The sequence below is a fragment of the Solea senegalensis genome, linkage group LG8 (genome assembly GCF_019176455.1).
Source record: "Solea senegalensis isolate Sse05_10M linkage group LG8, IFAPA_SoseM_1, whole genome shotgun sequence".
In the NCBI taxonomy this organism is placed as follows: Eukaryota; Metazoa; Chordata; class Actinopteri; order Pleuronectiformes; family Soleidae; genus Solea; species Solea senegalensis.
In genome coordinates this window covers 15,707,225-15,972,787 of record NC_058028.1, presented here as the reverse complement: position 1 = coordinate 15,972,787, position 265,563 = coordinate 15,707,225, and the positions used below count along the sequence as shown (strand labels likewise).

Genomic DNA, 265,563 nt, shown 5'->3' with positions numbered 1-265,563 from the left:
GCCAAAGTGAAAGGCAGTACCCCGAGGACAGAAAGAGACACACAAATGTGTATCAGTCACCAGATAGCATCTTACGGCTTGATGCCCAATCCCCCGGCCATTGAAGTGCAGTATTAATAGGCTTGCCAACTCCTTGGAATGGTGTGAGTGTGCATAACTGCAAATGTTCTGCGTGGAGGGAGTGGGTTTGAGGGTCTTTGGCTTTACTTCCATGAATTAAGTATTTTAAAGCTGTTGTGTATGTGAATGCAGGTGTGGGACTAAAGGAGATGGAAACCATGTGTAGGAGGGAGTGAGTGAGTGAGTGAGTCGGGGTTCTGCAGGTGATCTGTGCCCTCTGGGACAACAGGATCACATAACGCTGCTGTAGAATGCTGTACACATGCACACACACACACACACACTTGGTTAAACTCCATCACTGTCTCACCTCTATTATCTTGTATCTGACTCCACCTCTTGCCTCTCTCACTCCCTTTTAAACAGTAATTCATAAACAATTCTTTGGTGTGTAAATGTGTTGTGTTGCTCCCTGCACTAATGTGACCAGTAGCTTTAGAATGATTTTTCTGACAATGTCTTACTCATGATCACAAACTCAAACTCTACGTGTTCAGTTAGGGCTGCACAATATGGAAAATGCATTGCAGCGCAAGTGTCATTCCAACCGGTGAGGTCACATGACTCACTTCTGCAACTGCACTTCTGTCGCTTCCATGATTAAACTGTTATACTGCTGTAAATAGTAAATTGTAAATTGCCTTATACATTAGTGCCGATGCTATGTGTTGTCTTAAATGTAAAACATCATGTGTGTGCATCCCCTTAACTTCAAACCTGCCTTTGGAACATTCCTTTAACCTTCCTTTTTAAACACTGATTTCCAGCTCAGTTTTTTTTATTATTATTATTTTGCATTTATCTGTCTGCTCAGCAGAGAAGTGTTCTCTGTTTGCTGTTTAAATAGCAATGCACCAGTCACAGGCACACCTGGCTTTTAAAGGGAATGAAAAAACAAAACTCTTGATTGGTTTAACTGATGTTAAAACACACCTATGAATACTTGCTTGTGCCACACACTTTAAACCATGTTTGTGTTGTTTTGTTTTGGTGTGTTCAGCTCTCTTTAATACTGTAAGTGATCGCATTACTACATACTTTCTTATACAATTATCTGATTTGTGCTTTGTTTTGTGTGTGTAATGTGTATCTGTATTGTTAAATGTGGTTAATGAGGTTGTCCAACTGCACTGGATTGAGAGTTTAATCTCAGTGTAACCTTGTAGTAAATTAAAGGTTAACTAAATAAAAGCAACATAGGGTAAAATAGGAATGAAGGCAATTCTCAACAGTAAAAGTTAATGTTGTTTACAAGCTATTTACATAAGTGTTCACTTAGTGAAGCTGACAAGCTACATTATTTATTTTCAGCCCCTTCTTTGGAATGGACACAGTGAATGTGGATTATGGCTTTCAGCTTTTCAAACTAAAAACATAACCACATCCCAAACATTTGCATTTACTTTTACTGAAACTGAAAAATGTACACAGTTTTTTTTTTTTTTTGCAAGGAGACATTACACAACAGGGTCCATGTTAATTTGAAGTTAATTAAATACTTTTTTATTGCATTATCGTCACCATCGTCAATCACCGTCACTGAGAAAAAACAAGCAAAATCTTTTTATGTCTGGCTCCCCCATAGTCCCTCCCCCCTCTGTCCCACACCACATACAGTAGTTCGAGTGGTTCAACAAATGAACTGAATAACTGGATCATTTGAGGTACTTATTTATTGCCCGGTTGCTTGTGGTTGTGCGGCACTTAACTCTCCATAAAAGAATATTTTTAAATACTATCAGATGTAGACTCTTACGGAACATCTTGATTTTTTTACATACTTTACCACAGACTTGTGGGAAAAAAGAATGGTTTCCCTGCATGGATAATATCTTCAGTACTGTCAGCAAAATAAAACGGCCATCATTGGCAGGATACGAGCGTGCATCGTGAACTGTCCCATCTATTCATCACTTTATAATTCGATTAGCCACTTCTTCTTTTTTGCGTGATGACTTCAATTCAAGGCTGCTCTGTCTGTTGCCTGTTGGGTGACAGGCAACAGACTGCTGATAGATGGTTGCTCTCTGTCGCTGTAAATTGGCCTCTTGTTGGAGAGTTAACCCCTGTAACCCTGCTCATATGTAACAGCAGAGTCCCTTCTCACAGCCTTGGGCAGCTGATGAGCTTTTCCCACAAATCTGATGAGCAGGTGGTAGCGATCCAGTTGGGATGTGGACGGGTGTGATTTTTGCCTCCAGAAACTGTCCCCACGGCTGCACTATATGTCTGCGTGGGTGAGAATTTGGCTTGCCAAAGAAAAATAGTTAAATCCCATCCATTGAACATCTGCACCACCAGCTGAAGGCAGTTTCCTGTGATTATAGATGAGAAGCCATTTCAGTACAGAGTTCAACTAAGTAGGATGGGCAATCTAATTAGGTAGCGGTTTCTTTGCGCTGTGGCTTTGTTCTCTTATTGTCATTATTCACACTTAATCCGAAGGGAAATCTATAATTTGATGTAAAGTTTGTATAAAGTAGTGTGCAGACTTTCAACACGGAGCATTGGGAGTTCTTCTCCTCCTCCTGACCTTCCCAAGACACAGCTGTTTCTCTTCTCCTCTGACTGGTGACTGGGACGAGTTTTATTAATGTGCTGTAACTAAGTAACCACATAATATGGATATCTGTAGCCCTGCTCACGGACTGATTTATCCCCATGCTTGAGGGTGGGTGTGCATGCATGCATCCACTAGTATTTAACATGAATACATGCCTTTTGTGCGCTACTTCAACACAGATTTGTTGCCACAGTGAATTATTCAATGGTGGTGGAGCCAAAAAATGTCAGGGATTAGTAGAATACCAACATACCTGCATTAGGGGTGGGAACTGCAGGGTAAGCCATGATACATTACATTAAACATGGAATTTGATAACAATAATAATCACTATACAGTGGTTCGGCAATAACTGATGTATTGTGAGACAGCCATATAATAATATACTGTGATATCTGTCCAACTGACGTATAAAAGTTGCCCTTAAAGGTACTACCCGGACGTATTTTTGTATCAGTGTCGCTTTAAAATAAGAATAATTTGGTTATCGTAGCCTTTTATGTACTTAAAACAAGGGCTTAGCGTTATGGAGGCCACCATCCTGCATGTTTGTATAGCAGCTAAAATGGACACACGTGTTGAAGTGGGATTGACATTCTCTCTGGTATGCAAAGGCTACTGTAGTTCCCTGAGGTTTGCTGCAATCTGTATTCTCACCATTAGAGGTCACTACTTCTTACATACTGTACCTTAAAAAGGTAAAGTCCTGCCTCAATGAGACATGAAAATAGTGACACCAAGTCAAATTGCACAAGAAATCTGTAACAACTACCAAATTGATAAAATGAAAATATGGATATTATCAAATGTTCAGTGTGTGAATATTTCACTCCATCCCTAACCTGCCTACATCTGTTCAGCAGCTAAATTGATTGATTAACCCAAATTATTGAAACCTTTTTGTAGCCGAGATGTAAATGTGGATTTGATCTATGCCAATGTAATTGTTTTCATAGTATGGGCTTTTGTTTGGCAACTCTGAGGGGCCTTCATAGTTTCCATATTTTACTAAGTGCAAAGCCAAGATACTGGACTGTTTAATGAAAGTGTATAAAACGTAATCTTAGCATTGCATATCATGACAGACGACCTCTAAGAACCACTTCTGAAGGACTGTATGTGTGAATGTGATTCATGCGTGGATGTGACAGCACCAACCTGACACCATCAAATGAGAATGTAGAGCTCGACAGTGTTTGCATTCATGTAAACACATTGTGTTGACAAGGAAATGATCATGATTTTAATTCTCAGATGTTTTCCAGAAGGTGAGGAGAAATATATGGTGTGTGCGTGTGCGTTTTCTGACAATGAAGTGGAAATGTCCTGTCAACTGCTGTGTTGAAAAGGTGAAGGGCCGACATTCAACATGCAGCTGCGCATAGTGTGAGAGACAATGATTTAGTGTATGCAGAGAAGGGAGTTGGGTGCTCGTGTTTTTCCAACACAGTGAGAAATATGTGGAGAGGAAAGAGGGAGCAACTACTACTACAGAGATATATAGAGCTGGGAAGAGAGTGGGACTGTAGACGCACAGGCAGACAAAAGGAAAGCAAATTTAAGATTCATCAGTTCATCTTGATGTGATCTGAAAAGAGTAAAAAGGCGAAAAAAAGAGATCATTGTTTTCCCAGTTGAGCTTGTATAGTGCACTGCTTTCTATTGAAAACACGCCGTCATCCATTTCTCCTCCAGTTTGTTATTCATAGACCCCTGGGCTGACTTCCTTGGCACCTGTCTCTTCCCCGTCTTGTTGCTCCACTCCCTGAAATAGAACTTATGTCTCCAGAGGAAGAGTAAACACTGGCCCTGCTGTGGGAATACACGCACACACGCGCAGTCGCGCACACACACACACACAGACATTTATTGCTGGAGTACTATACCCACAGTTTAATTTTGACAACACAGTGGGCAGATCTGTGGCCTGTCTTTAGCTAATGTTTTATCAAGCTTGTGGTTAATACTCAGATCTAATGTGCATTTAATAAGAAAACGCAAGTGATTAACGTTAGCTTCTTGATAAGATTAGCTGATTAAGTCAACTCAAAGCAAGCTGTGCCTTTGGTGAAAAAACTCTTTTCTCCTTACCCTTTCAACAGCACTGAGAAGAGTTCTCTGGACTCTTCCCTGGAGAAGAGTTCTTTCCCTGATTCATAATTAAATGAATGTAATAATGCAATATACTGTATAGGGGCAGCATAGGAGTACGGTGGTTAATCTTGGTTCAAATCCTGGTTCAAACTGGGTTTTTGGTTTTCTCCAGGAACTTTGTGTTTCCATTGTGAAGCATGAGTGTTCGTCTCTGTTGGTCCTGTGATAGACAGACAGACTTGTTCAGGCTACAACCTGCATCATTTCAGAACCATCAGACACAACTCATCCATCCAGTCCAGTTGCACACATCTAACTACTGAACAAAATCTAATATGTGTTTGTTTGTTTGCATTGGTCGGCTCAGGTGTTCTCCTGTCGTGCTTGCACCTCAAGTATCTCTTAGTTTATGCAATGTTCTTTGCAATTTAAGTTTAAATGTTACTGTGATTTATTGTTTTGTTCTTGGTGGTTGTTCTTCTTAAAACTCACCTGACTCTGATGCTGATGACATTTCCATTTCATTTGATTTATTCTTCTGTACAGCACTTTGGTCCACTGTGGTTGTTTTAAAGTGCTTTACAAATAAAGTTGGATCGGATTGAATTGGTTAAGACACAAGGAAGTGCAATGGTGAAGTTTTTTTTGTGGTCACCAACATATGGTGTGGTGCAAGCCTCATCTGCCCCATAAATCAACCTTTTTCAACAGTCAAGGATGGATCTGACATGATTCCCGACCTCCTGACAGACAGTCTAGCATGTTTGATTTTTGGTCTGCTGTCAATAATAAGATAAGACATACTTTATTAATCCCTGTAGGGAAATTCAGTCATCCAGCAGCTCACCAAATAGACAAGACAGTAGATAACACACGTGTATAAAGTCCAGATTATGTCCATAATACTAAAGCACTAATGGGTGATTTTATTATTTGTATTTAACCTTTAGTTAACCAGATAAATTCCCATTGAGATCAAGAGTTCTTTTACAAGGGCGACCTGACCAACCTGAGGTCAGCAACACACATTATATTAAGTACAAAAAGACATAATAGAAGGTAAAAGGGGAATTAAAAAAACATTTTTGTTCAAAAAAATTGCTCGAGGGCACAGTTTACAAACATTTCAAGGAATTTCACAGGAATTGTAATGTATTCACTATGTTATCACTTCCTTAAAGTGTTTAAACAGAGACACAATTTGCTCTTCTTCAGAGCAAAGACAAATTATCTATAATATAGTGATTTTGCCTGAAGTAACAGTTTTATTACATGATGTAATTAATGCCCAAGATTAATTGTGAAAAAGAAATCTATGAAAGTAAGTTTGCAAAAGTCATGAACTAAGTTATTGTTTAGGAAAATGAAAGTGCAGAATCCTAAATCCAGCAGCATCGGCTTCTGATTGCTTCTGGTAACTGGACTGGCAGAATACACAGTGTCATAAGACTCCATCACTGACAACACTCAGAGTATACTGTACTGTATGTGTGCAAGACAGGATTATTGTTGAGCTGAAACATAAAACCACAAGAGAGAGCAGTCCAAATATTTAAAGTGGGATTTAAAATCAAGTTTTCCATCAGGGCGATTGTTGATGTTCACAAGATAACCTTTGTGCACGTCTCATTCCCTCGACGTGCCTGTCAGTGTGTGTAGTACTGTTATAGTGTGACTGTTCTAATGGAGTGAACACGGGGCCTAGGGAGTGGGTGTTTGTCCTGAAGTCCACAAAAGTAATCAAACCAAACACGTCCCCTCCCTCAGTTTGCTGCTCTTGTATACACAAACACATTTCATTCAAGAGTCAGATTCCTGTTTTCTTGCCGCTCATTCAGAGTCTGGACAAGAATAGCTTCAAAACAAATACACACACACACTCACACAGGTTTGCACAGTTTTTCTTCCTAGGACACTGCATTGACTCTGATTTATTTGGATAGCTCAAAAAAAACCCAAAAAACTCTTCTAAATTCTTCACCTTAACCATAATGCCTAACCATAACCTTAACCTTACCACAATTCAAATCTTACCCTAAAGGTTCTGCCTCATTAGGACCAGGTTTGTGTTTCCATGAAGACTACCGGTCCTGACAAGATCTGTGTTTATGCCAGAAAAAGTCCCCAAAGTTCTTGAGCGTTATAAAAGAATACACGCTACACTTTGTCCGTGCCATGTAAATATTCCTTCAGCGTTGGGTGCATCTCTTGTTTTTGGTTGGTCTGCATTTGTGTACAGTATAAGCCAACGTGGGTGTTTAGTTTTGATACCTGATGTGGGTTTACATTCACACGTCATCCAGCATATGGCGTGCGGGTGCGTGAGAGTGTGCTGGGAAAATGCTTAATACAAATGGCTCATTAATGTTTGTTGCAGCAGTGGGTGCCCATCATAGCATTCTCACCATACCAAGTCCTTGCAGCCCAATTGTGGTTGACTTGTGTGTGTGTGTTTTAAGTGTCCATGTGTACCGTCTTTGTCTCTTCACTTCTGGCTTTACCACAGACAGTGGCTGACAGACATAATTTACATGAACACTGAATCATTCCACACACACACACACACACACACACACAGAGGCATGTTAGCGCACGCACACACACAGGCTGGAAGACAAATGGACGTTGCTGACACAGAGACAGAGATGTGGACAAGCTGCGTTTCCGTTTGAATGCTCGGCCAAACCACAAGCCACAATTACACTTGTCGCTGTCTGTTTGACTGCAGCAGAGATAGTGCTGTGCAGTCACTGCGGTGTCTGCTGCAGGATGAACATCACAGTCACGACAAGAATGACAGAGGGAATGTAGACAGGGTTTGAAAAATACTGTAATGTTAACAATGGAGAAAGAAGACAAGAAAAGTTAGGGGTTTGTTTTCAAACTTGTGCTTAAACCTCTGGTGTTTTACGTCATTGTCTGCTTCACGTGCTAATCTTTCCAGATTCATTGTTTTTATTCCATCTCTTATTTGATAGAGACATTTACAGATCAGAAGTAACTTTGGTGGAAAATAAAATCCGCATTCCATCATTTCCCCTTCTCCTTTTTCGACATAGCTGTTCATAACACAGTGAGGAGGCTCTGAGGAATGTGTTACACGGCATTTTTCACAGACATAGTTTATTGAGCTCTTGACTCCAAACCGCGTTTCCTGCAATTCACTGAACACATCTTAACTCTTTACATGAACACAATGCAGGTGCAAAACCAAGAGTTGGATGCGGGGTCTCACAAAATGCACAAGACTTGCATCTCTACTGGAATGAAGGGACCCGTGTGAGCAAAAGGGCCCAAGGATTCACGCTGGATTTATAAGACCTACTACTGCATCATATAAAAATCACATGACCTCTTTGTCATCACAAAAGATCATATGACGTCATCAGTCACATGCCGTGTTTTGAAAGATGTGTCTGTGAAATTAAGTGAAGTAAATCACTCCAAAACCTTAACATCTTAATACTTTTTAAGTCATTCAACATTTTAGGATGGAAAATGGTGAAATGTGTTAAAAGAAAAAACACAAAATCTCAGTAATCTCAGTCTCAGTAAAGAATGACTGTTTTGCCTCCCCTTTTCGTCTCTCTTTTTTTTCCCCTTTCATTCTACTTTTCTCAGGGTGCGGGACCTCTGACCCTGGTGAGGTCACTCGTGACAAGTCATATTCTTGTTTTCCTGGCTGCCGTCAACAGCCCCGTGGATTTATGTTTCCACATCCCTCCCTCTGCTTCCAAGGGGAAAATGAAAACAGAGTTTCAAGTATATGCATTGCAGGATGTAAAGTCGAGGATGATTGTGTGTGTGTGTGTGTGTGTGTGTGTGTGTGTGCTGTATGTGCAGTGATCCAGAGGGATTTTCAGCCACAGATGTAAAAGTCATTTGTGTGCTGTTTCTCTTCTTACAAGTTATTGCCTCTTTATTTAGTTTCCCTCCTTCCATTCTTGTCTGCTCCTCATTCCTCTTCTGACAAATTTTCCACCCATTTTACTCTTCTTTTGTTTCACTTCCGCTCGTCTGTTTGTTTTACACTTTTCATCTCTCAGGTTTTGCGTATGTATCTGTTCTTTCTCAACACAGGACCAATGCTCTTTCTTGCTTTCATTATATTTCCATCACCCTCCTTGTGGTCCATTTTCTCCCTCAATCTTTGTTTTTTCTCTTTCTTCTTTGCTCCACACACTCTCTCCAAGGTCTAGTATAAGTGTACGTACCTGGCAGAGTGTTTTATTATGCTGTCAGGGGGTTGGGGAAGACTAATTTCACCCATAAAAGCAGCTCGGAACAAGAAAAAAGGAGCGGCAAATGGGAATTGGGGGCCGATTTATTGGAATAGTTTAGCTTTTTTTTTTTAAACTGTGAAGAGCTATTATTTTCCCTCTCCTATTTCTCTTCTCTTTCCATCCTGGCAGTAGAGTGTTGTTTTGGCTTTGACAGTTGTGTAAGTGAACACACTCACACTATTGCACATGCACAGGAACTCTGACACATGCTCATGCATTAATACTGTACAACTAGGGTGAGTGAACACATACAAGAGGATGTAGAGACCAACATATTAGCACGCACACACACACACCTTACATGGTGGTTGTGGGTTGTTGTGTGTGTTTGTTTTACTGAGTGCTACCACTATCATGGACCGCAGTGTATTTATCTTGACTGCAGCCATTTTGTCTAACTACAACTTGGCCAGCAGCTTGTGAGTCTCATGTCAGCACCAAGAGCTGTGTGTGTGTGTGCGTGTGTGTGTGTGTGCGTGTGTGTGTGCATGCTAAAAGTATGTGTGTGCTTCAATGGCCTGGTTCCCATAACGTAACCCAGACATAGGCTAAGTTTCTAGAGGAAATCCACACCCAAAGAACAAGTGGATTAAATGGACCAAAGTATTGTTACTTGTACAAATGTATCTGATACGACACGTCGTGATTTATATCGTGTATTGTTTTTGGTCTATGAATCAAGTCTGCTCCTGCTACCTGACAACCATTAGTGTGTGTTTTTTCCCTGCTACATACCAAGCTCCGGTCTATTATGACAGCATTTACAATTTCTTGTTGGTTTAGGTCATTTAAGCTTCTTATAGTTAAAAGTAACAATGAAGAATGAATGTTTCGTACCTTTCTATGCAGGATGTTGGTACTGAGTGTAAGTTTTAAGGTTCATTTAAGAACTGAGGACTCTACCACAATAGAAAATGAGCATCTCTACAATAATTTCGACACAAATTGAGTTCAACAAATGTAAAATAGTAAAAAAAATCTCTTACAAATCCCTGTTTTCTGGATTTGGGACAGGTTATTCAAGGTTAGGGAAATGTAGTTTTGAATATTGTCATTATTATCAATATATTAATAACCATTTGGGAAAGATCAGGGCTTAAATAAACTGGTGTTGACTCTCAGCTCCTCATTTTCTTTGGGAGGTGGTTTCCTAAGGCTTGGCAGGACATTGGGTATAGTTTTTTCTGTTGTTCATGGATGAGTTGTGTTTTTCCACCGGGATGATACATGCTGTGGAGGCATGTAAATCATTCAGTGACAGTAAAAGAAAGGGATTACTCTGTAGCTAACATGGAGACCTCTTTTTTGAATCATCACGCCAAAGGGTCTGGTTCACATCAAACGGAAATCTTTGTGATGCCTCAGGCAACAAACATTTTAAAGTTTTTAAAGAGGTAAACGTTTAAAATGAACTCTACAACACTGTTACATTTGCTGTTTTATAGTCTAAGGCATCGGTATAATGCAAGGTGGTACAATGCGTTTGAACATACCAGTTGGATCAGGATTGAAAACACCATCCAAACAGTCATTTACAATACTGTGTAAAGGTGTTTCTATTTACATGAAGGCCTGTCTTGAAGAAACGCGTCTTTGTACCAACTAGAATTGGTAACCATAAAAATCCACAATGAAGCAATTAGTGTGGAAGAGAAAAATCCATAGATGCCAGTAGTGCATTTTTAGCTCCCTCTCCACTCAGATGTACAACCACCCATGTGGAAATGTCGTTTTTTTTACTATACCAAAGTGTGCATGTATGTACAAGTGTGTGTTTGGATGGGTGGAGTGTGGTTTCAAATAAATGAATTCTTTGTTTTTAGGCTTATAAACAAGGACCTGCACTTAATTTTGTCCTTGTCGATCAGTTAAGAGCTACAGGCCCTTACAGAGGGCTACATAATGTTGACGGTTATGGGAACGTTCTCACAGCTTTGGCTGATGTTAGTGTGCAAATAGATGATTGTGCTTGAATAACAATAAATACTTATTCTATTCTATAATACACGTGTGCGTATGGAGGCACATTTCTAATAGAGTGGTTAGCTATGTTTTCATTTGAGAGTGGCAGCTCCACATAACTCTTCAGTTTCGTTCAAGCTCACGTGGAACTCGACCTGTGGAACATCCAGAGAGTTCTTTCAGTGCAGCTGAAAGTACGGCTAGTGCTGTAGGGTTTTTTATTTTTGCTTTAGTTGGTAGATCTTATCTGTGTTTCATCGTCTATGCTTTTTAAAAAAAAACAAACAAAAAAAATGTTCATGACAGAATTTAGGAGCACTGTTTCTGCTTATGGAAAAACTCTCAAACTCGCAGCCCGCAGGCCACATGCACTCACCCCCCCACCCCTCGATTTTGTGCAGCTCACCACTTCATATCAAGCTATATACCGACCTCCTCCACCTTGTATATACTGCATAAGTGGTACGGTATCGTTCCATTCCATATCATTACAAACACTTTTCCTTTGAAATTCTGTGTAATATCATGTATACAATATTATGATAGAATATCACGATATGAATTTTAGCTCATATCGCTCCCCCCCTATACTGCACAGTTGCAGTTTTTCTCTTTTAGTTTGAGACCCCTGCAGTAAAGCCTGTTAACACGATTTCTGAAATCACATAGTAAATCTTTGAAATATTGAAAACAAAGCTTTGTTGTATCCCACGGCAAATGACTTTGAAGGCCGGGAGGGCTAATCCTACAGCCATATGTGTGTATGTGCGTGTGTGTTTGGGGGTTAGGGTGTAAGAGGATATCGTTTGGTTTCAGGAAATGCCACTATAGGATCCTGATGTTGCTGTAGGGTTTACACACACACACACACTCATAACTCACATTCATTTCCTGATGACTTACTGTAACCTTGACCCGACCGTATGCTTGACTAATCCTAACCCTAACTTTAACACATGCCTTCAACATAAAATGTGCGGGGACCACTTTCTTGTCCTCACGTGGAAGACTGGTCATGACTGTGTAGATGAGATTTTAGCCTTTGCAACAGGAGACCACACTGGGAAAAGGTTTGACAGTCCACAGTTTTATGGTCACCAATTGGCTCAACTTCTTTTTCCTTATGCCACTCATACTGTACATGGCAATAGGAGTGTGTGTGTGTGTGTGTGCGCATGTTCACCTATGAGGTCATTAGGAGCAATTAGTTGTGCCATTGCAAGGCTGGTTAGGGGCCTGCTGATGGATTGGAAACTTCTTACCTTACATTCCTCCTCTCCTCTCCTCTCTGCAACAATCCTTGGCTGTATTTCCAGAGAAACTTTGTGTGAGTGCATTTTGTGAGTTTTCGAATGGCCGTTAGTGTGAGCTTTTGTGTGTCTGTAAGTGGATTTGATTTCAGAGGTATGTCTTAGGCCCATTTGAATCATTAAGTGTGATTAGTGGAGAGGGAAGGAGGCCCCACTACCTCCCCTTTACCCACAGAGAGAACATGCTCTGTACCAACTGTGCCAAGGACAAAAAAATTGGAAACTCACTTTCTCACGTTGTTGTTCTTTTTTTTGGTCTCTGGCTGGTTATTCTTTGCTAAGTTTATATTCACTGTGGAAAGTGTGAAATAGTTCCAAGTAGTGACTTTACAATTAAGGCTAGATAAAGGCTGCTAGGCAAGGCTAGAAAGGCTATCAAGGCTAATCCATGGGCTTTTTTACATAAAGCATAAAGCAGAGACAAATAAATATGTCCAGTAAAACTTGCTGTATTGCATAATCAACTTATGTAGGGGACAATAACACAGAGCGAGGCAGGGCAATTGAAAGTTAGGTTCCTGGCAGTGTTGCAAATCTGAATTTCCATTATCCGTCTATATTAAAGCTTTTTCAAAATAATTGAAGGCCATTTAAATAAACAGAAACACATTAATTTGAACAGCCTAAACATAGTCTTATGATGATGATAATAATAATAATAATAATAATAATAATAATAATAAAAACATTAACCACTTAATGCCTAACCCAACCACAATTCAAATCTTAGCCCTAAACTTAGATTCTGCCTCATTAGGACCAGGACAAACACCTTTTTAGGTGTTTTTTTGTGATGTGATACATTGATGAACATCATATTACAGTTTCTAAAAATCTAAAGGTCTGGAGTTTAAAATCTTTTAAACTGCTAATGGTGACCATGTTGAGTGGTAATATAAGTGTAATATAAGCAGAACGAAGTTGTTTTATTGTTAAATATTTAAAAACATGAATAAGAATTGTGCAGGAGAAGGAGCTACCCTTGATTTCTCAGAGGTCTCCTAATTTCCCTCCACAGTCATGACATTTTAGCCCCTTTTCCACTTGTCAAAAAACCCACTAACACCCACTAAAGCCTGCACTGTTCAAAAAAAAAAAAAACGAAAACACTAACACCTGCTAACATCTGGCATGTGCCTGCAGTGGTAATGGATACAATTGCCATTCCCCCCTGGGTCAAATGACTCTGCAATAGACAGGTTTTTATCGACTCTGGATCTGATCAGCAACGATGGAAACAGGACCCCTGGATGAAGACGATGTTAAATTTTCTTCCTCATTTGGCGGCCTCGATGTTGACTCTGCACAATTTCCAGCATGATGTTATGATGTGCACCGTTCAAGCAGTGATCCGAACTTGTTGAGTTCAAAGGAGTGAAGTAAATTGAAGTGTAACTATTGAAATATTGCCATTGGTCTCCATGGCACTATTTCCTGTTGTATGTTGCTTTTTGATGTGTTGCTTTATGGCACTATGGTGATGTCAAACTTGACTCACCGTGGGAATGAAACCCCACCTCTCTACTGGCAATGGAAAAGGAATTAGTCACTTTTTAGCAGATTAACCACAGTTTCAAAAACTTCAAACTACGTACTCATTTTTGTAAAAAGGAGATATTTGTCCACCACTTTTTATATATCCAGCCACCATGAATGGATTAATTGTTTTTTTAACAGTGTACTGGTAAAGGTGCGTGTGTTTTCTGACGTTCCCTCTCAGTCTCACCTCAGTGTGCTGCCATAAATCTACAGGCTGGGAAGATGTCCAGTTGGCTGTCCAGTCTTCTCTGAAGGGAAAGGCTTGTTTGTTTCACAATGACCCTCTGAGACTTTCTCCAGCATCTCTCTGTCACTCACCCAGACCTGAGTGCTGATAAAGTCGCTCTGATAAATTCACTTTCTTTCAACATTAAACACAGGTAAAAATCCATCACCTCACAGTGCCAGCTCACTGCCAGACGCATAATTACATCCCATGGTGGAAACGATGAGACTGAACAGAGGATTATCATGACTGCCATTCTTACCACCACCCCACCATCCATATCCATTTGTATATCCATAGTGTCACGTCCATGTGGATTTCTTTTTCTCACATTGTGAGCCACATGATGATTTGCAGGGCCTCTCAAACCCTGCAGGTCTTTGGCATTGTTCCTCTGTCCTCCAATCTCTCGTTTTTCTTCACTCTCATTTATTCAAGACTCTGTAATTCCCTCGTCTCTGTTTCTCTCATAGATTCCAGGTTGTTGTAATTCTTGTTTTATATCTGTTGTCACAGTTCTCTATTTTCTATTTGCCTCAATGCAGTTAAAAAGATGAAGTTCTTTCTTTCTTTCTTTCTTTCTTTCTTTCTTTCTTTCTTTCTTTGGCTGCATCTTACATCCCTACACTATATTCTGCTTTGTATACATCTTTGGATGGCTATGTAATTCTTTAACAACTGCAACTAATAAATATTTTCACAATCAAATAATCTGCTGATTATTTTCTCAATGAACTGATAAGTTGTTTGGTCCAGAAAATGTTGGAGAAATGTTGATTGGTGTTTCTCCCAAACCTCAAAATGATGATCTCAAAAGTCTTGTTTTGTCCACAACTCAAAATTATTCAGTTCTCGTGATTTCTTCACATTCAAGAGGCTGAGAAATCTGAGACCTTTGTCTGATTTTTTTGTAGTCGATTAACAATCTATTAGTCGTTGCTGGTACGAGCTGCAAATAACTTGCTCCTCATGGAATGAAGAAAGTTGTGTGAATCTCAACCCATTGCCTTTAGGATATATTTTTTGATAAGATTTACCTAGAGAGACCTTTCTAGGTAAATATTACCTTATGTTCCTCTGTTACATAAGAAGAGGTTGTAAAGTAAAGGAAGTTGTAACCTATCATGCACAACTTGCTTTTATCTGTCCTCTTCCTCTTTTTCTTCCCCACGTTTTTCACTTTACATTGTTTCCCTGCCTCAGATTTGTTTTAGGTAAAATTCAGTGCTTCTCAGCTCTTATCCCACACACCACACACCACAAGTTATGGTTGTTTTCAGATGTTATCAGCGTGAACGTAAGGCTTGTGTGTTTCTGTAGAAAGCTGAACGAATGTGTGTAATGTATGTTTTCTTGCTGTGTGTGTGTGTGTTTATGTGTCAGCAGCCACAGAATTGTGTGGCCAAATTAGACTGTGGTGTGTCTGGGTTTCAGCTTTGTTAAAGAGTTGAAAGATGTGTGTGGAATGGTGTGTGTGTGTGTGTGTGTGTGTGCGCACTCATGTGTGTATATTTGTGTGTGGGTGCCCTAGCTTTCTCATTTAACCTGATCCTAAGCTTGTGCAAAGCAGTGAATGCTGAAACATCAGGCAAGCTATGAGGTCATATTGTGCTTTGGGCCAAATTCTCCTATCAGTTACTCACACTCACACACACACACACACATTGTATTTTTATACCAAATTTTTCTAACAATTATTATTTTTTAATTGGAAAGCTCTAAGTCTAGAATAATTTCTGCTACATAAATAATGAAAAAAATTGAAAAGTAGTGAGTCCATCACACACACATACATATGTTGATGCTCTTGCAGCTTTGTAAACACGTGCGGCGTTTATTAAGGGAAGTGATTTTTTTTTGTCAACAAGAGCAACTTTGTTTGTTCATCATAAAAAAACAAACAAAGAGGAAAGGGGAGGAGAGAGAGGGAAGGGTAAGTGGAAAAAGCGGAGAGTTTTATTGTATATTAACAAGGCCCAAACAGCATTTTGCAGTTTACAGCTCTGTAATGAAGGAGCTACGCTGCTGCTCCTGCTGTTTGTGTGCACATGAGAGAAGGAGTAAAGAGAAATAAAGCTGTGGTCGCAGCTCTAAATGAAGCATGGGCTCAGGCTTAAGAGTTGCGTGTGTGTCTGTGTTTGTGTGTGTGAGCCTGTGTTCCAGTAGTATGTCATGGCTGCTTCATCTGGTCTTCATTTGGCTACAAATGTTTGGCTGCTTCTGTATCTCCCCGCATGTGTGTGTGTGTGTGTGTGTGTGTGTGTGTGTGCGTGCGTGCACGCGTCTGAGGGTGTGTGTTGAAGAGAAATAAAGTGAGAACAGTGGGCAATTGTTATTCACGAGTCAACACTGTGTTCTGATAGGTCGGAGAACACACATGTGAAAATCTGTGAGACTGAGGAGCATATCCTGCTGCTGATTAACCATCTCATCTGTTTTAATCATATACACTTGCTCGGGACACTGGTGGTGTTTATGGATTTTGAACAGTTGGTGTTTTAGCATGCCACATGGATGAATGGATGTATTTGCACATGGACCCTTAGAACGCAGAGCATTTAGGCTCTTTTTTCCCCATTATGTGCAAATGTACATACATGGAAAATACTTTACATTTCAAAGTTCGCTTGGCTCGTTTTGAATGAACAAAAATAGAAGAAAACGTTCTATTTTGTGACTTCAGTACAATTAACCCAAAATAAAAATATGTGATATAAAAGGAATCATCATTTTGACACGTAAGAAGATGAAAAAAATGCATTTTGTAAAGCCTGAAAACTCAACCTCCCCCACACACACACACAGGATGTCCATATAAGAGTTGTAATTCCCACTGCAATTTACCACCTGTGGCACAGATCCGTGCCACGTGAGTACTAAGGGTTAAAGCTGAAGTGTCTAGGACTAGTTGTGATGAAGTCACTGACTTGAGGTTTCAAGTGAAATTGTCATAAAGCTTGGTACAAACATTAATATTCCCTCAGGGTGAGCAGCGATAACTTTGATGATCCCCTAAACTTCAGGTCAAATTGTTAATGTATTCAATACAAAGATTTATGACTTAATAATGACGCCCCTGTCAGCCTCGGCTCTCCTTTAAGTTTTGCATTCATACGCCACCTTTACCCTAAAGTGAAAAGGTGATCATGTTAAACATTGTACCTGCCAAACACCTGCAGCATGTGAGCGCTCTGATGTTAGCGCTTTGCTCAAAGCACTGTGCCTTTGAATTGCTTGATTGCTCAGTGAGTAACCGATGATAAACCGATTAAGTAGCCTGGCACAAATATCTGCGCAAGGTGATATTTAGCAGCCGTGGTCACGTTCACCAACTCACTGTCAGTTGGTAATGATTTGCAAGTTTGCCAAGGAAAAAAAAAAAAAAGAAGGCAGCACAGCTGGTAAATATTTAGCTCCACATTAGCTGTAACAGGTTGCCTGACTCTGTTGCATTGGCAGAGTAAAGCATCTGCACGTATGTGTGTGTGTGTGTCTGTAGTTCACTTTCCTACACACATCAGAAGAGCACAGGACTGATTCTCAAGGTCTGCAGTAATTTAGGGTCAGAGTTTGGGCCCCTCATCAATCAGCAGGTCATTAGAGCACTTTAATGACCTCCTCCCCCTGTCCCCTACATATTCTTCTTTCTCTTACCTCCATCCCCCATCATCTCCCTATCCCCTCACTGCATGCTATACTCTGACCCCTCTATTCTTCCACCCTTCCCCCCCAAAGTATTCCATCCCATTAAAGTTAGTTTCATATCTTCAATTCAGGAGTTTACCCACATAAGAACACTATTATCCTCCCCCCCACATCAACTGGCCGGGGGTGTAGCATTTGTACTATTTCACATGAGCCTAGATTTGATTCTCTGCACACTGTCAAAAAATAAATGAACTTTATTTACTTCTGTTCCCCTTTGTCTTTTCTTTCCTTCTCACTTCTCCTTTTATGTGTCCTTCCCTCATTTCCCTCTCATCCCCATTCTATCGTTCATCCTTGACAATGAATGATCATCAGCCGAGCAAATCCATCTGTTATCTGTGCGTCAGACTGAGGGCTCTTTATCATTTGTCAGAAGACATTTCATACCTGTTGATCTCCAGATTTACAACTTTTTTTCCACATATGTGCAGCACTTTTTAATTAAAAAATGTTTTTGTGGTGCAGGTAGTTGGAATTTGTAAATGATTGTCACTTTATTATGTACAAATTCATTTGGCACATGCAGGATCTATAGGTACGTATCTCCAGAATAACTTCATTTCTTGCTTTTGCCCTGCTTTCCAACTCAGATATCCTTACTGCTTTAGAGTTTTTATTCTGTCGGCATGTATTCTGGTGATCATATTGGAGGATTGTGCGTCTCTCGAATGACATCCCTTGCCAATGTTCAGTGCCAGTGCAGGAAGTAGTGAGCTCTTTATGTAGTTAGGGCAGCACATACGGAGGTCAGGGTGGTGAATGGACACTCAGCGCCACTAACTTTCATGAGTGAGAGTGGGAGACCACAATCTTAACCTAACATATCCAAGTGTTTTAGTCGCCTAACCCTAACCATATTTATCCATAGTTTATTTTCCATGACCACAATTTCCCCTGTATTTAACTATTCGGCAGTTACAGTGTGCAGGCACTATATTATGGGAGGACATAGTAAATTTTAAGAAGGGCTCTTTTGTCCTCATCTGGGCTTTAGAGGCAGAATTTCTTTTTATTTTACCCCAGGCTCTACCAGTCAAATGCTTTAAGTTATGTTTACTTAAGGTAGATTTAGTGCCAAGACAAATACCAGTCTGGTAATTGCAGTTCAGGGCCCATAACAGGCTTCAACAAACCGCAGCAGTTTGGGACTGTACTTGTTCCAGCCTCTGGATTATATGTTGATGTTTTCTACTTGTGTACTTGTGTCTCAAAATTGTGTCTAACAATTATAAAGATCAAGTGCAATTAATAAAGGCGGAAATACCAGTAAGCTGTAAGTGTCCAAATGTGTGCTGAATAAGGAGGGTTTGTATTCCCCCCACCACCACCACCAAAACTACACAGCATGTGGAAGTAATATCAGCCCAAATGTGTTCCTCATTAAAGCAGCAGCAGCAGCAGCATGTATGAACATGGTCAGGATACACAGACAAATTAGCCCATTTCCCTCAAAACACACACGCACACACACACACACACACACGTGTACTGCAGAAAAGGCAAATAATGTATAAATAATCACAGTTTTTGCTCTTTCCTTTAACCAGATTGATAATGTACATTGTACGTTACATCGTCCTCCATGGTGTCATGGAGAACCAGGCACTGAGGACTCGGTGTAAGAAAGATAAGGAGAATCACACTGTTCCATTTCCCTGTGTGCGCATGAATGTGTGGGTCGTGTGTCTGTGTGTAAGTGCATTTCAGCGGAAGGGCTCGGCTTCCTGTGTCCTGACTGCACAAAGTCTCAGGAAAACCCCCTCTAGTCTCATTCTCATTAACTGTTGTCACAGCTTTCCATCATAAACCTGTTAATAAACATCACATGATTTGCAGGCAGAAAGTAGGGTGTGTTTGGGTTTGAATTAAATGTCTCGTGTGCAGAATGCTGCTATTTCATTTATAAGAATGTGTGTTTGAAATGTGCCAACACAAATGTACCTGCATTTGTTTGTGAATACCTGTGACCGAAACTGTGACAAATGTAAATTACATTACAGGAGAATTAAATTACAGGAGAAGTTGCACATCAAGTTATCACGGTAATTTCACTCGCGCTGTTTCAGGAAGCCAGCAAATCAGAGTCTTAGTCACCAGAGAGGAAAAACACCTGTACATAGGTTTTTGGACATTGACTCATACATATTTGACTTGAAAACAAATGTAATTTTAAATTTGTTTTATACTGTTCAAATTTCAAATTGAACATGCAGAAGCTGGTGTTTGTGTACAACCACAGTGTTTTTAAAAAAAAAACAAAAAAAAAAACTTTTGTTTCTTTCTTCATTTTAAATTGTTAATACACTATTTTAACATATTGAAAGTTATTCTGGAAAAATTGGTGAAACCACTTAGTTTCAGGACATTTTCTGGCCCCTTGACGGTTAAAATAAGCAGCAACAAAAAAAAGTCCAGACGGACATTTTGAGGCTTAGGTGTTAAAGGGTTAAGAAAAAGAAGGATGAAATTACCAAAGATGGAGAGAAAATCTGTGCAAATCTATGTAATGTCGCCAAAAGGGACCCATGACATTTGTGTGTGTGTGTATGTCCAGATTGGTATGTGAAGGAACAAGAGAAAGAAAGAGAGGTAGAGAGAGAGAGAGATGACAGCATCAGGATTTATACATTTTATTACATGTTTATAAAGGCTGGAATCTGAGTAACACTTGTTAAACACTGATGGTATGGTTACAGTTTATGGGTTGTGCATAAAATGGAACTATCTTGGCAGACTTGTTAAGGCGGTTGTGCACATACCATATATGAGCTTTCATACCATTCAAACTGGCACCAGCTCTCACACACACACACACACTTTCTGACTCAGTGTTGGTCCAGTCACGTCCACCGGTTCTGGCCTGTGCTCTACGTGAGGGATGTTTGCTTGGACAGTTTGTGAATAATGGTGATAGATGTAAGTTCAGAAGGACTGTGAGAATGTGTGCGTCTGGCAGGGTGTTTTTGTAAGTCCATTTGTGGTCAGGGTGAGACGTAATCTTGGCCAGAGCTGCTGAAACAGAAACAGAAAAGATAAATGTCCATTTAACGGCTTATGTTCCAATGTTTTGAAGAGAAAAGCAGGGGAAACTGTGAAAATGAAGTTTAATTGTATATAGGGTAGAGTATGAACTCTTTTTTTTTGTATGCCAACTGTGTGCTGACTTATGTTTATGTTCAAATAGCACTGCATGGAAGTGAGGTAAACTGTCAGCTGTCATGTACAGAGGAGACTGTAATGGCAGCTTTGTTCATGTTGTCTCTCCTGGAAGATGTACACATGAAATATTTGTATCAAGAATAGTAAGTTCAAATCAGACTCAAACTTTCCTTTTCTATTACATGTGAAGATACTGAAACACAGAGATGAAAACAAAACATCTAATCAATCACAGAGAAATCAGGAAAAGATCAGGAAAACAGCAACAACTGTGATTAAAGTGATATTCCATGAATACATGAAAGTAAAAAGTGCTGGCTAGAATATCATTGTTGTTGTTTAATGAAGCTTAACGCGAACAGGTTGAACCTGCTACAGACAGACCTACACTCTAAGAACATGATTCAGAAACACACAGACTGCTGTATGGACATAACACACAACCATAGTAATAATAATAATAGTATTACTAATATTACATTCACTGGTATCAGAACCATATTTTGTCACATCTAAGAAGTTGTCCTGCTTGTGCTTGAGACAATGAGTTGTTTAATGTGTGCTGTTAACTTTAAGTAAAACAGAAAACAACAAACATTTCAGCATAAATATGTGGGAAGTTGCCGTTCTATGTCTCGTGTTTGGTCTCTTCCATCAAAGTTGCACAGGGATAATGTGTTGGAGTGGTGGCATGCAAACAATCCTTGTTTTGCTAAGCATATGTCTTAACTAACAATAATAATAATAAAAAAATCAAGTTAATAATCAAGCTCATTATTTGCAATGTTTGAGAGTGAGTGGAAAAGCATAATGTGAACACTGATCCAGAGTAGTTTGAACCGTGTTGTAACAATGGGCTGTGCCTCGCAGGGGTTGCGGAAGTGGTATTGGGTGAAGAGCACTATATCACTCCTGAGAGCGCGCTGTCACATGTGGACAAAACTACACACACACTTGTACACACACATGCACACACAGTTGGTAGGTGGTTAGTGGTGAGAGCAGAGGAAGGGCTGGGGTCTACAGCTACGGTCTGCCTGGTTTCCTACTCTTAATCACATTTAGGGGGAAAAAACCATATCCTCTTTGCTTCCTCTTTATCACAATCTACCTCTCTGTATCTATTGCGTTCTTTGTGTGTGTTTGTGCATGTGTTTGTGAACTAGGTTGTGAGGACCGATTTTGATTTAACCCTATCCGTAGCAGGTATTTTGAACTATGAGGAGATTTTCAGCAGGTCATCACCAATTTAAATGGCTTTTTGAGGGTCGGGCTTTAGGTTAGGCATTTAGTTTTGAGGATTAAGGTTGGGGTAAAGGGCTAGGGAATGCATTTTGTCACCACTAAGACTGCTTCACAAGAATGGATGTGTGTGTGTGACATACGGACAGTATATCCATGATAAACTTACACCTTCTGGTCGTAGATAAAACGGTAAACTAATAGCAGTCATACCCCTTACCCTGCTTACTCCTATAGCCTGTATAGAGGGAGGAGGGGGTCAGGTTTTTGGGTGTATGTGTGCATGTGGACAGAAACCAACAGCTGATATGAGTTATATTGTCTCTGTTGAAGAGGAAAGACAAGTTCACAGGCAGCGCAAGTGGATGAAATGGACTGATAGCAATATACGACAGCTCAATAAATGTGACTAAGTACACAACAAGGGAGAAGGGCTGACAGTTTTTATAGCTACGTCCCTGGCTAAGTGAGTTAATGATCAAACAGATGCCGGAGCTACGTCTAACTCGCTCTCAGTGTCCCTCTCTGTCTAATTAGACAGGGGCACTCAGCCTAGACTAACGCTGCCTTTGTCTGTCCCCTTTTGTCTCCCCGTCTTCTTTTTATGAGTTTGTTAGCTGCTTAATTAGTGGCTAAAGAGAGAGAGCGAGAGTTTGATGGAGGGAGGACAAGGAAGAGAGAGTGTTTAAAGAGAGAGAGTCACATTAGCCTAACAGACCAGAGCCATTAAACATATCGCAGCTACTCCCACCCCCCATTTGTGACCATCCTCCTGTCTCATGTTCTTCCTGTCTGTGTCTGTGACATTGACCATAATGCAGGGAACTAGGATATTTGAACGTTCAGTTTAAGTAAACAAATAGATGCAACAGGACAGTGATTAGATTTCTGCTAAAAATCCTTTTCTTTGCTTAAAGTAAATGATTTACTGCGGTAAATATTGTGCCAGCCCTTTTTCATTTCATAATATGCATAATTTGCACAGCACACCATACTCCTTTCTCTCTTCACGTTATTTCATTCATTAGATTCTAATCTCAGTGGGATTGCCTAGTAAAATAAAAGTAAGATAAATTAAATGGATACCAACGGCCTGCACTCATTCATATAACTATATACAGTATACACTATTTCCTGTATGCATAACTTATTCATAGCTCATTAATTATGCTTAAACCTTTAAAAAACTAAAGAGTATTTGTTTAATTTGTCCTGGTGGACAGGACAGACCCACCAGGTGAGCACGTTCATTTCTTCTGTGTCTGCTCCATTTTTGCCACCAATTAGCCATTTCATGATTTCACGAGTGCCATAGCATGTGGGTGAACCAGAGGGTGAAATGTGGGAAAGGTTTATAGAGGTGGAATTGCGACGACCTGTGTGTGAGAACTCTAGCTTTAGTTGCTGTTTTTTATATTGCAAACCAGATCAGTATACACAGCTGGGACTCTTGGCATGTCAGTCGTCGTCAGTTTGATAAAGGCCAGGCAATAAGGCACACATGATCTAAGCTGAAGAACATTACTCTCGCATAGATAGCTGCACGATTGTAACAAAATGAACTGGCATCACTCAGCTTCCTCTTGTAAAGTTGTTCCCATTAAAAGCACAGCCGTGTGTCAGGTGGCTGCAGGTGGGTGCCTATTATTTGCTTGATTTACTTCATGAGCCTGACAAAGAATATCATCTGGAGGTCTGTGGTCAGAGTTTAAGAAGCCAGACGACAAGTCAATGGATAAAAGTGATTTAAGAGTAAATTATTTTGGGGGAACGTACGTATGATCCCATGATCCAGTCTGCTTCATTCATTCGTGCTCCATCCTTCATCTTACCATCTCTTTCTCCCTCTACTTTTCCGCTCTGCAGGACACCAATTGACCAGACCACCTGTTGCTGTTGGCGACGGGGGCCTGACAGGAGAATGTGATTGGACGGCTAGGTCGTTAACCTCCACATACAGAAAGAGGTGAACCCCGGCAGGAGGGGGTGATGAGGACACACATCGTCATAATGAACACACACACACACAAATATATGCACCCTCACCCTCACTGATATCCACCAATACCCACATAAACCACACCCCACGCACACACAGACAAACACACACATTACAACACATTCTCCTCTTTTCTTCCCCCTCTCGTTCGCCTCCCCTCCTCCTCTGAAGGAGCGTTTAGTAAAACAGCAATTGGCTCCATTGAGGACCAGTCTCTTTTCTCCTTCTCTCTTTGTTCACAGCTGATTGGCAATTTGTCTGGAGATGAATTAGTTAGCTGGTTTCACAGGAGAAGCTGAATGGAATAAAGGCCCAAAAGCCAAAGAATTAGAGATCTAGTTAAGAGAGAAGGGGAAGGACAGAAAGAAGAACGAACGTTAGAGAAAGGGAAGAGGCACAGACTGAATGAGAGGAAGGGTGAAAAGGGTGAAAGAGAGTGCTTGAAATGGTGATATGGCAGCCTAAAGGCCTAAGAGCACAGACGCAGTGCTCCAGGCAATTAAAAGGGCCTGTTGCTCCTCTGGTCTCATTGTGATGGATGGAGGACTTTTGCATACCTCAAGGCTCTCACAGTGTTTGCTGTTGCTCCATCGGGCTCAGTTACTCTTTGAGTGCTTTAATCGAAACACTCTGCAGCAAATTATGTACTGACCTCTTGTAGTTGTGACATTATATCAAAGTTAAAATAAGGATAAAAGATGGATTTAACAGACAGTACCTGTGCATGATGGAATCCACTCAAATTTACAAGTGTTTTCTTCTTTGACCATAGATCTAGTGTGTGACATTTAGAAGAAAGTGAATATGCTACCTACAAGTATGTATGTATGGTATACTTCCGCGCACATGCTGCGCACGCCGAAGTGCGGTGCCGCATTGTGCATCGCAAAAGGCGGACCCTGGTATACTCACACGTCATGGTCCTGTAGTATCCCACCTAACCATCGGCTTAATATATTTGCACTAGTTCCTGACAATGGCTGTCTGACCACTATACTGGTATTTAGTGTTGTACCGTTGTTTGTTTGCACCATCAGCTCTTTTAAGACACATCAGGCTCACTGTTGGCCTTTCTAACTCAACCCTGACCTACTGAACATACAGTACCAGACTCTTTTTTTTTCACACAACAGTAAAAACACTGTGCACACACATACTGTCACTTCCTTTGGGATGTCCCCTATTTATTTTGGCACAGCTGACAATATTAACCTTCCTGACAGACAATGGCTCTTCCTGAAAGGCTGTATATGATATCCTCTGTCTCTGTTTCAATCTCACTCTCTCGCTCTCTCTCTCTCTCGCACTCTCCCTCTCTCTCCCTCACACACACACACACACTGATTTTCTGCTGGGTTACTGTTTTTTTCTTTGTTTCGTTACAGTTGACAATGCAACCCTTCCTTAGAGACAATTGTTTTGAGGCTGGACATTACATAACAACACAGTTGCATGGACAGGCACATAATATTTCAACATACACACATTAATCAGCTATTAAGCAGCTACGCCTTAGTTCTCCTTCCGTTTATGTATTTATCCTTATAAATGGGCTGCGTGGGATTTTATGTTAATGAGAAGGTTTTTGTCTAAGTGCTTTATTCAGTGTATTTTACCAGTTTGAATCACCTGGTCTGTTTGCTCTGGAGAGGAAAACACGTCTGCAGATTTTTTTGCCTGTGAGACCCCAAGTGAGTTAAATCTCATGTTCCTCCATCAGTGGAATTCATTTTATTTGGAAACCTTAACAAGCATATGGAATTTCTTTTCTTCTACCCATTGCGCCGTGTGTGTCTGCACTGAAGAGGTAGTAATTGCTCAGGTACATTTTTTAGATGTCTGTCAGTGGACCACCTCACTGTGTCTGTCAGCACACACAAGGTCTAAAAATGTACAGCAAGAGCATGGCACGGCGGGGTGGAGTTGAGTTCGATGGTTACAGTGTGAGGGAAGGTAGTATGAAAGGACTGTGGTCAAAGAAAAGAGAGCGAATCAGGGAGAGGTGCAATGGATGACTGACAGACGGCAAGAGGAAGAGTCAGGGAGGAGGTGGTGAAGGAGCAGAAGGAGAGAGACAAAGAGGCGGGGTGATTTAAAGGAAAAGCATTTCTGTCATCGGGGGGGAAAAAAAAACCAAAAATAGCATAACACATCCTTTATTATCTATGATACGTTCTACACAGATGCAACACTTATATAAAGACACAGTAAATGGGCTCAGCAGCAGTGCTCACTGTAGGACACATGGAAAAGTTCTCATGGTAGAATTATGACGCTATGTCCCCATTTTAGCCAACCTCTGCCCCCTCTGCCTCTGAGGCATGCTTCCCAAAAGGTTCCTGGTCAACTCAGCTCACGCAATCACAGGGACTCAAACTCGACTGTTTCACAGTGCTGCTTATTTAATACTTCTTTGTTAAGAAATGACAGGCTTTGGCATCATATGGTATATTGTTGGAGGCAAAAACGGCTTTGATTGAACCCCCATCTGGTCCATGTGTACTAAAGAGAGGATTACCCTCTCCAGGAGCAAGGCTGTTGGCAAATTGTTCATAATAGACATTGTATAATCTCTATGCTGTCATCATCATCATCACCATCACGCTGGCCTGAGTGTTACCAGTTGAAAGGAATTCTATAGAAGATACTGTTTCAAATACACGTCTACAGTGTCTCCTTTTTATGCCTCTTCATGGAGAGCCTTCTTTGAGTCTAGCATGTGTTGAATTTTCAAAATATTTAATTCTGTCTCAGATTTTCATTTTGTGTGTGTGTGTGTGTTTTTTGTGCAACTGCATCATTAACTGCTCAATTTTACGCATATATGCATGCACTCGAAACACAACCAGTTTGTAAAGAATTTGAAAGTCTTTCTCTCTCATACCAGAACCAGTGACTCATAATTCATAATTGTGGAATTCTGTTCTGGTTGGTCCAAGTATCAGATTTTTCTGGCACATGATCTCCCTTCAAATGGCATTTTTTTTCTATTTTTGCTCATATTTTGTAATGGAATGAACAACGGAAAATATAATATGCGGTGAGTAGTCAAGGCACTAGCAGGTGGGAACACTATCTCATTGCTCTGTAGATGGAGTCACAGAGTTAAGCCAGCCAAATACTGACTTGTTTTCAACGTGATTTTTGGTATATGATTTAAAGTGTTAAGAAGCAGTGTTTCTCATTTGTTCTGTGCCTGCATTCCTTCATGCATGTATGGCATGCATGTATGGAAAATATTTTAATTATTAATAACTGACCATTCCATGAGAAAGCAAATTGTAATTTAGAAATCTAGTTTGACTTGGACAGAACTAGAATTAAATAACTTATGTCAGGGCTTTAGACTGCAACCAAACATCAATAGAGTTGCACCTAACATTTCCAGAGTTTCCCATATATTGACCAATGCGTGGCAACAGAATCAGCACTGACCTTCCCTAATTTTTAATTTTGTCTTTTCTTTTCTTCTTACACACACACACAGACTGACAGCTGATTTCTCTGCCCCTTCTCTCCGCACAGCATGTGTAGCCTATATCAAACAATAACGCAAAGAACAGTGTTCATGGTATTTTCCCTCTATGAGCATCTTTGTTTAAAGGTTCTGTAGATAGCTTGTTAGCACCCTTCTGTACTGGTAAACTCAGACACGGCACTGTATCAGCATCATCTCCCTCCCTGTTTGTTATCTAACCAGCAAAGCACTGTCTCTATTGTATGTAAATTTGCCCCGTATCCGTTGTGACCACAGCATTTGTATGTGTATGTGTGTGTGTGGGCTAGAGGTGACTGACAATATATCAACTACTGTAGACCACCCGCCACCACATAATAGTATAATAGTTGGTTAGTAATAATATAGTCACAAAATAACAGTCTTAATTCATTTTGTATATTGTGTGTTTGCACTGTATTCACCATATACAACCACTTACAAAACAGTCAGGGTTTTCCCTGTTGATCTAACCAGCGAAACAATGTCACCATTAAATGTGCGTGTTTGTGTGTACGCGCACTGTTGACATTTATCTACATCTTATTCTTGTTTTCAATTGTTTACGTATTTAAGTATGAATCAAGGAGATGCAGTCAGGCGTCAGATGCAGAATGTGCTCATGTTCTGTTCAAATACAAGCAAAGGTGAGGTGAGCCCCACCTTGGACTGTGCTCTCCTTCACACACTGGGTTGATGCATGCGTGCCTGCTGCTGTCTCTCCGTATGTCGCCAATATAATGTTCGCAGACATGTTTATTATACACCCAGACTTTCCACAGTCTGGCTATTATCTTGAATGAATGTGTGTGACATATTTAGTCTTGCTGATCGGCAAGGGTGAGGCAGACAGGTGCATGTTTCTGCTGTTTTTGGAGGTTGCAGCGCAAATGCGCTCTCTCTGCTATAAATATAACATTCTTTCTGAGCCAAATATGTACCTTACCTAACCATAACTATGTGTGTCTAAAGCACATGTGTCAAACTGGTGGCCCTCCAATCGATTACATGCGGCCCGCCCACCACTGTGCGAGGTGATGGAATAGAGACAGGATATAAGACTTAATGTATTTGCCAGCAATATTTTTATAATAGTAATAAGACATTCGGTTGTAATCATTGCTTTATTAAATGTATTACACTCAACATGAAATGACATATATTTAAGTTGTTTTAATCACAATTGTCCTTGTCATTATTTGCTAAATTTTCAATTTAATTTAAATTCTCCGTTTTTGTGCATCATAAATATGTTTTTATTGTGAATAATTTTATATCAAAACAAGAACTTTTACTTTGCAATTCTGTCTAATATCATAATGAACATCTTATATTGCCCATCGGCTATAAATAGTTGTTTTTTTCCACTTTTCCTTTCTATGTCGGCCCCCGCTTGACCAGACTAGATGCTCATTGGCCCCCTGGATCATTTGAGTTTGACACCCCTGGTCTAAAGAATACTGATGTCATATGAAACATGTGTATGCTGTCAATTCAATAGTGAATCATTTTTTGGGTTCATACATTTGTAAATCTGACTCTGAATGAGTCCGTGCCTCACCAGCCATGAACCTCACCGCACGTCACTGTATGAATGTAAGTGGGAAATTAGAAAAAGGCAAGGCTTTAAATTGTGGTGCTGAGGGCAGCGCATTAAAAAGTTTTACCTTCTCCAATAAGCCTTGACAGTTATCCTTTCTCAGATACTTTTGACCTTATACTTCAATGGTAAAACAAGGTAAATGCATTGCAACAATGAAACTAATACTGCTTTTCCACTACATGCTCTTGCCTCGCCTTGGCATGGCACATGGTTCGGTTGGTTTTCCATTACAATATAGTACCTCCTCAATGTGGACTGGGTTATCACAGCTTCATGAAACTGCTGTGACTTCATTTTGTATGCGATACATACAAACTAGTGACTTGTAAAGCAGTTATATTCAGTAAACTGAGTCATTAGGATCTGTTAATTTAAAAGATTTGGAACCTCGCCAGAGCAGGTACTAAAAGAAGTACCAGGTACGAGGTAATATTGCTAATGGAATAGCAAAATGACCGTGCCGAGGCAAGGCGAGGCGAGTCGGGATCATGTAGTGGAAAAGTGCCACAATACAACAAATTCCCATTGGCTTTACAAAAGGGCCCTTGAATAGAAGTGTAAGCATCTTTTTTGTAATGGTGTTAATACTACATATCCTCACCATACTCAGTGATTATTAGGTGCAACAAAGGTTTCCATGTCAACACTGTTAGGATAGACAGGCCCTGAAACATCAGCAGTCCAAAATGAGGAATGTAGTTCATGCCACAAAATGGGGTTAATGTACTTTATATGTACGGTGTGTTCTGTTCTTGACAACATGCTGACAGGAAAATGGCTTCTCACCTCCTCAGTGGTTTGTGCTACAATTTAGAAACAAAGTCAAACAAGGCAAATGGTTGAGGGACAAAGGGATAGAAAAGACCTGAAAGTCTGTCTCGCTGTCTTAGTGATTCTCCCTCTCTTCCTCTCAGTGTGTGTGTTTACTGTCATTGCTATATGGAAAGCAGTCAGATCAGATAATCTCTTTCACTGGCTCCTCTCCTGTTTCTCACATTATCATCCATTATCCCTCCATCTCTCCACTCCTCCTTTCAGTCCCTTTGTCGTTTGTGCGTGTCCCCCCCTTTCTGTCTGCCCGGCTGACTCTGTCTTAGAAAAACTCTGTTGCACAACAATATCTCCCGTGTGTGTGCTGCTGCTCTCACTCCTTTACATGCACACCTATTTATTACCTTTTTTTTTTTTTTGTCTTTCTCCCTCCCTTTTGTCTCTTACACATACATGCACACATGCACACATGTACACATACTCCCCCGTGCCTCTCTGTAGGAAACAATGCACAGGAATGGGTGTGCGGGGTGTGGAAGGAGGTAAAATTGCTTTTCAGAGATGTCAGGGACATCCTGTTACACACACACACAGACACACACAATGAGGATGTTGGCTGGACAATGGATAGATCTCAGGGGTGTTAGTGTGGAAAGGGGCCCTTCCATACCTTGCCTTCCACCCGCACTCCCTACACAGTATTCTGCCTTTTCATTTGTTAATGTCTAGCCAGCTGCAGATGTCTAGTTTTGTAACAGTGTGTGTGCTGTTTTGATAACATCTCCTCTCTGCTTGATAGTAGTAAGTATTAAGATCCCTGTAACATGACTCAGCATCCATCTGAAATTGATTAAGGGCAACAGAGGAGCAGACCTCTTCTGCAGATTATTCTGCGAGTGTGTGAATACGGGGCAGGTGTATGAGTGTATGAATGAGTCTTTGTGTGCTCTGTATGGGGAAGTAAAGCAGAAACACAGTGATGGGAAATGTTCAGAGAGAGGGGAGAAAAAAGGAAAATACAGAGAAATTAAATGAATGCTAATACAATGAATTGTTTCTTATAACTCGTTGATCAACCACATCAGCCAAATGCAAGTGAGAAACATTGAGACAATTACAGAGAATTGTGGGATATGATTGTTTTCTTAGGCTTTTGCTGCAGCTGTTGAATTGGCTCTATGATTAGTCATGCATTAATCTTTCTATTTTTTTATGCCAATGAATAAACAGATTATACTGAAATGTGATTTAAAAAGTGAGACTAGCGAGTCCCAGCGACACAACACAGTCTGCCATGAAAGCAAAAAAGCAAAAGAAGGTATCAGGTGCAGCCCATCGGCCCAAAGGGATAGTGACCCACGCCAAGAGTGTTACTATAATGACCTCACCAGTGTGAATCTTGTTAGTAAAATAATGCAGTCTCCTCTGTCACCAGAGCTCATGATGCTCGCTCGTGGCTATCACGAGCCCACACGTGTGTAAGTTGCAGAGGCTGCAGTTCAGTGTTGGCTTTGGCAACATGTGTCAATTAATTGCTAATACATTGCATGTGTTTAATAAAATCACATTAGAAAAATTATGAACAACCTTTGTGCAAAAAATGCAGATGTCTTAAAACTATTACACAAACAGTAATCACTCCTCTTATTTAACATTGAAACGGAATGAAACTTGATGCAAAAGGCTGGAGTCACTGTGTAGAACATGAGGTCGGACACAAAGTATGTTTTACATCATTCAGAATGTGCAAAATCGGAATAAGTTTGATAAACATTTGAAGTTGCAAATAGAGTTTCATTTTTATTTTATTTTTTAATTAGAAGAATAACCCTTCACTGTTAGAGTTATCTTTTCTAATTTAATGCATTATTACTGCATTAATAGACCTGTCTTAAATCTCACACTCATGAAGATGAATGAAGCAGGAGAGCAAGGAATGGAGTGAACACGGAGAAGAAGAGAGATGGAGACAGGAGAGGACCAGTGCCCGGTGCTATTGTCCTATCTGTAAATTGCTGGAGGGAAAGAATAAAGAAAACTTGTGGGCTGTGGCATATCACATGTCCATCTCACTCTCCCAGACTCTTAGCTCTACCATTCGCTCACACACTCAAAACATTCACTCTGAGAGATTGGTGACTCCATTTTGGTTGGCCCACCATATTACACACACACACACATACAGTACACACTCATCCCCTCTTGATTTGTCATTCTTGACCTTTTGCCACAATCATCCTCCCTAACTAACTCCCTCAAGACCCAAGCAGATGGTGCAGGTGGGAGACAGGCCTATAGGTGCAGGAAGAGAAGAATGATGAATGGAGGGCGGAGGAGACCCTAGAATACCCCTCAGGTAAGGAGGTCACTGCAAGGCCACTACACCCCACACCTGTCCTTTGGTGCCAGGGAGGGGTGGATGGAGAGGGATGGTGGGGTGTGGGTGTATTTGTGTGTGTGTGACACATCTGTCCCCTGGGGAAGTTGCCTTTAGAGGACTCAGGAATGAGCAGAAAGGACAGGTGAGGAAGATGATATAGAAACACAGTTGTCCTCTGACCTTTGACTGTGTGTCTTTTTGTAACTTTGGAGGCAAAGAGTTATGACCGTGAATGATGAAACATTTTCTGTCAGCCTTCAAAAGTGCACTGGCCAAACCACCATATTTGAGTTGGAAATCCCCTTTTGTTTGGCTCTACAATGTAACACATGCAGAGGGTCATAGGTCTCCATCAGTTATCATGAGATGTTTTGTCTCCTTGGAATTATTCAATAAATGGGCCTCTTCTTTTCTTTTTTTTTTCTTTTCTTTTCTCTTCTCTTTCTGTGCTACTCTCTTTAAAAACTTCTGTGGTATGAGTTTTCCCATGTACACCTAAGGGGACATTTGTAGCTTCCAGGAAAAGTCTATTAAAATCTCTCTTACTCTCTCTTTCTCTTCCTCCTTCTCTATCCCTCTCTCTCTCTTTCTCTCAATGCGTTTACAAGCATGTAAAAAGTAAATTTCGGACTATAATTTGGTTTCCTTAATGTCACGTTAGTCCGACTGAAATCAAGCTAGTCTTAGTCAGACTAAGGGTACTGGATACTGTGATTCAGTTACTCATGCACGTATGCGCTCACTGGGACTGGCGTTCTGTGCATGCACCCAAATGTCCTCCCCAGTCTTTGACCCGGAAGTAGAAGAAAACGACATAAACTGCAGTACTGTTGCCGTAAAAGAACAAAACACACAATGGCATTGGCGAGACCGTAAGCTACGGAGAACATGCACTTTTTGGACTGAAGAAGAAGACATTTACAGCACTATTCAGCACTGTTCGCTGGTTATTTTTCTGTGGCGTAAAAAAGGTCAACAGGAAACTGATTAAATACGCACTAGGTTCTAGAGAGATACAGCAACACTTAAGGAGGCAGAGTCAGACATACAGTACACAGCCAATAAATCGATTTTCTCCTCTGCATGTATGCTCAGACTCGGCAAATTGTCCGATTGCCTGTCTCTTGCCCCAGTGAAGGTAGAGTTTAAATGTAGAGACATTGTCTGATAGTTACGACACAAATGCAACATTGCTTTAGAGACTCTACCTGCTTTAATGTGAGCTGTTTGAGGATTACTACCTTCCTATCTGGTCTTTCTTTGAGCATCAGTATAGGTCTTTGTCATGCTAATCCTGTAATTCTAGGAACTCTATTAACATGCCTGGATCAGACCCTATACACACAGGGACACCTACCTCTGAGTTGATTAGTTAGACCTCTTGTTCTGCTGGCATTACATGTGTTTGATGAGAAAAGCTCCTACAAACTGCAGGGTGTGTGCGTGTGTGTGTGTCCTCTCTGTGTGACAGATACAAAGCCCTCTCATGGAACATCTTTCCCTGCTTTAATCCACTCTTCTCCACCAGCCCCTTTGACAACTCGAATCCATTCTCCCTGATTTTCCATGTCAAGAATATTTGTGTTTGTCCCCTGATAAACTAGTTTTGCATTTCTTCAGAAAAACTGTTGAAACTTAAAAATTCCCATCAAGGGTCATTTCTTTTTTTTTCTTTTTTTAACATCCTTCTAGGGCTTATATTAAATTACTTTACACATCTCTCTCCTCTGTAATGCAAGAATTGCTTTGCCAAACATCTGGTGTCAGTTGGTGGTGATGATGTTCGGAATCAGAATTATTTACTGTCACTTCTTAATACACATTTATTCCCCAGCCTCTTAAAATATCCTCACTTTGCCAAAATGTCCTCACTCACGTATGGTTTATATGATTTTTGGTCCTCACAAAGCCACACATCCAAGAACACACACACACACACACATATGGCAGTACCATTAAAAGTACAGAGTTTGGAATCCAAGCCTATAAATGACTATTTGGTATTTTCTATATCTTTTAAGCATGTTGAACTCTTTGAGACAATATTTAGTTTATCCCAGGCCACTTGCCCACTTGTTTTTGTCTTCTATCTCTCCTGTGTTTTCCTTCAAATTGAACAGTGAGAAGCAAGTGTTGTTTGTGTCTTTTTGCCCATGGTGCATAACCTCAGCGCTCCTCCTGCAGCCTTGTTGTCCTCTACTAAGTCATGAAGATTTTGTTTGTCACATTTTCATGAATGAGTTGCAAAGTCGAACACAATTCCCTGTGTCTCGCACATAAAAGCTGTTTTGTATCTTTTATTCTAAAGGGGTATGGATCAAGTTTCCAAAAAACTTGATCCATACTTGTCATCTGTCCTTACAATAGAATTACAATATACAGCACAGGATAATGAGCACGTGTTCACCCCAATGGCTATTCATAGCGTCACTACTGGAAGAATACCATGTCTTTCATACATGACCCAGAAGACCAAACATCCTATAATGGCACTTTTCCAATAAACTGTTCTAGCACGACTTGACGCAGCTCGACTCTACTCAGTTTGGTATCATTTTCCATTACTACTGTGCCACCTCGATGTGGGCGGAGTCATCATAGCATGGTTAAATGAAACTGCTGTGACATCATTTTATACGCGACACAACCAAATAAGTGACTAATGACTTGTAAAGCAGTTATTTTTCGGTGTAACTGAATCATTAGAATAAGTTAATTAAAAAGATTTGTTCACAGAATCATTCAGTACTATATTACTCTATTAGACTTGTTATCCAAAGGTTACCATAGTAACCTGTTTATCCTCTTATACTGCAGTGAAGTAGTGTCTGACTGTTGCTAAACCCAGGGATCAAGTAGATCTGAGAACAGACGAGTGTTTACACCAATAGCTTTCCACTGGACAGATTTTGTGTGTCTGAATTCAACTCCCATATGGACTCCGTACATAGCATAGGTGAACCCAGCCGGGTCTGCCAGTGATTTGATTTTGCTCTGCAGCCTCCTAAAAACAGCTGTCTTTTGATTCGACTGTTGCTTCCATTCTAAGTGACTTGCTCCATGCAAATGTTGAAAGAAGCAATTTTTTGCAGGACATTAGATGTTTGTTTCTCAGGTTCTTCGGTAATAATCATTTGTCTATTTGTATTTTATTCCGCGTCCAGGATACTTGGAGCCATGAGGTTTAGGAAACAGCAGAAGCTGTGGGTTTTACATGCAGGCACATTGTCAGGCAATGGTTTTGGGGGTGTTAATATCACACAATCACATTTGATGCAAGCCAAAATTGTGATCCTGGAGAAAATACTGAACGTCAACATTTATTTTTAACAGTAGAAGGCAACTCTTTGTAAGCCGTAGGCCAGCTACCCATTTCAATTTATTAGACCTGTGGAGCTGATGTCTTGGCTCCATCGATTGTGACGTAAAATGTGTCACTCTGTGCTCGGCATGCGAATATCGCCAGGCGACACAAAAGCAAAACTCAGCTGTACTGAGAAACACAGTGAGACTCGTGTGGAGCTGATAGGCATGATCAGTGCTGTGTGAACTCATTTTACAATGGTTTGATTGTGAAAGACATGTTTTTATATTTAAAAGTTGCACACCACAGCTTTCGTTTCTTCTGGCAATGTCACTTCAGCAACCCCCTAGCCTTTCTCAATTGCTGTTGCATTTAGGCTAATTTTAGCATTGCTTTGTTTGATCACAGACCTCAACATCAGTAACCAAAATTGGCAGACATTTCTCGATAAGAGTGCGTCCCACTTTGCCACAGAAATATGTTGTAAGAAATTAATGTTCTGCTTGATTTACTCTCCCCACCAATACTGAAATCTCCCAACTGATAAAATCCCCAAAGTGTACAGGGTCAGTCTGTCTCCGTCTTATTTATATCGAGAGTGTATTTGTGTACGAGTGTGTAGGCAGGAATTCAGTGCATGAATGTGGGAGTATTATCCCTCATAAAAACATTAAATTACCCAGCCAAACTAAACAAGCAAAGTCGAAATGCATGTGTGTGTATTTGTTTGCACACATGAAGGGTGTATTAGTTTCCCAATTAGGTCTCCTGGGAATGATTAGGCTGCTGGTGAGACCTCAGGAATCCATGGGTCATGGGTCACCACTACTCCTCTCACTCCCCCACCACACACACACATTCCTTACCCCAATAACTCAAAGTTTTATCAGTTAAAACACAAAGTCAAACACTCACTACTAGTCTCAGAATCTCAGAGTGGTTACTGTTTCCATAGTGACCATTCAGCCCTCACTGTGACAACATACAGTGTTCAAAAGAAGGATCAGGAGGCAGGTCAGCGGGGTCCTGGGCCTGTTTGGGGTGAGTCAGTTGATTTGGGGTGAAATTGTTGGAAAGGATGATTGAAGAGGTGACGGGAGCAGTGGCAACCGGTCATGACATCACCCATGAGAATCTGAACTCCCATTTCGAAGCCTCCATAAACATGATTTGGCTAGCGCCATGTTGACATTTTGCAACCGGAGGTTCACAGACTACGTCAACTGCAACCAGGATGAACATGTGCACTCAGCAGCCACTTTAGACGTGGTCTGTGTTCCAGTGGCTTTGAAACAGGGGGAGGTCTTTTCAGGCCCAGTCATTTGTCCAAAATGTCTGCCCTTGTGTCAGACGATTTGCGATAAACAACTGAGAACTAGTCTTGCACTTTATAACGTTCTAGTGCACTTTTCAGTCATGAAATATAAATAGAACAGTACATGTTAGACCATTTCTTTTAAGACATTTTCAGAGGAAGCAGAGCCTCTGATCTGTATGATTCACACACTCAAAGTGGCATCGGTTGCCAGACCACCTGCACAATTTACCACATAAACGGCAGGTACATGATGCATTTTATTTTATTTTAACTAGTTTTCCAAAGAAAATGAAATCCTGGGCCTTTTGTTGCAGGCATACCACCTATCTGTGTATCATGTAGACTACACCACTAATTGTACCATGTGGTTGTATGAGTTACAGTTCCCTTTCTATCACTTCAAAGCAGTCTGAGAATGATTGATTCTCCTTTGACTTTTGGAATAAACAAGGCATTTTGTTACCTAGAGAACTACTAGTCACCGGATAAGTTCCCTTCTTTTTTTTTTAAACCATTCTCTGTAAACCCTAGAGATGGTTACGCATAAAGATCCTAGAACAGCAGTTTCTGATACCGGCCGGTCAGCCACAACAAACCATGCCATGTTCTGAGTCACATTCCCCTCCCATTCGATACTCAGTTTAAACGTCAGCAGGTCATCTTGACCATGTCAACATGCCCACATGCAATTTGAGTTGCTGCCATGTGATTGACTGATTAGATATTTGTATGAACATTAAGTGGCCATTGAGTCTATGTCTCTTCTGAACCCTGTGTAGATTTATGATTTAGCGCTATAATTCAGTTTTACTATGTATAACATACTGACTATTTTAGTATGAATGATTAGCACGATAAGCACAGGTTTTTGCCTATAATATAATGTTTTTTTTGTGTATAATATAATTGTACAATAAGTTGTACTGTTCAATTTGATATATGTAGCATATGTGTGTGTGTGTGTGTGTGTGTGTGTGTGTGTGTGTGTGTACAAGTCCGTAGAAGGCCTAAAGTGAAGTGAAGTCATGGTTGTCATGACAGATGTTGGAGTTGTATTAGTTGTATTAGGAGTGGTGTTGAGTTTTTTCTGCCCATGTTAGCGAGCATCTGAAAGAGTTTTGTCCTTTTAATCTCTGGGCTATGAGAAAACATTCAAGGCAACAAAGGTCGGCCTCTATGGAGACAAGTTAAAAATAATTCAGTGCTGATGAAGGAGCGACAGCCTCACTCCCTTACACAAGTTGTCCTCGAGCACAATGTGCTGAGTGGTAAATTATATCCTTTTCCCTTTAAAGAGAACATCAGTTTAAGTAACTCCTGTCTGTCTAATCTTTCACACTGACATTTGCTTTCACCGAGTGTTGATGATGTACGATTGTTTGTAGACATGATGTCATGGTTGGTCTGCTTATTACTCGTTTGTCTGACAGAAAAGAGCTGTGCAGATGCAGTTCACATGTTTAGGTTTGAGATTGGATTTGTTTTGACCCGTTGTGTCCAACCTTTTTTTTAAGGAGGGCCAGATTTGATAATGTGAAGATTCCCCGGGGCCAAATGTTAACCTTTTTTAACAGTTAAATTTACATAGAAATGCACTGTTTTTTAATCATTTTATTTTCATTGCCACATAAATAGCAATGTAACTAAATCTAAGTCACACAGGAGTGAACAAATGAAAAAAATCCTGCCTTTCTTGCACATTTGGAGTCATATAACATAACAGGATGCAACAGGATTTATTCATACTGATCAATAATTCCATGATAACCTTTCACCATAATGTAAATCAAGTGATATGAGAGAGAACTAGAGTTCTGTACTTTCTTTTCTCAAATTATTTATTTCTATTTAACAACCTGTGACACTGTACAATCAATTTCTCTAGGGATTTTCTCTACTGCATCTTGAAGCCAAGTCAAGTATAGTGGGTTACAATGCACACTATTTAGCGCTTTGCATTTCTTTGCAGCTTTTGGATGAATTTACTAAGTTAAGTCATCATAATGTGAATGTGGATTTAGGGATAGAGGTGTGAACATGTCCAGTCACACACCAACGTTTTTAAAGACAAAAGTGTGGTTTGTTTGGCACGCCAAACGACTGTTACTAGGAACACATACTCATTCAGAGACAACAAGCAAGGCCTAGTAAACTGTGGCGTTAACACTGTCAGACAGTAATGTCATATGCATCAAATCACTAAACAACTGCTAATAAATGTAATAAATAACCATCAGAGTGGATCTGCAACATTGAGTCTGTGCCATATTTCAACTCAGAATTTTTGTTTGACAGAAAAAAGGAAATGGAAATACATATAATCAGTTTTTATGTGTTCTTCCTTGAGCCACACATTCACAAAATTTTCTCTGGAAAAAACAAAAATTGTTAGTTCTATTAAGTTTAGGTTAAAAAGAAGAAAGAGGCATATCCATTGATTGATAATGTTCAGAATAAATGTAAACAAGTTGTGGTTTTAAACTTCCTTATGCACAGAAAATGTGGTATAACAAACAAATGGCACTTTTGCACTATACAGTTGTAGGGTGAAGATGCTGTGACATCGTTTTATCCGTGACACAAACACACAAACTAGTGACGAGCAAAGCAGTTGGTGTCATAAGGATAACTTTAACTGTCGCCAGTCTGTCCGGAGTATGATGCGGTGGTTTAGTGACGACAGTTGTTATCTCACCTCATGATTGGCTGAGGCCAGAGGCTTACCTGGCCAAGGTGTCTGCAATGTGTGAAAGATGAGAGGCTTTTAATGGCTTACATTTCACTCACATGCAGCATAATGTCATTTACGACTAACAGCATTAGAGATTAGCATAGGGATATAAAATCAAGATTGCATTGTGCGCACACACGCACACACACACACACACATACTCTCTTTACCTGTGCAGCCTGAGGGAGGCGAGGGGGTAGAGAGAGGAGTTGGAGGGGGAAGAGGAGGATGAGACGAGCCTCCCTTACTTTAACCTGCAGGTTAAAGTATCCCCCTCATCTCCTTAGTTCATCCTTCCCTTGTTCGTCCTCTTACTCCTACTCCTAAGGATACGTAATCTAATACACGAAAGTTAATACAGGTGTAGGTCATAGTATTTTATCGTATGTCTGTTTCAAATAATAATTACATTTATTACCATTTCTATCTAATATAATAAATGGCCAAAGTTGCAATTATACTAGATATAACCTTGTGTTTAGTAGAGTAACTGCAGAGATTTGTGTGATAATGAACAATGACTGCACAAAAACCCAATTTACAACCTGAGTGTCGCACTTTGGTCCAGTATGATGTCATACAGTATGCCATTTTTTGCGTTTCCATTTTCAAATATGGAGAAGTGTATCAAAATGATTAATGGGTACCATCACAGTTTTTGGCACCCTTTCGTTGGGGTCCCAAGCACAGTGGTAAGGCTCCTACAGTGTGGAGCCGACAGAGGGATCATCACTTACGTGCGATGGAAGGAAAGAGAGCAGTGCGTTTCGTGCAGCCACACAAAGCTTGTCTTCTTGTGATAAACTGCCAAGAAGACAACACAGTTATGGATGTATTCCGTTGCTGCTCTTCATTTACTGTGTACCGTTCGTCTTCTTTGTGGGCTATATTGTGTGCTACACCGTGTGGAAAGAGAAGATGTTAAATTATTTCTCTATGGGTTTCACTGTAAATGCGGTGATGGGTCTATGAAAAGAGTTTGAGTAACTGTTTTATGATGCTTTAAATTTCCTTGGCTATTATGTGTGACTCCTTGTGGCCTCTCCCCCCTCCCCCTGCAGTGTTGCTGTGTTGCCAGATCTAACCATTTGACTTGGTGAGTACAATATTATCATGACTGAGAGAAATAAGAGTAGGTTCTAAAAAAATTGGAATTCAATTTGAATGCCACGACTTTGCAAGTTGAGATGCAACATAAGTGGAAGGCGATACTAGTGCAGTGATGTGGATAGATATGGATCAGTTTATGCATCACAAATTCCATCATGACTTATTCAGATTTATTGCTGTCCAAATAGAACTTGTGGCAAATGTGACATGTGGATTCAGTGCCAAAAGAACTGAAGGTTGGAAACAAAAGGAAGACCTTAGGAGTGAGCGTTTTTGTTGGATCACCTAGAAACAGTAGTGCAAAAATGAGGCAAAAGATTGTGCATTTGGGATAAAAGAGAAAGCAAAGCAAAGGAAAAAAGAGAAAAGGATAGAGTTCGAGAAAGATGAGAGGAGCAGAGAGTCATCTGTGGTTCCCATGGCCCAGAGAATGAGCTGCTTGTGCTTGCATGGTTTGTGTGTGTGTGTGTGTGTCATGAGAGTCCCCCAGAGCACTGAGACCAAAGGGGTCTCACCGTGACACCTATTATCCCCCCGAAACATGACACACCACCAGAGAGAGTGGCAGAAGGAGAGACGGGGGGTGGGAGCACAATTCACTTGTTTCTCCCTCCGTTATATAGAGACTGTGTGTGTGTGTGTGTGTGTGTGTCAATGTGTGTGAATGCTTCGACATGTACACACAGACACTGGTGTGGCATTACTGTTCTGCCGTAAATGGTTAAATGAAGAAGTTGACTGCACTCTGACAAACATAGAAACATATGCACAGAGTTCATGCACACGTTGTATAAGAAATGAATGGATGGGAGTGATGTATGAGGAGCGAAAACAATGTAAAAAAAAAAGGAACTTGATCTTTGAACTGTTGTTGACCCTTCTGTTTGCTCACATCACTGACCTAGCATCATGAAAAGGATGTGATTGTCTCAATTTGCGTTGCTTGTTAGTTGTAATTTCAATAATCCAGTTCTACTCATCCTCTCAGATTAGATCAAACCTTACTCAAATTTCAGTCGACTGATTGCATAGCATTATTGGGGCGACGGTAGCTCAGTGGTAGAGCGAGTCATCTTTCAACTTGGGCATGTCCCTGGGCAAGACACTTAACCCCACGTTGCAGTGTGGGAATGAGTGGTAGAAAATGCGCTGCACATACAGTAGATGCGCTGTATGAAAGTGTCAGTGAATGGATCTGAATGGGTGGCAAAACTGTCGTGTGAAGCAGCATTGAGTTGCCATCAAGACTAGAAATGCGCTATATACATACAGACCCTTTACCATTATCCCTGCATTTGCCCTGCATTTGCCCTCGTTGTTATGAGTTTGTAGTACGGGCAGAGTGAGCTCACTCTGGAACAGTGGTCAGAAAACACTCGGCACAATTCTGACAGAGATGCTATAGAAGTTGTCAAGAGGTGGGAGTGTACGATGCTCAGGTTGTCAGCCTGCTGGAAGGCTGGTTGAAGACAATGTGTGTGTGAGTGTTTGGGCGGGGTGGGTGTGCAGTTGATAAGTGGTGGTTGTTTGGAGGGGGTTTGACTCGAGACATTTTAAACCCCAGATCCTTTCTTTCTATAGGCCTTATCGGGTTTCCCAAAGGCTGCCAGCAATGAAAAAAATACAGAGTCGAAAAGAGAGGTAGTGCTGCGGTTGCATGGTTAAGAGAAGAGGAGGGGGGGTATAGTGCGAGAGGGGAATGGGGAAAGAAAGAAGGAGGCGTGGAGAGTAAGAGGGGGGTGGAGGTAGAGATGGTAAAGAGAAATAATTTAGGAGAAGGAGAGGAATGTAAAAGGAGAAGAGGACAGGAGGGCAAATGAGGATGAGATAAAGTGAGGATGTATAAAATACAAAGACACAGAAAAAGAAGGGAGGGGAAAGGATATAGAACATTTTTGGCTCATGTCTGAAAGTCAAAGTGGCCCCCGTCCCCCTGTCTCTTCTTCTCTTTTTACGCCCTTTCTTTCTCTGGGAGCCGTCAAAATAATGGATTGTCACGCTAAATGGCCGGATACAAGAGGGCAAAAGGGTTGCCTGAGCGGGTGAGCGGGGAAGGAGGGGGTAATTGTTGGAGGCATGGGGGGAGGAAGGGAGTTTGGAGGGAGGCATAGAGAGTGACCAGTTGGGAAATGCTTCCAAGTCAATTTATTCTCTATTAAGGGGTGCCACCAAAAACAACATGAAGAGCTGATTATCATTCTGATTCTGTTTTCAGCTTTTCAACAGCTTGACTTGAAAAACATAGCAGTAACTCCAGAGGAACCTGCTTTTTCAATGTCTGGGAAAAGACAGGTTTGTTTTCTGGGTATGTTTGATATTCAACAATGCATTTGCACTGGCATGATGCAACACCCTCATACCTCATATACCAGTGCTACAGATTGTTTGAAAAAAAAACCTGAATACTTCTTTTCTTTGTCATTGTCTTGGGACTATGATTTGGCAGCCCTCTGGAATATTTTTCTTGGATGTTGTAGTGTTTTCAAAGGATTTTTCCGAGCCCTGTAATATGTCATTTAATTTGTGAAATTGCAAAGCTTCTGGTTATTATTGGCGGTGAGAGACAATTTACAAAACATACGCTATCTTCATCATTGAGATGTTTACACAGAGATTCTCTTGTCTGTTCTTTGTACAATTTTATTATTTTATACAATAGCTGTTCTATTGTTGCATTTGGGTTCCTCTGTTGCCCGACACAGTGTTCCTTCACATGATAACATGCAGAACACCAAGACAACCAATCTCAACACCCCTGCAGGTATTTTGTACACAGAGCAATTTGGGAGAAGCCGAATCTGGATGATCATTAAAAGAATTTCTCTTCCTTGTTCTTGTATCTTTTCTCCCCTTCATCTCACCTGAGAGGCTCCAAATCAATGCAGCTCCTCGATATATATTTGATGTATCCCAACATCCAAACCCCAAGACATTGCGGTTGGTATTCCTTCTGACAACACAAGATCAATAACTTACAATAAATTCATTGCCGGGAGGAGAGACTTTTTATGTGTGGACATGCCGGTTTTTTCTGTGTCTATGTGCGTTTGGAGAGAAAGAGAGAAATTCCCAACATACAGTGAAGTTACACAGGGTGAGATCAGCCATGTTAAAGACATGCAGGTGTTGTAGTTGTAACTGTTTACCATTACTTACTGTGACTCATTCAAGTAACAATATAGATTTTCTTGTTGTTGTTCTTTCTGGCCAACATCATCACAGAGATGTGCGCCTCGTAATCGCTCAGCATCTGATTTAGTGGAAAGGCATGCGGTTCATATTTTTCATTTCTCCGACGTCCTCGCACACATGAAAGGTATGAAAACAAACGGGGGAATGTTGGGGAAAGGAGACAAAAAAAATCCATAAAATAACACAGTATGATGAAGTAATGGAAAGTTGCATGCATATATATTTCCAAATAAAGCTTGGACGTGATGGGGAATTAGTTTCAAAAACAGAGTGTCTGACAGACTGACTGCTGTTCAAAGAGTATTGTTTCTATGGGAGATGCCATAACATCTAGTAAACATCAATGCACTTAAAATATTGGCCTTTTCAGCTAATTAATTTAATAGCGCGCACTATTTGCCCAGAATCCGTGGGAAGAGGCACAGAGCACGAAAAAGTGAACAGGACTGTAAAGCAAAAGAATAGATTCTCCTCCTCCTCCTCCTCACACATTAAAGAAAATAGTGGCTGAGAACATGCGAAACAAATTACTGGGGGAAAAGAATTATGGAGTAAAGCCTTTAAACAGTTTTAGTCCACTTCTCCATTCAGCATTTTTTAGGTATGTCTAAAAATATAGCCTGATGATGCACCAGAGCCATTGTTACTGTAACTCCTGAAAAGCTATAAAGGTATAAGTACCCTTTGCACGCTCTGTCAGCGAATTACCCATTCATTTGTCAGAGAAACTGATTTGATGATACCAGAGCATTGACATTAATATTCATATATATTAATATCAGCGACATTCATTGACTTTGGTCCCCACTCAAGCTCGCACACGTGTGTGTAAGATATCTTCTTGTTTTCTTGTTCACAGATGTTGTGCAAGTTTTTGTAACTTTTTGTGTATGTGTGTGTGTGTGTTTGGTGGTTTCTTTTCCCCTTTCTCTGTGAATGTACATCTTTCTCAGCTATTGAAACAGGAAGGTGAGTCTGACCATGTCCCGAGGTGACACACTATAACAATGTCTATTCTTCCTCCAGAGATTAGTCTGACTGGAACTGTTGGGAGAGTTGGCCAAGCATGTGCTGCATCCACCCGGTGCTCTCTTCTGTTGTGCTCTGAGAAAGATGAGGTGTTGCAATACCTTCATAGTAGATTGATGGTTCTTGAAGGCCTCTTGGTGATTTGAAATTCAACCGTGCATGGTCTCTGTGCACGATTTCAAACTCAGATACTTCTTTTTTGTATTGGCAGTTATTCAAGTACGCATTGGTTTTACTGTGTAGTGGCTCCAAAGCAGACCAAAGTCCTCATCAAGTAAAGGTTAGTTCAGACGAAGTCTATGTTTGGACGAAACTCCATGCAGAACAATCCACAGAGGGAGCATTAATCTAATGAGAGTCTTTCCTTCTCTTTCCCACCACTCTGGACCCCATGTCTGGCTCAGCACCTGGTGATTTGTTTGTTTTTTTACAGACTTTACTGTTGCTGATTGGGAGCCTGACCAACAGCATCATTTTGAATGGGGACAGCAGCACAAAAAAAGTTTTCCTTGATTCCACTTCAAACCAATTTCTAGCCTTTTCAACAATATCAGCTGATCTATGCCAGTGAAAACATGGTTCACTCCGAGGTCAGGAGAGCTTTGTGAAACATTTTCTCATCTGATATGTAGTTTTATTTGAAACTTAAATGTTTCTATCACTCTCTCCACGCATGAGTTTACATATTTCCATGACAACTGCAATAATGGCAGCTGGTGCAAAGAAACACCAGGAAAAGCAGTAGTAGAGTAGAGAGCTTTAATCTCTTTAGGTTTTACTTAAAATTGTAAATATAACAGGATGATAAACAAATTGTACTACTACTGTAGCTATCTATAACCATGAGTGTAATTCCTGTGCTAAAGGAAGTTATAGGGAAGAAGAATAGAGAGGACATTTTGATTCTGAAAGAAGACTATGTTGTTATTTAAATAAAAAGGGTGAAACAAACTAAAAGTTAACAGTGGATGTCCAAACCATACAAACTCAGCATCACTCTGTTGTAGTCACTTGAAGTGAAAATGATGATGATGATGATGCCTGATGCTTTTTCTGAGGATGAGGAACGGAAAGCTTTTTGCTGGGTGCTTTTCTGTCCTTGTGGTTGGTGTCCTGCATGAGGAGGTTTCCCCCATCTGCATAAACAATATAATTAATAGTTTTGATGTTTGAAAACGAGTAGGCAGAAGTATACACTTATACTACTTTAACCCATCGCCAAATATTTGCACATTTACAGTATTTTATACAATATTCTTAATGTCCTCAGTACAACACAACTTTAAACACGACCATTTCTGTCACCGTTTCTTTCTTTGAATATTATTTGCGGCTGTTTTAATCTGAACCAGATCCCGAAATTTTAGAACTTGCATTTTTTTTAAGAAGCGTTCATTTGTGTGATCTCTATATCTCGTGTTATTTATTAATGTGATTGCCCTGTTCCTAATGCCCACATGGTAAACTGGAAAAAAAGAGACCTGAACAAAATGGCTATGGATAATGGATATTGCATGTATGGGTCATATGTACCCTGTCTTGCACTGTTAATTGATAATGATGTAGGACAGACATGTAAGTAAACATACTATTACACAAGCAGTACTGTGTACCTCACTCTTTATAAGCTTATTACTGAATGCAGTGTGTGTCACAGAGGCATGTATGTCTCCATATGTGCGTGGACACATTAAAGAAGAGAATGCCAACAAAATTAAGGGTACAAATGCATCTGTGTAGTCATGCAAACACATGCTTGTGCCCTACAAACAAATGCCCATTCCCTGTCAGTCTGTTTGCCAAGCATACTCCCTCAGTTCTCCTTAGACACACACACATTAATGGAAGGGAGGGTTTGTGCCCGTCCTGTCCTCTCTGGTCTATTTCTGAGGCGACAAGAAAATGATCAAAGCTATGAGCAGACTCCAGGAATGACCTTCTAACTGTCTCAGGTGTCTCTTATTACAAACATGCAAACACGTACACAAACATGTGCGCATGCACACCTTTATTTACACGGTTAAACATATACACACATACAGGACAGGCTGATATTAAAGGTCACTGTCTGATAAATATGGAAGAAAAACAAAGAATTGTGTCAAAAAACTGCTTTCCTATGTATTTGAGCCACGTCTGTACAGCCCGTACCTCCTCAAAGCCCTCAACATGTCTGGTGGTGTAGAGATAAATTTAAGTGGAGGCTGCTGCAGGGACCTGTTGGTGTTCAGTATCAGCTTGCACAACATGTCAGCCATTTTGCTTTACACTTTTTTTTTTTTCCTCTCTCAGTTTCAGTTGCAAACTGCGTCTCCTTCATCTCCAACTCTTGACACTCACACTCCGCACACACCAACCCACTTTTAATGGCCCCTTCCATTCTCCTCTCTCCACTTGAAAATAACTGTATGAATGTCACACAGCTGCTGCCAGAGCCATTGCCAGAGGTGATAGGTTCTGTGTTTACACAAACACACGGAGACACTTTACATGCACCCACACACCGGTGGCATGATTGACACATACCTCGAATTTTGTAATATGTAATATGAGAAACATGAGCGAGATGTCTTGACCCTGCTGTATTATAGGAACAAAAGCAAACATCCAAACGTAACCCAATATTTGCAAAATGATCAATGCAGCAATTTCAAAAAACCCTCGTTGTCTCCCTATTCCACTCTGGCTTCCTCATTAATGCACATGGAACGAAATGTATGCATTTGTAAGATGACACAGAAGCGTATTTAGGGCTGCAGCTGTGGAATCTTCAAAAATAAATATCCAGTCTTGGTTATCACATAGTGGAAAACCACCATGAAGCAGAAAAATAGGAATAAGTGGAATATTGTGGCAAGCAGCACCTCATGGTATGATGTAACTTTTTATCCTCTACAGCACACATTACACAAACTTCTAGCCGTCTTTGATGTTCAGCCTCTGCCGAAATATGAAGCTGCCAACCGTCTGCAGCCAACTGGGCATCTTACCCACAATCCCTCAAACTGCTCTCTGGTTCCTCTTGTTGGCTCCTCTCATATGATCCTCCTGCGGGACGGCTTCAGAATAATCACCTGTCTGAGTGTTTCAGACAACACTACAGTTTCATGAACAGGAGTGCACATAGCATATATACACTAGTAACAGACGTACAGATGCGTAGCATGTAGACATTATTTTTTTTTTGCGTGTGTTTTATTTCTGTTTGACCGTGTGTGCAAAAGTAAAGGTCACATCTTAAGAAGCTCTAAAAATATTTAAGGGAGATGTGACTCCAGTCGATGTTTGCTCAGATTTCGCTCATGCACACACATACACACGCACACACTCAACTTTAGATATTGAGTCAGAGCCTAGTTGAAAAGGCCTTGGCCAATGAACTCCTCTGATGTATCACCATTACAAAGAGGTGTTAATAGTTCTATTGGGCTCACAGCCAACAAACATATCGCTCTCTCCCCCCTTGTACCTCTCCCTCAACTTGTTTCAAGCTCTTCCAAGACTCTGCTGATGTCTTTTAGCTTTATCAATCCAGGACCACACATATACACCAACAAATGTTTCCACCATCTATAACCAAGAGAAATATTCTCACTGATGAAACCTATGCTGGATTCTGAGTGTGAAAATGCTTCTTCCTAAACTAATAGGCAATGTAAATGTTCTGTTTAACGAATTAAAAAGCTAGACTATTTATATCATTCTGCACTGGTCACCTCCTTCTCATCTTTCAGTGTCTCCCCTCACTCCCCCCGTGGTGTGTTTGTTCTCTTTTCCCAATCTCGGGCGTCAGGTCATGGGTCAGAAAGCGTAGAGGTGATAAATGCTTCCAGGTCAACCCTCTTGTCTCTGGGGATCAGGTGGATGGGTTTCTGCAGTGACAGCAACAACATGATCACTCAGCTGAAGCACCAGAGCTGAGCTTTCTGACCTAGTGGTTTCCCTCATCATCTCTGCTCCATCAGCCACATTTGTGCCTCCAAAAAAAATGCATATACATAGAGGTCAGAGTGTTCAGATGGCCTTCTCCTCTCTTTATGTTGTCTGGTCTGTCCTCAGTCTTCCTGAACTCCTCTCCCACTGTTTAACGCACGCAACGTCAAATCCTTTAAAGCTCACATACCCCTATATTTACATAATAAGTTATCACATGATCTGACACTGAACACCACAATAAAAATGTAGATTTTTTGTGTTTAAGCTTGTTTGTGATGGAACTCAAAACTGATATTTACAGCTCTGTCAGTACAATATTATTACTGATTTATTTATTTATTTGTTTTTTAAATGAAAGCAATTAATATAAAGCAATTATAAGCAATTGGATATATTAGCTAGGCCTAATTTATTCCACACTGATTACCTTGTTATATTGCACACATCAGACTCCGGGACAGTGAAATGCCTTCTGTTATTCTGAGAACCATAACAGCCAAATCTCCCTCATGCTGATCAGCTCTCCTCTCCCGCTGTGAATCGATGCCTTGTGCTCTGGCCTTCCTGCACTAAAACTAATCTAGTTGACTTTCATAACTAGTATAATCTGATTATAAATCCCCTGGTATGAGCGCCACACAGAACAGTGTGGCAGAGGTCACACAGTGCTTGCTGAGAAATGCCACTGGACTGTGTTCAGACTGAAAGGGCTCTCCATTAAGTAGGAGATTACACACTCTGCTGCATCACTGTTAAAGAGAACATAATTATAACATCTAGGATTACTTTTTTGGCCTTGATGACTCCTGATGTGTCTATAAAGGTATTGCATTGTGTTTAACAAATCAAGCCAGAAGATATATTTAAAAAGTGCTTGTTAATATCATTGTATATTAATGTTAGTTTACACATCATCAGCATTTATGAAAATGGAAATGGTTACCTTGTGCATTGTATTGTTTTCCTATGGAGTTCAATGGTTTTAGCTTTTCTTTTACAGTTGCCCTGTTGCCTTGGAATATTCCCTTGCCAATAAACCGCAAAATCTAATGTTCTTTTCTTTGTTATGAGTGTTGAATATTCAATAAGATTTCCACAAAGTAGCTCTATACTGACCTAAAGCACCTCATATCCTTTTCCAGTACTTTGATTGTCTAATGTTTATATTAAGCCAAATATCTGACATGCGGTGTGTTTTTCTTACGGCCACCAGAGAAAAGTCCTCCCTGGTTTGTTTGGGTTAGACAGCAAAGGAATGAGGGGAGGAAAGACAGAGAGATGTGGGGTGTAGTGAGAGGTGAGGGGACGGTGGCAGGGAGAAAGGGAGTGTGAGTAATCTTGGACAATGCACTCTGAATTTTAAAGAGGGAAGAGAAAAGGGTGAGGGAGAGGGGGAGTGGAGGTTCAGAAAGGAGAAAGTGTGGGTAAGGAAGCGAGGTGGCAGAAGGACTGAAAGGGAGGGAAGGGCCGGGGCAATGGAGCAAAAGAGAAGATAATTAGATGGAGGAGAAGAGCGGAAGGGTAATAGTGGAAAAAGCAACAGAAGGAAAGTGAGGAGATGGGGCGAGTCCATGCAATGAGGGAATTAAAGAATGAAAGAGAACTAGAAAAAGATGGGGAAGACAAAGGTGGGGAGAAGGGAAAAGTTGGAGGTGGCGGAGGGCAGGGACCAGGGGGTTACATTCCTGAAGTGCAACCAGCCTGGTGCTGGTCTGCTGCCCAATGTAAACACAGCGCAGAGAGCTGGACTGACAGCCTGTCACTGTGACTCACGAGACAGCGAGTAAACAAGTGTGGAAAGGAGACTGAGGTGTGTGAGGTAGAAGTATAACAAAAAAAGGAACCAAAGAACCAAGAGGTGAAGTCAAAGACAAGTTTATTGTAATGTGTATGTGTTATCTTGCCAATACCCCGTGTTATGAACTCACTTCACATCTCTTTTTCTTTAACAAACCAGGACCACCCAGTCCAGGACCACACATTGTATTAAGGTCAATGTATGAAATGATTGTTCATATTGCTCTGACACTGGAATTTTAGAATTGTTACATTCTCTGGTAGAAAATTGTTGCTTTTATTGCAAGGGTCATGGAAAAAAGCGATAGCCCTACAAAATAAAATCAGATACTGTAGGCCTATATTGTTCACATTATTATGTACTGTGCCTATCAGCCGTGAGGGTAAGATTTACATCTTCAGTCTGTGGTGCTAGTACTACATCTAGTGGCAATTAGATAGTACTGCAACTGAAAAAAGAATGTTGACATAAAACTGTGACTGAAAATCCTAGCCTAAACTTAAACTTCTAAACCTCTTAACTACTTTGTCAAATAAAGTTAAAGGAACGTTCATGAGTGATGTCAGTGCAATTCATCCCACAACATAGTAAAAACAAAAATACAAATACAAATGACATTATAAATGATTGAAATACTATATGAACTACAATAAGTTATAACAACCTTCAGTGATTTAGGAAATGAAAGCAGCACTATTTGGTAATTCCAAGGGAAGAGGAATCAAATACATTTGAACTCAACTCAAAACAAACAATGTTGCATTTGACATTTAGGAAGCAACAATTACAGTAAAAAAATAAATATTCACAAGACATTGAGAGTAACCATTCCTTCCAGCTTGACAGGAACAAACAGCATATGTTCTGCTAGGAGATTAGCAGGATGATCAAATGGAGGGGGGGTTGGGGGCTTAAAGTGCAAAGACTGTATCTTCAAAAACTGTTAAACAGTTTTTGAAGATACAGTGCAAATGTTACAATACAGGTGCAAAAGTTCAATGTTCTGCACATGGATATGTCAGTGTAACAGTCAAATTGCTGGGAAGTGTATCCTTCACAGACAGTACCCGACCAAAAGTGACACCACAAACCACTAGAAACCTATTGAATTGTGGTTGAATGACGTCAGTTGAAGTAGATACTGATGATAAACACTTCCTTCAACACTTACGGTCACAAGTGTCGCTGGAATATTTACAGTCTCATGTGAGCCAGGTCCCGGCAGTCACAGGCTCCTGTAGCTTCCTGGCTTGCCACATATGTAAACTCTATGTGAGCTCTATATTCTAGAAAAGATAGTCTTTGTTCTGAGTAAATATCAGACGTACTTCTTCATCACCTTCTTTCTCAAGATGCTTCTCTTCCTTCCTGGTTAGGGTTGAGGCTGATATTCTCACTGGAGAAAAAGAAAAATATACCAAAAAATAGCAAAGGTTGGTGGTGACAAAAAATGTGGAATCAAAGCATTATTAGAGGACTTCATAGATGAGGAAAATGGTGTTTCGCAAACTTGCACTTACTGCAGATTTCCGTTTATGTTGCACATTTGTCCTGCTGTCGTTCCTGAAAAATAATGTAGAAACAGTTGTAAGGTTTTTTTATTTATTCTATCGTGTAAACATGAACATAAATGTGTGTTTAGCAGAACACTATATCTGTCCTTACCTGTCTTTTTCTTGCACAACAACTTGCAAGACACTATCACAATAGTAACACAAATGATGACTGCCATCACCACGAAGGCAATTATTAGTGTCTGATTGTTAGATTCAGGTACACGCTTGGGTTCACCTTGAAATGAGAACAAATATAATATTAAACACATGTACTGTTAAAGTTTAAGCATAACGCTGACAGTATTTTATACTTAAAGCTACTTGTTGTCAACACCAAATCCTGTTGGCTCTGTTTCTTTGCTCTTATTCTTTTCTTTTCTATCCTCATTTCAAATGGCTAGGACAATGCATGACTATTTTTTATTGAATATACCATATTTGTACTGTAAACAAGATATCACAATGAAACATTTATGTCAGTGATTAGGTTTATAAACTAATACAATATAATTACTGCAGTATCAGGGGCATTCAAAAGGATATAAGCTCCTCTATATTGCACATTCTTATAGCCCCTGCTATGACTGTACATTTTAAGAAAGTAGGGGAAAAAAGCATCCGAAATGCTCTGTTATTGGTTAAAGTTATCTAATCATGTGATCTACCACATGGCATACTGTTTGGAAAAGCTCTTCTGCTACACCTGCACGTTCTAATCTTATTGTCAGTGGTGTGAAATTAAGCTCAACGTCCTGTCATGTAAATACTCACAAACTGAGAACGTGTGGGACGTGGCCTCTCCCACAGAGCAACTGAGATACTTCCACTGTCCACTGGTGCAGTTGATGTATGTGGTGCTGGAGCTGTTGAACAGCATGGTGTCTGGACTGGACACATGACTGCTTTTCACCTCTTTGAACACCTGAGTGCTTGAATTCCCAGACTCAGGTGTAATCAACTTCATCTTGGTTTTTGGGTAGCCACCATGAGAAGAACATGTCACAACACAACCAAGATTTCCATCATCACAGGTTGTTTCAACTGAGGGTTTGCTGTAGTTGGCTAAAGTGAACAGACATTGCAATCCAATTTTAAATATTGTATTCAGTATTTCATTTTTGTAAGTTAAGTTAGAAATGAAGTTTAAATTTCTTTTTAAAATATTTACCTGTGACAGCTAGCTTTATATTGTGTACCTCAGGCGTATTGTTGTCATTGTACCGAATAATGCATCGATACACTCCATTATGTGAGATGTTCAGTCTGATCATGTCGATGTGGGCCTTGTTGCGATCCATTTTTGTGTTACCCCAAGGTTCTGGCATCTCCTTATCTCTTATTGTGTGGTAGCCGTTGACAAATTTGTCGCCACTTTGGAAGTAGATAAATATGATTGTTCGTGTCTTGTTCACAGGGCAGCGAAAAGTCACATTTCCACCAACCTCCCCTCTGAGTATGGGGGTAACACTTTCTGAAAAAGAAAGAAAGCAGGAGTTGAGGGTTAGAGCATAAAAGAAGGTTTTTGTGACTGGTTGGTGTTGAGAGGATTGCTGTTTACGACGGCAGGCAGTTATCAGAAAAGCATCACAGGACATACAACTTCCAAAATTTGAGCTATGTACAACCAAACAAGACAAATTCCATTCCAAGGACAGGTGCCAAGAATAAATATGAGAGCTGTACAGTTAGGAAAAGGAAACCATAGCCTATAAAAAGTAATATAATCTGAATGTATGCTAAAGTATGCATAGAGGGTCAGAATTAGATATCAGTATGTGTTTTTTTTGTAGCACGCTTGTTATTTATGAATCAATCAAAGTTTTAATGTCACATTGAGAATTGCTAGTGACCATGTTTAATCCTGTATGGCTGTAATTTACCATCCTATTGCCACAATTATAGCATGATCCTAGTCACCAGATCTGAATCCAGTAAAACCCCTTAAAATAGTGGCATTGTGAATGTGGATCTATCAAATCTATTAGTTTCTAATAAAGAAAAACTACACTTAAGTATGATATCTGGAAGGGGTTACAAGAGGTTACATTTTTACTTGAGGCCGTGGGTGGGCGTAAAGGTCAAGGGATTTTCCTTTTGGCTTTCTGAGAGCTCTAGATTATGACGTCGTAGGTGAATCTCAGTTCCCCTTTTTTCCTCTGCTTGGATTGTCTTTACTAATGCTCATGTGTTACATGATGGAAATGTCACAGTTCATGACACTCTACAATAACTGGAATATCTTCTCATTGTCACATTCAGTGTGGGTGTTTAGCGTAGAACATTGCTTCTCTTGAGTTTGGGTTCAGTGTACAGGAAGCAGAAACAAAAATCAAGCCAATGAGGAAACTTTCAGCCTGGCTTCAGTGTCTAGGCTAAGCGGCAGCACTGCTCAGTTGACATAGAGACATATTGTTTCACTTGTAAATACAGCATTTGGCATTTCACATACATGGAGGTTAAATGCCATGACAGATGAACTCACCTGTGACTGAAATGCTCACAATCCAAATAAGAGCTGCCAGTTGGAGGGAACGCCCCAGATTCCTTTGGTAGAAATCATAGACAGAGAAAAAACATATCGATGGTCACATGGTTTCTCAGGTAATGCTGCACAATACAGTTACACAGCAAGGTGTGTACAGTACACACATGTTACACATGTTACTGTAGAGACCTCTGTGGTCACACATTGATCCCCAGACCTGATCGGACTTGGATCCTCAAGGTCAATATCATATTAATAATTCCTTTAACAGACATTTAGAAAAGCAAACTTTTTTTGCATGTTCTCCCTGCGTGTGTGTATGGGCTTTTTCCAGGTTCTCCAGTTTCCTTCCACAGTTCAAAAACATGCCGATTTGGGGACTAGACAAACTGGACACTCTAAATTGACTGTAGATGTGATGGATGGACTGGTGACCTGTCCATCTCTATCAGTGGTACCGGCAGCCTGACATCAGGAGTCTGCTTCATCTTTGAGAATTTTAAATAAAGTGGAAAAAGCTTTTCTGTGTGTTTTTGCATCAAGGGAAGACACATTTAAAGCGTAATTACTCATGAGAGAGAGATAAACCACTGAACACTGCACTGAGGCTTTCAGCGTGAGAAGAGTGGTTACCCTATCTGTGGCTCCGGTTTGTCATTGAGCCATATTTTTAGACATGCCTAAAAAACCTGAACAGAACCCTGGAGAGAAACTGTTTTCAGTCTTTCTTCACAGTAATCTGTTTTCATGTTCTTGGCAACTATTTTCTAAGTTATATCATTTGTGAAGAGTATAAACTCAGCTTCTGCTAGTACAACCTTTGGAAACATATCTGAAATTAGTTTTCGGTATCCCTGTAGTTTTTCACACCTGAGTTCCAGGGTCACAAACTAATTGAGCCAGAATTTATAAAAATAGATGATTGTTTGCAGTCTTTAATAGTTGACTTGTCCCCCACAATAAGTGTTTGACTTCCAACAGTGACATCATCTACCTCAGCAGTAGCTCTTCCTGGAATTTTATTTCTCCACCCATATATAATTATCCAACAACACTGTGTATTTCTTAAAAGAAAACATCATGGTTCATTTACAGTATGAGTCATCGCTCTTACCGGGTACATTGTAGGGTGTAACTGGACACCTGTTAAAAAGAGATACAAAATGTTGATAAAAGCATTTCATTGGGAATATATTGTAAATAAACAATCAATAAACATAATTTATATACATGTAGTACAATATATGAAAAGTGATTTTTGCTAATTATAGTATTTGTGCAGTCTGTAACTTGTACACAGTTATGCAGGAAAACATTGTCTTTGAAATCTTTATTCGAACAAACAAACGTGAAATTATCTGGCTGCCTTTTCACAGTTCATTAAAATGGTTCTATTGTCCTGAAAGAACACTCCGAAAAACGGACTTCAATTTAGGGAAAGTCCCAGTGTGAAGTGTAAGGGAATGCCCCGATATATTAGCCACTGACAGTCAGTGTAGATTTGTCTTGATTTTATGTCAAAATGCTGAAAGTATCAGTAACTGTACAGTTCCAACAATAGACTACAATGAGAAAATTAATTTGTTATAGAGCTTGTTGCAAGTGACCTAAGAAATATTCCAGGTGAGAAAGTGGAATTGTATTGGTTGTAAAATAAGTGAAAGGAAAGGGATAATGAAACCCAGAACCTGGTTTTCCTAATCACATGCTACTTTTAAACTATTTAAACTTGTCCAAAGTTTAAATAGATGTTGAGTTTGAAAAATAAAAAACAAAAGTATGATTCAGGGGAAACACCACTACATAGAGGAGCCCCATGCATTTGTCCAAAACAGAAACTACAGCTGGAAATTCCCCTGGGTGAATGAGGTGACAGTTTGGAATGTTGTGTCTTAAAAAGTGAGACAAGAAAAAACGTGAAAGGGATATTAATAATCATGGAATATTGATTCAGAATGAGTCTAATAAAACAACACGTCATGGGATGTTTAGAGGTGAAGTCTGTCAGAGATGTTGATGCAGTCTAAATTGGTTAGTGGTGGTTAGTGGTGGTTAGCGCTCTTGCCTTTGCAGCAAGAAAACCCGGGTTCGAGCCCCGGTTTGAACAAGGACCTTTCTGCATGGAGTTTGCATGTTCTCCCTGTGTGTGTGGGTTTTCTCCGGGTTCCCCGGCTTCCTCCCATAATCCAAAAACATGCAATGTGGGGATTAGATAAATTGGTCACTCTAAATTGACTGTAGGTGTGAATGGTTGAATGGTTGTTTGTCTCTATGTGACCCTGGTGAACTGTCCAGGGTGGACCCCGCCTATCGCTCTATATGTCACCTGAGATTAGCACCCCTGTGACCCTCCCGTATATATATATGTGAATGGTGTTTTGTCCTCTTTAAATGTGCTAGCTAATTCTGTGATAGTAGTTAGTATCAGTAGTATGGGGATTTCCATGTGACATGACGTAGTGTACTTGCTCTTGCTCATCAAGTTATTTTATTATGAGGTAACAGGTCAATAGTAAGACTTTCACTATCAACAGTAAGCCCTTTGTTTTTTTTTTGTTCGTGTGGTTAACGCTACATGTGAGTAACCATTAGATACTTAGATTAGATTAGATTAGATACTTGTACATAGGGGTTTGTTTCGTTGGAATCCCTGCCCAGCCGAAGTTTCACTAATCTGAATCTTAATTAATGTTTTTCAGACTCTAAAAATGTATATATACATATAAGCGTTTCAGATTAGTCTCTTATCACTTGGCACTTAACCTAACATTTGTCATCTACAGTGTCTGCAGTGATCAAAACACATTTTACGCAATATGTTCTTTTGAAAGTCCCGATCTAGCAACCCTTGACACCATGCACCTTCCAGGAAGAGTTACATTTTTAAAATGTGCCTGAGCCTGTCTTTTTGCGTGTCTTATTATCATTGCAAGGTCAACTGTAGGCATAACACATAACCTCGACTGATTACTTCAAACTTTTACCTTATTCCACCCCTTACCCTCAAGTCTTAACTTCATCACAACCTCTGACAGATACACACACACACACACACACACACACTCCTAATATGCCAAAGCATAATACAGAAAACTATGTCAATGCATGAGAGAATTCCTTTTTTATCATCAGCATGCTGATATCTAAATAACAGCTTTAATCACCGCTATTTAATTTAAATAAGACAGGAGAAAGAAAAGCTCTTACCATAATGTTGCCTTTCTTCGTCTGTCTGAAAATAACTGCGATTAACTTCCTCTTCATGAGCCCTTAAACAAAGGGTGGAGCTGTGTGAGTCATCTGGCCGTTGTTTATTTCCTTGGCCAATCCACTGACAGCTGTTATTTGCAACACTTATATACAGTTACACTCTATGAAACTGGTATATGTTCTGCAGAATCATGTGATTTGTGTCAGTGTGTGTGAAATGCGTGCATGCATGCATGCATTCTCTATCAGTGATGTCGCAACTCGAGCGTCGAATGTCGAACTTCCCTTTCAGTCCATAAATTCTTTAGAAGTGAACTCAGTCGTTCACCCTGTGAAAAACAAATGCCATATCTCTGTCAGAGAGTAAAGTTTAATGACCCCTACCACCCGCCATTATTATTATTATTATTATTAATGCTCACAGGGCTTCTTATACAGCCTTTCTTTGGTGATGAACAGGAGTTTGCTGCTCAGTGGACAGGGCGTGGAGAAAGACTCAAGTCATAACCAAAATATCTAAAAGAGTTCATAAACAAATCAGTTCTCATTATTCTTAGGGATTTAGAAACTCAAAAACAATCTAATTTTAACTCGTGCCAACTCTGAGTCACATCTCTCTTGAGGTGCTTTTACTGAAACCATTTATTTTCAAAAAAATGAGTTTTACAATAACTGTATGTACAGTTTGGTAGCTAATTCATTTGATTAGACCTAGTCAAGAAAGGCACGTGTGGGACTGTGTTGACAGTCCCACACGTGCCACTGCATGTAAGGACTAAAAGTAAGCCAATTCCTGTGTCTGTATCCTTTTTTTTTGGATGTGAAGGTCTAATGATACTAATGAAGGTCACTTGTGTTTGTGATGTTGACTCGACTTGTGAAGCACAGAATAGAGCAGCTCATTCACAACTGGATTTTCCCTTCGGTCCATATATGGTCAATGACAGAAATGGAACTCCAGTTTCATAAGAAGAGAATCCCTGTTGTGAATCCCAAAGTGAGTGGTTTTGCATTGGTATACGAATTTAATTATAAATAAACACTGAACATGCCTTAGGAACTTACAAAGTGCATTTTAGTTATGTATGTAGCTTCAAGTTGATATACTGTATGTAAAAGCCTAGAATGGTTTTTAGGCCCACATTATCTTTATCAAGATTAATTTGAGATTAATTTAGCCAAAAACCCATATTAATTTAAGCAAAATAATCTTAACAAAAAATCAACCAGGGATTCCAAAATTCACTGTGTGTTCCAGTTAAAAGCCTTGCAGCAGCGTTTTGGATGACATGCGGTGAAAGGCCTTCTTATATAAACAGGTAAAAGGGCTATTACAATAGTCCAGACGTGAGGATATAAAAGTGTGAATAATCATCCAGTTCAAACTTAGACACTAGAGGTTTGAATTTAGAAATATTACGGAGATGGAAGAAGCTGTTTTTTAGAATGTTGCTCAAAGGACATTGCAGAATCAGGATAACACCTAGGTTCCATCACATATTTCCTTCTTTAGCAGTGATCTGATGATCTGATTGATATTTGACTCTTCTCTCTATAGTTTATACACTGCAGTGAATATAAACCCTGCTTAAATCAGTCTCCAACAACACTGCAGATGTTTGGAGTGTAAGAGGAAATGGGAATACCCGGAGAAAACCCACACAGGCACCAGAAGGACATGCAAACAGAGAGGTGTTGCTGTGAGGGTTAAACATTGCACCACCCCAGTCTGCCAATCTGGAAGTTCCTAACTCCAAAGTGAGAAATGTGATTAATTATAAGATCTAGCTAGGTATTTTTACGTGGGGAAAAAGCAATAACTGATGCATGGAGCAAAAATGTATTTTGTGGTAGCCTCTCAGTTTTCTCCTGTTGACTGACATGATAAGGAAATTTTGTGTCATATGACTGTGAAGCCTTGTCCTCAAGGACTTTCTTAGATGGTGCATTTCCCCTGAAATTACAGCGTTAAAATACATGATCCAGTCTAAAAATAACCATTAGAATAAAATAGAACAGAGGGTTTATAATTGTTTATTTCTATGTTACAAGTAAAAAAGGGCATGTCATATTTCTTATGTTTACAAAATAAATATAAAAATAAGAATTATTTTAAATAAAAGTATGTTGACTATCTTTTATTATTTAATAGTCTAAAACAATATGTCTGATTTCCTTTTGAAGAAGTGAGGCACCATGTGTTTTTGGAAATCAAAAATCATGTGTGGGTGTTGTTAAAAATGCAAGCTTGTTTGTGCATGACATACAATTTATATATTTATATACTATTTCAAGTAAACTGCGCACTGTACGTAGAGTGCGTATATTCTAATTCTGATACGTCACGTGGTACAAGACATCGTAGTGGCTGTCCTGGTAACCACGCAAGCATAATACTGAAGAACACACACGGACAGATTTGTCACAGCTTCGTCAAATGGACTGAGTCACAAAAAGCTCCGAGAGTACAACGTGTTGCGAAAACGGTATGACACGAAGAATGCTAATGTTAGGCAAGAATGCTAAAGGAAAACCAGTTGGACAAAATGAACGTACTTTATCCACACAGACGGCGAGCTTAGCTAGCTAGTCAATGTTAGCTGCCCTCTGATGTCTCTGCTGAAGTTAGCTCAGAAGGAGCATCGTAGCTTTGCTAAATGTGTATTTATTTGCAAGCAAGTAGAGGAGGATGCTCAAACAGAAGCGAATGTTGCAACCCGACTTTATTAGAGAGATTGGAGTCACTTTATTTTCATTGAACGCAGTACTCATATAACGAAATTAAGTTAGACATCCATTTTTTTTTAGTTTTAAGACAATATTGCTATAAGTATAGCAACGACATGAGCAGTGATACAACTGGTCCTCGTATTTTACATTCTACATTCGCCTGCTTCAAGCAGGATGCTTGACCACTCATGTACTTTTGGATAAAGGCTATTTTTTGTTGTTGTTTCTGAATACATAGTTTGTGTTGTTTAATGACTTATCAGACTCAAACTTGGGTCAGTTCTTACAGAGCTAGTGTTGTGGTCCAGATCACACTAACTGAGATCAAGTAAAGTACCCCAGATTTTTCAAAACATTTCCAGAATTTACCTGTTCATATTCGTCATATTACAGTAGTTCATGTAGTCCACAGTCTAAAGGAACTGTTCATTTTGTTTTCTTGAGCTTTTCAATATACCTTTTGTTCTAATCTGTTTCAGTGGTTTATTGTATCTTTTTGGTCCCTCCCACACATTTCTAGTATTATTAGTATTTTATTTAAAATGCTGAATTCTCTATGACCAAGACTAAACAAGTAAAAGTGTGTCCATGACTGAGGTGAAGCTGAGACCTTCAAAAACCTCAAGTACAACAACACTAGATAGAACAGTACATACAAGTCTAATCCATCTAAGATAATATAAGATGCAGTAAAATGATAAAAACTGCATCAAATTGCAGTTTTTCCATAAATGCACACCAGTCCTCCACACTCCTACACGTGTAACCAGTATACTGCATATACAGCTTTCTCACTGTCTGCTATTACTTTAGTTCCAGCTTCAAGATGCCCCATGGTTCTGATGATACTCGCAAGACATTTATACTGACCACAACTGGAAACTTCTATGGGCTAAAGCCCTCATCTTCCCTGGTTGACAGCCCGGAGCTCAATAACTTCTTGGATGATGGAAATGAATTTGTCCTGTCCATCAGCAGACATGACAATAACCTTCACTTGTCGAATAAGGTAACAAAAATGCAGAGAGTGTCAATACAATGTTTAACATAAAAAAAAAATGTGATAAGGGGAATATATGCTGAAGTCACTGACTTGCAGCATGTCGGTTTGTTTGTAATTACAACTGCTGTTCAATTCAGTTGCATGACTTGAAAATGTATCTTTTAATCATCTCATCTTCATCTGACAGATTGAAACGTCAGGGGACAGCAGAGACAAAGTGTTGGTCTTCTTCAAGCTCCATCCCACAGTGATCACTGAAGATAACCTTCACAGGAGCGTCCTGGTGTCGTCCATGTTAGAGTCTCCTATCAACACTCTCTATCAGGCTGTCAGACAGGTCTTTGCACCTGTACTGCTGAAGGTTCGTCTATACTCTATGAAATATGTATATACTGTTGGCCTTTCTGCCAGATCACACAGTGAACAAAATCGAACTGAAAACTTGGCAGGTGTCAATATTATTTTCTACACTTGTAGTTCACAAATAAAAACTGTAATCATTTACTCTTACTTTTTAAATTTAAATTTTTCTTCCCTCAAGGATGAGCGCTGGCGTTCAGCATTTGACCCCAAGTTGGCAGGTCTGCTGAGTGAGCTGGAGCTTGGCCTGGGCTCAGTGGTCCGCCAGTCTGGAGCACAACCATCTGCCAAGAAAGGTCGCAGAGAGGAAGATATACTAGGTAATTTACATAAATACATTTTTGTTGAAAGAAGGACAGAGTTGTGGCCTATACAGTCATGGGAGCTGTTTTTATGTTTTAAATATTCCACTTTTTGAGGAAGGTTCCAAGATGTGGAGTTTATGAGTATATTATACTCATGAAAAAGATGAACAATATTATTGTTGATTGCATTTTAATATATACTGTATGTTTCTCTGGAAGAATCAACAGAAGCTGTAGTGACATAATGCACAACTGCATTTGCCTTTATTACAAACATTTAACCCTTTCACTTAAAAGATCATAAACATCAGTGTCTCAGACTAATATATGTATACAAATAGTCAATTGTATGAATCTCTGTGTGAGAGTGCATGGCAAAATTTTATTAGCATTTAATTTTTTTAAAGGCCGTTTTTGGTAAAAAAGAAAAGAAAAAAGAAGATGATTATGTACAATATACAATATAAATTGTTTTTGATTCCTCTGTGCAGGTATCCTGACTCCTATTGATGAGTTCCAGTACTGGGCAGATCTGTGTCAGTCAGCAGAGAAAAACAGTGTGAGAGAAAGAGCAGCTTATTTCACCGAGCAATTTAAATCCATACAAAAGGTATGTTTGCAAACCGCTGTTTTTTGACTGTCTACGCAGTTGTTAATTAAATTACGATTAGTGAGAGATTATTAAGCAAGGAATCCACTGGTTGATAAAAGAAAGCCATTGCAGCTTGTCATATTTCCAAATGTATACTATTTTTCACAAGCATTTCACTATGTTAATGTAAGGGGGAGACATTTCCATTAACACAGGGTTGCCATTCTTCCACTAGGACTATGGTGGTTTGGATGGCTTGTCCATGTCTGATGTTGTGGATCTGGTGGAACAGAGCAGAGATGCTCTGGATGATGTTTGGCGGCAGACTGATTTTGAGCCATATCCAGAAACACGCATGGTTCGACTCATGGATGTCATTGGTGGGGCTCTCTCACACTTACACTGACCAACAGAATGAAAAAAAACTTTTCTGACTTGGGAATTATGATATGTTGTACATCTACGTTGTGGACATCATTTAGTGACTGGTTGTTGATGAAATACACATCTTTTGAAATGAAACCAACATTATTTATCATACAACTCTACACGCTACAATACAGTTCAGACATTAAGACATTCTTAATTAAACTGTAAAATGGTTGAGATTAGTGTGGAACAAATATCAAGTTGTTTACATGTCTATAGCCTAGTGTTTGGGTACTCAGTATGTGGGTGCTTTTGTAAGTTACTATTAGGTCTCTATTTTGTTTTTGTGTTTGTGTGAATGCATGTATTAGGTGGAGCTCTGGGAAGATATGTGCAGAGGAAGCTGAGTGGTCTCAATATTTTTGAAGAGCCCTTTGTATCACTGAGAGAGAACCTGAGGATGGGTGTTGTCATCTGTGAGCAGTGGGTGGTCGTCTGTGATCATCTGACAGGACAGGTATGGATTTGACAAAACAAACACAAAACAGTAAAATACAAATGAAACCCATCTTCATTAAAAACAAACAAAAAAAATGTTTTATTAAGATAAATGTTGAAAACATGATTTTTTTTTCAGGTGTGGAAGAGACATGCACCTCATGCCTGGAAGGGAAACAAGCACTGCCCACAGAGCCTCCATTGCCTTGCAAAGAGACTGGATGAGGTAAGATGTGGTTCTAAAGTGCATATATTTGTTTTATAAATTTACTATATAATTGTATTTCATATTGAGTGGATGAAATATATAATTATCATTTTAATGGACCTTTTCTCCTTCCTGCATATACATCTTAATTTAAAGTCACTGATAAACTATCTGAGCCAGTACTGTAGCTTTCATGCATGTCAGTGATCATTTTCTCCTGTCACCATTTGCCAGTAATGATTTCACACATAAGTGGGTCACTTTACCACACTGATGGCCATATTAACAGTAAAACAGTTATCAATCTGTTGTTACCAGTATTCAAAGGATCAGAGTAGAATGTCAATACTTACAAAAATAATTCTGAAAACCAGACACATGAATGAAACATAGCTATACACTCTCATGTTTTTGTTTATCAGGTGCTGACTCTGCGTATGGTTCATGAGAAACTCCTGCATTTGCTACCAGGGGGGAAGCAGCAAGCTCTGACGTCAGATCGTGTTTTTGAACCTTTCTCGGGACTCAACCCTCTACATTACAACCCTTACACTGAGGTAACTGCAGGGAATTTTGCGTGCATTAGTGTGACTGTCGTCATGCTCCTGTGACTTTGTTATGATAATGTGGGTGTACTGTGCAATAGGTTTTTCTCTTCCTCAGTTGATTTGTATCATGTTTGTAAGCTCCTCTCATAAATTATTATTTGATGATAGTGATGTAAGCAGACTAGATCCCGACACCTGCACATATTTTACTTACTAGGCGCATCACTGTTTTGTAGCCTCTTTGGAGAGCAGCAGTTGCCCAGTTTGAGCACCTAATGGCTCCGTCAGAGCAAGAAATAGCTGCCAAACTAAAGAGCTACATTGCCGATGTGCAGGACAATCCACAACAGGTAATAAAACACACTGCTTTAACTCTAAGGTTTGAAATATTGTGTGTTGATAAGTCAACTTACCACATGTGCCTTGTTGTGTGTGTTTGCTGCTGATAAAGCTGTTGCAGGTGTTTCAAAAGCACAAGGAGTTGATCAGACGTTCCACCATCAGTAAAGAGCTTCAGTCAGAGAGAGAGACCCTACTGGCCAGACTACTGGATTACAACAAGGGTACACAGTTCTGTCTTGGCAATAATGTGACAGTGGGTTACTGGGTGGGCTTTTCAGACAGGGCAGCAAAAGATTAGAAGTAAATGCAGCATATGAACACACATGTAGCTTATGGAACAATGTTGTTGTCCACAGCAGACTGTTCGTGATAGACTTGAAATGGTGGCATAGAGGTGCAGATGTGGGTGATGTGATATTGACATCTTCCTGAAAATAACAGAACACTTGAGTTGTAAAACAAGTATTTTTTACATTTATTTTCAGACACTGGTGCACTTAGTTTGCCCGAGGAGAGCCAACAGTGTCAGACTTCAAATTACCCCAACACTCACTTTTTCAGAAATGCTTTAACGTAAATGGGGAAGTAAAAGGTCCTCGTGGTAGAATGTATGTACTGTCTTAGAAAGGCTTTACCACTCTAGCTGCTCACTCATAGTAAAAGACGAGTAAATGATTGTCTGCCAAATGATGTATGTAACCCTAACCCTAACCCAAACAAAAAGGAAAACAATTATGCAGTTAATTCAGCCCATTTTGACACAATTATGGCTCATTCCCAAGCCTTCTCTGCTTCTCTGCTCATATTTATATTTTTTAGGACTGAAGATTGACTTTGAGACCCGTTGCCATGGAGGTCCTGGAGAAAAGTCTGGGCCTCTTATTGGCAAGAATCTTCCAGAGGTGGTCAATAAGATTGTGTGGGTCCGACAGCTGATACACAAGGTCATTGAGTGTTTACACTATGGGTGCCTGAATTTGCATGAATTTAATGGTTTGACATGGATTTTCCAGACAATACAGATTAAGGAATGCCCTTCATCTCACAAAAGTGTGTCTTGTGAATGTGATTCTTCTTCTGATTAGGTGGAAGACTCTGTCTGCATAGCTAAGGCTCTGCTTTCAGACTTGTCTGGGTTCAAAGGGTTTCTGCATTTCTGTGAGGACCTACTGGAACTTCTGAGAACCTATGAGCAGGAACAGTTTGAAGATTGGTCAAGAGATATACTATCTGGACTGGCTGACCCAAAGTCAGGAATCAGGTTGGAAACATTGGACACTGAAAATTATTACCTGGAAGTGACTCACAAGAATTACAAGGGAAGGTCGGGGTCATGCTAATTAATCCTTTTCATTTGTGGGATTCAAACTTTTTCATTCTGGTGAACAGAATGTATGCTCTCTCCCACTCTTTGCATATATGTCTGTCTTTCTACAACTTTCTCCTCTAGTTTTCTTTTCCATGTTCATCATCACCTACTTTATATAACATATATTAACGACATATTTACTGTACATCATAATTGGTGCTTGTGGTTGGTATTTTCAGTCTTCAGCTAATGTCTCCCTATGTACAGTCTCCAGGCCAGTAATCGTGTCATGGACCTGGACCATGTGGATGGCAGATTAAAGATCCTGTACTCAGACAAACTGGTCAGTCTGCTCCGGGAGGTCAGGCAGCTCTCTGCTCTGGGCTTTCCCATCCCAGCCAAGATACAACAGGCTGCTAATACTGCAGATAAATTCTACCGACAGGCCATTGTCCTAAAACAGGTCAAGATACAAATAAATCAATATTTATTCCCCTCAACTATTTAATTCTAGTAAAGGTTCTCTCAGGCTAATATTGTAACACAATGTTACTGTGTTATAGGTGGCTCATTTCTACAATACCATTGACCAGCAAATGATTCCTTCTCAGAGACCTATGATGCTTGGTCTTGCCTTGGCCTTTGAACAGGTCATCAAGGTATGGCTCACATTTACTGTTGTAATTTCGAACTACAATAATAATAGTAAGTGGTATCTTTCAGAGAAAACGTTTCTACTTTTCGTTTTCAGAATCCTCGCTCACAGTCAAAGGAAACGGGGGGTAAACTGCAGATCACGTGGAACAACCCCAAAGAGTTGGAAGTATACATTTCCAAGCTGCAGTCTGCTGCCGAGAAACTTTCCTCAGAGAATAGAAAGCTACGCAAATGGCACACCGACTTTAATGACAAGGTCATTTTTTAATGAGCTTTTTTTTTTTTGCTTTATCACTGAATACAGAGACAGTTAGCTTTAATTTGCTCCACATTTCGTAAGCACTACTTTTGGAAACATATTATGAGATGAAAGACCTCCTGTTGTTTATGTGCAGACCTCTGTGTGCTCTGTGTTTCTCAGGTGGTGTCATTGATGAATGTGGACCTACTCAAACACCAGCAGCGGTGGAAGGATGGCCTTCAGGACCTTCGTATGGGCTTTGCCACTCTGGAGGCTCAGGTAAGTAAATCATGTTTCCACTCAGAAACAGGAAAAAGAAAGTCTCCAAGAAGCTCAGTGGTTATGGGTTATCACACTAATTAAAGTGTAACTATATCCCTAAACCACTTTTAAAAACCAGGATATATTAGGTTATCTTGTCATGTTATTTTCTGATCCAGGTGCAAATCTTAAAGTCCTGCAATTGTACATGTGATGTGTGTGTGATAAAAATTGACATCTACTGCTTCTCTAGTCAAACACCAGCTACTGCGTTCAAAATCAATGGCTTTCTTAGTCCATAGAAGTTGGTGTTGTTGCTTTGTCTCTCTTTAACACATTGTCAATGATTGACAGGTGTCAAATTAATTAGATGGTTTAGTTACCCTTTAAGACACACATATGCAACCTGTACATGATGTAACCATCTAATTGTCTTCTTTAAAAGCTGATGAATGTATGTGTAGGGCTTTAGGTCTGATGACATGCAGGCATGGCGTCAACACTGGAACCATCAGCTTTACAAGGCTCTTGAACATCAGTACCAGATGGGCCTGGAAGCTCTGAACATGAACCTGCCTGAAATACACATAGATCTCACTTTCAGGTCAGTAGACACCTTCTGTCGTCCACATTTCTGTCTCGCACGATGCTCTGATTTCATCCTTGGACATTTCCTCTTACTCTTCCTCCCAAACATACTGTACAGTATTTTCTCCTCATCTTGCACTCCTAACGCTCACTTCTTTTTGTCTTTTCTTCTCTGCCTCTTGTGACCATTTTTCTTTGCCTGTCTCCCTTTCTCATTCTCTTCTTCAAAATCGATTTGCGTGAAATAAAGGATAAAATGTGCCTTTCATTTTTCTCCCCCCCTTCCTGTGAAAAGGCAAGGCCGATTGCAGTTCCGTCCTCCATTTGAAGAAGTCCGAGCACGCTACTTCAGGGAGATGAAGCGGTTCATCTCAATCCCAAATCAGTTCAAAGGGGTCAGTGCCCAAGGGGAGGAGCTTATCTTCAGCGTCATGATTGACAGAAATGCCACTGGGTTCCTGACCATCTTTAGAAAGGCTGAGGACCTCTTTACTCGCTTGCAGGCTATACAACACAAATTTAAGGTGCCTGAATTAATGATTTTTGCATAAATGAGAACTCTGTGTGATCACTACAATCTTGTAAATAGCTTGTGTATAATGTTAAGAAAACATTTTTTTTTCCATGGATTCAGCCTGTAATGAGTTACATAATATGAAGTCATTAATAATTTGTGCCAGCATCTAGGTCTCTACTGTGGTGCTGTATTTCAGCTTGATATTGAGAGATTAACCTTTTCTAACCAAGTGTTCAATGGAGTGTTGCAGTGAGATGTTGCTATGATGTTTTCTCTGAAAGATTGTAGCTTGAATTTGTAATGCTTCCCTATTTACATACTGAAGCTCTCTTGTTTTCATTGCCTGTGGTCTCCCCTTCAGTCTACTGTAATACAACACTGTGCATAGTATATTTTCCCTTTTTGTTCTGTAGTCGTGCATGTCTAAACAGTAGGGGTAGGCCCTTGGCCAACACCAGACTTCTCTTTTTTCTCCCCTTTTTTGTTCTCTTTTCATTTAGTCATCTAATGTATGTCTAGCTTTGATGTGGCTTTTGTCACCTTTGGATGCACACAATCTCACAATAATTCTGTGTGTGTGTTATAGGAGTGGGTGGTTCCAGGACAGGTGGATTTAGAGAAGTTGGTGGAGAACCATTTGCACTCCGTACAGGACTGGGAGAGAAATTTCAAGGCCCTGAAAGCCCGGGGTAAAGAGTCTGAACGTCTGCCCAGGTACATATACAGTATCACACACAATTAAATATAATGAAGTAATATCTACTTTATAGAAACAGGCACATCAAGTGATACCTACTTTACACTGCCTCCATATTCATATTAAATCCAGTGTGATATATACACAGAAAGATGAAACCAACACGATCCCTATCAGATATTCTGACACCTAAAGGCAGATCTCTTTATTAAAAAGTGAAATGAATGAAGCCTTGTCACATTTGTGAAAATACAACAGCATTAGACATTTTTTATAATAATTCATAGCACCAATGATATGTCTTTGTGTTTGTTACTCTATTCACCTCCCTGTTTATCATTTTTTGCAGCTGACTTCAGGTCACTGATGTCTTTTAGTCTTGATACAAAAAGATTTAGCTCAAGAAAAGAGACCCTGTCTTTAGTTATCTGCAGTCAACCAGATTTAGTCGAGGTCATTTGGCACTGGCCTTCATTTATCCTATAATATTTAAGTTATTGATGTTTCACATTGAGAACTGGGTAAGGCAGTGAATTGAAAGGCCCGACGGTATGTTAACTGACACCACAAATAGCCGGACATTTGAATCACAGCCACAAACCTCTTCTTCTTCCTCCTCTGTCAGTCAGGAGAAGGTAGACTGTATCACAGTCAACTGTGAACCAGTGAAAGCTGCCATTGACGATCTGATCCAGAGACTGTTTGACGTGCTGCTCTTATCACTAAGGAAGTCCATACAAGGTATAAACATCTTTTTACTTTCAGTATTATTCTGTTGACAGTTGACTTAGTGAAGTAACCACAAACTTTCCATATTCCAATTGCTTTGTCTCTTCTTTGCGGTTTCAATTTTGTTTTCCGTTCTTTCAAACAAATGACATGTCGTTGCTCTTGTGTGTGTGTGTGTGTGTGTGTGTGTGTGTGTGTGTGTGTGTGTGTGTGTGTGTGTGTGTGTGTGTGTGTGTGTGTGTGTGTGTGTGTGTGTGTGTGTGTGTGTGTGTGTGTGTGTGTGTTGCCATTTTCCTTGCTCTCAGGCCACACACAGGCCATAGACACTTTTGTGTCAGAGTCAATGGGGGTCTTGTCCATGCGACCAGAGAACATGGAGGAGATTGGTACAGCCAGTGGCAAATACAGACAAATACTGGCCAACAAAATGGAGGTTTGTCAAACACAACAATATAGTAGGTATCATGCTTGAGTTGACTGCAAGCAAGTTTCAATTTATTCTTAATGGTCAGCAAAACTGGTGAGTTTTCTCATATTAGGTTAATTGTAATGCCGATTGCGTTAGCTACTGTCAGTATCACAGCGTGCACGGATATATTTAAGTGTATATACAGTTATACTGTGTGTCATGTTATATTTTTGATGAACTCATTTTTTGCCTGATGGGCCAAATGTTTGATTTTGATTATCTGATAATGACAGTCACAATGAAAGTCACTATTGTATATACACTGTATGCACTTCATGTCTCCAGATCTTACCTCAGTTCCAGTGTGTTGAGGAGAAGAACCGCTTGCTGCGAGCAGTAGCAGGATCAAGCCTAGACTCACTGTCCTCTCTCAGAGCCAAGTGGGACAAACTGGAGCTTGTCATGGAGAGTCACCAGCTCATGATCAAAGAGCAGGTAACATAAATGCAAATTTTGGATCTTGGCTTAAAAACGTCTCCCTAAGTTTATGTTAAGTTTCCTCTATTTGCCCTTACTTTCTGTCATGGGCTGGGTTCTTGTGCCGCTTACTTTCTCTTACCCTGTTTCTCCATCAGGTGGAGGTAATGCGGAGTAATGCTGCTGGACGTATCGACACATACAAGGCAGATCTACAGCGTTTTAAGGCTCGCTGGGACCAGCTGAAGCCCAAAGATGAAGTGCTCGAGACGGGCGATCATGCTGCCCTTCTCGCATGTCTCCAAACCATCAGGGATAAACAGCAAGAGTTCCAGGAACTTGAGCTTGTCCGCAATAAACTGCTGTAAGTTTTTAAAATGCTAAATGTATAGTTCTTTCTATGCTTCAGCACCAGCAATAGCTGTGGTCAGAGGCATGATGTTTTTGTGTCGCCCATGCGCTTGTCATATTTTTATGATATGATATCCCAGGATTGGAAATGTCAGGACATCTTGTAAGGATGATTAATGCCTTAGATAAAAGGTATAAATCCTTTTTCTGTTGAGATGGGATTTTTACATTACATTTTATGTAATCAGCTATTATAAGTCCAAGCCTTACAATAGGTGAACTATATTAGTGTCTTTTTGATTAAATTACTTATGCATTTCAATTAGGGTTAGGGTTAATTCCATTTCCATTAACACATCTTACCCAAAATGACAAGAAATACTGTAAAGATATCACCCTCTCTTCTCCTCTCAGTGAGGACTGTGGCTATTTTGACCTGGAGGCACCAGATTTATCTCTGGCAGAAGAGACAAAAAGAGATATGGAGGAGTACAGCCAGATGTGGGGTCTATATGAGGAGTGGCAGCAGGGCTTTACAGAGAAGGCCCAGGAGGACTGGATCACATTCAGGTAAAGGTTTACTCTAGGTACCTTGCTTAGTTTTTACTTTTTAGCCATTACTGTATGTACTTATATGTCCTGTTTTAATATATATGTTTTTTGTATTGTTTTTTAATAGGAGTAAGACCTATGTGTTTGAGGAATTTCTCTTTACATGGCAGGACAGGCTGCAGAAGCTAGATCAGCCTTCTGCTATGTCTGTTAAACTACAAGCTGAAGTGGACAAATACAAGGTAGCAAAATTTAGCACATTTGAAGGAAAAGGAAATGGCATACATTTAGTAAGGTGCAAAAGTGATTATTGTCTTTGTTGTGAAAGGCAACCATAACCACTCTTTGGGTATTTTTCAATAACTGATCTTTCCATTGTCATGTCTAGGACATGGTTCCAGTGCTAAAGTATGTACGTGGAGAGCACCTGTCCCAGGACCATTGGCTGGATATGTTTCGTTTGCTGGGTCTTCCACGAGGAACAACTCTGGAGAGACTCACTTTTAATGACCTCCTCAGTGTGGCAAAAACCATTATAGAAAAGGCCATGGAGCTCAAGGTTTGTACTTTTAAATATGGCCTGAGTATGAATATATACATTATATAAAAAAATACTGTCGGAACTCTTCTGTTTTTAGACCATAAATATTGCGCTAGACGTCATAGGACACCAGGGGGCAGCAGCAGGTTGGAAACCGGGAAAACAGTATGTTCTGTATATTGATATTGGAAAGGCTTTTATATGCACATTGCACACCCAGCTTAAAACGTTTGTTCATATAGATTCAAGGGTATATTCACATACATTATACTTGTGTTTTAGTGTTTGGCCAACTCTCTTGTTTCAATTTCAATTTCTTGATCCGAAAGGTTTGAAATAAAAACGTTTATTAAGATTTGAATGAACTCCATTTACTTTGCTGAATAAAGTGTATCTGTGTGTGTATGGCCATCCATTTAGGACCTGAACAGCCGTGCCCAGGCAGAAGTGACGATCAGAGAAGCATTGAGGGAACTGGATTTGTGGGGAGCTGCAGCTACCTTCAGTCTGACTGAGTACACAAACAGCAGTGGTCAATCTCTAACACTCATTAAGGACTGGAAGGATATAGTCAACCAGGTACATATGTGCTCATACATTTATTCATCTGTAAAGATGTTGGTCAACACTTCAGTTTGACAATAATACACATGTACAAACACATGACATCCGGCCTAAAAGTGCGTTGTTTTTCAGCATTTCCGTGGCTCTATACTGTATTTTGCATAACTTATTTTTTGCTTGTGTTGTGTTTTATAGTATTTCTGTCAACTTTACTAATTCACATTCACACAATGTTTCAGAAAAACCTCCTTTACGGAAATAGTGTACATTATCTACTTGGACAGTGTAACATAAGATGTGACTACTTGATATTTGTTCTAGCTCATTTGACTAAGTTGCTTGTAATATGATGAGGAAACTGGAAAAATGTCCCATAAAGATTGCTGTAATGTCCAGTGAAAGCAGAGAAAGGCTAATTTACCATTTTAATGCATGAAAAGATATTATGGCACAGTTAAACAGCCTTCGAAATGTGAGGGCTGAATATTTTCATAATTTTAATGAAAAACCCTGAAGAAATGGAAAATTGTGAGTGACTGAGGTATCACCTTTTCACATCCAGTATATATGCAGATAGTTTGTCCAACTAACTACTTTTTGACCTATCCCGGGTTTTTTCCATTTCAAAAATTATATATTATTATATATTTTCTGTGAGAAATTGATGATTTCATAACATACCTCTAGTGAAAAAAGAAAAACAACTTACATCATTAAATAGATTTAAACATCAATGCAGGTAATTCCGCTTACTTTTTATTGTTACTTTACTCTCTCTGAAATTTAAATCAGGATTTAGAGCTGCAGAGCTTTTTACGGTTATTAAATATTTACCTTTGGCACCTGACACTGCTTAGTCACCAGGTAATTATTTAGAATAAGAGAATGAGTTAACGTGACATGCTGTTTGTCTTATATTGCTGAATTTTAACTGACTGCCTAGTCAATGCATAATTCATAAAATATATTATATTAGTTTTTGTATATAAATGAGTGGACCACACCGATGCAGACAATTTTTACTTATTTGATCACGCACACATACACAAATGCATATAAGGTTGTTTCCAACTGACTTTATTGCTGCAGTTTCCTTCATTATCCATCAGCTGTTGTTGTCACTGTTTACATAGCCCAAACTTACTTCATTACAGTTATTAATGGTAATTTCACGCAGGTTAACTTCTATTGACTGATTGGTAGATTGACTTGGAATGAACATAAAATGTCTTTCACAAAATGCAGACACATCTCCTGGCACATTAATTGAAATCTTAAGAATTTGCAGACATTGGCCTTATCATCATTCTATGCTCATCCAGGTGGGAGATAACCGCTGTCTGCTGCAGTCTCTGAAAGACTCTCCCTATTATCACAGCTTTCAAGACAAGGTCAGTTAAAAGGCTTGAATCTATATCGGAATCTTCCAAAGTTTTCATTTTTATTCATGAGGAAAACATTTTTTTTTCCTAAAATCCCTCTTATGTAAAGAGACTATTTTTTTTGTTGGATCATTCAGTTGTTTGAATTGTTTGTGATTCACAAGATTGACAATCATCTCTGCATGTATATCCAGGTCAGCCTGTGGGAGGTTCGTCTGTCAGACTTAGATGAGTACCTGCTGAGTCTGAATGCCATCCAAAGGCGCTGGGTTTATCTGGAGCCTATTTTTGGAAGAGGGGCATTGCCACGGGAGGAAGCTCGCTTCAAACGGGTTGATGAAGACTTCAGGTAATTTTTATGTGTCTTTTAACTTGAGAGAGAGACAGTTTGTTTTTTTGTTTTTTTGATTTGCAGGTTTAATGTAGATTTTCTAAAATGAGTAAGACATATGAGATATTCATTCATTCATTGCCTGCTGCCATGGACTTGCCAGCCCATCTCAGGGCCAACACACAGTTATGAATAGCCATTCACTCTCACATTTACACCTGCAGTCAATTTAGAGTGTCCAATAAACCTCTGCCTGTTTTTGGACCGTGGGAGTAAAACCCTAGAAAACCCATGCATGCATGGGGAGCACTAACAATTTCTATATTCTATTTGATGCACAGCACATTATAGAGAATTTCATTAATAGCAATAAGTAAATGTTCTTATCAACCACTGAGGCTGGTCCGTGCCCGAACTGGGCTTTTAATTGTGGAGTTGAAAAAGCATGCTGAGTTTAAACTAAATTGGCCATAGGTGTGACTGTGTGAGTGAATGTTTGTTCATCTCTACCCTGTGATGGACTGGCTTTCTGTCCAGGGGTGTACCCCGCTTTTCGCCCTATGTCAGCTGGGATTGGCACCAGCAGCCCCGCGACCCTCATGTGGAGGATAAAGCAGTAGATGATGAATGAATGAATGAATGTACAGTATCAGTATCAAAACATGGTCTTGACATTTTTCTTACATATTAACAGGTCCATAATGTCAGATATTCGGAGAGACAACAGAGTTGTTTCTCTGAGCTCAAGGGCTGGCATCAGAAACTCTCTGGTCACCATACTAGATCAGCTTCAGCGCTGCCAAAAGTCACTCAATGAGTTCCTGGAGGTACGCATGTGCATTTTTGTGTCTATGGACATTTGTGCACGCATCACACATTGTAAGCATCATAGCTTTTGTGCGGTTCTTGCAGGAGAAGCGTTCTGCTTTCCCAAGGTTTTATTTCATTGGAGATGATGATCTGTTAGAGATTCTTGGACAGGCAACCAACCCAACGGTCATTCAGTCACACCTCAAGAAACTATTTGCAGGTCAGACACTTGTTTTGTTCTAGTTTATGTTATGTTTATGATGTAATTCTCTTCTCTTTTTTCCTTCATAGGTCTGGCACCTTCCCTTTTCGTATTTAAATGTATTTATATCAGGGTATATCAGTAATCTTTGTATGTTCTCTCTGTGTAGGCATCCATAGTGTTGAGTTTGATGAGCAGTGCCAGAATATTATTGCCATGTGTTCTTTGGAGGGAGAGACAGTGTCACTCAGGAACTGCATACACATCTCTAGCCATGTGGAGGTAAAACAGTTTTTTGTGAAAAGCTTTTCATTAATAGTATAGTATAGTAGTTTGTTAATTTAGTGTGTTTAAAGCAAAGCTTCTTCTTCCCAGTTATGGCTAAAGGAGCTGTCTGTGGAAATGAAGGAGACTCTGAAGCAGCTGCTCTATGAATGTATGTCAGCAGGGAAGAAAGGGAGTGTGGACCCGTCACGCTACCCATCACAGGTACACACGCGTTTGTGTTCCAATATGCAATATCTGTTCTTTTAACTGGTAACTGGTAACTCAGTGTATTTTAAACAGAGGCGGTGACTTGTTTTACTGTTGTTACATTTTGCAATACAGCTCAAGTATTCAAGACTAAATTTCAGTAATTTCTCATTGGTCAGACTGTATGACCCAGCCTGTGAAATAACACATCCTCCTAACTTGTCTGAACTTTTCTAAACCTTTCTGATTTTTGGTGTAGATTCTATGTCTGGCTGAACAAATCCAGTTTACTGAAGATGTGGAGCGAGCCCTAAAAGAGCAGAATCTGCAGCAGCTGGAACTGGAGCTCAATGCAAAGTTGGAACATTACACTACAGTGGACACTAGTTCTGACGATCACGTGAACTCAGGTAGGCCTGTGTGTGTATTTGTGTTGTGTGTATTCATTGGTAAATATGTGTGTGTCCAAGGAATTAGTTGTGGCACCACTAAAATGTATATATATCACAAAGAGTAAAATACTCTTTGTGATATATATAACATGCCATACATTGAAATATTCTGATTTATTTGCAGCGCATCAAACACAGAATTTTGTCCCTTTTATTTTATTTTTGCAGCAGAGTGCTCAAGCATGGCTTGCTTTGTTGATTGAGTCACATTCTTGACAAAGTTAATGCTCTCTTTTAAAGCCAGTTTAAAACAAACAGTTGCTTACTTGACACTTGTGCTTTCTTCCACTATTGGACCTCCCCTTGTGTTGTTACTTAGGACTGAGAAAAGCTGGCTGAATGTTCTTTGCTGAATCTCTTGAACACCAGTCAGACACAAGAGCCTGCAGAGGTCTAGTACACTTTAAAGCTTCAGACACTGCTCTATCTGGGAGGCTACTTTAATGACATAAATACATTTTTCTTATGTTTTTGAAGACAAAAAAAAATACATTTACAGCTTAATCAAGGTTTATTCATGCATGAAATGAAAATTTGTCTGTCAAACTGTGTATAACATGTATTCATGAAAATGAAGGTTCAAGTGTTGCTGGGCCAATTTTTCTTTATGCATTACTTTTTTAAATTAATCATATTCATAGAAAGAGATACAAGAAATTTCAGCAAGGCACTGTGGTGTGTGTAATACAATATATTTGCAGATATTTGTCGTTTATTTTTTAAGTTTTGTATTTGACATAGAGCTAATTTCCATGAAAATGTGCTATTCCATTCCGGCTACCGAAAACAATCAGGTAGGCTGAAAAGGCTGTACAGTAGTAGGACTGATTAAACAGCTAAAGTAATGGCATGAAGGATAATCGAATTACCCAGTCAACACAAATGAGCCATAAACCTAGGCAAGGAGTGGGAGGTGTCTCCCATTTTAGTGTTGAGATAAAACAGAAGGGTATACCTTTGGCAGGTATTTTGTATGCCTCTGGGGCAAGGCTGATGTCAGCGATGCATTATTTGGAATGCATCTATAGTACATAGCAGATGGCAGAATACCCATTATAGTTTAAAATGTCATCACTCCAAGTTTTTTTCTTTTTTTTAAAAAAACACCTTGAAAAGAAATCAACAGATACATTTTGTTTAAAAAGTCCAAAATGATTTCCCCCTTCTTGATGTTTGGGGTTGTTAAAATGTGTCATTATTTATGAACCTGTAGACCTGCCATTTCATTTTATGTATTTGTAAGCATAAATAAATATTTATATTTTTACTGTATATTCACTCGGGCAGGGCATTTTGGTCAAACCACAAACCGTATGTACAGTTCCTACTGTATTTGTAAATTATTTTTTGTCATTTTCTTTTTATCACAGTGTGCTTAATGATTAGGGATGCTGTACAAGTTAGTAACTACAGCACTGTTTATAAAATACCTCTGTCGTGTACGTTGTTCTGCATTGTGTGCAGTCATTGGCACTTAAGCAACATTTGTTGATGATATTGACTTTCCAGGACATCAGTGTGGTAGCTGTACTCATGTCTGACAAAGTCTCCCCTTCAAGATTGTTGTTTAGAAATTTCACCTGACGTGTTGACTTTGTTTTCACAGCGAGTGGTCCCATTTATTTTTCTCACAGATCAATACACTTCTGCATTTTTACTTGACAAGTGCTGCTGTTGTGTGGAAATGTAGAAGCTATTGTTATTCTATCTGCTAACAATGAAGGGCCGTCATCTTTTCAGAGCAAGGCAGCTAAAACGGTTCCTGGCTGGGTTATATGTAATGATCTATTGACCAGGGGTTAATATCAATCCCGCACCACTAAATTAAGTTGTATTACCCTTTAAGTAACAGGTCTAAAGGGCATTATGTATAGTGATGAAAACAAAATAGACTATAACATGGGCTATAGTGGGTAAGTCTAACCACTGACCACAGATCTGAAGCACCAGAAGATAACGGTGCAATTTTATGCTTTCTGTCATCCCTAACACTGATACATGTCTTCCTGTGCAGAGTCCAGTGTCTTGCAGCTGAAGCTGAAGGCCTTAATCCTGGACATAATCCATAACATCAGTGTTGTGAAGCATCTTAAAGAGGCAGTAGTTGCCAGTCCTGATGCCTGGGCCTGGAAGAAGCAGCTTCGCTTCTACATGGGAGCAGACAAATGCTGCCACATACATATGGTGGATGCTCAGTTCAGTTATACATATGAGTACCAGGTGTGTCAGCATGTACATACTGTGTAGAAATATAGAGTCCTCTTTTGTAATTATTCGCTGATGAAATCATTATTTGTTGATCATTTCCTCTGGGTCAGTCTATTAACAAATGTATGTGAGATATACTCAACTTCCAATAGTCTGACTTGTCAAACTCATATTTATTTAATGTCTCTGTCTCTTTAAATGTCACATTGAGAATCAGTACTAACAAATGTTTTATTTTAATAGATAACAAGAGTGGGGCAACTTGAGAATTTTATTACTTCAAGTTATTTACCTTACTTACCTGTACGTCTGCCCTTTCCTTTGAATAACACATTATAGTGTGAATCTTTATTAGTTTTTCCCCCTCACTTTTAATCAATCATCTCTATCTTCTGTTGGTTTCCTCACTCCTTGCATCCCACCCTTTTCTTCTATCTGGTTATCTCACTGCATTTTTGTCGAATTTTCCTCTTGTTATCACTCACTCACTCTATTTTCCATCCCAGGGGAATGCAGCAAAGCTAGTGCACACTCCACTGACTGATAAGTGCTACCTGACTTTGACCCAGGCCATGAAAATGGGGCTTGGGGGAAACCCTTATGGACCCGCTGGCACAGGCAAAACTGAGTCAGTCAAAGCCCTAGGAGGGCTGTTTGGACGTCAAGTACTGGTGTTCAATTGTGATGAGGTAAAGGATGCTCTTAATGATAATCTGAAGGATTTAAAGTATAAAACAAAATACACACTATTTTGTCTGACAACACTACCAGGTATACACATTTGAGTTAAGTCTGTGGTACACATGAAGAAGTACACAGATGCACAATCACCTCTTCTAATCATTTAACATGCACATTTACAAGATTGAAAAAGAAATGTCAATAAGAACACATTAGATCTCTCTTGTGGTTTCTGTCTGTTTTTCAGGGTATCGATGTGAAGTCAATGGGAAGAATCTTTGTGGGCTTGGTGAAGTGTGGCGCATGGGGCTGCTTTGATGAGTTTAACCGCTTGGAAGAGGCAGTGCTGTCGGCAGTTTCCATGCAAATCCAGGCCATACAAGACTCTCTCAAACACCACAAACACACATGTGAACTGCTAGGGAAGGAGGTCAGAAAATAACAATGACCCAGATTAGCACTTTATTTTTTCCAGTTTCTCACTATTTCTTGATGCCATGTCTTTTAGTACCTCTTTAATTATTATATCTACATTTTATAACTGCACGTTTCTACTTCCAACCTGCAGCCTGTCTTAATCTATATTTATTCATCCATTGTGGATGAGTTGGTTGGCTGGTTGGTTGGTTCATTAATCGTCAGCAATCAGTCTGTATCCATGCAAGTGTGAAAAACACTGTGAGAATAATGTAATGTAGGTTTTCTTGTTTCTCTCTATCCTCCAGGTGGAATTGGATCCAAATTCTGGAGTGTTCATCACACTGAACCCAGCAGGAAAGGGCTACGGAGGCCGACAGAAGCTACCAGACAACTTAAAACAGCTGTTCAGACCTGTGGCTATGAGCAGGCCAGACAACGAGCTCATTGCTGAGGTCATCCTCTACTCTGAGGGCTTTAAAAGTGGAGAAATACTTGGACGGAAATTGGTTGCCATTTTCAACCTGGCCAGGTATAAATCTGAGGTGTAGCTGTTTTTTATTTAGTGGGGTAAAGTGTTGACGGTAGATGGAGAAGATTTATTGCATCATCTGTATATGTGAAATACCGATTTGATCTTCTTGTTTGTGGCGGTTCTGCTGTGCTGTTTTTTTTGTGTTATTGTAAACCCTGATTGGTGCAAAACGTGCTGCAGTTAATAGAGAGTGTGTCAGTATGCCTTTATCTTTCTGTCCAGGGAGCTGTTAACACCCCAGCAGCACTATGACTGGGGTTTACGTGCTCTGAAGACAGTTCTGAAGGCCTGTGGCAGTCTCCTGCAGCAACAGAGGAGGAGTCACAACAAGGACAAAAGTAAGATCCCCACTGGCTATTCATTTATTTTAGGGCACAATATTTCTGTTAGGCATCCTTACTTTTCCAGTAGTGACAGGGAGAGAAGTTAGGTGCATCTTTGGTCATGACCTGGAGTCATATTCATAGCTGTTGACAGTACACAGAACAAACTCATATTATATAAGGGGAACACAACTACACAAACACATTGCATAGATATCTAGAATGGGAAGAACATTTAAAGAATGTAAACTAACACAGAGCATTATGACTTACTGATTGAAAAGAACGTATTGAGGTCCATGATGCCAAACAGTCCTTTATTCTATGCAAACACAACAATGATTGATTTCACTTATGACCTCTTACTGTAAAGTTGAACAGGGTCACATGGTATGGACAACTGGTGTGATGTGTGAAAACCAAAACTGAAAATAAACTACTGTAACCCACTTCTCATGTCTGAGGTTATGTAGCGTGAACCACTATAAGCTATAAACACTCAAGTCTACTGCTGAACTGTCAGTAGTATTTTGAGTGTAATGCGTAATGTGCAGAAATGTGCAATGTTCAGAAAATAGCGAATAGTATTTAAAATAATTCACAGATTTCTGGTTCCGTTTGAATTTTTCCTTATATGTATCTTTCATCATGAATTTTAACATGCAAAATTTATGTCGCACTCTCATGTATTGTCTCAGCCCTTTTGTACAAATGTTGGTAGGAATATAGTTGATATTAGATCTGAAAAACCATGTGTACAAAGGGAGTTATTCTTTTAGACAACATACAATCACAATCATAGTAGGATACCTGAACAATACATACGTTTGAATTTATTCTACACTATTTAAACAAGGTATTTATAGTCATCGAGGGGCATTATAGGCATCACATAATTGAAAGCCAATAAAGATTACATTGTCAGACTTTCCAACTCGACATGTACAGCAGTAAAACACAAGTCTATTAAATAGCACAATTAAGCAGAAACAATTAAATGACCATTTTACATGCGGCGATGGTTCAAATCAAAAAATCTCTCTGACAGCCTAAAGTTGATTTGGCGCGTAAGAAACACTTGTATGTCATATTACACTGGATTTGAAAACAATATGATATTTGAAATCTAGATGTGTTACTGGTGAGTATAACCTCCTCTCAATCAACACACACTACATGTATGTACATTGAATCAAAAACAAAAAAAAACACATTCAGAAAGCTTAACAGGCATAAAGAAGTATTTGGCGTTATATCTTATCTTCCAAAGAAGTTATTGATTTATGCCAAAGCCACCTGGTGAGATGAAACAACCAAAAATACATTTCTAACTAATTATCAAATATTTGTGGTTGTTGGATGCCTTATAACTTATATTTATCAATTGTTTTACTCTAGCCATGCTTGAAATCCAGTGTGTATATTAGTAATAGTTTATAATGCAGTAGATAGTTGTGAAGATAATTGGAGGACAAAAGTTACAGTTCCATTTCATTCGTGTCTTAAAAATGTGTTTGTTGGAAGTGGTGAAAGAAATATAGTTATAGAGCTCATAGAAAAGATTCTAGGATTAGGTGATAGAGAAAATTGGGGTTACACTGCGAAAGTTTTGTTTATCAGAGTCTCTACTGTATGTGTATATAGTATCTTGTAAATGCAGTTCAATCACCCCATGCATGTGTGTGTGTGTGTACAAGTCTTCGCTCTCTCCTTTAACTCATCTAATACTGACACATCAGTCCACATGAATCCCCAGTTTCTTGGACTTTTCACACATCTGTACCTGTGTCCTGTCTCTTGTTCTGAGACACTTTTCCAGAGTTATATTGTTTACTTCTTCAGTACTTTTTCCACCATCTCCTTCTCTTTGACCTTGTGTTAGCTCACTCTTTCTGATACCTGCATGCTAGTGCCTCTCTAGTTGTTCTACTATTTGTCTTTTTTCCTTCTGATCCACTCCCCACCCTCTGTCTGTCCGTCCATGTTCCCCATGTCCATTAGTGAGTCCCCAAGGTGTTTTTTGTGTTTGTTTGGCCAAGTGTTCCTCTCTGTTGAGAAAAAAAAACAAAGCAAAAATAACACATCTCTGCGTCATGGCCGACAACTTTGGAAAAGAGAACAAAAAGACTTTGGTAATTACTGCCTTTTATAATAAGGCAAAGTTCAATTTCATAACCTTCTTGGTCTTCTCTATTAAGCCTGTAATTTATTTGCTTTTCTTTGTATACAGTCTTTTTTTCTATTTAACCAATCTCTTGTCATTTACATTCAGTCCAGGAGAGCAGTCTTGTGGTGCAGGCTTTGCGACTGAACACCATGTCCAAGCTGACATTCACCGATAGCTCTCGGTTTGATGCGCTGGTCAAAGACGTCTTTTCTGGGGTAAACTTCACTGACGTGGAGGACCAGATACTCATGCAAGCACTAGAGCACGTCTACAAGGAGGCACGACTTGAGCTAATACCCAGCCAGGTGTGTACACAGATTTATTTAGTGGCGGAATATACACTTCGTCTTTATGGTACATGATATGAACTGGTATTCACACAGTGTTTGGAATCATTATCATACATAATTGAACATTTATCAAAATTCATTAACCACTGATTGTTTTGCCGTCTCTATGTAGCTGAAGAAGGCGCTTGAGTTGAATGAACAGCTGAGACAGCGCATGGGTGTCGTCATTGTGGGGCCAAGTGGAGCAGGGAAGTCTACACTCTGGAGGATGCTGAGAGCAGCTCTAAACAAGACAGGCAAAGTGGTGAGTATGTATTGATGCAGATCGTACATATCATTGAAAAGCTGTGTTATTTAGATATCAGGCAGCATATAAAGATCTTTTTCAAAGGTTCACTGGTAAAAAAAAAAAGGTTGAATGAATGTTGAGTGGTTCCTTGCTGATGCTGTGTTTCTGTAGGTGAAACAGTACACTATGAATCCCAAAGCCATGCCCAGGCAGCAGCTGCTTGGACATATAGACATGGACACCAGAGAATGGGCTGATGGTGTCCTCACGTATAGTGCCAGAAATGTGGTCAGAGAACCACAGGGTGAGAAGGAGTTTCATATAGATCATAGTAATTTGTCTTGCTCAGCCAAAACTAACATGAAGTCTGAGTACTGCACTGGAGGTACTGGGATTGAAGTCAGTACTGTGTCTGCAACTCAACATGTATTTATTAATTTTATATGTATTTACATATCTACATTTTTGTGTCTAGATGTGAGCTCATGGATTGTGTGTGATGGTGACATTGACCCAGAGTGGATTGAGAGTCTCAACTCTGTGCTTGATGACAATCGGTTGTTAACAATGCCTAGTGGAGAACGCATTCAGTTTGGACCTAATGTCAACTTCTTGTTCGAGACTCACGACCTCAGCTGTGCCTCTCCAGCCACCATATCTCGCATGGGCATGATCTTCCTCAGGTCAGTCAGCTTAGAAAAACTGAACCATTTGATCCATATTCCTTGTTTTCTTGTTTAGTTATCTTTTTTTTTTAACCACCTTTTTTGTTTTTTTTTATCAATTTATGATTTCAGTGATGAGGACATCGATGTAGGTGCCTTGGTGAAGTCTTGGTTGAGTGGTCAACCAGAGGAGTGTCGCAGCAATCTAGAAAATTGGCTGGGAGACTACTTCCAACGAGCCCTGGACTGGGTCATCAAACAGGTATTGTGTGTAGAACTAGTCTCTATCCTTCTCCAACGTAAACAGACAAGCTATTTCTTTGGGGCCTGGATGCACTGAGGACCTTGCTGCAATGTTTTTGTGTGTATCAAAATATGGTTGTATTGGAGATTGAAATACAAAACTTTTTAATACATGACCTCCACTTGCACTGGTCCGGGTTGATTTTAATGGATTTAATTGCTGTTAAGTGTGCTAAACTCACAGAATTTGTGATAAGACTGAGTGGATATCCTATTTTCACCACAGTTTTTCTAAACTCTATGTAAAGTTGTGATTTAAAGTTATACAACCCTGCCACTGCCTTTTTGTTTTCTTCAGAATGACTTTGTGGTGGAGACCAGTCTGGTGGGTACAGTGTTCAACGGTCTGTCTCATCTTAACGCTGTGACAGAGCGAGGTCAGTTCATTGTTGGTCTTCTAAGAGGTTTGGGAGGAAACCTCAACTTCAAAACACGACAGGAGTTTGCCAAGGAGGTAAGGACCCTCGTGTTTTTGTACGAGTACATGCAGCCACACTCAAAACTGTTTAGCATTAAGGTTTCATTTTATTTATTATTTCACACAGAAAACAAGTACTTTTGTACTCACGAATGCAGGAGTGTGGTGCTGTAGAACCTATGTAAAACCACTACTCAGAAATGTGCTGGTGTCTGCTCTCATGTCTTTGTATTTCTGCAGCTGATGAGCTGGGCCAGGGAAAGTCCACCAGACTCCCGGAAACCACTAGATACCTACTACGACACTGACAGCGGCCATCTAACAGCTTATAGATTCCAGCGTCCTGAGGGTCTCACACTGGAACAGCTCTCTCATACACGCGCACTACCTGTTATCGAGACTCCAGACATGCAAAGAGGTCTGGACTGTTTCTCTCCGTGGCTCACCGCTCAGCACAGGCAGCCCTTCATGGTGGCTGGGCCAGAGGGCTGTGGAAAGGGGTAATTATATGTATATGCAACATGAAAATTAGCAAAATCATATGTGATTGTAATTGTATTTGTCATGAGTACAAACTTACACAATTATACAAACAGACAGACATTTTATACCATGGATGTTTAGATGTAGATTAGATTAGATGTAAATCTTATACTCATACTGTTAGAATGGCAACAGTAAACATACAAACAGTACATTCTGACATAAAAGAAAAAAACACAGCTCAGTAGTTACAAAGTCATTGTTGAGTTCATTTATATTCACTCCCTTAGTAAAAAGAAACAATTGAGCAGACTCTCTCCCATTTAAACCTCATGTTGTTGAAAATGGGTTTGTGAGGTCATGCTGAAGGAGTGTGTATTTGGGATTGTGAGATTAAACACACAGGCACACAGTCAGCACTAATATAAATGCATTTTTCAAAATGTTACCTTTTGTGTGAAGACACCGATAAGTCAGAATAAGGATCATCACTTTGCCTCACATCACTTTGCCTGAAAGCTTAGCGGCGGTGGGTTTGTGACTTAAGTCCACTGACAAAAAAATATCATATTAATTTACCTACACATATATTGGAAAGCATGCACATAGTACATGTTCAAGCACTGCTTAATACTTCAATTATTCTTTATATTTTGTGTGAAAACATTTCTCTAGGTCCCAAAAGCACCTGACCCTTTTTCTTTTATTGCTTTGACACCATCCTATACATCCATGAAACAAAGCTGTGCAGAAGCTGCATTTAGACATGCAGCTGAAACCTAAACACAGAGTTATATTTTTCACTTCACACCTAAATTCCTTTTATTTATTGTTTTTGTGTTTAGTATGCTCCTGCGCCATGCCTTTTCTCGGCTACGCTCCACTCAAGTTGCGGTGGTTCACTGCAGTGCACAGACCTCATCTCGCCATGTGCTACAGAAGCTCAGTCAGACCTGCCTGTTGCTCAGCTCTAACACTGGCCGAGTGTTCAGACCCAAAGACTGTGAGAACCTGGTACTTTACCTAAAAGACATCAACTTACCCAAACCGGACAAATGGGGGACCAGCAACCTCACTGCCTTCCTGCAACAGGTAAAGCATAGACAATAAACAGTATATGACATTCATTTATATGGCTTAAACAAGCATCTCACGTCCCTACTCTGTTTATCCTGTAGGTTTTGACATATAAGGGATTCTATGATGAAAATCTGGAATGGGTCAGTCTCGAGAATATCCAGGTGGTATCCTCCATGTCTACAGGGGGTGCTGCTGGGAGCCATTCGCTCACCTCACGCTTTTCCTCTATAGTGCGCATCTGCACCATTGAGTAAGTTTTGTACAAAAACCACAGAGAATGCATATCCTTTATATACCCCAATTCTATTTTCACATATCAACATTCATGTAAATCTCTTTCTACTTCTCCACTTTGTGGATGTCCTCCCTTTTACTTCCACCCTGATTTGCCTGATTTGCCCCAAAACACCCCCACCCCCACATCCGTCTGTTTCTCTGCATCTTTGCCTCCACTTTTAGCTATCCAGACAGGGAGCAGCTGCAGACTATCTACTCGGCATACCTGCAGCCAGTTCTTCAACACAGCCTTGGCAGCCAGGCAACATGGGCCAGCACAGGGAAGACACACCAGCTGGCCGGTTCTTTAGTGCAGCTCTATGAACAGGTATTGAATGGGATTTTCCTGTCCACAGATTTGTTGCAACAACAACTGTCAGACATACTGAGTGCATAAATAATTCACAGATACTCAAAATGATTACAAGCTCCTATCTGTTATACTATTTTTATTGACAGCATGACACTATTCACTATATTGCTTGGATAGGGTGGATGTCAGAATAGAGATGTACATTTACAAAGTTTAGAAATATTTGCACGATCAAGGGGCCCCCCCAATATGACATCTTTTACTATTATTGGCCATACTAAATTATTGAACACATGCAATTTATCACACCTCCTTCTTTAATGCAATAGCTAGAACAGCCTCTTTTTGGCAAAGTGTCTGATATCAGATGGCTATGATGCTAACAGCTGGTTCCAGCCAAAAAGCAAATCATCCCTTATATCAAAGTGGGCAGTGAGCCTATGCTGGTTGGGCAGTATTTGTAAGGTCTGTGAGAAGAGAAAAACGTGACATTTCTTTTTCAGTCTCTTGTGCTTTATCAGTAATTCACTCTGCTACAGTTCACTGAGACAAATTGATAAAACTGATAGGAAGAGGTTTTTTTTGTTGCTGTTGTTGAATTTCTGGTAGTAGCAGCTGTTTAGCAGCAACAAGGCACTCCTGCACAAATTCTCCCAAAGGAGATTTAAGCTTCGAAGTTCTTCAGAATATGGCCTCGTAAAAGCTGTGTCGTGGACACACGGCCTGTAATGAAGAGCATTATCCAAATGCACGAGTTTTTGTGACTCACCCTGTGTAATCCTTCAGCTGTAATGATGCTTTTGTTTAATTTTCCTCATCACCGCAAGCACATCTTCACAAGCTCGTCACGCTGTCTTGTCCTTAACACCAACTAAACTCAATATTCAAGATTCCTTTTATTGTTATTCTGCAAAAACATCAACGTGGCAGAGCAGAACAAAATTACAAGCTTGGTTTAAGATTAAGAAAACACAGATTAAATACACAGATAAAAGGATAAATCAGTTTAAAAGGGAACAATAAATATAATCGAATTATTGCACTGAATAAAATACTAAATAAACTGTTGTGCTATACATGAATTAAATAAACAATACTGCTTTTGTTGCAGATCAGGGAAGCAGTTAGTGGTATTTGATTGTGTTTAGCAGCCTGATAGCAGCTGGTTAGAAGCAGTTCTGCAGTATCTCTTCCTTGTAGGTAAGAAGGAGAGCAGGCTGTGACCAGGGTTAGTGGAGTTTATGAGGATGCTGTTGGCTTTGATCAGTAGACATTTTGGGCCAGACCCTTAATCGCTAGCACCGTGGCCCTAATTGTCCTTTCCACTAAACTGACTGTTTGTCCATTTTTGTTGGACATTCTGCGTCAGAATGCTTGTTGGTGTTGACAAGAAATAGCTTTGGTTTCCAGTCACCGTGGCTGTGACCTGACAGGCATACATTCAGATGGTTCCTGTTAGTGTTCACTTTTTAATATTATTGTCTTTCCTTACATAAAACATTACACACTGTCACAAATTGTCTCATATGTCGTGTTTGGCCCAGAGGTCGGAGGTTACCCACATATTGTTTAAGGGTGGGTGTCATGAATGAACTCTCCTCAGCAGTTCCAAACTGCATCTCTGGCTGGAACACAAGAGTCCATTTATTTGTGTCCTTGTTTATTTTTTTTAGTGCAGATGAGGCAGATGTTAACCACAACTTGTTCATAGATTCATAGATTGATTTTATTGATCAAAATGAATTATCTTGCAATGTTATCCTTCACACTCAGGTAAAAGCCAAGTTTACAGTGGACGACCACAGCCACTACCTGTTCACCCCCTGTATTCTCACCGAGTGGGTCCTCAGCCTGCTGCGATACGACCTCACTGCAGGTAACCAAACCTTTCTGTGCGCTTCAGCACTTTTCCGACAGGTGTAAGATTGATGAAATAACCTGGGATAAACTTTTGGAAGTCAGGCAACAAGTAGAAACTTGCAGTGTTTCACTGGGAACCAATCTCATGAACCTTTTTTTACCTTTGTAATGCAGGAAGCTGTAAGAATCAGATACATTAGAAACATTGCTTTGCACAAACAAATACTGATATGTTCACCTCTGGTTTTTTTGCTGTATTTGCTGTATTGAAAAACATGAAGCATTAATAACTTGTGTCAGTTTTCATGCCAGACTCCAGAAGGACAGCACCAGATGGCTTGGTTTCATGTCAGGATTCTTTTAGCTCAGAGCTACTTTCTCTACCTTTCACCTTTTCTTCATTGAATCTCTTTGTCATTCCCTCTTTTTTTTCCTCTCTTGCCGTACACCCTCTGCCACTCTTCTGGCCTCCATTTTTCCTTGTATAATTATCTCCTTCGTTGCTGTCTTTTCATCTCCCCCTCTACAAGGTGCTCCTGCTGTGGTGTTGAGTTCAGTCATTTATCTTAATTTAACATGCCAGCAGACAAACTTCTTTTTCTCCATGCTCATCATTTTTTACCTTGCTCTTAGTTCTTACTGTTTACCTTCATTTGGTTATGGAAAACAACCCCAACTGTGTTGTTTTTTACGTCTATCAAATTCTGTGATCATTGGCATTTTGGAATTGGAATGTTGTGCTTTAGTATTCAGTAGGTTTTGACATTAACAATAATAAGCTTTCCCCTCTAGTTTTAAGAGAGTCAGAGTTGTGCTATTGTTCAAATGTACATGTTCGTTTTATTTTGGTTTTTTTTGGGGGGGGGCGCATCTGTTATTTTAAATCTCATTATAAACTCATTATAGTATTGCTAAAACAACAAACCTAATGGTGGTCTAAGACATTTATTTATAACATTCAATATTGTCAGACTTTGTTGTCTTTTTCATCATTTACTGTAAAATAACCACTGAGGTTGGTTCTGGGCACTGAAATCTTTTTTTTAAAGCCATAGGCACAGATGATGTTTAGAATGACATCTTGGCACTTTAAGTGTTTTCTTCTGTGGTTTTTAAAATTTAATGTTGGAGGGAAAACCCCAGAGTGTCAGCTGTGTCTCTGTGCGAGTCTCTTTCTTCAGCTCTTTCAATATAATGTGACAGACATTGTTAAAGCCAGGGCCTTATGAGAGCACACTTCTAGATTCTTGTCCCTACAGTGCTCTCTTCGTGCCTAGCTGCACTTTGTCAAGTTTTGAGAAAATTAAATTCATCTAGTCCTAATTAAGGGATGGTCTTTTTTTTCCCACCAAAAAACAAACCTTGACTAATTTTGAAACCCAAGTCAAAATGTAATTACTGGTGCTGTCAGTGCTTTGCTGAAACTAGAACATGCTCACAATATGTGTTATACTTAATGTAAGACATGGAAGCACGTCTTCTTTGGTGTGTAAATGTGAGTGTGTTTTCATGTATTCCTATTTAGCTCAGTCTAATGTGACAGACAGCGTGTTGGAGGTGGTATCCTACGAGGCCCGGAGGCTGTTCAGAGACCGGCTAGTTTCCGCCAAAGACCACCACTCCTTTGATAACATCCTCTCCTCCATCATACGGGGAGACTGGGGCTCTGATGCTCTGGACAACGTGACAGGTATGAGATAGATCTTCACACACATTTAATTCATATTTAAAAATTCATCAAAATTTATAAAGATCTTAATGAGGATATGAAAAGTTGACAGGACATGAACTGATTAGAGAGTTAAGTGTTTCTTATTCTAAAGTGGCATGACAAAACAAGCATCTCAAATTTCTCATTCACCAGGGAATGGAAGTTGAGAAAATTCTTGGTATAAGTGAGATGTGTTCAGCTGCATTTTAAATTCCTTATTGGGTCTGCCCACACACACCAGCCTGACAGTTTTTTTTATTATATATGAGAAGAAGGACAAGTCATGTGTGAGAGTGAGAGTTTTAATTTTTATGTTGTACTGTAGCCTATAAACTGATACATGAATAAAATGTGGCTGACAGAAAATATCAGGTGACAATGCATTTATAAAAGCTGATTTCATAGGTCCATAAATATTGAATTTAAAAAGATTATACAAAATTTCATTTAAACACAGTAATAAAAAAAGAAAACAGTTACTATTTGGATTTTTATGAAGAAATTAAATAGAATAGCGAATGCTTGGCAATATCAACTATATACTGTATTCTTCAAAATAAGGTTCAAAGCTGCATATAGAACATAGTAGGTAGTTCAACTGTAGATGTGGGTAAAGTCGATTAATACAGTAACAAACTGTGTCTATAACCAAGGTATTTGAAACTGTTGAACAAAAGCTTACACTGCTGCCAGTTCATCAGCTGGTCTTGTGGTCATCGCCAAGTCCTAATGTAGCAACTTAGAATCATAATGTCTCTTCTAAATGATGTGCAGTCTGCCTGAAAAATGAACACCCGTCTTCTTCTCTGCAATATCAATTGGGATCTGAAAACGTCAAAATGCCTTTTGCATTCAAACACACATTTAATCTAATTTTCACATTAATTTGATTGGTATTAGATGTGACGGCTCATTTTTTGTGCATTTTGTTTTACCTCCATAGACAGCTTTGTGTCATGTGAGGTGTTCATGCAGTGTGTTACCAAGAGTCTATGATGTTTTCCCTGTGTGCAGATGGTTTCTATGTGACATGGGGAGCCTCTGAAGGGGCTGTAATGGCTCCAGGCCAGTCGCTGCCTCCTCATGGTAAACAAGTGGGACGTCTGGATTCTGCTGATCTGAAACAAGTAATACAGAAGGTACAGAGCAAGGAACTGTCTTGTCTGTGTGGTCTGGCTTGTGTCTGAATTACATTTTGTACTTCCAGCATTGCCGTGTTTTGACTGTTACTTTTACATTTTAAGATTTTAGTTAAAAAACATATGGTCTTCTTAGCTGCAGCAGTCAATTGCCAATTGTCCGTCCATTCAATACAAAGTCCATAGAAAATCTATATGGTGGTAAGGCTCTTTAAGAGGCTATTCTTTTTGCTGATGAAAGCTATTTTATTACTTTAGTAGAATACTGAATATAGCATCTCACCTTTACAAGTTAAAACATTATAGATCCATATAGGGTAGCAACTTAAGAAGCTCAAAGATCAGATAGCTTGTTTTTATTATTAAAAAAAACCCCACAAAGTTGTTGTCAATTAACAATTGATGAATGGTTGAACTGTATTTCCTGAAAACATCTGCAGCCACTGTGTGTTTGTCATGTTTGTCATGTTCTCTTCTCATGTGGTTTATGTTTGTTCTCGTCTCCCCTGAAGGGTGTAGTGCTGTACAGTCGTGATAACAGGGAGCTGGATCTTCTCCTCTTCACGGAAGTCTATGACTTTGTATCGAGGGTGGACCGGGTCCTAAGCAGACCCGGTGGCTCTCTGCTACTGGCGGGCCGGAGTGGAGTGGGTCGGCACACGGCCACATGCCTGGTGTCACACATGCATGGATACACGTTGTTCACGCCCAAAATGTCCCGTGGTTATGCTCTCAAGCATTTCAGCAATGATCTCAAAACGGTAAGAGTGTATTGCATTTATATGATTTTGCCTGCTTTATTGGTTCACATTTTTCTCAGCTAACCGCTAATTGTCTTCTCATTAACAATCCATCAAGTGTTTTGTTTCACATTTACTTTTACAAATTGATTTTATGAATCACACATTTTCAGCACTTTTAAGAAGAAGTACAATGCAGTTTAAGAGTAAGTGCATGTATGGTTTCGGAAGGCGTCAATATGCATGTATGGCATTGTGTTGTTTCCATATGTATATCAAATTTCTATGTTAATCTGTGATGTATGTGTATAAACTGTTAAATGTATGTGTTGATCCTTTGTGCTGTTTGTGTAGGTAATGCAGCTGGCAGGTCTGGAAGGTCAACAGGTGGTTCTGTTGTTGGAGGATTACCAGTTTGTTCACCCGGCTTTCTTAGAGATGGTCAACAGCCTGTTGTCATCAGGTGTGTGTTGTGTTATTGTTTGTTGTTTTTCTTTGATTTTTATGAGAATTCTTTTGATTATTAGAACCTCAAGAGGTTACAAGTTTATTATTAGGTTAAAATTTAAATCTGAATTACATAGCGGCGTCTGTTTGGAGGTTACATGATCCTTAATTCATTATGAGCAATGTACTGCAGTGGTGAAATGAATTATGTGCATAATTTGCATTTCTTTTCATGCATCATGGCCCAACTACCTAGTGGGAAGTATTAAGTTTCACTTTTTCAAACATTTATGAGTTTGTGTGTGTTTTGTTGAAGGTGAAGTTCCAGGTCTGTACTCTCCAGAGGAACTTGAGCCTCTCCTCTCCTCTCTCAAAGATTCTGCCTCCCAGGATGGATTCACTGAGCCACTCTACAACTACTTTTTGTACAGTCAGTACCATATATGCTTTCTCTCTCTATGCACCGTATACGTGTACAATTGTGGTCCTCTTCACAGTGTAAGACTCAGGTGCTTCCTGTGTAACCTTTCTATTCACTGATTGTTCTTACTACCGTATTCTCCTCTATGATTATATATGACCCCACTCTGCTGACCTGTAGTGCTGTGTGGACTGCAGAAACTGCGCAGCGTCACAGAGGTTAAGGTTGCTGCTTGAGAATCAAATCAATAGCTCTATTACTGTCTAAGTAAACAAACTTAACAACTCCCCGCTCACACTCACTATCCAACTCTGCCCAGGAGGCACCAGCTAATAAAAACAATATCGACCACAACAAGTGCATGTCTTCACATTGTCCCCGACTGTCTCAGACCACATTGTTTGTGTCATACACCACTTAGGAATCCAGCAGAACCTTCACATAGTTTTGATCATGGATTGCTCCAACTCCAACTTCACCATCAACTGTGAAAGCAACCCAGCTTTCTACCGCAAGTGCTCTGTCCAGTGGATGGAAGCATGGACCGAAAACAGCATGAAGAAGGTTAGAAGAGCTCAAGATTAAACCAAGAATAGATATTAAATCAGGAAAGTGAAATTCTTTCATCTTATTTGGAAATGTCGAGACCTTTTTGATAAGATTTCTGGAAAAAACAACAACACTGTAGCTCCATGCATACTTGTATGCGTTGCCAGTATCTAGTGTCTCCATATCCAATATTGACCTTGATATCACAGTTAAGATTTAATTTGCTTTCCTGTGGTATCTCAAATGTATAAACTGAAGACTTTGCACATCAAATTGAAAAAGCAGATAAGAGAGATCCATTTTTATTTGTGTTTTATACCATCCGTTTTAATTTTACATAAAAACCTGCACATTGGCAGATTCCAGAGCTGCTACTGGCAAAGACGGAAGGAGGAGGAAGAGGAGGAGTGGAGAATGAAAGAGAAAAATCTACTAAGGGAACAGACTCAGGTAAAATTACATGCACATGAAGTAAAAGTTCATTATGATTCATGGAGACTCCAGTGTGTTGTATTTATAATAAGAGTTTTTGGGATGAGGTGTTTATCACTGAACCCTCTTGATGCTATGTGACTAATTACAGTGCTTTTTAGGATATAGTTTGATTTTAGACATTTGAATTAATGTCTCATTTCTTTTCAGGAGGTTATCTGATAATCCAATAATAAATGTCCACAAAACGTTGTGCACTGAATAAACTAATATGAATAATATGACATTATAAATTATTTTGAGACAAATAATTTGAGTCACGACTAGCATTTCTCTCAATATTCAGTAACTCAACCAGTCAGGGATTTTTTTTGCCTTTGAAATAAAGAATTACAATAATGGTATATCAATGAGACTATTACCTAATTTCCTAGCTTTATATATTTAGTGTCAGTTGTAAATGACCATGTAACTGTAAATTCAGTGCAGTCTGTGCTCACCGGCTTCTTCCTGTCCAAGCAGGGTCTGGCCAGGCAGCTCTGTGCTGTTTGTTCCTGATGGTCCATGAGTCCTGTAGAGAGCATGGTGCAACACCCAGCCAATACATGGCCTTTCTGCATGTTTACACTGCATTATACAAGCGGAAGCAAAGCCAGCTTACAACAAGACAACAGCACCTACAGGTAAAAAGACAGCTATACATATTCACAAAAAGGTACAACCGCTACAACAACTACGACTAAGATTTCACAGAACGTCAGAAAACCTTGGTAATGGCCAATTTTTTTTTTAAATGCCCATGTCCAGGATGCTTGCTCGCGTGAGGAACAGAACACCAACTGTGCCGTTATTTTTATTTTACACGTGTTTTGTTTTTTTTACTTGTGTCTAAAGGCAGGTGTCTCTAAACTGAATGAAGCAAAGGCTCTAGTCGATGACTTGAAGAGGCGGGCCGCAGAGCAAAGTGCACTGCTGAAGACTAAACAACAGGAGGCAGATTCTGCCCTACAGGAAATTACTACCTCCATGCAGGTGGGTGTCAGAGTTTGTCATTGCATGTGTATGACTGTGTATAAAAGGGTTTAATTTCTCTCTTTCCATTTGTCCATCCTCCTCTCAACTGTCACCATGTCCCTTCTCTTCTCTTCTCTTCTCTTCTCTTCTCTTCTCTTCTCTTCTCTTCTCTTCTCTTCTCTTCTCTTCTCTTCTCTTCTCATTTCTCCTCTTGTCATCTGCACTGTGTTGTAAAAGCAGCCTTTTCTGGATTCCTCTAAGTGTGTTACTCCTTAGCTTTGAACCCTGCATGAGAATTGTGTGGTCTGTATTTAAAATGTTTTAAATGTGCTATGTCAATATAGTGGATATGATTGATTGGATATAACTTCTCATCCAGTGTTTGCTATACTATCCTGACACACCATTTCCTTCTGCTGGTGGTTATGGATGGATGGACAGAAAAAAGCAGCTGAACCCTGTACATTGGTTTTATATACTTCAGTATTTACCTAGTAAGATGAAGTGAAAGACAGCGAGAGACAAAACCGAAAAAAGAAAACCAGAGTTTACGGAGTGATACTACCAGACTCTGTTGTAGATATGACTCTTGTAGACATGGAAACAGCAGGTGAGGTGGAATGGAAGAGACTAGAACCAAAATTGGTGAAAAACTGAAATAGGCTGAAAGAAAATGGACACATGGTAGAGAGAGGTTTGTGGAAAATGAGATTTGGTGAGGGAATAAAGAAAGTGGGCAGCATATAGAAAGAGGTCAAGGCTTAACTGTGGGAGTAATGGAAGGATGGAGAGACCATCACTAAAGAGCTTAGCCAGAATGAGGATATGATGTGATATGAATCTAGAGAAAGAGAGTAAAATGCTGCAAAACATTCATCCCCTCTCCCTTTTCCTCCTGAATCATCATGTCGTTCCCTAATTATTACAAAACCAAATGATACTAGTGTTACGTATTATCTCTGTGAATAGCACCTTGAGTTGAGTATATGTTATCCATCACAGTGACTCAAACATCACATGATGTTCCTGATTGTCTTGTCCAGAATGCCAGTGACCAGAAGACGGAGATGGAAAAAATAAAAGGGAAGATGGCTCAAGAAGTGTCAAAGATTGAAGAGAGAAAAGCTAAAATTGATGATGAGCTGAGAGAAGTACAAGTAAGTTGGCTGAGTGACGTGTGCAGCCAATACAATATTCTCTGTCAGCTATGAAAAACACAATCACTTACACCTACCCTGTACTTTTTTACACTTGCAATCCCAGCTGTACTTATCCCTCACTTACCTCTGTGCCTCTCTCTCTCTCTCTCTCTCTCTCTGCTCACCATTGTTATCCTCTAGCCTTTGGTAGATGAAGCAAAGCGTGCAGTGGGAAACATCAAGTCTGAAGCGCTGTCTGAGATCCGCTCTCTGCGCATGCCCCCTGATGTCATCAGAGACATCCTGGAGGGCGTACTCAGATTGATGGGCATTTTTGACACCTCTTGGGTTAGCATGAAGAGGTGAGAGAGCGATGGGAAGAACATGTAAAGGAATAGACAGGGGAAGGGTTAAAAAGAGGGAATGGGTTGATGAATTAAGACAAAGTTACCACATAGTTAGTAATTAAACTGACGGGAATCTTCATCACTTCTTGGGTTACCGAAAAGAGGTGTGAACAAGCGAAGAAGTGTGAAGGGAGAAAGAGGAGGGCAGTTTGTTGTAAAGAGATATTATCAACTTTGGCGTGAAGATGAGATGTTTTAAAGACGACAGTCATCGTCTTCCACCGCATAAATTCACATTGCTTAAAATAAATGAATGTGTGTGAAAAAAGTGATAAATATGTGAAATGAAATGTGTCACAAGTCACTAAGACTGTGAAAGTGAAAATAAGGAGTTTTTAGAGGACATCACATTGTATTAATTAATGGAATGTTTTCATTTGACTTGATAAATATCAAATACAAAGATAAGAGATTGGGATAACATTTATTATTCATACATTTATTTTACCCTCGATGACAACCTAATTTGCTTTGTTCCCATCATAACTCAATTATTTGTTATCCACTCACATCCAATTCTCTGTCCTCTTTTTATTTATTTTTGTAGCTTTCTGGCTAAGCGTGGCGTGAGGGAGGACATAGCTACATTTGAAGCCAGGAACATCAACCCTGAGATTCGACAGAGTGTGGAGGAGCTGCTCAACAGGAACAAGGCCTCCTTTGACCCCAAGGTCAGCCACCCATGGTAGTAGAATGAGAAATAGATGTATGGCAGGTGGATTGTATTAACCTCTTGTTGATGTTTTTTGTGTGACGGTTGTTTTGAGGTTGTTGTGACTGAGGTGTGCTCTTGTGTTGCTGTTGATGCTGTGGTCAGAATGCTAAGCGTGCAAGCGCAGCAGCTGCTCCTCTGGCTGCCTGGGTCACAGCCAATGTCCAGTACTCCCACGTCCTGGAGAGGATAGAGCCACTTGAGAGAGAGCAGGCCGGACTGCATGAGTATGAACCTACACCTACACCTACACTCAACACATCTAACAATTTTGAATTGATTTCTTCTGCACAACAACGCATCTGGATGTTAGATGTGTGCACAAACAAGATAAAGGTTGTGGCATTAGGTTAATAGGTTTAATAGGTTTCTTTTGTTATTTTTGTAAAGATTGTTTGAGATGCCTTTCTCTCTTTGTGTGTGTGTGTGTGTGTTCACAGAAACCTGAGGAAAACGGAGAATAGAAAGAATAAGCTGGAGGATCAACTTAACTCTGTTGGAGCCAAAGTCAGCGACTTGAAAGACAAGTATGCTCTCCTCTAATTTTACGTCTTTTCTTTCAACCTTTGATGTCTATGTTTTTCATCTGCGAAAACAAAACTGGTCGGTACACTGGAATAAATCACCGCTGTGATGTGTTTGTAATAAATCATGTTTTCTAATTTGTCAACATCGTTACTCCCTTCAAATGTCAAAACGTTTACCAAGAAAACTAAATCTGAAAACAATCTGCCTGTCATTCAGCATCCCTCATTCCTTGCAGCTTGTTTTCTTTTAGTATAGAACTCCTGTTGGAGGTGAGACTTTTGTTTGCATTCCTCTCGTCTCTACTTTGTCACAATGTCTGCTGTGCATACAGATTCTTTTTTCAGCTCATGTAAAGTAGTGTTTGTTATCATATGTAACTTTGCTAATATCTTTTCAACCTCTTCTGACCTTTCATAAAGCACATCTATCTTACTTGTGATCTCTTTTACTCCTTGCCACCCTTTCTTCAGGTTCCAGTGTCATACTGCAGAGGCAGCGAAGTTGGAGGCTGAGGTGACAAAAGCTCAGGACACAATTTCTGCTGCTCAGCAGCTCATATCACAACTGGATGGAGAACACACACGGTGGAACACACAGGTAGTTTGATGTATGAGTATGGTGATGTATGTATTGGTGAGGGAGGTGATACACATTTATTCAGAGCAGGGATCATTTACCATCTAAAAGCATCACGGGGTGTGTGTGTGTGATTATGTGAGTGTGACAGGGGATGAATCCTGCTGTCTTGGGTTCCCTTCTGGCTGTTTTTACTCCTCTCCACAGCATCTGTCTGCACCTTAATTAAAACACTCAATCTCCTCTTGACACACTCACACTCCTGTACACACCCTCACACTCACTGCCTCCCTCAAGGCGAGCACCAAAGAGCCAGTTTACTCACTGCTCACGTACGGTAACGCCACATGCTTACACATACACATTTGTGTATAACATACATACTGCCTCCAAACAGTACTTGGTAGACGAAGTACCGTAATTGTGCCTTTAAGCTGAAGTATTTAACCTTTATTTTACCAGGATAGTCCAACTGAGATTGCAAATCTCTTTTCCAAGGGTGTTCTGGCCAAGGGGCAGCAACAAACTCATCAGCAAGGACACCTCATCCAAATTTCAATAAAACAATAACAGACATTAGAGAGCAAAATGAAAGAAACCTTAAAGCAGTGACAGACCAGTGATTTGGAGTCCTTCAGAATGATTTTATAATGACAATTATCCAGAGAAACCAGATTTTGGAGTTTGAGGGTGTGTTCTATAGTTTGTTCCAGTCTGAAGTAGCACAATCGTGGAAGAGTGTATAAATGTGCAATGCGTAGTATCCATGAGGTTTTTGGTGAAAATACGCACAAACGTAATGAGTGGCGTGGTGTGAGTGTTAAGGCATGACTCTTAGCAATCCTATATGATATACATACACACAACATATATGATCCTCTGGTATGGAACAAGAGAACCCCATAATATCTATCATTAACCTTGAAATCAATGTACTGTGGAGCGATGAGTTGGAATATGTAATATGTACCGTATGCTTCTCTTTCATTCAGATGTCTGAGATAAAGAATGAGTTGGACACGCTCCCTGTGAGGACAATGCTCGCCGCAGCCTTCATTACCTACCTGTCTGCAGCTCCCGAAGACCGTAGAAAACACAGTCTGGAGACATGGATGGCTCAATCTGGACTACAGAGTAAATTTACTGTTTAGGCTAATGCACCAGACGGGCATCAGAAATATAATTCTACCCACAAACACACACATACATGATACCGTGCATTGTGTTGATACATGAGGTACAAACACAATGCACTCATCACATATAAAGTAGTGTGTAATTTTTATTTTTATTTTATTCCTTTGTTGATGTTGTTATCCTCCCTCTGTATCACTAAATACTGGGTCGTTCATTTGAAAACGGGCTTTGCCAAGCTAAACTATCAGACCTGACTGAAGGTCCAAAACTAGCGACTGATACCACAAATGTCTCATGAGCATCTTTGCTGATATTGTTAATCAAGTGTGAATTATGGTCTTTTTCTCTGAAGTTATTTTTGCAACCATTTTAGTCACCCCCTTATAGCTATTCAATATATTATTTCCATGTTTGGCTTGGAAACTGAATGCAAAAAAAAAATAAAAATAAAAAGAATGTATATATATATATATATATATATATATATATATAAATATGTTGGTCCAACATGGGATCTAAGAAAGAGACAGTTGTGAGGAGCTGGTAAGCTTAAACTGCATTAGGTTGTACTTATCAAACTTATTTGACAATGCTTTTTATGTAACAGACACTACAGTCTTAACTCCAATAAATCACTTCTTTTGAAATATACACATTAGAACATTCTGATTTACTGTCAGCTCTTGTGTTCGGAAATGAGCATGCTATCCGCACAAATCAAACTATATAATTAGTGCATTCTGTTTCAGCATTAATTGGTGCCTCAATATTGGCTCAAGACACATATTTTGACTTGACAGTCTGTGTTTGAGATGTGCACGTAAATCTAAAATGGCAGAGTCAACCTCTTACAGGGCCATCTGTTGAGCGGACTTAAGTGGCTGCTGCAGTGTCCAGTAAATGCAACATCTCGGGTTCGATGGAAATCACCAACCCTATTCTTCGTTGAACATATATATTGTGAAAACTGCAAATAAGCAAGTACATTTGTGTCGTGTGTGTTTTTCTATCAGAGTTTGATTTGCGGTCATTCCTGTGCTCGGAGAGCGAACAGTTGATCTGGAAAAGTGAAGGTCTGCCATCTGATGACCTCTCCATGGAGAATGCACTGGTCATACTACAGGTTAGACATCTGATTGCCTTTCAGTCACCTCATGTTTACATCTCTGCTTTTGTTGTAATCACATTGATTTCACATTAGTTTTGACACAAAAATTATCTACATGTATGTTATTGAAACAATTTCATCACTTATCATCAATTTCTGTGTGATGTGTGTGATTTGACATCCAGCATTTACCTCTAACAACCAGTTTCTACATTAATTATTGCCATTCATCTGTCCTTCACTGGTCTGTGTTGTGCTTGTGTGTGTTTTTTTTGCCATCACTGCCTTCAGATCAATGCTCTCAAGTTACGGGTAAGAAGTTATTTGGTCCTTCATCCATGAGTGAACACTGAGTTTTCTGTGTTTTTTTTTTTACTGTGTTTTTTGAGTTCAAGTTCTACCATGTACACCCATTTTTATTTTTGACAGAAGTTAGTTTTTTGTGCCTTTTCGAAGTCATGTTTTTACCTTTAAATGAAGAATCTCAGCAAACCTGTGTTTTTTGTACAGATCTACAAATATATCTTAAGTCATTGAGTACTTACTTGGGGGTACCCTTGAGCAAGGTATCCAACCCCCATTGCTCCCTGGGCACTATTAGAGGATGAGTTAAATGCAAAGAAAGAATTTCCCCTGTCGGACTGATAAAGACTAATTTATTATTGAAAATGTATGTACGGATTATTATTAAGATACGTGAGATACTTGTGTAATGTTAAAAAGAAAACAAAACACTACTTATGTGAAGTACATCGGTCAAGGAAAAGCTATAGGGACCTGACAAATATACAGGTTTGAAAAAAAGTTTTAGCTCCATATTTGCCAGGCATAAGTGCAATGGTGATTGATATTGATGAGCCTATTGACTACCCCCACACACACACACACAGTGTCTTCCTAAATAAAATGATCTCAAATCAATGTAACCTGAAAAACAATTCTCTCTCATCTTTCTTCACTCAAGAGTGTTGCCTGTCCATTCCTGATTGACCCATCATCCCGAGCTACAGAGTGGCTGCGCACACATCTCAAACAGCACAGACTAGAGGTTATCAGCCAGCAGGTAAACACTCACACATGCATGCATACCTCTCAAGCAATTCATGTTAAACATTTCTGTGACGTGTTTCTTCAGATTTTTCTTGACTGATCTTCCTATTGTCTGAATCTGACTCAACTTTTAGAACAGTCAGCAGCGATGCACCTGGGCTGCGATGATAAATGAGCACCGCTGCTAAAATTTCATATGATCATTAATATCAATGTGCCACTAATGATTATCACTCATAACTTGCACAAGTGAGCACAGAAAACTGCAAATTAAGATGCAAAAGACCACACACCAGGTGTTACGCACCTTTAGTGAAACATTTATAAGCTACATGGATTATTAACCTATTTCACTTTAAAGTAATTTGACTTGAAGGATATGGGCCATGCCGTCAAGACATCTCCTCATGGACACCAGCACAATACCAATGGAAACACCAACTATTATACCTCAACTAATGTTAATAAGTGTGTGAATAAGCCTCCTCAATCAGTTGTTGACTAAAATCATATGCTTTTTCACTGTCTTTATTTTATACACAGTGTTCTAGTTCTACAAAACTAAACTGAACATGACATGACCTTGCTTACTTCCTTTTACATACATATACATTCATACCTCTTTTCACACACTTCCACTTTGCACTTTGATTTATTAATTGCTTGTTTACATCCCATTCTTGTTTTGTTGTTCTTGAATGTTTATGTCTGCTCTGTGAGCCATTGTATTGCCACCTGCGGTCAAATTAGTTTTTTGTTTTTTTTAATTAATTTAATTGAATCTCACAAATATCTTCAGTGGGTTCTTACATTTACAGTATATGTCTGTCTTTTTACTCTATAGGACAACAACTTCATGACATCTCTGGAGTTAGCGGTCAGATTTGGAAAAACCCTCATTATACAAGAGATGGATGGAGTTGAACCAGTACTCTACCCACTGTTGCGGAGGGACCTTATAGCACAAGGTATTAAAATGCACTCACAAGCACAAGTGGCAATTTTATATAAAGTTGGGATGAGAACATTTTGTACTTTAGTTGAATACTCACCCATATATGGTATGTACTTTTTCTGTTATTATTGCATAAACATGATCATCATTATTTTAACCAGGATGACCAAGTTTGATTATCCAATCCTGAGACTGTTTCTCGCTTGTGCCAGAAAGAGATATTTTGCTTTCTGATAAGAAGAATAAAGTGCTGAATTAAAATCATGATTAAAAACATGTATTCTATTCAGTATATAGCATCCGTCCATCATGGTTCTGTCTTTGCAACTGAGACAACAGAGAGTAGGCTCACACCACAGACGGCACAGTATCTAGATAATAGTAAACATTTAAACTTGCAGATCCATGCTATATGTGTATATATGTATATTGTGGAGACGCCTCAGGTGTCAAACAATATAACTTCTTTCAACACATCAGATGAGTTAATTAATCCCACTGTTCAACTTGAAGTGTTTTCCCCTATGTGGTATTTATAGATATGTGTGCTGTCAAAGTTGGAAAAAAAAAGATAATTACACATACTATAACTTTGCTCATCAAAAACGCTGATTGTGTGAGCCACTGATGTGAAATATTCAGAGAGACACAAGCTATGTAATTAGTCAAAATAAATATTTACTGATATTTAGATGTGAAATTTAAATGAAAAATCTTTTTTGATCATGTAGTTTCAGACATAACATATGACGCCTTTGTTTCTTGGTTTCAATAAATTCACACCAACGACATACTACGAGTGTAAACAGAGGGTAGAAACACACCAGCCTTTGGAAAATGAGGGTGAGTCATGAGGTTCTGGTTCATCCAGGGAGAACTGGGCTCAGAATGAGTGGGCGCAGAGAAAGTTAGAAAAAGGGCAAGTTATTCATTTAGAAGTAGTGTTGAACACGACTCTAAAAAAGAGGCAAAGAGACAAAGGCTCTGCACTACTGCATTGCAGACATCTCGATATGAGGAGAGAGTAGAATATAAAACGATGAAGATAGAATTTAGAGTGACCATTGAAGACAGAGCCTGAACAGTACACTACATGTTGCTAACAGGTCTCTGTTTCTTTCTGTCAAACATCTACACACATGGACACACAAAGGCCCTAGATATGTGGTTCAGATAGGGGACAAGGTTATTGATTACAACGAGGACTTCCGTCTCTTCCTGGCAACACGGAATCCCACGCCCTTCATCCCACCTGATGCTGTTTCCGTGGTCACAGAGGTCAACTTCACTACCACCAGGGCAGGTTTGCGAGGACAGGTGACCCACACTTACTGTATACTCAAAATCCGTTATAACTGCTTAACAGCAAATTTTATCTCTGTGAATCAATGTTTAATGCTTTGTCACAGCAGTGTTGATTAGGCTTCCTGATGTTTACGGCAATGACATTTTGTAAAATAAAAAAAAAACACAGTGAATTATGACTGACTAGTTTTATTTATGTACTGGAAAAACTGCTTTTATGCTGAACAAATACAATGCATAGCCTATATAATGTATGTTGCAGCCATACTGTTTGTGTCTCTGTTTTCATAATGTATGCTTGTTTGTGCTTATGTTTAGCTGCTAGCCTTGACCATTCAACAGGAGAAGCCGGAACTGGAGACTGAGAAAACCAGACTTCTTCAACAAGAGGAAGACAAGAAAATACAGCTGGCTCAGCTGGAAGAATCGCTGTTAGAGGTACGCAGACAGACACACAGCATACAGTGTATTCTGTAAATGCAATCTAGAGGAACATGTGTTATCATAGGAAATTATACTATAATGCACTTACCATTTGTACATATTTGGTAGACTATACCTTAAAGGGATAGTTCGGAACATTAAGTTATATGACGCCGACCCCAGGAGTAGAGTGGATGCAATGTTGTTAAATCATTTAACGAGTCTCCAGGTCAGAGCAGAGAAAAGTAGATATTATTATATATTATGTGAGTGTGTGTGTGTGTGTGTGTATAATATACACACACATATTATTGAAGTCTAGTGTGATTCTGTCTTTTATCCACACAAAAATAGTTTTTAACTGGAAAAGGTGTATTGATCACACAGTGGGGAAATTCATTTTCTGCATGTGACCCATCCTAGAGTTAGGGTAAGAACTAGATTAATTCTTAATTTATTTTTCCTCTCTGCAGCTTCAGTCCCATCTCCTTGCATCGTGCCTATCTCTCTCTGGTACAGTTCCTCATCTGTGTACTCTGGTTCATAAAAATAACCCGTTGGATTTTCTCTACACGGTTCATCTTCATCTGTTTGATAGTCAGACACGTTGGTTTGTTCTCTCTGACAGGTGAAACACTGTGACATGTGACTTGCATGGATGTGTGGCATAGCGATACGGGCCAGAACATAGTACCAAATTGATCTGACCCACCGATGGACAGCGGTTTTATTGTTCAAATGTGTTAACGTAACATATGCATGCATGTTTTGTGGTTTAGAACCTGTTAGTTCTGTGACCCCAGCTCTCTAAATGATTTAACAACATTGCATCCACTCTATTCCTTGGAGTCTGTGTCATACAACTTCATGGTCAAAAATCCGAACTATCCCTTTAAGCCACCATATTATCATTTGACATTTTTTATTTTTATTTTAAAGGTTATTTCTCTCAGCAGTTTTAGAACATAGCTGCTTACTGCCACTGTTGGCCTGGGAAGAATGTAAAAGACAGAACAGACAGTGTGTGCAAACCAAGCAGGAGGAATCCGTAGTGATTTGTCACCAGCTTTCCTCCCCTGAACACAATCAAATGTGTTTGATGGAGCACCGGCCAAGTTGAATACACTACTGCTGGGCATTGTGTATGTGGTGGTGGTGGTGGTGGTGGTGGTAGAGACAGAAGAGTGATTTACTTTCTCTGCACTAACTAAGCCACTTTAATTGGTGGGATACCTTAGCTGACTTTTGGAAGTCACAAACTTTCTTAAATTGTATTTCTCATCACATATTCATGCACTTTCTATGCAGCCTTTCTCTCATTTCACACCCACGGTGATGAGAATATCGTTAAATGGGTTTTAATGTCCAAATATTGTAATGAGGATCCCTCTACTTCCAGGCAAATACTCCATGCCAATACACTTTAACGGTCAAATACACAGAGTTAAATGATGTTATGACACATGGACATGCAGCATAATGATTACATTTTTGTGCCCATAGTTTAAGTAAACTTCAGACACACATTGGCAGAACCAAGAGCAGGATGTCAGTGGTACTAGACATGGAATTAATCTAGAATTGTAGGAGGCATATTTGACTTGACATTTCCATGCTCTACTGCTTTCCCATCAATTGTATTTGAATTTATTTGAATAGATTTTATCTGTTGGTTTCAGAGAATAGATTCCACCAAGTGAAGAGGGGACATTCAATGAAGGCTTAAATAGAAAAATTGAATGCAAAATTGACAAGTCCTGCAGACTTCAGCCAGTTGAGCGATACACAATAACATTGTCTTCACTTCTTGTGCGTTAACATAACACTTCTGTTGTTCTTTTGCTTATCAATGACTCTCTCCCTCCAATTCTTGTGATCTATTTTGTTTGAAATCTGTCCACTTGTCCTGTGTCAGACCCTGGCTACAGCTCAGGGTAATATTCTGGACAATAGGGAGCTGATAGACAGTCTGAACCAGACCAAGGCGAGCAGTGCCCTCATCCAGGAGTCACTACTGGAGTCACACAGGCTGCAGGCTTCTCTGGACCAGGTAATGTGCTTCATTTACACACACACTGAAATGAGTTCAGTCCAGACCTTTATTTTTTTTTATTTTAGATTCTATATTAATCCCCTTAGGGAAATTATTCTCTGCATTTTGACCCATCCTACAATTAAGAGCAGTGGGCTGCCACACTGAGTAGCGCCCAGGGAGCAATGGGGGTTGGGTACCTTGCTATGGGGTACCCCAGCCCTTTTCACCTGGTGGGGACTTGAACTGGCGACCTTCCGTTTACAAGCCAAGTTCCCTTTCCACTTGCTGCCCCAAGAGTTTTACCAGTACACCAACCTTGTTATTGTCCCTCAAGGGGGAAATTTGGTTTGCAGCAGTGGTTTAAAAGACACTAAACATAAGGACACAAGACAGAACACAAAATATTCAAGGAACCTTAAAAAATTCAGTGTTTACTTAAAACGTCCACTGAAACATCCACTGAAATATCAGCAACAATATATAGATGAACAAATAAGCAAAATGATGCTGCTTAAAGTGTCACAGAGGATTTGGCTGAATGATTATACATTAATTGCACCTGGAACAAAAGAACAATTGTATCTACTGCAGATACCTGTACCTAGAGAAACAAATTCCTCCAGCAGCGGATGGTCATTGCTGGCTAAAATCAACCTTGCCTTTCTCACTTATTGTCGGTTCCAAATTGCTGACATAGATGGCTGCTGTATTCCAATTATCTTGCTGGCTGTATGACTAAATCAGGACAGATGACTTTTGAGTTTGTAGTGAGAGGTTACCATTCCACGAGAGCACATCAGACCCAGCGTTCATACTTTACTGTCTAAGATCCTAAAATGTTCTTATGTAATACTTACATGATGGAACCAAGTTAGAACCAAGACGTTCTCATCCTCATGTCAGCATTGGACTCAGTAATAGCAGTAATGTGGCATAATCTGGCAGAAAAATACTGATGAGCTGAAAATATCCCAAAGATCAATAGTGGTAAGCTCACTTTTTAACAGCTTACCGGTATGAACTGGAACAGTGTATGTAATTGTGTTACAGGAAAGAAACTATTTCAGAGCATTAACTGTGGTAACTGAAGCATAACAACCAAGATTCCAGAGCACACGTTGGAAGTGCAGAGTTTTAATTTAGTTCGATTTGGTTTAGTAAGTCAGGTATTCCCTTCATGTCACTGTACAGAGACAGTGATAGACACCGATCACATAAGGACATTTTCTATCCACTCTTGCAAAAGTAGGATGACCTGTACTTTGGTGTTTGTGAAATAAAGCGTTGTTTTATATTGGATACAGCTGATAGTTACACTCACTCTACAAATACCAGCATGCAGAGATGTACAAGCTTGGAGCTATTGTGTATGTGTTTCATAATCTGACTCTAGGGTGCAGTGTTACACCAGAACTATTTAATTATTTAATTAATTATCCCACTGTTTCTGTCTTTCTTATACACGCTCCCTGATTTTTCCTGTATTATCTTGCTTCATGCTGCCCATATTAATTTCTCCTTCTCTCTCTTTTCATCTCGATTTTATCAACATATATATATATTTTTTTATTCTGCGTCTGCTCATGTGTCACCTAAAAACGCCTCTCCTGTCAACCATACATTTGGATAGTCTATAAATCTATAAAATGCCTCTTTTCACGCTGCTCCTTGATTTGTTTCTCATTTTTACTCTTTTACCTGTACACTGTCTCTCTCTCCTCGTTTTTCTTTCAGGAGCGGGACGCCTACCTACCTCTCGCAGAGAGCGCCAGCAAAATGTTTTTCGTCATCACAGACCTGGCAAAGATCAACAACATGTACCGCTTCAGCCTTGCTGCGTTTCTGCGCATTTTCCAACGCGCTCTTCAGGCCAAGAAGGTGACTTGAAGCAACTCTTACAGCACTATACTCTAACCCATTGTTCAAAATAATGAAAACAACATCAGTTCCACATTTTGTATCTAGGTAATTCAATAGAATACTAATATGCATAGTTAAAAGTAAATTTACTCAGACATGTATTACAGTTTGCCAGCTTTAGCATACAGGATATTACAGTTTGATGTCATACTCCCTGACACAGCAAACCCATGTATTAATCCATGTTTTACTTGGTTCCACTAGATTAGAAGTTGCATATTGGTTTTGTTAACCGCAGTTCTGCTTCATTGCAGTGTGCAGAAGTATATAACTATGCTGCTTTTAATGTAAACTGCGCTCCTGGCTGTGTTGACCTTACTCACGGGACCATCATGCCGTGCAGCAAAGAGCTGTGGTTGATTGTGTTTTGCCATAAGCTCATGAGAAAATATGCCCGAATATTAAAGCTGAAAAGTAAAGTCAGTCCCAGCAATGTATATGCATGGACATAATTGATTGGACAGAGTTTGTGTGGTGTCAGCCGGTCAGTGATGAGGTGGTTAAATCCGTTTGATGTTTTTAATGTGAAGATGGTCCACAGTATCTGTGCATGTCTGTTTTCTCTTTGTAAAATATAGGGCTAAAGCTAAAGCCAGCAGCGCCAGCTTTTTAACCATTATTTTCTTTTAACCATTATGTACCAGACTATTTGTCTATAGGTAGTTTTTTATGTAATTCTCGGCACAGTCTTTTTAAAAAGCTGTGTACTTTGGGTTCATAGTAGGTCATGAATTGGGAAAGATTTTGTTTCACTTGAGGTCAGTTTACAATCCTGTATATCAGTGCATTTTTGTTTTCTTCACCAATTTTATCTCAATCTGACCCGTGCAGCTGTGCATCGTCATCATACTCATCCTCATCATCATGCACTGTCCATCACACTGCAGCTCTCCATCTGAGCCCAAACACTGTCCGATAACCAGAGTACACACACACACACAGATAGAAAGAGAGAGTGTATGAGCTTGTCCCTTTATAGCCGTTTGTTTATTTGTTATATTGAATGATCATGTTTAAATTGAGCCGCAGATGGTTTTCGAGATCTGGAATATAATCTTGTCCTCCTCTGTCTAACATGGCACACTGAACAGTACTGAACAGTACTCACCGTGATCATAGTAGTTTACATTAACTCAATGTTTACAAAAAACGACAAACAGAAATTCAGGCAGGAAAAAAAACAAGAAGGTTGACCTGAAAGTAGGGGACTATTTCTCTTAGGTTGTCTCCCTCCTCTTGTTACACATTTTTTCCCCCTCTTTTCATTTCACCTTTGTATATTAAAGGGATATTTCTATTCCATACATTCTGTGACAGTTTTGTAAAAATCACAATGCCTGTAAGAGCAACCACTGGTGCCCCAATCTGATCTTGTGTATCAGGGAGAAAAAAGAATCAATGTGTGTGCGTGAAAAGAGAAAGGCGTTTGTGTCCTTTGAACAACCTGAGTCAAACCGGGTGTTCTGATATATGACTCTTTTAATAAGAGAAAAGAGAAATGAACTCTGTAGTGGTAGGATACTGTATCTCACAGTCTAATATCTCATTCACTTTAATGGCTCTTGCCCCTCATCTCTCACCTTACTAACTGTTTGTGTGTGTGTGTTACAGGAAGTAGAGAATACAGAAGCCAGGATTGCTGCTCTGGAGGCCAGCTTGAAGTATATGGTGTATGAGTATGTCTGCCGCTCACTTTTCAAGGTAATAACACACGTACATTATTTTCTCTTTTGGCTGGTCCTGTAGGAACCGCCACCGTGGATTCTCCCTGCATCTGCATTGTTAATTTGGCAGACACGATCCTCTCTGGCAAAGGGATTTCATTTATTTATACCCAGTGGCTGGATGTATTTTACAATTTTGGTCTTGCCCAGGGAACACATTGGCATGTAAACTAGATGAGCGTGGGATTGAACCCATAACCTTCCTGTTGGAAATGACCTGCTTTATTACTGAACCACAGCTCTGAGTATATGGGGGGGGGATACAATCATTCATAAATGAAACACGTGGTTTAGAGAATTGCTAAAAATTTCTCTTGTGATTTGTTAGTGGTGATTCTTTGGTAATGACAGCAAAAGGGATATTTTCCTTGAGGTATTATGTTATAAACAAATGTTATTTGTATTATACTGTTCATATTTCAAATTTAACATGCAAAATCTGGTGTTCATATACAACTGATAACAAATCGAACTTTTCGCTTTTCTTAATTTTAAATTGTTAATACAATTATTTTAACATGCAGTAAATTGTAATTAACTGCCAGACATTGGAAGTTAAACATTGGCACATTTTCTGGCCCTTTTATGGTTAAAATCAGCAACAAAAAGTGCCATTTTGTGGCTTAGGTGTTAAAGGGTTAACTATGTAACTAACATGAATGTATATTGATTCTGAAGCTAATCTGTCAAATATTAATATTCATGCAACAAAAATGCAGGTATTCCCATGGCCTGTCAAAACCATCACTCTTTGCTATTATTTGGTCTTCCAGCCAATCGTGTTGCATGTTATTGATCTTTTAGGCCAGAAGCACATTCAGACAAGCACATACATGTACACATTTATACAATCCAACCTCTTCCATTAACACACTAATGAAGTGTCAAATATTGACCAACACAGCAATCATTGCATTGATCAGGCAGTAAATAGTTAATGTAATTCCTCAGTCAGTGCATGTGTGTGATTGTGAACTGCTGACCACATCCATAGGTTATCTGCTGGACGCAAACATGTGCGCACACACACAGATGCTGCAGCCTAGTTATTAACAGAGAGGAAGCACGAGACTACGTCATCAGAGCACTGGTCAACGCCCTCTTCTGTGTGGCTGAGAAATAACTCCAGGCAGAAAAGGCAGAAGGCACCCAATGAAAAGATAAAGCTGGATTAAAAACAGAGAATAATTAGAGAAGGAATGAGACTTGAGATAAAAAAACATCACGGTAACTTTCAAACTGCTGTGTTTGTGTCATGGAGGTGATAGTCGGTGTGTTAAATTTCACCACAAACACAACTGATTCAGCTTAATAAGGTATTGATTGAGCATGGCTCAATACATCAAAGCTGTAATAAAGAATCAGGGTTATTCTACCAAATATTGATTGTTGGACCTCGCATGAGCAAAACTGTTGTTTTATTTTTTGTTTTTCCTGCAGGCCTGGTGTCATTTTGTCAAGCTTGTATAATATGACCTATAATGAGAATTTTAGGTTTAAGAGAAACAGCTTTTGCTTTCTACTAATACATTTAGCACAATGCACAGTGTGCCATATGGATATTACTTAAGTAATATAGATAGTTAATTTACATTATTTATAGCTAGGACTGCAACGATTTATTAATTATTCATCGATTACTAAATTAACTGTAAACTATTTTGATAATCGATTAAGCGGTTTGAGTCTTTTTTCAATAATAAATACAAGCTTTCTGATTTTTCAGCTTCTTAAAAATAAATATTAATAAATAATAAATTAACACACCATTAAAACAGAATGAAAGACATTTCCACGTTTGGTAAACCTGATTAACATTTTTTTTTTAATTCTCTGACATTATTACAGACCAAACAAGTACTCAATTAATCAAATTAATTTGATGATGAAAATATGTGTTAGCTGCAGCCCCAGTATTAATCTTAATTATGATCCCTTTTGTTGACAGGGCAAGCAAACATCACATATACATATCATCACTTTGTTCTGGTGTGTCTCAGTCAGGCATGGCTTGACTCTACATAGTTTGGGTACCGGGCACGTCTCTTTCTATTACTCCGTGGTTCCTCCTTCACGTGGCCCAGGTCGTCATAGCGTGGCTGTATGAAACTGCCGTGACATTGTTTTATACGCGACACACAAACACACAAACTAGTGGCGATCAAAGTAGTTGTTTTCAATGAACTGAATCATTAGAATCAGTTAATTAGAATAGAATAGTTCAGTACTTCCTGCATGACCGGAGCACAGACTCCATCTGACACAGTCATCTAAAATACGGCTGAACGGCTTGTGATGCGGCTCACGATCGCCGCTCAATACACCAGACTCCTCTGTTAAATATTAAGATTAACGCTAGAATTTTTTTTACACCTTTTTAACTGATCTACTGTTAAGCATTGTTCAGTTTTTCTCACCAGTGACAACACTCGCTGACCAATCAGTAGTTGGCAGTCTGTCAACATCACAATTTAGTATCGGCTCAGCTTGATTGGAACATCGCCACAGTAGGTACTAAAAATTTCCAGGTACTAACCCTAATGGAAAGGCAAAATAAACCAAGTAGAATCGAGCTGTCCCAAGCCAAGTTGTGCTAGAACTGTATAGTGAAAAAATGTCATAACGGTGAGACTACAGTGTGCAACTCCTTCTCTCATCCCTTCCTTTCCTAAGCACGTCAGGGAGCTTTGCATAGCAGAAAGGATGTATGGCTGAAAAAACCTACTCACTCAAAGACTTGACAGACACAAATACAGCTATATGAAATGTTTGCCATTCTTTGTTTGGCTGGTCATATATTTGTTGGATCTCTCACCTCAACTGAATCCACTGTCAATTCAGAAGGTGAACTTGAACTTGGCAGCTTCTTGTAAATCATTCAGGCATTGAATCAAAAGATGAACAGAATACAGAGAGAGGGAGGGCACGGTAGTCACGGAAGGTTAACATCATCCCAGCTCAAACTGGCTCTGCAGTTGTGTGGTCAAGGTACAGAGTGTAATAATAGGACACAGCCAAAAAAGGAAAGTTTTTGAAGATTTGCAAAATGTTGTTACACACAGATCCATTTGTCTTCCTGTTTAAGAAATGTCAGCAGTTACTGGATCTGACAGCAGCTACAGTGAGCTGCCAAACCTATTAGATTAACACAGCTGTTTGACGTATTATCACTTACAAAACATAACAGTAAGAGCTATTATTGTATTCAATTCTGCTTTTCATTTGATTGTCCATGCCAATGTGTTGCTAAGTGCATGAAATAAGATTTACACGCAGAACCAGTATAGAGGCAGTGTGTTTGTATTGTGAATGTTAGGATCAGCTATCTTGAAGTTTGCAGAATACATATTGTGGTCTTGATAGAAATCCATCCATCCATTCTCTATTGTTTAATCCTCCACAGAAAGGTCGCGGGGGTTTGTCAGTCCATCGCAGGGCCACATATAGAAACAAACAACCATACAAGCATTCAACCATTCACTCTCACTCTCACACCGACTGTCAATTCAGTGTCCAATTTACCTAATCCTTATATTGCATGTTTTTGTATTGTGGGCGGAATGCAAAAAGGCCCTTGTTCCAACTAGGGCTCGAAACCAGGTCTTCTTGTTGCAAAGGCTACTATTCTCATTAATGGATCGTGTCTGTTATCTCTCCTAAATGACCCTAAATGACCAGCAGATGAGAAAGAAAGAGAGGGAGGCATAAAGAGAGTGTTGTGATGATACAGCCAGTGGAGCTGTAACAGTCTTCAGGCATTTCTGTCAGTTTGTAGAAACCCTTTACAAGCCCTTAGGGTAAGTTTTTGGAAGTTGCTTATCTTGCAGTTTGAGTACGAGCTCCCTTGTGCGGATGAGGTTTTGAAGTTGTTTTTGAAGTTTGTTCTACCATGCCATTCTACTTTTGACCGGTGTAGGTGTGAACATGACATATTCATTTTCTCATTTGATTCCTATGTCATCTAAACATCAATCTCTCTGTGTCTACGTTTCTCTGTCTCAGGCTGACCAGTTAATGTTTGCTGTGCACTTTGTGAAAGGCATGTACCCTGAACTCTTCCAAGAGAACGTGAGTATTTTTTTATGTATATAATTTAGTTTTGAATCCCAGTCATGCTGACTTTAGTAACAAATCAAATATAGAACTGATGGACTTTCGACCACGATGTATGAATCTGTCTTCCTTTGTTGTAGGAATGGGATGCATTTACTGGATCCATTGTAGGAGAAATGTTTAAACGAGAGGTAAGAGTGCTGCATCTTCTCTGTAAATGAGAAATCCTCCACATTATTTTTGTCTTTGACTTTCATCTCTTCTCACAGGAGTTCCCTTCCTGGATTGATCCGGAGAGGCATGGAGCAATGGCCGTTTTTAAAGTAAACACCCTATAGAAACATTTGTTAATGACATGCTCAATCATACAACAGCTGCATATACAGTACAATGTGTGACCAAAACATTGATATTTATACCTTGTGTACCTTGTAGACAATCAACAAGTGTTATTATGTAATATAATTTATTAAGTACTGAAAAATATGATTACATGTCATTCATTCATTTAAACTTTTGCCATCCTATATTCACAGACTACATTTCCAGCTCTCTACCAGTCCCTGTGTTTGAGTGACTCAGACCTTTGGCTGTCCTTCTCACAGAGCTCACAGTGTGAACAGGAAATCCCGTCCTCCGTTGCCAAGAAGATTACTCCCTTCCAGCAGGTCAGCTTTCAATCAAAAGCACCCATTTCCTCAGCCAAATTGAAAGACTTAAATTAGTGACAGACCACACCAGCCGTGTACATACAACTGACCAAAAAGTGTTTTAAGATCAGTTTATTTAATTGCTTCTGTCATTTTAGCAGATTTAAATGAAATATTTTCATTTGAAAAATATGACTATGCTTTAGTGTTATCCATTACATTTTGGCTTGTCCTTATCTTGGAGCTACAAAGTCATCCAGTTATTTTCCCTCTCTGTGTGGCTTATGTGACAGTTTACACATTGTTTCATGTGCAACCAAATGTAATGGCTTTGATGGTAGCAGAAAATAATTAGGTATACTCCAAATATTGGTATTTCTATGTTGTAAATCACAAATTTTCTCTTAATGTTGCTCCACACTTGGATGCATTTCAAAACGTCACGTTGAGGAGGACTGACAGAGGTTTATACACTCTAAATAGCCTATCATTACTTTGAAAGCTGTAGTGACAGCCCATTAAATCGATTATTTTTTTTCTCTCACTGTTAAAGAGAAAACAGCATGATAACAGTAGAAAATGAACTAAATGATAGTCCTTTAGCTCACGTATGGGTTTGAGATAAAAGAAAGATTTAGTTTATTTAGTAGTTAAAAGAACAGAACAGCTTCTGTGAACTTGGTAGTGGAGATGGATCCAAGGAGTGACCTTCTAGCTTGCATGTTTTTATAGACACCTGCTGTTTCTTTCTACATCAGTTTATCTCTCTGCCATTGCTCTCCTCTTTCCTCAGCTATTATTGGTTCAGGCAGTCAGACCAGACCGACTGCAGAGTGCCATGACTGCATTTACCTCCCAGGCCCTAGGTAAGTGGTTCATATTCAGTATTTAGATTTTTCACTATAACTCCAGCCTCGGTTGGCTGAAGTGATATTCGGAAATATTCTTCAAACGTGGATCAGAATAAACATCCATCCATCCATTTTCAACTGCTTTATAAGATTTATATGCAGAACCAGTATAGAGGCAGTGTGTTTGTATTTCATTCTCAATGTTAGGATCAGCTAACTTGAAGTTTGCAGAATACATACTGTGGTCTTGATAGAAATCCATCCATCCATACATCCATCCATTCTCTACCACTTTATCCTCCACAGGAGGGTCGTGCGGGGTGCTGTGCCAATCTTAGCTGACATAGGGCGATAGGCAGGGCACACTCTGGACAATTCGCCAGTCCATCGCAGGGCCACATATAGAGACAAACAACCATTCACTCTTACATTCACATCTACAGTCAATTTAGAGTGTCCAGTTTACCTAATCCCCTTATTGCATGATTTTGGACTGTGGGTTGAAACTGGAGAACCCGCAGAAACAGAATAAACAGTATCCGAGAAACCAAAAAAAAACTCAACCATAATTGATTACAAGGTTTCTCCTATTTCCTTGCTCACATTTGCCAAAGATAAGTTTCAAGAGCATTGCTGTCATCACAATAATGTTGAGTTTTGAATTTTGGAAGTAAAAAATAACCATACAAATGGAGGAACTATCGCTGCCAACATAAACCAGATGCATAAACCAGTGAAGAAGAGAGTGGGAGGGTGGAAGAGTTGTGAAAGTGTTTAACATCCTCTCTTGTATGCAAAGGCCACCGTAGTTCCCCGATTCTTGTGGGAAAGGGAGGGGTAAGCACAGGAGTGAGTCCTCAGTTTGTTAGATATCACTATTTTATACAGACTGGACCTTTAATTGTGTCACCTTAAAAAAAGAATTAAGCCCAGGTTTGGAGCTATGTTCATTTGAGGATTGATTAGAAACCATTTACCATTTAATTTTAACATTAAACAAGAAGTTGGCTACTTAAAAGCTTTTAGACATACGTAGGTCTGCCTTCTCACCATATGCTGCATCAGAGTCGCCCAACTGTTGCATGTGCATTCGTACACAGTCTGTGTTTGACTGCTAAACATTGACGTCATGTTGTTTGTTTTGCGGGTGTGTGGTTGTTACATTATTTTCCCAGTCAGCTGCATGCTGTGTAGAGAGCGTGTTTGGCATGTACTGCTGTGACTGAATGCATTTTAAGCAAACGCAGGACTGGAATGATAAACTGAATCCGTGTTTGTGCTAAATAAGACAATTATGATTAACTGCTGAAAAGTGTACACAGTATAATTTGTGTTTTCTGACAAGGTGTCGGTGTGACTCTGCCCTTCTGAACTTCCGTGTGAATACTCTGAGTAATTAGCTGTAGACATGGATGGAAAGCTCATTCTGTTGCCCTTTTGCTCAACTACAGCTATTTTACTGTGTCGAGATGCTTTTCACAACCACCTTCTGCCTTCATACACTTCACTCAAGCACAATATTCTTAGACAAGGCTTTCACACTTACCTCCTGAGCCATACTTCTCGACTTCTAATCAAATATTGTTTTTCTCACAGTTGGTTTACTTGAAAGTTTACCTTTCTCTCTCTGTCAGTCTGTATCCACATCAAATTACACCAAATCATCAAATTACATTACTTTTTCTTTCAGTTTTGCTCTAGCCTTAACCATTATGTCTAAACCTTATTGTACCTTAACCTTAAAGTGTGTGTTACCTTACCTTTTGTCCTCATAAGGAAGACAGTTTATTACATTTAGAGCGAGTGAGCAGATTTAGGTTTCCAGACACCCCACAACATCAATAATAGACCACACAATCCCACTCTTCGCACATAAACATTATAGAGCATCTTGGGATATTTCCTGAAGACTTCCCCTAACCCTCACCATAATGACTATTTGCCAGTCCATCACCATTACCCTAACCTTAAGCTAACCCTTAACATGTCCACACACCCAAAGGTTAGCATTTCTCAACAGGGAACACAGTTTTTGTCTTCCTTTGGGCAAACTATTCCCAAATAACTGGCTTTTAGTCTGGCGTTTGTCCCCTATGGTAGTTTGAGACAGACAAACACACATGGATATAGAGTTGTGATGTAGCTACTGTTATGTTTTATTATGCTTAATGAGCTCATTCATTTAGTCCAGATAATTCTAATTTTGTGTTGGCGTCTGACAGCACTATCTGGGGAACTGGTAATTGGTGTCAGGTGAAACTAATATGTAGTTGTTTGTGGGTTTCAAAAAAAAAGAAAAAAGGAACGGACAAACAGCAGATTCATCTGCCTCGTAGTATGTCGGCACTTCAAATAAACTTCTTAAAATAAACATTTACAGATTGTGTTAATACGTCATCTGATTGCAAACATGTACACAATTATAAAAATACATTTAGGACACGTACTAAGACATTAAGTGCCACTGTGAAGCGATTAGCACTGGTGCCTCATAGCGTAGGTGTCCTCTGTTTGAGTCCCAGATTTAGCCAGATTGTTTGTTCTTACTTGCATAGTTTTTTTGCTGGGTATTCTGGGTGCTCATTGACGATGCACAGCTAAAAATGCTTTGTGAAATGAACCATGAGAAAAGAGGAGCCTGGTATTTTTAACAAAGCAGACCACAAAGTATATGGCCACTACAAAATAAATATTATGGCTAATTTGGCAGACGGTCAGTGATGAATGTGTGTGTGGATGAGTGGGTGTTATGGCGTCTATGGAGTGCTGGCTAATGTAGACAAAGGTGAGAGGGAGAGATTCTGGATTGAATGCAGCATTAATACCAATCACAGAGACATAACAAATAATGAATCACGACTGAACAACTAAATGAAAGTTCATCAAACCTTCAGAGGCCTCTTGATTTGTTGCATGTTGCAAGCAATAATCCATCTTGCCAGGCTTATCACTGTTTGCCTCTGGCCAAACAAAGGTGGACCAATCACTGTCCCATGAAAGAGGAACCACTGGCAGACATGGACATGCCTTAAAGGTGACATTGAATGCTTGTATCGCACATATATGTTAGTTATGGAGGTCTGCTTACATATATTAACTTGTTTTCATGGTTAAAAACCTACTAGTCGCTGCAAATGAGCCGATCAAAGTATCTCCTCACTGACGCTCTCGTCAGCCGCGCTGTTTCAGACCAAAATCACACCCCAGAACGTGGACTGTGTTGTGATTGGCCAGCCAACGAGAGCTTTCCCACTGTCCTGTGATTGGCCAGGTACCTGGAAGTGACGTAATAGATAGGCCAGCTCTCAGATACACAGCTCCCCCTCTGGCACGGTGGATGCTCTGCATCTCAGCAGCTACAACGAGAGTAGTTCTTCTTCTGCGGTTGAATGTACGCAACCGGATGTGCTCTACGGTGGTGAGAGGAGTGGTGAGGTATACTGATGACATCATCAACCTACGGAAGTGCCGATCCCCTTTGCAGAGCCCAGGAAAACAATAAAACCCTATTTTCTCAGCAGTGGCTTAACTGTTTGTTCTGAAACTTTAGGGTTTCATAAATGAGGTAATGACGCACATACACACACGCAGTGTTAATTGGAGCTTCCGGTCTATGTCGCCTTTAATTGTGATGACAGCTGGAATTGACTTTTTTTTATTAACAGTGGCTCATGAAGCTAGTCAGCTAGTCAATGCTAGTGTGAATGCTGCTGTAGCTTCAGTAATATTACAACTGCATAGTATTACATGTCATTTAGCAGACGCTTTTATCCAAAGCGACTTACAATGGAATCAAGTACAATTAGCCAGGGGTGGAATCGAACTTGCGACCATGATGTCTTTGGTACACAAGGCAGGGTCTTAACCACTGAGCCACTCCACCCCCTGTAGTATTATTATGAAAGCGCAAAAACTGTTTTTACTGCTACAATTGGCATTATCTCTTCATCAAGAATGGTAAACAGAGTTGTTTTCGTCATTAATTGGGTTGTTGGATCAAATTTGGTGTGAGTTTATCAGCAGGACTCAGTCCTCATTTGTAGCCTATTGATATTGTCATGAATGTTTATCATTTCATTTTGTTGTCATCCGATTTATTATCCAAATAAAGCCATTGTCCCATGTGAGGGTTTAACTCACAACCTTCAGGTTATGAGACTGATGCTTTGCCTACTGTGCCAACAAGTCTATGTGCGGGTTCTCATTCTGAAAACAACAACAACAATGTCATCTGTTAATTCAATGACAATTATCTACTGCTCAGTTTGTGTGCACCAAAATACCCTTACAATCTGCAGTGTAACCAACATAAAATGCTTTGCAAAAAAATGACCCACTGCTAAATCCATGACCAAGCCAAACCAAACTGCCCACATAAAAGCTATAATCAACTGTCGATGCACTAGTACATTGCCCCTTCAAAATGTCAGTAAGGGCTGATTGCTTGGCTTGTGTCCATCCATCTTCTCGTTTCTTGAGCTCGTCATCCCAACACACTCAGTGTCTGCCTGGTTACTTGCAGCACAGTATCATAAAGCACACTGTATACACTGTTGGACAATTCTTAGGAAACAAACCAAGTAATGTAAGATTCCTTAGTGTTTGGCATCACTGAAGGCCTTGTTTTTATTTCCTTGCTGTGTTACTGACATTCTCACTATATATAATTTGACTGTAGCTGAAGTTATTTTCTCAAAATCACACTTTTTTTTTGGATAATTATTAGCTGAATGTTTGTGTCATATTTCTACTCAACTCTGAAGTAGTTTCATAAACGCTTTAAATTGGACACTCAGTAGAGAACCAGCTGAAAATAAGTCGTTGCAAAAAGAGATGAAAGTGGGGGGAGATATGGGCATGGAGAGAAAAACACTTTTGTGAGCTACAGTATTCTGACTGCCTCGCTTCCTGCTTATAGCAGAAGCTCTATTGACTGAAACTCAGTGTCAGCTGTTGAGCAGCTGCTAAAGAGTGCTAATAATGATGCCGGCTCATTGAATATGAGAACTGTAGCTGTATTTATAAATGTCTATTTTTAGTCTTTGAAGGTGTGTGTGTTTTTATTCCACCATTATCTTTTTTGCCTCTCAGTAATTCATCATCTAAAAAGAAGATGTGCTATGTGTGGTTTAAACTCACAACCTTCAGATTATGACACTGACACAGCTGCCTACTGTACCAACAAGGCCGTGTAAGCCTTTGTCAAATGTAGAAAGTGATCGAGTAAAAAGTCCACCATTAGAGTAGTATAATGACCATAAAATGTATAAATCTAGAATATATAGGAAACATGTATACACTTTTAATATAACAATGTCTAGGGGGGGAAAACAACTTCTGCAGGTTAACGTGTCAAGAATTTAGTGTGACCTACCATGACAATTGAACGACAGCACAACCCTGGCTCTCTGGAGTGGAACCCTTATTATTGTTACTGGTAAAACCTGTGTTTGTCCTACTATTTCATATTAACAAATATGTGTTGTGAAAATGGACAATTACACCAGGTTATTTCAAGACATGTTTGAGCACGACATGTACATGCTATATGAGTTAAACTGGTTGAAAGTTTATTACTATACGTGTATATGTGTGTATATATATATATATATATATATATATATATATGTGTGTATATATATATGTATATATATATACCTATATATATATATGAATTGTCACATCTTTATCTCGCCTTTTAATCGTCTGTGGACAGTGCTACTAAAACACAGAGTTACTGTCTATATCATGATAAATGAGAGATATCACGCTCACTGACCACAAAGTGAACCCACCAGTGAAGGTGGAGTGTGTGTACAAGTGCATGAGGTGCGTAGGAGTGTGTCTGTGTGTGTAAATGAAAGAGTGAGAGATGGAGATTTTTTTTTTTTAAAGGCAGGAGAGTAATATTTTGTGTTTATGTGTTTGTGGTGGTGAATCAGTATGCTAATGAGGCAGGGTCTGTAATCCTCTTACAACTAATCTCGCTCAATCCTCCCAGTCCAGGCACAGGCATTGCTCATGCACGCAGACATGCCTGAGTGAACACACACACACACACACATTCACATACTTGCTTGTTCATTTAACTTTTATGCATTAAAAAAGTCCTCCCTCTCTCCATATCTCAGTAATTACCTTTTCCATTGCAGTGATTTTTTTTTTTAAATAAAACAATAAAATAGGTATTAATGGTGAAAGTTAAATGTGTCTAATGTCAGCTGCGGTGTGTAGTGAAGTGTCTACTCTTTAATTCTTGGCCATTTGTGGCTTCCACACCTGAACTGTGTGTGAACCACATGCAGACTGTAGCACTCTGTTTTTCTGGGTTCATCTTTGCCCTGATTGTGTGTCATAAAACCCAAGGTGAACTTTGCTATTCACAGACAGGTGTTGCTGTCTGCAGCATGAATACTGATTACCTGCTCGATGCAAGGTAGTTGGGTATTCATTTGTGCTTTTTTTTTCCCAGTCAGACATCACAAGCCATGTGGTCAGATGACTGTATTTTTTATTTTTTTTAATGTTGCCATGGTGATGCAGCAAAAGGTCGCTGTGAGATGTTGTCTTCCAAGACCTTGTGTGCATGTGCGTGTATGTAGTGTACTTCAGTGCAGCAAATTGCATTTGGCAGCAGACACCCAAAGTATATTCAGACTGGGTCAGTTGTTTCTACAAGAAAAGACAGCACGTTTATGTTTGTGTGCAAGTGTGTGTGTATATGTATGCGAGTCTGAAAGATAAATCCACTAATTATGAATTACATCAACAATCTCTGAACCACTGTGTGGTTGTAGCTCTGCTTGTGTGTCACTAGTAACTCATATGTGTCATGTGATTCAGTATATTACAGCAGGATTAGAGACTTATGCTCAGTGAGACAACACACACACACATACATGCAGATGCTCGCACACAGACACATTTTCAAAAAAAGCTTGACATTTCAACACCATGGGGCTGACAAGGTACTTTTCTGCTGCTTGTGTGTATACTTAATACTCAGTGTGCACAATGCATTATCCTCCTAATCTCTCTCACTCTGTTTCTCTCAGTGTCTTCCTCTTACTCCCTCTTTCCATCATTGCCTCATTTATGCTCTCCCTCCTGTTTCTAGATCCCCCCCTCCACCTTTCTCCTTAGCATCCCCATACACATCCCTGCCCGTGCCCTCTTTTTTTCGTCTTTTTCCAGTTGATTTGGTGACCATGAGTCTCCATCGTGTCCCTTGCTGCTGCTGCTACTTACTTGCTTGTACCCCATTTCATTGTTTGCTGTCATTCTTTTCTGTTGTACCCTCTCTGTGCAGTAATTTACTTTGGAGTAGAGTATAAGATTGTCATATGAAACTACTTTTTGTACATTTTAGTACTATCTTTCATACTTTCCTGTTTCGTCTTCCCTGCAGGAATGAAGGAGCTCTCCCCCCCTCCACTGAACCTGCGGCGTCTCTACAAAGAGACATTAGAATGGGAGCCAGTGTTGATCATTATCTCTCCAGGGGCAGACCCGTCCCAGGAGCTTGCGGAACTAGCTGCAGAAACCACTGGCAGAGACAACTATCATGAGGTAGAAACTAAGAGGATAAAGTGATAGTGAGGGTATTTTTTTTTCCCCCTAACGATTACCAAGAGCAGATTTGCAGCAAACGCTGTCTTCCACATAAAATGTGGTGATGTGATGTGATGTGTGATTTTCCCAAAGATTTTGAAGTGTTTCTCTTGGAATTTATGCATTCATTCTGTAGAGCATTTGTGAGGTCAGACACTGATGTTGGACAAGAAGGCCTTGCTCGCTCAATCTCTGTTCCAGTCCAAAAGGTTCTCGATGGGGTCAAGGTCTGGGCTCTGTGCAGGCCAGTCAAGTTCTTCCACACCAAACTTGTCAAACCATGTCTTTATAGTCCTTGCTTTGTGAACTGGGGCACAGTCATGTTGGAAAAGAAAATGACCTTCCACAACAAGTTGAAAGCATAGCGTTGCTTAAAATGTCTTGGTATGCTGAAGCATTGAGATTGCCCTTCATTGGAAATAAGGGGCAGAGCCCAAAGCCCGATACCTTTGTCCGTATACTGTAGGTAATATGTATTTTATTATTATAATTGAAAAAATTATATTATCATCATTATTATTATCATCATTATTATTATTATTATAGCAGTTCACAGACAGCCGTTTTTACTGCAGTACTGTATATAATAATATAAGTAAGTTAATTCAGATACATTTTGAGTTCCTGACCTGCGGGAAATTCACATTGGGAATCTCACTCTTCAGGTATTTCCTCCACCAAGAAAAGATATGAATTAGATTACTGAATGAGATTACTTACTACTAACTTCTGAAAACTTTCACTTTCATGTACAATCACATTGTTCAAAGTCCCACTTATGTCTCCCTTGGTCTCTCTAGATCTCTATGGGTCAGGGGCAGGCTGATGTGGCCTTAGCAATGTTACGCGAATGTTCCCGAAGCGGAGACTGGCTCTGCCTGAAAAATCTTCACCTCGTCACTGCATGGCTTCCACTCCTGGAAAAAGTAGGTGCTTTATGTGTGTAAGTCTTTGAATGCTGGGAGAAGCCTTATACTGTAGGAAGGACTTTATATGTGTCTGTGTGAAGTTGTTTTCACCTCCAGGTAATGTCTGCAGATTTTGGTCTGGAGTTTTCTATTCACATATCATGCAATCAGTGGAACATTGTTTGAGTGACAGGCATTCACAACAACAGGAGAGTCTCTGGGGGATCCAGGTGAGGGAATGGCGCCTGGCTTGAGAATGCAGGAAGCAGGGTACTTTCCATATTTACTTGCTGTAGATTCCCCCAGAGTTTTCCCCTGCTACGTTCTCACACAAGCTCACACGGTACATGTGTGAACACAAATGTTGTTTCTGGGTCCTAGAATCTCTGCAGGATGTCAGACAGCTTGTTGTGGCCGTGGGTCATTCACATATCATCAACACTAATTTGCCTAATCTTCCCTGGTAGAAAGACACACAAGAATGGTCTGCAGGAACCTTTACTCTCCTTGAAAAAGGTTTCCGGTATTGTGCGTTGGCAGCACAGCTTTTCTAACTGATGGACTTTGCTGAGGCATTGCTGCATGTCGCTGTACATTAGCACCACCTATTTCTCAGAGAAGTCTTGTGACAGTACTGTCAGGACAGTGTTTGTGTCCACATGTGTGAACGACAAGCATAAAAGTTTCATGGTATTTCACAAGTCCAAAACTCCACAGGGTACCTTTAAAGTATGCAAGCAATTTCTAGTTTCACTCTGCTTGTCAGTGTTTATCTATATTGTGTAGCACAATGATGTTTCACACACAGGACACTGCTTTGACTTTTTGGGGCTTTGAATCATGTGTTATTATTTGGCTTTCTGGATATTTGTTTGTCTGTCTGTCTGGACAAACCTGCATATATCATGCATGGGTGTATATAGTTGTACCTCTCCTTCCTCCCAAAACTGCTCATTCTGAGAGCCTTCATCATGGTTTTATTTGTGTGCAGGTGTTTTTCCTGCAGTTCTGTTTAGTGCTCTGTAACTGTAGCAGGTCATATGTCACTGGGAGGCACAGCTGTTGGCAGTGATTGGCCTCTGTGTGCGCATGTGTGCATGCGCCCTCAGCTTTGTGTGTGAGTTACGGTGTCTGTGTGTTTTTGTTGCTGTGTATTTGTACGTGTGTATCCTGAGGTCGCCCAGAGTTCCCTCCTGTCCAGAGTTGTCTGTGCTCCCAGTGTGACTTTAACGATGGATTAATACAGCTGTCCTCTCCTACTCTTATCCGTCTCTATTGCACTCTCCTCACCGAACCTCTCTCCATACCTCCACCCATTAATTGTTTGTTTTTTAATTTGTTTTCACCTTTGTATACTAGCAATTTTCTCCTCAATTTCCCTTCCTCCAGTCCGCCTTCATGTAGTTTAACTAAAATACCTTTTCTGTCTGTTCGATCCTTTTTCTCCTTCTGTTTTTTTTTTCTAGCTCTTTGCCCAGCGACCGAGGCTGAGGTCCCGGCAGTCAAGCTTGAAATGAAAAACTGATACAATAAGGGGATTGGGGGCAGCATGGAGCATAGGAAAGACAGACTCAAGGAACTATAGATGTGAAAGGAGGGAAGCAGATAAAAGATGAGTTGAGCCTCGGCAAGCAAGTGGAAATTCTACCAAGAGAGGAACATGTTTTAGGATCTGCCTGTGTTAAACAGGCTTTCTTCCTTTTCCATTTTCATTTTGCCATCTGTCTACCCAGTCACTCCCTCCTACCACTAACCCAGTTGGTCGGTCAGAAAGAAGACAAGGCAGGGTAATGAGACCGAGTGGAAAGTGTTGATAATTGAAGTTGGCAGTGCAGCTCTCCTCTCATCCCTGTCCACTCATATTCTTCCACTTGTAGTGTTTTCTGACGCTCTTTTTTCTCTTACTCTATTCATCTACCTAGAGTACTATCTATTTTATCTGTCAATCAGAATCTCTTTCTCTATTCATTTCATGATGAGGAAAATAGGTAATGCAGAGTTTTGTTGCAGATCTTACAGAATCAAATCTTATGGGATATACCTGAACCAAACACTATGACAGAGTTGTATCAGGATTTGTAGGGCAGATACAAATGTGTGGGAGCAATATAGATGTAAGCTAACAAACAACTGACAGTAAATTAAATCAGTGCCCTTCCTTCCTCGTTTGGAAGCCTCCCTCTTCTTCTTTGTGTCATCCTCTCTTTAGTAATATCTGCCTTGGATCCTCCTGCCGTACTGTTTTTTTGTTCCAGTAGAAATCTGGTTGACGACAAATAAGATACAGATGATTTTTTTCTTTTGAAAGATGTTTGCTTCTTCTGTTGTTTGATTTACTGTGATATCATGTATGCTTCCATGATCTTCTTCTCAAAAGAAAGAAACAACCCACCTCCTCCCTCTGGCATCAAATATTTTGCCCATACATTCATAACTGGATATAAGTCATATAAGTGCATTGTTGGGGTATGAAAAAATGCTGTATAAAGAATTTACTCTCAAAATGAAGAATGTATGCACTTGAGTGAACTTTGTGGTAAGTACTTTTACCCCAGACCAGCAAGGCTCTGAGTCTGAATCTAAACCAGCTGACTGGAATCTTTGTCTTTGTGGTTTTACCCAGATATATAATCCATCCATCCCTAGAGTGAAGAAGACAAATTAACCTGCATGACACAGTGGTTGGACAATATGTTTCTGCAAATGATCAAGTCTTGTCTAATTGTTTGAACTCATAATTGACACTTGTGTTCATTTGACATTTATGATCTCTAAGCTATGTCTTATAAGTTTGATGTGTGCATTGTCTCTGTCACTCAGGAGTTAAATGTTCTGCAACCTAAAGCGGGTTTCCGTCTCTGGCTGACAGCAGAGGTTCACCCCAGGTTTCCCTCTATACTGCTGCAGTCCAGTCTCAAGCTCACCTATGAGGTACTCCAACACACACAGTCACCATCACACACCCACAGATACAACAAACACTACTTCTACCATAGATAACATTTAAATTAATCATTACCTAGTTTATGAAACCCTAAAGTTTCAGAACAACAGTTCAGCCACTGCTGGTTTTATTGTTTTCCTGGGCTCTGCGAAGCAGATCGGCACTTCCTTAATTTGATGGCACTTCCTCACCACTCCTCTCACCACCGTAGCGCCTCCTGGGCTGCAGGAGAAAAAGAAGAACTACTCTCGTTGTAACTAAGAGCTGGCCTATCTATTACGTCACTTCCAGGTACCTGGCCAATCACAGGACAGTGGGAAAGCTCTCGTTGTCTGGCCAATCACAACTCAGTCCACGTTCTGGGGGTGTGATTTTGGTCTGAAACAGTGCGGCTGACGAGAGCGTCAGTGAGGAGATATTTTGATCGGCTCGCTTGCAGCGACTAGTAGGTTTTTAACCATGAAAACAAGTTAATATATGTAAGTAGACCTCCATAACTAACATATATGTGTGATACAAGCATTCGATGTCGCCTTTAATTTAGTATTAGGTAGGGTTGAGCTAAAGGGCAAATTCACTCTTTAGTTGTGGAAGCATCAAGTGAAATGCTTCTCATTCATTTTGAACTGAGCAACATCAAGGTTTGCCGAACTGCACGGTTCTTCCTGGGGGTGGGGAGTCCACTGGAGCACAGAACCATGTCTCCGCTTCAGGCCCATGGGCAAAGGTACTCACCGACGGGCCAATTCCCCAGGCCTGGCTCTTCATGGCAGGCCACACTGGTCATAACTCATTGTTGGGGTCCTTCAAACTGGCCATGCACCGAGGACCAATTTCCTCTGGGAGACCCTACAAGGGGCTGAATGCCCCAGACATCTTAGCCTGTAGAGTCATTAGGACACTCAAACCCATCTCAAAGATAATTAGTTCTGTTTCCATGTGGATTAGGCCATATGTGACACTGCTTTGCGCACACATGCACCGACTCAGGTTTTTTTTAGCATATGCAGTGCTATCACATATGGGCTTAAGCAGGTAGAGAGGCCTGCGGCTTGTGAGTTAGTGATGTGTGCTTTAGAGCTCAGCGTGTTTCTGAGGGGAGATGTGCTTGCGGGGTTACTACTACTACTTCAGCAGCCAACCATGCTGCACAAACAGCCCCTCTCTGTTCTCTATCTGGCTGTCTGACACGCATACTATCATGGACTAACTTACTGATATACATTATAAGTATACACACACATCCTGATCACATATTCACTGATATCAAGGCACTGTGATAGAATATTTTTCCCCACCCCCAACACACAGCATTCTTAATGAGGTCACTCATAGATATAATGTGTTCCCCATTCCCTTACTTTACCTGAGCTATCACAGCAAAATCCCTAACCCAAACCTAACCTAAAACCAGTTCTAACCCTCACAAGGACAAAATGTCCTCACAAAGACAGGTTTGAATCAAAATGTGTCCTCACAGCCTACTACAGACATGCGCACACACACACACAAGAAGACATATCCTCCACTTTACATGTCCTACAACCCACTTTACAAAAATAAAAGAGTTCCCTTAAGGAAATAACTGAATTATTAGAATACGAGTGTAGCCGCTCAGCCTTTTTCATAGGGTGAATATTGAATTATCTCCAATGAAGATACACAGAACCAGAATGTAGTAACGTCAAGAAGAAAATAGATAATTGCAGTATTATCAGTGAAAACAAAGTCATGGGGGTTTTGCTGCAGTTCTAACAATGTAAAATAATAAATATACTTCTTGCAAATACATGAAATTCACTAAGGCTGATAACATATGTGGTGAAAATCTGAGTACTTTTTCAATGTACAGTTAAAACCTCCAGATGGAGATACCAAATGTTCAGCCAAGCTGATATTGTGTGAACTCATCTCAGTGTGCGCTCACTGTTTCTATCATGGAAATAACATATTGTTAACAGATGAATCAGTTGTACTGAATCTGAATCAGTTAAACTTAGGCAGTATGTATGCACTGACTCGTGTGGACCAACTACAGTACAACATACATGACAGTATTTATAAACACATGCACCATTTGAAATTGAAATAAAAGCATTCTCTATCATGGGCTGTGGCCCTTGATTGTGGTTATTAATATTAGGTGTCCAACACTGACTGAACAGTTAATTAATAGAATTTCATTCTGTTAATTACATGCAGAGAACACTTCAGCATCTTTCTTCCTAACATTCACTTCTGTGAGAATTTTCAAATTTCACATGTGGTCCAATGTTTTCTGGTCCTCCACGCTGGGGGTTGAACGCAGAACACAAAGCAGACTGAAAAAGAATCAACTTGACACACTTTCTGAATTGTTTTCTCGCCGTCTCTCTGGCCTCACCCAGGCACACATATTTGATAAAGGGGGGGATTTGGGAAACACTCCTAGCCACCTCAGGAAATTATGCTTCCTACTTCTCACAATTCAGTCTTCCAGTCTCACAATAATGCAGCCTCGTGTGGCGCCCTAATCTAGTAAACACAACAAAAACAGAAAATAAACAGTTCCAAGCTCTTACAGCTGGCCTCCAGTGTAACTGCTGTTTGTGAGGTTGATTTGATTTTGCCCGCTGTAGACACATTTATGTCTTTTTTACTTGTTTATCGTCTGTAGCAGCTTCTGTGTCCATTATTACTTCCCTTTTATTTTTAACATTATGCATTCTAACATGCATTCTCAGTGCGTAATATATTTACATTCAGATAACAGACTTGCTGCATTGGTTCAGATAGAGGGAACTCACTGCATCAACTGAGCTTCAAATCATTGTACGTTGTGGTTACTTTGTTGGTTATAGTGCCTGTACACTATAGTAAACAAGATATTCTACTTTGGAAACTTTTTCCTCCTGTGCTTTAAAATATGGCTGTGCTTTTATGACACTATAGTGCTTAAACCTTGGAGTTTAAACTAATATTTTAAACTTCAGTATTTAAACTTTCATTTTTCCTTATTTACGTTGTCCATTTCCTGTCCAAAATCTCTCTATTTTTCTGTCTCCAGGCTCCTCCTGGGTTGAAGAAGAATCTGCTGAGGACATATGAGTCATGGACTCCTGAGCAGATCAGCAAAGGTTGGTTCTCTTCTCTTCTCTTCTCTTCTCTTCTCTTCTCTTCTCTTCTCTTCTCTTCTCTTCTCGTAAATGACTGATAATGATCACAGAATACACCATGCTGGGTGTAGTTTCTGTCTTTTCTGTTCTGTTTTATTCTGAATGATTCTGATGAATAATAATAATAACAATGAGTAATTCCTCCCTATCTTTATACATAAAGAATAAAGACCCAGTGATAATAAGGATTTGTTCTTGTAACTGGTTGGGCTGTGACATGGTGTTGCTTGTTTGTGTTAAGGAGGTGTCTTGGCGAGAGCTCAGTCTCTGTTCTGTCTGGCCTGGTTCCACGCTGTTTGCCAAGAGAGACGCAACTACATACCACAGGTAAAATACACAAGCACATAAGATCAGTTCCCTCGCTGTCTTGTGGCTACATTTTCAAATGGTGGATGAATGGGAAATACACATGATGTCATACACTGTGAAGATCATTTAAAAAGGAGACATACTATTATTTTTATTTTTGTCTCACAACACCTCCAAATAAATGTGTAATCCTAAAGAGAGATCCAGACTATTTATTTTTCAGATGAAACCCAGGGAAACTGTGCATTACCACAAAATATATAAGTCATGAAGAAATTGAGAAATTATACCTGGATTGGAGTTTTTTTGACTAATTGAACCCAAAAACTGCAGTTGCATTAAGGAATTCATCTCAAGTGAAAAATGTGTTTAATGTCATCACCGATACATGATGTAGACAAATGGATCTCATAGATTATATTTTTAATCAATATTTTTGTCAAACTGACAAACCACTTCACAGAGAATGTGTGCACTCTGCATCTTGACTATATATCTAAAGTGAGAGTGGTCTGCTGCCTTGATATTGTGTGGTGAATAACAGCCACATGATATGTTTGTCTTCATGTAACTGCCTCAGTTGTTAATATTTGCTCAGTTTACAGCTACGGCCATTGGAAATCTTCCATATTTAGAGAACAAATTGTTCTCAGGAGAACAATCTGTTACTCAGTTGTAATTTAACCCCTCAAAGCATATAGTAAAAGTTTTATTTTATTTTATCATTGTGTTCCTATAGTAACTTTAACTTGAGTTTATATTCCTACTACTGGTACTACTACTAACTTTAGTACACACTACTAAAGTTAGTACATTAGTCCATTAGTGTGCATAAATATCACTACTCTTACTACAACTACTGCTACTACTACTATACACTTGAACACAATTAACTTTTAAGTGTTGTAAATACATTTCTTTCCAGGCTTTTGTTTATTTATGCTGTTTTGCTAAATTTTAGGCAAACCAAAAATCTAAATATTCTAATACTAAGATGGCGACACATTATAAAACAGGCAGTTGCACCAGCCGTCTGCTCTCCGGCACACAAACAGAGCACTCCAAGTAAACCAAAACACAAGGGAAGTCTGTAGCAAAGAACATGTTTTTATTATTAAACTTCCACAACTTCTGCACAGTTATTTCTTCTCCTTCATCGGTCTATCCTCAGGCTTGATTCCAATACTCCCGCCTTAATCACTCTCTTATGTATAGTTGTTTCGAGAAAAGAAGACAATACTGTACACATAATCGAACATGCAGCATGCCCATGTCTTGTAAGTCTCTTTGGGCTCTGTCTTTGTCTGTTTCTCCTCTCACTACACTCTGCTTACTCCAGTATCTGGACATTTCTATTGCCACCTGTCCAGCCCCCACTGGACATCTGACCTCCTACTCTTTCATAGATAAAATACTACTAAATGAAGAGTAACTTTTTGTTCTCTGCAAAAAGAAATGATGTGTGGGTTAAAATTCAGAGTGAGGAAGTAGGATCTGATCATAGTTCTCTCTGGAGAGGCCTTCAGGTAAAAATGGATGTGTGATGGATGTGAACTGTCCACAAAGTTCTGTTCTCAGGGCTCTCACAATAAATGGGGGTTGAATGCATGTGCGCTTTGTACCTTTCAGATTTATTTATTTATTTATTTATAACCTTTATTCAAACTCGGAAATATATTGAGGAGCAACCTCATTTATAATATAGCTGAGACAAAACAAAAGACATTTGAGGATAAGGCAAAACACAAAAAACACTTTTGAAAAATACTAAAGCAAATCCGAATGATCAAAAGTGACAAAAATCTGTTTTTATTATTAAACTTCCACAACTTCCACAACAGGCTTGATTCCAATACTCCTGCCTTAATCACTCTCTTATGTATAGTTGTTCGAGAAAAAAAGTGTTGGTTGCCCAAGAAGACAATCCAACTGCTCCAAAAAGCAGGAGCAGTTGGAAGTAAAATAAGATGCATTTATGGATTTAAATTGTCCTAATGATAAAAGTGTGGTAAGTTTCAGATGGTTTTGCAGAGTGTTCCAGGTTGCAGGTGCACAGTAAGAAAAACTTTTCTTAATTTTTCCAAATTCATTGTTAACAGAGGGAACCTGCAGTGTGAGCCAGTCCTTTGAACGTGTACTGTATGATGGAGACTTGCATTAAAAGATATTAAAGAGTTAATATAGGATGGTACCAGTAAGAGCTTTAAAAATAAATTAAATCCAGTGTCTATCATGCCTATTAGATAGATTTATATTTGTAAATCATTTTCAAAACCATGTAATGCTTTCCCCCTACTTCAGAATAGTAATATATTTTTAATGTAACTAACCCAACACTGTTGGTTATGGTATCTAAACACACGGGAAATAAGCTTCCTACGTCTTTTCAAATTTTGTTTAACATGTGATACACATAAATCCTAATTTTTAAAGCTAAAGTGCAAATGAACAAGATAAGCAAAACAGGACGATTATATAGCTCTTTAAAGGGTAATCAAGAGTGGTGGCTTTTTTCCCCCTAGTCATTAGGTCATTTATCTACATAAAACAGTTGCCCTTAGTGAGCTTGACCTTCTCATGACCTTCAGATTATGAGACTGAGGCGCTGCCCACTGCACTAACGAGGCTGTGTTTGTCTGATACCCTCCAAGGGGGCTCACATTGTTAAGGAAGCAAAGACCAAGAACATCACAAAATACAGTTCATTTGGCAAATGTTGTTCTTTTATGTACATATCAAGCCAGGAAAATGAGACTGGATCACACTGAACACATTCCAGTGACAATGACATTTGAATACAACCATTGCGTTTGTTTCTAATTTTCATGTCGTCACGCAACCAATGCCCCATGTGAGGCTTGAACTCACAACTTTTAGAGTAAGACTGCTGAGTATTGTAGAAATACAAGGGCCAAGCAGTGCCCCATGTGAGGGTCAAACTCACAGCCTGAGCCAGATTATGAGACTGACGATTTGCCTCCTGTGCTAACAATGCTACAGCTATGTGTGTGTGTGCACGTGTGCGTGTGTGCGTGTGTGTGTGTGAAATGACCCTGAATTCCACTTCTATGGACGAGGCTAAGGAGGTTTATTTGGCAGTCAGTCACTGATGAAGTGGAGACACATTCTAATGCCAGTTGTGAATTGGCTGATGGAGAGCTGTCCACAGCAAGGATACACCTATTAACACATTAATCAAATATAACGTGCCCCAGACACTCAAGCACATCATTTCTGAACTTTCCCACTCAATTGTCCCTAAGTGGCAACCGATCATGATGTCACCTATAAGAATCTGAAATCCAATTTTGAAGCCTTGAGATTTGTCATTTGACCGGCGCCATGTTAAGGCTCCAGGCTCCTACTGGATAATACAGCTGTCAGTCACACTGGTGTCTACTCATATGTGCCGTGCTTTATCATCTCTTTTCCTCCAAATGGAAACAGAAATTACAAAACTAACATCATGTTGTAATGAAAAGGACCTAAGACTGTTGAATGAGACGATTAACTCTTCGGGGAAATGGTTAGTGAGGTTGTAAATGAAGTGAGGAGTAATTTCCCCATTGACTTCTATTCAAACAGAGTTATTTTTGCAACCAGTGGAGTCACTCCTTGGTGGCAATTCAATATATTCTTGCTTTCTATGGTCTGTGGCTGTCTCTTACAAACTAAGTAAGTAAGTAACACATTAATATCTTGAATCCTCTGTGATATAAATAGCAGTGAAACAAATAAATATATGTAAAAAAAGAATGTATTATTCATTTTCACTCCTATCTGCTTTATCCAGGGTTGGACTAAGTTCTATGAGTTCTCGTTGTCAGACCTCCGTGCTGGATTTGAAATCATCGACAGGCTTTTTGAAGGTAAGAGAGCAGGTGACTGATCAATGTGCCGTTCTGTTGTGTCAGCACAACACAGGACATGAAAAAGCATTGACATCACAGTGTTATGTGCATGCACACCAATGGGAGGGGGACCATGTTAGATGGAGGGGCCCAGAACTGGAACCATTCAATTATCGTACAGTAATAATTATTTAAAATTGGCCTATATGTGGAAAAAAAGATGTAATATTTGAGTTTCTTCCTAATTGTGCTTGAAATAGTGGTCAAGAACACCCCCACCCCCAACCCAAAAATGGTTTGGCCACTGTCACCACTTTTGACTTTAAGTTAATTTAGCTTCTCGAGTAAACTGTCATGTGTGCCCATGCACCTTGTGTACGTATAGATAAAGTATATACTGTACGTACATGTCCGCTGTTTTGTGTTCAGTTCATGGTTACAAGCTATGTATGTCTACCTGTGTCGCTGTCTCCAAGGAGGTAAATCTTTCCAGTGGGAGTTTGTACATGGCCTGTTGGAGAGCGCCATCTACGGCGGACGCATCGACAATCCCTCCGACCTCCGCATCTTACGCTCGTACCTCGAGCAGTTCTTCTCGGCACGTCTCCTCTCAGCTGGTCAGAGAAAGAGCAGAGGGGGAACACGGATCTTTCCATCTCAGATCAGCCTCCCAAATTCATGCAGCATATTGGTAGGTTGTCAGAATGACGCAGTTTGTCATACACAAACCTGAATAACATGAATCCATATGTGCTGTGTAAAGGATTCTCAAACATGTTCAAGGTATTAACTCGCTGAGCACTACGTTCTTTGAATACTGAACTGCTTATTCAGATGTTATGTATGTGCACATCCTAATAAGGCAAAAAAATATGCACAGACACACATGTCCACCGTGTGCTGGGCAGAATCAACAAAACGTCATTAAAAATACCCCCACAAAAAAAATGACCAGGTGACGTTTTTAGCTTCTTAGGTAAACTGTTAAAAAGGCTGAATGAAGGCAATGAAGTTGTACTCAATGTCCTCCAAGTGAGTAGATTTATGGTTTGTGGTTAAGTCACTATTGGATTTTCATTTGTCTGTGTTGTTGGCTTTGTTTTAAGTTGGTTTATAAAGCTGTAATTTCCCTCACAGAATTTGTTTGGCTGCACATATAATTTATATTCTGTGTTTGCAGTTTAATATACGCAAACAAATGAGTGGCCGTATATGTCCAAACTGTTTATTAGATGCCCGCTTTTTTTCTGGCCTTTTAGAATAAGTTAGCAGACTGCAAAGCTATTGACGGATCATTTTGTGAGCAGCATAAATCAGTTTACGTCTTCCGAAGCAATTTGGTGCTATATGAATATTGTTATTGTTATTAGAAATGATGCATTTCTAATGTTTTTTCTTGCACGCAGTCATGTGTAGTGAATGATGTTTTTATGGTTTGATGCCTTAAGCTCAAGACAAAATCCCTTTTCGTACACTGAAGGTTTCATTACTAAAACAGCATCAAACCATCAGAACAATGCTTCAAATAAAATAACTACATCATTATCAACCCACAGCAAAATATGAGCATGTTTGGAGCATGTTTTGCTTGAAAAATACTAAATAAAACTTCTGTATATTCTCCCTCTCATTCTGATTCTTGTGTTTATATTACTATTTATTCATGTGGGTGAGTTTGTGTGTGTGTGTGACCTGCATGTGTCTGTGTGTCTTCTCAGGATTACCGCAGTGTAATCGAGGATCTCCCAGAAGACGACAGACCTGCGTTCTTTGGTCTGCCCGCCAACATAGAGAGATCTTCTCAAAGGATCATCAGCTCCCAGGTGCAACACACACTAACACACTAACACACACAAAACCCATCACATCCTCCCATGAACACAGGCAAACATACACAGAAAGGAACTCTTATCTAACTCCAATACACACAGGCGTATAAACAAACACGTTGAACAAATTAGATTAAATTACTGTACATACCAGTACATGTAAGTTGCTATTGTATAATCTATATTCCTTGTATAATCAGAATCTATTATTCGGATGTTTTCAAAGCGTAGAGACTTCAGATTGAAGTTGATTTTGTGGCTCAGGGACAGCATCGTCATAGCAGCTGTGCAGTTTAGACTCATTCCTAATAGGGCTACCTCAGCCTGTGTCATGTGAGCCATTTAGTAAGTTGACTTCATACTTAGTGCAAAGCTTACTGTCTGTGTTTATTTGCTACAAACAGCCAATGCATCAACAGAACTGTTGTTTGCTTTAGCAGAGTAAGACCTTGCATAAACTCAGTGTTTGCATTAATATGTGTGTGTGTTTTGTGACAGCATCAAAGTAAGACTGGTTTTAAATAATTACCAGGGAACAGGTGGGTCTGATTTTTTTTTTTTTTTACTTCTGAATTCCCTTTTCCCTCTTCATTCCTTATTTAAGACGAACGCTCCAGTAAAACATGTCCACATCTATTTCCTCTCAAGTGCCAATCTGCATCATGTTCACTATATGCATGAGTTAATTCTCTTTTATCAGCCAGATGCAATAATGTTTTCTACTATATTATACTATTCAGTATCAGATAATAAATAAAAAAAAAAAAACATATTTAGATTTTTTGTTAATTTGCACTGTGGCTTTGTTGTCGAGTCTCAAATTTGTTCTGCAACACTTAATCATATTTTTATCATACAGCAAACTGAAGTAACAGTTTTGGTTGAAAGAAACTAGGTTAAGGGTAGAGGAAGGCATTAACTATTTAAGGTTAGTGATAAAACGTGATTTAGTCTGTCCAAATTAGAGAAAGAGAGAGTACTTTAATGTGTTACCTTTTTTTTTTTCTGGCAGGACTAACATTTGAATTGTGTCTGTGCAGCTGTGCAAACATGTGTGTGTGTGAGTTACTTTGAACACAAACCCAGTCATGTTGCTGGTAGTCACCTTCATTCTGGAGACATAAAAGCAGTTTATTTTAGGGTCAGGACTTCAATTTAAGGTTAAAGCATTGTACCAGGAAGACATCCGTTTCAATTTGTTTCACTATGAAATAAAATTCACCTTGCACAGACATGAAACTGGGTTTAGATGGGTAGTCCATCACAGTGAGGAACATGTCTGCTTTTATCATCATCAAAGTTATATTATTATTTTTGTCAATATGCCGTATTGGTGTAAGGTCTGTGAATGTAAATTGATTTTTTTTTAAAAATCTACACTGCAGCAGGGATGGACCTTTTATTACAATGTTCAGCTGTATGACTCGCCAAAAGGTTGAGGATGGACATGTCGGTGTAAAGGTTATGGCAGAGATTCTCACCACGGTGGTGACATGTGATGACATTGTGGATGCAGTCAACAATCTTCTGCCACTACATTAACAGCGGTTACCTGTTTTTTTCAGTGTTTAATAGTATGTGCCACGTACTGTAGAAATTAGATTTGAGCCATTTGCCACCACTGATTTTTCATACTAAAGTCCATCCATCCGTCTGCTACCGCTTTATCCTCCACATGAGGGTTGCGGGGTGCTGTGCCAATCTCAGCTGACATAGGGCGATAGGCAGGGTACACCCTGGAGTTCACCAGGCCATCACAGGGCCACACACAACCATTCACTCTCACACTCACATCTATGGTCAATTTAGATTTAATATAATTTCAATTTAATATACCCATATTACTTGTTTTTGGACTATGGGAGTCCAAAAACTGGAAAACCCGGAGAAAATCCACACACACACAGGGAGAACATGCAAACTCCATTCAGAAAGGCCCTTGTTCTGACTGGGTCTCTTTGCTGCAAAGAGTGCTAACCACAACTGTGTGGCCCCATACTAAAGTCCTAGAACATAAAAGCAGTGCAATGCTCAGGACAGTGCATACAGTTGAATGTGATCACAGATTTCAAATGTGTTGTGAATGAAAATCCAACCAAAGGATAAGAAAAAAGACACAATCAAAGACAAGATGGAAGAGAAACAGGATCATTATTTGGTGTTAAATTAAATGAGTTTGTCTTTTGTACAATTCTCAGAGAGTGGCACAAACATACATACTAACAGGAGCACAAATCACTGCTTTCATAACAACATTGTGCATTGGAAATAGAGTAAAAAAAAAATCACAGAAACTGAGGTATTCTTGATGTTATTTGTGTTTTTTTGTCTAATTATCCTCAATAAGCACCGTTGAAGCACACAGTAATCCCATATGGCTCTTATTGTCCATTCATAGTGTCAGTGTGGTCAGCTGATCACAGAAACCACCAACCTAGTTTAATTCACACAACTCCCTCAAGGGCACTTGTGTCCTTCCACCTATCTCCTCCATATGTCATTGTCGCCCCTCCTGCTGTCAGTACATGCACTCCCCTCTCTCTCTCTCTCTGTCTCTCTTATTCTCTCTCTCTCTATCTCCCCCATCTTTTCCCCTTTTTTGGTGGACACATATGCTTAGTGTAAATGATCCAACATTAGAATCTATTGTTATAATAATAATAATAATAAGAATAATAATGATGATAATGCTTGTTTGTGTGGATTATATTCTTTATGTTCAGTTGAATATCTGAGTTTAATAGCATCTGTTTCTGTGTTCACTTGGGGTCTTTATTGAACATTGTCTTGACTGTGACCATGAGAAATATTCCCCTGATTAAAATCCTGGATTACACTATTTTAACGCAAAAGCCTCGTCCGAATGGACTGCTCCCAGTATGATTAAAAATGACTTCCTTGCACATATTGTCTCGTCCCTCTTTTTTCCAGTTGGGTATGATGGTAAAAGTCGTCAGTGGCTGAGATAAGGGTGAATCTTAATATATTTAAATCCCTTTTGAACCCCAATATATTTTAAAGCTCCATCCTCAGCTGCTCTCATTTTTACTGCCGTCAAGATGAAGTTCTAGATTAGCTATCAGTTTTTACTCTTCCATTCCCTCCTTGCTTTCTCTCTCACGCTCACTCTCTCTCTCTCACACACACACACACACACTCTCTTGCTCTCTCCCAATCCCTCTCTGAGCATGCAAACACAGACACACTCACACACACTCTCACACCTTCCCTCCTGAGCAGAGAAGATAAAGCAGGTGTAAGTAAAGAGTTCTCCTGGACCAAATGAAAGCCATTTATCAGACACTTTGCCTTCCTCACAACACTCACACACTCCATACAGAGCCACACAACTGCACAAACACTCACACTGTGTCTAGATAAAAGCACTATCCGGGCCTTGAAGCCTGAGGCGAAACAAGTTTGATTAATTGTGTGAGAAGCTGTTAGGAGATGTGTTTGGGGTCATGCCTTTCTCACTTGTAATATTTCCAGATGTCATTGACTGTCATTGTAGTGTGTAGCCACCGGATATGTACATGATATTGTATTATGGTGCTTTTGGGTAAAATTAGTAAAAGTTTGTTGTATTCAAATTGTACACATTCTTTCAAAGAGTAGGACAAATGACACAAATATTGTCTTTATTTGCAAATATCGTGAATGGTTTTATCATCAGATTGACCACTTTATATTTATGTACTGGAAGTTGCAAACATTGGTTTATTATTTTGGTATAATTGTGTACACATGTCCTAACTTTACCTCAGTATAATTCTTTTGTTTAATTAAATTGTTTGTTGGTGTTCATACTTGTCTAATTCCCAGGTGATTTCCCAACTACGTATTCTGAGCCGCTCAGTGGCAACTGGGTCAAAGTTTGACAGGGAGCTCTGGTCGAGTGGACTTTCCCCCGTACTCAACTTATGGAAGAAACTTAATCAGGTCAGTTATTTCAAGTCTGACTTCTTAAACCTTACTTTTCACACTATTTTTTTTCTATTTGTTTTTCTTTCTTTGATGTCACCTTTGACTCTGAAAACCAAAAAGCAAAGCTTTCCATATGTATTTTAAGGTCCATTCAGTGTGTGAAATTATTTTAATTTGACAGAAACTAATTATTGTTCTTCATTTACCCATATTGAGCCTCTAACCCTTAGTTCTCACGCAGCACGGATCTTTACCCTTGGTAAATTACCATGGGAATGTTTTTTTTTCGTCTTCTTACATGTTGTTGAGACAAAGTGATGATTAAATTGTATATTGCATTTTGAGTATAAATTATAAAGTAGCAATAATTGGAAATATATTGGAAATAATGAATATAAGATACTATATTGCATATTTTTGTAGCCTCTGTATGTACTATACGTTTATATGTATGTACTGTAATATTTATATAAGGAGCCAGGTTGGCTATACAGAGACAGCAAAATGCATCTAATAGTGTAAATCATATATTAATCTCTAATAGACGTATTACTGTTGCATTTTTGTTATCAAACTCATAGCACCATAGTATTTCTGTTTATAAAAACAGCGTTTCCACGTTTCAAAGCCTTAATAATCCCATGCAAGTTTTAGATTTTTCCTGTGCAGCAGCAACTAATCTAAATTAAAAGTAGTGAAAGCTAACCTGAAAGCAGAAGGGTCTAATCTAGTTCTGTGCATGACAGCTTTTGGCTTGCCTGGCCAGTCAATAGTGCTGTGTGAGGTTGCTTGGAGACCAGCACCTTCCAAATCAAAGGCAAATCTACCTCAACATTAAATAATTTAGCCTCCATATTCCTGTTCTCTCCCTCGGCCTCTTCTTCACACTCTGATGCTGTACAAATGGTCCTCCCTTTACCTTTCTCTCCCTTTTTCGTCGAGTTCACTTAGTGTGTTTGACTCTGAACAGAAATGCTTTTCCCAATGTGGAGCTCATACACATGCGTGTGCTTATTCAGTGATTCTGTGCCGTTTGTGCAGGTTTTTGTGTTTGTACACATTTTTTGAAGTTGCATGGTTTTGTGTGAATGTATATTGTGTTTATGTAGATACAATGTAATGTAGTCTAGGTGGTGAGGGGACTCTCAAGGCAACACAAACTGTTTGTTTGGCTGTTAAGTGCCATCTCCGAATAGAGTTGTAGACGAGCTGAATACGCTTTTTCCTTTCTTGTCTAATTTATCTCACTTTCCATGGTCTCCCCCCTTCTATCCAATAGACCTACTATTCCTCTCGCTCTCTTCTCCTCTGCCTCTTAACAAGTATTTGTGTGAAAAACCAAAAAGAGTGCGAGGAAGTACGGGGTGTGATATTTGCAACAGAATACAACCAAATCTCCATATTTATTTATGTTTTCTGGTACATAAACACCCACATACACTTACTCACATTAGATTTTTTGTGTAAACTAATGCAAACAAAGTGTGGCACAAGTCCTTGTCGACTCTGGAGACAGAAAGGAACTGTTTTCTGTTTGGATAAATTGTGTTATTTTGAAAGAACCAACACTTTATGAAGTGATGGAGGCAGAAGGTGGTTCAGTGGTTAGCGCAGTTGCTATCCACCGAGTTGTGAATTTGAAGTCGGTGGATAGCAGCAGTCCATCTTGTTAGTATTATCTTGTTATTATGTCATTATCTGATGTGAAAAACTGTGATGATATTTATATCCGACCATGCCTTTCTACTACTGTATATACAGCATCTACCCTGTCAAGCTCTATGTCTTTGTATCTTTATTATGTTTATTTATATGTCAACGTTCTCTGTCTGTCCACTGTTGATCCATCAGGGCTCCACACTGATCCATCAGAAGGTGGCCCCATCAGCAGAAGGTCATGCCTCACCAGTTTTATCATTCATTGCCTTGGAGCAATTCAACGCAGTCCGCTTGGTCCAGGTATGTCGGCCAGCAGCTAGTGGTAGAGTTTTATGTGCTTATACTGTATGTATATATGAAGGGATTGAGTTGAGGTAATAATCATTTCAAAAATAATTATTATGATCTCGAAGACATTTTGTCATAACAGGATTCTCTGTGGGTGTTGCTGCTGCTGCTCCTCTCCACCATTTGTCACAAAGCCATCCAATACCATAGATTGTGTCTTGCAATATGAATGTGATTGGTAGAATGTGGGCTGCTTCATGGAGATGCATGAGGAGACTGTGACTCACACACTGCTAGATGATGTATTTTCATCCTCCTCCGGTGTTTTGAGCCAGTTGACTGACATTTTGGGAACCGGTTAACACCACAGGTGGTGCTGAAAGGTGCACCTGTTCTCTCATTAAAGAAAGGCCTGAACAGTTCAGTAATGCAGCTTTATGTGTTGATGTCTGTACCACGTATTTTTCCTTTGGAGTAAGATGTATAGATTTGATTTTTGAAAGAAGTATTAACTCTCGGGCTATTCAGACAGCTATAAGCTACGTCGGCATTACTCATTATTCATTGAGAAACACAAAAATTATGCTCAGATGTCGTCTGCTTTCTGCACTACTCTGTTGTTTTTGAGCATAGAAAATGTTCCATTTTAATTTGGGGCATCCACTTCCTGATTGGTTCTTACTGCATGTGCCAGAACTGAACTGTTAGCTGTGAAGGAAAAGCTCTGTTAACACTGAACTTTTAGTTTCATTTTCACCCCGTCCTGAGTCTCGTAAACAGAAATCCTCCTGAAAGATCACGTGCTATACTGTACATTTTCAGATGTGTAAGTGTGGATGCAGATTATTTCTGATATGGAGCTGAACACTTTTATATGGATCTTTTTATATTAAAAAAAAACCCACATTGAGTCACATGAAATAAAGCAGTGTTAGTTCACACGGACCATCGTAGTTATAACCCCCAGCTGTAATCAGCTGTCAACCAACTGAACGCAGTCTATTAGTCATGCTCCACTGACAGCTATGTAACACCAAGGCTGTTCATCACAGTCCATGTAAATAACACTCCTCCATCATATTTCGTGCTGCACCGATGCTGCCGCTGGAAAAGATTTGCTGTCATCACCTTACTCTCCACCTTTCTAGATCAGAGTCGAAAAGGTTCAAAATTTGAAAATGTATTCACTGTCTTGCTTGAGCTTTGCTCATGTAGGGGGTTCCCCTGTATTGGCCAAGCAGCATGCTAATCCAAAACATCTGAAGAGGAGAGCCATCAGCACCAAGTCTAATTGCATTTCCATTTGTTGCAATAAGTAGTAATAATAGTTCATTACGACATTCATTATTCACAGAGTATCCACCAATCCCTGGCTGCACTGAGCAAGGTCATCAGAGGGACACAACTGCTCACTCCGGACGTCCAAAAACTGGCCACTGCCCTGCTCAATCAAGAGGTAAGAGAATTTCAACAAATGCAAGAACTGCTCCTTACAGTAACAATCAAAAATGATATTCGGTGCACTTAACTATAGTCCAATTTAATGTGATAAACTTGAAACCAGGTATATAATTGTAAATTATAACAGTGTTAAAGCTGTACTCATGGTCACAGTAAACCAAGGATACTCAAGTCAGCTAAAAGAGATTAAAACATTTATGGTTTCCATATTTGTACTTTAAGTGTCCATCTGTTTTGACTTTGTATGAATGAGGACACCTTGCAGTGCATTATGGCTGACATAGGTACCTGCCAAGTATGAAACACAGATAAGCTTTTATTTCTGTTTTAAAAATATATGCTATGTTGGGAGTGCAGCATCTTTCCTTGATCATTGCAAGAACCCACTTTGATATATTGTGTGTGTGTGTGTGTGTGTGTGTGTGTGCGCGTGTGTGTGTTGTGTGCAATGGAAGTGCAATATTTCCATGCCTTGTTTGATAATCAAGCAAATGCACTTTTTGCAGGGCGGCGCATCTTTGCAGAGTTTTAACAAGGCTTGCTTTAAAAAAATTACAATCGTTAATTATGATGCAGAAAATGATAGTTCAGGCTGATAGCTGGATACTTCCAGAGATTAAAAATTCCTGCAGACCTACATCACAGTATATATCAAAATGTATATTTAAAAAAAACAAAAAAAGCTTAGTGTATCATTTGCTGACTAATTCCATGAGACCTTGGAAACGGCTGCAGCAGCAGCTGCCATCTTTGATGATGATGCCGGGGTACAATTTGCCAAGCCACAAAGTCCCTGACAAATACTAGATTTATCACTGGCAGAATTTAAAAGCTAATCACTTTTGTGGCTCTAAATTGGCAAAGTTTTACATCCCCGCCAGAGAGATGACAGAGCCACTTGCTCTTCATGTGGAAGACAGGGAACATGCAGTGACGGAGTGAAATGAAGGGACCACAATTTTATTTGATTAGTTGATATTTTTTGCTTCCTCATTTAAAGGAAGTTGTGAAGAAGTGTGTGTGAATCTGGTTACATTCTACAGTAGTAATAATAATAATAATAAGGATAATAATAATTTAAAAAAAGCTGTGTATCATTTTTCTTTTCCTCTGTTGGGGATGTTTTTTACAGCTTTAAAGTTAAGCTACCTGTGTGTGAATGACGGTGAGACAGATGATACAGTGAAAATGCAAGCGGCAGAGGTAAATACCTTGAGTTAACCATCCAAAGCAATGAACAGTGCACAAGAGAGGTGAAGAAGAGAGTGCAGACAGGGTGGCGTGGGTGGAAACCAGTGTCGGGGGTGAAGTGTGACAGAAGGATAGCAGCAAAAGTGAAAGAGAAGGTCTACAAGATGGTAGTGAGACCTGCTATGATGTATGACTTGGAGACAGTGGCACTGTCTAAAAGACAGGAAGTAGAGCTGGAGGTAGCAGAGCTAATGATGCTGAGATCTTCCTTGGGGACGACCAGGATGGACAGGTTCAGAAATGAGCCTATTCAAGGGACAACTCCGGTCGAACAGTTTGGAGATAAAGTAAGAGAGGCAAGGTTGAGATGGTTTGTGATTGGATGTTGGCGATGGAGCTGCCGGGCAGAAGGAAAAGAGGAAGAGCCCAGAGAAGGCTCATGGGTGTTGTGAAGGAGGACATGAGGACAGTTGGTGTAACAGAAGAGAACAGGACACAAGTGGAGAAGAGTAACATTAGACATTTCTGACCTATAGCTGCAGCCACTGTCTTTTGGTAACCTGGGTGTTCACGTGCTAGGAGTTACATTGTTGTCTATATTGTAGTGATCATTGAAACTATATTCCAGGGAAATGTAGTTTCCCTGGAAGAATATCTTCAGCACAACTCCAGTGGTCTTCCACCTGCTCTCTCTGTCTCACTCTAACACTCACTTTAACTGCTGCATTCAGTGACTGAGACAGAGACATGTCCGCTTGACCACAGCAAACCACTCAATTAATATCAACAGCAAAAGTGACATAGTTTACTAACTTCCTGCAGATTCTCTTTTGTCATATTTCATCAAAATGGCTGTTACTAACTGATGTTCCTGTCTGTTTCTGTCTCAGTGTCCTTCAAAGTGGCAGAATAAATGGGAGGGACCAGAGGAGCCGATGCAGTACCTCAGAGCTGTGGTAACACGGGCAGTCGCCATACAGGTACATTCAGGCGCCGGTATACACGTTGGCCTGCTATTACCATCTCCATCAAATAAAGTGGTTTTCCTCACTTGGAGCAGACATTTGTTAACAGCCTCAAAAATGTCCTTGGGATGAAGCCTAAAGAGTTTTGTAATCAGCATTAGTGTAATGACTGAGGGATCCGTCGAAATCCATCATGCATTGACATCACACTGAGATCCTTTTTCGTCTCTTTGTGATAAATATAAATTGATTATTTTTTTATTTTTTTTGTATCAAATTATCTGAAAAATGACCTTACACCCCGTATCTTAAAAATGTCCGCTGGAGTCCCGCATTGGCCGCAGACCTTGTTTGCAGTTCATCCGCCCTCTGCCAAAAGTCTTTTAGCTGACCAGAGTAAGTACTGCAACGTTATGACTCTTGACTGAAATTATTTCCCCAAAAGCAGGGTTTATAAATAAAATCATGAGGTTCTGGGAAGTACCAGCAACAGGTCGGTGCCAGGAAATAAAGGTTGCGGCTGAAACTGCACTCTGCCTTCGACTGTGTCTGACTGTTCTGCTACCTCAGTATCCGCTGGCAGACCAGCAGGCACACATACACACACAATAATGATCTGTTTCTATGTGAATTAAATGCAATTGATTATTTGTGCGGAGGTGTCTGCCTGCTGGCCAGCCGGCCAGCCGGCCCGCCTGCCTACACATCTGCCTGTCTTCCTGTTATCTCCTGTTTCCCTTCATGTTTACCTGCACTCCATCTGTCCTCATGGAGAAAGTCTGTCTGGAGGCTGCTCTGTCCTTTAACTGTCTGTTTCCACCCATCAGCACTGAGTGATATCTCTGTTAGCAGTGTGTGTGTGTCCTGTAAGCTAATCAGTCTAATAAAGGTGGAGTCAGCGAGAGCTGCTGCCATTGAACGTCGAGCAAACAGCACAGCAGCGCACGCAGACGTGCAGGACGACCTTGGAAACACCCAAACGCTCACTCACATACCAATTTCTGTCTGGTTGCATTTGTTTGCCTCTCTTGTACGAGATCGATTGTGCGTGCACATAACTTAGATAAACAATATTTACACTTTTGGCTACAGGTGTAAAGTGGGCAATGAAATCAGTTGTGTCATAGCAATGAAAACAAAACTCTCAGAACGTTGGTTGTTGAGCGAGATTTTATTTTCAGTCAAGTGGTTTTTCTCAGTGACTCAGAAGGAGTCTGTTCATTTGATCACAGCACATGTTGTTGACAGGGAACTGGTGTATTTGTGTTACAGTACATTTGTGTTTGCATACACATTCCCTCACGTGAGTGTGTGTGTGTTTTCCATTAGAAGTAATGGGGGCTCAAGTGTTATCAGCTTTGTTGACGTGGCGATAAAAGGATGAAGGCGCATTAAATACTCCACCCAGCTGCACATTTTATTGAGTTTCTTTGTGTTCGGTGCCTCTGTTTGCAAACCGCTTCTACTCTTGTTTACAAACATGCAGCGACTCAGACGCGATTATTCCACCGACACATCCATGTGAGTGCGAGGAGGCAAAGGCAACGCAAACATCGGCTTTGTGATCTTCTGCAAACAAACTATTTTTAGTTGTTTAAAAGACGTGTTAAATGGCTGTTGTCATCCATAATGTAACATAACTGCCTTCTTCGGGATTCATTCTTTAAATACTTAATGAATTTTTTTTTTTCCTTCATCACACTCCCGCCACAATTTGTTCCTGGTGAGAGGGCAGATAGTATTTCTAGCAAACACTCTCAAGAAATGTGAGGCAGCTCTATTTGTGACACATTTCACCACTCGTACTGAAGAGGAATGTATGTGTTTGCCCGTGTGTGCGTCTTTGTGTGCCTGTTCTAACAGAGTTGGGTGGAGCGTGCAGGCCGACAAGCTCTTCTGTCAGACACTCTCGATCTGTCTGAGCTCTTCCACCCTGACACCTTTCTCAACGCCCTGAGACAGGAAACTGCCAGGTAACATTGCAACGTGTGGCTTTATTGTACGTGTGTTTTGTAAGGGCAAAAAAGCTGACGTTAATAGCACTCCTCTCCCCCCCTCCTCCCCTCTTAACTGTAGGCACATGGGTTGTTCTATGGACAGCTTGGTATTTTTCTCAACATGGAGGAGCCCCATTCCACAAGCCAACCTACAAGTGAAGGTACAGTTGCAACAACACACACACACAGAGTAAAGAGAAGTGCGTGAAATTAAAATCGAGTAAATGTGCCGTATATCCATTAGAGACAGTCGAGCTCAGCTGACAGCAATAATCTCTCGACCCTTGTGCCTTTTGAAGCACCTGACAGACAGACGTGCCTACAATTAAAGGAGCACTCATAGCACTGCACTCTCAGTGTTTATTTTATTTATTCCTTCAGGTACATTGTCTGTCATTTTAATGTTTTAGTTTCTTTTTCTGTCATGGCCAATAAAAATGAGCACGGCTTAACATCTCTAAATATACAAAGAGAGAGGCTGAGGGTGCAGGTGCTTAAAGAGAGGCTGCAGCTGCAGGGGGAGAAGGGGAACACTCAGACATGTGACAGTGAAAGAGAAAGGGGATAATTGTTACACACACACACACACACACACACACACACACGGTGCAGCTTTTTCTGGATTTGTTCCTTGTCCTCTCTCTTGCTTTCTCTCTCTCTCTCTGATTATGGTGATTTCATTGTCTTGTGTTTGAAGTTCCCTTTTTGTCTGGCCTACTGTGAAAAATCCCCGAGTCACAAGACTTAATTCGCCATGATAAATAATGTGTCTCTCTCATGTACGGTGTGCATATCGTGCTCATCTGCTGACAGCCGTGTGTACATTTCCGTCACCTTGTTACTACACTTTGTCATTGTCGTCTACTTTTCTTCTTCTTTGATTTGCCACTTTTAAATTCTTTACCCTTGGACTTTTATTTGTGTCCCCCCCATGTCTCGTGTCTCACTCCCCTCAACCAGTCGCTCACGCATAATTATGTTTTTAGGTTGGAGGTCTCCAGTTGGAGGGATGTACTTTTGATGGTGCCCATCTTTGTGAGAATCAACACAATTCTCCCAGTGTGTCGGCTGTTCCACTCTGCTACATGGCCTGGGTCCCACAAGTATGTGTTTGTGTTTAAAAAACATCAACATACTGAATTCTTTCCTGCTAAAAAGTAGAGAATTATTGCTTTTTATAATAGGTCAACAAATCTGTCAGAAGAAAATCACAACTGTTCATATCCATAGTTTTATCAAAAGCCAAAATATAATCTATAATGATATAAAACAACAGCATAATCTCACAAATGTAGTATTTTTACTATTTAATATAACCTAGGACAGTGTAAACCATTTAGTTTGTGCCTTTCCACGATATCATTACGGTTCTAAACTAATGAATTGCTCAGTTATCCAGCTCTGATAGAACGCTATCAATATTTTATCACTCCACTGCTTGAATATACAGTAATTGTGAATTTTTGCTTTCGATCTTAGAGCTCGGTCGCTGACTCAGCTGGATCAGAGGAGACTATCTGGCTGCCTCTGTACACCAGCGCAGAGAGGGTGAAGGTGGTCACGCACATCTGCCTGCCCTGTGGCGCCAACCCTAACCAGTGGATACAGACAGGTGCTGCTCTCTTTCTCAAACAGCAGTGAAGGGATGTCATTTATAGTGAGGGAAAGAACACGGAGTTAGTGTCAGCAAGGCCCTTTTGTACATTACTGTTACATTATGCCATTATCATTTGCATAATGTGATGCAAGGTAAAGGACCAGAGAGGGAATACAACAAAAGCTGCTTTCAGTAATACATGAATGAAACAGCCTTTTAGTTTTTTTTTTCTCTCACAGCACAGAGTAAAGCATGGTGGTAGCGAAACCTAAAAAATATAAATGAAATAAAAACATGATTTGGACAGCGCTTATTTGAATGTCATGTTGTATTTTGCTGAAAATGTTTAGCCTTCAATATTTATTCACTGTTATTATGTTGCAGAAGTGTATTTTTCACCCTATTCGTACAAAATAAAGATCAACTAAATGTCATTATTGTGATTTTTCACAGCAACCCCAACCAAAACAGTGGGGGGGGGGGGTTAAAGTAAGGATTAAGATGTGAATTGTGGTCAGATTAAAAAGTGCATGTAAAAAACTTCATCGGACTTTGAAACCCCACACACGAATGTGTTACTAACCATCTCGTTTACAAAGTTGCTTAGCATTTTAAAAATGTAGGTTTGAGGTGGTGTAAAGTTCAGCAGCTTTCTCTGCTCTGAACCACCGCAGAAGCAGAACATAGGCACGTTAAGTGCAGCTGAGCATGGCTGTTTGTCAGTGTTGTACAGAGTACTAATGTAAATGCAGCGATATCAAACCACCTGTAGAGAGGTGAGGTTCACCTGCTTTGGTTCCCCTCTAAAGCAGGTATGTGTGTCCTCTGGTGGACACAGCTCTGTCCCTTCCTCTGTATGGACAGCAGTGTACACAAACACGGGGCACACGGCGACACAGTGGGCAGCACTGTCGCCTCATAGCAGGGAGGTCGGGGTTTGCAACCCGGTACGACTCAGGGCCTTTCTGTATGGAGTTTGTTAAAAACATGCAGAGCTTAATTAAGACATTCTAAATTAACCGTAGGTGTGTGTGTGTGTCAGTGGTTGTTTGTCTCTGTATATCGTTGTCCTTGCGATGGACCGGCGACCTGTCCAGCCATTCATCCAATGTCAGCTGGGATTGGTTCAAGCTCCCTGTGACCCTCATGGTGAGGATAAAGCAAAAATAAAAATTAAATAAAAACATGATTGTTGAATGTCATGTTGTATTATGCTGAATTTTTTTAGCCTTGAATATTTATTCCCTGTTATTATGCTGCAGAAGTGTATTTTTGACCCTTATTCATTCATACAAAATAATGATCAAATAAATGTCATTATTGTTGTGATTTTTATTATCAGGTATCACAGCAACCCCAACCAAAACAGTGAGGGGGGGGGTTAGGATTAGGATGTGAATTGCGGTCAGATTAAAACGTGCATGTAAAAATATTCATCGTAGATGATTGTTGTCATATTTTTTCATGTTCTCAGCCACGTTTTTATAACCCATGAAGAGGATAAACTCTGCATAGATTTTAGGGTTAGAGTGAGGCATCAAGTGTCAGTAAAAGGTGTGTGCGTTTGTTCCTGTATTATTATTATTATTTTTTTACCTCTTTAGGACCTCATGCAGAGCAAGATGTGGTCCCGGTGAGGCATTGCCTCATTTTTGAGCAGCTGGGTTAAGTTTAGGGCTAATGTTTGAATTGTGGTTAGGTTAAGATTAGGGTTAGGTATTCACTGGTCATGGTTAAGGTTAGGGATAATACTTTATTCAGGCTGTCCGAATGAATGGAGGTCAGTGCAATGATCCAAGAAGAATTGCTGTGCTGTTTGAAATTTTTTTGTAGAGAGAGAGAGAGAGACCCTGTACCACAGTAAACTTTACTGATGGGTGTCTGCTCGATTGGCATCTAACTAATTTCTGCTGAGTTGTTCTTTACAGACATGAAATGCTTCACCGTCTCTTCCCTCTCTTGCTCCTGTGCATACACACACAGTCATGCACTGAGGCACACTGACAAGCACTCAGTTAGTCCCTAACCTCTGTGTGATTGGTTCTGAGTTGTGGTTGAGTGGAGTCAGTGAAGCTGTGATGGATGGCCACAGAGAGAGAGAGTGTGTGTGTGTGTGTGTGTGAGAGAGAGAGAGAGAATCCAACCAAGAGCATCAAATTTGATTGATAACTTAATTAAGTTATTTTTTTCTAATTCTGTTTGTGTTTATATTTGTGATTGTGTTCAATCATTTGTCCATAAAGGTGTGTGTGTGTGTGTGTGTGCGTGTGTGTGTGTAGACCGAGAAAAAGGGGTTGAAATGAGGGAGGAGTGGGTATTGTGTGCACTGCAGTGTGACAAAATGCAAGTGAAATGGAACAGCAGGTTTGAAAAAGAGAGAGGATTGGATTTCGGCAAAACACGGCCCTCTGGGTCAGAGAGTGAAAGAGAGACAGAGGGATGTAGACTGAGAGAGCGCGAGAGATTGCAGTGGCCATAAAATCCTTGTATGAAGAAATTTTACAGAGACAGGATTATGAGGACAGCACAGGTGGTGGAGGCTGGAGAGAGAGCAGGGGTTAAAAGGAAAGAGATGGAGGGAGAGGCTTTGGACAAGTCGTGAGTGAATTATGGAAAAAAGAGCAGGAGGACAGAATGAAAGAGGAATGGATAGAAGTTGTTGTTTTATTGTAGTGATATAGAACATGCCAGTTTTTTGCAGCCTAAAACTGTCGTACGTGCTCTGTCATTGTTTTTAAGCTGCAGTAAACACACCGTCCACTGTCAGAAGTCAGTCTGGCTCTAAGGCCATTAGAGGCACACAACTGTGAAACATGTCTCATTTTCAAATCTGATCAAGTCTCATTCACAGGTGACTACTCCATCTCTTCTTCTCTCTCCTCAGACTGTTTCAGTATGGTCACAGTGATTTGGTTTTGTGATTTTTCTGGCTGGAGAAGCAACATCATTCTGTTTTCTCACCCTCTCATGGCTCTGCAGCGGTTGCAGAAGGGAGAGTGGGATACTGACTGGGTAGCAACCCACTGCAGTGTTGCATTCATAATTGGCATTTTTCACACAAAATCTATCTGTTGTGACAATGTGAGAGCTACCAGTTCTGGAGCTGAACCAAGCAGCTTGAATTGATCATCTCTCAACCAGCATCCTCCTCCTCCTCCTCCTCCTCCTCCTCACGTCTGGATGGGAATATACCTTCACTCCAAACAACCAGTCAAATGTTTTGTAAAATGTATCCTGAATTATTTAAAAATTGACCAATTGAGGTACCTGACTCCTCTATTTGTGTCCTTCCCCCTTCTCTTCTGTACGTTTTGACAACTCCTTGTCCTGCAGCCAGAGGTAGAAAGGCACAGATGGCTTTGCCAAGGGCTTGATTCAAAGATAATCTGTTTAAAGATTTTAATTTTATAACAAGCTACCATGCCAGGTCTGAAAGAGTATTGCGATAAACTCTGCTCCTGTCGCAGGTGTAGTGAGATGTTTGTTTGGATTTCTGGTCACAAACCCACACAGTGTGAATCAGTTTTATAACACTGATTTTAAATGCAGCCCTCACCACACACAAACCTTCAAGAGACAAAAGTCTGAGTTGCCTCCATAAACCTTAAATTTAAATTGAGTAATATTCCACTAATTATGGGGCTTTCCTATGTTTGTATCTCGCAAACCTTTATACGGGGCACCCACTATAACTTTTTATTTCCATTTCTTTATCACCTAATGCTATTTTAAATAGATAAACCTGCCATTTCCAACAGATTTGACTGCTAAATAAATCACAACTTCCTTTTATACATGTGTTATTTAAGGAGTAAATAAAGAATTCTCCATTTGTGTGTCCTCCCAGCCAAGTCTTTGGAAATTATAGTTTTAAAACACACATACAATACAAAGCTCCCACAGCATTACCAGTGCTTATGAGGAACATAAACAATCCCTTTTTTAATCTGATAATCTTTCTTTGCACATTCTCAAAACAAGGGGGGGTGTGAAGGATTTGTTCTCTCTTCCTGTAGATATGAAATCTGTAAAATCTGTTCATTTCACAACATCAGTTTGTCTTACTCATGTGACCCTGGATATTTAAAATTTACATTCCCATCTTGCAAGAGGGTCTCTGTTAAACTAGTTCATATACTTCTGATATGGGTTTTTGTATTTAAAACGTTAATCCCTGCTGCACATGAGCGAGCCACACAAATGTCAGCGGCGTTACTACAGAATTCCCTTTCACTTTTGCTAATTATCAATAATTGTGATACAATACTCATACTATGGATGATGATAAGAGGGAAAAAAACATATAAAGGGGTTTATTTTTCCTCTACAGACCCAGTGTGTCATGTCAGCATATAAAGGAAGCTACTGGTCTGTTTTCAGGTCCTGGAATTTTGTCTCTGGGGTGACTCAGTACATCTCACCTCTGCAGTGGGATTTTAAGGGTGAAAAGTGAGAGGAAAAGCTAACACCACCCATGCGATGCTTACGAGGAGGAGGATGGAAATGTACTGAAAAGACACGGAGGGGGAGGTGTGGAGAGAGTTGACAGGAGTACCAAATGTTATGGAGGACAAATTGGATTCCTGCAGGTTTGATTTACACAGGAATTCATACCACTAACCCAGATTTGCTCCTCAAGCTTAGTGCTTGAGGAGCGAGGGGATTTCTATTTAAATGCACTCATCTTGGTAAATGTGTATTCATTCTTATTATGTAAGTTCTTGTCTGTATCAATGGATGTCTGGTCTGCTATATACAGTATATAGTATATTGGCTATATGTTTAATTTGGCTATTTTCTTATAATAAATGCAACAGCCTCAGTAGATTATCTTGTAGCAATTCTAGAACAGTGGCTCCAATGTGCAGTTAAAACAATTACAAATAAAAGTTCAGTGATGCAGTGTTTTATGGTAAACTGTACTTATCTTCATTCCATAATCCTGCCGAAGTTTTCATTATATATTTTCATTTATTTCAAAAGTTTCAAAAGTAATCTAAAGTGATCTAACATGTCAGAATATCCAGCCACACTGATTCTTCCATGGTTAGGGAGGACATATTATCTGCATCAGTGATATCATCATCCTGTAAAAGCAGCACTGTCATCCAGGATGAAAATATTGTTATTAATAAGGTGATGTGCAGTATGAACATTACAAAAGTAAATACATTATAAGATAAATTGAAGGTAAAAATGATGATGATTATTTTGTTTTCCCTGCAAGAGGCAGGAAAAGTGTCCAGTGAAGTTTCCGGAAACACTAACTTGTTTTGTGACTGTCATTTGTGTTTGTGAATTTACAATTGAATAAATTATTATTTTTGTATTGTAGCACTGTGTAAACATATTAAATATTAAGTTTGTTTAATGTACCAACATGAAAATATACAAAAAAAAAGCAAACAAAATGTGTCTATTAACTGTATGTGCCCTGAGCACAGCTGCCATTACATTAACAATTGCTCAGTTCAGTTCAGTTCATGGAAGTCGTGTTTGCTAAATGGAACTTCTCCGTAATTAATTTGATTATTTACACCTGTGATTCTCCCACTGTGACCTGTCAAAATGGCTGCTGTGCAAATTAGGGCTAACTGCAGGTGTGTCAGTGTAGAGGTAGATAGGCGGGTTCATTATCACAGCAGGTGGAAGTCACAGGTTGGTTTGAGGCTAATGTTGTCCTGCTTTTAATGTAATATCTGACTGCAGCCTTTATTTGTGTTAGTGATTTTAATACTGTGATAATAGCACATAGAAGTGGTCAGCAAAACACCATGCTAATCACAATTAGCGTGCTAACTATGTTAGTTTAGCTTTCAATATGGTAGCAACCTAAGCTACCGAGTTTCATTGAGCTTTTGGTTTAATTATTCCCATGACCGAGGAGCCGGACATTTATATTTTCTGTGTCGTGCTATGCGTGAATGATTCTAGCAGTTATGTGTGCTTGTTAACCTCCAAACCTTTATTTTAGCCTATTAACAACATTTAACTGGTTGCAATGTTAAACGCCTCAAAGTGCTTACCGGAGCACTTCCTGTATTAGCACGTAAATGCCTTTCAAAATAAGAGCGTGTTTTATCGTTAACTTAGATTCCACCACATACTGGACTGAGAAAGGAGCAAATGGAGTTTTCCTGGACCCTGTGAACAGTTGTTTTCCCCTGCCTGCCCACTCTCTTCTGCTGAATTGATGATACCTGTTACAGCCTCCAACCTGAAACCCACCCATGCACATCTTTCCTGTGGCAACATCCGATTGTAAGTGTCAACTTGCATCACATGCACATGTGTGTCTTGTCTACATGAAGTGATTTACATTTTAAATTACATTAAGTTGTTGCAGGGTTTGCATACATGTGAGACTAGAACCCCTTAGTTAAAAACAATGTCCATAGATTGGGCAGGTAAATTCAATAAAATATCATAATATTGGGTAGGCTACAGTGGACATATATTGAAGTGACAGGAGTTGTTATTTGAGTAACTAAGTTTTGCCTTCATATAATCTCAAATCATCTGGTCATGAACTCTGACAAGGTATTTTTGTCTGTTGCTCACTGGATATTTTCTCTGTTTAGGACCATTCTATCTAAACCCCAGATGTATTAGTGTGTAAATAGATTCTTGGTTTGAACTAAAGCAGGTTTTCTTGATCATGCAGACATGCCTAAATACACGGAGTTGATGTGATTTGCCGATTATGTATTTGAGTTAACAAGCAGGTATTTCTAATGAAGGGGCTTGTGAATATATATTGATATGCATAAAATTGTGCAAACAAACTTTGAGAGATAATTTAATTGTGTTGAATGTTTTACCCTCACATTTTATAAATGCAAATATCAGTCTTTAATCATTTTATATTGACTGATTTGCTTAAGATACTTTTTTTTCGGATCAATATGCATAGAGCACAAAGGACAGTATACACCTAGTGTATTTTATTGGTTTCATATATAAAGTGCCCTGAAAAAGAATATGATAAAGTTGATTGTGTTGCTCATGAGGGAAAACCTTTAAGATGTAATGAGGCTATTTCATTTATGGATTACAAAATTACAGATTCAGTTCAGTGGGTAAAAACACAGAATTTTTTTTGCCTGTCAAGTTATTTCATGCCATTTTATTTAAGTGTGTGTGTGCAGTAGCATAAATATGTTCCCCTCAGTATACTGAACAGGAGGCTGTGTGTGTGTGTATGTGGCAGAGAGTGTGTTCTTCCCCTGGAGAGAGATGTTGCCTCCAGCAGAGTCAGAGGGGCTGACAGATGACCACAAGGTCACTCGTCTCTCTGATCTACGATCCTCTCAGGAGACACTTGCATACTTCAGGGGAATTTCCTTCTTTCTTCGCTGGCTCCATCTTGACTCATCTGCTGATTCCCTCTGTTCCTCTTTTTCTCTGTTCAATGCCTTTTCTTTGTTCTCATCATTTGCTCTTTTTTTCCTGCCCCTTAATGCCTTACTGTCTTCATACTTTGTTCTTCTCTCCTCCCTTTTTACAACTTTTCATTAATCTTTCTATTTTTTTCTCTGCTTCTCATCTGTTACATCACTTATGCTTGTTTCATAAATCCATTATCTATTTGCAGATTAATGGGATTATTGCTCTGTTAGACAGGAATCCCTTGGGAGTTTTTGTCAATTCTCAAAGTTTTTGAGACTACTGATTTGTTGTTATAGTAGTGACAAAATATATAGAAAAAAACATTTTCTGTAACCTACTAGTGCAATGCTTCATTTAAACACTCATTATTGAATGTAAACCTATGACATGCACCCTTTTCTGTGGCAACTAATCAATCATCACATTGGTATTGTTATTTTGATGGCAGTAGGCCCTGTCAGACACTGTAAACCAAATTTAAAAGAAATGCTGTCATTTTTGTTTGCAACTGGATCACATGAATGCAAACAACCATGCTCTTCCATTTTGAGTGTATGGCTCGGTTGAAATTACACATCTTAAATTGTTTGTGTAAATTCTGGTCTTTTATACTGTAATGCAGATGAATAGTTGAATAGAAAGGTGTACTTGATATGATATTTTTTGCATGTCACTACAGGAAAAGCACTTGAGTAATGATGAAATTAATAAGTAAAAAAAAACATAGTTTAACTTGTTTGCCAAATGTACCTGATGTCTCACCTTGTAACCACATGCTCTTCAGTTCGTCTCAGAAAGCTCTAAAAACAACCAAGAATACTGTGTTCCTCATTTGCAGAGTATGCTGTGGCCTATGCAATTCTATAAGTTGTATATGGTCATTTCAAATACCATCAAATCATAAAAACAGTTTTCTCTGAAAATAATTGCATCTAAACCTCAATGAATAAATACAAACATTAATAAAAATTATGCAATTGTCCCAATAAAACAAAAGTGAGATACTTAAAGCAACAGGACAGAAATATCCACTGCTAAAGTGGTTCTAGTTTGGCCTCTGTGGTCCTCTTTGTACTCGGTCTAATATTGAAGAATGTTCCAGATTAGAAAGATGACAGCAGCTAACTGACCAGATGCACTAACCCCTCCCCTCTGCCGTTACAGCCAATGAAGCACCATAGATTAATGACCAGCTCACACCCTCAGCCAATCACCAAACTCATCTCCAGCCTCGGATGCCCTTGAGCAAATGCAAGCACTCATATTTAGGGGATGCAAACGCGCACATATTTGTCACTCACAAACCCACAGCTACACAATCGCCACTTAAGTCAGCCTCCTCCTGTGGGCAGCGGGCCGCTCAGTGCTGATGTTTATGGTTTCTCTGAACCTGCAAATCACCGTGGTTACAGCTGGGCAGATTTATGATTGTGGCTCTTTCTACTGGCCCTTGGACTATCCATGGATCAACTGCATAATGACGCTCTCTCACACACATTCTGTTCTCGAGATGATGCATATTCTCAGAGAGCATGAAGGCTCTTTATGCTAAGTTTGTGGCTCACTGTTTGCAGAGTGACCCAATCTGTGTGTTGAGTCTGTTGGTGCAGATGCAGGGTTTGCCCCAGCATTATAAGATTTACTGCAGGTGCAGCCCCCAAGCATCTTTGTGTAGCAGCTAAGCCAAATGAATGGAAAAGCTCTGCTGAGAGTAAAGATTTAGCCTTAATTTAAGACACAGTAAATTTAGATTTAAAAAAAAAAAAAAGATTGTTTTCTTTTTACATCAAGATATTTTAATAGAAAAAAGGTTTAGTGTAACAAGGTATAGACAAATATTGCAGATTAGAGAGACAGACCGGAGGTGTTCAGTTTTGTGTATTTGTAAACTTTAAACTGTTACTTTGTTTACTTTTAAACTATAGATCAACATGGGTCAAAGACCCACAAGGTTCGACCCCTGCTCTGTAGGGAGTCCATAGTTAATCAGCCTAAGTGTGTTTGTTTGATTAATCCAGTTTAACCTGCAGGGGGTTTCAAAAGGCTGTTACCACTTGTTCTGCCACAAGCGCAGGGAAAACCCTGCTTTACTATTACATTTTAGTAGCTTGTTTTACCTCGGCCCACTAAATGTGGTGCAACAGTGAACTATGTCCCCAGATCTTTAGCTGATAAATATGCATATTTCTTTTAAAAAGAAATTGTTTTCACTGTTGCTTAGTAAGGAGGGTAACTTCTACTGTACATCATACAGTGCAGATATATTAGGGATTCTCATAACTGATAATCTGTTTGGAAAAAACTAAACCTCATGGATCACAGGGTGTAAAATTAAAGTTAATACAGAATTGTGTACTTTATTTAGCTTTTACTGCAGCAAAAAAATCAGTTCAGTAGGTTTTTGTTAAAAATGGGAGAACATCAATTTAAGTTTGTGGCAAAATTCAAGGCAAGAGAATTGTGTGAAATTGCACGTTCAGTGGGGGGTCTGTGTTTGTGATATTGCATGAGGAAAAACTGCATTTTAATCAGTTTTGCTGTGCTCACCTGTATCCATTTTGTTTTTTGATGACTCATCATGACCTTGGCTGCTCTTGTGCAGGAGAGCCACAGTTGGAGTTAGCACCAGTAACACTCAAGCAATGAAGGCCTATTGTGTTAGACCACAAATTCAAAAATTCAGGTCTTCTTTTTTTATTTAATTTTTTTAAGAACACCATGCTATGGTTGGTGAATTTCTCCCCCTGTGGATATAATCTGTCCTTGAGAAGAGCTGTTTAGATTTCTAATATTTTGCCAGACAGGACCAGTGAAATACCAAACATGTTAAATCCTCAAACCTGTTTTAACATAAGCCTCCCTCACAATTCATTCAGTTTATTTACTGAAGGTGTGATGATTCAACACTTACTTTCTTTCTGAATAATAAGGGATTTGCAGCTTGAATATTCTTAATCTGTGTTGCAGTTTGTTTGATATGTTGCATTATAATATACATATGGACAGATTTCTTTTCATCCCAGCTTTTGTACTGAAACCATAAAGCACTGGGAAACATTACTGTTAGATAGTTGCATTACTATTTATCAATTTTTTTTGACTTGTGTTAGTTCGACATTCATGTGGACAGCAAAGAAGGAATTTCATTGCACACAGAAACAGGTTCTTACTGTACACATGACAATAAACAATGTATGAAGTTTGACTACTCTTTAGCTCTAAGTGAATTGAACAATGGAAGCCGTAGCAATCAATATAATTTGTAATGTTTGTCAGTGATGACAAGGGTCTCTCTCTACAGCCACGTTATTTCTGAATAGGTGCATGTAAAAAAAACATTAGCATTAAACACAAGCGAAGCACATTTTCTACTTGTACATGCGCACACAATTTGTGTACAGTATCGCAAAAACTGTTATGTATGTTTTGTGTGTGTCAGACTATTTGTTTGTGTATGAGAGACTGGCTTGATGTCTTTCATCCATATCATCAGCATTGCATCAGCAGAGCAGTGGAAGGTTACAGAGAAGTCCCAGAGAATCCCTTGTCAATCTTCTTTTTTTGAGGATCACAAAACTGTTACTATGAACATGGCATGCCTCAAAGTCTTTGCTTAAAGCATTACACTTAGCTTTTGAAAGATGAAGAAACTGGAGGCAGTTTATGTGATTTATTTTATTTCCCTGCATCATACAAAACACATTTTGTAAATAGCAGTGGCCTGAGCAGGATTAGTTTGGTGTTTCTTTCACTCGCATGCCTCATTAGTGAAGACGATCTCCGCCAAGCAGGCCGACAGATGCCAGATGGAGGCAGGTGATGAATTTGAAAAAGAAGTTTAAGAGACAAAGAAATCAAATGGAAAGTCGAGAGAGAGAGAGAGAGAGAGAGAGAGAGAGATCTTCGTCAACATGATTTCACTCTTTATTAGAGACAAATACACAGTCAAGGCACACTCTGCTGAAACAGATGTGTCAGACTGCATTGCTCCAAAAACTCTCCCACCCCCACAAGTCTTCTTGCCTTCTCTGGTACAATTCCGAGGCCATCGCTTGAAATTTAAGATGACATAAAATGTCTGTCACTAAGATGTGTCCTTAAATAAATCAGGGTGAACTTTACTGTATAGACGGACGGGTGGATAAACTGAATTATCTTTATTTGTATTTTATATAGCCATCACTTTGTAGATAACTAAAATTGTCCTAAAGTCAGTTATTCGTTATTAAAGCCAATGGAGTCATCTGTGGAGGGTAATTGGGCAAAGAAAAAATAATTGTGTTGACCAGTGCAAGTGTGAAATCTCTTTGGCTAAATGTTCACTATTTTTTTACAAATTCATGTGTCAGCTGTATAGACCAATCTCCTCCTGTGCAAGTAGATGATTATAGTCCAGCTAATGCACTCTTATGGTGTCTGTGCCACTGCTGTCATGAAGAGAATTTAATTTGGACACAGTCATTTTGTGTCCTTATATGCCACTGCCTGAATTGATGGATATCGAGTCAATTATATATTTAATCAGGTTGATCATAATTTTAACTTTAATGAAATATGGAGAGTTGATGCATCTCATTGCTGACTGAACCAAGAGAGCGCGCATTATTTATCAAGCATGACATATTTACAGTTGGGATGTCTTAAAATACTAATAATCGAATGACTTTTTCTGAGAAAACAGTGTTTGTTCATAGTGCCCCTTTTCTCTGGGAACAACTCCTGAGTCTACAGCTCTGCAGATAATTGTCAACACATTGCCTATACAATATGATGTAAGCTTTATGTAACCACATTTTTTCATGTGCTATTTAAGAAAAAATAAATGTAATAAAAAGTGCACTGTAGTTCATAGGCAACAAATAAGCAGTTACGAGCTGAAGATACTTTATTTTTCTCCCCCTTAAGCTCTTTGTATTGCAGTCATATGAAAAATGTGAATCCCTGAGTCAGGAGTTTGCACAGATATGAATAATTGTCTGGAAGTTTCCACGAACATCATGAGAACAGGTCAGACACTCACTGTAAATTATGTAGCTGAGGGGCATTCAGGGCAGCCAGTCTAAACCTTACTTAGTGCCATTATGTGTGTGTGTGTGTTCATTTAGGTGTGCCTGTCCTGAAGCGCACACATCATTATCCTCATGCAGTATGTGTGTGTAACGGTGTGCCCCATGGTTGTTGTAAGTGATGAGTTATGGCAGTCAGATTGAGGTGTCAGAGAGCAGACTTCCTTTACACTGTGGATAAACCTGTATGTGGCTGTCTGCACAGAACTGTGTGTCCCTCTGCTGTTCTTTACTCCACACACTGACTTTCACACTTCAGGTAAATGCAGTAAAGTTGGTTTATTAAAATGGCTAAGTTTCTGTTTAGTATGTCCTCCCAGCAGAATTTTGTAGTAAATTAAAAAGGTACATTTTTCTCTTTTTGTCATTCAAGAGAACTTTTCAAAATATTGTTAGTTGTTAAATCGGACTTGGTTTTTATACAAACCATAGTAAATGTCTGTCTACCAGATTAAGCTGTCCTCATTTGTCTTTTTACTTGTACTACAACTGATGGATTTTGACCACAGCAGAATAGTGATTTTTTACGTTGCCATTTAGGCTGCTTATCATTAGAAGTCATACGTTTAATACACACATTGATACATTTCATTCACTCACTGTTCTGTGTGTGTGTGTGTGTGTGAGAGATAGAGATAAAGAAATGCTCTAAGGTGAGCTTTTAGCCTCCACTACCATGTGTTTCCTGTTTTTACAACTGCTTTGATCTGACCAACCCCAGTTCTCCCAGATGGACTTCTTTTGGACGTACACAGGCGCGCACACACACACACGACACATAACTTGCATTTCACAGACAAACCACAAAAACACTTTTCCTGCTCCGAGCGGTCACTAGGTGAAATGTAAATATGTCACTATTGGATGTTTTTCAGAAGCTGTTATTTCCTTCTCATGTTGTTTTTGGATTCATGATGTTCCCTCACTTGAGAGGTGGACAGGTTGCGCTTGTCCTTGCTTTTTTTTTGTTGTACGTGTGTTTAATTCTCATACTTTCTTTACCTTCCTCTTGGAAAAGAGGAATGAATAATATATGTTTTTACAAAGGAAATTGTGCTTTGGATAAGATGAGAGGGTGGGTAAGTAAGAGTGTGGTCAAGGGTAAATGTTCAATCGTATAGTTAGATGGGGTCAGTGGGTTTTCTCCAGTTTCCTCCCACAATCCAAAAACGGTTGGTTGGTTGTTTGTCTCCATGTGGTGTGATGGTAATTGTCATGGTAGAATGGGCCATTTAAGAGTTAGCATTTTAAGAATTTGTGTGCATTTGTGTTTGTTGATGCATAGATGGGGCAAACCTGGGCAAGTACGGTTGCACTGATGGCTCAACACAAATGCAAAAGCCACAACAGAAGCGTTAGTTTTTTCTTTCCTTTTTTTTTAATACAATGGTCAGCAATCATTTTGTCAAATGTAAGAACTCTCATATGGCGTTCTTGTAATCATATCTTAATATAGTCATTCTGACATGTTTTGTTTTTGTGGATTGATAAGGTCAACTCACATAATTGAAACAATAACACTGATCTTACTTTGTATATGTTTAAAATGACACCTGCACCAAACTGTGATTAATTAATTTTTTTTGGAACTGGCTGTTGAAGCTAGCACAAATATCAGGTATTACAGAAATGGCTGTGAAAAGGGTCATACATGTTATGCACAAATGTGCTCTTGTAATGTGTCTTGTATATATTGTGAACATTTTGTTTAGCTCTTTCCCTCAGTCATAGCATTTCTAACTTGATATTTTTAAATGAGTTGTGTATATGTAGATATTTAGGGAATATGCAAATAGACATCACCAAAGTTGAGCTGAGGTAGACACTTATTTTCAGTGCTTGAAATACGACTGCAGGAGTAGTAACAAGATCACAAGTGCTCCAAACTTGAAGTTGTTCTTTATGCCTCCGTATTTCCTCCGCCTGTCTAGTGATATAAACATTTGTTTGAAAGAAATTTTAAATTAACGAGCGTAAAATACAGTTCAATATTGTTACTGATGTGGGTCACTATATACATATATTTTTTTTTTTTTGCCATCCAGGCGAAAGTCATGTGACTGAAAGCTGATGTGTGGCTTTGCATTTGTGTTGAGCTGTTTGGGCCACCGGTGTCTGTAATTTCAACAGCATAAGCTTAATTTTAACCCTGAAAAGTAATTTGATAGCTCTTGAAATCATGGCAGTAAAGGATGACCATCTTACATGTCAGATAAAAATGCGTTTCAAAGTATCATGTCTCACGCCCTCTCCTGTCATAACATCCACACATGTCAGAGTTGTAGGCAGATTTGATTGGCTGAATCCAAAATATACCATTGATGTTAAAACGATCATAACCTATCATCATCTAGACAAAGCTATTCTAACCCTGACCGCAGCGCGTGATTCTCCTTGTAATTTATCAAGGTCTTTTGTGTTAGATGGCAGCCTCTCATACTCAAGCAGAGCCTGAGTATGAGCTTTTTGCCTGTAGTTCACATATATAAGAGTTACATTATGACCTACACATTTGCAAGTTTACTTGCTCAGGCTAAGGCTGATACAATCACAACAAAAACACAAAGAATGGGCTTTGAAAACAAGTCTGTGTTTGCCTTTAAGCTTGGTCTGATTGGGGCCTTATAAGAATATGGCTAAGTAGTTCTGTAGAAACATGCTGTGAAGGTCTCATTTGCAGCTACAGAAAACCCTTGTTCTTTATGAGCAATTAATTCTGAAAACCAGAGAGTCACTGGATTCACATTGTTTTGTTTTTTTTGCTAGTGGTGAGTGTAAAGGGTTAGTAAATGGTCTGTATTTATAAATACACCTTTTGACCTTTACACTACAGTTTTTGCCATTCAATCACTCATTTATACCCAGGTACAATTAATGTTTATTCTGTCACACAGAAAAGGTGTTGCCGGGACGGCTTCCAGGAGTTACTAGGGGTTGGGTGTTTTACTTGGGGACACATTGGCACATAGACCAGTAGAGCTTGGGTTTGAACCCCTAACCTTCTGTTTGGAAATGTCCTTCCCTACCACTGGGTAGGTAAGCTCTTAAAGCTCCTGTGCCAGTTAATTCAGTTAATTGAATAGTTGTTAAGAATAAAGTGCACCATGAAGTTACTGTGCTCTTTTGTATCCAATGCACCACCAAGCACACATGGTAGTTAATCACTTCCATTGAATCAAAGTGAGTCTGACACCTCAAGGTATTTTCTTCCATTCTTCTTTATTACCACTGCCTCCTTCTTCTTTTTTTTATATCTGGTCTCTGTGCCCCTGTTCTCTTCCTATAAAGTGCTGCTGCAAATGCAGTTTCCCAAACCTGACTTTTCAGAAAGCAAGAAAAGAAAAAAAAAAATCACTTTTTTTTTGCTTGTCTTTTGCTGTTTTTAGAAGTTGCATGTGAAACTTTTACATTACATTACATTACATGTCATTTAGCAGACGCTTTTATCCAAAGCGACTTACAATGGAATCGAGTACAAGCCAGGGGTGGAATTGAACTTGCGACCATGATGTCTTTCGCACACAGGGTGCCGGTCTTAACCACTGAGCCACTCCACCCCTTGGGTGGAGTAAATCCCTTGGCTGGAGATTCATATCCTACGGCCATAAAATGTAGCAATTACCCTAAATATCTACATCAATAAAACATCCCGAGAAAAATATGTTTATACTCCAAAAACATTTATGATATATTGTCACGTACAATACACACTGTAGTCTGTCTCTGCAGTCTTTAGAGTCTCAGTGTGGAGGAGACTGCAGTTTCGTACCATTACACAAGGAGACACGCACATCGTCTCTCACACTTAAAGCTAATAATTTATTTAATGTAATAGTTTGGATCTGAGAAGGTAATTTTACTATTTTAAATGTGCAAGGGAAGACCTACAAGTACGACTGTTCTTTTTTCTTATGTCTACCGATTCCTCACATACAGTGTTTCTCCATTATTCAAAAGAAATATCTAATATTCATACCTAAATGAAAGCTGTTCTATAATGTAGTGTGAAAGAGGGGGAAGATGGCAGCAAGGGACACGGAGGAAATGGGGGAGACTGGAGGTCAGGAAGGGCAGAGAGATGGTGTGGGTGTCTACTTAGGTCTGTTTGACAGCGGAGAAAAGAAAATTCTAAAAGCTTCAACTGCTGAAATCAGAGCTTCATAGTTTTTAAACTACTGTATAGCCCCTCATCTTTAGGAGAGGATGTTGGCCGTCTTGAGCAGCACAGCAGTAAGTAAATAAGTAATTGTGCCAAAATTACAATGTGAATGGTGAAAGTGGACACAACAACAAACTGCCATTGACATTTTTTTTTCTTCTTGTGGTTGGATTTGGCCAGAAACACAAAATGCCAAGATGCTTTTAAGAAATGAAGAGGAGACAAATTGACAGTCCTCCTCCCATTAATTTCTGCTGCATGTCAGTTTAGTGTGTAGTGTAGGGCAGTGCTGTCTCACTACATCGTGTCTCAGTTATGCATCATATTCTCACCATTCTTTCTTACACGCCTCAATGACTTCATCTGCTCTCCCCCTCCTACTCATCATCTGTCCGTTTGTCACTTTTTCCAGGTCTGTGTGTCTCTATGAAACGCTCTTTTCTTTCTTAAAGCATTTACTTCTCTCTGCCAACCCCCTCATTCTTCTCCATCCCTTTCTTTCCAGTGCTGTCTTTTTTTCAGTAGATTTACAGCAGTATGAGATTTTCACATTATGGTAAGTGTCAGAATAAATCTCCTCATATCTTAGATGAAAATAATGCTCTCACAACACATTTTCTTCAGTCTTTGCTGATTGATACAGGAAAAATAATGGACAGTGGCACTTTTTTGCTTGGCGAAATTTAAATATTGGAGCACAGGGCTGTGTATTGGAAATAATCTGGCAGTACGATACAATATTTTGAAATAGAGTTGAAACGATTAATCGATTACTAAATGAATCATCAACTATTTTGATAATTGGTTTGAAGCTTTTTTCATTAAAACACAATTTCTGATTGTTTTAGCTTCGTATATGTGAATATTTTCTGGATTCTTTGCTCCAGATAACAAATAAATCATTAAAACTGAATCATGTTGGACATTTGAGAACATCATGATTTCCAGGTTTGACAAACACTGATCAACATTTTTTTCAACGTTTTCTGATATTGGATGGACCAAACGATTACTCGAATTTATCACGAAAATAATTGACAGAATAATCGAGTATGAAACAAATTGTTAGTTGCAGCTCTATTTTGAAATATAAGCATGGCCATATGATGTGACCAACCCCACTATTGTATATTGTAAGAAAATGTCATAGTAAAAACTGTATACAGTTTTCTGTCTAATGAAAGCAGGGGGAACTTTTCTGATACAGACAGGCTGCCCACTGCTCCTGTGCCCAGGTTGTGTGTTCACTACTAGTGTGTAATAAGGATGGGTTAAATGCAGAGGACGAATTCACTTTCACTAATTGGCAAAAATTACTAATTCTAATTCTAATGTACAACTGATCGCCTGGAGCAAAATGTCATCCCCTGCTAAAAACCACTGACCAAAAATGAAGATATGAAAATGGTTATTCAAGCACCGAGTGCTGCAAGGTATTATGCTAGTTAGAGGTCATTACTAATAAATTATAAGACAGAAAACTAAAAACAGTCCCTTTTAATTTTGAAGTGTGCAAGAAAAGTAGAAAGGGAAACAATACAATGACAGAGGTTCTTGCATGTTTCCCTCCATCTTTCTGGTATGATTTGCCTGATAAGACAGGGTACGAGGGCATCATGGGCGAGGACCAAGTCAACTAGAGGAAAATAATGGAAATGACAAATCCATGTGAAACGCGTGGATCAAAAACAAAGTGGGGTCCAAGCACAAATAGGCACAGTGGAGCTGGTGAGGTCAGACAATCTCCAAACTACCTCAACATATTAGGATATCTGCTTTATTTCTTAAAAGGAACAATTGCCAAGAAAATAACGTTGTCAAATAAAGGAACCCAATACCTTACTCGGGTGTTCAGGTAAAAGGGGACATCAAGTAGCTTAATTTAGCTGAATTACCTGACAATTGTATTTTATGACTCATTCTGACTCACTGAAAGCAGGCTATGGGTAGAAGCCTGCCTTTGAGTGCCTATTTCAGGAGACATTCTCTTTCTGCTTTGGAAAACAACAGCCTCTAAACTAATAACACTCTCAGAATGGCTACTTTTCAATGGCAAGATTCAGACTATGCAATCATGCATGCATCCTTTATTTTTTTGTGGTGTTGTCTTTTTTGGCAATTGGCTGTTTCGCCATTGCTTCCCTTCCCACATGCATACTTCCCACCACCATTAGTTCCCCCATGTCACTATCTTTGTTAGGCATTAGCAGTGCCTCGAGATGATGATTGTGGATTAAATGAATAAAAAGAAACCTTTTTTCCTTGATGGCAGAATGAGAATGGTGCATTGAAACCATTCTTTAATGCTGACACAATGTTGTGGACATAAGTCTGGCTATGTGAGACTATTTTATTGTAATATGTGAATTTTGATAATATTTGAATTTTTAAGCACTGGAATAATGCCCCCTATAATGCCAATCTTTACCTCCGCTCTCATTTCCCTGGAGTGCAGAAGGTTGGGCCTTCCTCACATGGTTGAATACAAACACTATTTGCTGAAGATAGTGTGAGACAGGAGTGTGAGACCCTAGATCACACAGTGATTGGTCTAGGGTCAGTATGAATGAAGAAAACATGTTTTGTGATTAACTGCCAACATTTAAATACCCTAACATGTGAAGCCTTATTTGTCCAATTTTACCTGGCTGATTTCAGCCTTTAGTTTCAAAACAAAAAAATAACATCAACAATGAGCAGGCCATTGATAAATCTAATTTAGGTTTAGTATCACAAAGGCAGCTTCATCTGTTAAACATCTGACATTTGAGTACGTGTTGTGTGCATTTGCCCAAAAGAAAAAGAAGCTGCTGAGAGACACAAAAACAGCCTTATAGGAATGATGGGGTCAAACAAATAATAACCTGCTCCTCCCTGTTCTCTGACCTCATTCTTTTCTGATTAATCTGCTTTTTCTTGTTCTCTCTCTCTCTCTCACTCTCTCTCTCAGAACAAAAAGTGTTGCCACAACAACCACTGGACATGAAATGGACTTCAAATAAAAATAGTAACTGGACAATGTGTGGACTTCTGGGGGGGGAAAAAAGATGACAGAATAAACTAGTGATGTATTGTTATCTGGATATGAAATTACTTTTATTAGTATGACATTCTTACATTTGACACAGCCCCAGATATCTATTAAATTGGATAACATTTTATGTTACCCTCCATAGGCCATCATATAAAACCATGTGCAGTCCAGCATCTGATAAAGTAGATTTTGGTGTGGAAATGGCAAAACAAGCTAATATTTTTAATAAAACAACTGTAAAAGATGCTAAATTATTGACGTAAAGCATACAGCTTCATTATGGGTATTTTCTCAGTGTGATATACGTCAGTACAATCATTGAAATTCTCACAGGGAGGCTAAAAATAAGGACTATATTTTATCGTAAGTTTGATAAACTGAAATGTTTCAGTGGTTTTAGGTGTTCTTAGTCGGTTAAAAGGAAAAAAAACACAAGCATATTTACATCTCTGACTTTGAAATACAGTACAGTAAAGTACTGCATGAAGAATTCAAGTACATAATAATGAATACATTAAAATAAATCTATTATAGTTCTTGGTGAATTAACTATAACATTTACAGCAACATGCTTCCTAATCACAATCTGACCTATAACGTACTGAAAATACAAAGGGGGTGACATACATTTTCAGACATAAACAAAAAATTGCCACAGCACACAGAGGAGAGTGTTTTTGCTCTAACTGAGGCAATAAGTATCAAATTGTTATATTTGTGTCTAAAAGATCAGCCTGTCCCCTAGTGTGTGATGCTGGGATTCACGGACATTGAAGGTGACCAGATAACCGTCTTTTATTTCTCACAGTTGGATCATGTGAATGAAAACGTTCACAAAGTGCACTTCGTTGAAATGTTTGCTTTGATCCTCTGGCTACCTACACACAGACAAAACAGTCACACATTTGTGTACACAGTCACACGCCGCCCACTCCCACACTTCTATCTGCTGCCAGCTCTTTCAGACTGTTGGTAACCCCTCTACCCCTTAAAACAAAAAGACCTCTTCCTGAGCTCTTAAACTCCTCCTCCCTCAGTACAGTAGGTCTGTATTTTCAGCATTGACCAGGAGCGTTATTGTAATTCCCACAGATTTCCTGCAGTGCTGCCTCACACATGCAGAATGAAGGGGTCAGATTGTGACGCACAGGAGCATGTTCATGAAAAAGAAATAAAGCAGCATATTACTGAAGGGGCAGCCATCTTTTCTGCATTACATCTTGAGAGTGGGTTCCCTTCTCAGCTCTCATCCAGGAGTGATTGTAATGTAGAAATAGGCAGCCTGGTTGTCTGTTTTCTGCCAGCCACTTCTTCAGAAAAACCCAACTCCCTCTCTCTTCCTGAGTGTCTTTCCTCTGTTATGTCTCTTGGGTCTTAAATTGGTGGTTTTATCCATGTTAGCAGAATTCCGGTTGGGCTGTTGGAATGCCAGGAATGTTCAGAAAAATATGCAGCCTGATCTGTCATATCCTTTGGTGTGTGTGGAGTGAGGAACGGAAAAGCAGTGTGGGTGTTGACCCGTCACTGAGGAGGAAAGAGGAATGGGACGAGTAGAGATGGTGGTACAGACAAAGGGACACATGAAAATATTTAGAAAGGAATTTAAATGCAAATAATTTTTCACTGGAACATAGAGCAGCAAAGAATTCGGTATAAATTTACAATAGTAATGCTAGTTTTTGACTGTAAAAAAAAAGAAGAATGAAAGCCCAGAGGCAGTCTGTGTAAGAGTCTGTTTCTGCATGTGTTAGATAGTTCAGATCTGGAACCCTCCTTCTGTCTCACACTCATCTCTGCATGCTACTGGCAGGAGAAGTTTCTGGAAACAGGTATTATAACAGACACAAATACATAGACGTGAAACAGGAATTCCAAACTGATCTAATGATCTACTTTTAAAGCAAATGGGTTGACTGTTACTGTTTTGGAGGAAAACTCTGGCGAAGGAAGAAGACTGACTGTTATTTTCAGTTGTGATGGTGCACATATGTTGTTTTAATTGCTTTTCAAGATGCATAGTCCAAGTAGCAGAAGCACTGAATAAGAAAAAATATGGAAACGTGTGCAAACGCGAGGAGTATCGTCTGTCAGGAGAGTGGGCAGTTTGATGAGCTGCGGTTGCCAGTCATACTGTTTTTCATGTTTACTGCACATGTCTGTGTTGTTAATAAATGCAGTCTGTTGTAAAATAAAAACAAAGCTAAAAGAAGAACGTGTCCAACAGTTCCAGATGCATATGCCACTATTGTTTGTCTCAGCGAGGGGGCTGGGATGGACATGAACACTCGCATGTTTCATGGTGCGTGAGGAAGATCTCATCAATGATCCAACGCACCCGTGGCCTCCGATGGTGCTGATGCGTAGTGACCTCTGGGGCATACTTCAGCACCTAGAGAAGTCAGAGTACGTCAAGAGGGACAATTAGACTTTGAAATAAAGAAATCGTTCCCTGATTTGTGTGTTGGTGCTGAATGACTTTGACAAGTCAGGAAAAAAAAAACTAAAGTCTACTGATTACTAAATTTACTAAAATAAATTAAAAGGACATAATTCATGACAAAGGTCCAGGAAGTCAAAATGTAGATTACATAGTAGTATAGGCAAGTTTTCTAGGAGCAGGGCCTTTACCAGTAAAGACAAGTAAACCAGTGGATATCATACATCAGATGATTCGAGTGACCACTTCCCAGCATAGTTTTGACTAAAAATGTGTTCCTTTTTAGGAGTTTGGTCACTGAAGAAAGCAGCTACAGGTTCAAACACACAATGCAGGCAGTTCTATGTTTGTGCAGTATACACAGACCCACCATTTGTATGCCCCTATACACAACAACAGAGAACAAAGTCACAGAGAGATGGAGGGAAAAGAATAAATGACAGTCTTGTGGTTTTGCAAAAGGATAAATTTGAAAATGAAAATTGGAGAAAGGGCGCGAGAGCTGCTGCACGCCCCCAATTCCTATACATACATTAACTCACTCTTTGCAAGTAGGCACTTGAAATGTGAGGGTTCGAATAAATAATTATAATAAATAATACAATCTTAAAAGCACTAAAGGTATCAATTTTTTATTCAAACTAGTGGATAAGAAAATATGATAAAACAGTATCATGAATGACCAAGATCAATTTACAGTATAAATTACAAAGTGTGTCGTTTTTGTTCATTTATCTAGCGCAATCTTCACACATAGAATATCAGTAAATATTTTTTTTTGCATACAATTAAAATCAAAAGCCAATATTTAGTAATAAATTATGTGAAAATTGTAAAACGAGAGAAAGAAACCTGAGAAAAAGTTTTTTTTAAGTGATGCTTTAGCCACCATCAGTCAGCATCTTTATTTATTTATTCAAATTATTTATTACCTACCTCGTGAAGTTTTGGCACAGTCTTCAAGGCCTGACAGGTGCAGCCATTGTTCCAGTTACTAGTTCCACAGCCACAGTTTCCTCCACAGCGTTTGACCAGCAGACACCGAGGGAAGAAGACTGCATTGGTGGTCCTCAGCTCCTCGCGCAGGTTGATGGAGTAGTTGCGTGGGGTACAGCTGTACCGCTTGACATCGTCATAAAGTCTGTTTAGATCAACTGGGTGGTGCAAGAGAAACAGAGAGAACATTACTTTACATTACATTTTTTATGTAATTACTATACGTTATACTAAAAGATGAGTGACAGAAAGAGAGGATGAAGGCTAGGAAAGAAAGCAGGGGTCATTCATTCATTAATCCGTGATGAAGTTTTAATACAGAGACCATGGCTTTCAGTGGTCGGTTCAAAGAATAGCACAGAATGGTAACCTTTTCCAAGCACATCATTTTTCCTGTTCATCCCATGTTCCCAGAGGTAATAACTCTGGCATAATATTAAAACTGTCTCAAAGTACTTTCACTCCAGTCTGATTTATTCATAACAATAATGCAAAGAGGTGTAAAAGGTCATGGTCATTTTCTGTAGATGCCCCTAAGGTTCACTGAAGACTCTCTCGACTACTGACTGAGGAAGCACTGAACTCATCAACAGCCACAGGCCTACTCTCTAAACCACATAAATGTTCAGGGGCTACGAGAAAGGCTGAGTGATTGCAGGCCAATTCTTACCAAGAACTGTAAAACCAATAGCAAGGTCCCAGAAAAAGATAAGAACAGCTTAGCAAGTGGTCTCGTGATCACTCACCATGACTAAAAGATTATACTGAGGATAATAGATTTGGAAATGATGGCCGCTGCAACTGCCAACACATTTGTCAACTCTTTCACAGGGATGATGACATTGTAAAATCCTGCTTCAAAATGTGCCAAATATTCTTTAAACAAATTCTTTCTGATGATTTTATGATTCAAATTGATATTTGATGTTTACGTCTACTAGCTTTGTGGTGTTTGTGTGCTGGTGTTTATGCTTTGACTGTGCAGGTGTGTGTATATGTTGTGTATGAGTTTGAGTCTGTACCTTAATGGCTAAGCTTGTGTCTGCTTGAGGGTTCAATCTTCGAAAAGCTGCGGTGTGTAATGTTGTCAGGGAGTATAGAAGAGAGAAGGTGACAGGAAGACTAAGAGTGAGCAAGAATGTCAGAATGACCATGTCACTCTTTAAACCTCCAGCGGTACAAAAGTTGTTTCTGAGTCATGAGCTCTAGGACAAATTTCAGTGGGAATGGCTTGTCCATTTGGAATAGAATATGGCTCGGGCTACACTTTCTTTATGAATCCAACCTGAGCCTGATGAAGTTAATATAAATTGTGCTAAGTATGTGTTTTCTTGTCCATGGTGTGCATCTTTTACCATGGTTACTTTTTGTTTTCCCTGTTTTTAAAACACATGCATTATAAGTGGCTATCATAGATATGCAGGCTGCATAGATTATTGACTTATTGATTTTCTCTTAATTTATCTGACCCATGATGACAATTTTGATTTTATACCTCTAAATCTATGTTTTTGTTTGTCATTTTTATTTCAAACCTTTAATACCACTAATATTGAACTTTTTTGTCAGGTCCTCACAATGGCATATCAAGTCTTTTTTTAAGACTTGATATGAAGGTTATGGTTAGAACTAGGTGTAGGTTAGGTTTTGGTTAAGGCATTTAGTTGTGCTGATTAAGGCTATGGAATGCATTATGTCTATGAATGTCCTCAGTAAGAATGCTGCACGAGAATATGTGTTTGTGTGTGAGTTACTTGAATGAGTTCTGCATTCAATTTCCTGATCAGACTAACTGTCCTCTGTCCTTCATGGTAACAGAAGTGTGTGTGTGATTGTGTATGTGTGTCTTAATGAAAACAAAGCTGGGCTGCTGACTGTGGCAGATTTCTGCTCCACTGCACTGGCTGAATTTCCAATTAGAGAGAGCGTCACTGGTACAGAGTATCAAAGATCTGCAGCACCTATCCACCTCTCTGTAGTGCTGCAACATGCACAAACTCCCCTTATATGGAGCCTTATGCCAGCAGAACGCACACATGCTCCAATAAATAGGGATAGATTTGCTGTCAAGCGCAAATATTTACTAAGGAACAAGACAGCCCTCGGGTTAGAAAGATGGAGAAATAGGGGAGAGAGAGAGAGAGAGAGAGAGAGAGAGATAGGCTCAGGTGAGAGAGATGAGACTGAAACTTACTGAGGTCTGTTGAATACATACACATCCTTGAGCACATTCTCCACTTGAATGATGTGTAATACCAAATGTTCCTATCTGCTCCAAGACATCTGCTCTAGCTGTGTGTCCTAAGGACAAAATCTATTGCCTCCGTGACTGTGGGTCATGGGCACTGACGTCACAGTAAAAAATTGCCTTGAACTGCTGGTCGTGCCTCACCTTAAATCTGTCACTGGCTCATTATTAGACACCCTAGAAAGCAAACTGCTCATTGACGATGCAACAACTCAGTCAGGTATTGCTGTTGGTGCCTTTTCCAATAATCATCATTTATATGTATGTAAGATTTTATTTACATTTTATTTTGTGTAAAAGATATTTTCATACCTGAACTCAAATTACACCATCAGACAACCTAATAATAGCCCTCTATCTTATTTAACACAGACTGGATAATGTGTTCTCAACCGAATATGCGACACTTCATTAGCGCCATTTCATTCGTCATCACCTTAGCTATATTTGAACATAAGGCAGCCACGTGGCTCCATCACAGTCATTACAGCCCTAACTGAAATATTCTTCAACCAACCGAGCCATAGACTTTGTCCTCTGCATTGCTAGATCACTGATTTTTAGAGCAGCCTAGTATGTAAGAATGGGCCTCCTGATGTGTGAAGGCTGCAGGCTCTCCCCTCCCCTCTATTACAGCAGCTAGCATCATCTGTACCAGTCTGGAGAGGAACACTGTGAATTGAACTGCTCAGATATTCCTTTACAAATGCATCATGTCCCAAACCTTCTGCACAAAAACATTAGTCTAAGATGTTTTCCCTGCCAGGCTTATATTGTGACACACATAGAGAACGATATAGAAACCGTACTGTATATACTTGCAAGATGTAATTTGCTAAAGGTCAAGTGTTTAACAATTAGTGAAATCTATATAAATGCATGCCATGGTTAGTTTGTCCATTTAGGAAACATGATAGTGTAAGATGTAAGACCTCTAAAATACATGTAAAAGGCTTATCCTAAGGTTATGCACACCAAACCATTTTTTTTTTTTATTTCAAAGTGATTATCCACTTACACACTTAACAGCCTTATGGGTAGTGTATTCAATTTCTGCCAATAATCTCTCCTAAATGTTGCTCACATGACTTTTTAAATAAAAAGACTGTCACTGGAGACTGTTTTTAATTAGACACCAGATTGTAAAGCAAATTGTGATTATAGTGGTTCTCAAATTTTTTACTTTAAAAATGTATACTCAGGGACCGGCGGTCAGAGGCTGATGAGATGAAAAGTAAAAAATGAATAATGACAACTTGAAATAAATGAGTCCACTTGTTTGTACAAACAACAAATTAGCTTCCTGTGTGATTCCAATTATTTTTGATAATTTTTATAGTCAAAATTCCTGAATTTGTACATTTCCTGTTGAAATACAGGGGAGAAACATGAGATGCAGCAGCATTGGACTATGCATGCGTGCCTGTTGCTGTCTCTCTGTATGTCGCCAATATAATGTTTGCAGACATGTTTATTATACAATGACTTTCCACAGTCTGGCTATTATCTTTAATGAATGTGTGTGAGATATTTAGTCTTGCTGATCGTACATAAGACCACTGTGAAAAGGCACAAGGTGAGGCAGACAGTACCTTGCAGCACTGAGAGGGGAACATGTGAGCCCAACAGGTGCTTTGTTTCTGCTGTTCTTGAAGGGTGCAGAGAAAATGCACTCTCTCCTCTCTCGCCGCTATAAATATAACATTCTTTCTTAACCATATATGCACCTTTAACTATGTATGTATAAAGCATACTGATGAGATATGCATGTTGCCAATTCAAGAGTGAATAAGGCACTTTTTTGGGTTCATATATTTATAAATCTGTCTCTGACTGAGTCAGTGCCTCACCAACCTTCAACCTCACCGTATGTCACTGTGTATGTTGAGTTCTGTGAATCAATAGTAAATATAGTTTTCATTGTATCTGGTCATGTTATTTATGTAAGTTCTGTGGTTGCCAAACAATACTGTGACATGTCATCACATATTTGCAGCACAGGTAATAGAATACAAAAAAGTGACTATTATCATACTAAAAGCACAAAGTGCAGTCCAGTGTCAGTTATACACATGTGTTGAAAATAAAAGACATGTGTTGGACAGATATATACAATTAAGTATAATTTACCTTTATTATGCCTGCTTGCCAGATGATAGGCCCTTGACATGTAATGTATGTGAGTTTGAGTGTAGATGCTGTCTAGGTCCTGTTTCCAGGTGTTTGGGTTCAGAGATTTGAGAAGCTGCTCTATAGTGTCGTAATTAGCTATGGTCTGGTCCAGATCCTCCAGTGACAATGGAACTTCTGTGACTGTAGTTGGCATCTGGCCTAGAGCACTGTCCTGCAAAGAGCAAAGGTCAACATTTAGAGTGATTAAATTAAATTAAATTAAATTAAATTAAATTAAATTGAATTATATACAACTCATTCTTACAATATTCATAGTGATATTACATGCAGCACTTTGCAAAAACTTTCATGTGTTTCATTCCTCCACCGTTGTTGAACAGTGCAGAACAAGACACTCCATTTTAAATGGTTACTAAAGAACCAGTAGATCAGTCTAACGTTACAAAATTGCTAGTGAACATTTCAGACAGAGTTTTTGGTTTTTTTCTGGTGTAAAAATAATATGTAACGTTTCTATTTATAAAAAAAAAATGGTTTGATAGACTTGGGGTCAAAGTGAAACACAAATTTGCATTTACAGTTTGTGTAAACCCTCTTCATGCACACCCCATCTATCTACTCATACAAGATGAAAATATTTGTGTATTTTGATAAGTTATAAAAACACATGGAGAAGGGAATTTCTGAAGAAATTGCAGTGGGATTGTTGCCATCTGCCTGAGCTGCAGCCAATGTGGCATGCTGCGTTGAATTGGCGTTTAGTGTAAAATGAGGGATTGAAGTGGGACATATCTGTATACATCTGAATACAACATTTAGGGCTGTCGTGGAATACTGCAGTATGAACGCAATAAGATACAGGGGAAGACGAGATACAGCACCACCACATGACATCACTTCATATTAAGACTGGTTTGAACTCAACTGGCTTCTGCTTTTAACTACTGTGACTATCAATCTGCTAGAAATACACTCATTTTGCTTGATTCGTCACAGCTCTCACTGTCTTTTAGCAAACCTCTTGCAAACTCACTGTTTATACGTATATTCGCATACGGTCATTATCCTAGCCTAGCAGTTAGCTTAGCAGCGATAGCTAATCGCTCTCCCTCTCATGGGTGAAGTCAAACACAATTGTTAAAGTGAGACATAAATAAACGCCTCACAGCCATTGTTATACAATCATATTGAAGTAGACAATATTAGAGAGGGAAGCTGGAAGGAGAAGACTCCTGACACAATCGATGAATGATGTGAATTAGAGATGAGATTATACCACTTTTTTGTGTCCGATACCAAGTAGTATACAGTGTGACCATTTATTAACTATGAAGCTGTTAGTTCATCTGTGCTGAGTCATTTCAAAAACATCATTGTTCAACTGTGTAACAGATATTATTCTCCCAAAAGCAGAGGAAATAAACAGCCCAAGCATGACTGGCTAAAATGCTTTTGCAAATGTTTATTTACATTTTTATAGTGCATAGTGAAGCATGTGATTTCTAGGATTTTTGGATTGTATCTGATTTTATATTTTTATCTGTACGATCTGATCTGCTGATCTGAATTAGCTGTATGGCACCTGATGTTGGTGGTTGCTGTAACGATGGCACCCCATGAGATGCAGAGCAGGTCCATTAAAAATATACAGAGAGCACAACTGACGCATCTTATGAACTACTCATTGTCTTGCAAAGACCGTAGTTTGTAATGCTGAAATGTCTTTGAAAAGGTTTCACTGAAGACTCTGACATAGGTTTTGAAAAGAGGGAGTCAAAAATGGGTGTGAAACTGCTGTTTCAAAATTGGTTTTGTGTTTTTGCCCAAGAGTGGGAGAGGTCAGTTTATATTGCACTCTATGGAGAGGCTAGATGGTTCTAGTCTCACTCGGAGAGATGCAGTTCAAATTCTGTAAGCCACTGTATTGGTGGTCATGTTGTATGAAAGAAGGCAATGGTTTTCTCTACGTGCTGGTAGAAAGTCATGTATGAAGAGTAAAATTTGTGACCTGGAGAGAAAGTTGAAGAGACATCTTTGAAAGAGTTGAACAACCTCTATCCACTCCAGCGTGTGATGTCATCCACTCTAGCTCTGAACCAATGTGAATTTTCTGGAAGAGGCTGAAAATTATTTTTTAACTGTGAATGTGAAAACCTGTGAAGGTCATGAAAGAGCTGAATTGAGGGATGAAAGTCCCACTTTTTGTGAACATTTTGGAGTTTAAATTAAGCTTCCTTAACCTTGGTTAACCTTAACCTTAATCCTATAACCTTCTACATAGTCCTTGGAAAAAAAGTAATGTCTGAATGTACTAAATAATGTCGAAATTGGGTTGAACATTTTGAAGTTGGAAAGTTTTGCATGTTTAAGGATATGGAAGTAAGAAGCTGGATATGTGTGTTTTTAAAGGGAAAGGCAGAAAGAAGTTTTCAATTGATATTAATAGGGAAAAGTGCCACTGAAAAACATTGAATACTTTGACTAAATATGAAATATTCCAATAAGAAAAATACAAGCAATAACCTGCGAAGTGAGTTTATAATTGAATGTATGTGGAACTCGTTGAGAGACAAAGAAAAAACTGCGGAAGAAGAAAAACATATAGTGGAAGCAATCTTGCTAACTATATATTTTTCTTTGTGCTGTGGATTTTCCTCCAGACTGACATCTATCGCCATATAACACAGATGATTGCCAAATGACCACTGCTCCCTGCTGCTCTTTTTCTCGATAAGACACACTTGCAATCAATGCTGACAGCATGTAGGACTATTATATCTGTGACTTCAGCTGCTATAATCAGCGCTGAATTTAATTTTGTAATAGGCCAGATATACTAAGCTAACATCATTTTATTTGTAATGTAAGTTTTAGCTTGGTTAAAACAATGGTATTAGTTTGGAAATAAGGTTCAGTACCAAAGTACCAGCTTGATAACAATAATTATTGTTATAGGCTGCTGTCGGCAGCCTCATATGAGATGAAGCTGAAATGCATCATCCTTTTTTTTTATCTCTTATGCACCGTTTGCTATTTTATTGACAAACTATTACTTGTTATTACATGTTGCTTTAATACTTCCCTCTTACGAAAATATTGCAGGATTGTTGCCTCATTTTCACTGTACTAATGTGCGGTGTTACCTTTAACAACCACAAATGAGTAAAAGAGAACCACATGGCAGATTTGAATATTAAGTAAAAGAGGCCATGCAAGTACATTCCATCTGCACTAGCAGTGACATACCCATATACATTACAGTACATATGCAAAAACACCCACATACACACAGTATAACCATAATTTACTGATGCGAAGAAGAGTTATGCAGCCCAGCACACACTAATTATTATGATCACATACAATATGTCACTAAACCCAAATGCCTGCACACAGAAATTACACTGATTACATGTACTTATAAAATCATTAGTCAAAGGAAGCATGTCATTATTGTATCTCAAGCTTCATACATAATGAATACAGTGCATACATGAATGAGTATATTCTGAATGGATGTGTGGTGGCCCATGTAACCATGTGGACCGTGCGCACGTGACTCACCGACATCAGCGTAGTGACAGCTTCCCAGTTGTTTTGGGCTGCAGGTAAAGGAGCATCATACTGCGGAAATAAAAGGCAGAAATAATCAATCAACAATCGATCATTTCAGAGTGTTTTTTAAAGGAATTATTTTGTGTCTGTCATGTGCCTTATTTCAGCCAGGACACTTAACAGTTTGGAAGAAAAAAATGAGCTAAAACACGTAGCATAGAATAACATGGTAGGCACAAACATAGTGATTAAATTGTTAGACATAATCTAACTAGTACACCAGATTGCTGCATTTGACACATTAGATCACAACATATTTTGTTTGTTTCGCCTTGAGCACAGCCCTTAATTGTTTCACGTCCTATTTATCAAATAGAAGCTTCTCTGTTTATCCATCCATCATCGTGTTTTTGGACTTTGTGAGGAGAACTGGAGAACCCAGAGGAAAGCATGCTAACTCCATTTTCATTTAGGCTGCTCCTTTCAGGGGTCGCCACAGCGAATCAACCTCCTCCATCTAACCCTGTTCTCTCCTCTCTCACGCCAACTAAGTTCATGTCCTCTTTCACTACATCCATAAACCTTCTCTTTGGTCGTCCTCTAGACCTCCTGCCTGGCAGTTCCAACCCCAGCATCCTTCTACCAATATACTCACTATCCCTCCTCTGTACATGACCAAACCATCTCATTCTGGCTTCTCTGACCTTATCTCCAAAACATCATGCAAACATGTGCTGTTCCTCTGATTGACTCATTCCTGATCCTATCCATCTTCGTCACTCCCAAAGAGAACCTCAACATCTTCATCTCTGCTACCTCCAGCTCTGCTTCCTGTCTTTTCCTCAGTGCCACTGTCTCTAGACCATACATCCTTGCTGGTCTCACCACTGTCTTGTATATCTTTCCTTTCATTCTGGCTGATACTCTTTAATCACACATTACCTCTGACACTTTTCTCAACCCATTCCAGCCAGCTTGAACACCTCCTTCACTTGGGGTCTATTTAACAAAAAAAAAACAAACTAACATCTCCTTCTATCTTTTTGCAGATTATTTACAGATATATCTGCCATACTGTAAAAACAGCTTGGCTTCCATTCAGTCTCTTTGAGGTAAACTGTGTTTGTGATGTTGGGGTATACAAATACATTTTATTTGACTTGGCTTGTAACATTTTTCAAGAAAAATGCTATGCAAACAAATTCATCATCATTATTATTATTGTTGTTAGACGTCGATGATAATCATTATTTACCGACTTACGGTTGCTGTAATTGTTGCAGTAAAGCAACTTCAGTAAAAAACTTAGATTAGATTAAAAAGATCATCAGATGTGACAGAAAGTCAGGCTTTCAAAGACAAACACTTCTGTGTATGAATGTGTCCTGTTTGTCTTCAATGTGACTTTAAACGTGTACTACATGGGGCAGAGTGTTAACATTTGCTTCATTTGTAAAGGTTATCCAAGATATTCAGGTGTCTGCCTCGCTAACTGATGAACTGTCATTATGTCAGCAAAATTTTAAAAGAATCTCCAATGAAGGCTGGTCATGGCGTGTGTGTGCGTGTGTGCGTGTGCGCGCGCGCGCGCGTGCGTGCGTGTGTGTGTGTAAAAGAAATCAAACTGGTCAGAGCATGTTAAGGTGATAAACACTTATCAGACTGACATATTTGGCACACATGCACACATTTTTCTTTTAGCGTGCACACACAAAAAATGTGTGTGTGTGTATGTGTGGATATTAAATCCCTCTCCTGGAAGAGTCTAAAAGACCATCTCTAGGCAATGTGGAACAGTAAATCTGTCTCAACCATACTTCAAAGACATGATGCCCTCCGTTTGTCTTAGTGTGTGTGTGAGTGTGTGTTCATGAATGTAATAGAGTTGACATCAAAGCCTGACGGTGGATAAATGTGCTCATACACACAAATTCACACCCAACGCAGCTGTCAATGAGGTCAGAAGGTTTCCTGTAAGTGAGGCTCTGTGTGTGTGTGTGTGAGAGAGAGAGAGAGAGACACTGTACTCATGTTTACAGATTCCTACTCTCATCTCCTTTTAAGGTTAAATTCTTCATGTTAAGCCGATCTAGGCCACTTGATAGGGTTTGGAAAAGCAGACATACAGAAATCACAACCTGTAGTAACCTCAGACTAGTCACATGCCACAGTATCAACTTTCACCCTCATTAAATTTTTGTAGTATCATCACCAATCACTGATGTACCTCCGTATAATGTAGATTAAACTTCAAAAATGCATGTGAATATTGTTTGTCGGTTTACTTATTTTGGACAGAAAACATGGTAAATTGCCTTTAACTGCTGATGCAGCTAATGTTCATGCCGCCTTTTTTGTAGTCCAAGTCACAAGGATTGAGTTCAAACATATCCGTATTCATTTGTCACCCTGCGTCTGTGAGGGGAAATTAAATTCTGGTCAGTGATAGCAAAGCACAGTCATGCTGCCCTTCACTTATGTATCAAGTGTGAACATGTAGAAACAGGACAGAAAGGTCTTGACGGGTGTTTTGTAATTCAGTGTGTTAGTGTTAGTTTTTTTTTAGTCTGGGAAAACTAAGATGAACAAATTAGGTTCATAATTTTAAATATAAAAATGTAAAATATGTAGATTCCACACCACGTAATGAAATTACATGTAAATGTATACTAAGTCCAGAAGAAATATAAGGTGTGCTTGTCAAGTTGCTGTTCTTGAAGCTGAATTGTTTAGGCAGAAGTGTTTATGTAATTTATGGAGAAATATTTATCATAGAAAGTAAAAGTAATATTTCAGGCAATATCACTTGGTTAGGAAGCAGATTCTTATTTACAGTAGCAGTCTTGTGGCGAGGACACACCAGGGAGCTGCCCTTTTCAACCTCCATTTTGTACAGTGCGACAGTGGAGCTGCTGAGGATTAAGTGTGTGGTATAAAGTGAGGACGGCAACAGCAATTCCCTGTCGACTTTTACCTCGCATGACTGGGTATCTCGCTTACAGCCAGAGGACATTTCAGTTATAAATAGATAAATCACAGGGGCTACATTTATGCCATCTCATCTGTTTGACTCAAAGCTAATTTTTTAGGTAGCGCCAAAAGCTCCCTCTCCTCTAACACAGTAGATTTACTGTGCTCGTTCAGGTCTTGTCTTTATATAAATATATCAGTTTTATTAAGGTCTCTTGGTGGCCATCACTAAGAAAGTGATCATCTAAGCTTAACCTTAATTCAAAGTCTTTTCCCTCAAACTGCCCTTTGACGTGGTAAGAGCCAACCATGTCGAGGATCTCTTTCGATAAGATCACTTAAAACTAGAATTGCTCCTCATAAAATACACACAGTCATCCACAAGCAGCGTCTCTGTAGGCCGCACACATGTTGGGTGACTCAGAAAGGAGATGCTGGGAAACAACCTGGGACACATTCCTGGATCACTTGTCTTACTCCAACTGCACCTGGATTAGCAGCACCTCCCAGGAATGCCCACTCAAAACACATTACTGTCACTGACATGATCTCAGACAACACTGCCATGACGTGACAGAACAGACAGGGGAAAAAATCTCATAAAAGGAAGTCTGAGTTCCACTTGAAGCTGCTCCTGTATGCCTTACACTAACACTAAAACACTTGTTGCCAAACCACAGTATTTGATGTGATTGTTGTCATAGATTAGATAAATGTCAACAGCTTGTTGAATTTCTGCATGTTTAAAAATCTTTTAAAACCACTTTTCCATTTTCATAAAGACCAAGGAGATACAGCGTAAGAGGCCATTTCACTTGCACTTGGGAAGAGAAAATATTGCGTTTGGAGAGATTGATGCATTTACACCTTTTCATTATCTAGTGAGAATGAATCTTTTGCATCCTAGGGAGGTTGTAAAACAATCTTGAACAATCTGATTTCAGTCTGTTTGTATTATCTCTTGTTTATTTATTTTGCTGAAGATGCATGGATCCACTCAGACAACAGAATGAGACTGTTCAGACACAATAAAACTTAAATATAATAAATCTTACTTGACCTTAATGTGGGTCAAACGTTGGTTATTAGGAACTAACTCAGGAATCTTGTGAAGTGCTGTGATTAGAAAGGTAGAGTTGTGATGCAGGGTTTGACTGAACATTTGAATATGACAGCATTTTTTTCCCCTTCATCTTCAGTCCTTTTTCCATTCTACATATTTCTCCCTCTCTTATACTAACAGTGGTTTTCATTTTATCTAGCCCTCCACACTGCCTCACAAATGTCTCTGTCTCTCTGAGTCCAGGTTGTTTTAGTCATTAGCTGACACGCTGATACCATCTCAGACACCTGTTCTCTACTTCCAATGCCGTTTCTCCTCTTTCTCGCTCTGTCTATCTCGCTTCTTCCTTTCCTCTCTCTGCTTCCTCTCCTCCTACCTCTTATCTTTTCGACAGGTCTGGGGATAACAAATTATACCTGCTAAATTAAGCCGCACACACAGCTCCAGTGTAGCTGAAGGGAAGCTCTCTTTCTTTTTCTCACTCTCTCTCTCTCTGTATGTGTGTGATGAAAGGACACAAACACAGCAGCGGTTTGAGAAATGGGGAACTGATCAAACAGGATAAGCCTCAAGTGTTTTTCTGTTTTTAATGTACAGAAAAGTGATTGACCAGACAAAAAATATCACAAAGATAGAGTAAAGAAAGTGTCTGAGAAAGACATGTTTGTGGTCTATGCAGTGGCAAAAATGAACTAGAACTAGAACTAGAACTACAATTTTGGCATGGACAAAAAGAGTCCCTCAGAAACATTGGAAGGAGGGTGGTAAATCATTTCCATTTTACACCATTGTATATATGTATTCACTGACCTTAAACGACTAATTTGGCTCAAAATATACAGTTTTTGGCTGAAACTACTGTGTCCTTGTGTGTGTGTGTATATATGTATGTATGTGTGTGTGTATATATATATATATATATATATATACACAAGCTACAAAATAAGCTTAAGAGATTGTTTTAACTATAATTCTGTTTGGTGTGCCAGTTATTTTTGATGATATCATAGTTTAGATAAGAAAATTTTGACTTTTACTCAAATTTACATAGTACATACATTTTTATATATTTTTAACATTTCTGGATTGAACTCCAAAGGGAAATTGAAAGGAAAGTTAGTGGGTATACTGACTGGCACATTTACAGTTGGCCATGATCTTTGCACCTTATCATTAAAAATCACATAATATCACACTGACTGTATGAAAGTGAAAGATTGTCTGCAGATTTTCTCTGTCTTGCCCTTTACTCCATCTGTGCTCATACCACTTTTTCTGTAATCAGATAATAAGCGATGCCACCAGTTCAAGCCTGTCTGTGATGATGTGTTTCTTCTACTCTCTCACTACTCTGTACTCATAAAAGAATAGCCGAGGAACATGTTTAAATTCCACTTTCTTTCTCCACAGCTCTCTCTTTCTCTCTCTCTCTATTCCCATTTCCCCTTGGATTATGGGGCAGGAGAACATCTTCAAATCCAAGTCCCTCTTTTCCTTCTCCCCTCTTTCTGACAGAATGACAAAGCTAATCTCCTTATCTGGTCATTTGACAGCCTTTAAAATAACCCCTTCCTCCATCTCTCCTCCCTCCACCTCTCCCCTTTATCCTATCCTTCCATCTCTCCTTTACTCTTGAGTGGACGTGCGAGGAAGGAACAGCGGGCTAATATACTTTGGCATTGTACTGACCATGTTACTAAATCCTCCTCCTCTCCTTCCTCTAAATTTATTTCCTCATCTTCCCATCTCTCTCCTTTATTGTCAAGTGAAGGTCATAGGTTGAAAGAAGTATTTCACCTGGAACGGTGTAGCAACATACAGGCTGAACCTCATGTCACAAAAAACGCCATAGTCGTGTTCTAAATAACAGCTCGTGATTCAACGTTGTGTGTGTGTGTGTGTGTGTGTGTGTGTGTGTGTGTGTGTGTCTGCATGTGTGAGTCTCTCACCAGAAGTGAGTAGTACATTTTGAATCCTGGCTTTGCAACAAAGTAATCATCAGACTTGAAGGTGACTCTGAGCGTGTTGGTTTTGGAGTTGAGACTTGGTGGAGCTTTCTGTCCACACCAGCGCCCCCAAATGATGGTGCTCGTCTCTGATTGGTCCTCCACCTCAACAAAGTCATACCTGGAGAGATAAAGGGATGGAGTGGCTGATGAACGCATGGGAGGGGAATAAGTTGAAGACAAAAGATAAAAATAACAACATATATGCCCTCATTAAAGAAAGGAAGAGCAGTTGGGAATAAGCACTGGAGTTATTGTTTTTACAGTCAATATTTGTTTGGAATGAATTTCAGATTTTCCTGATGGCACGAGAGGAAAAGTCATCTTACTACCAAGGTTTGTAGTCAGCCATGGCACTAGCATGACAAAGAAAACCTACTTTTAGAAACATAAAGATTTTACCTCACTAACTATCTTAAGACAACTTTATAATAACCTTTCATGCCACCAGGCCTCCCTTCTAAAGTACTGAACAAGAAAGTTGTGTTCTGCAAGTTATGTGAACTTTGTTGATACGGTCCAGCAATCAGCAGCCCAGTCAATTAGTAATTGCATCTATCAAACACACAGACCCAATCAATCTGAAAAAGGCAGGTAAAGCTTCTGTCTCCCCTTTCCCTACCCTTTCAGTTTTCTGCTCTCTCTTCCTCACCTGCTGTTTGCTCTCGTCCTTTTTAGAAAGTGCTTACAAAGACGGCAGAGTTGCATATGGTGATTAAAAATGTCTGTCTTCTCCCCTCAACCCTCAAGGACAAACTTCTTACACTTCTTGCCAAGAAAGCAAACATCAACTATCAATCTCTTAAAGTGATTCCACCACCCTGCACCTTTTCATGTTATGTTCTCTTGCATCCTTCCCATCAGAGTTTACTGTTGATATGTTAATGTGCTTACATTATCAAATCATTTCACATATTTTACTGCCACTTCCTTTCAACTTGGGAATTTTACTCAATGAATTGTCCATCTCTTTTTCTCCAAACTGTTATCATCATTCTTGTCTCACTCTTATATTCTTCAATCACTGTTATTCTCATCTGATTTCTCATCCTTGTAGCTGTTTGTTATTCAATAGTATTTCCTCCTCTTTACAGTCTTTACCTGTATTCTGTCTTTTTCTTGCAGGTATTGTCCTCTCATTCAGTTTTTGGTGAATTATATTTTTGTCTCCTGCTTTAGTGCTCTCATCTCCATTTTTTTATTTTTTTTGGGGAGGGGGGGGCGTTTGCATTTCTTCAACTCATGTTTTACCTGCACACTCCATTATCAGCCTCCTCCAAGCCGAAGTGCCCATCAAACTCCAGGTGAATGCAGCTCCCTGGTGGTGACAGCAGTTTCCATGACAACAGCAGGTTGCGGGGGTAATAGTTAGGGTAGCGTGGGCTGTGGATGACTCCACCCATCTGCGTTACCGTGATGTTTTCCTCTTTGCGGTACACGTCTGTGGTGAGGTGATTGCTGACTGTTAGTGGTTACAACTAATCAGTTAGTTAGTCAAGTTATGATCATGAACAACCAAAGCAGATTGTTCACAGACGTCCACACAAAATGCAAATCTGCATGCAAACACAAGAGGAAAAGTGGTAAAGAGAGTGTCTCTGTAAGGCTACATCCATACAACTATGTTTTCATTTGTAAATATTTTCCAAACAAAATGTTATCCATATCTGTAGTAAAAGTAATCTGCATCCATACTAACATGTACAATATCTACTACACTGGCAATACACAATGCAGTGCAAACAGGAAGCAGTAAGCAGCAGTTATATTTTCTGCTGTTGTTTGCGCAGTTAAAAACATATTACCAATGATAAACTACAATGGTGAAAAATAAAAACAAGGATTTCTTATATCAGAACAACATAAGACAGCTGATAGTCAAGTTGTGGCCATTATAAAACAATCATCATTGTTCTCTAAATGAGCAGAAACAGAAATCTTAGACTAAAATGCAGACTCAAACTTATTTTTTAGTATTGTGAATTCCAGGCATATTTGGAGCATATGGAAAGGTAATGTGGGTGGGGCCTATGTAACCACTGCACATGACACTTCCCCCACTCAGTGCCCAAGTTATTTAAATAGCAAATGCACTTTGTTCCGGTTCAAAAATCTGATCTGAAGTTAGTGCTGAATATTTCAGTGTTTCAAGATATGCATCAACATCAGCTCTTACACACTGAAGCCTGAAAACAATGCCATTAATATAGCAATACTCCAAGGTCAAGCACACCTGGCTTTTGATGGAAATAGGAGATGACACTTTGATTGGTCTGTTGTATGTTTTGTCCATATTACTCCCATGATTCATTAAGAACCATTTTGAACCGTGCACATGTCACAAGGAACTGTTTTTCCTGCCACTGACCTCCAAAAAGGACATGGCTTATAAAGCTTATAGGCAAACACATCCAAGAGCCTACCCCAGCTGGATAGTACTGTACATCAGTTTTAGAGCTATACTGAAGCTTCTTACTGAGAAATAAAGGTGATACCAAACTCATATATCATCAATTTTAACTTTCAGTCAGAAACCGGTGAGATGCGTGTATGCTAAGCACAAAACTGTGAAAAAAGGGTGAAATTTACCCTAACTGTCTACCTTCAATTGAAGTTTTGGATGTGGTATTTAGGGAGCTGTGGTAGATTCTTTTTACACAACGAGACATGCCGTTTTCCCCAGTTTCTAGTTTCTTCATCAAAGTTTAGTGCCTGCTGGCTATAGCTGAATATTCAACAGATAAACAAAAAATATAAATCTTCTGATCAAATCCTTGGCAATAGAGTGAATAAAATCATAACAAAAAAAAAAAAAGTCAGGCTGTTATAGCTTGACCAATTTTGAGGCTGATACAGACATTTGGAAGTTTAAAAAAAACAAACAACAATAACACACTGCACATGGACATACAATATTATTTCCCTTAGATTTGTTTGTCCACCAGAGAACAACATCATGTGCACTGACAAGAAGATAATAAATAATAATCAGTCTGGCCGATTTACTGATTTGTCCACACATGTTTTTTTTGTTGTGATTTGTACTGTCTGTGAAAAAAAACAAACCCATCTGAATACAAGGGTAACTATCTATAATGATTCAGTAGGGTTGAGTCCAGTTTAACTAATGCTTGGCTGTAAGTCTGCTGACCATATTGTTGTTCATATTTAAGGTTTTGATATTTCTGTTCGAATGGATACTTTGGCCAGAAACTGCTTCAAGAAATAATGTCAAAAGGTCAACAGAAACATTTCCTCCTTTGCACGAACATGAACAGCACAGACAGAAAATGGACTACAATTTAGGTCAAATGAGATTTGGAGTGAACTTCAAAAGCCACACCCAGCTTTATGGCAGCCCTGCAGAACAATGGTTGCCCTTTAAATGACATCACCAGGGTCAGTTAAGTGTTGCAGTAGTAAAGAGTGTATACTTGTCAACACAGAAACTAAAGTGTGCATGATATGAACAGACGGTGCGTGGAGTAGTATACACACAGTCTTTAGAAGCTCATCAAAAACTCACATGAGTGGGCATGCACACGCATGCTTTAACATCTACATGTACAGACCTGAAACATGTATCTAGAGAGAAAATATTACAAATAATAATATTTGAACTTTTTGGCTTTTCTTATAGTTACAATAGTACTTTCAAAAGTTGTGTTTGAAGTACAGTAATAGCTCATAAATACCGATGACTCAACAAAAATATAAACACTTTTGCTTTTGCTCCCATTATCCATGAATTAAAGTGAAAGATGCAAGATTTTGCATACAAAGGGCTTATTTCGCTCCAAATAAAAACACATTTAGTACAATAATTCATCCACCTGGCAGGTGATGAATATCAAGATCCTTTGACTGGTCACAATAACAATAAAATTGTGCTAGTGAAGAAGCAGCCACAAAGGGTTTCAGCTTTTGTCATTTACCCCATCTGCTCTTAGCCTGGTAAATCACTCTTTATAACTGTTGTTGTGATGTTTTATTTTTATTTGTTATGCATTTCACTGCTGGATGTGAGTCAAACACTTTGAACGTCAGGTCTGATCGTAGAGGCAGAATACCATCAACACAACAACAAAAGTTACACACTGCAGCTTTCACTGCTGACAGTAAGACTGATACTAAAACCCATAGTATAGTTACACACACATGCCGCAGTGCCGCGTATCGCAGACCCTGCTTCCTCGGACACGTCTGGTTCGAGCGGCTCACAGCTGAAAAGCCCGTCAGGCGTGGAGGTTCGGGGTGTCAGCCGGTTCAAGGGTCGCCATGGCTGAGGCTCAGATGACTATCCTTGGCGACTACAGAAGTTTACCAGGGTCTTTACACATACATGTTGGCCACACTGCAGTTATAGGATACTCACTGACATCCCCTAGCCCTCTCCCCTAATCCTTACATCTGACCTTAACCCAGTTTTAACCTGAACCTTAAAACTTTATAACCCTTTGCAGGACCAGTCAGAATGTTTTTGTAATGGTGGTAGATCGGATTGGATCCTATCAACCATAGAAAAACACACAAACACACGTATACTTTAAGGTCAGGCTATGTGCTGAAGTAGGTGGACAGGGCGATCATTTCTGAGGGGTTTTACTTTTTTTGCTCCAGGGCTGAATGCATAATCAAGGCCCCGTGACCTGTACCCAGCAGAGATGATGATGAAGCTTTGGCCTTTTCCTCTACCACCTTGCAGCAAACTTCCCTTAATTCCTCCTGCTGTCTCATCTCATCTCTCCCTCACTTTATGTGCCCCCTCGCTGCTTCAGTCAGTAATTCTGTCTCATCGGTCATTCAGCGGTCTTTGGCACACTCACCCCCTGCTAATTGTGGCTGCAGCAATTAACACGGTACCTCAGTTTGTGTGTGTCTGCATTTATATGTGTGTGAGAGAGTGCGTGCTTGTGGTTATGGGTATTTATGCTTGTGTGAATAATGTGTGTGCATCTGTGAGTGTGTGTGTGTGTGGGTGTTTTTGTGTGTAATGGGCCATGTTTTGTTTGTAATGGGCTTCTTCCACTCTGCTGGTCAGAAGCCTGACTGCATAGGTCCATTCAGTCATAAAAGTGCTTATGTGTCAGGAACTTTCACCCACTAAGGTGCCTGGGGAATGGCACACACACACACACTCCCTCTGTGCGTGCGTGTGTGTTAGGCATGGTTCGACTCCAATTTTTGTACTGTGGCCAGTACCGATATTATAACCAATATATACTGATATCTCTCTGATTCAGTCTTTTTAACAACTTAGCTGTTAATAAGACACTTGGGCTGATGCATTTACCACCCAGCTGTAACAAGCCACTTAAAAACATAGTGCGCCAAATGACGATAATTCCAGCCCTCACTCATGTCCTGGTTACAGAACATAAAATTAAGATTTGGTTATCTAGCAGCATTTTTGAAAACAAAATTGTCAGATGCCAGGACAATAACTGGCCGATGCTGAATATAAAAAGACACAATTTGGCTTGATTAATTGTTCAAACATTACTATTATTTATCAGTTTCAGTGATTCCTGTCTCTTCTATTAATAACTTCTACGATGATAAAGATGTAACTCTTTTCTATTTTCTGTAAAGCACCTTAAATTGCCCTTCAGTTGAAATGTGCTTAAGAAATACATTTGTCTTGCCTTGCCTTACATTTGTTGCATTAAATGCATTTATCAATGGACAAAGATCTTATCAGACTTCAATTACATCCTCAATAGACAAACTCATTTGGAAGCCAGCTCCTGTATTCAGCTAGAAAAAGGGACACACTAGGCATCCTGCAGTTGTTTGTTCCAGGAAACTTTTATGGCCATGTAGATTAAATATTTACAAAAAGCTATAGCGTTGGTTGTTGATGACTGAACATAAAGCAGGCTACTCGTTTTCCAATGAATGGATACATTAAACGTCAAGTTGTTCAATCCCATAAAGACAGATGTTAGTTTTAATGGCTATACTTGTGCCTTGTGCACAACAATAACAGTCGTCTACTGTACTGTTTTGTTTTGTATGCGTAATTGTACATCTGTGTACTGTATGTCCGAGTGCATGTATGAATGTGCCTATATTGTAACACAAATAAGCGTTTATGTGCACACAGGCATGTGCCTCTTTTATGGAAAGAGAGTGGGTGAAAGATGGAAGGCATTAAGACTTCAAAATGAGAAAATATGCAAATATGCTTGAGTACCACCGGGCTTTTTTGGATGCTGCTCCTCAGTCACACCATTGACCTTACTATAAATCATGCAGTGATGTCAGTGACTCTATTGCAAATTCATGCAAATGTGGCAATCGTAAGAAAAGATGTTTCTGTTAAAGATTCAGTTCAGAGAATTGACAGTGCTGGAAAGTGGCAGCTACATTTTATCAGCTTGCTTTGTTAATGTGTGTAAGGCTATAGCTCTGGGTAAAAAGCTGCAGTGGAATCAGTACAGAGCAGGAACCCTAAGAATCTTACAAATGCTGTATGTTGTTGACTTAGTGGCATATGCAGTGCAACACAGAAATGTTAAGGCTTTGTTTAACTATTGATTTCTTTTTTTTACTATTTTGCAAATTACTGAACAGTGCAACCAAACTGTTTCCGTATCTAAAAACAGCCCTGAATGGAAAAAAAGACCTAATGGAGCATTTAGGCCAAAGAAAATTTCTGAACAGATTTTAATCAGTTTGTGTGCTAAGTACAATGAATACTGACAAACTGTATTTTGATTTCAAAGGCAAACAACAGTGCAGTCTTTTGCGAGGTAAAAGGAAACTGCTTCAGTTACTTCTTTCCCCCTAATACTATTCTCATACTTTAATCAAATGCCTGTGTTTAAGTGGTTTGTTTTGGTCTAAAGTTACCTTTTGCCTCTGCTTTAGCTGTTTCACTCTCAGCATATTGTTTAGGATGCTGTCGCTCTGTGTGGTTGAAAAGGTTTCTTGTGTTTCCATCTTACATGTGATCCTTGTTTATCTTGATCTATAGGAGCTAGAATTACAGATGATGATATTAGTGAGCATGCTTTTTCTGTAACTTGCCTCCAAATGTGACATCAGATGAAGTTTCAATTTGTCTCTCTTACTTGCCCTTACTCTATCACCTTTATTTAAGATGGATGGTGTAGCATCTATTTTGTATTTGTTTATTCTTGGATGGTTGCTAAGAATATCTGTCTCTGATTATTATATCGTTTGTGGATAACCTGTGTTTTATTAGATATAAAGGACTTGGTTAAGATTAAAAATCCACAAGGACAATGATCATGAATCGTTTAAAAGGAAAGCCTTGCTGTAATTGGGAACATTCTTTCAATCATGGGCAGAAGTAGGATGGTGCATCTGCTCAAATGTGTAAAAACCGTCAGACATTCTCACGAACAGTTTCAGCCAAGAAAGTCTCTAAATTCAATCCAACTAAGCTGTCATCACTACCAGTCTTTCAAAGTAAATTTGAAGAAATCCACAATCATTTCTTCAAATTTACAGTATATTGTTTGTTCTCCAAAACCAGTTGCATAAGATTTATCTCTTCCAAACTTAGCAGAATCTCTTGTGTTTCCTGGGAAATAGGTTGATGTCATCAGTGCTGATAATATCACTGACAGTCTGACTCACACTCATAGATTTAAATACTCCACATATACACAGTTGTTCACGCAATGTCTGACACTGGTAATCAAGCTTTCACTCTCCCGATCTGACGCTTAAACAACCAAGACAATGTTGCTTCGTGACTCACTTATGTGTGATGCATGTGCGAGATGGTCTGTGGATGTGCCTGGTTCCAAGAAAAAAAAGTTTTTAATTTTATCTGTATTTGCATAGATGTGTGTGGGTAAATCATTTCACTAATTAAACTTGGCTCTCCCACCTCCAGCACCAGGGTGTGATGTTCTGAGATCTATTTCTGATCCAAGTGCCAATCACACTTGAATCACCCAGCAACCAGCATGCATCAGCCTGTAAAAGTAGCTCTGCTGAGAAAGTACTGAAGTCAAAGAAATTGCTTAATTCAACACTTCAACAGTTTTTAACTTTCAGACAAGAGTTTCAACATCATGTGAGTCACTGGTGCTTCCGCTATTCACACTGAACCTCCGTCCTTGCATTATGCAGGTTTAGTGAGCAGGTAGAAACACTGTTATTATTAGTCAGTGACCCAGACTGACAGATTTGGAAGTCATCAAAAATCCATTTTCTCCTGCATTTGATTACAAAGTGATTTTTGTGAAGTTGTGACAACATTCATTTAATATAAGTCACTACTCTCTGTAAACCAAACCCTGTTTTTTTTCCCTTGAGTGAAAGTTTGCATATGATTTATTCTGCCTCAGAGACACACTCACACAGGACATTAGCTACAACAAAGCAATGCCATTCCCCCTTCTGACATCTCCTGTCTAACATATCCCACCTGACTTTCAACTTTTCAAAATTAATTATCATATACCAGCTAACAGGACACATGTAATACATTCAATTTCAGCAGTGAAAAAAAAAGCAACTCCTCAGAGAAACGCTGTTCTCACTTGCATCTGTAAAACAAAATAGGTGTTTTATACTGTGATGGACTGGGACCTGATGTATTTTGAGATTTTAAAAATAGATGGTAATCTTATCATGCATCATCCTGAGGCAAGTATATTCATTTGTTTCATGTAACTCTTATATCTAAAGGCTCCCACCATTGGCACAGAATAAATGATATTTGATTTGTTTCATCTGTACAAAAAAAACACTAAAGCCATTTAATGTGGGATTATATACAGACAATTATTTTGACAGCCACAAAATAGTTTTTACACAGATCCAACAGATGTGTTAATAACTTTGCAGGTTATGTTATCGTGTATTGCATCGCATATCCCGGACCCTGGTATTCTCGCATGTTAGGTCGCCAGGTCAAGGCTCGGATGACTATCTTTGGCGACCACTTCTCTTGTTGAAATGTTTTTTCTGCTTGGGGAGCGGAGCTTTTACTCCACCATGCGCATGATGTGTGTTAGGGCTGCACGCTTTGCATGGAAGTATACCAGGGCCTTCAATCAGCATTGAGTGAACTAATTTGGCAATGGTTTGAATGAGTCTTCAATATAAATAACTTCCCTTTATATTTTAAAGTTACGCACTGCACCTTTTAAAAAAGAGTGATGGTGTAGAAGAATGTATTATTTGCATTGTTACTATCATTATTATTCCAACAAACCGACTGTCAGTCATTCCCAGTTATCTGCTGAACTCTTTCATCATTTGTGTTAAGTGAGAGTGGAAAACTCTGAACATTAGCTACTAAACACTGTGTGAGCATGTGTGTGCATGTGTGTGCTTGTGTGTTGCCCATGAGTAATAGTGGTTGTATATGAGAGTCTGTAAGCAACTTTGTGTCTGTGTTAGTGTGGAACTGTTTGAGGTTGTTGATGCAGGAAACACCCTCAGAGCATTTGCACTCATGAGAAATAAACTTCTCCATCTGGCTAAATGTTAGCTCAAGGTCACTGTGTGTGTGTGTGTGTGTGTGTATATATGTATGTGCTGCTTATCAAAGTGCCATTGTTTTGTAACTCTCTCATGACAAATCATCTATAAATATGATTCATATTTTGTCTGTCATGCTCACGCAACCATGGATGCATAAACCATGGACACATACACACACCCTGGGGATGAACACTGCATGCCGGGGGATGTCAGCTTTGATAAGCACCGCTCTCATCCTGCATCTCTCCTCTCTGCTATTCAATTTTTATCTGGACATCATGACATAATGCAGCAGTATATTTTGGTTTTACTTTATAGCAAGCAATACATAATGTGGGTTCTCATGTTTGAAAATATTGGATGCTTGTGTTCCATGTAAATGTCCATTACTACCTTTTTTGTAAAAGGGTGTCTGTGTCAAAGTGTGGGGAATCACTATGCTGGAGCAACATGCGGGCATAGAGAAGATGGCTTAATACAGAAAGTACTGAAAGACAGCAGGGACCTTATAGTGATTCTTCAGTCTAACAAACAAAATGTTGCTGAAGAGGGAAATGCATGTCTAAATAAAGGCTGTGTGGGAGTGTCCAGTGCATTAGGTGGGTCACATTGGCATTCAACTGAGAGTTACATACGTGCTGAGGCAGCTGGGCAGTACATATTCATGAATTATAGAGGGCTGTAAGGCCCATATCTTTATATATAATTAGAGTAAAGAACATACCACACACACATTATGTCCCTTCAGTTGGACACAACATAGCTGCTGCATTAGCTTAATGGCCACAGAGATGTGGTCATACTGTCATGGGGTAATGGCAGTATGACTTAACATCTGAATCATTTTTCAAACGTGTTTAAAGAGCATGAAGCATAAGAATCCTATCCAGTAAGTGTCTTTTTCAACTACAGTCAAGTCATTTTTAGCTATAAAAAAACTGTACATTTTATCTTTTATTTTTTTATTTTTAAATTATTAAGTCCCTGTGACATTCATGTGGAGGATAAAGCTGTAGAAGATGAATGGACGGAAATTATTATGTCAGAATATATTCAAATAGGGAAATTTGCCTTATATTACTTATATTCCCCTACAGCCCAAAAAGCATTTTCCTCATCAATCATAATTACAAAAAAATTAAATAAGAGACAATGTTGACAGGGCACATCCAACTGCAAACAAGGATCTAGTACTCTTCTTATTACACATTTTAAATTCAATGGAGGTTTAAAAGATTCACAGGCCTAAAAAAACCTAAACAAACTAGTGGATCAGGAATGAGTGGGTGTGGGGCAAGTGGAATGGGTGTGTTGAAAAAAGTCACTGTTGGCTTAAATCAGTAATGAGAAAAAATTTAATCTTTCATATGTATTTGATTCAAGATTCAAGATTTCTTTATTGTCATACCAACACACATTAGACATGAGGTCAGAACGAAAATCAGTCTCTCCAGAACCCGGTCGGCCCAGCAAATAAGAAGAATAATAAAGAAGAAGAATAAAGAAGAACCAACAGTTTAACTTGACAAAATATAAAGTTGCAACAACAACTTTGTTTATTATTTTCCTAACTACAAGACTTGGCTGGAAACATCTGATTAGCTACATCTTAGGCCCCTTTTACACCTGGCATTAGAATGTGTTTTTTTGTGATCAACAACGACAATTAGCTGCACTATTATATGGACTCCTCTTTGCTTTTCGAAGCAGGGGAAGAAGTCGTCTTTGACATGAAACTGCCGTGACATTGTTTTATATGAAACACAAACAAACTAGTGAATAGCAACTTGGAAAGCAGTTGTTGTCGGTGTACTGAATCATTAGAATCAGTTAATTAAAAAGATTTGTTCACAGAATCATTCAGTACTTCCTGTATGACCGGAGCCCAGACTCCGTCTGACACACTCACTGAAATACAGTGGAAGTTGTTGTGATGCAGTGTGCCGCTTGCAATCGCTGCTTTTGGCAGTGCTGTTGCTAAATACATCAAACTCATTTGATAAATATTGAGATTTTAGACATTTCCTTGCTAAATTTTGAAGATTAACGCATGTTTTTAGGATTTTGCAGTCTACAGTTATTAGATGGAATTATTTGGTCGTATTCTTATGTCAGACATCGCACTTGTGACAATTCCAGTGACGAGTGGACGACAGTCATGTATAGTATCGGCTCAGCTCGCTTGGAACCTCGCAAGATCAGGTACTAAAAAAAAGTATCAGTTACTAATTGTTAATGGATGTCGTTCGGCTGGACAAATTGTGTTGGATAGTTGAAAAACAGTTTTCCATCGACACACACGAAATTTACAATGCACATTGATTTGTCAGTATTGTCACATTTGTCAACACTATACCCCTAAGTCCAATTTGATTTGTGTGTGATGGGGAACACTACATGGCTTTGTTCATGTTTCTACAAGCTAATCTGTGTATCACACTAAGCTAACAACACTACATTCTCCTTCCACACTCACTGAAATACAGTGGAATTGGTTGTGATGCAGCGTGCCCCTTGCAATAGCTGCTTTTGGCAGTGTTGTTGCTAAATACAAGATCAAGATCAGGTACTAAAAAAAGTATCAGTTACTATCGCTAATGGAAAAGACAAAAAAAAAAAACACCCATGTTGCAACGTGCGTAGTCGAGCCTTGCCGGGACTGTGTAGTGGAAAAGTGCCATGTGTGTCGGCTCTGTAGGCATAACTGAGTTTAAAATTCTGGAAGGTTTGAAAGGGCCAATTGGTGTATGTGTATTATCCTTTGAAGCCAACACAAAGGCATGTGCTGTGACACGGACAGAGAAGGTTAGACAAACATTCACAGACATGAGCTAACCACTGTTTACTGAGCTCACTCAGGCCCTTCAAAAAAAGAGAGACAAGACAGAAAGTAAGAGGATGAGCAGAAAGCCAGACAAACAAAACTACATGAAGGACAAAATGGAGGTGAACAAAGGTTGAAAATAAGGATGAGACGGTTAGAAAGAGGAAGAGTCAATGACTGAGATAGGAGAGTAGTGAGGAGACTGAAAAGGGAAAGGTGAGGAAAAATAATGACAGAACAAAAAAGGCAGTCGATGGAGCAATAAAGACAGCAAGGCTAAATCCATATTAAGGCATTTTCAAAAAACAAGTGTTTCAGTTACACCTCGGAAATAATCTCCATCCACACTGACACGCCTGAAAATGTACATCACATGACCAGGTACCCTGGGCATGCTTGTGTATGATGAAGTTCTAGTGATAATAAAGCTTTTTAACTTTGCAACTGATAGTTGAGTTGTGAATGATAAGAACCAATCTGGAATCAAATGTGGGTAACTGCATCATCCTTTTCAAAGGTATATCCCTTGCAGACTAAAACACAGCGTCATACATTTAAAATAGAAACTTAGCCAGCAGTGTTTTCAAACTTCCTTTTTGCTTGAAAAATGCCATGGAGTAGTGTCTTGGCTGAAGGCTACACCAAAGAACATGCGTAAGCTAGACTCATAAATAGGCAAAGAGAACCCCTGCACGTTTGTGTAAATCACAAATTCAGTTACGAGGCAACAAAGGGCAAACACCAAGAGGCAACATCAGTGACGAGCTCTTGTTTTTTTGTTTTTTTCTTTGGCACTAAGCTTTTTAGCTGGTCCTTAGATCTTCACCAGCTAGTCTCAATGGTCTTTGGGGATTTTGATTGGTATTAGCATCCACTTAGCTTTCGCGAGTGCCTCTCAGGCATCTATGACTCAACACCTGTTGATGGGGCCCAATTAGCCTAATGCATATTAGGTAGAGGGATGAGCTGCACTCTGCTTACGAAGCAGGAGAGGTCAGTGCTTCCAAATTTAAGCAGACGTTGAATTTTGTTTGAACAGGCTATAATTACTATCGTGTTACTATTTTTAATCCTCCATCTTTCTAAAGAGCCCACCCACCTTTTGACGATGTGTACACTCTGGACACATCGTCAGTCCATCACAGGGCCACATAGAGACAAACTAGGCTACATTATTCTGTTCTTACTACTACCTGTTACCGTAGAAATCAAAAGAAACCAGGAGAGACATGCCCAGTTGATAAATTTAATAAAACATTTTCTGAAAGCATACCAATTTTTTTATAGTCCATTATTGAACTAATTGTTAATGGATGTCATTCGGCTGGACGAATTGTGTTGGATAGTTGAAAAACAGTTTTCCATCGACACTGAAATTTACAATGCACATTGATTTGCCAGTATTGTCACATTTGTCAACACTATACCCCCAAGTCCAATTTGATTTGTGTGTGATGGGGAACACTACATGGCTTTGTTCATGTTTCTACAAGCTAATCTGTGTATCACACTAAGCTAACAACACTACATTCTCCTTCCTTCCTTCGTCTTGTGCCAGCCTACTTAGCATGCTTCTGTCTCTGCTGTGATGTGCTCCTGTTAACACCTTGGCTAAGCCATATGAATAATGCAGGGAGGGGTGGGGGGCATTGCAACATTCACCGAGTCAGCACTCAGGACAGGTCAGTGGAGACGCTGTGCCTGAGCAGTTATGGCAGCCATGACACACAAATGCAGTAGCAGTGCACACACAAGCCAATGCATGGGTGCTTGAATATCAAAATATAGATGCACAAATGGAGACACCTAAAGTGGGGAGCAAAACCACTTATGCAGTGCACAAATGAATGAATGCACAACAAACAGTATCTGTAAAGTTCAGATTTTCCTCAATAACAATACAATTAAGCGTAAGAGGTCCTGCTTAATGTAAGTAGTATCACCCACAATTACATGCTCGACTAAGCAGCCTAAATGAGGGAAACAGTTCTCAGTTATTATTGTTATTTATTTGAAATGTAATTATTTATTATTATCAAATTACCAAGCCACATTTCCGAGCAGCTCATGGCCAAGTGGAAAGGGATTGTAACAGGAGGGTACAAAGAGTTTAAATCCGTGCCAGTTCAAGGGCTGGGGTACCCCTGTGCTACCCAATCCCCATTTGCTCATTGTGCAATTACCAGCGATGGGGGGCCACATCCAATGTACTCCTTTTTTGATGTGTATTTATATATCAATATGTGTGTGTGGTGTTTAAACATACATGCACAGTATGCCAAATAGAATTCTATCACTGTCACATACAATGCAGCACCACTGCAACATATAAAGACTGTCCTTCACTTACGGATGTACACACAACACTGTCATACAAATCCAAAACACAAGTGTTGCAGAAATGGTGAGATGGAGGAGGAGCCAAAGGACTGAACCCTCAATCTCACTAAACAACGATGATGAGAAACAAGTTCTTAGAATAGTGTGAGAAGAGGGAAGACAAATAAATAAATAAATCCATGAGTTAAAGATAGAGGGAGAGTAAGAGTGAGATGGCGGCAGATGAGAGAAGTGAACTCAAGTTGTACCAGCAGATAGTGATAGATTGTATATTTACAAACTCAGCAATATCTTCTCTGTGTGAGTGTGTGGCGGTACAGTATCGGTGGTCTGGCGCGGAATTGTCTGGCATACATACAGTACTATCGTCCATATTGTCTTTGTTTTATGTGTACCATTAAAATGTCACATTACTGCTGTTGTAGATCACAGACACAGTGAGTTTTGTTGTGTTGTGCAACGCTGGTTTACGGTTTGACTGAAAGCTTCCTTTGTTACGTTTGTCACGTATCGAGAAATGTCAGGAGAACCTTCAGATACACCTGACGTCTGTCATTCTATCTGTGTCTATACTGGCATGCTTGACGTTTTCCAAACACTTTGTGCATCTTATGGATCTCTTTCTCTCTGTGTGCATGCATGTACATTTGAGTGAGTCTACATTAAAGGCTAAAGTGAGAATGGTGTGCCTGTGAGAGACTATGAAAGTCTGTGTTGGGGTGCACTTGCGTAGTGGAAGCTTGTTAGGGTAGCAGTTGGCTCCTGTTGACAGCTGCTGCAGTCTGAACAGCAGGGCTGACGAGGACAATCAATTAGCCCTGCACCGTGCTCATGCATGCAAACACGCACGCATTCATACAGAAACACAAACACTCGCACTGGTATTCATATGTGCACAGAATAATAGACATCTAAGTCACACTCTGTAGCTGATGTAACAGCAGAGGCACAAAGCAATTTTTGCTTCATGTCTTATACTTACAACTGCAGTGTGTAACTTGTGGTGATTTTTGTTGTTGTTGTTATTATTCTCCCTCTGTTTGGTCTTTGTGAACAGAAAAGATGTAGCATTAATTGTATGTTGCATCCTTCATCTGAAAACAGGGAGCATTTGTGTGTATACAGCAGCAGCGCACGTGGGGACAAGAAGTGTTTATTCCACCAAACTGCTGAAGAACCAGGTTTTGTTGAGCAGTATAATTCACTTCTGTTTTTGTGGACGCTTCTTTGTGTTTTCAGTTATACTCAATCCTATAGTAGGCTCACTTTACTAGCGCAATGTTTCTGTCTGTCTTTCCATGAAACAAATCACTTTGTGTGTGCATTGTGGGAATGACACTGGGCAAAATGAGATCGAAACATTTCTTTTCTTGCTATTCTAAGACACACAGTTGTGTGGAGCTGTGCAACATTGTGTGAATTTGTGTGAAAATGGTTTGAATATAACTGAACTGACATTTGTTCATATTTTACACAATACATGGAAAATTGTGTGTATTTCCCTGTGATTGTGTGTGTTCCTGTGTGTGTCTGTTAGCCGAGCGCCAGCTGGGGTAGTAAGGGTTTATCAAATGACTGCCTTAATCCCTCTGAGGGCTTCTAGGACAGTGTAGCTGTACAGTGCGTTAGTATGGATTTGCTCTGAGCAGTGTGTGTGTGTGTGTGTGTGTGATGCTGAGCAGATGCTAATGTTTAGACAGCCATCCTGCTCTTAGTCTGGCTGCCTCACATCAGCTGTGCGTGTGTCTGTAGGTGTGCATGTGTGTGTGCGCTGGTGTGCAGCACTGCCTGTGGGTATGTTTGTGTTAGTGTGTTAAGTCTACACTGTGGTCTGACTGTCAGTATGTGTCTGACCTTCTATCTACCATGGGAATCACTTATTCTGCTGCAGGCTCCATAGTGGCACAGAACACCATCCTCCCACCATTACCTTTTCCTCTCTTATTATTTTCTCACTCTGTTTTGCTCCTTTTTCTGCCTGTCAACCATTCTTTCTCTGATATCCCTCTAACAATGCCTCATCACCTTTTCCATCATGTCCCTGTCCCATTTCTCAGCCACTCCTCTGTGTTTGTATTCACTTCACTTGTGTCCTTCCTCACTCTCTGCAGCACAAGTACCAAAATTAAGAGAGATAATTATGAAATGGGGGGAAAAAAGGGAAAGTTAATGAAGACAAGGAGAGACTTGAGGGAGAGGGAGCAAGGCAGCTGCAGGATCGCTGAGATACATAAATGGAAAATCAGTTGAAGTGATGGAAATATGGGGAAATCTCTGACAGTTGAAGTGGGAAAGATAAAAGTGTTTTTCATTCATGTCAGAGCACCATTGTCAGAGTAACAAAGACATAGCTCTGACAGTGCACTGGAGGATTTGTCAAACTCCCTCTCAGACACACATATATAAAACACACAACATAAATACACAGTGTTTATCTCTTTCCTTCAGCAGGAATGAATCTCCTGGGGTTAGAGCAGCTCCCGTTCTCATCTTTCTGCAGTGTCACTTCTGACATTTGTCATGTTCTCACCCTCAGTTAGCCCTGGAAGCAGAAACCCACTGGCATCATACCATTATTTTTTTTCTCTCTCTCTCTGTCAATATCTTGTACTTTTAAAGTTTCAGCAGGTGCTGATGACAATTAGAGCTTCTCATGACTTCGTTTTTTTCCCCCAACTTACTTTTCACTAACTGCACTCCTCTTTTTCAGATGAGTCACTCAAAATGGGACCTAGAATTATTTCTGAACATGAAATGAAAGACTTGATTCTGCACTGTAGGTGTGTTGTGTGGTACTGTTTTGCTAATTGAGCGGTTTTCTATGTCATGTCACCTGATCTCCCGTAGCAGACTGGATTGTGAATAAGAGATTGGGCTTTAGTTCAGTTCACAGATAATTATGTGAATGCAGTATATGTACAGTGTTTATTTCGGCCTTGAGATGTCATGACTTTCCAGATTAATTTAAAACAAACAAACAAACAAACAAACTGCTACTTAAAATGACAACTGAATATGGGGATGCACGGTTGGTTCTCAGGCTTCTGAAGTGCTATAAGAACACCAGCAGCAGTAGTGCCACTTCAGTGCAGCAGTTGCAGCAGATTGTACAGGTGCTGCAGCAGGAATGTCAATGAATAAAGGGAACAGAACATTCAACCTAAACATTCATCACATCTATGCTGCAGTGCCTGATTTACAATCTTTACTAAAAAAAAGTTGCATTGTCATTACCATCTGTATTTTATAAAAATATTACTTAATTTCACATCAGATAAAAGTACAAATGGCCCTTAAGTTCTCAGATAATTCACGTTGACAGAGAACTACAGCAAATCTTCATAAGTGAGAGGCTGTGAAAATCTTATGAGTTTAATAAATAACAATCAAAAAATGAACTATCAAATCGTTCTCTTGGCCCCAAAATAAAATTGGTTAATCAATCATCATCTCAGGACAGCCTGCATTCATTCAAGCAGAGACTGGTTACTCAGTAATTGTACAAGTTGCTGAACACATTCTTTTTCAATGCATGTTAAATCTCAAAGCTCACAGGGCTGAGCAGACTCAGACTAAAACCTGTGGTCAAGAAACTTGATAATGAGTCATTAATCTGCTCAAACATACATACTGTGCATGGTATACATTGATTTGCTCATCTTCTTCATTGTGAATGTCAATTGGGGATTTTAATGATTAACTGTTAGCGGATTAACTGACAATGTTTTTTCCTTTTGTTGGTGGGCAATTTCTCTACATCTCTCGTACTTATGTGTAGATATGATTTAAACCAGCTGAGGATGCACATTACCCAAAGCAGTAATGTAATTGCGTTAACAGAATAAGAAGAAGTCAAAGATCTTAGAACAAATATGAAGCTGGATTAAGTGGATTACTGGTTTCCACATGAATCGAACAGTGCTGAAACGGAGAAAAAAAAAAACATCCTCTGTAACAAACTCTCTTCTCTGGCTGTAGACTGTGTTGACTAGCAGAAAGCAGCTTTTTCAATCAAGAACCACATTGTTTTATCAGGCTTGCATTACGTGTTTCTATAATTCATTGTTATGTATTAAACCACCGTAGTTTATTAATCAATTCACATATCGGTTTTGGAGAATGCACAAAATGTGTTTGGCTGTGCTTTATAGATACAGTGCATATTTTAACCTTTGTGTTATTATCAAACCAAAGCCAGACCAACTGCAAACAAACTTCGGAGAGAGCCTCTCTGAATGCAACACCTTGCCCGGGGGGACATGTAATTAACACATCAGAAGCATACACTGTTATTTATTTATGTCACTGTGTGTACCAGTGCTTTTCAAGTCAATATCCAAGCTGGCTGAATTTAACTGCATGAGTAAATTTGACCGCAATATAAATCATAACCCTGGAGTGTCTTGGAAATGTAATGGAGAGAAGAAAATTCATTTTTTATGTCTAAATATAGGGTTAGGTTATTCACTGTTTCCGTGAATGATTACTTGCTTAGGTTTGGAATTATGGCTGCAACTAATGACTAATTTAATAGTCGACTAGTCACTGATTATTGAGACGATTAGTCCACTTTAAAGCGCTGTCATCTATACATAGTGCTGTAACTTTCTATCTAAAATTCAGATATTCATCCGAACATAGGGGGTCAAACATGGGAGTCAAAATCTAACCTCCCCTACTGAATCTGATTATCCCTCTCTTTTACTTTTGTTTTTTCCCTTTCTAAAGGTTGCCACAGTCCGCATATTTGGCAGAGACCTTTATTTTTAATTTTTTACACCAGATGCTCTTCCCTCCCATTTATATGAGCTTGGGATTGGCACTAGAAGTACTGCCCCTGCCCTTATTACTTTTTAGTAGAAGACAACAATAATGTTATGCTAGTTTCAGTGACGGTGGAGGACGGGAACACTGTCCTCCAGAGTGGATAATCACAGCAAAGTGGAAAAGTGGTGTATGAAGGTACGCCTGGTTTTACACCATAGCTGTCAGGTTAGGCTCTGTTAGCGCCACTAACAGCTGACGAGCTCTGGTGGAGCTACCATCTGACGGAGTTAGCGGACGCATCAGACACAAGCATGTTTGTGCAACTCTGTATAGATGGGTATGAAATGAGACTGTAAAATACACTCGCTCTACAGTGTGAAAAAGACGTGCGATTTCTTTTTCATTGCTTTTTGTTGACAATGTCGACTAATCCTTTCACTCCTATTTGTAATGGGTGCTGTATTTGTTTTCATTTGCTGACACACAACTCTGATGTAGCATCAACCAGATGACACACACACACACACACACAACGTCCTTTGCTCTGTCCATCCTTATAACTGTAACACCCTCACGCAAACAGACCTGCAGTCTTTTGATGCATTTGCTATTGAGTAACATCAGCTCAAAGATGTTCATACCTGAGACAGAGTGAACCTCTGTGAGAGAAGCTCACTACCAATCTCTTATCCTCCCCTTATTATCCCTCAGTCTTATTCGCCAATGTTCCTCTCATTTTTGGGGATGCTGTGTACCTGTCAGTGAGGTTACACACTTCCACCCTCTCTCCAACTCATCTAAACCTCTATTCTCCTCTTAACCCTCAAGCTATTCTCTTTCACCCCTTCTTATTCTCTGTCAGTGTTTTTCAAACATCTGCTCTGCTCCATTCATATCCATCACTCTCTCTTTGTCTGGTTTTACCCCTCTCTGCTCTCTCTTTTTCTGGCTCTTCCTCTCACCTGCTTGCCAGCTGGTTTTGTGATGCTTGTGTATCAAGAGACTACATCAGACTGCATGATCTTTGTTTTCATATTCCATTGCTTTACCTCACTCCACTTCTCATCTTCCCTTCAAAAATAACTTTCCTCTTGTTTACCCGGCTCATAATTCCCTTTCCTATCTCTCGCTTTCATCCTCCTTAGAGTCCATAAAGTCTTGAATTTTCTTCTTTGCCTATTTTATCCGCTTTTCTAGACTCTTCGCTTTCTTCATTGTTGCTTGCATCTATCAGATCCTGTTTGTCTTGCCATGCGCCCTCCACTTGCTTCTTTCTCGACCATCTCATTTTCTGCTCCTCAATCTGCATCAGTTATGCTAGTCAGAAGGATAAGCCACACGACTGACTGCACCTCACAGGACCAATCATTTGTCTCTCCCTCCCTTTTTTCTCTCATGTTTGCACTCTAATTCTCCTCTGCTACGTCCCCAACCTGATTTCAGAAGTGCCTCATTGGCTTGTAAATTAAGCTATTATAGCCAAAAGGAAGACAATACACATCAGTGGAAATGAATCATTCTCCACAGCTTGTACTTTTGCATTGAAAAGTAAGTGAAAGAAAGGTTCAGTAAAGCAGGACTATATCATATAAAGTAAATCCAATTGGCCACAGTATATAGTGATATGATACACTGTTTATATGTGTATATATACATATATATATGTATGTATATATGTGTATATGTATATATGTGTATATGTATATATGTATGTATATATGTGTGTATATATATGTATATATGTGTATATATATGTATATATGTATATGTGTGTATATATATATATATATATGTACATATATATACATATATATGTGTGTATACATATACATATATACACACACATATATATAAATGGGTGTAGTCCTCTGGTTTCAGAACTACCTTCCATTTTGGACATACAATTTTAAAAGTGTCATGACTGGAAATGTTCACATACATCACCTGCAACTAGACTCCTAGCTGTCAATCACACAGGTGTAGACTCATGTGTGCTGTGCTCCATCATCTATTTTCCTCGAAATAGGAGCATATATGACAACACTGAAGAAGGAACTGAAACTAGTGACAGTTTTTTATGTAGTCGCCCCTGGTGGCATTTCAGTATATTCTCACTTCTGGGTTGTCCTCAGGGAACAAACTGGAAGATGAATGATACAGGACATGTGTCATAGTCATAGTTCAACTTTCTTGTCAAGAGATGGGTGAAGAGACTGATACCACCCTCAGCTCAGGTAGATGTGAAGCTATAGTCATTGGTGGTGTACTCCTTCACCACATAATAATGGAAACCTGGAAACTTTGCCTACCAGCACCTCATAAGATATAGCTACGTGTTAAATAAATACTTAATAAGCTATATATCAAAATGTTTTTACATGGACATCTAACACCAACCACTGCAGACCATATCACTATGCAAACCACTGAGAACTGAACACAGTATTGATTTAAATCGTTATTGTCATTGACGCTTTATCGTCTTTCAAGGAACATGTTCATTTGTTTGCACAAACTTAATATTCACAATCTAGGAAAGAATATGTTTGACTATTTATATCTACTTGATGTTGATCATATATTCTGCTGAGGTCAGGCCCCATTCTCAGTCCTGCTCTCTTTCCTTCCAGAAATATCTTATCAATACCCCCCCACTCCTCTAACAGCCCTGCTTTCTTCCATCACCTCTTTTATGCCCTCTCCATTTGGCTTGCCGTTGAAGCTGACAGGGCAGAAAAGTGGAGGGACTGGTCTTTTAACTTGGCATATCTCCCTCTCCACACCTTTTTACTCTCTCCTCCTCCTCTGTGCCCTTTAACTCCTCTAAGCTCCCCTCCAGGTGTCCACCTCTCTCCTGCTGCCCACATCCCCCTAAATTCTGAGCACTGCTACATTCGTGAGCCTATGCCTGGCGTAGCTCAATTTCCAAGTCTTCACCACACTCTTTGCTTCACCCTAGGTGTCTTTGAGAGAATGCAAGCAGACGGTGGAAGTGGTCACCACCCTATTTTTTTTTCTGCGTACAGGAAGAAGGCTGTCTGCCAAACATTTAGAGGTGGAGTACATTTGGCTCATGCAAAGTGTGTGTGTTCATATGGCATGACAAGTGTTTATTGGGGGATTCCCTTGAAAGGGAGATCCTGTAATTGTGTGTGTGTGTGTGTGTGTGTGTGTGTTGTCAACGGTGGGTGGGAGAGGGGAGTAGTTCCATGTTGGGTGTCCTGAGTGTGACTCATGAATTCCAGTAACCTCAGTGACACTCCTCCCTGCTATCACTGGCATCCTGTCATAACAGACCAGGGTTTGATACGTGATACATCAAGATGGAGTGAACAGGTTCATGGTCATCCACTCATGCCAACAGCAAATTCATGTTTTTTTTCTTGCTCTCACAGGGAAAGACTAATTTAGAACAGAAAATGGTTTTGGACTGGTATTTGTTTTCAGTGAGGAAAATGTATAATGTGACGGACAGCTCAAGAAAATCTACAGAATTATTTGTGACTTGAATCTGACTCATCTTTAATTTAATTTGAATTTGGCAAATTTTAACAATTGTATGTCATGCCCAGCGTGACTTCACTTTTGCAAATGAAATAATGTCTTGTGAGGAAAAGATCATTCTTTCTGTTTAGTTTTGTATGTTATTTATGGATGATAGATACTAGATGATGTGTGTGTGTGTGTGTGTGTGTGTGTGTGTGTGTGTACAGAATTGAAATGCTAATTTCTCTCCTGTATAAAATGAAAACCTGTTGAATGTATTCATTTGGAGCTGAATCTAATAAAATAATATTATTATAAAATAATGATAACGATAATTACCTTGGTAAACTCAATCTACTGAAGGCCGTGTGATAAAATTAAAAGCTAGGAAATAAACTTTGACCGATCAAGTAAGCTTTCCTACTGAAATCTGCACACTACTCTATGTTTGACTGCACAGGTATATTTTTAATACTGTGTGCATGGAGAAATTTTTTTTTTTTGGTGACTGCCAACACACTGTATGTGTGTGCATATATGTTATCAGAGGCCATGTGAGTTCTCAGGCACAGTCAAGAACCCCATGACATCACACTCTAACCGATAGCTCCAAAACCTTGCTCCAGAATATTAGAGCTCACGTTTTTGTCATCTTAGCCACTGATTTGTTGACCAGCTTTAACTCTGAATGTGTGTTAACTGAAGTGTATCCACAGTGAATGTTAAAATGCCGGTTGTTTAACGCCGGCTGACTAAATGTACAGTATTTTCCTTGTGCCTCCATTTTGTGCAGTGTGTTTGTGTGAGACACTATTTGTCACATTATATTTTCTCACAGGGCCAACAGGTTGGAATAGATTTTGATTAAAATGGGCTGAAACAGATGGGGGGGAGATGGGAAGATAAAGACCGAAATGAGAATGGGGGAGATTGAAAGAGGAGGATCTGGGGAGATGGAGTGATATGTAGCGAGGCACAGACAGATAAGACAACACTGAGAGAGGAAGGCAGCAGATAAGAGAAGAACTATTGGAAGAAAGAAAAGGAGGAATGAGAGAGATATGCCAGAAGCCTTTATAAAAATACTTTGGTTCCGTCACTGCCAAGAATAGTCATATTATCTTTTTGCAGCATAACAAGTTGCACTCTCACAGCATAATACTTGCATTTCCCAAACGTTACATGCACATAATGTAGGTGTCTGGTATTCTGTTTGTTTTAATGTTTACAATCACGGGCACTGACTGTAAGTATAGTAACTCAGTTTCTTCAACCAGTGTGTCGTTAAGGTGTGTCTATATGTTACTGTGATTATATTATTATTATTATTATTATATTATTGCCTATCCCAAGTTGATAACAATACACTTGAATCTCCAAAAGTGCAACTTTGTGCAACACAGTGTTCACTCAGAGTGATATTTTTTTATTTATTTTTTTATTACTGTGCTTGAATATATTGATGGCTTTCCCCCAGATGTGCCATTAAAGGTTTATTACGGTTTATTAACACTGTCTGTACAAAATGTATAATTTCGATTTTCTCCTCTCCTTTAGATACAAGAACTTGCAGAATAGCCAGTACAGTACTCAAAGCATTACTTTTTGGCTATAATACAAGTTAATACACAGGCCATCTAATGAAAATCCCTGTCAGTATTTCATAATGTGACACGTTTATTTACCACAAAATGAAATTTCATTGTCGGACAGTGTACATGAGGCTCTTTCTGGAAATGTATAATAATTGTGTAATAGATTTTATCCAGTCAGGGTCTCCTGGTCTATTCAACAGAGATGATGAGTTATTTGGAGCAGAAAGGCCAAGTAACGTTTACTCGTATGATTTTGTGTTTCCTTTTCTATAAAGACACTCTGTCTCCCTGTGTCAAAACCCCCCCTCCACCCACCCATCCACACTGCCCCAACCCCCTTTCAGTGCATACCCAGACACCCCTCAATGGCAGGCAAAGAAATGAGTAAAAACACAGGGGAATAAACCTTGGGGGGAATTCCTCAACGTGAGCTAAGATATTCTGTCAGAACACACACGCACTCTCAAAGACACATAAATACATACACACACATGCGCGCATGTTCAAAATGGCAAGTGGATGACTGAAAGCAGCTTGAAGTTCACTCCTGGATAGAAACACACTGAATCAGCAATCAATCAAACACTGGAGCTAAGCCCTCACAAGCCGACTCTACAGTAAACACATAAAAAAGGGACACACACAAAACAAACAGCTACCTGTGGCTCAGAGTATGTAAGTATGAGCCTTTTATATGTTACTTAGGCAAGGACCTTGCTTTATAGAGGCCCCCAGGGAAAGGGGGAGTTAAGCAGAGGAAACCTTAGTTTTGTCAACTATTCAGTCTCATCATTAGATGTCGTTAATTCTTACACAGTGAACTTTTTAACTCTTGTGATGGATTTAACACCACAGGTCAACTGTTGAATGTGTTCAACAGACAAATTTATCTATCACATCCCCAGCTTCAAGTCTGTGCCAAGTCTGTTTTTAGTTCTGTCTGTCCTAGGGGCAAAAGTTCCTAAAATCATCAAAGGGGATTCGCAAATTCTGGCTTCATGTTGACGGCTCAGATATATGTGCAACAGAGAAGCTTTTCTTTTCTTTTTTTTGCTAAGTTAATTCAAAGACATAATTGAAAAGAATAGAGGTGTAAATGTTATTGAGAGCTAAGTATTTAATTGCAGGATGAGGCTAAAACAAAACTAAAAGAATATAAGACTAATTCAAGGTGAATGCAAATTAAGGCCACATGATCAACTTAGACAGTTGCACACTCATAAATATAAATTACAACAATTAAAGGCGAGACATTATCCAGAACCAACACAGTAATACAACCTCCCATCTACTCTGCTGTAATAGTATATCGGAGCATTAACATTGCTTTCTCCTGAAAAGGGGAAATATAATCCTGTTGGTTCTGTATCTTGAACCTTGACTAAATAAGTATTAGTGCAGCTGTCTTTTACACTATCAGGTTTTATTTTGTAAAACCTTTTCATTATCACTTGGCACTTGTCTCTCCTGTCGATCTGCCCTCTCTCACAATACTGTGATGATACTTGACTGGACAAGAGCAAGCAACTAATTTCCTTCTGACAGGTTGTACTCTGTGAGGTGGACTGATCTGTTAATGCTGCAAACGCAGGTTAAAATAACACTAATTTCATATAGATTTATCTGAGTTTTATTCAATGATGTTCAGACTCCACGGTCCCATCATTCATGGTAGATTTGATTCCAACGATTCGTGAAATTATTCCTTATGAACAGTTCAATGCATTGATACAAAAAAATGAATCGGAACTTAAGAAAACTTTTCAGCGTTTCAAACTAGTCAGTCAGAAGAAAACTCAAGCAAGTACTGATATCCACACCTCTGAAGATACAGCAACCTGGTTATTAAAATTGCACTTATAATCTAAATATAAGTGTGTGTATAAGTGACTTTTTAAATTGTTCAATTATATTGTCAGACTCTGAGAACAGTACAGTAATTCCAAAGCACTTGTACTTGGGCAAATGGCAAACAAAGAACTTGAAGCTGGATGACTGAGAACCTTCGCAGACAAAGTTTCAGAGAGTTTGACAGGAGAACAAATGTCAGTGAAATGTAGGCTACTTAAGTCTTGACCTTTACCTCTCGGTGTCATTCTACATGAGGCTAAATAGGCCTCAGAGGCAGCCTTCCAAGTTATAACCTAATACACTGGTATTTTCATATTCCCCTGCCAAATACAACCCTTCAGCTGTGTGTGTGTGTGTGTGTGTGTGTGTGTGTGTGTGTGTGTGTGTATAATCAAGGTACCATAACACTGTGACTTAAGCCTCAGAGCCAGATGAAAAGAAAGCATAGAGCACCTGCAGGAAGTTGGATATGTTGGAGGCTCAGGGAACCTAATGACTGCAGTGAAGCAGAACCACAATGATGAAATCACACTCTCAGGTGACTATAGCAGCCCATTAATACAATAATGTTCCTTATTTAGATTGTATTATTACAAGTGCTAGTAATCCAACATACTTTGGCCTATGCTTGAGAACATAATTCAATAATAATATAGCACAATATCGTTTAAAACAAACCCAAAATATTTAATACACATCAAATATTCTTTATACACTGTGCAAACACTTGCTGACACACTTGTCTTCCAATATCAACTGATGTGACACGTTTGTGGCCATGCTTCTCCAAATATGTTTGGTGTTATGTGTCAGCAGGTCATTCACTACAAGCCAAATCAAGCGTTACTATCAGAAACCAAGAAAAGTATTTAATTAAATATGAATGCACAGTAATGTATTACACAAGTGGTGACAGCAAACCCTAATTACAATGGTACAAAATGTATTCGATGATGCAATTATGAAAGAAATAAGTTATTGCTATGTTAATTAGGAATATGGATTCAAGAAAAATCTGAAATAATTACTGGAATAAAGTACTTCCCCAACTTAGTCACAAGCTAATGTTCCAGAGACACATTGTCAGCAGTAGCGTCAACAATAGTCACAGAAGAAAGAAAGAATAAAGACATAAATAACGTAATCTCACCGTCTCTCCTTGCGTTGCCTCTGATAACTTTGACTGTGGTGACCTGAGTCTTCACTCCGGCCATAATCCCTAACAATAAAGCCATCCACATCTGGAGAATCAGCGGTCCACACATGCTGACAGCAAACTCCTACACGCTGTACAGGAATAAAACAACTCCTCACCTTCCAGTGACTTAAAACAAAGTAGAATTCACGTCAAATGCCCCGCGACAGAAACAAGTTTGTTTCAAAGCGAACTTTCCATGCGACTTTCGGGCTTTCATGGGCTTTCTCTCCTTCCCGGAGCTGAGAGACACTTGTTGGATCCTGTGCCTGACGCGCTCGATGTTCCGCGCTGTGCCAAAGTGGCCTAATGTCCCCCGTGCGTGTCTTCGTCAAAAAAGTTGAGCCACACACCGAGAGAGCGAGAACACCCAAACAGCTCCGTGCAGGTGGAGGATAATATAGCCGCGTTCACGGTCAGTCCTGAGACTGCAGGCGCCGGGATTCTTATCGCAGTGTAGCCAAAATCCTTTTCTCCAATCACTGACAAATACTCTGCATTGTTTACTAACTTCAGGCTGACGCGTCTGCGCTGTGGAAGTCAAACCGTGCCAACAGAGTGGTGCGCGCAGCGCGTGCTTGTAGTTGCTGCCTCTTTCGGACCTTTTCTGGCATAAAGACTTTGACAGGAGTCAGGACCAGTAGTCCTCATGAGGAACTGATTTCTTCAAATCTTAGCCCTAAACTGAAGTTTTGCTGCTGCCTCCTTCCTTGCTTTTTTTTTATATTTCCCAGATCATTTACTCTTCAAAATAACACAACACAGGCTACTTTTTGAGGAATTATGTAAATTCAGGATATAGATCAGACCATTTTAGACACGTTTAGTCCAAGTCTACAGAGATGTTTTCAAAAATACATGTCTAAATATCAGTGTTATGCAGAAATTGCTGTCCTGATCAATCTCACCTTAAGTCCCATTCATAGCTGAAGGTTATTTAATTCACTCACTCACTCACTGCGTTCCATCCCATTTTTCTAGGACACCTTATTCCAGGAATTTGAGTTTATTGGATGAACTCACCGACTTGAGATTTTTGCTGACTAAGCCCAGCAATTGGCTAATCACTAATGTAGCACCTTTAAAACATAGAACCACTTAGGGGATGATATAGGTTATTAATAGAGAGAGTGGAGCTTAATTAAAATTAGAAGCTATTCGAGGCTACCCTTCTGAGATTTTCAAAGGCATATGAACCTGCGAAAATAATTTATCCCAACACTAAGGGATTGCTGGCAGGCACAAATGAGTCCTATACCATGCATGATTAGATACACACACATACACAGGTTTGCGTAGCTATTCTTCTTAGGACACCGTGTTGACCCCCAGTCATTTAGACAGCATAAACAAAGCCTTATCTCTAACCTTAACTATAACCACTTGTTTCCTAACCCTAACCCTAACCTTAACCCAACCTTAATTCAAATTTTAGCTCTAAACGTAACCAGAAGTGAGGTTCTGCCTCATCAGGACTTGGCTTTGGTCTCCATGAGAACTACTGGTCCTGACAAGGTCGGTATTTATGCCAGAAAAGGTACACAGAAGAACACAGTGACAACAACCCATTTGTGAAAAAAATAAATAAATAATAATTCTTACTTTCACATGGCTACAATAACATATTAACATAAGGCTGAATGTACTAGGTTAGACAATCTGTTACTTTGTTAATATCACGTAACACTCTCAATATTCAGCTGACACATGCACAGTGTGTGCACTTTATTGATTATGGTGAGTAACGGACAAGTTAAACATGTGATGGAACAAAACCTTGATAGTTATACATAAACATACCCCTTTTGCTTTCTTCTGCCAGTCCAAGTGACAACCTGTCGTGATGTTTTGCAAACGTTCACAGACCTGGTTGCAGGTGATGACAGGTCCACTCATTTGTGTCATGAGTTTATTGTGTGTTTTTCTCCGAATGGGAACACATTTTTCTTTTACTGGTGTTATTATTCAAGTGAGAAGTAGATTCATTTTCAATAACAAAACTATTTTTGCATGGCTGGCAATCTATCTATCTATGATTCAATTAAGAACTACAATGTGACCTTGAGCTCCTCCTTTAATATACAAAAATTCATATAATTTAAGTAATGCATCCAGTGACTGAGGCTGTACAAACATGAAGAAAGGTGTCGAAAGGATTAAGAGGAGCCACTTTATCAACACTGTATCTCAAACAAGTAGAGCCACATGTTAGTGAAGGTTACTTGACATTCTCATAATTTTTGGCCCCAACTCTGTGTTTTCAGTGTGCGACAAGAACCTTGTCAGTAGCATAGACTCTGGTGCCTCATGAATCAGTGGAAATGGCCACACACCATTACAATATCAGCAAATGTGCAATAAAACTCAATATGGAAAGAAAAGGCCAATTTCATATTTGCTTCTGCCAAATGTTATAACCCACCGTACTGCTATCAAAACATCGTTGGGCCATGTTTTCTTCTCTGCTGTAATAATTCTAATTTCTGATATGCCCTCATTGTTAAATTTGTTCTTCATATTTTGTCAACCGTACTTTGCAGAAAATACCGGCTGATATCATGTATTTAGACATGCTCCACTGGTACTTTCCTCTTACCTTTTCTCTCCCTTCTTTTTGATAAATTTGCTTGACTATAAATTAAAGAATAACTACTGAAAACTAATACTAAGATTAATGGGAAGTGTCACACTTTAAATTTTTTGTTTTTTTTTCCCACAAATGACAGCAAGACTCAAATTTGAATGGATGATCTGGAAAGTATGATGAATATTACTACGCAGGTAAAAACTGGATAAAGTGTTGATGAAAAAAGATTCTGTCTCATTATAGACAAATGATTTTCCAAAACAAACACAGTCCCAATGCAGCTTCTTACATTAAGTGGAAATATCTCTTTTTAATGTAGCAATGAGTTGTACTTAAATTCTGGTGAAGTGTGTGTGATCCCACAGTGTTGGTGTTTTATTCTGGTATTTAACGCTCAGTCACTAAATAAAGTGTTTTATATTCTTGTAATGGCCGTAAAGGATTACATTTTACATTTTATGACTCTGCTGTGTGCTTGATAATAAGGAGCAAAGGCAATTAAGTCTTATCAGCTCGGTTGGGGAGCGATGTGGCGTTGTGTGTTTTGTTTGTTCATGTACATTGTGTGTATGTGTGTGTGTGTGTGAGGGAGAGCGTGTGAGCACAGCATGATCTGCTGTGATGTAGGTTGAGAGTGTATGTCTACTTCATTCAAATACAACATCACTGTAGCATTAAATGGTTGTGTTTTGGTACATCTATTATCTGTTGAGTTTGTGTTATCTGCTGTTGTTGTTCCTGTGTTTCTGCACATGCATTTGTGTATGTTTTTGATTCAAAAATTGAATACATGAGTCTCTACACAACATATGGTACACTGTAACAAAATTTCCCGTTAAATTACAGTAAACTACTGGCAGCTACAGTTGCCAGCTTTAAACTGTTATTCTACAGTGTACCTACTGTGATTTACAACAACAGTTTAGTACCGTAAAGATATTACAGTACTGTGCTGTATGTAAAATAAACATTACAGTATTATACTGTCAGCTCTTTGGTTGCAGTTATACTGTTATTTTACAGTTCCTACAGCATTCCCCATTAACAACTTATTACTGTAAAACTGTAGAATGTGTTCTTCACAGTGATATAAACTAATGATTTAAAATGTTTACATTTAAAAATAAAAATAATATTAATAATAATAAATTAAAATAGTTATCACAGAAATGGCTCAGACAAGAGATGGCCTTACAACATTAGGCATTTATTAAAGCTGAACATTTTCAGTATCTGCAAAATCCATAAAAACACCATTACTACTTGGTTGTCAGAATTTTTTCTTGAACTATGACAAGTGATGGCTAACATTACATTCATTAAACTTTGTATTTTATTTTATACAAATTATCAGCCAATTCAACTTCAATTAACCTTACTGCTAGTTTTGGTCATCCATCAAATTTTTTAGTAGAATGGCCACATGGGGATTCACCGTTGTTGCCAGCTTCCCTGTCTTCTTTGACACCATCTTCCCCTGGCTGGGCTTTCTTCCACTCTCAGGATTAATCCCAATGAGGCGCCTAAAATGTAATAATAGAGAAAATATATAAGATAAAGATCATTTGCATTTAATATGGACATATATATTTATGGCAATGAATGTAAGAGCGAAAGGCCGAAAACTTAGAAAAAGCTCTTGTGCATTCAGGGAAACCACACTTGAAAGATGCATTAGGCAGACAACTATTATGTGTGATAATGTGCCTGACATGTGCAAATGTATTTCTGCAGGTTTTACCACATATGTTGCAAGTTATCATGTTTTCACTACAAGCCTTCACAGCAAAACTATCTTTAGAAAAAGAAATCATTACATCAACAACTAGTCAACTAACTTTTAGCTACTGTATATTACATTAGTGCACATGTGAAGCTACTTTTTAGCTTTTTGCATAAACCTGGATAACAAGCGTCTCCCTATAAACTCCCATCAACCGTTTTACTTGAAAAAGTAAAACAACAAATGGTAAAACAGAACCTTGTAGCCCACCTTAATTAGATCTGACAACAAGCCAACTTGTGCTAATTTAAGTGCTAAGTATTGTGCTTCAACAGAAAGCTAAACTTGTGTCCACATAGTTGCTAAATGAGAGTATGCTAGCGTATGCTAGCATGTGGCACATACTTTTGACTCAATCTTTTTGGCAAAAAACTGTCAATAAAATGTTAATCCAACACAAAATCACATTAGCATTATGTTGTCTTTTGCAAGACTATATTTACCTTCTTAAGAAAGCCACGGGGACAGGATGGATGAGGGTGTGCTGCGCAGTTCAGGAGAGAATGGTGAGGAAAGCAGTAGGTGATGTCTCAAGTGCTTCATCCAGTTTGGTGCTTTCAGCAGTCCGGATGAAAACTAATTCTTCACCTTTTTGTTATTGTGTCCTCAATCTCAAATAAAAACACTGATGTGTAGGGCTAGTTTTAATTTCACTGAGTTTTTTTTATTTTGCTCAGATTAAACTGACCAAAGAGCAAGTCTGATTTAAAAAAAAAACGGAAAAAGAAAAAAATACTATATTATACTGTAAAATTACAGGTAGCTTGCTGTAAATATTTTGTTCCTCAAAGACATCAGAATTTACAGTATTCAACTGTATTAATGGAAAACGGTACACTACTGTGCAAAATATCCAGTATTTTTACAGTAATTTGTTACAGTGTATGCATGTGTTTTCTAATGAATTTGTGGATGCGTATGTTTGTTAGTTGTTGTAATGAGACATAAGATAAGAAAGGTGTGTCAGTGGAGTGGGATTTAAGAGGATTTAAAGCAACAAATAAATATAAATGATCAAAAAATCTTATGGAAAATAACATTGTTCTAAATTGTGAGTAAATTCATGACATGGGCAGACAGTGGAGATGTGGTTGAAACTGCTGAAGATTATTGTGTTTTTGCACCTCAACTATTTTGTCAGCTTTAGAGGTGGAACTGTAACTCATTTAACTGCAATCTCAAGTCTGAGAATCAAATGTATAAATGATTTACCAAATAAATAAAATCCCAGTGTGTCCTGTCCGGTTTTAATTAAATGCTAGATTATGGTTAAACATGCACAGGTTGCTGCTTTAACTGTGTCACACACGGGGTGATTTCTCTCTGAATACAGGATGCCATAATTTAGCCAATCTATAGTTAGTGAACCCAGACACACACACTTACCTAAACATGCATTCTTACACACTCCACTGACATGCACTCACCTCCTTACACAATGCTAGCACAGCCATCCTTTCAAGAACTGCATGCATCATTGTTCGTAATGTTACACACACACACGCACACTTGCATGTCCACACACAGATTATAAGCTCATTAGGAGATTCCCAGGGGGCAGCCAAGAAAAGCAGACTACTCTGGGAACCCTGAGGAATCTGCCACCTAAACAGATACAATTAAGGCATACTAATAAACAATAATCAAATAAAATCAAAAATACTAGATGATAATATGAAGCTGTAATACTGATCAACACTGGAATAACGAGACAGATAAAGTCACTCGCATATAATCGTATTTAGTGTGGGTTGTGAAGAAAAATCAGATACTGTAGAGAAAAAAAAAATACAAATTATCAGAAAGCAAATACTCAATTGGAAGCAGAGACCAAAAGATTAAAGCAATACTGTTCATATGTATAACACATTAGTATCAAAGAGTAACCCTCTGTCAAAGCTCTTTATTCAAAGAGGGACCGGGCTGCTGTGGTCAGCTTGAATTTGTGTCACTTAAGATCTGCAGCAGTAACAAGTATTCACATCAAAAACAACTGTCAGAGCAACCACAGAGGTGCCGCAGATAATAAGCCACTTTGCCACTGCTCATCTGTGCACACAGTATGTTTTAAAATAAAGTGGACACGGTGTGATTCTTCATGTGTTGACCTATAACCCATCACAACTTGTAGCACTCATTTAAGTGGTTGCCTTTTAGAAATAAAGTTTGCTACTGTGTCTCAGCTCCCAGGTTGGTGAGCAGACGCATGCTCGCACACAACGGTCATGTTTCCTTTTACCAAAACGAATCCCCTTCATCTGGTGTTAAGCCAAAGGATGAAAGAATGAAGAAGTGCAGAGGTGATGAGTCACAGATCACAAACGGTGTTGACATTTTCAGATAAGACCTCCCTACATTTTAAAAGAAAAAATAAAGTTTCAACTCCAGATAAAAATTTGAAAAACTTTATTCATCACCTTTCAAGAACATGGGCAATTTTCATAAGCCATGCTAGATGTGTGACTCATTTCTCGCCAAAAATAAAACCAAGGTTGCAAATTCTACACACGCTTGTAGCCCACACAGGCATGCATAATTACAAGTGTAAAGTCAAGCAATAGAGAGCAACACACACACACTTTTTATTGGTCTGTTGCATTGCTTGTCCTCAAAAGTATAATAAAGAGACAGAAGTTACAACATGTGGCATAAAATGTATCAAATGACACCTGACTGCACCATCTGCCTCCCAAGATCAAACCCGAAAATGTCTCGCTCTTCCCCTTTCTGTGTGGCCTCACGTTGAATCCACAATCTGCTTTTCATTCCCGCATGTAACTCCTCATCATTCTCCTCCTCCACATTTCTTTCCATCCTGCTTTCTTTCACCCTCCTCCATCTCATTTTCCAAACCTTCCAAAGAAGTCTCTTCCTCATCAATTAAATATGACTTTTATCACACCACACACAGCGATGTGTGCGTCTGTGCCAACACACACACACATACACAGGTTTGCAAAGCTATTATTCTTAGGACGCTGCCTTCACCCAACACTTAAGCTTAGGCCTAAACTTAATCAGTTCCTGTGTCAATAGGACCAGGTTTTGGTTTCTATGAGGACTACTGGTCTTGACAAGGTCATTGTCAGTGTTTATGTGAGGAAAGGTCCTAAAAAGGCAACAAATATTAGTGCACACACACACACATATCCATGGATAGCACCACACCACAGTTCTGGGAAACCAGCCCGGTTGGATCAAAAGTAGAAACTCTGTTATAACAACAAGTGTGTATGTGTATGTGTGTAAGTGATACCACCGGTTTCTCTGAAATTAGCTTTGTCTAAATTCTTGCTTTGATAACACCTTACAGTAAGAGTACATGATTTTGCACAACTTAAAACCAAAATACATAAAGATGCCTAAGTACTATCAGCGTCTCCAGGCAAAATATAAACCCACTTATTTGTAGTGGTATCTACAGGACAACAGGACAATAACGTGTGATTTGTAATGTGATTTCTTTAAATGCAATCTTTCCGTACAGTCAAAATGAAAATTCCATTAAATGTAATGAGGTTGCCTTCTTTCTGTTGTCAGAAATCTCACACACTGCTATCTCAAAAACTGCACAGATAAAGCCGAAGCCATCTCTCTCTCTGACTAGATACCACTGAGGGTAAGCAAGAAAAAAATGACCTGACCCTTCAATCATTACAAGAATGGAGGTGTCTGCATAACCTTGATTAACGTTCAGCACTTGAATGTCTCTTCATCGGAATAAATAAAAAAATTACAAAAGAAGGGACAAAGCTGTAGCAAGACAAGCCCTGCAGCCTCGATGGCTTTTAAGGACTGCCCACATGTGCCTTCTGTAATGATCAAGTGCTTTGTTCTGTGCAGGTAGATCAGGAATTAGAAAATGAGATTAAAACGCTGCATATAATCAGAATTAGAAAAAAAAAAAACATTAGAGATCCCTTCAGGGAAATAGCTCTTACAAGCACTTAACTCTCCATCCGTCCATCTACTGTATATAACGTGTGATTTATGGGTTGCTGTGGGAGGTGGAGCTAATCACAGCTGACAGGGCACAACCTGAACAGGTCCATAGTCCTTGATAGGATCATCACACTGAGAAAAAAAAAAGCAACTATTCACGCTTTCATTTGCATTAATGTGCAATTTCAAGCTTCCACTCAATTTGACTTTAATCTGCATGTCTTTGGACTATGGTAGGAATCCAGAGTGCCTGGAAGAGACCCACACAGACATGGGGAGAATTTGTAACTCCAAAAATTGTGTGAGGTAAAACCACAAAAGTAGAGCAGGTCAGAACTGCCAAAGAGGGGGAAACATATCTGCGCTGTTTCTCATTATTACATCATCGTTTTCTCATTGTAACGTATCTTGTTGTATCTCATTCTAACATGATTTGTTCCTCATAATAATAAGGTATTTTACTCTTTGAAGTTGGCTTAATTAGACTATAAACTATGGGGCATTCACGACAGAGAGGGATCTGCAAACAAATCTCATTACATGATCTGTACCTCGCCATAATGAGAAAACTACAGTATGTTGTAATAATGAGCAACATTATGTCCCAACTGTGGCATTTCTGCGCTTCTTTATGGAAGAACCACAACTGGAATTCTCAAAAATGGCACATCAGTACTTAAATTGGATTAAATAGTGTAGAACCAGTCCTGTGCAGGAAATGGCTCTGGCCAGAAAATACACATCTGCTGCATGGTTCCACAGATATTGAAGGACCAGGGCCACCATAGGAAAAAGAGCTGACTCCTGGTCCTGTTCACTTCACCATCCAAGAGAACACCATGGTGTTTGTACTCCTGCACAGCCATCTGCGCCTGCTCTCTGTACACTCAACAGTGAAACATTAAGAAGAGTAACAGTTCATGTCTGTTACCTGCAACACTAAATTTCTTGTTTCAGGGGAAATGGTTTATCACTGCTGGCAAGCAATGATGCATGACTTTAGCTGGAAAAGTCTAATCATGCTGCTTCATCATTGGGGTCCATCACAATGCAGCATCCTCCAAACTGATGCCATGGGGATATGCGGCTGCTAGATTACATTTTGAGTGTACTCATCTGGCTGTGGGCCACATGGTTGGTGTAGTGGTAGAAAAAGACCCAGACTTAACAAGGGCCTTTCTGCATGGAGTGTGTGTGTTTTCTCTGGGTTCTCCAGCTTCCTCCCACTGTTCAAAAACATGCAGACTTGGTTAACTGCACTCTCTAAATTGACCGTAGGTGTGAGTGTGAGAGTGAATGGTGGTTTGTCTCTGTGTGGCCCTGTGATGGATTGGCGCCCTGTCCAGCGTTTACCTTTTCACCCTATGTCAGCTGGGATTGGTACTAGCGGTCCTAAGACCTTCACGTTCACTGCATTAAATGTTACTAATTGTCCAAGCCTGACAATTAGTTGGTTCACTAAATGAATTAGACTTGAGCTGGAGCACTACAGTACTGGTTTGGAATATTTAAACTTAGTTTAACCTCACACTGTCCCTGACATTTACGTTTGTGACAGGTTGTTCACTGATGGACATTGAAGGACGGGTGCATGGCATTAAGAGAGATCCTATATAGATACTATTAAAATGCTGACTCAGCCTTCTCAACTATATTGCTTTTTTTTTGTTAACTCACAAAGAGCAGAGAGGGAGCAGACCCTCTTCCATGAAGCCTGCCGTGTTGCCCTAACGGGTTTATACAGTAGCCTGAAGGAAGCATACCAAACACTGGCTCCAGACAGGGCAATTTGTGTTTTTGTATGTTTTAGTATGCACCCCCACACAAGGGAGGGGCATACAAGGAGCGCTCAGCCTGTTGTAATCTGCAGCCTCACTACTGGATACCACTAAGTCCAACATGCAACATGCAGGTCCTTTACAACCAAACCTTTTCATTTTGTGGTTGACATATACACCTTGAGGCAAGTCTGCCATCTTTATATACACATTAGATATTTCAGTTGCTCAACAGTATATCCTACAGTTAAGACTGTGTTGCTGCCTCAGGGAAGAGACAAAATGCCAGATCTGTCAGACACATGCTGCGGACACACACACACACACACACACACACACACACACAAAGGGAGAAAGGTGTAAGAGAAATAATATATCTGCTGCTGACACAGCATTGTAATACACTGAGTTGAACAAAATGCTCCAAACCTATAGGCAAGCAAATGCAAATAGAAACAGAGAGACGGTATTTGCACAATTGTCTTTTGTGAATGTGAAATAAATTGTTCAGGTTCTTCATGGGTGAAATTGGTGTCCACTTTGAGGTCTCGATATTTCTTTTATTTTCCATGGTTTCAGGAAGATATAAGTTTTTTTGTGCACAATGAAGGGATATTCACATTGTCACTCTATGTCTATGTGGACATTCTGACCTCTGTGAGGACATTTTGACTGGTCCTCACAACTTGAGAAGGCTTTATGAGGGCTGGGTGTTAGAGTTACAATTAGGCTTAGGCTAGGATTGGGTTAGGGTTAAGCATTCAGTTGCAGTGGTTAAAGGTTAGGGCTGCTCAAATGAATACAGTGTCCTAAGAAGAGTAGCTGCATGTAAAAACGTGTGTGTGTGTGTGTGTGTGTGTGTGTGTGTGTGTGTGTGTGTGTGTGTGTGTGTGTGTGTGTGTGTGTGTGTGTGTGTGTGTGTGTGTGTGTGTGTGTGTGTGTGTGTGTGTGTGTGTGTGTGTGTGTGTGTGTGTGTGTGTGTGTGTGTGTGTGTGTGTGTGTGTGTGTGTGTGTGTGTGTGTGTGTGCGCAGTGTGTGGCGTGTATGCAGCGTGTTTGTGTGTGTCATTCCTGCAGAGGAAATGGACTTCAGAAATGTCAAGTAGCCTCTACTGGCCCATTAACTGCTGTGCTTCACTGGTGGTGATGCAGAGATATTTAGCATGTTACGTGACAGGATTACCACAAACACACAAGCACACACAGGTTTGCACATCTATTCTTCTTAGGACACTTGTCTTCCATTCATTTGGACAGCCTAAACAGTGTTATTCTTCCATTTAACAGATACTTAACTGTGTTATTCTTAACCCTAAATACAACCAGTTAATGCCGAACCCTAACCTTAACCTAACGGCAATTCAAATTTTAGGCCTAAACAGAACCAGTTCCTGAGAAATGTGGCTCTGCCTCATTAAGACCAGGTTTTGGTCTCCACAAGGACTACTGGTCCTGACAAGGTCAGTGTTTATGCCATAAAAGAGGTAACAAATGCAAATACACCAACACACAGAGCCATTGCTGGCTTTAGACAAGGACATGCATTCAGGCAAGGATTAAATCTCTTCTCCTCTCTCTTTCATCACCCTCTCTCATTCTCTACAAAGCGGTGCACAGTCTTGTTTATGGTAAATGTGTCTGGGTTGTCAGGATTATATTAATATGTGGTTCCCTGATGTGAAAAATGTCTAAAATCCAGCCCGACCTGAGGGACATTCTCTCATTTCAGTCTAATATTCTTGTGTTTTACCCTTGATAGAAATGTTCCTCTGACTGTCAGATTATTTCTTTTATTCTTAAACTATTTTAAATATGTTCCGTGGAGGGAATATACTGTGCTGCTACCATGAGAATGGGCTGTAATGAGATTTTTATGGTTTCAGTTCACATGTCAAGTCAGTAATAAGCAGTGTTCGGAACATTACTTTAAAAAAGTAATTAGTTATAGTTACTCACTACTTGTTCCAAAAAGTAACTGAGTTAGTAACTGAATTACTCAAAAGTAACTCGTTACCAGGGAAAGTAACTATTTGCGTCACTGTTAAAAAAAAGTTGCTATATGGCAAAGAATTTAGATTTTTTTTTGTGTAGTTTTCATAAGTCAGTTGAAATGAGTAGAACAGACAAATGTTTGTACATAACTTTCTATATTTACTGCACGTCGACAGACGGCAAGGTGTTTATCCTGCACTTCAAGTATTATCTTTGTAAGAGAAGTAAACAGTTACACCATATAAAGTGCATTTAACTCTAGCAAAAGTAAATTTGAGAAACAACAAAAAAGTGTGTTTAGCTCTGTAGTCTTATGCTTAATTAAATAAATCAAACTCTCAATAATCGGTGTTTTTGGCAACTAACTTTGTAGATGCGTGTGCCATTGTGAGATGCTTTATTAAATTAGAATTGCTTACAACGGAGTTTTTCCTCTGGGACATAATGTACAACTTTACATTGGAAACCTGACTCGCCATCTCTGCTGCTTCATCAATTCTCCGTTTCCAAACACTGGTAATAAGTGATGTTGAAGTTGGAGCAGAAAGTACAGAGTTGTGTAAACTGCTAAGTGAATAGCTCTCTGTATACAAACTAAACATATATTGAATTGCATGTCCTTTATTGTGTGGAGAACCTAAATTATAATGAGTGTACAGTGATTCCACAGATGGTGTTACAGTAATCAGCTGCATTATTTAAATCCGTTTTGCAGTAAGCCATGCAGTCTCTGTTAGCTGCAATATTTCTGCTGCATCATACATTGTTTATGTGGCTCCAAACTATTGCCCACAGTGTCATAAATAATTGTGTGATCACTTATTCAGTTTGTTGAGCCTCTTGGCATTAAAGACCATTAAAGGAATAATTAGCTCAAAATCAAAAATAAAGTATTTAATCTTGTCCAAAATGCAATGTTTTATATGTGATACTAAGAATTGTGAAGGATTCTTTTTTACTGGGAACTACAGTATACGAACGTATGTTGTGTGATGACATGGACCATGGACATAGTTACAAAAGGGTTCAAAACAAACTCCAGTGAGATTTCGATGCTGCAAGAAGCCTTTTGTCGGCAAAGACACGGCCCCAAATTGCATGCTGCCACTGTGTGCCAACACATAAAAGATACTAAGCATACTCACTATTCTGATACATCTAATCATCAATGGTGCATGACTGACTCCATATCTGAATTTATATGAGAGAGACAAACATAGAGCTCACTCGCCATGCTCACAGACTTTCTTCTCTCACATTTAGGCCACTGGACCCCAAACTGTCAGAAGACCTCAAACCAGCCCCTCTCCCATATGCAGTGAAGAGGTGGGTCACTCTTTGTTTCTAAATCAATACCTTGACATCATCAAACTTAGAATTGCAGGCGAATGCTGACCCTTTTTCTGGGATTCACCTTGACAAGATTATGTTTAAAATTCAGATTTTTTTCTTTTCATGTCTAGCTGCTCTCTGAGTGAACCTGTGTTATAAAAGCTTCTTTCAGTGACACACAGCACCCTTAATATTCACCATACCTTCATGAAAGTGCACACTGTGATAATGAAAGAAAACAGTACTATAGGCCTAAATAAATGAGCTTATCTTTCTGATTCAAAAATGGTCAGACACAGAGTGGAAAAAAAAACCAGAGGACCAACACAATGATATCACTTACTGAAACGCCTACTGTTTTGTAAAAGGCAGCAAACTTTTAAAAAAACATCCCAGAGCAAACACAGACAAATCAAACACTGATCATTTCAGCTTTCTTTTTTATCCTTATGCAAATGTTTGCTTTTTGATTATTGTGTTTGTTGCATGATAGTCATTATTATCAATATTCATAATTTAACTGACCACTGTACAATAAATGTCTTTTTTTCACTTGATATACTGCACATATTCCCAGGAGAGGAAATCCTCCAGGAATCGCACAGGTGTTGTCGCTCTGTGTGGCAACATCTGTGTAACCTGTGAAACTGTAGTACAAACCAAATACATGAATGTTTTACATGGAGATCAGTTTGTCTTACATTTCTAAAGTTAGCCAGACATACAGGCAACATTTCATTTAGAGCTAGTGCTTTGGAAAAGTTTATGTCTGTCATTACTGTGTTTTTATTAAATGGTATTATACATAACGATTATTCTTAAGTTTAAGATTGAGGTTTAGTCTGTGCAGAAATTCAAAAATACTCTAAACAGAATGTTGTCATATCCATAACCTTATTTTCTCTTTTGGCTTGCTGAGTAATGACAAAATATTAATATTGTTTTGGTGTTTCTCATCCCAGAGATAAAGAAATAGTTTGTGGCCTCATTTCAATTGTATGTTCCTATGCCAGTAGTTTATTTTCATGCCCATCATACTGCATCACATGAAATACTTCTTGATATGCTTTTGTGCTGGCAGTCACTTAGCTAAAAGTAATGTATCGCTTGCCTGTTCAAACTCTGGTATTAGGGTGTTACTGCTATTTTACTCACCATAGCCTCAGGCACTGAGAATAAAGGCTCCCACTTCCATTCACTTAGTCTGCATTACATTTTACACTACATTTTCTTATTCTTACATTCAAGGCTTCGGGGTAAAGGAATTTTTTTTTGTTGGACAAAAAAATCCTTCTGAAAGGAATGAGTAATTGTATCTGGTTGGTTTTCATTGTGCAGAGGAAAAATGAGAAGATGGATTTTTGTTAACGCCAGTCAAAAAGAAAGAGAGAGAGAGTGAGAGCAAGACTGTCAGGGTGAGGAGGAGGAGGAGGAGGAGGAGGGAGTGATACATATAAATGAACTGCAAACTCAAGAGTATGAGCATCAAGTATATCTACATTCAGCTGTAAGTACACTGCTGATTCAGCTGTGATGATCAAACACTCTTGTCATGCCTTGCATACACAGATTCTTTATCTCTTCTGTTCTGTCTTTAAACCTCTTGCTCATCTCTACCCCCATTTCTCTTTTCCCTCCCTTCTTCCCTTCCTCTCAAACCCTGCCTGTTTATGGATGCAAAGCCCAGTGAAGGACAAAAGTCTGCATCCTCTAGAATTGAGATTTACTGTATGAGCTGCTGCAGGGCAAAAGTTCTCTGCAGCAGCTCCAGTGGTCCTGTGTACATATTTCTGATTCAGTCAGAAATTCAAGTGCATCCATTTTGCGATGATCAGTCCTTGAACTGCTTAGGGTGTGAAAATATACATGACAGACAATAGAGTGGCTTTATATTTGTGGTGTATGACTTTGCTCATTGTTTTTCCTCTCCTCAGACATAAACTATTTATCATCATTGTTTATCATTATCATCATGTTTCTTTTCTAAATGATATAATGTATGATGATGTGTATTTTTTTTTTTTTGCTAAACAGGATTGCAAAATCTATCCATTTTGGGTCTGTTGGCTTTTTAATACTCTTATTCCTCTGCATCTGTATATTCAATACTAGATCAGCAGCCACATCTCTGTGAGATTTTATATCAGCCACATCCAGATTTCTACATGAGGAAGAGGAAGGTGGGGTTGGAGATCCTGGAAAAACAGTTAGAGCAGGCTACATTTAGAATTCAAAAGTCCAAGCACCTTTCTTACGTTACGTCTCCAGAGCACAGAAACGCACAATGAACACAGATTCACATTCACGTGCAATGCACAGCAGTAAATTTTGGTACTTTTCAGTGACGTAACATTTTGGGATACTTGTTCAACGTGATGTTGAAAAAATAGAAATACCCCAAAACATCACAAAGACAAAGTTAACCTACCTGTCCAGTAGTAACAGAGCCATCACTGTGCAGCCCTTTCTGGGCCCTCAGTTGTCGCCACCGTTCAAACGCAGCACCGATGTTCACTCTGGTCTTGAATCGTTCCGCATCATCCTTTTTCTTGGCAGTAGCTTTTCCCAACAACTGTCACCTTTTGTGCCATAACATCGCATTGCAATTGTCTCATTGGATTTAGCAGGCTAGCATAAGCTCTGGTTGTCTTCTGTGCATGCATGTGCGATTAGTGCAGTGGGGAGGGGGGCAGGTGGGAGTTAGATTGATGCATCACAATCCAATTCATTAGTTCAGGCCGTTCATTAGGATTGGATGGTGTTTTTCACGGGACTATCTGTTCCACAGCTGACTGACATTTTTCAATTAATTTGTTACAATCGGGCTGTGAAGAGGATTTTAAGCAATACGGTAAAAATTGCTCTACTATATAAATAACCTTCCACCCCACCTTTGATTCTCAGTAAATAATCTAATAATAGAAGTCCTATGTTGTATTGGTAAACAAACACAATACATGGCATATATGTCATTTAAATCTGACAAAACAAAGTCAGACATTAAAATAATAAATGATATGTTAGATCAGTTGAATGGAAGAATTCCTTTATCCTGGTGGATCGTGGATAAGAGAGTGAACAGGCAGTGCTGTTTGACCATAAACGTTTAGTCTTGTATAACCTTTGCAGAAAGTGTCTCCTTCTGACTTTTCCACATTCTCTTTGATCCTTATTCCTACAGCTTTTTTTTTTTTTTCTTTTCCCTACCCACTGCTTCTGTTCCTTCTTCCTTGTCCCCGTTCTGTCCACCTTTGGTTCCTCACCCTTTGTCCCCTCTTACTTTTTTTCTATGTGCTCTCTAACCTTCTACCTCTCATCATTATACCGTCCTGTCCCTCCCACTCCCATGCTTACAATTCATCATCAGTGCCTTTCATCCCTCATCCCTCTCTCCCTCTGTGCTCTGCCACGTCCTTCTTTCCTCTATCCTCTAATCATCCCTTTTCCCCGGCCAACACCTCCTTTGCTGGTCCATTTAGTCACAGGCTTTTAATTAGGAGAAAGCAGATTAAGAAGGCCACTCTCAACCCCACTAATGGTGGACATGCACACAAGAGCCACCGCTTATAATCACACAGTTACACATGACGTACACATGAGGGCAACGGTATTGATTCAAAAACTCATGTTCATGTTTGTATTGTTTTACATGTGTAATCACAAACGTGAACACAAGCTGATCAGTGTATTTGAAATGTCATTATATTGGTGTCAGATATTTATCATTAATATTCACATGCACACACAGTTGGTGTAGTGGTCCACACGCTTGCCTTTGCAGCAAGAAGACCAAGGTTTGAGTCCCAGTCAGAACGAGGGCCTTTCTGCATGGAGTTTGCATGTTCTCCCCGTATGTGCGTGGGTTTTCTCCAGGTTCTCCGGTTTCCTCCCACAGTCCAAAGATTTGGGCATATTTTGGGATTAAGCAAATTGGACACTGCCCCTATGTCAGCTGAGATTGGCACAGTGCCCTCCCGCGACCCTCAAGTGGAGGATAAAGTGGTAGAAAATGGATGGATGGACAGACATGTACACACACACACACACACACTTTGACAAACAGTGGCCCAGGCGTATTTACCATGTATTACCTACTTGCCAACTATTCTTATGGAAACATTGCTATCCACTGTAATGTCAAGTAATTAATAACTAAGCTGCTTTTCCTCCATTTTAGTGATGTGTTGAGGATGTTGTTGTTGTTGGAGGTGCTAGCGGCTGATGTGTGAATGTACAGTGTGGTCTGTGGATCATGTCAATGTGGTTTTCGTTGCTGTATCACATATACATTTAATGTCTTCTGAATGGCAGGTTTGATCCACCAGTTTTCCCTGACTCATCTTTTGGGTCATTGAGATTCTTTTGAGGATTTATAATCTAGTTTAATCTGTATCATAACTTCTGGCAAGCATTCAACTAACAATTAACAGTTTTCACTGTTACAGCATCATTATCAAGTACGTGATTTATGTAATCCTACTTGATTAGGTAAAGAGCCACATGTGAAAAGAGAATTATGACTCATAGAAAGCAGTACTTAAATTGGTGTGTGGGAGGAACAAGACTGTTCCCAGCTGTCATAACCGACACATTTAAATTACACTAATACCTAATACATTTGTTACGTGTGGATAGAATGTGCCGTGACTCACGAGGTGTATAGCTTGACATTCACACTTCAGTTTTTCAGTTTGAAAAAAATAGAGTAATATACCATCTTTCAGACCTGCGGAGGTTCAGTGTAATATATAGGGGAAAATACAGTAATAAAAATGCATTATACAATATATAAATCCACACCCACTGCATTTAATTCAACTACAGCAGAAGGAGATCATCACATCTGACAAGAGAGTTCGCTCTCTATCAAATCTCGTTTGGTTACAGTTTCTGCAGATGATAGATAAAACCTCATTTAGATTAAATACTCCAGCTGACAGAATCATAGCTCTCTAGGGGGACATTTTCTGGCATAGACACTGACCTTGTCGGGACCATTAGTCCTCATGGAGACCTGCCCCTTATGAGGCAGAACCTCCTTTCTGAGGAGCTGGTTAAGTTTAGGGATAAGATTTGAAGTGTGGTTAGGTCAAGCTGAGGGTTAGGCATTATGTGAGAGAGAGACAGAGAGAGTGTTAGTGTGTGAGCCTTAACATCCTAACTTGATTATCAAACAATTGTCATTGCCCAACTTTCCAGCACGGTGTGTGTCTTATTGTTGTCATGAGCCAAATTAGAATGCCTAAAGCATAGGAAGTCCTTCCTCTCTGTACACTGTATATGTATTCAGTGCACACATACACCCACCCACATTTCTGCACATTATTTGTGGGTGTAATTCCTTGTAATGGTGGTGTGAATAAACATGAATTTGTCCTTTCCTGTTTCCTGCCCAGCAGGCAGCTTCTTTGGTACGCAACGTCAACAGCTGTTCTTTCTGCTGCAGAACAACATAGCCTGACGTGATCGTGACATGCACTTCTGGGGGAAGTTTTGTGCTTGAATATAATAACTTGTTTTCTAAATGTAGAAAATGTGAAGTTAGACTGGGCTGCTGGCCAGTAGAACACGTGAAGTCTTAATGTTTTTTAAGCTTGCGCCCCTTCTCCTTATCCTGACTAACCAGTTGTCTCTACCACTTACTTTTCACTTAAGTTTACTTGAGTTGCACTTTCTAATTTCAATCAACCTTTCCTTCTGTTCCGTGAAAACACCCACACACTTCATCCTAATGATACATCTGTGCTGCTGTTTATCATTACGGCGACTGAGTCACACTGAGTGGTTGGCATTTCAAAAATACAGAAGTAACATCAGTTTAGCTGGTTGCGTGTTATGTGACGACCTTGTGGTGTCAGCAATGCCACAAGCTAGCCGTCTCTCTCTTACTGATTTATACTTAATTGCTGTCAAACTAAACCTCAAAAGAAAACATGGTTTCTTGATTCCCTGACACATAAGTAAAAATTGTGAATCGAGTAATGCATCAAGTTGACATCAAGTATTTATGGACTTTAAGTGGATTACTATTGTTATACAGATTTGTTAGATAGTAAAAAAGCTTCCACTATACACACATGAGTATCCGTGTGGGAAACCCTATTTTATTATTTTGATAATGACAGCAAAGTACTGACCACCATTGACCAGGTTTTTGGTGGTCAAAAATGCAATCACACCTGACCGTGCACCTGACAGTTAAGAACAGCTCAAATGCATTTAATGATGCGAGTGCAGCACAGAAAAAAAAGACAGTGTTGTGTTGTTGTGGTACTAGCAAAGACACCAAAAAGAGATATAAAGAAGAAGATGAGTCCATTCACCCCTATTTCTCTATCAGCCATGACTTTGCCATCATCTATCATTTATCTTCAGCCTTACTCAGCCAGTACCTCTTTAAACAAACACATAGTCCAATATTTAAATGTTCCCACTGTCAAGTTTCAACCTTGACTTCTGTCGTGCATTTAACTGTTGTAACTAGTTCATGAATGTTCAAACACACCAATATTAACAGAAACACTGCTGCACTTTTTCACACACACACACCCACACACGGTACTCACTCTTTATCGCTTTATCATGTAGAGCAGAGAGAGAATGTGACGTCGTCTGTCTGGGAATGTCAATCTCATTGCCTTCCATTCCTCAGGAAGGTCAGCTTTTTTTAAAAAAAAATAGCTTTATCAGAGTTGCAGACATTAGTGATCACACATTCTCATACAGTTTAAGAAATGTAAAGAGTTTTGGAGGAGCGTCACTCACAGTTTATCTTTGCTGAACTTTGCTTTGTGAAAACCTCCACAGGGATATGTTTGAACTTATTATTCAGCCCCAGTGGACCACAATAAGCTAAACTTAATCACCTCTCCTTTGTGCAATGAGAATGAAACATACATATACTTTTCATATTGTTTTTTTATGTAAATAGATAGATAGATAGATACAGTATTTACAGTATTTAATGCAATGTTCTCAGTGCAACACAAGAATACGTCTCTCTGGCTTTAAACATGTTTCTATCACCACGCTGGATTAAACTGCTGTTCTTCAATCCTTATATTTATTTAAAATATGTATTTTCTATATTCTTTTAAACTGATTTATGTTTTTACTCTGCTTTAATTCATCAGTTAGTTCCATATTTTAACCCCCCGAGACGGAAACACACCTAAGTTGTCCTGGCAAACTGCATTCCCTCTTACAATTATTCCCCCCCGTCTCTCCGCAAACAATCTACGTGCACATTAAGCATTTTTTATATCTAAGTAAAGCTTAATACTGTGTATGTGTGTATAGGTTTTGGCAAATACTGTTTTTTTTTTGTTTTTTTTATGAGATTCATGTAATCCCTTACAATAAACCACTGATCCCACTTGACATTTCTTTTCACTTAGACAAACAGCCTGTGATATCCTACATAAACTCAAAATGCATCCTCAGCGAGATGCTACAGCCGTATTGTGTGCAGTATGTGCTATGTACTTGAATGTTAACAGTTCAAGAGGTTGAAGCAGAGGTGAATGGTATGGGCTGACAAAATAATTAAATTATCATAGGCCAATGATGGTTATAAAAATAAAACATTACATTGATAATGCCACTGTAAATTACGTTGTAAAATCAGATTATGCTTTTATTGTTTGTAAAATTACACAAAACTACATTTAATTGCTTCAATGACCTGTCAATGCTTTCAGTGTATCTTCCATTCATTAGCATTTGAATCCATGCTGTGATTCTGACCAGTTGCACAGTTTAATCCGCTTTAATGTTACATTGACTGCACAGATTAGAATATAGCTGACCATTTTAGTTCATACACTAATTTGATTATGTGTTTGTTTACTCAACATTAAAAATATCTGGTATATATAAATATATATAAATGTCCATGTATTTAAACATTTCTTTTGTAACCATGCACACCCTAAATGTGTGTTAATAACAAGGGGAAGAAAACCTTTGCTTGTGAGAGTGTGTGGGTTAATTAGTGTTTACAGTGTTACTACCCAGCCAGTAAAACTGGAGCAGCAGTAAAATGACCTAATTGCCCTCACAGTCCCTTGAGATGGTGGGACAGAATGTAAAGGGGGGGGGGCAGTGAGGTCATAGAAGCAGGGCAGTGAGGTCATAGAGTGACCGAGAGTGACAGTGAATCATTCTGAATATTTTTTTTACAAATAATTCATTAAAAAAAAGCAGGAAGTAAAAGATGAGAAGAGACAAGTAAAACATTTTTTGTCCAAATAACTTTTTAAACTCTATTTTATAATGCATATGTTGGAAATGGATGGCCTCCACAATCCCTGTACTTAAAGGACTGTAGTGTTATAGGTGCAATGAAGAAGAACAAGAAGAACAACAAAGGGCATGTTAGGAGTTAGGTATTTTAGCTCACACTTAAAAAAACACTTATCTCGATGGATTAAGAAAATGGAAACTATAATATGTAGAGTGTAAGAGTATGAGCTTAGCGCTACATATATTTGTTAAAGGAAACGTTTAAACAACCTATGAACTATTGATATTCCTCATTGAATTAGCTTTTTTTTTCCAGAAATGCCCCTGAAAAATGGAGATATTATCCCTCCACGTGTTTTCTTACTATGTCACAACAGTTTCATAAAAAGAAAAACGTGAAACAAAACAAAACAGAACAGTTTGGTCTATATGTGTCACAGAATATTATTAATAGTGCGAGCACAGGCGCTTTGTGTGTGTGTGTGCGTGCGTGTGTGCGTGTGTGTGTGTGTGTGTGTGTGTGAGTGCATCTGAATAACAATGTGTTATGTCATAGAAACAACATCATACTGTTTGTGTGTGTGTCTGGTTACACAATGCAGGCCCTAAACGTTGTGTCCATTCGTGTGTGTATATACAGTACATTGCTGTGCAAATCATCTGTGTGTCTGTGCACGTGTGTGTGTGTCAGTGGATGTACCCAGGAATCACAGAGGTTCCCCCTGTCATGCATTCTGAAATTTGCCCTGCAGCTGTTTCACTGAACAGCTGCTCTCTCCTCAAAGGCTGTCTCACATCTTCTGCCCCCATTCCTCCCAAGACCATTCCCTATGTTCCTGTCTCTTTCTCTTTTCTCTCTTCATATCTCATTTAGTGTCACCCTGTGGTACGTGCTCATGTACTCCCATCTTTTCCATAAAGGAATCTACATGGACTTGCACCATGGCTACACCTCTCAGACCTCATTACACCATACAGACCTTCACATACTCTACATTCTTCAGACTCTGGTTACTCATCTATTCCCACAGAGATATCAGCCAGCATTGAACCATTTCCCTCTCTTCTCTTCTGTGTCCATATAGTGTATACTATGAACCAACTCCTTTCTTAGAAGGAGAAACTTAGAAACCTTCAAGTCCAGACCAGAGTAAAACCCAAAGGGGCTAAAAGTATGTGACTAAAGCACAGTGCAAACGCAAGTAACAAATCTGATGCTCTTTTACACAACTTGAATGAATAAAAACGGAACTGAACTGACCATAATTGATCTTGAATTAGTCAAAGGCATTTCAAACAAGTCCATTTGCCTTCATCTACACTGCAAACCTTCACGCACTGATCTTCAAGTGGAATTTCTGAATTTTTAAACCTGGCCTACATTTATAAATGTAGCGTAAGTGAATAATACTTTCAAACACTTTTTCAAACCGGTCAAATATATCGTTTCGGCCAGCAGCTGCGGATCATTGGCAATAGCTGCGGTGTATGTTTTTACCTGCAGCAACTGTCAAGTCACGTGGGAATTCACAGCCATACTTGAGCAAGAGCAATTTCAGGCATTTATTGGAGACACAACATAAAATGTTGCAGTTGCCCCATAGGATTACACCGTAGCCATTGCTGATGTGTGTTGTGGCTACTCACTGAACTTGTCTACTGGACCAATTCTAAACGTTCTGTCAGTACTATTGAGTTACACACCATCAGATCTTTTGGGAGGCTTTTTAACTTTATTAGACAGGACAGAAATATGGAGAGGGGGAAGACACACAGCAAATGACCGCAGGTGAAATTAAACTGGGGTCACTTCAGGGGTCCTTTGGCCCATGGGGCATCATCTCTAACAGCTGAGCAATGGCATTTATCTATATTGCAGTACTTGAGACTTCCATAGTGTCACAAAAATAAGGGGCGTAAGAAAATCTCAAGACATTAACTCTTTAACACCTAAGCCTCAAAATGTCTGTCTGGACATTTGCTTATTTGAACCATAAAAGGGGCAGAAAATGACCTGTATTTTTTTTTTTTCTTCCAGAATAACTTTCAATATCAGGCAGTTATTACAATTTACTACAGGTTAAAATAGTGCATTAACAATTCATGAAGAAAAACAAGAAGTTTTATTTTGAAAAACGCTGTTGCTGTACATGAACACCAGATTTTGTGTGTTGAATTTAAAATTTGAACAGTACAAAACATATTTAAAATAACATTTGTTTGAGTCTTTGTCTCAATGTCCAAAACCCTGATTCTCCGGCTTCCTGCCACAGCGCAAATAAAATTGCCGTAATAACCACATGTTGGCTTTGACTTGCAACTTCTCAGCAACAGAAACCGCTGCATAATTACAATTAATGCAAAGTTCACTAGCGCAAACGTGTCGTCTGCGATCCGCTCGGTGTTAAAGGGTTACAATATCACAAAATTAACAATTAAGTTGGCATTGTGCTTTTGGCCAATTGACCCTCACTAGAAATATGTATATTGTTTATGCAGATGACATTGTTATTTGAACTACGAGAGTTTTTCTTAAAGTCAATTATTTGATGGGAGAAAAAGCACAATATATCGCCTTGATTATAGTATCCCAATACACTGCAGCATATCGCATAGTCACCCCAGTATCAGGACATGTATCATTTCACCAGATTCCTGTCAATACGCAGGCCTGCGTGCTACTAACAACACCACACTGTTATATACTGCATTTCTCTTTACACCTGTCTTTAATGATGCAAATGTGTCCAAATCTAAATTTGCTGCTTGCTGTAAAGCAAAAGTGATTGCCTTAACAAAAGGATGTGGGTTCTCGATGGGGCTGCTGTGTGTAATTTCATTTTTCGTGGATAATGAGAACACCCATTGGTGGTGTTCTCAGTGCGCGATGCATCCTTGAAAAGTTATTTGTGCGAGTTTTAAATGAATACATTTTAAAATTAACCCTTCTTTGATTCGGTCTCTCTGTAGTTCTTTATCTTCATTATACCTCTCTTCCTTACCTTGTCTTTTTACTCGCCCAGTCCCCACCTCCCGAGCTTCTCCCCCTCACTTTTCAATTAGAGATGAAACGGAAGTGAACCATGACAATGAGGCATTTTTCTCTTTCTGCTGGCCAAACATGGGCAGGCTATTGAATAGTGAATGAGGGCAGAGACTGGTGGCTGCTATATGATGAAACAGACATGCTCCTCTCTCCTGTGTGTGACAAGACAGAAACAACCTATTGCTCATTCTCTGCTCTTCCCTCCATGTGTCATTATATCTAACACCACTTTCTGTCTCTCACCATTGGCTTCACCCTCTTAAATCTCCATCGCCTGTCTCTGCCTCTGATCTCACACAAACAATTTTTTTCTTCTATATGAATATATCCCCCCACCCTCTGCCAATGATGGCCCTTTAGATTTTTAATGAGCCTATATTTAGCCCTGCTGGATAGGAGGAATGTTTCTGAAGCATTTTACCCTGAACAGCATTTCTCCTGTCACCTTGGACATTTTCTCCCATCTGCCGCATCCAGTTTATACTCAAGAGTCTCATCTTTACCACGTATCACTCCTTGTATTCATCTTTCCTCCCTTCTAAGAGATACTTACATAGATGCATTAGTAGAGGGGACTGATGGCCAGATATGTCTGTCTCCAAATAATAACCAGTTTTTTCCATTAGGCACCATCTCTTCCTGCTCTCATTTTCCTATTTTTCTTTTTTTGTTTCATGTCCCTCTCCCTCTGTGTATGTGTGTGTGTGTGTGATATCTGCCTGCATTAAGCACCAACATCCACATTTTATATGTCCAGCAGAGTTTTTACCATCCCTAAAAAAAAAAAAAGAAAAAAAAGGGTAGCAAAGTGCATAGTGGTGAGTATGCAGCAATTCTTCTTCAGCAAATTTGAGAGAGCATCTCCTCAGCTGAAGTTTCTTCCAGCACTTTCTGAACCTACCAGAGAATATGCCATGCATTTTTATTTCTGCCAGTTTTTCAGTGGACCACATCAGAGAGAGAGGCCAGTCTTAGAATAACAAAATCCATTGGCATTATGACTGAGTGATGACATTACACCATGAATTGTCTGGCCAAGTGTTTCTCCGTTAGCCATTGTTCTTTCTTAATGATTTGCAGTGAACAGTTTCCTTTTCATCAGGGGAGAATTCGCCTACATTTTTGCACATTTGTCTTCATATTTACATGCATTTACATGGCAGCCCGGGGCCAGGAGAAAAGGAATTGGGCTTGTAACTGGAAGGTTGCCAGTTCAAATGGCCAAAGACTGGGGTGCTCCTGAGCAAGGCACCAAATCCCAGGCATTGCTCCCTGGATGCTCCTTATCACCACTGGTGTGTAATAAGGATGGGTTAAATGCAGAGGTCAAATTCACTATCACTGATTGATGATTCATTTCAGGCCTCTCTTATTTAATCTTGTGATATTTTTCAAATTAAGTTTTGGCTGTATAAAAAAAAGCATGTTAGCCTTGGAGAGCAGAAGCTTTTGAAATAAATGCAGGTTAACATCTAGTCTTAAGGGGCCGTTTCACCATTTCATATTTGTTCTGACGATAAGACACGGAAAAAAATATGTAAATAACTACAGCTATGCTGGGAATTCAGATGTATTAAAAGACTGTACCTGTGAGCACAGAGGAGCAGAGAGGCAAACAGATAAATGGCTGGAGCAACACAGTGACATCATGAATATGCTAATATTGTGACATCTGTTGATCTGTTTTCAAGCAGGATTTCACTGCTCTCCCTTGAACATGTTTTATTACAGCGGTTCCACAACTGTTTACAATAATTGTAAGGCAAAATCATTTTAAAGGCCATACATGTTATAAGATAATGTGGTAAGAATTTAAACCGTGTACTGCTCTGCCACAACATGCCAAAATTTGGTGTGTTTTTCTTACTTGGCACGTTCTGTTTGCAGCAAATATTCAAATTATAATTATGCTCTCAAAATGCCAGGAACCAAAGGTCAGTATGCCTCAGAAACAATCCTTGAAAACCTCCAGATATTTCGACCGAAGCTTGCACTGACCAATGACGCAGAGTCACAAACCTATCATGCGAAAGGTTGCCACTTAAGTTGGGGAGGTTCCTCTGGCACATGCACAGATGAAGTAGCGCTGGGTGGAACCTGAAGTAAAACACAATAGCAGGAAAGACACACACACACACACACTAATAAAAACCATTAAAAACAGATTTTCTCACTTGTTAAAAGAGTTATCTAGCACTGTAAGAATCACTGCTGTGCTGTTAAATTAGAGGTCAATTTTAAGGGAAAGTTTATTTTATCACCTTCACTGTTTTTACAACTGGAACATTTCTGTTTCATGTCTGACTATGTCAGTTCCTTTACTTCTATCACCTGACTTTTCACCTCTGCCTTCTTCACCTCCCTCTATTCTTGACATCAGGAAGGCTGACCTGCAAGAGGCTGTCTGTCTGACTGTCTGTTACTGAATGTTTGTGATTCTTGTTTATTTACTTACTCATACAGGCTTACACTGTACATTACAATCATGATTTCTTTTATGCGACTAACAGATTTGCCTCCTATTCAACACCCTGATAATCCCTCCTTTATAATTTAAATACATCAAAAGAGAATTTATTATGCAACCTATTCCTACTTTTGTCCTTTCTTTCAGCTTCACGTGATGCAGCAAATATCAACGTGTTGCTTTGTTAAGAGTTTACGATCCATAGAGGTGGCCAAGGGAAATTTTGGCTGCAGTAGCATTACTAAGAACATACTGAAGCACACTAACTCAGGCAGATTCCTCTAATGATACAGCATCATGCTGCGATGTAATTGTTTAGTGTGTGTATATGCACACAGGTCTTCATGCGAGTGTTAATGTCTGTGTATGTGTGATGGAGCATGCTCACAGGTGATCAGGAAACAACAACGTGCACAGGCAACAAATGCATTCAGATGAATAGATGCCTGTGCACATGCACACTAAAAGTCAAATCAAAGCGTACAAATTTACAACTTCTTTTCAACAGGAACCTTTTATAGTTTTCCCTTTTAATACTGTGAAGTGCAAGATTTCTATTTTTTATTTCATCAAAGTGTAAGCGCTTCAATATGCAAGGGGAAGTTCAAGGTCTAAAAAAATAAATAAGACATGTGTAAATATTTCAAGACCTTGAAATTGCTGTTTTACCAAAGTTCTAATGTGACCAAGCACAGCTCAGCATTTTTAATGGAATTAGGTTCTTTTTATTAAAATAACTGATTATTGAGAAACATGTCTAGTAAGTAATGTCTTGCTGAACATGAAAAACTGAAAAATAAACCGTATCTCTTCACTAATCCTAATATTTATTGTCTTTTATCATCAGAAATGTGGGTGGAAGATTTCTTCCTCTGACGATTTATCAAAAAAAAAAAAAAAGGCTATAAAGGACTCACTAAATCACTTAGCCGGACTGATGAGATGAATGAAAGTGAAAAATCAATCAATAAAATCTTTTCTATGTCCATCATTAACTGTCAGGAGAGGCGTGGACATCCTTAGACTCGACCGCAAATATCAACGCACCACTGAATCTGCCATTCTGTGACCTTGATTTGAATGATAATGTCTTCATTTTCCGTGGTCAAACGTTCTCCAGCAGTGCTCTGATCTCATGAAGATAGACTGACTGCACTGACAGGTGCAACAAGAACCGTGCTGCGAGCAGCAGAGAGACAGATGTGCCGGGATAGTGAAGAATGAAGTTGAGTTGGGGGGTGGCTGTGCTGAATTTACCTGCTGACTGTAAGAGAGGGAGAATACTGATGAGGCTGAAACTGAGAAATAGTGTGTGAGAGGGAGGAGAAGGAGAGATACAGGGAGCCAGGATGACTAGAAGGCAGGGGGAGGTAATGGCGCTGGTGAAAAGGAGATAAATGGTATGAGAAAGTTAATAACAAGCATTGCGGTTTCTCAGCTCTGAGTGGAGGAAAAAAAATGGAAGAGGGCAGAAATAAGGAGAGGAGTAGAGGGAAAATGGCTTTTTTTCTGAGTGACCTTCCTTAAAAACGGGGGTCATGTTTTTGTCAGCAGCTTATCACGACATTTTAGTGATAAATGATCCATCGTATGAGGCATCTTTCCAAACGACATGTTTACATTCAATGGGCAAAGCCCTCCAGTGGCCATAGTTGTGTCGATGGGTGAAGCGGGAGAGGCTCTTCAGAGGGTTGATTTCATCGAGCTATCGGTCGGTGAAGAATAGATTGAGTAAGATGCTGCGTGTCTCTTTTACTGTTTTAATCCTGCTTATGACATCCTTTTAACTTCAGGCACGTTATTCATGACAACAAATTCATTTGACAATCACAGTTAGGATCCCGTGACCCTCATGTGGAGGATAAAGAGGTAGAAGATGGATGGACACAGTTAAGTTGCATTGCAGGGAAGGGACAAATAAACTACAATAATTGATGCACTTCTGTCGGAGGACTTAGAGACAAATGAACTGCACTGGCAAGCACGACTTGAAAATTACCTTGGTGTTACTTGGTGTTACTTCTCTCAACTTCTTTGTCACGAGTTTAAATATTTTCTTTCGAACTCGTGAAGTGAACAAAGCAAGTTTTGAAACACGTGCCGGGTCATTTGCACCCTTTCGTGTCTTTGCATCCACTTTATATGCAATGTTGTTTTTGTTTGCTTGTGTTGTTGCCAAGGACGAAGATAAACTAATTGCTGCAGTTGTGTACATTTTCCCATACAGCGGAATAGCGGAATGCAATAATAAAACCAGCAAATATTGTCCTGTATGGGAAAGACATTGTTGTTTTCCTCGGTGGAAAAACTTTACAGCTGACCACATTGATCAGTAAGAGAGTAACGATCCTTCAAGGACCACATGGCTGGTGCTTATCTCTGGTTTGTGTAGCATGCCAGAGTATCTCCCCCTACACCTCAGAGACCGTAGGTATGCCCACCGACCTCCCTCTCCACTGACCACTTGGCCGTCTGGGTGGTTTTGATCGATCACAAAAAAGAACAATTGTTTTATTCCGAGTGTTTGAGGAGTAAGAGAAGAAAAAAAGGGAGTGAAGTGAGAGAAAGTGCATGATGATAGGGGTCAAGAGTATGGTAGTGAACACAGGAGAAAAGAGGAGAAAGATCTTTGACAGCAGGAGTGAGGAGTGTGTGAGAAATGAAAAGATGGGAGCACAAGAGCATGAGAAGATAGTTGCAGGCACATTAAATCACAGAATGTGATGCATACAACATGTGATGGCACATACTCTGTGTTAGCTCTCTGTCAAACTCCTCTGAGTGGGAGAGAGAAGAAAGGTGGGTAAGTAGAGAGGGAGATGGTGGCACAGAGGGAGGCAATTAGTGAGAGCAAGAAGAGAAATATGAGAGTGAAATATCGAAAGTGACACTGTGACTAGAGAAGACAGACTGAAAATAATGGGAAGAGATTTTTGGATCAAATGGATCAAACAGTATGGAAGACACAAAAAAGGAAATAAAAAAAATCCACGGCAGAGAATGGGCAAACAAATGTGAAAATATTCACTGCAGTTTAACAAAAGCACAAAAGAGCACAACATAAGTCAACAAAACATTGCATTGTGAAATCCACAGGTCTATGTGACAAAATGTATTAAAACTGTTAGCTTCAGGCTGAAAAACAGCTTGGTTATGTAAGGTTAAAATAAGTATTTTTTAATTTAAGGAACACTTGTGTGTGTGTTTCTTGAACCAGTGATCATTTTTTATTACTGATGGGTTGCTAGATCAATGTAATGTCTTGCCTTAGATTATTTTCCTCCCCATGCCAATTGCTTATTTATTGTATGCTATTGATGCACATTAGGTTCCCCCTAATAAACCGGAAGCACAGTGTAAAGTCTTCAGTTGCAATGCTGCAGCTTTGTGAGTTGTACATTTTCATATATGGGCTCATTTTTGCCTCAGGTCTCTAGTGTGTATGTGTTGCTGGATAGAGCTGAATGTGAATGTGTGTGTGTGTGTGCAAAATGTGCATCTTCCTCACCGTTATATAGCCATCACGCTGCAGTCCTTGAGCCCCTCAGGGTTTAGATTTTAGAGAGAGGGGGAGAGAATAATGGAGTGACATAAAAGGTTTCAAAAGAGCTGATGCATTAGAAAAGAATGAAGGAATGGAAAGGATGGATATAGGGCCCTATATAAACGATCTAAAGCACATGGTCTAAAGTGTGTGGTACAAGTGCAGTTGGCCATGTCCAACACCAATTAGGCTAGATACTCAGCACGTAATCTCAGTGCAAAGTGAGGTGCAAGGTGTTGTATTTATGATCTGATTTATTTGTAGGTGTGTTTTGGGCACAACATTGGTTAAATAAAGAGTTTTGCTTGTCATTCCCTTTATAAGCCACATGCACCTGTATTTAGCATCCTGCTATTGAAACAGCCAATGCTGGAAATGCTGCAGTAGTAGTAGCGATTTTTTTGTTGAGGAGACAGAGCTTTTTAGTTAGCAAGGGGAATTCACTTGAGAAGATCATCAACGGTTGCAGCAAGAACCCTTCACTGAGGGATAGGGACGTGGTCCTTGTCCAGTGGACTCTCTGCCTCCGCCGTCTACCAATCCAGATCAACAACTCCATTAAACTAAATAAGAATCTAGATGGGCACATGAACCTGTATTTAACTTATGAGGAAAGGGAGGAGGAGGAGGGGTGCTGAAGCAAGTCCCCACGTGTATAACAAGCAGAGTGTACTTTATGTGCATTGTGGACTACATCCAATGTGCTGATTTAATTAGCATGAAAATACCGCACCATTTAGACAAGGGTTTTGTTGGTCAATGGTGCAGTGGTTTTCTGCTGCCTCAAGATAGCGATGCTTCAACAGTGCACCCCCACCACACCTAATTTAAAGAGCAACACACCCACGGGTGTACTGATAAGCACAAGTGCATTTACTGCCTACAAGATATGGAAATAACAACCGGCTGGAAACCAGCAAAGACATGTTGTGCTGTGCTGCGCTGTGCGCAACTTTACACCAGGTGTGAGTTACTGTAGAGCCCGAGACGAGAAGAAAGAGGGACTGACATTTTGTTTCTTAATTTAAAATAAATAAAAGCAACCATTTTGGAAGCAAATAACAAAAAAATTCATCCCACAAACAGATGAGCAAAAAAAAAGTGTGGTGAGATGTGGTGAGGAGACATATGCCAAAATGTGAAAATCACACTTTTGGTGAGAAGAGAACACTGACAAACAGAGGATGCGACAAGAGGTGGCAAATAAAGGTGGCAAGAAGACTCAAGAAGACAATATAAATGACAATAAGAGTCAATAAAATAAAAAAATAAGATAGATGAAAAGTAATTTATGGCTCCATTTCGATATTGATGCCAGCACAAGTCAGAGGTGTATTAAAATGAATAAAGGCCAGTGACACACAGTGAGCAGATGACTAACATTTGCATTGCATTTATTGTTGTGTTTTCTCATGTTATAGATTTCAAATGAATTATTCTGAAATCAACAGATTTATTTATCTCTCAGTTTTATTCATGCTTTCCTTAACATCAATAAATATTGCAGAACCAAGAAGGGTTGCAGCATTTTGTCTGTGCTCCTTATGATTAAAAAGTTAATTGAACGAAGTCTACAGCTAATATTAAACATTAAAAGTAAAGGCATGGGCTTGCATTTAACAGTTAGATTTGAGTCTGGCACATGGGTAATGTCACTTTAAAGAGGGTGATAAAGACTGCTGCACTTTCACTGTAGGTTTAATTAAAATCTGTGATAAATATGAAGAACTGCAGCAAAGAGTGATGACATCAAGCCCCCGACTAGCCTCACAATAACAAGTTGCAGATAAGACTAAATGATTAATAAAGACATGTTAGGCTAAAAAGTAAGGTAAATGACATCAAGAAGATCAAAGGCAACATTCAAAACTGTTGGGAGGTATGAAAGAGGAAATTGAGAGCTACAGAAAGAGATGAATAAAATATGGGCCATTAAAATAAGCAGGAGGATGTTTATAGAAAATGCTGGCGTTCAAGATGATTGCGGAATGAAATGAAAGGAATATAGGAAATGATAATGACAATGATAAACAGGAAATACAGTGATAAAATCAAATTGAAATGTTAATTAAAGTGTGCAGGAAAATGAACAAAACCTTTAAGAATATCCATAGGTGAATGTTACAAATCAAATTAAGAACAGGTACAATCCGGCTAAAGATATACTGACATGGTGTTTCATTTTTCTGTCATCAATCAAACGTGATAGATCTATGTTCTGTCATAGGCATTGTTCAAATTTAACTCATCAGCAGTAGTGGCGAAAAGGACATTTTGAATTTATCGTCATTCTACAGCTGAAGCCCATTAAATGTCCGGGGTGTATTTTCCTCGAGGCTAACAACACATTTGACTGCAGCAGTTGTGGAACAATCTGTAGTGTTGCATAGTAAACTACCTGATTCTCCTCCGCAAAGACAAAGCACTTTGACGCCACTGGTTATAATAACAGGAAGGGCTCTTTCTGCCAGTTGCCATGAGACAGTGAAAAAAATAAATAATTATAAATATATTGGAACAGTGAGGCCAAGTCCTTTATTTTGACAGTAACATACCTATCCATTGTCTGTGTTTGTGTGTGTGTGTGTGTGTGTGTGTTTGTGTGTGTGCGTGCGCACTCATGAGTGACAGGGAGAGAGACAAAAGAACTCAAGAGGAACTGTGTGAATCAAAGCTCTACTTAAGCTGTTACCATGAGATAAAGAAATCATGTGTTTATCAGTGGTAATATTGTGTGACCTGAGGTGCTGCTCCCACTAACCCCGAGCACAGCTTTAAAACACGGTGATAACAGTATTGTGTTGTCTTATTCCATGTTGTATTGATGTCATCTTGAAACTTGGAACTTTATAAAGCAAGTGAGACTTATAGGAATACTTCACCGATTTGCATTTAGCTTTGTATTACAACAATAGGGGTAGTATTTTTGAAAAATTGTGCTGAGTTGAGAAATATCTTCATTCTTTTCTGTCTTATGTGCCCACCAGTGACAAGATGGCGGACACTGTTTACATTCTGGGAATGAGGTCCCGTCCCCTTACAAGTGGGTCTAAAAAGTGAGGAATTAGCGTTGCAGTTTCAAGCCTTGGACCAAGTGTGTGGGCACTTAACAAAAAAAAGAATTAAGATACTTCTCGACTCAGGGGAAACTGAGGTTGGGAAGCACAATTTTTCAAAAATACTACCTTTATTCTTGTAATACAAAGCTTAAATACAAATCGGTGAAGTATTCCTTTAAGGTAATTTTCCTGTAGACGTTCATAATAGCAGACTTCTGTTTGGTAGCTATTCTATATGTGTTTACTTTTGGGTTGGCTTGATTTGGAAGACTGCATCCACTATTAGAATCCACTATTCTATTGCCTGAATCTACCTATTGGTTTTTGATGGGTTTGGATCGGATGTCCATGGTCTAATATATGCAACACCATGAAAGAAAAATAATCACTGGTCTGTGAGGAGTGAGGAGCTCTGAGAACTAACTGCCATCTCTGCTATGATAAGTGCCCACAGCTACATAGTGTTGGGGGTCCAGTGAGGGATAATATTGGCCACCTCATTGTAGACAGAGAGCTACAGGGTCGTATCTCTCACACGCCTGCACCTATCACTCACAGGACCACATAACTGTCACTTATGAAGGCTTTCTGTAAAATGCTGTGCTGTACTCCTAAACACCTAAACATCTGACCACACTCGGGGTCATACACAAAGGACATAAAAACCAGGCGCAGACACAGTCACACCGCTGTCTCCTTTGGTGCTGCTGCTGTAATTGAATTCTTCCTCCCTTCAGTGTGTGGGATCTGGTTTCCACACACACTGAGTTGTGCTGCAGTCTGTTTGATGCCTGGGCTGAAGTCAGCTTAACACTTTTCCACCTCCTATCTTCCCTCTACATCTTAGGCAGCGATCAACCTGACAAGCTGAACTGGGAGATACAGTACTGCCACCGCAACAGTGTTCTCAGTGGTTGAAAGAGCTTAAACATTGCCACAGTCTGCAATGCAGCTGTATGAAGATTAACCCATTCCTGGTTACATGCATGTTTCACAGCTTTAAAAATTCAAACATTTGTGTGTATGTACATTGCCAAAAGCTTAGTGCTAAATGTGCCAATCGACTCGGCTGAGTTGGACCTCCCCTGACTCCTCTGTCTTTCTCTCCTCCTCCTCTCACTCACCCTCAGATACCGCTTGTCCTCATGTCACTCCCTCTGCGCCTGGAGGTGAAAATTGAATGAAAGTGGATAAGCCCAGTGAAAATCTCATCAGAGGTTCTCTTTATGTCTCTCAGTTATTAATTAGCGGAGCTGTGTATATTAGCTGCGGGGAGGGAAAACATCAGCAACCCTGCATGTAGATAGAAATATATACTGTACATAGTAACCACACGGTGAAGGTTGAAATCAATCTGATCTTGTTCAACACGAGATTTAACAATTTATTTTCCTCTATAGAGGAAAATAACTGTGTGTTGCAGCTTGATTTTGAATCAGTCTTAGTAAATCTTTGTGGTGGTACTGATGCTAAACCAGTAATATCCACTCAAAGATTTACTGTAACTGCATAGATGAATTCTTTATTTGCTCTTGTAGATTTAACTGGAAAATACACCACTGCATTTAATCCACAGGCAAGTGGGGAGCACACATAATATGGAGTCACATCACCTGTTCAACACTGGAGGTATAGATGCTTTTATCAAGGGCATTTCAGCTATGGATAGTGAGGGACGTGACCTTCCATCTTCAACCGCTTTCTCTAACCTTGTGGCTATATGCCTGAGATACTAAGAATAAGTGAAAAACACAAAATGTAAAATCAAAACATCTTGGAGTCAAATACAGGATCAAAGCTTTGAGCTGGTGTAAGATGCAACGGCATGTGAAGAGGCTTTCATGGGCTGAGTGAACAAGAACAAACAACAACTCAAATAGAAAAAGAAAAGGCACTGATTTATGGCAGGGCACGGAGGTCCAGCACAGGACCCATGGTGTAGAGAGCGGAGAGCAGGGATCAGGGAGGACAGCATAAATGTCTTTTTTTGGAGGAATGTGAGCACTCGGTCGTTGGCCCATTGATAGATTCAGGGAATATGTGAGCAACTAAAAGCACATTTTGAGCACTTGAGACAAAATGTGCAGGAGGGGCTTTAATCCCTGTACTCGCTGATGATATTTTAGCAGTGACCTTAAATTGTTTGCAGGCTTTTCAAAGCCTAAGAGTAATGCAGTCTGACAGGGTGTGAAGCTGAGGAGGCTGGCACGGATTAAGTCATCAGGGTTAGGGTTGCACACAAGGAGTTTAGGCCAAGTCATTTTTTTTCTAATTCCATTTGTAAGCATATTTGTGGATATTTCTTCATGATTAAATCAGGGTTAATGGTGATTCTCAGTGAGTCTAACTCAATCACCATTGTATCTATGTATTCACATTTCACTTACAACTCTGAGATGGAGGAATTTGATGCAACCTGCTCTTTAGGTTTAAGGTACCTTATGGCAATTTCCAGTACACAGTCTTGGCACGGCTCAACTTTTTTGCTTTTCCATTAGCTATAGTACCTGGTACCTGGTACTTTTCTTAGTACCTGCTTTTGGTTCTATGTGTGACGCCGTCCACTGATTGGTCAGAGTGTCATCACTAGAAGAGTCAAGCGTGCGACGTCCGACACAAGAATAAAACCAAACAATGCCGAACTGTAGATCAGTTAAAAAGACATGAAAATCCTGAAAACATGCGTTAATCTCCAACATTTAGCAAGAAAATGTCTAAAATCTCAACACTGAACAGAGGAGTGTGGTGTATATAGCGACAGCACTGCCGAAAGCTCCGATCATGAGCAGCCGCTGTATTTCAGTTCATTGACTGCGTCAGAGTCTGTGTTCCGGTCATGCAGGAAGTACTGAACGATTCTGTGAACAAATCTTGATAATTGACTGAGTCTAATGATTCAGTTACACCGAAAACAACTGCTTTACAAGTCACTAGACACTAGATACTATAGTAATGGAAAACCATAACAAGCCGTGTCGAGTCGAGCCGTGTCGTGTTGAGGTGTGCCGGGACTGTGTAGTGGAAAAGCAGCATTAGTTTCCTGCATGAACTTTGTGTCACTCCTCCTGCTGAGTGGAGCCAAACTACAAGAACTATAATTTCCTGTTATTTTTCTTCCACCTTACAGAGTAGCTCTGCATCATGTCTCTCTTGCTCTACTTCTTTGCAGGAGGATTAGAATGTTTTACTCAGTGCCAGTACTCTGCTTATTTTACATTTCCACTGCTACTGTTTACATTTCCTAAATGCAACCCTGTCTATTATTACCTGAATCACCATTATCACAAATGTTCTATTTTCTATTTTTATCGGAAACAGGATGACTATCTGCGAAATCAAAAGTTATAACAAGTGAGTGTGATTGGAGCCGATTTAAATGTGATATACAGCAACCATTAGCATTTAAAACCTGTACTGCGATCCTGTTTCAAAGCTCTGTGTTTGTCAGATCTTTCTAAACATGGAAATAAGGAGCCTAAAAGCATTATAACCACTAAATATCCACTAAATAAGTGTATGAGAAAGATGAAGAGAGTACATTAGCTAACTCTGGCTTTTTTTGCTTCCCTGTCCTGAAGAAATCCACACTGGCATGTCTGTCACGGTCCACATTAACCTCTCTGCTTTCAGCCGTCTATATCTTAACACATCTCTGCAGAAGATTGTTTTTCTTCTTTTCTGGTTGAGTCTTTTTTGAGAGAGGTAGTGAGGCTTTCTAGGTTTGGTAACATTCCGGTGCTTAGCAGCTGGCGGCTCTGCTTGCTTTGCTGGCATCTGGTGTGTTGATCTTCTCCGAGCTGTGTTATAATAGATTAATGGAGCAACAGACCAATACAACAAACCAAAACATAAACACAATTTAAAGCACAGAAATGGACATTTATTCTGTGAATATACTGGCTGCACCGTTGTTATCACAATTTAACGTGTTTCCATAATCTCAGATGACAAATCATAGTCATTTTCTTACTTGTAGCTACTATAAGCACTTGCGTGACATTTTATTTATTGGCACATCTGCGCATGTATAGCATTGCCACTGTCATGTCAAGTCTCTCAAACTGTGACAGCAAACTAAGTCATCATCTCAATAAAATTCATAATTCAATCTTTAATCCACATATTGGTGGGATGCAGGGACAAATGCACACAATAACAGTGCCTATTTGTCAGAGCCAGCATGTCAGCACTAAAAGAATAATGGGCATGTTGTGAGGTGTTTCAAAACACAATATATACCCACATGCTTTCAAAGTCTACTAAACACACACACACACATCATGCTGGGTCGATTTGCGTCGTGGATGAATAGTCATTGGTGTGAAGCAGCTGTATCGACTGGCAGAACAGCTTTTATTGATAAGGCCATAAAAGACGAGGCATCTTAGTATTAATAACTCACCACAAAGCTCTCCTACGTATATAACACAGATATCATTAACTGTGGCACTGCTGTCACACTGGTAATGGCTATAATCAAGCTCCCTGCAGCAGTAAAAAGTTGTGTGTTTGTGTGTGTGCGTGTGTGTGTGTGTGCGCGCACGCCTGTATACACAGTTGTCTGATGAAGGAGTGTGGAGAAACCCTCTGAGCCTTGTTTTGACAGAGAATGGATAAAGCAGGGCTGCATGCATGAAAGGAAAGGCTAATTTCGTCTGATATGGCAGCGGCTGACTTGAGTGTAATTCTACATTACAGCCTGTAAGGTCTCATTATGGTGGTTTTAACTACAGGACCAAACAGACAGGGGTTATTTGTGGTTGCCTGTATATATAGTGGTACAGTATATAAAAGTACCTGCAGTTTGTGTCTATAAGAATATTCTTGATATTTTCTCCCGCACTAGAGCACTCATTTGAGATGTTCTTGTATTGCAGTCTGTTATAACCAACTTGACTTATACAATACACTTTAGTTGTTGAGAATGAAATAAAATAAACTTTAAACAACTATCCAGCCACCAATATTGCACATTACCACAACATAAGATTGGGAATTGCCAGAGACTTCATCATACAATAAAATCACAATAAAATAATAAATAAATTAAAAAATTGCAATAATTGCCTTTTTTCTCATGCAAAAATCAAATCAAAAATCCCTGCACAATAAACACATTTATTTATTGTACATTTAATGTACAAAATGTACTATACAGTAAATATGAACCTCACTTCATGACACTTGGTAACAAACATGCATCTCTTCATCATCCTGATCACGTGGTGCAGCATCGCTTTTAAGCACAATGTATTACACATAATGCGCCAAGTTCCTCCCTCTGTGGCCGCTCTAATGTGTCCACAAGTGCGCCGTGTCAGAGATGCAGCATCTGCTACAGCAGCACTATTTTTGGGTAGAAGTTGAGCGACTAAAAAGTGAACATCAGTGCTACTGTGTGTCCGTCCAATGTTTTGAGAAGCTTTTGTTGCTTTCGAGTTACTGTTCACAACACCTGACATCTACAGCAGGGTCTCTCTCTCTCTGTTGCGTTTCTGCTTAATTATTGTTGATACAATGACGCAAAATCCCCCCCCCCTCCTCTTCCTCCCGCTCCACTTCAGATAGCATTGCAGAGAAATTAACATCATATTGCATGGACAGATCTTAGCAAAATCTTAAACTTGATGTCGAAGCGAAGTGTGCTCAGCGGCTCATTGAGCGTCATTAAAATATCTTGTGGGACTCGATGCTCTTGTACCATCAGTAAGAGTGTCTTTGGCTACACATGAACACACACACACACATGCACTCACCTTTATTCTCCAGCATACACGTTGATCTCAGGAGTTTCAGCACTCAGATGGTTTTGCAGTGGAAGCACTGTTTAAATATGAAAGAATTACCATCAAATACAAAGAACATTGTTAATGCATTAGTGCGAGTGTGTGTGAAATATATGACAACGTCTATGTTTAGCAACACAGGCTGAGTCTGTATTTTGAGAGAGGTTCTCACGACACACTCACCATATTTCTAAATCCACACAGGACAACCAGTCTCTGATGAATCCTTTTACTATGTATTTTTAAGTGTACAATAATAATAATAATTATTATTATTATAATAATGCATACATAATTCAATGGGGTGTTGACAATCATCTACCAGCAAAGGTTAAATCAATAAGCATTCACTATCCAAAGTAATTCAATATAGTACCAGTATATCTATCAGAACAGTTTTGTTTATTTAATTCTTGTTATTTAATTATTGGTATTTATGATTATTTTTAGCAGCTGTATAGGTTTTAGTGGCTGTGTTTTTTCTAGATTGGATCTAGTAACTTATTCACAAAACTTCTCCAGCACATTTGACAATAATTTCTGATTTCTCTTTACTGTTTGACTTGTGCGGGACTATTTTCTTAAAACCACTGTAACAGTCAGGATATAGGACTATTACAGTCCATGTCCGCTGCATGTGTTAGACAGTTGAACTCCTGTCCTGGCTCCACCAGCATGAAACGATGACAATAAACTCACTTTTTTGCCTGTAGACTGCAGACCTATTGCTGTTGCCAGAATCCTGTCCAAAATGTTGTTAAGAACCATTTTAAAATGATTGAAAACAACTGATATAACCAGGCTGGTTTCAAAAAAAAAAAAAATGAAAAAGAAAACATGGCTCTGATATATGTGTTTGTGCTTTGAAGGAAATATTTTCTAAATATTGTCGTCATAAATCCAATCCACTGTATTTGTGTGTTTTATTGATCCATCAAAGGCCTTTGAGCGAATGAATCATGAGAAATGATTTCAGAATTTGGTTTCTGGAGGTGTGCAAATTTACATATAATCAGAATATTAGTGCTTTGGTGTGGAGAAATTCTGTCTCCAATGTATTTAATGTATATATACAGTAGTTGACCTATCAGAACAAGTGAATTATTGTAAAGCTGCATTGTTTGAAATGTCATCAGTCATTTTATTTATCATTGTCAGGCCATACAATACTGTGCTGCGGGAACTACTGGAAGTTTTGCTCACAGTACAGTTCAGATTAGGACGTCAGATTTAACACCCAAAAGAATAATGTCATCATAGTTGGCAGGAGAGAGGACAGGATATTACTTTACCTGCTTTTTAATTTGTGTGACATGCCTCTAATAACATGCACGGAAATAAAATATCTGTGTCATTTCATCACTGATGAGTTCAATGATGACAGAAATATTTATCGACATTGCTGTAAACTTTATGTTCTTGCTAATATGCTGTTGTATACATTTTATGTTTTATGTTGTTATTTAGAGATTTTTTAGCTTTTGGTGAGACTTGAATATAAATGTGTTCAAGGAGGATACTGCATGTGACAGTCTGAATCATTTTACTATCATCGGTAAGAAATCTCTCAATATGACGTATCACATCTTTTTTTCTGATGATGAGCTCATTTCTTCCTCATGTTACGTCCCCGTAAAGTCCAGGGGATGAGGGGAGTAACAATGTATAACAAACCTCGGGATATTTTAAAAGAAGAAAGGAAGAATTAGTAGAATGTAAACTTAAAGCGAGCTGCTCCTAAAGTAGCTGATCGGCCTTCGAGAGAGGGAAAGACACCATTAACTTAAATGTAAAAAAACGTAAACAAATATGCCCTTTCTCCACTGGAGAAAGGATCACACATACTGTTGCCAGCAAAGGGTAACAAAAAGGTTGAGTGGAGAAAACAGCTCACAGGATCCACACAATAGTTTGTGTGTTCCACTGCAACTGTTCTCTCACCATGTATACAAAGAGTATGAAGCCTGGTGAAATTTGCTGTAAGTGTGCCTTGGCAAATGAATGGCATCAGAATAATAGGCATGTTTTCTTTCAGTGCAGGTTTCCCAATATTGTGCACATCCTATTTATATCAACAAGTCAGTATCATTGGTGCCATGTGGCCTTTTCTTGTAAACAAGCAAAACATTACCATTAACTTTGGTTAACACTCGTGTCAACCTTTAGGTCTATCTCCTGCATTTATATTCATCGTTGCGATATTGCAGTGCTCTTCTCTGCCTCTGTTGGCACGTTGCATCAAATCTTGGCATGTTATTGCCACCTTTATGTCAGTGAAATAGTGTGACAGCTTAGGCAGGACTGTCTATCGATCCAACTTGGAAAGTCACCAACATTCATTATCAAGTACATTTATTAAAGACGGTGATTCATTCACTCTCCCCTCCATTTCCAAGGAGGCAGTGCAGCTGATCTACAGCAACACCTGCTGTGGATTTTGCCTCCATGTCTCTTTTCTAAACAGAAAAACACAAGACAAAATCGGAAACATTTTAAGCACGAGTGTAGCTGCAGCTATACATCATCAAATGCACAAAACGTGTTTGTTCTTAAAGGCGCTTTGGCCTCAGATTGCCCTTCTTAGTCCAGCCTTTTAAGCTGTTGAGCTCAAAACAAAAACAAGGAAACCAACCCTTTTGATCATAAATATTTAACAAGTCCACCTTTTACAACTGTAAATGCAATGCCCTGCACTTCAACTGTCATGTGGATTTAGTTTGTGCGTGAGTGTGGGTGGGTGCCTGCTAATGTGTGAATGGGTGATGTGTCTACTTCTGTGTGTTGTTTTAAAAAGCAGCAACGGGGGAGAGGAGAATGAATGTTTTAATATACACTGACCTGTGTACTTCATGCATATCCTGCAAAAACATGTATCTACAGTGTATGTGAGACATGAACATTTGTCTTCCTGTGAACACATAAACAGTGTTAAGTGATGCCACACTGCTAATATCTTAAGTGATTTAACCCTTAGAACACAGCATTTCGGCTGCTTTTTTCCATTACTATGTTAAAACGTACAGTATGTACAGAGGCTATAAGATTGTGCAACATAGTGTCTTATATTCTTTTTTTAGCACAACCTATAGGCAATCTCATGAAAAAAATAATAATTTTCACCAACTATATAAACACACCTGAGCAAAAGTACTCTTTTTCCAAATTTGTGAAATTTGGAAATACATCAGTTTTAAAGTTATTAAACAGGGGATATAAAATGAATCATAACTTTGACTCAATATGTGACCTATAAACACCCCAGGATGTCCATTAAAGAAATTATTCCCACCACAATTTACCAAGTGTGCACCTGAGAGCACTAAGAGTTAAATACCTTAACATAACCCCAATATTCTGATATTTATGTCAATTCATGGCCTAAAATAAAATGAGAAACATATAATGAACAGATTTCTTTAGGCTATATTATAATTAATGATGGTAGATATGCCATTAGATCAGTTGAAAATTATATTATGACAAACATAAATGGATGGGTATTTTTTAGTTTTATGTTATATTCATATGTTATTCATATACTTTTTTTCCATTTCACTCACACAGTCTACATCATCAGGTCACTAAGTGTTAGATGTGGTAGGAGTCTTTGTGTGTGAGGAGAGAAATTAAACAACAGTAGATTTGTTTGAGATTCCACCACACCCACTATAGCTATAATGAATTTATTCTTTTCACAAACTTGACACACTCGCGTTTGCTCTTTGGTCTAGCTTTGTTGTTTCTTATCTAATTAACAGAGGGTGGAATGATGCTGACAAACAAAAGCAGAGGATTGTGATACTGATCTGTGAACAGTTCACTACATTTCCTGTGTCTGTTTTTGTCCCTTCAGTCAAGCTTATACAATGACTGTGTAGAATCTGAGAATCTGTACACAGTGTTTTTTTCATGGTGTGAGTGATGACATGTGTCGATGTTTACACAGAAACACACCGACATTGCAGGAGCAGCTAAATAATTGTCTGTATTCAAGGTCTCTTGAATGCATTTGTTTTCGACTGATCCTGTTAACATACATATCATGTAGGGTTACATGTTGTATGCGTCAGTAATTGTGAAGTTGACAGTTTAGGTATAAATAGAGAGGAAGTCACGCAGGTTAACGGGGAGGTAAACCTGTAGTTGTTAATTATGCAAGACTCAACCACCTATAGTGACAAACGATACACACCACATATGAACCACACAGTGTCTTCTAAAGAAATACACCAACCCTTATCAACAAATCAGGACAGCAAAAAACATGTGATAATTAGATGGTGATTTATTTGGCAAATAATGGGTTAAGCCTTCCATTGTGGAGGCTACGAATAAGTGTGAAAAGTGTGATTCTTGGAGTGCAGAATTAAGACAACACACGAAACAACAGAGAGTCTCTTTTTGTCACATTATGCCAGGACATAATGTGTTATGTAATGTCTTCATTGTCATAACCAAATTATTGATTTCTTTTTTCATCTGCGAGAAACTCTGTGTAGAACAGGTTTTGACAGCCAACACTAACTGGCATACACAAGCTGTTTGGTTTTGTTTTCAAGGTCTGAGGCTTAATTGCATGCCTTGGCTATGGTCCCATTGAATGCTAAGCAAAAACAAGGCTCAAGCAACGATTTCAGTCGACGAGGGGCATAGTGCAGTTATCAGACAGAGTCTTTAATGACACGAGTGAGATAGCATCTGTCACTTTGCAGAGGAAACAACAACATGATTCATTATAAAAGCAACTTGCGTCTGTGAAAGAGCAAGATACCCTCACAAAAGGCCCATGAAATTGTCCACACTCGCCACAGTTAATGATGCATAATGCTCTGACTCTCATCAGTGATGTAGTATACCAGTTTGAGTAACCTAAATGTATCCTCTTTGTTTCCCCAAAATGCTCCATGTGCCGGAGCCAAATTTATCTCTGGCACCTAAAAGGGAGGAAAAGCGTCAAATCAGACAAGATTCTAACAATTATAACAACATTTATCCAGGTGTGGAGTGGTTTACGTGATGGCAGAAGAAATGACGGCCGATGTCTGAAGGTGATCTGTGTGTGTGTGCGTGGGAGCAATCTCATATCATTTGCTTTGTTTACACACCATAACATGACAACCTGTAATTGGATATGTGGATAATGAGCTGACGGCTGATAATAGGTGTTTGTTGCTGCAGATGCGTTAAGCTTTTTGACTTGGGCAATTATCTACCCACACTCCATCATTCGGCTGCGTTGAGGTGCCACACTGATAAATATGTCTGCATACGCACAACACGAGCACGAGCTTTCATTGTGCCGTGGAAGTAGCCGTTCCTGTGTCATTGAGGGAGCGTGTGATCATTCTGGACAATGCCACCGTATACTGAGTGAGATCACATAAAGCATTTTGTCATGAGGAACATAAACATATCCACGGGAGGTGATATTTCCATCTATAATATCTTGGCTTTACAGCAGAGAGGAGGAGTCCAGTAAATTATTTATATCAGAGACAGACAGAGAGAGAAGGAGAGAGAGAGAGAGAGAGAGACCTGTTTATATGTGAATGTTTGCTGTGACCCAAATTGGCCCTCGGGGATAATAAAGACACCTTGAACCTTAATAGGGCACCTCACACTAAACCCCTTAACCAATTGTTCAGGTGTATTTGGCTGTCTAGTAATGTTATTTGCTAACCCAGGGGTGAATCTTCACAGTTTAGTGAAGTATTACATTTATACATGTGGTGATAAAAAATCTCTGACTCCCGCCCCTTTTATAAACACCAGAGCTGTCGCCTTTCTCTCTGCACACGTAAGGATTGAAGGCTCGTCTCGCTGAGCACCTCACACAGCTCTAACTAAGTCAGATTTTTCCAGACCACGCCCCTCTACTGCTCCTCACTCAGCTCCACTTCTTGGCAGTTGTCAAAGGCAGGCATTGGGTCCTCAGAAGAGGGCGTTGAGTTACCTTTGAATGAGTGAATAAATAAGAAAATGTATGTTTGTTCAATTTCTTACATATAAGCTATTTTTCAGAACAAAATGAGCTTCTTATATTGGAAGGAGAAATGAAAGAGAGGGAGAACACTGAAGGAGGACGAATATCACAGAATATTTTATATTGAATCACTCACAGTATTGGCATGCCCCCTCTGAGTATAGAATTTCCAATAAACTCTCAAAACTCTATTTCAGACTGTTAATTTTAAGACCTATTAGAGGCTATAACAAAAAGTTTTAAAACCAGGGAAATACTAAATTTGTTCCTAATCATGTGAGAAAAGTTTTTTCATGTCATTAAAGTTTTGCATTGTAACTAATCTTTCAATATTTCAACTTTTGTAAAATGGAAACGTGCAATGATACATACTCTGATCCAGTGTCTGCAGCATCTTTTACTCGGGGAAATACAATCCCTTTCACAGATTAAGATAAACATCATGGTATTTTCTATTCACTCTCTTGTATGTAATGTACTGTAATGCTGCTGGTTCTTGAACATTAATAGCAGTGATCAGTGTCAGTGCCTGAGAGGAACCAGAACACTGAAAACTGAAATGAAAACTACTATGTTTCCATCGGTTAAGACTTGACTTGAAATGTTGAATTTCAGCACAATCTCGCAGCAACAAAATACAAATGTAGCCTAACCAAACACAATCACTGTGCATTCAGTTTCAATAAACAGACAAAACATTACACAAATAATACACATCATCAGTGTACTCATAGTCAACTTCAGTCATGGAGTTTATTCATTTCTGTAAACACTCTTTAAACCAGAATATGCAGCACCAATGTAAACCTTGGAGAAATCTTGTATCTGCCACCCAGAGGAGGTGAGGACGTTTACTTGAGTTATACTCTTCAGGCTCCTCAGGGATCACATTATGAACTTGTCAGTGTGATTCCTGTCTTATGTTAATCTTTTTTTCTTAATAAAATGGAGGAAATCCTAACGGTTTGTTGAACAGTTGCTGTGCATGTGTACCTTTCCATTTGAGTAGCGGAGCAGAAAATTCACTGTCACATTAGAAACTTTGCCACTGGCCACTTTTCCAGTTGAAACAATAGTCAGCAAAGAAAAGACGTCCAGTCAGGCTCAGCTGCACTCGCTGCTGCTGACATCAGCATCAAAGCTAATCACCTACACTCACTTTTAGGCTCTGGCAAAGAGGATGACCTATGAGCTGCCTGTTCCACATCACACAGCAGGAGTGATGACTCAAATGAGCTGCAACACCTCCTTAACTAAGCAGAGGGAAACCAATAAAGAGTCATTCGTTTGAAAGTTAACAAACAGATACAGTAATGCTCAGTGCTTAAATGTGGGCATTGTGCCACTGAACACAGATGAGTTAGACAAACATGATGGTTATGTAACACACACACACACACACACACACACACACAGGTTCACAGAAATGCCTTCTGAGCCAGCACGTTATATATTCACTGCATGACCACTCAGGCTGATGATGACAGAAAAAGGCTGCACCTCAGCAGGGAGCACCTTTACTTAGTCATGCCTCTGCTTCCCCCTCTTTTTTATTCTTTATTTGTCACAGCATTAGGCAAACACTTTGGAGCCTAATTTAAGAGCAGTCAATCACAACTGTGGATGCAGGGGAGCGGTCTGAGATTTAGGACTTTGAGACCACACCAAGAGAATCAAATGTACCCTGCATAGACATACCAATGCCCTGTGGGAAACAATCCTGTCTGCGTAACTGCCATATAGAGACATATGACTTAAAAGTATTATTATTATTCAGTCACACATTATTATACATTTTTTTAAAATACAGACATATAATACAGGCCATAGACTGTGTTTTAATATGGATAGAATAATTGCAGTTCTTGAGTCTGTTTCTATCACTATTTATTAATATGGCACCACTGCATGGACCAGTGTCATGCTGGGCCCACCTGCTGGGACAACTGGCATTCAAAGGATAAAAAAAAGAGCTGTGAGAAAAGAAATACTCGTCAGTAAAATTGGCTTTTCACCAAGATCTTTGTAAAAAAGAAGATGTGTGGGAAACAACAAAGTTATGACTGATATAAAGATAATGAGTGATGCGCAAGGTAAACAAATCGAGGGAAGAGCATCTGCTAAAATATCACTTGGGAAATCTGATGAAAAAAAAAGGTGTGACAGGATATTTTATGGGCAGGATTTCTTTGGAGGAACTGATGACGTAAAATAAATAATTTGAGATAGAGATGGAGAGACGATTTTAATGTTCAAGAAAGAAAGAAAGTCCTCAAAATGATGGGGACGGGGCGGGGGATTGCAGTGGGCAGAGACAACCTTAGAAAGGGGGCTCATCTTCCGCTCAGCTGTGTGTCTTGGCCGGCTGTGAAAAGCCACTCTCTTCCTGTTGGCACAGGAAGCCCACAGGGCGCCATTGTACCAGGCTCACAGGGAGAGACAGGAATGGAGAGAGCGATGGACAGAGGTTTGAATAATTTAGTGGAATTACTGACTTTCTGAAGGTTAGTTGATATTCAGATCACAAGTCGTTTGCCTTATAGTGCCTTACTCTTGATTCTGCTGCTGTATATTTGCGTGGCCAGAATCGAGCCTCGAGCCTCGACCGTCTACTGATTTGTCAAAGTCTAAATCACCGCCAAGACATGGCAGCTGCTTGGAGTCAAGCATGGCCTTCAAACCTACGGCTCTGCTCCGTCCCCCTCCGTACCTTATATTGGCCAATAAATTGACCTGCGGTGATGTTGAAATTCCACAGACAATCTTTTGTCCCCCTTATGGTCACACTTGGCTCCAACAGCCAGTCACAGATTAGTTGCCAAGAGTCAGCAGCAGTGGTGATTGGCTGTCCTCCAAAGATGTGGCTCTCTGAGGCTCTCTTAGTGAAATGAGAACATCTATTCATTTTGCTTGTTGTTCAAAGGGATTGATCAAGTCACAGAAGAACTGGTTCAAGCAGCACTGCACACCTAAGAGTGCACAAGTGAGTCATCTCTCCCTCAGTCAAACAATAACATTAGTTGGTCTTAATTACACATCACAGTTTTACAGTTTTTCTAATTGGTTTTTCACCAATCTCAGAAATCAATCTGGCTCCTCTTATTGTTGCTTTTTTTTAAATTTTCACCCCCTCATTTACTGTATGTGATTACACTTTTTCCTTATTTGTTTACAAGGACGCTATAGACTTGATGTTATAGTTTTGGTTGATCAAGCACTAAAAATAGTTGCTGCTGCATACACACATTTGTTCTAAGATCACTTTCACACATTACAAATTCTCCATTGAAATAGTGTGACAACCTCGTACTGACCCCATTCAACTGACTGTCACTGCACTCACATATAGTGATGTGTCATCACACATACTTCAGTAGACAAAGCAAGACAAAGACATGGATGAAGACATGTGACCAAAGTAGCAGAAAAAGGTGGCCTGTGTTGACGTGTTTATGCATATTTATAGCTGCATTTATGTTTACATGGCTGCACTCAATAACCAATTTCACTGTGCGTCTATCCTTCTCCATTTATCGGTAGATGTCTCGCTCTGCGTAGGGTACTTTTATATATGTCATCGCAGTGACTTAACCCCAGAAATTACAGTAATTGGAAAGATTTGGTTGCCAGGCTGAAGGAGCAACAGAGGAACTGGGGCAAAACAAGAAAGGATTTGAGAAAAACAGAGCTAAAAAATAAAGAGATAAATGCAAGAGAAATTGTCAAAAAGAAGAAGAAGAAGTAAGCTACAGTTCCTGGGTTTTGAAGCGAGGCTTGTAGAGGAAGATGATAAGAAAGTAGAGGGAAAAGACGAGGAAGTGAAGCTGTGGATGAATTAAATATATTCTGCAAATAACACTCATCAGAAGTGGGGCACAGAGATCCATATCCCGCTGTCCTCTTTGGCCTCTCACTTCACTCCTTCAGTTTGTCCTGCTATAATCCTCTATTTTTCCGCAGTGCTTGTTTCATTACAATTACTAGCCACGAAATTTACATCTTCAGTGCTGCCCCATGTTTTTTTTTAGACCTCAAAGACCCTGCTGCTTGTTTTCTTTCCCAGCTTTTTTTTTTTTTTTTTTTTTAGGAATTACTAACACTGACTACAGATAATAATCGGTCAGAAACCCCTTGGTTCTTTTTAAAAATGTTCAGGGTGGTGTTGTCGATGATTGCAGGGCAGAACCATGACCAGGCGGAGTGCAGACATCTCTGACAAAACCAACTCTATAATTGCTTGTTATAGAACATCTACCACCCATTATATGTATCACTGTCTCCTCAGTGGATTTAATAGAACTCTGTGCATAATCAGTATTAATCTTGGCTGATAATGAAAGTGATTTAGTAGTGCTCTTGTTTATTTTGCTCAGTCACTCATTGTATCCAACCCCAACCTACTTAAGAAAACAGCTGCAATCAGTTAGGTTGCCAGGCTGAGGAATTATAATATTTACATATGTTTCACCTGCAGAGGTTGTTACAACACTATTAACTGCATATGACTGATTTATGCTTTTTTTTAAACACTGAATTCTCCAGAATGATCCAATATCAGCTTAATTGCCTTTGTTAAATGTTCTCGCTTCTACTGTTTCACCCCACTGTTCTTTTTCTTCCCCTCCACCCTTCTTTCTTCTCTCTACTTTATTGTTAATTTCCGTGTTACTCTCAATTTTTCAGCTCCCTGGTCGACTTTTTTCTAAATTATCTTTGCTCTTTCCCACCGTGTTTTGCCCTCTTTATTCTTCCCTTTTGTCCTCAACTCTCTCAGTCCCTCTTTTAAACCGCCCATTTCTTTCATTTTATCTCGCTCTATTCCCATTCTCCCAGGTCATATTTTGTCTTCTCTGACCCGTCCCCATTTGTCCTCCCTTTTTTCCTTTAATTTCTGCCACACTGTTGCCGAAGTATCGCTACGCTCCTTCGCTTACGCCACACATTTTGCTCTATCTCGACTTCTGCTTCATGTTACTTCATGTCCCCGCCTGTTGTGAACAGGCGGGGCCATTGCTCCCCCTACTCCACCCCCAACAAATGTCAGCATGAATCAGTGGTTGGTTAGCCATACTCTGCCCATTCAGCCTCATGCCTTTTATATTGCAGTATACATGAAGCCATACTGAGCACAATCTTTTTCACATGTTAGAACAAAACACCTGAGGCAGAGTTTCTTAAAAACAAACTCTAACTAGCGAGCTGTGTATTATAATGCAATATAGAAGAGTCACTTAGAGTGCTTAATTTTTTTCTTTGATTTTTCCTCTCCACATCTATAGCTCTTTTTTCCACCACAGAGTAACTGACCTACAGAAAGTGTGATCATTTCCACCCCAAAACAATGAATATTGAATGAAATATTTTTGTCTTAGGAAGCACATGTTGTCTTCGCGTGCATGCTCTTTGTGACAGATCATGGAATTGCAGCCACTACAATGGCTCTCTATACCATTAATACATTTTTCAGGTCCAAAACCTTAATTTTTAAGATTGGACAAATACGGCAAGATCATCGCTTTCAGGAAAGCTGGGCTTCCATGACAGTGGATGGGGCTTCTGCATGAGGATTGGGGGAACTGTCTTAAAGACAGAACCAGTTTTGGATTGACAGCGTTGCAGAAAGTTACACGACAGTGAAGCCTTTTCTACCACAGTCGTGTGTGGATTTTACAAGGGACGTCTGTAGACGAATAGCTGGTGGTTGTGTGTTATTTGCTGTGTATAGCTCATAAATATATATATAGCTCATAAAAACGCTATTATGCTATAATTACTGCGTTTTCTAAT

At 39.4% G+C, this 265,563-nt stretch overlaps 3 protein-coding genes and 1 long non-coding RNA gene across 5 annotated transcripts; 2 read left to right on the top strand and 2 right to left on the bottom strand.

Moving 5' to 3' along the window:
* Positions 1–50,934: 50,934 nt before the first annotated feature.
* LOC122773051 lies at positions 50,935–58,215 on the bottom strand. Its single transcript, XM_044031432.1, has 8 exons — positions 58,122–58,215; positions 56,029–56,057; positions 54,912–54,973; positions 53,598–53,900; positions 53,201–53,491; positions 52,539–52,664; positions 52,394–52,436; positions 50,935–52,269 (listed from the first exon to the last, which is right to left on the bottom strand). Exons 1-8 carry the CDS (start codon positions 58,176–58,178, stop codon positions 52,221–52,223), a joined length of 960 nt encoding a protein of 319 aa, XP_043887367.1. The 5' UTR covers positions 58,179–58,215; the 3' UTR covers positions 50,935–52,220.
* A 2,298-nt stretch (positions 58,216–60,513) lies between these two features.
* Positions 60,514–150,083, top strand: LOC122773195 (cytoplasmic dynein 2 heavy chain 1). Of its 2 annotated transcripts, XM_044031675.1 has the most exons (97): positions 60,514–60,610; positions 61,668–61,863; positions 62,045–62,218; positions 62,399–62,537; positions 63,014–63,132; positions 63,350–63,494; positions 63,855–64,000; positions 64,121–64,207; positions 64,612–64,746; positions 64,974–65,087; positions 65,189–65,300; positions 65,899–66,023; positions 66,165–66,340; positions 66,656–66,851; positions 66,952–67,047; positions 67,140–67,301; positions 67,467–67,565; positions 68,012–68,151; positions 68,431–68,659; positions 69,239–69,366; positions 69,975–70,090; positions 70,384–70,511; positions 70,833–70,982; positions 71,123–71,328; positions 71,730–71,885; positions 71,995–72,109; positions 72,256–72,426; positions 72,829–72,987; positions 74,295–74,363; positions 74,549–74,703; positions 75,380–75,512; positions 75,598–75,715; positions 75,867–75,979; positions 76,073–76,186; positions 76,431–76,581; positions 78,638–78,843; positions 79,338–79,520; positions 79,760–79,942; positions 80,238–80,461; positions 80,687–80,802; positions 83,060–83,259; positions 83,417–83,548; positions 83,705–83,837; positions 84,009–84,216; positions 84,331–84,460; positions 84,800–84,955; positions 85,160–85,419; positions 86,248–86,494; positions 86,581–86,732; positions 86,942–87,086; positions 88,845–88,947; positions 90,457–90,621; positions 91,657–91,781; positions 92,294–92,542; positions 92,876–92,984; positions 93,285–93,398; positions 93,811–93,953; positions 94,298–94,388; positions 94,893–95,053; positions 95,265–95,402; positions 96,428–96,541; positions 96,725–96,885; positions 97,478–97,601; positions 97,748–97,869; positions 98,083–98,169; positions 98,641–98,767; positions 99,739–99,880; positions 100,897–101,006; positions 101,283–101,303; positions 101,956–102,054; positions 102,886–103,009; positions 104,150–104,313; positions 104,620–104,739; positions 106,640–106,774; positions 108,494–108,637; positions 110,291–110,380; positions 114,406–114,471; positions 114,597–114,647; positions 114,726–114,779; positions 114,993–115,124; positions 115,900–115,972; positions 123,366–123,526; positions 124,369–124,494; positions 127,297–127,407; positions 130,467–130,536; positions 130,817–130,902; positions 134,678–134,753; positions 135,212–135,426; positions 136,454–136,558; positions 140,390–140,506; positions 142,343–142,450; positions 143,793–143,894; positions 145,981–146,070; positions 147,919–148,028; positions 148,132–148,213; positions 149,039–149,155; positions 149,532–150,083. In XM_044031675.1, the coding sequence occupies exons 2-97, from the start codon at positions 61,681–61,683 to the stop codon at positions 149,691–149,693; spliced, it is 12,930 nt and encodes a 4,309-aa protein (XP_043887610.1). In that variant the 5' UTR covers positions 60,514–60,610; positions 61,668–61,680; the 3' UTR covers positions 149,694–150,083. The 2 variants fall into 2 exon arrangements, with proteins under 2 accessions (XP_043887610.1, XP_043887611.1); XM_044031676.1 differs by lacking the exon at positions 101,283–101,303.
* Positions 150,084–155,251: 5,168 nt separating this feature from the next.
* On the top strand, positions 155,252–169,263 carry LOC122773478. The gene is made up of 3 exons (XR_006360897.1): positions 155,252–155,307; positions 155,743–155,910; positions 169,214–169,263. It is a non-coding gene; the product is annotated as an uncharacterized LOC122773478 (long non-coding RNA).
* Positions 169,264–169,332: 69 nt separating this feature from the next.
* pdgfd (platelet derived growth factor d) lies at positions 169,333–214,768 on the bottom strand. Its single transcript, XM_044032202.1, has 7 exons — positions 214,190–214,768; positions 187,957–188,146; positions 186,649–186,826; positions 180,676–180,735; positions 177,109–177,322; positions 172,671–172,888; positions 169,333–171,686 (listed from the first exon to the last, which is right to left on the bottom strand). Exons 1-7 carry the CDS (start codon positions 214,302–214,304, stop codon positions 171,552–171,554), a joined length of 1,110 nt encoding a protein of 369 aa, XP_043888137.1. The 5' UTR covers positions 214,305–214,768; the 3' UTR covers positions 169,333–171,551.
* Positions 214,769–265,563: the final 50,795 nt, after the last annotated feature.

What these genes read in the sequence shown, in the direction of transcription:
- LOC122773051 (XM_044031432.1), bottom strand. Translation starts at nt 58,178, where the DNA reads ATGAAGAGGAAGTTAATCGCAGTTATTTTCAGACAGACGAAGAAAGGC. An exon ending in TACACCCTACAATGTACCCG is followed by an intron (nt 54,974 to 56,028) that starts GTAAGAGCGATG and finishes TTTCTACCAAAG; the next exon opens with GAATCTGGGGCGTTCCCTCC. An exon ending in TGTGAGCATTTCAGTCACAG is followed by an intron (nt 53,901 to 54,911) that starts GTGAGTTCATCT and finishes TTTCTTTTTCAG; the next exon opens with AAAGTGTTACCCCCATACTC.
- LOC122773195 (XM_044031675.1), top strand. Translation starts at nt 61,681, where the DNA reads ATGCCCCATGGTTCTGATGATACTCGCAAGACATTTATACTGACCACA. An exon ending in AGGCCATTGTCCTAAAACAG is followed by an intron (nt 66,852 to 66,951) that starts GTCAAGATACAA and finishes ACTGTGTTATAG; the next exon opens with GTGGCTCATTTCTACAATAC. An exon ending in CTGAGACAGGAAACTGCCAG is followed by an intron (nt 148,029 to 148,131) that starts GTAACATTGCAA and finishes TCTTAACTGTAG; the next exon opens with GCACATGGGTTGTTCTATGG.
- pdgfd (XM_044032202.1), bottom strand. Translation starts at nt 214,304, where the DNA reads ATGTGTGGACCGCTGATTCTCCAGATGTGGATGGCTTTATTGTTAGGG. An exon ending in AAATGTACTACTCACTTCTG is followed by an intron (nt 180,736 to 186,648) that starts GTGAGAGACTCA and finishes TTATTTCCGCAG; the next exon opens with TATGATGCTCCTTTACCTGC. An exon ending in CTGTCACTACGCTGATGTCG is followed by an intron (nt 177,323 to 180,675) that starts GTGAGTCACGTG and finishes TGCTCTTTGCAG; the next exon opens with GACAGTGCTCTAGGCCAGAT.